Here is a 288,358-nt window from a genome sequence, read left to right as displayed (position 1 = left end):
ACCTGATCTGGATCTGTGGAGGGCATTTACCTTCTGACAATTTATCTTTAAAGCAGTGGTTAGAACTAGCTTCCAAGTAATGGTATTTCATCACTTCTCATAATCTATCATAGTTTGCTGTGCACCATGCCTCCCAGGAAAGCAAGTTCGTTAATGTAAAGTTAACTTGTCAGCACTTGTGGGCAGACTCTGAGCTTTTACCTGGACTCAGAAGAATGTGACTTCATATTTATAGCTCTGACATGCATATGCTTTAAAGAAAAAAATCTCCTCTGGCTGAATTTGTGGATTTCGGCTCACACTGCTTTTTCTCTTTCTCCTCTGCCCCCAATAATGTATGGCTAAATAAGTAGCATAAATTAAACAAAAACCTTTATAGGTCTTTTTTTTTTTTTTTTTTGCAGGAGAGACAGGGTCTCATTCTGTTACCCAAGCTGGAGTATAGTGGCATGATCATGGCTCACTGCAATTTTGACCTTTTGGGCTCAAGCAATTCTCCCACCTCAGCCTCCTGAGTATCTGGGGCTACAGGTGCATGCCACCAAATTCAGCTAATTTTTTATTTTTTGTAGGGATGAGGTCTTGCTATTACCCAGGCTGGTCTCAAATTCCTGGGTTCAAGTGATCATCCTCCTGTCTCAGCCCCTGAAAGTGCTGGGATTTGAGGCATAAGCCACCACACCTGGCCTGTATGTTATGTTTTAATTCTCTTCTGAAGAATCAAATCAATATGATAATAATAATAATTTTCTATGTTACCCAAGTAAAATATTCAGGGGTCTAACTAGCACATCTGAATAAGATAGAATACTAAAAGTATCATAAAATCAAATTCACTTACTTGACATTTCTGACGCAACTGTCGTAGCTCTTTTATAACTGAGGAAAGAGCCGACTTTTTTTCAGATACTAGTGAATTCAGTTTTTTTACCTGTCATTTAAACAAAAAATATAACAACTAAAAAAAGAATTCAAAAGAAAAATACTATATACATAAAGATATTTAATTCAGTGTTAAATATAAGAGTAAAAAACTATAAACTACTTTAGTGCCAAACAATAGAGAAGTACTTTAGTAAATTCTGATTCCTCAGCAAGGTGGAATACTATACTACTTAATAATTCAAAATGTCAGTTCTCAAGACTGTAAATCATTACGGGAAAAATCTTTATAATCTCACATTGGATAAATAAAATAAATTTAAAAATTGCCTTATACAACTATAATCATGATGTATTATATAAAAATATATAATTATGTAGGCATATAAAATTACATAAATATAGATGGAGTGATATTCAAAATACTATAGTATGGTCCAAAGAGCATAAGTAATAATCCATCAGAATGGACACCAGTCAGAGAGATGAACAGGTCTTTTTTTTTTTTTTGAGACAGAGTCTTGCTTGGTTGCCCAGACTGAAGTGCAGTCTGCACTTCAGCTCACTGCAAACTCTGCTTCTCAGGTTCAAGTGATTCTCATGCCTCAGCCTCCTGAGTAGCAGGGACTACAGGCGTGTGACACCATGCCTGGGTAATTTTTGTATTTTTAGTAGAGATGGGGTTTCACCAAGTTGTCCAGACAGGTCTTGAACTCCTGACCTCAAGTGATCCACCTGCCTTGGCCACCCAAAGTGCTGGGATTATAGGTGTGAGCCACCATGCCCAGCCTGAATAGGGTCTTAAATGCTAACCTTTTTAGGAGTTAGATTGTGATGAAATCCAGAGGGTTCTGGGGGAATGACCAATATGGACAAGGCAACTGGAAAGGGGTACTCTGAGGGTTTGGAGCAGCCATTTACCAACAAGTAAGATAAGATTTCAACATTTTAATGCCTGGTGAAAGTGTACTAGTACATTCTGACTGAATACCAGTCCCGAAAATGGAAAGATACTAAGAATATACACAGAAATGAAATAATTCTATTAGGGTGGTATAATCTGGGAAATATTTTCCTTCTTAAATATTTCTTTAATGTTCTATAACTTTTGGACATAAAAAAAAACAGAAAATGTATAAACGATTAGAATTTGAACAATCTTACTAGAATGAAAAGATTTCAAAAGAGATTGATAAAGACATATGAGGCTGGGTGCAATGGCTCATGCCTGTAATCCGAGCGCTTTGGGAGGCCGAGGCAGGTGGAGCACCCAAGGTCGGGAGTTCAAGATCAGCCTAGCCAACATGGTGAAACCCCGTCTCTACTAAAAATACAAAAATTAGCCGGGAATGGTGGCACACACCTGTAGTCCCAGCTACTTGGGAGGCTGAGGCATGAGAATTACTTGAATCCCAGAGGTGGATGTTGTAGTAAGCCAAGTTTGCACCACTGCACTCTAGCTTGGGAAATAGAGTGAGACTCTGCCTCAAAGAAAAAGAGACAGATGAAAGAATATATTATAATGTGCAGAAATTAACAGTTGAATGTTTCACAGAATATAAAACAAACACAAAACACCTGCCTTCTAGCTACACAATAAAAGAAAATTTAAATAAACGTATAATCAATCACCATTTCAGACATGTCATCCAATGTTCGTCCTTTCATTTCATCAACTTCACTCTTGAGTGCAGATACTCTTTCTAGCTCTTCCTGGGTGTAACTATATCCAGATACGCCCCTTTTCTCCTCCATAGTTTCCTAAAAATAAAAAGCAAAAAGGCCACAAAACAACATCAAAATCTTGCTGGTTTCTATAAGAAATATATAAATTTCATACATAACAAAAAAAAAATGTAAATAGAATTAATTAGTTTAGAATCCTAAAGGACAATCTTCATTGACTTCAATTATTTCATTCAATTACATGCCTTTATATATATTATAAACCTACAGTATCTTCAGGTGCATAGGAAGTATTTCTAGTTGTAGACTTTATAATAATGTTATATATTTAGCACAGAACCTAAAACATAGGATACATTCAATAAACATTTGGTGAATGAATGAATGAATTCTCAAGTGATTAGCTGTACTTGCATTTGTTCACTCATCCAATATTTATTATATATTTAAATGTGCCAAGCACAGTTCTAGGTGCCAGATATACAGCAGTAGACAGAACAGGAAAAAAAAAATCCCTTCCCTCACAGAGCTTACTAGTAGTGGGATAAATAAGCAATATGTAAATAAGTAAATAAATGAACATAATATAACCACAGGTAGTTAGAGAGGGTGATCCTGAGAAGATGACATCTGAGCAAAGCCCTGTAGGAAGTGAGGGAATCAGCAAGTGCAAAAGCTGGGAGCAAACTTGGCCAGTTCAAGAAACAGTAAGGAGGTACAGTTAGAATAAGGTGGGGGTGAAGAAGGGATTACATGGGGCTCAGCTGGTTTGCTAGGTCTCAGTGTACATCTATTGTCCCCTTGCACTCTCAAAAAGTATCCTAGTTTAGATAATAAATTATCTTATTTTAAGCCGATAAAAGAGCTTTGTTTTATTTAAAATGAGATCGGAGGCTGCTGAAAGGTTCAGAGTAGAGCAATTTTAAAATGATCACTTTAATACCTGTGGTGAGATCAGACTAGGTAGAAGCAGGGAGGCCAATTAGAAGACCATCTCAATAGTTCAAATTAGAGAAAATGATAGCATGAATCAGGGTGGTGGTGATAGTAGTAATGAGAAGTGGTTCTGTATATATTCTGAAGGCAGATCCAACAAGATAATTGTGACAAATTAGATGTAGGGATGTGAAAGAAAGTAAAGGGCAAAGAATGAGTTCAAGGTTTCTGCCCTGAGAGACTAACAGGATGAAGCTTCTATTTGTTGAGATGAAGATCAGTTTGAGGAAGTGGTGCAGATCAGAAGTTTATTTTTAGACATGTTAAAAATTTGAAATATATATTAGATATCTAAATGGAGAGGTCAAGATGTTATATGTGCAAGACTGGAATTAGGCCAGGAGTGGTGGCTCGCACCTATAATCTCAGTACTTTGGGAGGCTGAGGTAGGTGGATCATGAGGTTAGGAGTTCAAGACCAGCCTGACCAACATGGTGAAACCCTGTCTCTACTAAAAATACAAAAATTAGCTGGGTGTGGTGGTGCACACCTGTAATCTAAGTTACTCAGGAGGCTTAGGCAGGAGAATCACTTGAACTTGGGAGGCAGAGGTTGCAGTGATCTGAGAGCATGCCATTGCACTCCAGTCTGGGCAACAGAGTGAGACTCCATCTCAAAAAAAAAAAAAAAAAAATGAAAAGAAGAAAAAGAAAACCCACAAAACCCATAAGAAACACATGGAAAATGGTGAAAATGTCCAACATGCATGTAGTTGGAGTGAAAGTAAAAGAGGACAGAATGAAATTATAGTAATAAATAAATAAATACTGGGCTGGGCACAGTGGTTCATGCCTATAATCCCAACATTAGGAGGCTGAGGCAGGTGGATCGTCTGCATCCAGGAGTTCAAGACAAGATTGGGAATCATGGCAAAACCCTGTCTCTACAAAAACGACCAAAAAAAAAAAAAAAAAAATCTGGGCGTGGTGGTTCGGGCCTGTAGTCCCAGATGCTTAGGAGGCTGAGGTGAGAGAGTCACCTGAGCCTGGGAAGTCGAGGCTGCAGTGAGCTGAGATCACACTACTGGACTCCAGCCTGGGAAACAGAGTGAGATCCTGTCATTAAAAATAAAAAAGAAAGAAGAAAGAAAGAACAAAAGAAAGAAGGAAGGAAGGAAGGAAAGAGAAAGAAAGAAAGGAAAGACATAAATAAATAAATAAATATTGGCTGAGAACTTTTCAAAAACAAAGACATCAAGCCACATATTCAAGAAGCTTTACAGACCCTAAGTCAGGTAAATAAAAAATAAAATCATACCTAGAAAAGTCATAGTAAAGCCACTGAACAACCAAACACAGAGAGAAGATCTTAAAAACAACTGAAGAATAACATACTCCCTTAAACAAAAAAGAAAACCAAGATGTACAGTTGATGTTACAAAATAAATAATGGAAGCCAGATGACAATGGGAATTAAATCTTTAAAGTGCTAAAGGAAAATAGCTGCCAACGAAAAAGTCAACATTCAGTAAAAATGTGCTTCAAAATGAAGGTAGAATACAGGTGTCTTAAGAAAAACAAAAACTGAGATTTCAGCAGACCTGAACTAAATTAAGTATTTCAGGTGAGCTCATTAGACAGAAACCAATAGAAGAATGATGATGAAGGAAGGAAAGAAAAACAATGAAAAGAGTAAACATGCAGATAATCTAGAATAATACTGAATATAATATCATGCAGTATTTAAATTATATCTAGGCTCAGGCACAGTGGCTCACACCTAGCACTCAGGGAGGCCAAGGTAGAAGGATTGCCTGAGTCCCTGAGTTTGAGACAAGCCTGGACAATATAGTGAGACTCCATCTCTAAAAATAAAAATACATACAAAAATTAGCTGGGTGTGGATACCTGTAGTCCCAGGTACTTGGGAGGCTGAGGTTGGAGGATCACTTGAGCCCAGGAGATTGAGGCTGCAGTGAGCTGTGATTGCACCAATACACTCCAGCCTGGGCAACAGAACAATACCCCTTCTCAAGAAAACTGTATTTAGAATTTAAAAAATATTATCAACAATAACACTAAATATGGGTATGAGGTAAACAAAGTTAAAGTGTTTTAGGTTCTTGCATTGCCCAGGACACAGCAAAAGTAAAAATTTAGCGAAGACTGTAATCAGTCAAGGGTGTATATCATAATCTTTGGCATAAGCACTAGAGTGCGATCACTCACTGGCTGAATGGAACTAAGGACTCTATCACTGGTGGCAGGTAGAGTATTGATAGTCCCAGGCATGTTGCAGCAATGCAGTTGCAAAGACTTTCACTTGTGGTGAATTGGGGAATACAGGTGGATGGGGATTGCAGCGGCCAAAAAAATGTATGGGACAGATTGCTTTCAAGAGAATCGGCTGAGAGGAACAGAGCTGATTGACATCCATAGCTGCTGCCCCTCTGGGTCCATCATTATGTTTGTACCAAACCTATGCTTCCCTGGAGCTGCTCTCAGCCAATGACTGAGCACAGTATTAGTATTATTAGTACTAATATTAGCAGTATTGGTGTTAGCCCAGTCCTGCCTGACAAGGGACTCCTCTAATAGGTGACTGGCTCAGGAACTCCCTTTCAACATGACCAAAACTTGCTCAGAGTTGTGTTGAAGTCTGAGGCTCTTTCTGCCCAATCTTCCCTTCCTTTGCCCTCTTCCTTCACAGGTGTCAGACTTGTATCAGAGCCTGAAGGCTTTCCCTGCCTCTTCCTGCTCCCTTCCCTTTATCCTTCACAAGTGTCTCCTTCAATAAATCTCTTGTATGTGTAATCCCATCTCAGTGTCTGCTTCTTGGAGGATCTGAACTGATACAAAGATGCACTAGATGGTGTAATGTTTTTGACTTTTGAGGAGAAATAGTAACTATAAGGACTATGGAATTGGGGTGGCTATCACTAACCTTCTCTGATGGTTGAAGAGATAAAATAACAGGCTCAAATCTATTAATTTGTAATTAAAAGCAAAGTGATGAAGTTATAGAATCTCCTTAAGGGCTTTAAAGAAATCCTTGTTTCCCATGGCAACAGGGCAGAGGGAACTGAAAACCAGGTGCAGGACTTAATTTTAAGATTGGCAAAACTCCAGAGACAGTTGAATTCTTAGTCTAGGCAAATATTCTATGCTGAGGTCAGGGCCCTGACAGAGAAGAAAAAGGGTGGAGTGTGGGATGGGGTATCTGGATAGACCCACTTGAGAACTTTGAATCCTCAGATTATCCTGTATCCTCTGGGCAGTGGCAAATGGCTCAGCTTGGATGCAAGACTGCAAGGACAAGGAGGTCTAGGGAAGAGGCTTATGGATGAACCTATGGGAGTAGGCACTAAGTATAAAGATCTTTTCATTACATTGAAATCAGAGAATGTCCACTGCAGAAGAGGCACTAAACAACCAAGTGGAAAGGATGATTTGGCCAGCAGATGTCAGCCAGCCTCTGTCACTGTCCCACACAGTGCTTAGAAATGGACTCATAAACAGAATGGCTTTGTTGGTAGAGATGGAGGTTACATATGAGCCAAATAGCATGGGCTCTCTCTCACCAGTGTTCATCTAGCTACTGCCAACATCAAAAGTCTCACCTGCCAGCAACAGACACCGATCCTGAGCTCTAGGTATGGAATCATCCCTTGAGGAAACCAACCCCCTATTTTGTGGCAATTTAATAACATCAGACCCTTTCTGCCTTGAAAAGGGTGAGATTTCATCCTTAATAGGACTGATCCATATTCTAGGTATAGGTTTGCCTTTCTTGCCCATTGTACTTCAGTCAGCATTACTATCCACGAGCTTAGAGCATTCAGTCTACTGATGTGCAATCTCACATAATATCACCTCAAACCAAGGGACACACTTTACAGCAAAGGAACTATGATGGTGTTCATATGATCATATAATTCAGCGATTTTATCATATACTACACTATCTGAAAAGCTGATGGCCTGAAAGAATAGTGGAACAGTGTCTTGAAGGCAAGGCCCCAGCTTGGAACTGATGGCCTGTGAAAATGAGTTCTACCATTAGGACACTGTACACCTTAAACCAATGCCCATGATATGGTGCTATGTTCTCAATAGAAAGCATAGGTCTCAGAACCATGAGATTAAAGTATAAGTGTCACCACTAACCATGATCCCCAATGATCCATTTTAGGGAATTATGCTTCCTATCCAGACAGCTGTGGGTATAGATGCTCTAATTGCCAGAGTGGGCATGCTTCCATCAGAAGGCACATTAAGAAGCCCTTGACACTTAATGTTCTGACTACCATCTGGTCACTTGGGCTCCTCATGTCAACAGACCAGCAGGCAAAGAAAGCAGGACATCATAAGGCTATACAGATGTTGCTATATAATAGGGATAGGAAGAAATACATCTGGGACTCAGATAATCCATTAGGGCATATCTTGGCACTCCCATGCCCAGTTTTAACTATAAATGGGCAAGTATAGCAGCATGGCCTGGTAAGGGAATGATTAGTGGAGTCTCACACTTTTCAAGGATGAGGAACTGGGTCATCCCACCAATTAAGTCATTTAAGCCAGAGGAGGTGCTAGCTGAGGTGAGGGAACTCTAGAATGGATAGTAAAGGAAGGAGATGTTGAGTATCAGTTATGTCCTTGGAAACAAATGTGGAAATCAGAGTTTCCATTTGTCACACTAATCTTTCTCCTATAAGTTTTCCTAGAAATTGTTACCAACCAGAATCCTATAGAAGCTATAGCTGGGTGGAGTAAATTTAACATGACAAATAAGTAGAACCTACTAGTTCAAGGGGTGAACTGTAGTAGATGTTGCTGGTGCCCCACTCAGACCTCATTTGCAAACTGTTATGAGTGCTGACTGCCAAATAGCTCATAGTTACCCCCTTCTCCAGAATGCCTTCAGCCAAATGGGAGCTGTCTCACCTAAAAGGTTACACTTGACCACAACCAAATGACTGACTGCCACGGGGTACAAAAGGCCATCCCCCTTGCATCAAGGTGGAATCAACTCTATGGTGCAATTTGTTCCAAAGTTGATCATGGGATCAGAATGAAGCCAACTCCAGTTGAGACCATGTCCTTTCTTGCTTGGCTTTTTTCTGCTGCCTCATCTGCTTGCCTTACTGCCCTCTTTCTGAGGGTACTCCCTCAATAAATCATTAGCACAAAGAATTCCCTTCTTGAGCTCGCTTCTAGGGACCCAACTTAAGAAAAAAATATAAAGCAAAAACTGATAGAACTAAAAAAAGCAGCAATGCAATAATTATAGTTAGATTTTTAACACACTTCTTTCAGTAACTGATGGAACAGGCAGACAAAAAAGCAACAGGGATATGGAAGATATGTATATCATAGCCAACACACTGACTGAATTGACATACATAAAATACTATTCACAACAACTGCAGAATATACATTCTTTTCATTGCACATGAAACAATTACCAAAACACTGGGCCATAATGCAAGACTACAAATTTCACAGGACTGAAATCAGAGTGTGCTCCCTGGTCACAATGGAAACAACCTAGAAATTCATAAGAAAACCCTCCAAATGTTTGATTTTAAGCCAAAAAGTCAAAGAAATCACAATGGAAATTAGAAAATATTTTGAAGTAAAAAATAATGCAGTTACTATTATCAGTTTTAAAGTTAGTGCTGTCAGAATCTACGTTGATTCACAATAAATTTTCAATCTTAAGTTCCCTAAAAGCAAATAATATTCATCAGCATGAGACAATATGAGACAGTACGTATTGCCAGTTAAAAGAAAACACAATTGGTTGACATTTCATTTATCTCTATCAGATTATTGCTAGCTGGTAAACCAGCACCCAGATGAAATAGTTTCCCCATTGGTGAAAGGAAAAAAAAAAGCCAAATGAAGAAAACCCTGAGGAACTGGCAGCCACAATAAGAATAACATTGCTGTTGGACTACTTTGGGTTTAACTCTTTTCAGACAACAAAGGCACAAACACATAAGAAATAAGCCTGGAGGCCGACTTCCACATAGCATTTCCCTGGATATTTCTTTCCAAAGCTTCTTGGAAGTCACTGCTTAGAAATTTCTGCCTAGCAGGCCATGATAAAAAAAAGATTTTACAGTCACTCATATTAACTAACCAAACGAAAAAAACCTACTTGGAATTCAACTTCTATTAACAACCCTAAAGACAGCACACACAAAAAAGCCAGCGCTTACTGCTACATTAAAAATAAATGAATCCACTTACATGACATCTCTGTAATTAATCAGAGAAAAGTAATACTTTTATGATTTCTCATAAAAACAATGACCTCAGTATAAAGCTGTAACCCATAAACCTCCTAGCATTTGTATTTATAGCAGCCCAAGATAATACCGTATTACCAGTTGTCGCTGAATATTTTCATGACGTTGCTTAAGAAGTTCTTCAGTCCTCTGCAAAAGACCGAATTCAGCTTTAAGTTCAGCTATTATCTGACGCTTCTTTTTGAAAACTGTACTCTTGCTTCGAAGTTTATTGACATATTGTTTGAACTGTAAAAAAAACACAATATGTAATCTAATGAGTAGAAAAGTAGTAGCTAAATATCATATATCTGTATAAACTCAAAAATTGTCTCTTCTCTACTTCACAACATGTGTCACACATATATAGTAACTTAGTTTTATTAGAAACTTGGAAAGACTAATTGCTGAATTAAAATATTTTGTGTTTTTAATTTTTTGACACATCTAAATATATGTATATATTATATATGTCTTATATGTACATATATGTGTATACATTGTATATATGTATAATATATGTATACATATAAAATATGCATATATATTCATATATATATATATATATATATAGATAAGGTCTTGCTTTGTTGCCCAGGCTGGAGTGCAGTGGTGCAATTGTGGCTCATTGCAGTCCTAACCTCCTGGGCTCAAGCAATTCTCCTGCCTCAGCCTCCTAAGTAGGAGGACCACAGGTGGTGCCAGACTAATTTTTGCATTTTTGTAAAGATAGGATTTCACTATGTTTCCCAGGCTGGTTTTGAACTCCTGGGCTCAAATGATCCACCCCCCTTGCCCTCCCAAAGTGCTAGGATTACAGGCATGAGTCATTGTGCCTAGCCTTAAATATTCTAAAAGCTATTCATTTTAGACTTTACAAATAAGGATTAGGAAAACAGAAACACAACCTTATAAAATTAAAAAGGTTTAAAAAGAAGAAGAAAAAGTAGGAAATAATGACCACAATCCTGGTTGTAGTTTTATCATGACATATCTCAAGTACTGTACTATTTTGGTAGCAGTCCATTGAACCGCTGGGATTAACATAGCCATAGAACCATCTGCATTTGCAGCTACTATTTATCACTTAAGAAATGTACTGTGACTATATATTGCTGTCAAGCATCTGAGACACTGAAATGGTACCCATCCCAAACGTTAAAAAGCTAAGAATATCCCAAGTTAGTGAAAACTCAGTTATCTAATTTATCTATTTACCTACTCATGATATCAAAATTATAACTAATAATGAAAAAAAGTTATAACTCTAATGGAAAGACCCCATTATTAAGTAATACCCACTAGAGTTTGAAGGAGCAAACAATGCAAGCATAATATTTTTTTTTTTTTTTTTTGAGACGGAGTTTCGCTCTTGCTACCCAGGCTGGAGTGCAATGGCGCGATCTCGGCTCACCGCAATCTCCGCCTCCTGGGTTCAGGCAATTCTCCTGCCTCAGCTTCCCGAGCAGCTGGGATTACAGGCACGCACCACCGTGCCCAGCTAATTTTTTGTAATTTTAGTAGAGACGGGGTTTCACCATGTTGACCAAGATGGTCTCGATCTGTTGACCTCGTGATCCACCCGCCTCGGCCTCCCAAAGTGCTGGGATTACAGGCTTGAGCCACCGCGCCCGGCCGCAAGCATAATATTTAAAGGAATTCAAGGCTGGGTGTGGTGGCTCATGCCTGTAATCCCCGCACTTTGGGAGACCCAGGCGGTTGGATCACTTGAGGTCAGGAGTTTGAAACCAGCCTGGCCAACATGGTGAAACCCCGTGTCTACTAACAATACAAAAATTAGCCAAGCGTGATGGTGCTCACCTGTAATCCCAGCTACTCAGGAGGCTGAGGCAGGAGAATCGCTTGAATCCAGAGGCAGAGGTTACAGTGGGCTGAGATCATACCACTGCACTCCAGCCTGGACAACAGAGCGAGACTCAGTCTCAATAAACAAACAAACAAACAAATAAAGCAATTAATTTGGTAAGTATTACTTGTTATCAATTATGTTTTAGGCACTGTGCCAGACACAGAGGATACAATGTAGAGTTGCTTAGAACAAGACACTCACAGGTCTTGCCCTCATCAAGCTTAAGGAGTAGTGGGGAAAACAAATGTTGAACTGAAGTTTAAAATGATGGCAAACACTACAAGAACTGAATAGGCCCTACAATTAAGTAACAGGAGTTTAACCTGGGTAGGGATGAAGACAGAAATGCAGGGGTTGGGAAGTAGAAGAGGTGGGATATGGCAAGCTTCTTGGAATAAGGTATATATAAGCCAAGACCGAAGAAGTAGGAGTGTGTTAGAGAAAGGAAGAAGAGGCAAGGAACTGCATTCTAGGAGGAGAGAACAGCATGTGCAAAGGTGCGGACTCAAGGTGAAAGTATAATCACGTGCTGTATAACAATGTTTCGGTCAATGATGGACTGCATTTATGATGGCAGTCTTATAAGATTACAACACCATGTATATATATTTTCTTGAGACAGAGTCTCACTCTGTCGCTGAGGCTGAAGTGCAATGGCATGATCTTGGTTCACTGCAACCTCCACCTCCCAGGTTCAAGCAATTCTCCTATTTCAGCTTCCTGAGTATCTGGGATTACGGGTGCCTGCCACCATGTCTGACTAATTTTTGTTAATTCTAGTAGAGATGGGGTTTCACCATGTTGGCCAGGCTGGTCTTGAACTCTTGGCCTCAAGTGATCCACCCACCTCTGCCTTCCAAAGTGGTGGGATTACAGGCGTCAGCCACTGTGCCCAGCCTGTAACACCATAATTTTACTTTACCTTTTCTAGTTTTAGATATGTTTAGATACACAAATACCTACCACTCTGTTTCAGTTGCCTACAGTATTTAGTATAGTAACATGCTGCACAGGTTTGTAGCCTAGGAGCAATAGGCTATGGTACACAGCCTAGTTGTGTGGTAGGCTCTGTCATGTTCACACAACAGCAAAACTGCCTAACAATGCATTTCTCTAAATGTATCCTTGTCATGAAGCAATGCATGACTGTATAGTATTCCTACAGTATTCCTCAATGTGAGAAGCAAACTCCAGAAGCAAATGTCAGAAATTTCTATTTCTGAAACAGAACATAATACTTAAAAAAAGCACTTTCTCTTATAGATTAAGAGTACTAGTAATTATCAGATTTTTGTACTATATAAAAAATTGTGATTGGGCAAGGTAGCTCACGTCTATAATCCCAGCACTTTGGGAGGCCGAGGTGAGGAACTGCTTGAGTCTAGGATCAAGATCAGCCTAGGCAACATGGTGAAACTACATCTCTACAAAAAAATCAAAAAATTAGCAGGATGTGGTGGCATGTGCCTGTGGTCCCAGCTACTTGAGAGGCTGAGGTGGGAGGAACACTAGAACCCAGGAGGTCAAGGTTGAACCCAGTGAGCTATAATCACACCACTTTACTCTGGCCTGGGTGACAAAGTGAGACCCTGTATCAAAAACATAAAATAATTTTCTCTGCTCTAATAATATTTTATTAGATACATTACAAAGAAAATGTCTATAGTAAGAACTTGGCCTACCATATTTAAACATATCACTCCACAACAAAGGGAAGTTTCCATATTACCTAATGTGAGATAATTCTTTAAGAATCTTAGCCTTTTTAATGCCCAGTGCATCTTAATGCTAATTTTGGAGGATAGTTAATAAATAATTTTATAAATAATAGAAGTAATGAACATATTGCTGAAATTTTGGAAAACAGAAAAAAGAAAAAATTCACTCAAAGCCACTAATCCAACACAAGCTCTATTATCATATTGGTATTCTTTTCTTTCTTTCTTTCTTTCTTTTTTTTTTTTTTTAGAGACAGGGTCTTGTTATGTTGCCCAGGCTGGACTGCAGTGGCTATTCACAGGCGTCATCCCACTACTGATCAGCACAAGAGTTCTGACCTGCTCCATTTCCGACCTGGGCTGGTTCACCCCTCCTTAGGCAACCTGGTGGTCCTCTGCTCCTGGGAGGTCACCATATTGATGCTGAACTTAGAACCAACACCTTATCAGCATAGCGCACTACAGCCCAGAACTCGTGGACTCAAGTGATCCTCTAGCCCCAGCCTCCTGAGGAGCTGGGACTACAGGCACATGCCACCCTGCCCAGCTTTTCTTTTTTCCTTCTTTTTTTTTTTTTGAGATGGTGTCTTGCCCTTGTCACAAAGGCTGGAGTGCAGTGGCGCAATCGCCACTCACTGCAACCTTTGCCTCCTGGGTCCATGAGATTCTCCTGCCTCAGCCTCTCAAGTAGCTGGGTTTATAGGTACCTGCCACCACATCAGGCTAATTTTTTTATTTTTAGTAGAGATGGGGTTTCACCATGTTGGCCAGGCTAGTCTCGAACTCCTAACCTCAGGTGATCCACCCACCTTGGCCTTCTAAAGTGCTGGGATTACAGGCATGAGTCACTGTGCTGGACCCACATTGGCATTTTTCCTTCCAATTTTGTTTTTTTGAGATGGAGTCTCATTCTGTCACCCAGGCTGGAGTGCAGTGGTGCAATCTAGGCTCACTGCAACCTCCACCTCCTGGGTTCAAACGATTCTCCTGCCTCAGCCTCCTGAGTAGCTGGGATTACAGGCATGAGTTGGCTAATTTTTATATTTTTAGTAGAGATGGGGTTTCACCATGTTGGCCAGGCTGCTTTAAACCCCTGACCTTGTGATCTACCTGCCTCAGGCTCCCAAAGTGCTGGGATTATAGTGCAAGCCACTGTGCCCTGCCCTTCCATTTTTAATTTTTTCTTTGAGATAGTCTCCCTCTGTCACCCAGGCTGGAGTACAGTGATGTAATCTTGGCTCACTGCACCCACTGCCTCCCAGGTTCCAGCAATTCTCCTGCCTCAGCATCCTGAGTAGCTGGGATTACAGGCACGTGCCATCATACCCAGCTAATTTTTGTATTTTTGGTAGAGACAGGGTTTCACCATATTGGCCAGGCTGGTCTTGAACTCCTGACCTCAGGTGATTCACCTGTCTTGGCCTCTCAAAGTGCTAGGGCTACAGGTGTGAGCCACTGAGCCCAGCCTTTCCTTCAAACTTTTAAAGCAAATTCTAATATCAATAATTCTAAATTATAAAGTAGTAAAATAGAAAGTATAGCATTTCTAAAATTTTTTTTCTAAAATACTTGATTTCTGAGTATACAAAAATTCCTTTAAAATACTAAGATTAAAAATTCTTCACACAAAAATAAACTTCCAATTCCTAGTTTAGACATCTTTTAAAATGTGACTTAAACTTTGAAAGAACTGGCCAGGCACAGTGGCTCATGCCTATAATCCTAGCACTTTGAGAGGCTGAGGTGGGCAGATTGCCTGAGCTCAGGAGTTTGAGGCCAGCCTAGGCAACATGGTGAAATCCCATCTCTACTAAAAATATAAAAAATTAGCCAGGCGTGGTGGTGCATGCCTGTAATCCCAGCTACTCAGGAGGCTAAGGCACAAGAATCGCTTGAACCCAAGAGGCAGAGGTTGCAGTGAGCAGATCGTGCCACTGCACTCCAGCCTGGGCAACAGAGTGAGATTCTGTCTCACAAAAAGCAAACAAATAAAACTTAGAAAGAACTGAGGAATACACTGTGGTTTAGAAGAAGAAAGTTCAAAATATTTTTCTATACATGATTAAGTTAGTTTTAATACTAAGGAATGCAGCCTTCACACCACAAATTTTCAATGACTGCATTACAGAAACTTCTTTAAAAATTAAAAATTTAAGCTGGGTGCAGTGGCTCATGCCTGTAATCCCAGCCTTTTGGGAGGCCAAGGCAGGTGGATCATCTGAGGTTGGGAGTTCGAGACCAATCTGACCAACATGGAGAAATCCTGACTCTACTAAAAATACAAAAAATTAGCCAGGCGTGGTGGCACATGCCTGTAATCCCAGCTACTTGGGAGGCTGAGGCAGGAGGATAGCTTGAACCCAGGAGGCGGAGGTTATAGTGAGCTGAGATTGTGCCATTGCACTCCAGCCTGGGAAACAAGAGTGAAACTGTCTCCAAAAATAAATAAATAAATATAAAAATTTAAGTCATACTAAGGTACCTGGAGTCTAATAACCTGCAAATTTTTCTTTTAAAGAATAAATGTGTAAGCCTGAAATAACCACAGATTCAGAATACCTAGAGTGACTATATATGCTATTAAAAGTGTCCTGGGCAAAGTGCCCAAAATGAAATCAACCCTGTTCATCTGTTATCCTCTGTAATATAGAGGCCAACTTTCCCCTTCTCTATCTTGCTGTGCTCAACTATTTTTAAAAGCTGAAAGCTATAAATGTTTTTGATGAAAGAACAAACCTACAAATTACTGAGCGTGCTCTATGCTGATTGGTTATTATTTGACATTCTTTATATATAATACATAAGGAAAGAGTAGTCTGGGTCAGATTAATCACATTCCATATAATTAAGCAATAGGTGGCCATTAAAGCATTCTAAGGGCTCTACTATTCCAGAATTAATTAGAAAAAAGAAAACATGTTATCAATGTTTTTTCTTCCATTGATAGTTTCTTCTAATTATCATTTGGATTTTAGGTTATTTCTGAATATTCAATATCATACAAAAACCAAAACTGATGAACATATTGAAGCTGAATCTTCAGACTTATAAAACACAAGTACTCATTCCATTAAGCTGGCAGAGCAATGACCTCATCACTTGTGAAGCCTCTGGTAAACTCTGCTGTACACTCAGATGAGAATAAGAATAAAAACTGACCTCCTCTTCCCTTCCATTCCTGGTTCACAGGGGTCAAAATGGTGTCTGGAGAGGTGGGCAGTAGACAGAGGCGCATGGAGGTGTGGCTGGGGAGCTGCACAGAGGCATGGCGGGTTACAGGGTCCAGAGGTCGTGGATGCTGGGAAGTGAGGGGGCTTGGGAAGCCGTATTAGAAGTATGGACCAGGAGGCTGGTTACTGGGGATACAGAATAGTAGGGAATTTAACGGAGGTACAGATCAACAGGCTGAATGGCTGAAGATATGGAATGATGGGGTCAGTGGCTGAGGAACCACACAGAGACATGGGCTAGCAGGCCTGGCAGCTGAGGACACAGAGGGGTGAGTGAGGAGCCATGGAGAACATAGACACAGAGGATGAAAATGTGGTTGGTGGGACAGGGACACAGAATTGTTGTGTAGATAAAGAAGCCAGAGTAGTTGATTGATTGTTTAAATTGAGCGAGCAAGCAAGTTAATTGAGTGAATAAATAAATGCAGTATAGAAAAAGGGAGCCAAATTTCTCAATGCCAGAGAAGATATCTGAAAACAAGCAAAGGGGAAAGCTAGAAAGAACCCTGAGGTGTAGGGTATTAGTTAGAACCCACAGTTGTATAATAATGTACACAGATAGATACAGAAATAGTTACAGATCCATTGTAAATGCAAATATACACACACACACACACGTACACATGTCTATCCATTTTTGTACTGAAGAACTAGCCAAGGAAAGTAAATAAAAGGTATAAGGCTTGGAAAGAAATAAAATTCTCATTATTTATGTTTAATACTATCATCTTTATGGAAAAAAATTTTTAATTTAAAGGTAAATTATTATAATATGAGAATTTAGCAAGTTTATTAATTACAAAGTCAACAGCAAAAATCAATCACATTTCTATATGCAAACAGCAGTGTTTTTATCTGTTTGTGTTTTTTTTGAGACAGAGTCTCACCCTCTTGCCCAGGCTGGAGTACAGTGGTGCAATCTCAGTTCACTACCATCTCCACCCCCATGAGCTAAAGCAATTCTCCTGCCTCAGCCTCCCAAGTAGCTGAGATTACGGTTGTGCACTACCACACCCAGGTAATTTTTATATTTTTAGTAAAGACAGAGTTTCACCATGTTGGCTAGGTTGGACTCGAACTCCCAACCTCAGGTGATCCACCCACTTCAGCTTCCCAAAGTGAATTAGTGCCTGTAATTCCCAGGATTACAGGCGTGAGCCACTGTGTCCAGCCAAACAGCAGTAAAAAATATAATTTTTTACTGAGTAAGCCTGAAAATAAAATATAATTTTTTACTGAGTAAGCCTGAGAATAAAGCCAACAAAAGTTGTATAAAACAGAGAAAGTCATAACTTTCCTGAAAGACCTGACAAATGAAGAGCTATCATATTCATGGATTGGAGAATTCAATGACATACACATGCCAATTCTTCTCAAATTGACCACATTTGACATAATTTGACATTCAAATTCAATGCAATTCTGATAAAAAAAATTCCAACAGGTTTTTGAGCGGAACTTGATAAACTGATTCCAAGATTTATACTCAGTGCGAAAGACAAGAATAGCCAAGGTACTCCCTAAAGAAGTACAAGGTGGGGACAGGGTGAATGGCACTAAGCAGATATCACTATTTCCTATAAAGCTATAGATTTTATGAGAGTAAAGTACAGCCACATAGATAAACAAACTAACCAAAGGAACAAGAGAGCAAGCACAAGCCACACATCTAGAAAACTTGGTTTTTGATAGTTATCCCTACAGATTTAAGGGAAAAAAATGGACTTTTCAGCTGATGGACTCCTTACTTCATAATGTAAAAATCAATTCCAAGTGACTACAGACTTTCAAATGTGAAATACAAAAATTAAATATTTTTTAGAATATGGGAAAGTATAATTATGATCTTAAGATAGGAAACAATGTCTTCTTTTTTCCTTTTTCTTTTAGAGACAGGGTATCATGTTGCCCAGACTCGACTCAAACTACTGGTCTTATATAATAATTCTCCTGCCTCAGCCTCCTGAGTATCTGGGACTATAGGCATATGCCACTGCACTCAGCTACAAAATTTCTTAAAACACACACAAAAAATGCACAACCTGAAAAATAGACGATTGACAAACTGGACTAAAATTAAGAACTTTTGTTCATCAAAATATGTATTAAGAGATTACAACTATAAGTCACAAGTTGGGAGGACATATTGCAACATATTAAACCAACAAAGGATCCAGCCTGTATCTATCCTGGCACAGTGGCTCCTGCCTGTAATCCCAGCACTTTGGGAGGCTGAGGCAGGTGGATCACCTGAGGTCAGAAGTTCGAGGCTAGCCTGGCTACCATGGTGAAATCCCATCTCTACTAAGAACAAATTTTAAAAAATTAGCTGGGCATGGTGGTGGGCACCTGTAATCCCATCTACTTGGGAGGCTGAGGCAGGAGAACTGCTTCAACCTGGGAGGCAGAGGTTGCAGTGAGCCAAGATTGTGCCATTGCACTCCAGCCTGGGCAACAAAAGTGAAACTCCATCTCAAAACAAACAAACAAAAAAATTAAAAGATGCTCAACCTTAGTGAGACATCAAGGTAGTAATAAAAATTAAAACAAAAATGAGATACTATTTTCATACTTACCCAATTGACAAAAATAAAAAGTCCTTCAATACCAAGTGTTGGTGATAATGAGGAGGAAATAGGAGGGAGATATATAATTTAGAGCAACAGTCTGGAAAACAACTTGACATGTCTACTGAAGTAGACATTGTACATACTCTATGGCTCACCAACTCCACTTCTATGAGTAGCAGTGTTTCTCAAACTATCTATTAAGGATAAAGGACCAGATTTTTAAAAAATTTCTAAACATTTGTACATTGGATACTTCTGTAAAATAATGAAAATACTGAGGTTTGTCAGTGACTATAAGGGTTTCTAAATGTTTCCTCTCAATTTATATGGCTGCAGATTAGAAGAAACTAACAGTTTGTGGACTGAAACTAGTCTTCAGACCACACTTTGAGTAGCAATGCTCCAGAGCACAGCTTCCTAAATGGGGTATGCTCTGGTACACACATGTGCAACAAATATTGTGGGTGTGCTAAGATGTTAATCTACTCAGCCTTTGCAGTAGCTGGGCAAGACATTATAAAGAACTCCCAGCCAGTCATCTTTAGCTATAAAGGAAAAAAATAATTTTTTAAAGACATAGGAGGTAAACAACAAATCCTTAGAACACTAAGAAAAAGCTTCCCATAGTGTATCGTAACAGGTAACTCAAACCAATTTGTCAGTAAAGTGAACTACAAAGCTTGCCACCGGGCAGAAAAGTCCATTATAGCAGCTAGTACTAATCATTTGTACCTATATACATTTGTAATCTAAATTAGTCTTCTACGAAAGAGCAGCCATCATTTTACATGCTGAGATCAAATAAGATTAATACTTTACAGTTTATGCTAGCAGGTGCTGAGACAGTACTCAATTGTGTGAAACTCTAAGCTTTATCTCTGTGTGCATTTGGTTTTTGTAATGGACTAATGCTTTATAGTGCTAGCTTCTGGCTTCAGGACCAATTTTAAAGACTCGGCTCCCTTGTGATCAAAGTGGAAATCGACAGATGTTCTTTTTCCTTTTGTCTATTTATATGTTTTACAACCTTTAAGAGTAATGATCAGAATCTGTGCTAGCTTTTGTAATGGATAGGCAGTTTATTTCTCTAAGAATATAACCATTTGTAAATGCTTTTCAAGGTTATCAGGAACTCAAAAGAATGATTGGATTCTAGGCATCATTCTAGATATTTATGTGAAAAAAGAATTGCTGCTCCTGCTGCGAATTTTCTCCCTCAATGTCTGGCATGAAAATGTTCAAAGTAATTAGCTGTGAAGACTTGACAAGACTATCTTATAATAAGTACTTTATATTGTTTAAGAACCATAGAGCCTTTTTTTTTTTGAAATGAAGTCTTACTCTCATCATCCAGGCTGGAGTGCAATGGCACAATCTCGGCTCACTGCAACCTCTGTCTCCCAGACTCAAGCAATTCTGTGGCCTCAGCCTCCCTAGTAGTTGGGATTACAGGAGCACCATCATGCCTGGTGAATTTTTGTATTTTTAGTGGAGATGGGGTTTCACCATGTTGGCTGGGCTGGTCTAGAACGCCTGACCTTAGGTGATCCTCCCGCCTCAGCCTCCCAAAAGTGCTGGGATTACAGGGGTAAGCCACTGCACCTGGCCAGAGCCATTTTTTAAAGTAAAAAAAGCACTAGGAAACCTATAGATAAATTAATACTACTTACCAAAGTTCAGTAAGTTAGAAAAAATAATTAGCATGAACACTTTTGTTCTCAAATCCTGCTAGTCCAACATCCATGCTATTTCCCCATTTCCTGATTACATCTTTGTCAGTTATTTCATCAAATGATTTATAAGCATAGAAAACTACAAGAATAGGCTCAAGGGAGTTAGGCATGAGATGAGACAGCACCAACTGCTTAGGAGTGGCATGAATATGCACAAAGGCCATAGTCTCTCTGCTCATTTGTTGTGTTTTATGCTCTAGACAGAACTTCAGATGAAGAAAACCTGAAAAGGCCATTGTGTCATGCTCCAATAAATTATCTGGAATCCCTGAAGTCTGGTCTCAGAGTTGCTTTTTGTTTTAAGGCAAGAGAAAATGTTTCAAAGCAGCCTTTGTTACCTGCTAAATGGATAGTCTTTTTAAATTACCCATCATAACTAGTGCCATATAAATATACATAAATAATATTCTAACCTTTTCTAACCTGTTAGTGGAACATTTCCAACTGTAAATTAGAAAATCTCACCAAGTCAAGCATAAGCAATGTAATTATCTACACATGGTAGTGGCTAGTTTACTGCTCATTCTTTTAAGAAAGTCTGTAATAATCAATATGATATATGTGGGTAAAAATCTGTATTACATGAAATTTGTAACATAGGAATATCCATCTGTGGAACACAGTTAATCATACCATCCAAGGTTTCTGTGCTTCTATTATAAATCAAATCACCACAACACAGCTGTTACTATCTCTAATGAGTGCTTCAACTGCTGTCCAAGCATTAATTCTCCAGAAAAAAAAATCCATGAGAAGTTTTAAAATTTGGGGTTAAAAGTATGGCATTACCTAGACTGCATGCATAATACACCACATTTCTATTACAGTGAATTGAGCCAAATTTATTTAATTCTGTTTTGTTCTATCTCCTGGGAAATTTTAGGGGCCTCAGGTCCTGCTATGAACTCTAAAGAGTACAATATGATTTGAAAGGTTCTAAAAATATCACAGGTTTGCCTGGGCTCACTTAGAAGGGTGGATGATTCAATTACAAGTGTCAAAATTTGATTTCTAATTTTTCAGGACCTGACAGCTGCAGCACATCTTGCCAGGATTCCCCTATCTTCACTGTGCTTCTCTTTGAAGTATTTAAAGAAGATTTCATAATCTTTCCAATTTAGCTCTAGGATTTCTGTTGGTAGCTGTAGAATAAATTGGCTGGCCCTTTCTAAAGCTGCTTATAAATATTATTTGACCAAGCATATTTTAAACGTAGCTATACTGCAAAACAGCTGAGCTTCTTGTAATGGTCAGGGAGAAACACAATGGACTATCGTACACCATAAACCAGGGGTGATCTTTCATTGCAGGAAGTGCCAGTGGAATCTTAACCAGAGGTTCATTTGTTGCTATAAAAAAATTCAGATCCCAAAGGCAGGCATTCACCTGAATAACTGCTCTGGGAAGGGTACTAGTACTGTGTATCATTGGGACTGATTTTTTGTTTGCTTTTTCAAATTATGAAAGCAGAGATTCAGAGAAATCAGGTGACTAAGATGGTAAAATCAGTAGCTACTGGCACTACTACAAAAGGCACATGTTCTATTCTTTGTCCTTCTGGTAAGAGAGAAAGTCTTCAAGTTTAGATTGCTGCCTATCAAACAGCAAAAAATTATACTAAAAGAGGTAGCAGGAGGCTACCAGATTAAATGGCAAATTTAAGTTTCTCATCAGGTATTTTTAAAATAACTATATTTATACAATGAAATAGTAGCTATGGTTAGGATGAAGAGCTGCATATAATTAGTTCTTCTTATTAACTGAGGCCTACTAAGAAGTGCCAGGACATTTTTAATATTACCACTTTTCTGATGAAAAAAATAGAACTAAATTAGATAACAAACTTTCATTCATTTTCTGTACTTTACCAAATACCTGGCACTAAGTAAATTATGGTAAATAAGAGCTATTCCCTGCTGGCTGGGCGCTGTGCCCTATGCCTGTAATCCCAGCACTATGGAGGATCACCTGAGGTCAGGAGATCAAGGCCAGCCTGGCCAAGACAGCAAAACCCCATCTTTACCAAAAATAAAAAACTTAGCCTCGCTTGGTGGCATGTGCTTTTAGTCCCAGCTACTTGGGAGGTTTAAGAATTGCTTAAACCTGGAAGGTGGAAGTTGCAGTGAGCCGAGATTGTACCACTGCATTCCAGCCTGGGCAACAGAGTAAGACTGTCTTAAAAAGAGAGAAAGAGAACTTTAGGAGGCCACGGCAGGAGGGTTGCTTGAGGCCAGAAGTTGAAGACCAGCCTGGGTAATATAACCAGACCCCATTTATTTTTGTTGTTATTGTTTTGAGAGAGGGTGTCACTTGCTCTGCTGCCTAGGCTGGAGTGCAATGGCATGATCTCGGCTCACTACAATCTTCACCTCCCAGGTTCAAGAGATTCTCCTGTCTCAGCCTCCCAAGTAGCCGGAATTACAGGTGAGTGCCACCATCCCTGACTAGCATTTGGTATTTTTAGTAGAGATGGGGTTTTGCCATTTTGGCCAGGCTGGTCTCAAACTCCTGGCCTCAAGTGTTTCACCTGCCTTGGCCTCCCAAAGCGCTGGAATTACATACAGGTTGAGCAACCATGCCTATCCTCAAGATCTCATTTCTAAAAAAAAATTTAAAAATTAGCTGGCCATGGTGGCAGGTGCTGTAGTCCTAGCTACTTAGGAGAACAGATGGGAGAATCACTTGAGCTAATGAGTTCGAGGCTATAGTGGGCTCTGATCATTCCACTGCATTCCAGCCTGGACGACAGACCAAGACCCTGTTTCTAAACCAAACCAAACAAAAAAACATACTGATTGCAACTATCTTTTACTGACAACCTGGAGTCACAATTATGACTATTAACTATTATATTATGCTATAATGTTATATTTTTCTATCTCCTCTCACGCTGAAGTAAGACATTTCTATGTAAAAACTTTCAAAACATTCCAAAATATGGAATAATAAGATCACTTAATATTAAAATCCTGTCCCAATATTTGAAGCTATAACTTGGAATAAGAGTAATAATTAACACATAAAAAATCCTATGAAACAACCACATGAGGATTCTAACTAGAATCTAATAGTAAATCAACTTAAAAATTATAATCTGGTTTCTCTTTTTAGGTGATAAAATGCAGAAAAATCATACACACAGATTCATATTCACTCACATTTTTGGGCAGTGACTCATAATAAATATACAGAAATTATGGGTTTTTAGTGCTTGGTACTCTAGATTGATTGTTCAGTTCAGTGACTTTCAAGTCTTTTTTTAAATGGTGGAATGTTATTTTTAAACAATTTTGAAATTATTACTTGGAACCCCAATTTATAATTCAGATAAAGCAGAACTGATGTGGGTAAAGTAAGAGAGGGACCTGTGACAGTTCTCAATTGCCCAGTAAGACACTTCTTCAGACTCCAGGTGCTCCTCTCACAATGTGTAGAAACCACTGATAAGAATTTTGAGCTCGATGGTAGACTGAACACACACCCCAGAATGTCCCTCCCACTCAAAATTCCTTAAAAGGAATAGAAAAAAAATGTACACACAACTCCAAATCAACAAACATTTGGGGAGAATCAACATCATGAAGGAATTTTAAACTCAAAGAGAACAGTTGTCAAAACTTTCCATTATTAAAGCCAACAGAACTACATTAGAATATGTTAAAATACATTTCATTATTATTTTTTAGAAAAGTAAGAACATAGTATATCCAGAAACTATTAAAGCTACATTTGGAAATAAGAAATTTAGTCATTGAAATACAATGATCAATAATGGCAAGATAATAGCTAAGAAAGTAAATGAAGTTGGAAGATTATACCAAATAACTTGGCATTAATAGAATGCAAAAGATCTATCCTTTTAAAATTTATTTTTATTTTTTATTTTTTTTAAGATGGAGTTTTGCTCTTGTTGCCCAGGCTGGAATGCAATGGCGTGATCTCGGCTGACTGTAACCTCCACCTCCTGGGTACAAGCAATTCTCCTGCCTCAGCCTCCTGAGTGGCTAGAATTACAGGCATGCACCAACATGCCTGGCTAATTTTGTATTTTTAGTAGAGACAGGGTTTCTCCACGTTGGTCAGTCTGGTGTTGAACTCCCCACCTCAGGTGATCCACCCGCCTCAGCCTCCCAAAGTGCTAGGATTACAGGTGTGAACCACCACGCCCAGCCTCTAGAACCACTCTTAATCACTCCACCATGCTGCCTCTCACATGCATAGTAACATACCACCCATGGGAATAATTAGTTTCAGATTTCAGGTGTTAAATGTTGACTGAGCCTTTGAGTTTCTCAGAAGCTTTAGCATCTATTATTTCGTGTGTCTTTCCTAGAGATAATAAAGAACAATCAGCCCCATTTTACAGATAGAGAAGCCTCAGGGAGGTCAAGTAATTTGTTCAAGGTCAACAGACCTTGGAGAGGTCCTGGCTTCTAGTTTGGCCACTTACTAACTGTGTGAATCTGCAATCTCCTTGAGCATCACTTAACTGTAAAAGGAAAATGACAACACCTTTTGCAAGAAGTAAAAATGTATCTGTTTGCAAAGTACCTGGCACAGAGCTTTGTATAAAAATTGCTCAATAGGTCGGGCGTGGTGGCTCACGCCTGTAATCCCAGCACTTTGGGAGGCCAAGGTGTGCTGATCACCTGAGGTCTGGCATTCTAGACCAGCCTGACTAACAAGGTGAAACCCTTTCTCTACTAAAAATATAAAAATTAGCCAGGCGTAGTGGTGGGTGCCTGTAATCCCAGCTACTCAGGAGGCTGAGACAGGAAAATCGCTTGAACCTGGGAGGCAGAGGTTGCAGTGAGCCAAGATCGTGCCATTGCAATCCAGACTGGGTGACAGAGCGAGACTCCATCTCAAAAAACAAAAAGAGCTCAATAAATGTGAGTCCCCCTTTCCTCATTTTGCATGTAATGGCTGGCACAGTGTTCTTTCCAAACACCATGCCTCTAATTCTCAATACCTTCTCACCAACTGTGTTAACAGATGGGGGGCAAAGGATATGATTTTCTGGAGATTATTATGTGATATCAAACCAGAAACCTCAGTAAACCATGTGATACCAAATCAGGCACCTCAGTGAATTATACCTCCAGCTGTATTATACAATTTTAAATATAACAAACTTCTCTTTTGTCCATATGGCCTATCACTTTAACAAAGTAGAAAATAAAATTGGTCTACCAAGATTTGTTCTTTATAAAATTATGCTTACTGTTCCCCAATATCTTCTGTTCTTTTAGGTAACTGACAAATATCTTACTTGATTTGTTCTGTTTCTGACCAGACATTGTTCAAAAATTAAGTTGTTATAATTTCCAAATTATATATTTTTCCTCTTAAAAAAAAGAATGCTTTTTTTCTTGTCATTAGATCCTTCTTCTATTCACCATGATTTCTCAAAAATAAAGGCTAGTAACTTGGCACTAGGTTTTTTCCCTCATATTTGCATAGAGGGAACATGTAACACTGAATTATAAGTACTATTCATGCCAAATATGGCCAGAACAATTAGTATTTCCTGTCATTTGGGCAGCATTTTCTTAAGATAAAAATGCTAGGAGGTGGCATGGTCTCTTGTAAAGCGAAATTGCTGCATAATTAATCTTTTTTTCCTTCCAGACAGCAAGGATGTCACAAAGCATATACTGTTGACTTCCAAATATCATTTAAAACACTCCCATGTCTTAAAAACAATTTGAAGTAGATGTTAAAAGCCAAGGAAATTTTTCAATCACGTGTTGACTTCCTGAATCTACTATTTCCCCAACAAGCTAAAAGGCACATTGGGAGGGTACAAGCAGAACCACTACAGAGAAAAGTGGTACTATGGGAGCAATTCATTTGTTTGGCACAGTGAAGGTTCACTGCCAATTTGTACCAGTATGGATTCAGTAACTTTTCAAAGCTAAAAATGAGATTTGGACAAGAGTAGCTTTTCATAGTAGCTTTTGCTGAGATCTAGCAGCTAATACAAATTTTAAAGCCTGTAAAAATTAGTAAAGTACAGGCAACGTTTAGGAATTAAAATATGACCTATCACTTTATTTTCCTAAAAAAGCACCAAGCTAAGATAAAATATTTGACTTCATTCATTCATTCTTTCTTCAGCTAATTTTATAAAAAGAGGATGGAAAATATATTTTTGGTGCTTAAGTTCAGTCATCTATAAAAAATATTATTTATCCTACTAATCTTATGAGTCTGACAGAAGGATAAATGAAATAAAAGTTCTTAAAGTATTGTTTAAAATTTAAAGTACATAGCAATGTGAGATACAATTGTATTTTTTTAAATCTATATATTTTAATTGCACTTTAGGTTCTGGGGTACACATGCAGAACATGCAGGATTGTTGCATAGATACATACATGGCAATGTGGTTTGCTGCCTCCATCCCCTGTCACCTATATCTGGCATTTCTCCCCATGTTATGCCTCCCTAACTTCCCTACTCCCTGCTGTCCCTCCCCTATTCCCCACTAACAGACCCCGGTGTGTGATGCTCCCCTCCCTGTGTCCATGTGTTCTCATTGTTCAACACCCGCCTATGAGTGAGAACATGCACTGTTTGATTTTCTGTTCTTGTGTCAGTTTGCTGAGAATGATAGTTGCCAGATTCATCCATGTCCCTACAAAGGACATGAACTCATTATTTTTTTATGGCTGCATAGTATTCCATGGTGTATATGTGCCACATTTTCCTTGTCCAGTCTATCATTGATGGGCATTTGGGTTGGTTCCAGGTCTTTGCTACTGTAAACAGTGCTGCAATGAACATACATGTGCATGTGTCTTTATAATAGAACAATTTATAATCCTTTGGATATATACCCCGTATGGGATTGCTGGGTCAAATGGAATTTCTATTTCTAGGTCCTTGAGGAATCCCCATGCTGTCTTCCATAATGGTTGAACTAATTTACACTCCCACCAACAGTGTAAAAGTGTTCCCATTTCTCCACATCCTTTCCAGCATCTGTTGTCTCCAAATTTTTTAATAATTGCCATTATATCTGGCATGAGATAGTATCTCAATGTGGTTTTGATTTGCATTTCTCTAATGACCAGTGATGATGAGCATTTTTTCATACGTTTGTTGGACTCATTTATGTCTTCTTTTGAAAAGTATCTGTTCATGTCCTTCACCCACTGTTGAATGGGTTTTTTTTCTGGTAAATCTGTTTTAGTTCTTTGTAGATTCTAGGTATTAGCCCTTTGTCAGATGGGTAGATTGCAAAAATTTTTTCCCATTCTGTTGGTTGCTGGTTCACTTTAGTGATTGTTTCTTTTGCTATAATAGAAGCTCTGGAGTTTAATTAGATTCCATTTTTCTGTTTTGGCTTTTTTTGCCAATGCTTTTGGTGTTTTAATCATGAAGTCCTTACCCAACTCTATGTCCTGAATGGTTTTGCCTAGGTTTTCTTCTAGGGTTTTTATGGTATTAGGTCTTACGTTTAAGTCTTTAATCCATCTGGAGTTAATTTTAGTGTAATGTGTCCGGAAAGGGTCCAGTTTCTACTTTCTGCACATGGCTAGTCAGTTTTCCCAACACTATTTATTAAAAAAGGAATCCTTTCCCCATTGCTTGTTTTTGTCAGGTTTGTCAAAGATCAGAATGGTTGTAGATGTGTGGTATTGCTTCTGAGGCCTCTGTTTTGTTCCACAGGTTTATGTCTCTGTTTTGGTACCAGTACCATGCTGTTTTGATTACCGTAGCCTCGTAGTATAGTTTGAAATCAGGTAGCGTGATGCCTCCAGCTTTGTTCTTTTCACTTGGGACTGTCTTGGCTATGTGGGCTCTCTTTTGGTTCCATATGAAGTTTAAGGTGGTTTTTTCCAGTTCTATGAAGAGAGTCATAGGTAGCTTCATGGGGATACCATGGGATCTATAAATTACCTTGGGCAGTATGGCCATTTTCACAATATTGATTCTTCCTGACCATGAGCATGGAATGTTTTTTCATCTGTTTGTGTCCTCTCTTATTTCCTTGAGCAGTGGTTTGTAGTTCTCCTTGAAGAGGTCCTTTTCATCCTTTGTTAGTTGTATTCCTAGGTATTTTATTCTCTTTGTAGCAATTGTGAATGGCAGTTGGTTCTTGATTTGGCTCCCTTTAAGTCTGTTATTGGTGTATAGGAATGCTTGTGATTTCTACACATTGATTTTGTATCCTGAGACTTTGCTCAAGTTGCTTATCAGTTTCAGGAGATTTTGGGCTGAGATGATGGGGTCTTCTAAATATATAATCATGTCATCTGCAAATAGAGACAATTTGACTTCCTCTTTTCCTATTTGAATACCCTTTATTTATTTTTTCTTGTCTGATTGCTCTGGCTAGAACTTCCAATACTATATTGAATAGGAGTGGTGAGAGAAGGCATCCTTGTCTAGTGCCAGATTTCAAAGGGAATGCTTCCTGTTTTTGCCCATTCAGTATGATATTGGCTGTGGGTTTGCTGTAAACAGCTTTTATTATTTTGAGATACATTCCGTCGATACCTAGTTTATTGAGAGTTTTTAGCATAAAGGGCTGCTGAATTTTGTTGAAGGCCTTCTCTGCATCTATTGAGATAATCATGTGGTTTTTGTCTTTGTTTCTGTTTATGTGGTGGATTAAGTTTATAGACTTGTGTATGTTGAACCAGCCGTGCATCCCTGGGATGAAGCCTACTTGATAGTGATGGATAAGCTTTTTGAGGTGCTGTTGCCATCAGTTTGCCAGTATTTTATTGAAGATTTTTGCATCTATGTTCATCATGGATACTGGCCTGAAGTTTTCTTTTTTTATTGAGTCTCTGCCAGGTTTTGGTATCAGGATGATGTTGGTTTCATAAAATGATTTGGGAAGCATTCTCAAAACATTGGGATTCCCAAATCCCAATCTTTTTGGATTGTTTGGAATAGTTTCAGAAGGAGTGGTACCAGCTCCTTTTTTGTATGTCTGGTAGAATCCAGCTGTGAACCCATCTGGACCTTGGCTTTTTTTGGTTTGTAGGCTATTAATTGCTGCCTCAACTTCAGCCCTTGTTATTGGTCTATTCAGGGTTTCAGCTTCCTCCTGGTTTAGGCTTGGGGAGGATGCAAGTGTCCAGGAATTTACTTATTTCTTCCAGGTTGACTGGTTTATATGCAGAGTTGTTTGTAGTAATCTCTGATGGTAGTTTGTATTTCTGTGGAATCAGTAGTGATAGCCCCTTTATCGTTTTTTATTGCATCTATTTGATTCTTCTCTCTTTTCTTTTTTATTTATCTGGCTAAGAGTCTATTTTGTTGATCTTTTCAGAAAACCAGCTCCTGGATTTATTGATTTTTTTGAAGGATTTTTTTTGTGCCTCTATCTCCTTCAGTTCTGTTCTGATCTTAGTTATTTCTTGTCTTCTGCTAGCTTTTGAGTTTTTTTGATCTTGCACCTCTAGCTCTTTCAATTTTTATGATAGGGTATTGATTTTAGATCTTTCCTTGCTTCTTATGTGGGCATTTATTGCTATAAATTTTCTTCTAGACACTGCTTTAAATGTGTCCCAGAGACTCTGGCATGTTGTATCTTCGGTCTCGTTAGTTTTGAAGAACATCTTTATTTCTGCCTTCATTTCATTGTTTATCCAGTCCATATCCAAGAGCCACTTGTTCAGTTTCCATGAAGTTGTGCTGTTCTGAGTTAGTTTTTTAATCCTGAATTCTAATTTGATTGCACTGTGGTCTGAGAGACTGTTATATCCATGCTTTTACATTTGCTGAGGAGTGATTTACTTCCAATTATGTGGTCAATTTTAGAGTAGGTGTGATGTAGTGCTGTGAAGAATGTATATTCTGTGGATTTGGGGTGGAGAGTTCTGTAAATGTCTACTAGGTTTGCTTGGTCCAGATCTGAGTTCAAGTCCTGGATATCCTTGTTAACTTTCTGTCTTATTGATCTGTCTAATATTGACAGTGGAGTATTAAAATCTCCCACTATTATTGTGTGGGAATCTAAGTCTTTTTGTAGGTTCTTAAGAACTTGCTTTATGTATCTGGGTGCTCCTGTATTGGGTGTGTATATATTTAGGATCGTTAGCTCTTCTTGTTGCATTGATCCTTTTACCATTATATAATGCCCTTCTTTGTCTCTTTTGATATTTGTTGGTTTAAAGTCTATTTTATCAGAGACTAGGATTGCAACTCCTTCTTTTTTTTGCTCTCCATTTACTTGGTAAATCTTCCCCCATACCTTTATTTTGAGCCTGTGTGTGTCCTTGCATGTGTCCTGGATACAGCACACTGATGGGTTTTGACTTTTTATCCAATTTGTCAGTCTGTGTCTTTTGATTGGGGCGCTTAGCCCATTTACATTTAACGCTAATATTGTTATGTGTAAATTTGATCCTGCTATTTTGATGCTAGCTAGTTGTTTTGTCCATTAGTTGATGCAGTTTCTTCATTGTGTCGATGCTCTTTACCATTTGGTATGTTTTTGGAGTGGCTGGTACTGGTTGTTCCTTTCTATGTTTAGTGCTTCTTTCAGGAGCTCTTGTCAGGCAGGCCTGGTGGTGACAAAATCTTTCAGGAATTGCTTGTTCATAAAGGATTTTATTTCTCCTTCGCTTATGAAACTTAAGTTTGGCTGGATATGAAATTCTAGGTTAAAAGTTCTTTTCTTTAAGGATGTTGAATATTGGCCCCCACTGTCTTCTGGCTTGTAGGGTTTCTGCTGAGAGATCTGCTGTGAGTCTGATGGGCTTCCCTTTGTGGGTAACAGGACCTTTCTCTCTGGCTGCCCTTAGCATTTTTTCCTTCATTTCAACCCTGGTGAATCTGATGATTATGTGCCTTGGGGTTGCTCTTCTTGAGAAATATCTTTGTGGTGTTCTCTGTATTTCCTGGACTTTAATATTGGCCTGCCTTGCTAGGTTGGTGAAGTTCTCCTGGATAACATTCTCAAGAGTGTTTTCCAGCTTGGATTCATTCTCTTCATCACATTCAGGTACACCTATCAAATGTAAATTAGGTCTTTTCACATAATCCCATATTTCTTGGAGGCTTTGTTCATTTATTTTCACTTTTTTCTCTAATGTTGCCTACTTGTTTTATTTCATTGAGTTGATCTTCAATCTCTTATATCCTTTCTTCTGCTTGGTCAATTTGGCTACTGAAACTTGTGTATGCTTTGCAAAGTTCTTGTGTTGTGTTTTTCAGCTCCATCAAGTCATTTATATTCTTCTCTTAAGCTGTTTATTTTCATTAGCATTTTGTCAAACCTTTTTTCAAGGTTCTTAGTTTCTCTGCATTGGGTTAGAATATGTTTTTTTAGCTCAGAGAAGTTTGTTATTACCCACCTTCTGAAGCCTGTTTCTGTCAATTCATCACACTCATTCTCTATCCAGTTTTGTTCCCTTCCTGGTGTGGAGTTGTGATCCCTTGGAAGAGGAGAGGCATTCTGGTTTTTAGTGTATTCATCTTTTTGCACTGGTTTCTTCCCATCTTTGTGGATTTATCTATCTGTGGTCTTTGTAGTTGGTGACTTTCGGATGGGGTCTCTGAGGGGACATCCTTTTTGTTGATGCTGAAGTTATTTCTCTCTGTTTTTTAGTTTTCCTTCTAACCATCAGGCCCCTCTGCAGTAGGTCTGCTGGAGGTCTACTCCAGACCCTGCTTGGCTGGGGATCACCTGCATTGTTCTTGCTGGGAACTGCACTCCAGAGCTGTTCCTATTCAGCCATCACAATTATATATTTTTAAACTTGTAAGCCTCTATGATGATGTTGGCCTCACCAGACAAGTATGTATTACTGACAAAATAACTTCATGATATTTTCTTAGCCCTTTATAGAAATGCATTTATCAACCAATATAAATTTTTGCATTATCTGTTTGCTCCTACTGTTTTTCACTTTTATAATTTAATATTTATAATAATTAAATCCAATATAAATTCACTTAATTAAAAAGAGAAAATTTGGAACATAATATCTCATAAAATCACTAACATATCCGACATCAAGATGGCCAGGTGCAGTGGTTCACATCTCAGTATGGCTGGGTGCAGTGGCTCACACTTGTAATCTCAGCATTTTGGGAGGCCGAGGTGGGTGGATCACTCCAAGTCAGGAGTTTGAGACCAGCCTGCTCAACATGGTAAAATCCTGTCTCTAATAAAAATACAAAAATTAGCTGGGTGTGGTGGCTGGCACCTGTAATCCCAGCTACTCAGAAGGCTGAGACAGGAGAATAACTTGAACCCGGGAGGTGGAGGTTGCAGTGAGCCAAGATCACACCATTACACTCCAGCCTGGGCGAACAAGAGTGAAACTCCATCTCAAGAAGAAAAAAAAAAAGAGTAGCTCAGTATTATTGCAAAAAGACTATTCTTATTTTTATAAAATAAGATTAACTGCCTAATATTAACACTCAAACTAAGAAAGTCAAACACACTAATAATTTCACATAAAAACAATACTCCTCCCCTTGTCCCATGAGATGGTTCAGCTTACCTCATCTCCCTTTAAAACTTCAGTACCATCGAATTCACGAGTCTGATTTCTCTTTACTGATGCTTCTCTCTCTAGGCTGGCTAACTTCTCCTTGGCCTCCTGAAGTTCCTCAGCTTTGGCTTCTTTTTTATGGGAAATGATAGATGCCTAATTGAGCATTAAATATGAATGTATAAGATATACAATCAACTTTCAATTATCTTGTAAAATTATCTATTTTTTAGATTTTACCAAGTTATATTTTCAATGTTAGCCTGGCCTCTCCTAACCAATACGCCCTGCCCTACTACTCATCATTACTAATTATAATATTTAATATGAACATACAGTGTATATTAAATACTAACCTACAAACATTTTGGAAGACAAAGCTCTGAAAATATAAGATATATCAGCAGATAAATAAAAATGTGCTAATGAGAAAAATATTAAAGTCTTCTCAAATAATACTCAAAGGCTAATGAAAATACATCCTAGGTAAGTCAATAGAAGGTAACACCAAGTCTACTATATTTTTACATGGTAGGTTTCCCTTCATTGGAAGAAAAAAATGCTTTATTCTCAAAACTAACACAGGTCATCTTACTAAATTCAGTATCTGCACTTTTATAGTGAAATGTTAAAACATCTATTATATTTGGGGCATTCTAATAAATAAAATGCAGGTTCAAAATCAAACATCTGACTCACCAGAATTAGGCAAATGTTTACAAAATGCAAATGGCTACTCTTAGCATTTTATATTCTAGTAACTCTTGGGAGATTTCCTTAAATGAAACATATCTGTACTAGTTTAAGAAAAACATTAGCCAAACTGTTTTAAGTGAAATGACACCAATAATTTTTCAAGAAAATTTGACAGGAGAATGGAATCTGTAGCACAAATCCTTAGAAAATTCTACTTTCCTTCTTGTTTAAAAAAAATGAAAAGAGAGGTGATGATGAAGGAATGTTTCACTCTATAGAACTATTCTAGCTTAAAAAATGAAGGAGGCTGGGTGCAGTGGCTCATGTCTGTAATCCCAGCACTTTGAGAGGCCAAGGTAGGAGGATCACTTGAGCCCAGGAGTTCAAGACCAGCCTAGGCAACATAGTGAGGCCCTGACTCTACAAAAAAATAAAATAAAATAAAATAGCTGGGTGTGGTGACGCACATGTGTGGTCCCAGCTATTTGACAGAGTGAGGTGGGAGGATCACTTGAGCCTGGGAGGTTGAGGCTGCAGTGAGCCATGATCATGCCACTGCACTCTAGCCTGGGTGACAGAAACCCTGTCCCCCACCCCCCAAAAAGAAAGAAAGAAAAAAAAAGTGGGTCATGCCTGTAATTATAGCACTCTGGGAGGCTGAGGTGGGTGGATCACCTGAGGTCAGGAGTTCAAGATCAGCCTGGCCAACATGGTAAAACCCAGTTTCTATTAAAAATACAAAAATTAGCCAGCAGACATGGTGGGGTGTGCCTGTAGTCCCAGCTACTCCGGAGGCAGAGGTAGGAGAATTGCTTAAACCAGAGGTGGAGGCTGTAGTGAGCCAAGATTGTGCCACTGCATTCTAGCCTGGGTGAGAGAGAGACGCCATCTCAAAAGAATAAAAACCCAAAGTGGTGAAGAAGGAATGGTAGAGTACCAGACTGTATAAGAATTGATAGTACATGTCAATAATAAAATAAGTAACATGATAAAATAAACTTCATCTCCAAACCAGGATCTTATTTAATAGAAAAATGTGAGGGTATTTCCCACTAAAGTCAGGAACAAGAAGAAAATGCCCACTACCTTTACCACAGTTTAATTACTGTGTTGAAAGTACTTGCTAACAGACACGAGAAAGCAATTAGAAACATAAATATTGGAAAGGAAAAATTGGAATTTGCATGTTATATAATTATGTGCCCAAAAGAGCAAAAGAATCAATGGAAAAACTACAGAAAACAAATCAATAGCTTTCATAGACAAAATCAGTCAGAAGACATAAGGAAAGAAAAGCCCTCATTAATAAAAGCAAAAATATGTGTGATGGTTAATATTAAGTGTCAACCTGACTGGATTGTCAGGATGCCTAGGGGGCTGGTAAAGAATTTTTTCCGGGTGTATCTGTAAGGGTGTTGCCAGAGGAGACTAACATTTGAATCAGTGGACTGGGAGACAAAGACCCACTCTCAATATGGTAGGCACCGTTCAATCAGCTACCAGTGCTGCTAGAACAAGGCAGGGCGAGGAAGGTGGGATAACTTTGCTCACTGAGTCTACTGGCTCTCTTTTTTTCTTCCCATGTTGCATGTTTCCTCTCGTCCTGTCCTTGGACATCAGATTCCAGGTTTTTCAGCCTTTGGACTCTGAGACATCAACAGCCTCCTAGGGCTCTTGGCCTTTCGGCTGCAGACTGAAGGCTGCAATGTTGTCTTCCCTGGTTTTGAGGCTTTTGGTCTTGGAAAAAGCCACTACTGGCTTTTCTCTTTCTCCAGCTTGCAGATGGCCTATCATAGAACTTTGCCTTGTAATTGTGTGAGCCAATTATCCATAATAAAGTCTCTTTTATATATACATATATCCTATTGGTTAGTCAGAACAATGACTCCCTCATTTTTTAAGCTAGAATAGTTCTATAGAGTGAAACATCTTTCACTGGTTCTGACTAACCAATAGGATATATGGTTTGAGGGAATGTGTTCCCTTTCTGGGTCCACAAAGGGGCATACATAGTTTTAGGGGCAAGAACTTCCCAGTGCCATGCCCCTCCTCCCATGCCTCTCAATCCAGGAGACTTAATGGTTTCTGTTCTAATTTTCATGTGCACGGGAAGAACCAAAGGTCAATCGCTCCAGTGGAAGTTTAAAGGAACTCTTTTCATTGGCCAGGGGGCTTGGAGAAGGTGGAAATTCCTCCTAGGTTAAAAGTCTCCTTCTTCCATACCCCTTTGGATTCCATACTTGGGTCCCCTTCCACACTCCCTTTGTGAAAGCTGTCTTTCTTCTAGAAAGCTTGCGGAAGCTTGTCTTCCCCTCCTAAACTCTCTCTCAATTCCCTTCCACTCAGTGTGGAAACTGCTTTCCTCTCCTGGATTCCATCTTTCTGGATTCTCTCACTCAGTGTGAGAGGAGCTTTCCTTCTCTGGTTTTCTCCCTCTGGGAACCCTTTTCACTCAGTGTGAGAGTGGCTTGTCTTTCTCTCACTCAGCGTGAGAGCTAGCTGTTTCTTTCTCTCTCCTCCTTTTTCTCTCTGCCTAAATAAATCACTTTTCTACAAAAACTTTTTGGGTCCAGTATTTTCTTTACAAGCACACCTGCTATGGTCCTCTCTCCCATTCTTGGGAGAGACAGAGACCAAGAGCCTGGAGCCCACCGAGGAACGAGTTGAGTGCTTCCTTGCACCCCAAAATCTGGGAACAGGTTGATTAGGAGAACCCTGACTAATACAATATGTACACATAAATTTTACAGAAAGAGTTTCAAAATCGTTTGAGGAGGTGAGATTCTGAGAAGGTGGTTCTCATCACGTGAATTCTACCAGTATAATTGTTGGAATACTGAGTGCTTGCCACATCCAGTGGAAAGCTTGGACAGTAAAATGAGGCTAATTTCAATCAATTTCAGCCCTTAGCACAATAGCAGGTCCCACCCCTACCCTCAGCCCCAAACATATGTTCCTGGTGCAGCTTGAACCAGCTTGCTGGAGCTAGGGTGAACAGAAAGGACCTACTCCTCCAGTATTGGGGATTCATGCACTGAGTGCTGCTTCTGATCACGAAAGTGCAGACAAAGAGAGGGAGGCCATTGTTGCATCTTGCACCATTGTTGCAAGTCTCTCCCACCCTGACTGAAGTGACTTCTAGAGGATTTATAGGTCTGCATCCTTTTTTTCTCCATTTGATTCTCTCATTTTCCCCTTTTGGAGGCCAGACATTTAAGACTAAGACATTAAAAAACAACTGCATATATGGGGAAATTTAGAAAGTGACCACACATGCCCAGGGAAAGGCACTGGCTCAGAAAAGACCAGAGAGAATAAAAAAAAGTTTTTTTTTTTAGTTTGAGACAGGGTTTGGTTCTGTCACTCAGGCTGGAGTGCAATGGTGCAATCTGGGCTCACTGCAACCTCCACTTCCTGGGCTCAAGCAATCTACCCACCTCAGCCTCCTGAGTAGCTGAGACCACAGGCACATACCATGGCACCCAGCTACCTTTCTGTATTTTTAGTATTGACAGGGTCTTGCTATGTTGCCCAGGTTAGTCTCAAACACCTGAGCTCAAGCCGTCCACTTGTCTTGGCCTCCCAAAGTGTTGAGACTATAGGCATAAGCCACTGAGCCCAGCCTATCTTAACTTTACATTTTAGCCTATTCTTTGGGACAGTCTACATCAATCAAAAAAACAAAAACAACAGCAAAAAACAGTAAACCCCTTGGAAAAGAGATAATCTAATTTCCAGAGTTACTTCATTATTAGATTCAAATGTCTACTTTTCAACCAAAAGAATCACAAAGCATACAAAGAAACGATAAAATATGATACATCTAAAAGAAAAATATGAGGCCAGGTACAGTGGCTCACACCTATAATCCCAACACTTTGGGAGGCCAGTGCAGAAGGATCCCTTGAGGCCAGGAGTTTGAGACCAGCCTGAGCAGCATAATGAGACCCTGTTTCTATTTTTTAGAATATAATTTTTTTTTAAAAATTAAAAAACATGCCAGACATGGTGGCTCATGCCTGTAATCCCAGTACTTTGGGAGGCAGAGGCAGATGGATCACTACAGGTCAGGAGTTCTGAAATCAGTCTGGCAAACATGGTGAAACCTGTCTCTACTAAAAATACAAAAATCAGCTGGGTGTGATGGTGCACACCTGTAATCCCAGCTACTTAGGAGGCTGAGGCAAGAGAATTGCATGAACCCAGGAGGCGGAGGTTGGAGTGAGCTGAGATCGGGCCACTGCACTCCAGCCTGGGCAATGGAGTGAGAATCTGTCTCAAAAATAAATTAAATTAAAAAAAAAAAAAGAAGGAAAAAAATGAATCAATAGAAAGTCTCTGATGGCAGATCAACTAGATAAAGATTTTAAAACTACTGTCTTAAAGATGCTCGAAGAACTCACAGCAGATGAGAATATCAAGAAAACAATGTAGGCTGGGTGTGGTGGTTCACGCCTGTAATCTCAGCATTTTGGGAGGCTGAGGTGGGCAGATCATGAGGTCAGGAGATCGAGACCATCCTGGCTAACATGGTGATACCCCGTCTCTACTAAAAATACATAAAATTAGCTGGGCATGGTGGCACACGCCTGTAGCCCCAGCTACTCAGGAGGCTATGGCAGGAGAATCGCTTGAACCTGGGAGGCAGAGGTTGCAGTGAGCCAAGATCGAGATCACACCACTGCACTCCAGCCTGAGTGACAAGAGTGAGACTCTGTCTCAACAAAACAAAGCAAAACAAAACAAAATGAAAAACAATGTACTAACAAAATGGAAATATCAATACAGAGAAAACCTAAAAAGAAAGCATAAAAAAATTCTGGAGCTAAAAAGTACAATATTGAAATTAAAAATTCACTAGAGGGGCCTGGTGCAGTGGCTCACACCTGTAATCCCAGCACTTTGGGAGTCTGAGGCGGGCGGATCACAAGGTCAGCAGTTCAAGACCAACCTGGCTAACATGGTGAAACCCTCTCTACTAAAAATACAAAAATTAGCTGGGCATGGTGGTGCGTGCCTGTAATCCCAGCTACTTGGGAGGCTGAGGCAGAAGAATTGCTTGAACTGGGACCCAGGAGGCCAAAGTTGCAGTTAGCCAAGATTGCACCACTGCACTCCAGCCTGGGCTACATAGCAAGACTGTCTCAAAAAAAAAAAAAAATCACTAGAGGGATTTAAAAGCAGATTTGGGGAGGCAGAAAAGAGAATCTGTGAACTTGAAAACAAGACAATGGAAATTATCAACTCTGAGAAATAGAGAAAAATATTGAAGAAAAGTGAACAGAGCCTAAGGGACATGTGGGATACCATTAAGTAGACCAATATATTCACTGTGGGAGTCCCAAAGGAAAAGAAAAAGTGAAAGATGGACTATGTGAAGAAACAGTGTCTTAAAAACTTTGCCAATGTGATGAAATAAAACATCTAAAAATCAGAATAGACTCCAAGAAAGATGAACTGAAAGAGACACACACTGAGACACATTAAAATCAAACTGTTGGCACTTGACTTTCTTTCTTTAACCTTCATGTGCCCACTTGGGTCTCTTCGAAGTGCGCTTCCTTTTTTTTCTGTCCTAAGGCCTTTTATTATGATGATGATTATTATTATCTTGAGATGGAGTCTGTCTGTTGCCCAGGCTGTAGTGCAGTGGTATGATCTTGGCTCACTGCAACCTCCTCCTCTCAGGTTTAAGCAATTCTCCTGTCTCAGCTTCCCGAGTAGCTGGGACTACAGGCACACACCACCATACCTAGCTAATTTTTATATTTTTTAATAGAGACACAGTTTCACCATATTGGCCACGCTAGCCTTGAACTCCTGACCTCGAAATCTGCCTGCCTTGGCCTCCTAAAGTGCTGAGATTATAGGTGTGAGCCACCACAGCCGGCATCAAAGGCCTTTTAAAATAAACTTCTATCTTGCTCTAAAAATAAATAAATAAATAAAACTGTCAAAGCCAAAAGCAAAGAGAAGGTTCTAACATCATCAAAAGACTGACTAGTCACATATGAGAGATCCTCAATAAGATCATCAGCAAATTTCTAATCAGAAACTTTGGAGGCCAGAAAGCAGTGGGATAATATATTAAGATGCTAAAAGAAAGAACTGTCAGCTAGGTGTAGTGGCTCACTCCTGTAATCCCAGCACTTTGGGAGGCTGAGGTGAGCAGACTGCCTGAGCTCAGGAAATTGAGACCATGCTGACCAACATGGTATAAAACCCTGTCTCTACTAAAAATACAAAAATTAGCCAGGTGTGGTGGCAGGCACCTATAGTCCCAGCTACTTAGGAGGCTGAGGCAGGAGAATTGCTTGAACCCAGGAGGCAGAGGTTGCAGTGAGCTGAGATCGTGCCACTGCACTCCAGTCTGGGCAACAGAATGAGACTTCATAAAAAAAAAAAAAAATTACTGTCAACCAAGAATCCTATATCTGGTAAAACTATCCTTCAAAAGTAAGGAAGAGGCCAGGTGTGGTGGCTCACACCTGTAATCCCATCACTTTGGGAGGCTGGGGCAGGCAGATCACTTGAGGTCAGGAGTTCAAGACCAGCCTGGCCAACATGGTGAAACCCCATCTCTACTAAAAATACAAAAATTAGCTGGGTGTGCTGGTGGACAGCTATAGTCCAAGCTACTCAGGAAGTTGAGGCAGGAGAATTGCTTGAACCCAGGAGGTAAAAGTTGTAGTCAGTGGAGATCAAGCCACTGCACTCCATCTCCCCCTCCCCCAAAAAAAGTAAGGAAGAAATTAAGACATTCCTAGATAAACAGAAGCTACATTCACAGATAGGCAAAAGCTAAGGGAGTTTGTAACAACTAGACCTGCCTTGCAAGAAATGCTCAAATAAGTCCTGCAAGGTGAAATGAAAAGATACTAAGTGTATAAGAAAGAAAGAGCTCAATAAGGACAAATACATGAGCAATTACGAAAGCTAGCATTAGTGTAACAACGGTTTGTAAATCCACTTTTTGTTCTCTACATAATTTAAGAGACTATACATTTAAAATAACATAATTATTATTAATAGCTGAATGGCTAGTATTATTGTAATTTCAGTTTATAATTCCACATTTGTTTTATACATAATTTAAGAGATTAATGCATTTAAAAGAATTATTAGTTTATGTTTTGGGGCACACAATGTGTGAAGATGTAATTTTGTGACATAAACAACTGAAAGGGATGGGGATCGAGCTGTAATGGAGCAGTTTTTATATGTTATTGAAGCTAAACTTGTATAACTTCAAATTACAGTGATATAACTTTAGGATGTTAAATGTAATCCCCCTGGTAACCACAAAGAAAATAGGTGTAGAATATACACAAAGGAAATGAGAAAGGAATTTAAACATTTCACTATAAAAAATCAACTAAACACAAAAGACAGTAAAGCAGGAAATGAGGGACAAAAAAGCTATAATGCATATAGAAAACAAATAGTAAAATGATGGAAGTAATTACTTTAAATATAAATAGATTGAATATCCAATTAAAAGACAGTGATTTGCAGAATGGATAAAAAACATGTGAATCAAGTAATGCTGTCTACAAGAGACTCATTTTAGATCCAAAGATATAAATAAATTGAAAGTTAAAGGATTGGAAAAAGATATTCCATTCAAATAGTAACAAAAGACAACAGAGTGACTATATTAATATTACATCAAATAATGTTAAATTTTAAAAGTATACAAGAGACAAAGAAGGACATTATCTATTAGTAAAAGATTCAATGCAGCAAGATTATTAACAATTGTAAACATTTTCACACCTAATGACAGACCATCAAAATATCTGAGGCAAAAACTGACAGAATTCTTGAATTAATTCCTTTTAAACAAAAGAAAAAAAAATAAAATAAAAAAGCAGAATTGAACACAGAAAAAAAAATTATGTAACAACAATCTGAGACTTCAACATTCAGTCTCAATAATGGATAGAACAATATAAGTTAGAAAATACAGGACTTAACAAAATAAACCAACTAGATCTAGTAGACATATAGAGAACTGAGACATATAGAGGCTGAGATCTCGCCACGGCACTCTAGCCTGGGTGATGGAGTGAGACTCTGTCTCCAAAAAAAAAAGTTTTAATAGATTTTAAAAGATATCATAATATCATACAGAGTACCTTATTTAACTACAAGATGAAGCTAGAACTCATTAACAGAAACAAAACTGGTAAATTCACAAATTTGTGGAAATTAAAAATACATTTTTTCTTTTTTTTGTGTAAGTCTTGCAATGTTGCCCAGGCTGTAAAGCAGAGGTGCAATCTTGGTTAACTGCAACCTCTGCCTACCAGGTTTGATTTTTCCACCTCAGCCTCTTGAGAAGCTGGGATTACAGACATACACCACAATGCTTCGCTAATTTTTCCTTTTTTTTTTTTGAAGACAGGGTTTCACCATATTGGTCAGGTTGGTCTCGAACTCCTGACCTCAGGTGATCCGCCTGCCTCAGCCTCCCAAAGGCCTGGAATTACAGGCATGAGCACCGCGCCCGGCATGCTTGGCTAATTTTTGTATTTTTAACAGAGATGGGGTTTTGCCATGTTGGCCAGGCTGGTCTTGAACTCCTGGCCTCATGTGATCTGCCTGCCTCAGCCTCCCAAAGTGCTGGGATTACAGGCATGAGCCACCACACCAGCCAAAAATACATTTTTATTTATTTTTATTGTATTTTTTTAGGAGTAAGAGGTTTAACAGGTGAAACAAAGAGAAAATGAAAGGAAAACAGCTCTCTGGCTAGTGAGGGAGAGGGGACTTCCGAGAGCAAAAAGACCCCCAAAAAACATTTTTAAGTAACCAATAGATAAAGAAGAGATCACAAAAGAAACTAGAAAATACTTACAGATAAATGAAAATAAAAACACACATATCAAAACTTATGGGACACAGTGAAAACAGTGCTAAGGGAGAAATTTAAAGCTATAAACACATTACAAAACAAGAAAGATCTTAAATAATCAACCTAATGTTACAACTGAACTAGAAAGAAGTCCGGATGTGGTGGCTCACATCTGTAATCCCAGCACTTTGGGAGACTGAGGTGGGGGGATCACTTTAGGTCAGGAGTTTGAGACCAGCCTGGCCAATATGGTGAAACCCCATCTCTACCAAAAAATCCAAAAATTAGCCTGGCATGGTGGCATACACCTGTAGTCCCAGCTGCTCTGGAGGCTGAGATGGGAGAATCGCCTGAACCTAGGTTGCGGAGGTTGCAGTGAGCCAAGGTTGCACCACTGCACTCCAGCCTAGGTGACAGAGTGAGACCCTGTCTCATTAAAAAAAAAAAAAAGAAAAAAAAGGCCAGGCATGGTGGCTCACTCCTGTAATTCCAGCACTTTGGGAGGCCAAGACAGGCAGATCACAAGGTCAGGAGATTGAGACCATCCTGGCCAACATGATGAAACCCCATCTCTACTAAAAATACAAAAATTTAGCTGGGTGTGTTGGCACATGCCTATAGTCCCAGCCACTTGGGAGGCTGAGGCAGGAGAACTGTTTGAAACATGGGAGGCAGAGGTTGCAGTGAGCTGAGATTGTGCCATTGTACTGCAGCCTGGGCAAAGAGAGCAAGACAAAAGAAAAAAAAGAAAAGAAAGAAAGAAAAGAGGAGGAAAGGAGGGGGGAAGGAAGAAAGAAAAAAAGGAAAAAAAAATAGAGAAAATCATTAAAATCAAAGCTGGTTCTTTGAAAAGATCGACAAAATTGACAAATTTTTAGCTAGCTTGATTATGAAAAAAAGACTAAAATTACTAAACTCAGAAAAAAGTAGGGATATTACTACCACTACTACAGAAATAAAAAGAATTATAAGTGAATAGCATGAACAACTGCCCACCAATATATTGGATAACCTAGATGAAATGGACAAATTCCTAGAAACACAATAATAATCAAGACTAAATGACAAAGAAATAGAAAAACTCAAAAGACCTATAGCTAGTAAGGAGATTGAATGAGTCATCAAAAATCTTCCAACAATGGGTACAAAAAATAGAAGGAATGAATAATGCCTAGTATTTGATAGCACAACAGGGTGACTATAGTTAATAATAATTTAACTGTACATTTATAAGTAACTAAAAGAGTGTCACTGGATTTTTTGTAACACAAAGGATAAATGCTTGAGGATGGATACCCATTCCCCATGATGTGATTCTTACACTGCATTCCTGTATCAAAATATCTCATGTACCCCATACATAAGTACACCTTCTATGTACCCACAAAAGTTAAAAATTAAAATCATTTAAAAAATTGGTTTAACTTCAAAAAAAAAATCTCCCAACAAAGAAAAGCCCTGGACCGGAATGGCCTCACTGGTGAATTCCACCCAACACTTAAATAACAAATACCAAATCCTTCTCAAACTTTTCCAAGAAATTCAAGAGAAGGGTAAATTCTTATCTCATTCTCTGATACTGTTAGGGAACAGCATAGGGCCATTACAAGGAAACATAAGGCAAACGTTTCACAACACTGGATTTAGCAATAATTTCTTGGATATGACACCAAAAGCACAGGCAACAAAAGAAAAAAATTAGACAAATTGGACTTCATGAGAGTTAAAAACTTGTGCATCAAAAAGACACTGTCAACAGAGTAAAAAGACAACACACAGAATGGGAGAAAATATTTACAAATCATCTATCTGATAAGGGATTAAAATCGTGAATAAGCCAGGCACAGTGGCTGATGCCTGTAATCCCAGCACTTTGGGAGGTTAAGGTGGGAGGATCTCTTGAAGGGCTCCCAGACCAGACTGGACAACAGAGGAAGCATCTCTACAAAAAAGTATCTAGGTGCAGTGGCAGGTGCCTGTAGTCTCAGCTACCTGAGAGACTAAGGAGGGAGGATCACTTGGGCCCAGGAGTTCAAGGCTGCAGTGAGCTATGATGGCACACTCCAGCCTGGGCAACAGAGTGAGACCCTATCTCTAAGAAAAAAAAAATCCAGAATATACAGAGAACTTCTAAAATCCAGCAACAAAAAACCAAACAACCCAATTCAAAAATGAGGTTAATATCCAAAATATATAAGGAACTCAACTCGATAGAAAGAAAATAGATAACCTGATATAACAATGGGCTGAGAACCTAAAGAAACATTTATTAAAGACATACAAGGCCAGGTGCAGTGGCTCATGCCTGTAATCCCGGCACTTTGGGAAGTCGAGGCAGACAGATCATGAGGTCAGGAGTTCAAGACCAGCCTGGCCAACATGGTGAAATCTGGTCTCTACTAAAAATACAAAAATCAGCCGGGCATGGTGGTACGCGCCTGTAGTCCTAACTACTCAGGAGGCTGAGGCAGAAGAACCACTTGAACCCAGGAGGCAGAGGTTGCAGTGATCCAAGATTGTGCCACTGTACTCCAGCCTGGATGACAGAGCAAGACTCTGTCTCAAAAAAAAAAAAAAAAAAAAAAAAAAAATACACACACACACACACACACACACAAATGGCCAATGGGTATACGAAAAAAATGTTCAACATCCCTACTCATCAAGGAAATGTAAATTTTAAAATGAGCTATCACCTCACACCTGTTAGAATGGCTATTATCAAAATGACACACGATAATAAGTGGTGGTGAGGGTGTGAAGAAAAGAGATCCCTGGTACACTGTTGATGGGAATGTAAATTAGTATAGCCATTATAGAAAACAGTATGGAGTTTCCTCAAAAATTAAAAATAGAACTAGCATATAAACCAGCAATCCCACTAGTGTGTATATATCCAAGGGAAATAAAAATCAGTATATTAAAGAGATATCTGCATTTACATGGTCATTGCAGCATTAATTTCAATGGCCAACATATGGAATCAACTCACGTGTCCATCAATGAATGACTGAAGAAAGAAAGAAAATGTGGTATATGCATAACGGAATACTATTCACCCTTAAAAAAGAAGGAAATCTTGTCATTTACAACAACATAGATGAGCCTGAAGGACATTATGTTAAGTGAAATAAGCCAGGCACAGAAAGACAAATACTACATGAACTCACTCATATGTGGAATCTTAAAAAGTTGAATTCATGGAAGCAGAAGAGTAGAATGGTGGTTATTAGGGATTGGGGAGGCATACAGATTGGAAAGATACTGGTCAAAGGATACAAAATTTCAGTTAGGGGGAATAAATTCAAGAAATCTTTGTATAATATCATGATTATAGTTAATGTATCTTACACTTGAAAATTGTTAAGAGGGTAGATGTTAAGTGTTCTCACCACAAAAAATAAGTATGTGAGGTAATACATATGTTTATTAGTTTGATTTAGCCATTCCACGATGGATACATATTTCAAAACATCATGTTGTATACCGTAAATATAAACAATTTGAATTTGTCAATTTAAAAACTAATTTTAGAATCCCATATGTCCACACAAAAACTTGCCTAAGAATGTTCAAAGAAAATTTTTAAAAAATGTTCATAGAAGCATTATTCATAATAGCCAAAAAGTGAAAACATAAATGTCCATCAACCAATGAAGAGATAAACAAAACATGATGTAGCTATACAATGGAATATTATTCAGCAATAAAAAGGAATGACATACTGATATATATATATACTACAACTTGGATGAACGTTAAAAACATTATGCTAAGTGAAACAAGCCAATGACAAAGAATAACACTAAACGATTCCATTTACATGAAATGTTCATGACAGGCAAAAATCTATAGAAACTTATTTGATCTCAAATCAGTTGAGGCTGGGGGTTTAGAGGAAAAATGGAAAGTGGGTGCTAATCGGTTTGGCATTTCTCTTAGGGGTGACAAAATTGTTTTAAAATTGATTGTGGTGCTGGTTGCACAAACTCTATAAATACACTAAAATACCACTGAAGTGTATACTTTAAGTGGGTGATTTATATGGTATGTGAATTACATCTCAATAAACTTATTTTTAAAAAGGAATAGTTTTTCTACTATGGAATGATCACCAGCATATATTGTTAAGAAGAAAAAATGCAAGAAGAGTGTGTTTAATATGTTCGTCTTTTCCTAAGAGTGAGATGCGAGTATAAAATGTGGATTAATATTATACAAGCGACGAATTATGTTGGTTCCACTGGACAAAAGCAAATGATGAATTAAATTATGTTGATGTTACTAAGAACCAAGATTTTCATTGTGGGAAAAGGAAGAACAGGTGAGATTGATGAGGCCAAGTAAAATCAAGTAGTTCTGAATCTGAACTGGAAGGATGAGTATGCACTGATGGTATACTTCATGAAAGAGAAAGACAAAGAAATACCTCCTAGCTTGGTCCACTGAAAAGACCTAAAAACAATGGCTATTAAAAAACATAGCCGGGTATGATGGGTCACACCTGTAATCCCAGCACTTTGGGAGGCCAAGGCAGGTGGATCACTTGAGGTCAGGAGTTTGAGACCAGCCTGCCCAACATGGTGAAACCTCATCTCTACTAAAAATGCAAAATTAGCTGGGCATGGTGGCACACGCCTATAATCCCAGCTACTTGGGAGGGTGAGACAGGAGAATTGCTTGAACCTGGGAGGTGGAGGTTGCAGTAAGCCGAGATCATACCATTGCACTGCAGCCTGGGCAACAAGAACATAACTTTGTCTCAAAAAAAGAAAACAAAACAAACAAAAAAACCAATGAGAACTCCTAACACTCAGACTGGTTTTGATACAGAAGTGGGGCAGGGAAGTGCTGGGTAGAGGAGGGCATGGTCCCTGGTGAGGGCTCCACCCCTGGGTCTGTGCCCATGGACCTAGGTGAGGACAGGCACTCCTGCCTTTGTGCCCAAATGTTGCATTTCCCAAAACCACCCTGGCCTGCCATGTTCCATCTTGTGCCTATAAAAACCCCTGAGACCCTAGCAGGCAGACACGCAAGGGGCTGGAAGTCAAGAGGAGCAGATCAGTGGAAGAAGACACAAGTGGCTCAACATCGACAGACACCGACAGGCACTGGCAGGCCACTGACTGACCTAGGCCATTGACTGGCAGAACAACACAGAGTCTGGCTGGGGCAGTAGGAGAAGAGTTAGGGTAGTCTGAGAAGAGTTGGGCCACTCGGTGGCCTGACTCAAGGGGAAAACCATCTCCCTTCTGGCTCCCCCATCTGCTGAAAGCTACTTCCACTCAATAAAACCTTGCACTCCTTCTCCAAGCCCACGTGTGATCTGATTCTTCAGTACACCAAGGCAAGAACCCCGGAATACAGAAAGCCCTCTGGCCTTGCAATAAGGCAGGGGTCTAATTGAGCTGACTTACATAAGCCGCCTACGGATGGCTAAACTAAAGGAGCACACTGTAACAGATACCCACTGGGGTTTCAGCTGTGAACATTCACCCCTGGACACTGACGTGGGGACAGAGGCCTACAACCTGCCTGTCAGTATGCTCCCATAGAGGTTTGAGCAGTGGGGCACTGAAGAAGAGAGCCACTCCCCCTGTCGAATGCCCAGCGATGGAGACAAGGGAACTTTTCCCGTTTCAGTTTCTAAATACCATTTCCCTTAAAACAAATCAGGTTCATAGATGAAAGTCTAATTCCAGGTCTAGAGTAGGAAATGTAAATGATGGATGAGCCTAGAAATCTCTTTAATAATCCAGAAAGCAAAGAAATCATCAAATACCACTAAAACCTGAAAAAAACTCAAAAGTTAACTTGAAAAGCCTCCCATTAGCCAAAACTAGAACAATTTTAGCATCATTAAGAATAATGTTTGAAACTTATATGATAATATCTAGGATTCAAAAATATATTAAATCAACAACAACAAATAGCTCTAATCGATCACTTCACTGTTGGAGGATGCAAATGAGTTAGAAGAAAGATTCATTATGAAAACTGATAAATGATAAAAATCAAGCATGTAACCTGCCTATCCTATATGAACTACAGCTCAGGATAACCAAATAGTTGAGAGGTTTCTCTTTATAAAAGTAGTCCACCTAATAAATGAAGAAGGAATCAAAATGTGAACATTTTATAATTTGTAATAAAATTAATGGATAAGCAATGATAGTAAGTAGCTGCTCATGTCATAATAAGAGACAACCAAGCATTATCACTTCCAAATAAAAGTAAGCAATATCACCTAGAAAGTTTTCTTGGCAGGAGGCTGAGGCAGGAGAATCGCTTGAACCCAGGAGGCAGAGGTTGCAGTGAGCTCAGATTGTGCCACTTCACTCCAGCACTCCAGCCTGGGCGACAGAGCAAGACTCCATTTCAAAAAAAAAAAACAGGCCGGGCGTGGCAGGGCTCACGCCTATAATCCCAGCACTTTGGGAGGCGAAGGTGGGTGGATCACGAGGTCAGGAGATCGAGATCATCCTGGCCAACATGGTAAAACCCCGTCTCTAGTAAAAATACAAAAATTAGCTGGGCATGGTGGCATGCGGTTGTAGTCCCAGCTACTCAGGAGGCTGAGGCAGGAGAATTGCTTGAACCCAGGAGGCGGAGGATGCGGTGAGCCGAGATTGCACCATTGCACTCCAGCCTGGGTAACAAGAGCGAAACTCCATCTCAAAAAAAACCGTTTTCTTGCCAAAAAAAAATCAAACCAGAATCTGTTCAAGCTCCTAGTTCTAATTTTAGGAAACACAGGAAACAAATGAACATCGTAAAATATCATCATCGGGTTGCAATCAGTGAAATACAAACTGTCCAGCTGGCCATGGTGGTGAGTGCCTATAATCCCAACTACTCAGGAGGCTGAGGCATGAGAATTGCTTAAACCCAGGAGGTAGAGGTTGCAGTGAGCCAAGATCGCACCACTGCACCCCAGCCTGGACAACAAAGGAAAACTCTGTCTCAAAAAAAAATACAAACTGGAAAATATCAAGGGAAAAACGAACCAGTTTTGTCAACACATACATTGTCAAAAAGCTTAAATAGATAAGTGGGTAAGAAGAGAACATATGGATTAAAAGAGACAAACTTTCTGGGACAGACAGGTGACAGCAAAAAAAAAAAAAAACAACTTATCAGCCAAATGAAATATATGAATCCTATATGAATATTAACTGAAAAAAAGAAAAAAGAGAGAAGGAAATGTGATTGATTTCCTGGCTGACCAAATATTTTTTGATATTAAGGAATTATTAAAATTTTCAGATGTGGTATGTTGTGGTTACGTTTTTAAAAAGCCTTTATCTTTTAGAGATATATTCTGAAACATTAACAGATGAAATGATATGATGAAGTCTAAGATATGCTTCAAAATAATACCGCTGGGGTTGGTAGTATAGAAGAAACAAGAATGGCCATGAACCCTGTAGCTCAAGGACACATAAGGGTTTACTGAACAATTTGCCTCTACCTTTGTAATTGATTGAAAATTTCCATTATAAAGGTTATAAAAAATTCTAACGTCCTTAAATAATGCTTTGTTATGTAGCTTAGTATTTTCTGAGGTTACAGAATGCTCTTCACACTAAAATCCTCCTGCCTGAGTTCTTTGTAGATAGGCCATGGCTTTCACTTGAATCTTTGATAGAAATATAAAACAAGATAAGTACTCTCAAAAAGTAAGTGACAATTTAGTTGTGGCTAAAATAATAAATGCTTTAACACTAAAATTTAGTTTATTCTACACTTGCAAACTAAATTTAGACCTGAAAAAGCATACTGTTATTAACTCATTAAAAATTATAAATATTGGCCAGGCACAGTGGCTCACACCTGTAATCCCAGCACTTTGGGAGGCCAAGGTGGGCAGATTACTTGAGGTCAGGAGTTTGAGACCAGCCTGGCCAACACGGTGAAATCCCATCTCTACTAAAAACACAAAAATTAGCTGGGCATGGTGGCAGGTGCCTGCAATCCCAGCTACTTGAGAGGCTGAGGCAGGGGAATTGCTTGAACCCAGGAGGCAGAGGTTGCAGAGAGCCGAGATCGTGTCACTGCACTTCCAACCTGGGTAACAGAGTGAGACTCTATCTCAAAAAAAAAAAAAAAATTATAAATACTTTTATTTATACCACCTAAGGTAAGCTTTCATTTTAAAAATAAAATTCCACGGTCACAGATATAAACAGAAACAGCTCTATTACCACAGTTTGTACATGTTAAGGAAACTAAGTTCTTAAGGGTATCAAATTTCAAACTTGAATAAGCATCTTTTGTAGCTTTTCCACTAATTATTTGTTATACTCTGGAGATTAGCAGTGACAGATTAACAATTATTCTCTACTTCCTTCTCTCTTTAAGACTATAGATAACACAGCCGGTGGTTCACAAATATGCTTACAGATCTAAATATCTGAGCCAAAAGAATGTTCTTACCTGTTGCCTATACAGTGAGAGTTTGCCTTCAATGGGCTCATTTCTCATCACTTTCTTTTCAATCAACTGATTAACTTCTGTGTTTACTTCATTTATCTAAAACAGTATGAAAGCAAAAAAAAAAAAGTTAAAACTCTCCTTATGAGTATACAAATGGCCAAACCAGGTTTGAATTTATAGTTTTTTTTTCTTTTAAGAGACAAGGTCTCAGTCTATCACCCAGACTAGACTATTATTATTATTATTATTGTTTTTTTTAGAGATGGGGTCTTGCTATGTTGCCCACACTGGTTTTGAATTCCTGGACTCAAGTGATCCTCCCACCTTGGCCTCCCAAAGTGCTGGGACTACAAACATGAGCCATGGGACCCAGGCTGAATTTACAGTTCTTTTTTTTTTTTCTGAGATGATGTTTCACTCTTATTAACCATGGTGGAGTGCAATGGCTCCATCTTGGCTCACTGCAACCTCCGCCTCCCGGGTTTAAGTGATTCTCCTGCCTCAGCCTCCCGAGTAGCTGGGGTTACAGGCATGTGCCATCATGCCTGGCTAAGTATGTATTTTTAATAGAAATGGGGTTTCATCATGTTGGTCAGGCTGGTCTCGAACTCCTGACCACAGGTGATCCACCAGCCTCGGCCTCCCAAAGCGCTGGGATTACAGGCATGAACCACCGTGCCCGGCCTTTGGTTCTTAACATTAAGTCTCTGTTGAGAAAAACAGTTCCATTAATGTTATGAGTAGCTTGTTATGATTGCTTTTAGAAACAATTTACATTTCATGATATACAGTTACACAATTTGATTACTTACATAGATTTAATCATCCATGTCTAAATTTTTCTAAAGTATTTTACATGAAATATTCATACATCATTACCCCAAAGATGCTTTCTAAAAATCTGAAGTTATCCCTTCACTTACATTGTGACTTCAAGTCATTGCAAGTGATAAGGCAAATGTGAACAAACATGCACCAGGGATTTATTATGAGGATTCATAAACCCAGCTAAGAGTTAACAGGGATGATGCCCTTCTTGTGTTAATGATCTATGATTCTTCAATAGCTATCATTTATCCTACTCATTAATCTAAATCTTTCCAAAACATAATAAAACTGAATATATCCAACAGAAGCATATAGTTCCGCAACAAATCAAAACAAAAAACATGGTTTTCAGTGTATCCATCCTTTTAAAGATTAGAGTTCTCTCTATCCCTAAATCTAATTCTGTGACATTAAATTTTAGCCGGTGCAGGTGCAGTGGCTAATGCCTATAATCCACCTTTGGGAGGCCAAGGTGGGCAGGTCACCTGAGGTCTGGAGGTTAATACCAGCCTGGCCAACATAGAGAAACGCTGTCTCTACTAAAAATACTAAAAATTAGCCAGGCATGGTGGCATGTGCCTGTAGTCCCGTCTACTCTGGGGGCTGAGACAGGAGAATCACTTGAACCTAGGAGGTGCAGATTGCAGTGAGCAGAGATCCCACCATTGCACTCCAGCCTGGGCAACAGATTGAGACTCTACCTCAAAAACAAAACAAAACAAAATAAAAAAATTTTAGCCAGATCTGACTTGGACATTTAATTTCTCTAAGTAAATTAAAAGAACAAAACAGCAAGAATTATGTATTTAATTGTAGTGGTTATTAACCCCATATTAAGCACACTAAAGAATTAGCAAGTCAAAACCTTTCAATTAGGCTGGGTGCAATGGTTCACACCTGTAATTCCCACACTTTGGGAGGCTGAGGCGGACAGAGGCAGGCGGATCTCTTGAGTCTGGGAGATCAAGACCACGCTGGGCGACATGGCCAGATTCTGTCTCTACAAAAAATACAAAAATTAGCCAGGCCTGGTGGCATGCACCTTGCAGTCCCAGCTACTTGGGAAGCTGTGTTGGGAGGATCACTTGAGCCTGGAAGATTGAGGCTGCAGTGAGCCGTTGCACTCCAGCCTAGGCAACAGTGTGAGACTCTGTCTCAAAAAAAAAAAAAAAAAATTAGCTGGGCGTGGTGGTGCCCACCTGTAATCCCAGTTAGTCGGGAGGCTGAGGCAGAAGAATAGCTTGTACCCAGGAGGTGGAGGTTGCAGAGAGCCGAGATTGTGTCACTGCTCTCTAGCCTGGGCAATAGAGCAAGTTCTGTCTCAAAAAAAAAAAAAAAAAAAAAAAAAGGCACAGCACCTGGCCTAGTGTTTTAATTCTAGGGAACAAAAATGGTATAATCAGGCCAGGCGCAGTGGCTCATGCTATAATCCCAGTAATTTGAGAGGCTGAGGCAGGCAGATCACCTGAGGTAAATAGTTCGAGACTAGCCTGGCCAACATGGCAAAACCCCATCTCTACTAAAAATACAAAAATTAGCCAGGCGTGGTGGCTCATGTCTGTAGTCCCAGCTACTTGGGAGGCTGAGGGGGGAGAATGGCTTGAACCCTGGAGAAAGAGGTTGCAGGGAGCCGAGATCTCACCATTGCACTCAAGCCTAGATGCAATAAACAAAACAAAATGAAACAAAAAATTAGCTGGGCATGGTGGCTTGTACCTGCAATCCCAGCTAGTTGGGAGGCTGAGGCAGGAGAACCACTTGAACGTGGGAGGCAGAGGCTGCAGTGAGCTAAGATCATGCCACTGCACTCTAGCCTGGGCAACAGAGCAAGTACTGTCTCACACACACACACACACACACACAAAGATGGCCGGGTGTGGTGGCTCACGCCTGTAATCCCAGCATTTTGGGAGGCCGAGGCAGGAGGATCATGAGGGCAGGAGATTGAGGCCATTTTGGTTAACACAATGAAACCTGTCTCTACTAAAAACACAAAAAATTAGCCAGGCATGCTGGTGGGTGCCTGTCCCAGCTACTTGGGAGGCTAAGGAAGGAGAACTGCTTGAACCCAGGAGGTAGAGGTTACAGTGAGTTGAGATTGTGCTACTGCACTCCAGCCTGGGCAACAGAGCAAGACTCGATCTTAAAAAAAAAAAAAAAGGGATAATATGATAAGCTTTCAATAAGCATTACAACAATTAGTAATTCCAAGGCAGGTATAAAAGGTTAATAAAAATATCAGCTTTAAATATAAAATTGCTATAATATTATTCTTGGGAATGAAAATTAATGATAATGAAAATATTTTTAAATTTCCCATCTAAATGTTTATATAATGAAGACATAAACTCATTGGTCAATTTATATTTATTATTTATATGTTTAAGTTACTTCATTTGCTAATCAATTGACTATGTTTTCATAATATCATGTGGATTAAGTAACAGCATAACATTCCGTAATTCCTCAGAACAATATCTCATAAGAGTTGTCAACTCAGCACAGGTAAATTTAAGAGTTAATAGTGGGATGCTACAGAAAGCAGTTCACATAATTTTACAGGACTGGGGATCAGATAAAATTGAGAGCTATAAAAAGATGATTCTCACTTACTTTAGATTCAAGTTCAAGAAGATCAGAATGGCCCATAGCTGGCTCAGAAACTACTTTTTGTAAAAAATGTAATTCCTTTTTCTTGTTTTCTATTTCTTTAGGAAATTTTTCAGTTACCATATATAAATTAAATTTTATCTCCGCCTCTAGCCTCTTCATTAAACCTTTAAAAATAAAATAAATAAATATTCAGCCGAAAAGAGTAGGTACAGTGATACTCTGTATACGATTTTAAATATAAGGCCTGGATAGGACATATCTGTTGAAAACAATCTGTATACTATCTAGCATAGTACAATAAAATATTGACCACTGAAATATTTTATTGTTTATTAGAATGAAAATAAAGGTACAATTTGCATGAAAGAATATCTAAATAATTATAGAAAAAGTATTAGTATGACCTTTTCAAATTATAACCTAATTATTTTATATTCCACAATACACAAAAATAACATTTGCAGAGCCAGATATATTGTTGGGTCATATTTTACCTTCTGAGTATTTAAGAAATCCATGAACCATACCAGGCACTGTGGCTCACACCTGTAATGCCAGCACTTTAGGAGGCTGAGGTGGGTGGATCATGAGGTCAGGAGTTTGAGACCAGCCTGGCCAATATGGTGAAACCCAGTCTCTGCTAAAAATATAAAAAAATTACCTGGGTGTGGTGGCATGGGCCTGTAGTCCCAGCTGCTCAGGAGGCTGAGGCAAGAGAATTGCTTGAACCCAGGAGGTGGAGGTTGCAGTGAGCTGAGATTGCACCACTGCACTCCAGCCTGGGCGACAGAGTGAGACTCCATCTCAAAAAGAAAAAGAAAAAGAAATCCCTGAACTGAATAACACAAATAAAATCTAACCCAGGTGCTCTTATACAGATCATCATGTATTTTTTTTTCTTTTGGAATACTTTTGATGCAGTATATATATATGTGTGTGTGTGTGTGTGTGTGTAGTATGTATATTATGTATATATACACTATATACGATATGTATATAGTATATATATAGTATACACACACGTGTGTGTGTGTATATATATTTTTTATTTTTTATTTTTTTGAGACAGGGTCTTGCTCTGTTAGGCTACAGTGCAGTGGCACTATCTCAGCTCACTACAACCTCAACCTTCACAGCTCAGGTGATCCTCCCACTTTAGCCTCCTGTGCAGCTAGACGTACCACAAGCGTACGTCACTAAGCCCAGGTAATTTTTGTATTTTCTTTTGTAGAGACGAGGTTTTGCCATGTTGCCCAGGCTGGTCTCTAACTCCTGGGCTTGAGCAATCACCTGCCTCAGTCTCTCAAAGTGCTGGGATTACAGGCATGAGCCACTGCACCAAGCGCAATTTACATTTCTATTATAACAGTTCATAAATGGTAATTCATTTTTTGTCAGCTTCAAGCCAATGAAGACATTACTAAAAGTAACATAAGTTAAAATCTAAAAAAGAGAAACAGGTCAGGTGGATGGCTCACGCCTGTAATCCCAGCAATTTGGGAGGCTGAGGTGGGTGGATCACCTAGGTCAAGAGCTTGCGAGCAGCCTGGGCAACATGGCGAAACCCCATCTCTACTAAAAACACAAAAATTAGCCAGGCATGGTGGCATATGCCTGTAGTCTCACCTACTTGGGAGGCTGAGGAATAAGAATTGCTTGAACCCAGGAGGTAGAGGATGCAGTGAACCGAGATCGCATCACTGCACTCCAGCCTGGACAACAGAGGAAGGCTGTCTCAAAAAAAGAAAAGAAAAAGGAAATGAAGTATCTATCTATACATAAATGTTTTAGGTTTTCCATGTTTTGGCATTTTTTATTTTATAAAGTATTATTAGTTTACAGTTAAGAAGCAATTTATATTAAGATTTTAGTTTATTTTTGCAGATGGACAACTAAACACACAGATTTTCAGTGAATAATGTTTTTTTTATAAATTCCCAGCCTAGCGAGATTTACAAAATTTCAGATCTTTCCATTTATACATTTACAAATTATGACTTGAATTTCTTTTTTTGAGACAAAGTCTCGCTTTGTCACTCAGGCTGGAGTGTAGTGGCGCATTCTGAGTTCACTGCATCCTCTGCCTTCGGGGTTCAAGTGATTCTCTTGCCTCAGCCTCCTGAGTAGCTGGAATTAGTTGCACACTATCAGCCTGGCTAATTTTTTGTATTTTTAGTAGAGACAGGTTTCACCATGTTGTCCAGGCTGGTCTCAAACTCTTGACCTCAAGTGATCCACCTGCCTTGGCCTCCCAAAGTGCTGGGATTAAAAGCATGAGCTACTGCATCTGGCCTGGCTTGAATTCTTAACACATGGGGTTTTGGGTTTAAGTAATCTATATACAAGATTGCATAACACATCTGTCCCAAAGCCTTAAAACTATTTTTAGTTCCATTGTGCTAACCATATATTAACATGTAAACTTTTATTAACTGCAAATTCTAAGTTTTCCATTAATTATTTCACTATTCCTTCTTCTTTCAGGATTGGAGAAAGGAAGAGAAGAGAAAGTATTTAATAAATCACACTGTAATTAGTCATTCCTATGTGGTTTTCAATTAAATCTACATCCTGGCTTCTCTGACTGTTAGATGTCCAGCTTTTCCATCCTCAGGTTCTTAAACATACCTCATGTAACTGGAGATGCATGGAATAAAAGTCTATGTTTTTAAAGATTTAAAATTCTTAAATAATGTTTTCTCTATTTAAAAAAGTTTCTAATTCTAGAAAATATAAACTGGTTTATAGCGACAGAAAGCAAATCCATGGTTGCCTGGGGAGGGACAGAGAGGCAGAAGGGGCAAGAGTGAGACATTAAAAAGAATCAATGAAAATGTTCAGGGGTGACGGATAGGTGTGTGATCTTGATTAAAAGCTGATGGTTTCACCAGTGTATACATTTGTCAAAATTAATCAAGAATATGCTTTAGTGTGGGGAGAGGGGAAGGGAAGGGAGAACATTCAGACAAATACCTAATGCATTTGGAGCTGAAAACCTAGATGACAGGTTGATGGGTGCAGCAAACCACCATGGCACATGTATACCTATGTAACAAACCTGCATGTTCAGAACATGTAACCCAAAACTTAAAGTAAAACTTAAAAAGGTTTTTTTTTAAAAAAGAATACACTTAAAATACATACTATTTGTTTATTGAGACAAGGTCTTGCTCTGTCATCTAGGCTGGAGTACAGTGGCACAATCATAGCTGGAGTGCAGTGGCACAATCGCAGCTCACTTTAACCTCGAACTCTCAGGCTCAAGTGATCCTCCTGCCTCAGCCTCCTGGATAGCCAGGATTATAGGCATGTACCATCATGCCCAGCTAATTTTTTATTTTTTGTAGAGATGGGGTCTTGCTATGTTGCCCAAGCTGGTCTCAAACTCCTGGGCTCAGGCAATCCTCTTACCTTGGCCTCCTGAAGGGGTAGGATTATAGGCGTGAGTCACTGAACCACCACAAATATGTGCAGCTTTTACTTTTCTTTTTCTTTTTTTTTTTTGAGAAAGAGTCTCCCTCTGTTACTTAGGCTAGAGTGCAGTGGCACAATCTCAGTTCACTGCAACCTCCACCTCCCGTGCTCAAGTGATCCTCTACCTCAGCCTCTCAAAGTAAGGGGCTAGGACTACAAGTGTGCACCACCACACCTGGCTAATTTTTGTATTTTTTGTGGAGACAGGGTTTTGCCATGTTTCCCAGGCTGGTCTTGAACTCCTGGGATCAAGTGATCTCACCTTTGCCTCCTAAAATGTTGGGATCACAGGTGTGAACCACTGTAACAGGTCTTGTGTGGTTTATTTTATGTCAGTGTTACCTCAAAAAAGCTATTTAAAACATAAAAACCAAGTTTCCATCAAATTTTAAATAACTCTCTTAAAAAATTTAACTTAGACCTTGAAAATCATTCTTACGTTTCTATGAAAATTTTAAAGGCATTATCTTTCAAAATCCTGGAGAAATTAAATTTAAGATCACTAAGATGTCAGCAAACTTTTATATTAAAAACCCTTTGAAAACATCTCATTGATCCTACTATAATCAAATGAGTGTCTTTTATATAATAAATCTCACAAATATTTGGAGTTAAAAGATGATTAACCTCAGATGGGCGCAGTGGCTCACATCTGTAAGCCTAGCACTTTGAGAGGCTGAGGCAGGCAGATCACCTGAGATTGGGAGTAACAGGCATGGCGAAACCCTGTCTCTACTGAAAATACAAAATTAGCCGGATGTGGTGGCACATGCCTGTAACTTCAACTACTCAGGAGGCTGAGGCAGGAGAACTGCTGGAACCCAGGAGGCAGAGGTTGCAGTGAGCCAAGATCACGCCATTGCACTCCAGCCTGGGCAACAAGAGCAAAACTCCATCTCAAAAAAAAAGATGATTAACTTCAGTGAATGTTGTATAATATGGCTGTTACTCTGCAAAAACACAAACTACATTGTCATACCGAAAATATTTTTTGTTATTTAAGTAAATATTAGCTTTTATAAGCCTTTTTTGTTACTGAAAAGTTAGAGCTTATTAAACTAAACACCTGGATCAATTAAATATGTTTAATCTACCCTTTCCCTAGGCTGTGAACATATCACTTATGACTTTTCCACTTCCCAGAAAGACGTCAACAAAGTAGGAACTCAACCTCCTTCTCCCTGCTCTTACAGAATTTCATAGATTACCACAGAATGGTGAATCAACCCTCTAACAGCTATTTACCTTGGAATACTTCTCCAATACAAATGAGAGCTTTCAGCTACTCTTTCAGTTTGTGTGGTCTCCCTTCTGACAAGCAAAAACACGTTTTAAAATGCCTAGGTTGGGGCCGGGCATGGTGGCTCAAGCCTGTAATCCCAGCACTTTGGGAGGCCAAGATGGGTGGATCACGAGGTCGAGAGATCAAGACCATCCTGGTCAACATGGTGAAACCCCGTCTCTACTAAAAATACAAAAAATTAGCTGGCATGGTGGCGTGTGCCTGTAATCCCAGCTACTCGGGAGGCTGAGGCAGGAGAATTGCCTGAATCCAGGAGGCGGAGGTTGCAGTGAGCCGAGATCGCGCCATTGCACTCCAGCCTGGGTAACAAGAGCAAAACTCCGTCTCAAAATAAAAAAAAAATTAAAAATTAAAAAAATGCCTAGGTTGGATCTGGTGGTATAATCTGGGCTGTTAGGACAGTTTATCCTCTGTAAGCTAATATAAGAACAGAGCCAGAGATATCCACGTCATTAGCACTGTTATTCTACAAACCAAAATACGAAAAACATTCAGTTTTGAGGATCCAGTAAATTCTATTTGTTTTCTTTATAGCCCTCGCTTTAAAACAATGATTCATAATTTTTCCATCCATCATTTTCACAACATCCATGCTAAGTCCTTTATTTATTTATTTTTTTGAGATAGATTCTCACTCTGTCGCCCAGGTTGGAGTGCCACGGTGCGATCTCAGCTCACCGCAACCTCTGCCTCCTGGGTTCAAAATACCCGGCTAATTTTTTTGTATTTTTAGTAGAAACAGGGTTTCATCATGTTGGCCAGGCCGATCTCAAACTCCTGATCTCAAGTGATCCACCCACCTTATCCTCCCAAAGTGTGGGTGTGAGCCACTACCCCTGGCCATGCTAAGTCCTTTATATAAGCACAAATCAGACAGCCTCCTTCCACAATTGTTATCACTATCTTCACTCTTTGACGGGAAAAACTGGTTAGGACATTTTTGTTGTTGTTTTTGAGATGGAGTCTTGCTCTGCTGTCCAGGCTGGAGTGCAGTGGTGTGATCTCAGCTTACTGCAACCTCCAGCTCCCGGATTCAAGTGATTCTCCTGCCTCAGCCTCCTGAGTAGATGGGATTACAGGTGCCTGCCATCACGCCTGGCTAAGTTTTGTATTTTTAGTAGAGACAGGGTTTCACCATGTTGGTCTCGAACTCCTGACCTCAAATGATCCAGCCACCCCGGCCTCCCAAAGGGCTGGGATTGCAGCCATGAGCCACTGTACCTGGCCATCTGGTTAGGAATTTTTAAAAACACCAGGTGAAAACCCAAGTATGTCTTCATCAGGACTCTCTTTCTCCAGCTAGGAAATTATACATTATACTCCAAAATGCTGAGACATCACCTGATGATAATTAATTCCCACAAATTGATTTTTTAGGAAGATCTTAATTTAAATTAATATTTTCTAATCACCTATACCATATAATAATTTCCACTTACTTTCAGGTTTTGCATCTGCTGCAGTTTGGCGCATGCCTTTCAGTTGGTTTTGTACTCTTTGCAATCTCTGCACTGCATGAAATAGCTTTAAAATACAATTAAATCGATTACTTGCTTAGTCTATTGAAGCTTACCTCTCATTTAGGCAAGCAATGGAAAATACAAGTTCCATATAATTCTTATGATATAAAAGGAACAAAATAAGAACTCAGAAAATTCCCATATTAAACCCAAAATGTAACTGGTTATCTCAATACCTTTTCACTTAAATTTTTTAAAGAAGTTTTCAGAAATTTTTATTTATTCAATTTGCAGATTAAGGAAAAATACTTATCAAAGAAACACAGGCACCAGATTTTTCTTGTTATACACGGTTTTCTTAATGCTGAGTAATGTTAACATTCTCACAGAGATGTTTCAGAATCACAAGCAGATGCCAAGTAACCATTCAGGGCTCAGGCAATGCAGCTTACTGCTGCAGTGAAACTACTTCAATGTCAAGTCAAGTGCCAGGAGAGCCAAACATCTAAACTGCTGATTTAGTAGTAAATGATGCTTATGTGAATTATATTTTTAATGTATAAGACTACTCAGATTTTAAGATAGATTTTTAATAAGTAAAAGTAGTAATTTCTGAGCAAATTATTTTTTCTTTAAGGCAAAGTTTAAAAACATGGAGTGTAGGTGATTTTGAGCCTTTTCAGGACTTATTTGCCACTGCGGTAAATTGCAGAGGGTACTATGATCAATGGAATAAAAATAATGGTCTCATAGCCCTGGAATCTAAAGGCATCCTTTAGAGATTCTAGAAATTTTATTAGCAGTTAATCTTACTTTTAACATTACAATGACTCTTTTGTAATGTTGGAACAACATGAGGTAAGCATAGGCCAAAAGACAATGTATAGATACAATTCAGAGTGTAAAACCCAAAAAGTGGTATTGTTGCTGCAAAATATCTTAATTAAAAGAGTATTCCGTTATGTTAGCAAAAGGAATTTGAACGTCTACAACTCTAAAACTCTTTTCTTTACATTTGGATTATCAGAAGGAACTATTTCTTTCGTATTGAGAATATAAACTTTTATGTGGATACCTGATTCTTTTGTTCCTGTTTCTGTTGTGCAAGATATTCTTCCCTCTCTTTTTCAACTCGAAGTTGCCATGCTATTTTAATCATCCATTGATGATTCTGAGCTGTCTCCACCTACAGTAAGGGAATAAGTAGTGCATGTTACTGTCAGGTTTGAGGAAAAAAATTAACATGTCATGTGACTCAGACATCCACTTATCATTTCTTTTCGGTAAACAGTACTCCCTAGAGATGACAGTAAAGCTCTAGACTCCAGGTCCTTGAAAGTGTTGGGCTACTGCCTAGGGAGATTCCCTTTCTGTCAGTGTTATTTGAGTCCATCCTCAGATGTACACTCATGCTTGGCTGAATCTTTATTTGCATTCCTAAGTCTTTGCAAGTCCTTGGGACTTGGGGCCAAAGTCTTACAGGGTTAATTCTGCCTTACCCTTTTCTTCAAATGTTCAACTCTCTTAATGAGCTGATCCTTTTCTTCTTCCATTGCACTGATATCCTAAAAAGTGGCAAAGAAGACATTATAAGAAAAAGTATTCTCAGTCTGTAGGATACAGATAAGGTTTTATTTTGATTATGCATTTAACATTTTCATCATTTATAACCAGAGCATTAACAACCAAGATCTTCTTTTGGATGAAGGTCATTTATATTTTTCCCTCAGGGCTCTTTATGCAGGGTAATTTTTTTGGCAGCTTGGTGTTCATCTAGAAATGCAACAAAAATCAGTTATAATGCAGCAAGGTACAGCTGCCAACCAGCACATTTGTGTTCTGATTCCAAATATGGGCACATGATTTTTGAAAAATCTACTATAATGGAAAGTGTGCAGGTCTAAATACATGAGCAACAGCTGCTGACATCCCATCTGCTCTGTTAAATATCAAACCATATAGTCTGCCAATTTTCCATCAAAATTATTTTTAAGGCTATGGTATTTTCAAGATATAAATTTGTGCCTGGTTCTGCCAATTAACCAATTCCCTCTCTGAAAAGAAAGACTTCAAAAACAAACTTCCTTCCTGTTAACCAGTTTCATAGTATTTTGTTATGAAAACAAATAGGTCAGGTATGGTGGCTCATGCCTGTGATCCCAGCACTTTGGGAGGCTGAGGTGGGTGGATCATGAGGTCAGGAGATTGAGACCATCCTGGCTAACATGGTAATACCCCGTCCCTACTAAAAATACAAAAAATTAGCCAGGCATGGTGGCACACATCTGTAGTCCCAGCTACTCGGGAGGCTGAGGCAGGAGAATCACTTGAACCCACGAGGTAGAGGTTGCAGTGAGCCGAGGTTGCACCACTGCACTCCAGCCTGGGTGACAGAGCAAGACCCCACCTCGAAAAAATAAAATAAAATAAAATAAATAAAAATTTAAAAACTCTTCCTAAATCTAAAAAACTAATAGCATAACTATCACAGTAATACTAAAGGTAAAATAAAATATACATGGTAGCCAGTATTGATAGAATTTGGAAAAATGGGCACTCTTACTCATTCCTGATAGCATTGTACTAAAAAACTGTATCAAAAGTCTTAAAATACAGCCAGGCCAACATGGTGAAACTTTATCTCTACTAAAAATACAAAATTAGCTGGGCATGGTGGTGAGTGCCTGTAATCCCAGCTACTTGGGAGGCTGAGGCAGGAGGATCACATGAACCTGGCAAGTGGCGGTTGCAGTGAGCCAAGACCACGCCACTGCACTCCAGCCCGGGCAACAGAGTACAACTTTGTCTCAAAAAAAAAAAAAAAGTCTTAAAATAAATGTTCATCCCTTCTAGCCCAGTAATTTTATTATCTGGTGATTTGTCCTAATAAAACATTCATGAAAAGTCATCATCTATAAAGATTCTCGTTAATGCAAGTTATGACTAAAATTTGGAAACAACAAAAATGAAGATTGTTAAATAAATCACAGCATAATACAATGAAAATCATGAAAAGTTATGCAGAAGAATGTTTAATGACATGAGTAAAAGTGCTAATACGGCATTACTTGAAAGAAGGAGATTATAACATTTATCTACAGAATACCAAGAAAAAGATTTAAATATATTTATCAAAATGTCAACTATAGTTGTCTCTAGGGCATGAGATTATGAGTGAATTATTTTTTCTTTTCTTTTTTATTTTTTTGAGACAAGGTCTCACTCTGTCACCCAGCTAGAGTATAGTGGTACAACCACAGCTCACTGCAACCTTGAACTCCCAGGCTCTAGTGATCATTCTGCCTCAGCTTCCTGAGTAGCTGGGACTATAGGTGTGTACCACCAAGCCTGGCTAATTGCGTGAGTGTGTGTGCGTGTGTGTGTGTGTGTGTGTGTGTGTAGACAGGGTCTTGCCATCTTGCCTGGGCTGGTCTCAAACTCTTGGGCCCAAGTGATCCTCCAGCCTCAGCCACCCAAAGTGTTGGTATCACAGGCATGAGCTGCCACGCCTGGCCTACTAAAGTATACTTGAACATATGATTTGTAGAAAATTTAGAAAATATGATTAAACAAGAAATAGAGGATAGGTGCAGCAGTGGTTCATGCCTATAAGCCCAGCACTTTGAAAAGCCAAGGTGGGAGAATAGATTGAGCCCAGGAGTTCAAGACCAGCCTGGCCAGATGGTGAAATCCCAGCTCTACAAAAAATACAAAAATTAGCTAGGCATAGTGGTGTGTACCTGCAGTCCCAACTACGCAGGAAGCTCAGGCAGGTTTGAGCCTGGGAGGTCAAGACTACAGTGAGCTGTGATCACACCACCGTGTACTCCAGTCTGGGTGACAGAGTGAGACCCTGTCTCTAAAAAAAAAAGGAGAAAACTTTAGTAATAATGAATGAAATTAAAACACAGACTCTAGGTCTTTTTATTATCCTGGTTTACTTACAGGACATAATGGAGGAACAGTAGATGGACATCTATCATTCTTCTTCTGTACTATAAGTAACTACTCATTGTGACTTTACCAGAGTCTCATGAATTTCTTCAGTAAGGAACTACCAAAAGTCCCACAAAATAAAATGTACCATTTGCTATCACTAGTCTCCATACAGTCTTAAGACCCATACTGAATTAAGCAAAAACAAAAATGCTAAATCCAATATTATTCAAATCTCAAAAATTTGTTATTGTTTTCTTTCCTTTACCTTTCTTATTTCTGCTGTAGAATATCCAGATGTCTTGAGCTGCTCATATTCTTTATGCAAAGTTTTAAAGGTTTCCATTAACTCTTCATACTAAAAGAATAAGTTAATAAATTATAAACTAGTAACTAGATCCAGTTGAGTTTTCTTAATCAGGTTATCTACTAACTTACAGTGATTACTCAAGTCATTGTAAGAACAGCATTAAAAATACAAAAACACATCCTTAAATATTTATATAGCATACAAAAAAAGTACATCTCTACCATCACAACACTAAATACTTCTCTATCTCATTTCTGGTTACTTTCTCACCTCAAACTCTACACTCTAGCTATGCTGATGTCTGAGTCCGTGAACATTCCCTGTTCTCGCCTCCAGCTTATACATCTATGACTCCCTCACCTGTAAATGAAGCAACTGCTATTCATCCTTCAGGTCTTAACATACATTCCACTATTATCAGAGAAACCTTCTCTGGCCCTGTATCTAGCCTATCAAGAGTAGATATCATGCACAATTATAACTATTATAATTTCCTGTCTGTCTCCCTCCATTATATAGTGAAAGCCAAGAGGAAAAGAATCATATTCATTGTGTACAGCCCTGTATCCCTGGGGCCTAGCACAGTACATAACCCATGTAGGTGTTTAATATAAAGTAGTTGAATGGGCCAGGCATGGTGGCTCACACCTGTAATCCTAGCACTTTGGGAGGCCAAGGCAGATGGATCACTTGAGATCAGGAGTTCAAGACCAGCCTAGCCAACATGGTGAAACCCTGTCTCTACCAAAAATACATAAAATTAACTGGGCATGGTGGCACACACCTGTAATCCTAGCTACTCAGGAGACTGAGGCAGGAGAGTTGCTTGAACCTGGGAAGCAGAGGTTACAGTGAGCTGAGATTGTCATTGTACTCCAGCCTGAGCAACAGAACGAGACTCAGTCTCAAAAAAAAAAAAAAAAGTAGTTGAATGAATGAAAAAAATCCTGTTACCTAAAAATGTTTTAAAATAGTTTTGTTGTTGTTTTTTAGACAGGGTCTCACTCTGTCACCCTGGCTGGAGGGCAGTGGTACCATCACAGCACATTGAAGCCTCAACCTCCCTGGGCTTGCTTAGGTGATCCTCCCACCTCAGCTTCCCAAGTAGTTGGGACTACAAGCTTATGCCATCAGGTTGGGCTAATTTTTGTATTTTTGGAGAGATGGGTTTCAACATGTTGCCCAGGCTGGTCTTGAACTACTGAGCTCAAGCAATCTGCCTGCCTTGACCTCCCAAAGTGCTAGGATTACAGGCATGAGACACTGTGCCTGGCCAAAAAGTTATTTTGATGGGGAATGACAAGAATAACATTTTTCTTCATCATATCTTATAAATCTACAAATTATTAATTCTACAATTCTTCCTTCAGAAAGATAATACACATTTTTATTAGGATCCCTGAAATGACTGCCTAAATGTATAAATCATTATATATTATAAATCACTGTGTGTGTATATCTCTTTCTCTCATATATATATATATGTGTGTGTATGTGTATATATATATATGTGTGTGTGTGTGTGTGTGTGTGTATATATATATATATATATATATATATATATATATATGGAGAGAGAGAGAGAGAGGCCCACCATATATGCTTGAAGATGTCTTTATTATCATTAATTCTTGCATTAATTAGCTGAGCATATTTAGCAAAAACTTAATCAGGCAGTGTACGGTGGTTCACGCCTGTAATCCCAGCACTTTGGGAGACAGAAGTGGGCGGATCACAGTGTCAGGAGTTCAAAACCAGCCTGGTGAACATGGTGAAACCCCATCTCTACCAAAAATTAGCTGTGCATGGTGGCAAGCACCTGTAATCCCAGCTGCTTGGGAGACTGAGGCAGGAGAACTACTTGAACCCGGGAGGTGGAGGTTGCAGTGAGTCACAATGGCGCCCATGCACTTCATGCAGGCTGGGCAACAGAACAATACTCTGTCTCAGAAGAAAAAAAAAAGACTTAATCAACTTCCTCTAGATAAACTAGTTTTTATCAGATTTATCAATGGTGGGAGCCTAGGAAGGAGAAAGTATACAGTTACACTTTTCTATTTCCCACATTGTGTAAAATATTCAAAGGTAAGGACAAGTAGACAGGTGGTCTCATTCTGCTGTGCTTCTCCCATGGCAACTACTGTGACATTTGACATAATTATTTGCAAATATACTGCCTTAAGATATCAATATTGACCTATTTTGAGTTACTGCCATGTCCACCCAAAATAGCACAACATATGGATAAAAATAAAAATAATCAGTTATTGCGACTCAATCCAGATACTGAGTTCACATTAGAAGTGACTATACAAAATCTGGAAGAAAATAAAGATGGATAAGACATGACACCTGTCTCCATGGACCTCAGAATTTATTGGGAAAGACAGACTGACAAACTATTCACAACAATTTGGCAGAAATCAGTTTATGTAAGTGCTATGGAATAAAAGTGTGAAACATTAAACAGAGCACTTTTTTTTTTTTTGAGACGGAGTTTTGCTCTTGTTACCCAGGCTGGAGTGCAATGGCGCGATCTCAGCTCACCGCAACCTCCGCCTCCTGGGTTCAGGCAATTCTCCTGCCTCAGCCTCCCGAGTAGCTGGGATTACAGGCACGCGCCACCATGCCCAGCTAATTTTTTGTATTTTTAGTAGAGACGGGGTTTCACCATGTTGACCAGGATGGTCTCGATCTCTCGACCTCGTGATCCACCCGCCTCGGCCTCCCAAAAGTGCTGGGATTACAGGCTTGAGCCTCCACGCCCGGCCCAGAAGCACTTTTTAAAAAAAAATCAAAGTCCTTTTAAATCTAAGCCTAGTTTCTTTCTCCCTAACAGTCTTTGGCCAAAAACGTGCTTAGGGATCTCAGGATCAGAAGCCAGACAGCTAGAACCCTCAGTACTCAAGAGCTTTAAGACCTTATGCCAGAGCAGAGTGTTATTCCAAAACTCTGCGAGAAAGGTGCACTGAGATTTCAAACTCTGGAATCTATCTCTACCCTCTGTCTGATTGCGAAGTCCTTTGAGACTGCAAGCCTAGCTTCTTTGCCTGCTTCTTTCCAGGGGCTCACATGTCCCAATTTGCCTGGGATAGTGTCAATTTAAACCGTTTGTCTTGGTGTAATTGTTACGATAGTCTGTTTCTCTGTGATTTGGATAACAAACTATGTAGTCACTTTACTGATGAATAAAGTACTATGTAGACTTAACCCAGTATCATATCTACCCACAATTGCTAAATAAATTATTCTAAAACCTGAATATCAGGGTTTTTTTCTATTCACATACTCCTATTACTGAAATGATATTTGTGTGCAAAAGCCATTATCTTGAGATGTGGTCACAGTTGAACATTGCAACTACTACAAGTTCTCAGTGATGTTCTGGCTGAGATTGACCCAAAGGTCAATTTTTTTATCATCTTGTGCCACTTGGAACTACAAAGCCAGCATATAAGAAAGATTAACATGTATATGAATAGTACACCTTGAAATACATTACAGTTTCACTGTATCATTTATGTATAGTTTACCTGTTTATTGGTGTCAGCCACAGTTTCATCCTGAAGAAACTCAGTTGGTACCTCAAGTTTTATTAAAAAACGAGCTAAATACGCTCTTTTCTTCAGTTCATTAGGCCTCTGAAGAAGCCAGTGGAGCACTGGGTAAATTACAGGCTTACTTCCAATCACCAAACCCTGACGAAAAGTACTCCTAAGACAGAGAAACACACACACACACACTTAACGTGAAGAGAGACAGCATTTGCTCAAAATGCTATCTGATTTGCAATTCCAGATTGCTTTCTGTAACGTTCTTAAAAAGATAAATTCAAGGCTTTTTTTTTTTTTTTTTGAGACAGGGTCTCACCTTATTGCCCAGGCTGGAGTACAGTGGCACAATCACAGCTCACCACAGCCTTAACCTCCTGTCTCAGGTGATCCTCCTACCTTAGCTTCCCAAGTAGCTAGGAATAGAGGCACCAACTATCATGTCCAACTGATTTTTTTTTTGGTATTTTTTGTAGAGACAGCGTTTTGCCATGTTGCCCAAGCTGGTCTCGAACCCCTGAGCTCAAGCAATCCTCCTACCTTGACCTCTCAAAGTGCTAGGATTAAAGGCGTGAGCTACCATGCCTGGCCCCAAGGCTATTCTAAAGTCGGTCTGTACGTTAGTTAGAAAGTAAGAAAAATTAGGCCCTCAATATATCATTGGCATATCCAAGGAAGTTGTGTTTAAGCTGTTTTTATCTAGGTTGGCAGATAAATGATAGAAAGGTAGGGTAGATTTACCAGAAGTTTGATTAGGGGAAAGAACTGACCCACTTAAGACTTCTAAGTTTGGTTATAGATGGTTTGAGATTATTTTGAAACTTGGTGATGTTCTCAGGCCATCAAATTAGGGAAACGAGGTATTACCTAAAAAGATTGATTGCAGTATATGAAAGTTTGGATATCAAAGCATAATTAAAAAAACTCAATACACGATCAGATTCTTACATGTCTGTGGCATTTCCTGAAGCTTTGTATTTAAGAATACCAAGAAGGTTCAACATTCGTTTGGCTGTTTGCTCTGGCATCTCCTCTCTGATATCCACAAGTTGCTAACAAAGAAATTGAAAAAATATGGCATTGTCGTATATGTAACAAAGGACAATATTTAAACTCATTGACAAAATTGTTCTGCTAGAGCTTAACAGCACAATGGTCTCTTCAGAAAACAGATTAAGGATGGAGGCCCCCAAATTCCAAGTGAGGGTGTACCCAAGTCAGATCAAGATTCATATTAAGAATGTTAAGTTTCAAAAAAAGTATCCAGTGGAAAGGACCAGTGTATGAGAGACATGAACTAACTTGCAACACAATAAAACCTTTTGTAAAAGCATTTTCATTCCATAACCAAATCTATTTATGTCTGGAAGCAGAGAAATAATTTCTAAATAAGGTACTAGTAGATAATTTAATTTTTGAGCTATCAGAGACACATTATGGATCATTTACTATTACTTTACAGACATGGAAAATAAGGCCCAGAGAGATTAAATAATTTGTCCAAGACTCACAGCTATTTAGAGGCAGAAACTGGCTTTCTGCTACCCATCAAAAAGAAAGAGAAAACTCTTACCTTTGGGTCAATCTCAGCCAGAACATCACTGAGAACTTGTAATAGTTGCATTGGCTCCAAGGAATCAAACGTGATTAAATTATAGTTCTTCCTAAAAGGCTCCTTATTGAGACTGTCCACAATGAATTTAATTTGATCACTCATAATTAGGTCTTATAATTTTAACTAAAGAGTAAAAATAGAAAAAAATTTCCTCAATACTGGTAACAAAAGTTCTGGGAAAAAATTAGAATTAAGTTCATATAATGTAGGCATGAAAAGTATAATTCTACATGGCATATGAAAAGGGTTTTGTTGAAAGAATTCCAAGTATAACAGCTTTATTATGAAAACTGCGGTATATACTGTTACTTTTAACATCAAATGCTTTGTATATGCATCTGGTGTAACAGTAATTATCTGAGTTAACATGGCCAGATGAATAATAAATCCTACCTACATTAATACCTCTCCCACTCAGTTGCATAATTTCTACCCAGGAATTAAACATCTGTTAGGCTGTAGACATGCATGTGAGATGTTTCCCCCAAATCTCCCAAAAAACATTGGGAGATTTTTACTTTAAAATTTAGATTTCCAGTTTCTCTTGAAAATCAGATCTGGCAACCGTGGGCTCACATTTGTGTGTGGCCACAAGCAACTGCAGCGGAGGAGAGGCTGCACACTTCAAGTACTCTTCATCCATTTCTGTTATTGGTGTGGCCCATACAAACCCACTCTGCTGCCCTAGAGTCATTCAGGCCTTCATTTCCCTTGGCCTTTAATGAGGCAACAGCCTCCTGTTGTCTGATCTCCACCTCTCCCCATTCCAAATAATCTGTCGGCTCCTTATTGCATACAAAACACAGTTAAAACTTTTTGGATTTCAAGACTCTTTATGATCTGGCACAACTTATCCTTTTTCAACTTTATTTCCAAATTGTCACCTTTCTACCCCTTCAAACTTCAGCCTGTAGAAACAATCACTGCTCCTTAATTTTTCCATCACTCTGCCTTTAGTTAATGTTGCTTTCTCTGTCTAAAACGATGGCTCATCCTTCCTTCATCTTCAGAGGTCCAAATCCCCCAACCATCTTTCAAGCCATGCCCACCAAATGCCAGTTCCCCCAGGAATCTTTCTCAAGCTATCCCCCAGGTTCTGCAGCAGAGTGCAACACCTGTCCTCCATAGCTGACAGCAATTTATTTGCACTTCTCTCCTAGCATTACTTCTGAAATTGTGCTATTCTTTAGGTACTCAACTCCTCTTCCCTGCTAAACTGTAAATTCCATATCTGTGTCCAATTCCATTTTAAACATCCACTATGTCTAAAACAGTGACTTCTTTCACCAGATTGAATGAACTTGTTCACAGGCCCAAGGCCAGAAACAACATAAGCCTAAATCTAAAGGAAATCAGGTTGGCAGTGAGAAGATCATAACTTTTAAAAAAAATTGAATATCTGATTTCTTAATTGCTGAAATAGCCTTATCTAGGTAAATGCTTTAAGGATTAAAAATTAATTAAAAGCCGGGCGCGGTGGCTCAAGCCTGTAATCCCAGCACTTTGGGAGGCCGAGGCAGGTGGATCACGAGGTCAACAGATCGAGACCATCCTGGTCAACATGGTGAAACCCCGTCTCTACCAAAAATTACAAAAAAATTAGCTGGGCACGGTGGCACGTGCCTGTAATCTCAGCTACTCAGGAGGCCGAGGCAGGAGAATTGCCTGAACCCAGGGGGCGGAGGTTGCGGTGAGCCGAGATCGCGCCATTGCCCTCCAGCCTGGGTAACAAGAGCAAAACTCCGTCTCAAAAAAAAAAAAATTAATTAAAAGGCCGGGCATGGTGGCTCACCCCTGTAATCCCAGCACTTTGGGAGGCCGAAGTGGGTGGATCATTTGAGGTCAGAATTAAAAAATGAATTGCTCCCAGGCACTGTCTCTCACGCCTGTAATGTCAGCACTTTGGGAGGCCGAGACGGGAGGATCACTTGAGGTCAGGTGTTCAAGATCAGCCTGGCCAATGTGGTGAAACCCCGTTGCTACTAAAAATACAAATATGAGCTGAATGCGGTGGCGAATGCCTGTAACCCCAGCTACTCTGGAGGCTGAGGCAGGATAATCGCTTGAACCTGAGAGGCAGAGATCGTGCCACTGCACTCCAACCTGAACAAAAGAGTAAGACTCCATCTCAAAAAAAAAAAGATATGATCATTTATCCACAAAGATGAAAAATTATGCACAAATATTATTTCTAAGAAATAATCAAAAGATGATAGAAAGGACAACCAACATGGCTTATAATAAATCTGAGGTTTCCTTTAAGCTATAAAAAGAAAATCTTTACGTAAGTTTTTTTTCAAAATCCACATTAGGAAGTGTTACTTTTCTACTGTTTAAAGTATTTTAAGTAAGAGTCCACGTCATAACCTTTGCCTGCAGAAATATGTATTTCATTTTAAATGATTTAGAAATTATCTAAAGGTCTATTCTCTTTTCCCTTAAAAAAAAATCTGGATAAACCAGTAAAATGTTCCCAGGAAGGCAAAAGAAACTTGTTGGGTTCCCCACAAGTCGCCCGCCAGCCAGCAATGGTCACTCGATAAGGACAAAGATGTACTGAACAGGTAGGCTGTCCGTGCCCAGCGGTCTCCGCGCTCCACAATTAGCAAAAGCAATTACTGTCCCTCTTCCGGCGCGAAGTCGCCGCGCTAATTTCCAAGCACTCACCCACAAACCAGCCGCAAGGGGCGGGGAGCAATGAAAACCAGGACGTGCGTGTTCTCTGGCACAATTTGGGACAGAAACCGTGCTGCCCGGGTCCCAGGCTGGCACGAGCGTCGACCCGCAGCCTCCTGGGAGTCCCAGAAATAGTCTCCCCCCACCCAGGATCGGGACAGAGGACAGGCGACCCCCACACCTGACCAGGCCTCTTGCGGGGGCTGCCCTGGGCCCCTGGACTGTTCATCCCGCCAGGGAGCGGCCTGGATCCGCACTAAGCCCAGCAAGGGCCCGATCCCCTAACTGGGGGCTTAACCGCGACGACTCCTTAAACCGGCGAGGTGCTGCACCAGAACCAAGAGGGGACAGGGGCTCTCTCCTGTTTCGGGTTCAGGGGAATTTCCGACCGCGAATTGGCGAGGTTACCTCAAATTCTCCTCAGGAAACCGTTTCCCCACCCCCCGGGAGGCACTCGGGCTCTAGAGGGCTCCTAGAGACTAGCTCCTTGGCAACGGTTGCTAGGCCGTGGCGTTGCATCACTTCCGGGGGAGCGCGCGCTGGGGGCGGGGCTTCAGGCGGAGCTGGGCGGCTGGGTGCCGGGCTTAGTTGCAAAGCGGACTCACAAGCTGAGCCAACTGCGGAGAGGTGAGGGTGTTTGGGACTGTTACTCCGACCTATACGCGCTACAATAACCTTTCCGAAAGTTCCGCACTTTGCCTTTTACAAAATACTGTCCACATGATTAATTTATGCTAAAATGCCGGTGCAGTTTCATTCATTCATGAGCCAAACGTGGGTGATGACTTTTTTTTTGTTGTTCTTGAGGCAGGGCTGGGTGGCAGGGGGGTTGAGATGAGCAAGCATTTGGCCTGAGTTTCAAATTTAGGTTTTTGACGTAAGTATCTCCAAATTAGGTTATGCATAGGAACAACTGTAGTGCGACTCTGGCAAGATTAAAAGGAGACACATTCATCATAGAAATTTCAGCTTCGGTGTCACATTACTGGGCCACATTGCCTGTACTGGGAATTAATTTTTTTTAACCCAGTAATTTTTTAATATGCTGAGAGCCTGAGAGGGGGTGCAGGAGAAGTACGTGCCCTAAAGTTCTTTTGGTTTCTGAGTGGGCTTTCTTAAGCACCTGCAGAAATAAATTCTCCTTGTGGTCTTCATAGAGTTCACATCCCATGCAGGAGTCAGGGAAATCTTTGTGCCCAGTCACTGATGAGGTTTAAAAGTCTACTGGAATTTGCTCTAGCTGGTTTGTGGGAGACCTTAGTTGGCAAATGGTATTTTAAACCAACCCTTATTAGCCTAGAGACCTCAATACTTTGTGATATCCGCTGGTAGTGAAAGAAAGGGAAGGGGGAAAAAATCAAATTCTTGATCTCTTGAAAACTTAATTGCCTGCTGAAACAGCAAATGAGAAACAAACTATAGCTTTAGCATCAGATTTACCACACACATAAAAATAACAGATTACATATTAGGCATTTCCTCTATGCCCTGTACTATGCGGACTGCTGGGAATGCAGAAAAGCAGGACTTACCTGCCTCTGCCCTCATGGAGCTGACACTCTAGTGCTGGCAGAGATTATGAAAGGAGCAACACCAATGTAACTGAGATAAATGCTGTAACAAAAAGACCCAATGACTGGGAGCCCAGATTAAGGGCCTCACGTTTATATGGGGAGGGAGGTACCAAAGGGGCCATACCACCAGAAAGTTTCTGTCAAATTGAGTGACATTTAAGGATCAGTAAAAATTAGGTCTGGCACAGTGGCTCACACCTGTAATCCCAGCACTTTGAGAGGCCAAGGTAACAAGATAACTTTGAGCCCAGGAGTTCAAGACCAGCCTGGGCAACAGAGCAAGACACTTTCTCTACAAAAAATTAAAAGTAAAAATTGGGTGGCACCACTGCACTCCAGGCTGGGCAACAGAGTGAGACCCCCCCCCCTTCTCTTAAAAAGGATCAGTAAAAATTAACCAAATAGGAAAAGGAAGAATGTTTTGGGCAGAGGCAAGACAGCATTCTGAGACTAGTCCCATTGTTGGCTGCCCTCTGACTGTTAAAATATCAAGTGTAGGTCCCCTTTAGGGCTCCTTGGAGAGAAACTAAAACTGGCCCCTGCCCACAGAATGTTCACAACCCATTGCAATAGGCAACACTTAAAACCTCAAAAAATTAAATAACTTACATAATCCTGAGAGAAACAATACAAGATTTATAGGAGGCATTATATAATTCATTGATCCTGTTAGGTGTGTTAGGAGACACACCTGGCTACCTGAATTTGAATTCTGCATCTTCCATTGTGTACCCTCTCTTCATCTTGCTGAACTTTCCTCATCTGTAAAATGTGGCTATAATAAAATCTTCCTCAGTAGAGTTGATGTGAGGATTAAGTGAGTTGATATGGGTAAAGTGATTAGAACAGTGCCCGATAACTGGAAAGCACTGAAGACATTTACTTTTCTTCTTTTTTTTAAAATGAGGCTGGACATGGTGGCTCATGCCTATAATCTCAGCACTTTGGGAGGCTGAGGTGGGAGGATAGCCTGAGCCCAGGAGTTCAAGTCCAGCCTGAGCAACATAATGAGACCCCACCTTAAAAAAAGAAAGAAAAAATAAACATTTTTTTTAAATAAAAATTTAAAAGTAACATGGTTTATCAGGCACCATGGCTCATGCCTGTAATCCCACCATTTTGGGAGCTGAGGTCGGCGGATCACTTGAGGTCAGGAGTTGCAAACCAGCCTGGCCAACATGGTGAAAACTCGTCTGTATTAAAAATACAAAAATTAGCTGGGCAAAGTGGCGCACACCTGTAATCCCAGCTACTCGGGAGGCTGAAGCAGGAGAATCACTTGAACTTGGGAGGCAGAGGTTGCAGTGAACCGAGATCATACCATTGCCCACCAGCCTGGGCAACAGAGTAAGATTCCATCTAGGAAAAAAAAGAGATGGTTAGTTTTGCACCTTCTATAGGATTTATGGGTATAGGCTATAGAAGTCCTAGATAGGAGTGGTTTCTCTAACAGCTTTTAGTTCCTCCTCTCTCTGTTGCCACTGGTCTATAAACACTATACCTTTCAGTTATGAGACTGCAATCCTGCGTAAATTCAAGTAAGCAAGAGGAACCACTCTGCACTGAAACTTGAATAGATTTTATGCTTAATATGGTCGCTCTGGAACACAGGGTAAAATTTGAAGCCAGTCAGCATGCTTCCTGTAATCTGTATATTGAAAAATGTATGTTCTGACTCACAGCAAAAAATATAGCTGCATATATTGGGTCCCCTAGGCCAAAGGAAGATTAGCTACCACCCCCTGATTCTGTGTGTGTGTGTGTGTGTGTTTGGAGACAGAGTCTCACTCTGTCACCCAGGCTGGAGTGCAGTAGCACCATCTCGGCTCACTTCAGCCTCCACCTCCTGGGCTAAGCAATTCTCTTGTCTCAGCCTCCCAAAGTGCTGGGATTACAGGTGTGAGCCACCATGCCCAGCCAGTCCCCGATACATTTAAGGTAAAACTTTGGGTGCATTCATTGAAGGGTCTAAGGGGAAATTCTCAGCAGCAATTTCACAGCAACAGAGGCATTGCTGATCTCATCCCAACTAAGCCACCCATGAAGATTTTTTTCTCCTCAAATGCTATGTTGAGTCTTCTCTGTAAGCTCCCAACAATGCCTTTTGGCTGAACTATATTTGACATTTTTAATAGAGGGAGGGAATTTCCAACCATATGTGACAGCCTTTCTGAAAGCTTCCTACTCCTTCCTCACTCTCTTTTTGAAACAGTTTTATTAAGACATAATTCACATACATATAGTTCACTCATTTAAAGTGTACAATTCAGGCTGGGCACGGTGGCTCACATTTGTAATGCCAGCACTTTGGGAGGATGAGGTGGGCGGATCACCTGAAGCCAGGAGTTCAAGACCAGCCTGGCCAATATGGTGAAACCTCGTCTCTACTAAAAATACACACACACACACACACACACAAAATTAACTGGGCATGGTGGTAGGCACCTGTAATCCCAGCTACTCAGGAAACTGAGGCAGGAGAATGAATCACTTGAGCCCAGGAGGCAGACGCTGCAGTGAGCGAAGATCATGCCACTGCACTCAAGCCTAGAAGACAGAGTAAGACTCTGTCTCAGGGAAAAAAAAGTGTACAATTTAATGGCTTTTAGCATATTCACAAAGTTATGTAATCATCACCACTATCTAATCCCAGAACATGTTTATTAAACCAAAAAGAAACCCTGTACCCTTCAGCCATCACCCCCACAATGAAAAGCTCCCCACTTCACAGCCCTGGGTAACCACTAATTTACTTTTCATCTCTATGGATTGGCCTTTTCTGGACATTTCATATAAATGAAATCATACAAATTGTGGTCTTTTTTATCTGGCTTCTTTTGCTTAGTATAATGTTTTTAAGGTTCATTCATATTATAGCATGGATCAATACATCATTGCCTTTTTTTTTTTTTTTTTTTTTTTTTTAAGATGGAGTCTCCCTCTGTTGCCCAGGCTGGAGTATAGTGGAACGATCTTGGCTCACTGCAACCACCGCCTCCTGGGTTCAAGTGATTCTTCTGGCTCAGCCTCCTGAGTAGCTGGGACTACAGGTATGTGCCACCACGCCTGGCTAATTTTTTGTATTTTTAGTAGATATGGGGTTTTGCCATGTTGACCAGGCTGATCTTGAACTTCTGGCCTCAAGTGATCCACCCACCTCAGCCTCCCAAAGTGCTGGGATTACAGGTGTGAGCCACCATTCCTGGCCCATAATTCCATTGTATGGATAGACCACATTTTGTTTATGCATTTTCTATTCCTGGACATTTGAGTTGTTTCCACTTTTTTGCTATTATAAATAATCTTGCTATGAACATTAGTATACATACTTTTGCCCCCTTATGGAGAAGGATTCCATTGCCTAATTCAGGTGAGCAGGATATATACATCAGGGGGATGGAAGAGAGGATTCATTCTTACAGTGTCTCTTCCTTTCCATTTTTGTTAATTTTTAGCCTGTTGGGTACACATGGTTGTAGATTACAGGACCCAAGATGTGGAGCTGTTAGTTTTTGAATATAACATAACGGATCTGTTACTGAAATCTACTCATCCCTTGCTACCAAACACTACAATTCCCAATCTTTTTCTTACCAGAAGCACTCTGATAAGAAGATGTGCTTACATGGATGGGCCTCAAATGTTCACTATCTTCCAGTGGAGGAGAGGGTGAGGTGAGGTGAGGAGGAGGTGAGAAAGACTTGAAGCTGCCCCTTCTTATCTTCTTATTTAACTGTGTAGATGATAAGGGATATCTGCAGTTTCAAACCTTTGGTCTGATTATTCAGAGGGGGAAAATTACTCCTGATAAAGTGTATTTTTTAAAGCCTCAGTTTAGTTACAAGATAAAAAATAAGGAGAAGAGATTTTATCTCATGTAATTGTGAAGTTGTTCTGGGGTGGGTAGGCCTATGCATACCTACTCCCAAGGTCTAAGGAAGCTGAGAAGTGAAAAGAAGAGGCTGACAAACCCATCTTCTTAGAAAGAGACATTTAGGCTGGTGCACCGTGGCTCACACCTTTAATCCTAGCACTTTGAGAGGCCAAGGTGGGAGGATCACCTGAGGTAAGGAGTTTGATACCAGCCTGGCCAACATGGTGAAACCCCATCTCTAGAAAAAATACAAAAATTAGCCAGGCATGGTGGCTTGTGCCTGTAATTCCAGCTACTTGGGAGGCTGAGGCAGGAGAATCACTTGAACCCAGGAGGCAGAGGTTGCAGTGAGCCGAGATCATACCACTGCACTCCAGCCTGGGCATCAGATCACTACTCTGTCAAAAAAGAAAAAAGAGAAAGAGAGACATTTAAGAGGGACTTTTAAATAGAGGCCATGTCTGTGTCTCGGGTGATGGCAAGACAAGATGGTGGATCCCAGCACCATTACCTCCCCGACCCAGAGCTTATATATCATAGGGAAAGGGTATAGGTGCTTCAGAAGGGATGTGTAGTACAAATGCTAAGGGTAGGATTTATGATAAGTATGATAACATCAAGGCTGCTTTGGCCTAATGGCAGGATTTACAGTGAATATGTGCTCTTACACAACGAACAATAGATAAACAAAAGAGAGACTCGGAATCTTAGAGGACTTCCTGGACCTGAGGCTAATTAGAAGTCAACATACTGGATTAGCATCCAAGATGGAGTTGCTTTGGCTGCCACAGAAGTCTAAGGATGTTACTACCTTCAGGTATGGCTTGACCTAGGAGCTCAGTGATATCATCTGGATATTCTCTCTCCCTCCATCCCTGTCTCTCACCCTTACTTTCTCTGAATGAGCTGCTAGTAGCAATAGGCTTGTGTTCTACCAGCCTAGCAGTCTCCGTGAAAGTAGAACCTTGGACACGTGCAGGGTGGTTCACCCCTGAATTCCAGCACTTTGAGAGGCCAAGGTGGGAGGATTACTTGTGTGTAAGAGTTTGAGACTGGCCTGGCCAACATAGCATGACTCCGTCTATACAAAAAATTTTATAAATTAGCTGAGAATGGTGGAGTACACATGTGGTCGCAGCTACTCGGGAAGCTTAGGTGGGAGGATCACTTGAGCCCAGGAGGTCCAGGCAGCAAACTGTTATCACCTCACTGCACTCCAGCCTGGATGACAGAGTGAAATCCTGTCAAAAAAAAAAAAAAAAAAGAGAGAGAGAGAGAAAAGCAAAGAAAAAGAAAGAAAAGAAAAAAGTAGAACTTTTAATCCAATAGTTGCAGCAAATTGGTCCACTCTCATTGGTCTGAAGTATATCAGATCATTCTTAAACCAAAGGAACGCTGGATCCTCTTATTGGAGGTAGAGATGCTATGCAAACAAGACCACCAGATTTCCCACACAGGTGGTCAGGGAAGGCGAAAGCTGTATAAGAAAAACCAGAAGAGGAAAGAATAAGCCTGTACTCGTGGCAGAGAGTATCTATATCAGTGAGAACCTTCTCCCTGATTTCCTTCCAGAAATTATCTTTCTTCAATGTGGTCTTCCACTGCGGGCCAAATGAAGTCTTAGGATAATAGCAGACCCCTCCAGATACCCACAAACATCTGAGGATGGCCATGAACATAATGTCTCCAACCCCTTCTCGTTTCAGAACTTCCAAACAAGAACTTTCCTGTGCAGAGTACCGGGAAGCCAAGCCAATTTTCTGTTTTTGGTATTAAATTTAGACCTTTCATCCTGACCATGAGATATTTCTGGATTCTGCACGAGTATTCAGCGAGTGCCAGGATTCAAGATGCTATCCCATCTGGGGCTATTCTGCAGGCTGCCCACTTTATCTCATTCTTTTAAAACAGGGAAAAATGACCCAGACACAGGAACAAATTCGGAAGTGGGTTATTCTGTTATCCATTAATTGTCATTTAATGCCTTTGCCATCTAGGTTACTTGGAGAGGAAAGAAATTAAATTTGAACAGAAACCTGAATTGCATTTTGCAGATTTCCTAAATTGTCTCTGTTCTGACAATTTAATCTTGTGGGTATGTTTAGTGGCAGAATGTTCTTTCTTAAAAGGTAAGAAGATAAATAACATGTGAAACACTCAAATGGATGAGATTCCGGGGGTCTTCTTAAATGTGAGCCTGGTATATTTTTCTCAGATGGCTTTTTTCAAATGGGTTTTGTATTTATAAATGTGCTATGGTTCACAAAGACTGAAAATGGCTGATGGGCAATGTAGAATAGCCACAATAATAGGCAATTCATATTAACTGCTTAGTTATCAGTAGGATTGAACTACAGGATGCATCTAACCTTTTTTGTTTTTCAGTGTCAAGAGTGTCACTCTGTCACCCAGGCTGGAGTGTAGTGGCATGATCATAACTCACTGCAGCCTCTACCTCCCAGCCTCAGCCTCCCGAAAAGCTGGGACTACAGGTGGCGCCACCATATCCAGCTATTCTTTTTTTTTTTTTTTTTTTTTTTTTGGTAAAGATGAGGTCTCACTGTGTTGCTCAGGCTGGTCTCACAGAGCTCCCTCACAGAGGCCGCAGTGATCCACCTGCCTCGGCCTCCCAAAGTGCTGAGATGACAGGTGTGAGCCACTGTACCTAGCCAGGATGCATCTAACATTCTTAGTGGGCTGAAATTATCATTATATCACCACTTATTGAGTGCTTCCTATATGTCAGAAACTTTGCTAAATACTTCAAATATGTGTCAGAATTTATTCACATTTTAATTTATGTGTACACCTTCTGTTTCTTGTCCTCTTGAAACAATTTTTATTGTCTTAACTTTTGCTGGTTGAAAATCCAGCTGTACTTTGCTTAGTCATCTGTACTTCCTACAGATGCTGTAAGCCTGTGAAGGACGAAAGTGTTTGGGGGAGATCGTATTGATTGTCCTCATGTGGGGAGTGGAGAGAGGAGTTCCTTCAAGAGTAAGATGGGGCCGGGTGTGGTGGTTGAGGCCTGTAATTTCAGCACTTTGGGAGGCCAAGGTGGGAGGATCACTTGAGTTCAAGGATTTGAGACCAGCATGGGCAACATAGTGAGACCCCTATCTGTACAAAAAATAAAAAGTTAGCCAGGCATGGTGGCGTCCAGGAGGCTGAGGCTGGAGGATATCTTGAGCCTAGGAAGTGGAGGCTGCATTGAGCCAGGATTGTGCCACTGCACTTCAGCCTGGGCAACAGAGGGAGATCCTGTCTCAAAACAACATGAAACAGAACAAAACAAAATGAGAAAAAACTAGAGTAAGAAGAGAAAAGACAGATGCTATGGAGAGTTGGAAGGGTCACAAGTTGATAAGTCCAGAGCAGCTCCTGGGAAGGAAGAAATACTTTAAAGGGTCACACCATAAGTCCAGTGCCTTCCAGTCTGACCAAAGCTTTCTTTGTCCCAGGCCTGACATGGAAGGATCAACGCCATTAGACCTGAAAGGACCTGCAGCCTGGGAGGACGGGTGACCAAGCAGTCACTAGGTGGGCCACTGACAGAAGACTGCAGGTGTTGCCCAGAGTGACATCACTGCAAAGAGACTGGGGACTTGACATCCCCCAGGATGTGTGTCGGGGGACAGGGGGATGCTTTACATTTCTCTCCAACCTAGCAGAATGGGGGCTCAGAATTGGTTTTAGTTGGTTATAAACTAATGTCCTTCCTCTTGCAAATCTGCATCGTGGGCTAAAACTGATAACCTCTGTATGAGTCAGCATCCTGGCAGGATAAAGATGGCACACTCCGGGCAATTGAGGATAGCTTAATAAAGGGCTATTTATAAAGGTGTGGATAGCATTTAGGGCAACCGAGACGAGCAGCAAAAGTAGCCATTGCTGCCCTACGCCTGAAGCAGGAAAAGAAGAGGACAAGCACCAAAAGCCAGACTGGTCAGTCCTACAGAGACAGTTGCCTAACAAGAGCCTCTGATGCAGCCAGTCCCAATCCCCGTCCCTTATCCTCTGATCTCCTCTTGCCTGGCCCCTGACTAGCTACACCCAACAGAGAGCCAAAGGGAAAGGGAGCTCCCCTGAGGTCATCGATGCAGATGCGCCTCCCTGGGCAAAGATGGGGAAGAAAATGGCAGCAGTGGGGCCGGGCATAGTGGCTTATGCCTGTAATCCCAGCACTTTGGGATGCTGAGGTGGGGAGATCACTTGAGGTCAGAAATTCAAGACCAGCCTGACCAATGTGACGAAACCCTATCTCTACTAAAAGTACAAAAATTAGCCAGGTGTGGTGGCACATGCCTGTAATCCCAGTACTTGGGAGTCTGAGGCATGAGAATCACTTGAGCCTAGGAGATGGAGGTTTCAGTGAGCCAAGATTGCACCACTGCACTCCAGCCTGGGTGACAGAGTAAGACTCTGTCTCAAAAAAAAAAAAAAGTGACAGCAGTGTGGATCTGGAGGGGCAGACTACCTTTATAAATAAAATTACACAGTCAAAATGATGGGCAGTCAGGCCTTGTGGGGTCAGCCAATCTAGCCCCATGTCTTCCAAGCTGCCCTTGCTCTCGTAGCTGAAGTTCCAGGCATTATGTGAGTTAGGCCTAATTTCATTTTGGCACACTGCCTGCACCTACACAATCTCATTTAATCTTCACAACAAGTCTGCAAGGACAGTCTTTTGTTGTTCTTTTTTTAGACAGTCTCACTTTGTTGCCCAGGCTGGAGCACAGTGGGTGTGATCATGGCTCACTGCAGCCTCGACCTCCTGGGCTCAAGAGATCTTCCTGCCTCAGCCTCCTGAACAGCTGGGACTACAAGCAAGCACAACCATGCCTGGCTAACTTTTGCACTTCCCTTTAGGGATAGGGTCTTACTATGTTGCCCAAGCTGGTCTTGAACTCCTGGGCTCAAGCAATTCTACCGCCCCGGCCTCCCAAGGTTCTGGGATTACAGGCCTGAGCCATTACACCCAGCCACAGTATTATTTTTTTCCCATTTTATGAATAAGGAAATCGAGACCTAGAGAGTTTATAGAGGCTGAGGTCGCAGAGCTGGTAGCTGGCTGAGACAAGATTCAAACATAGTTCTGCCTGATTCCAAAGCCATTTTCATCAACCTTCTAAACTGGCTCCAAGCCGGCCCAGCACAGACAGGTGGGAGGCGCAGGGATTTTCTGTGTGGGAAAATCACATCAACACAGCGCCTGGGCTTCTCTGCCTAGAAGGGCTTTGCCAAGGAAGCTCTTCTCTCTCCCAGGTAGAGCTAATGGTTGGAAATCCAAGCTCTTATCCCTGAATCAAAGAGGGAGAAGATGGAGAGAAAACACTTGGTCAATGCTGGGAAAAAAAGTCTATTTTCATTTCAGATGCCTTTCAAGTTCCTTTTTTCCCAGCTGAATGTTTGGTGTATTTATAGAATTCAGGGGGAGTATTTAAGGGTAACCGGCAGTGGAGCTGCATTTTTGGGCCATCAGGAAGCTGGGAATCATGCAGGAGAAGATCAGTGGGAGGGGACAAGAGCAGCAGGGCACAAACTGGCTTTGCCCTTCGTGTTGCTAAGACCCTCTCATCCTCCTGCGGCTGATGATGTCAAATCGAGGTCTATGACAGCGCTGCAGATGAAAACGATTGACTCAAAATGATGGGCAAATGGGTGAATAAATAAACAAATTGTGATATATACATACAGTAGAATATTATTCAGCCATAAAAAGAAATGAAGTACTGGTCTATGCTATAGCATATATGAACCTCAGAAACATAGTGCTGAGCAAAATAAGCCAGATGCAAGAGGCCACTCGTTGTATGACTCCTGTTATATGAAATACTCAGAATAGGCAAATCCCTAGAGACAGAATGTAGACTGGTGGTTGCCAGGGGCCGGGCAGAGGGGAGAATGCAAAGCAAGTGCTTAATGGGTACAGAATTTCCTTTTGAGGCCAGGCGCAGGGGCTCACTCCTGTAATCCCAGCACTTTGGGAGGCTGAGGAGGGTGGATCACTTGAGGTCAGGAGTTCAAAACCAGCCTGGCCAACATGGCGAAACCCTGTCTGTACTAAAAATACAAATATATATATATACATACATGTATGTGTGTATATATATATATGTATATGTATGTATATATGTATATGTATATATAACCATCAGATCTCGATTAAAAAAAAAATAACAAACAATAGCTGGGTGTGGTGTTACAGGCCTGTAATCCCAGCTACTTGGAGGCTGAGGCAGGAGAATCACTTGAACCTGGGAGGTGGAAGTTGCAGTGAGCCCAGATGGTACCACTGCACTCCAGCCTGGGTGACAGGGCAAGATTCTGTCTCCAAAAAAGAAAGAGAATTTCCTTTTGAAGTGGTTAAAATATTCTGGAAATACATGGAGGTGGTGGTTGCACGATATATGTTAATGTACTAATTACCATGGAATTGTTCCCTTTAAAATGGTTGGTTTTACGTTACGTGAATCTCATCTCAATTATTTATTTATTTATTTATTTACTTATTTATTTTTGAAAAAAAAGATCCTTTCTTCTCCTCCTTTTTTTTTTTTCCTTGGGAGTATTCCAAGTAATTCTCTTCCTTTATTTCCTTCCTTCCTTCCTTCCTCTCTCTCTTTCTCTCTTCCTTTCTGTTTTATTTTGTGAGACAGGGTCTCGCCAAGCTGGAGTGCAGTGTCATGATCATGGCTCACTGCAGCCTTGACCTCCTGGACTCACGTGATCCTCCTCAACTTTCTGAGTAGCTGGGACTACACTCACCACCATGCCCAGCTGATTTTTAATTTTTTTGTAGAGACATGGTCCTGCTATGTTGCCCAAGCTAGTCTCAAACTCAGGGGCTCAAATGATCCTTCTGCCTTGGCCTCCCAAACCTCTGGGATTATAGGCATGAAGCACCCTGCCCAGCCAGCAAGGTCTTTTCTGTCTCTCTTACTTAAAGTAACCAATCTATCAGTCACCCTTCATCACTGTGTTTTTCAGACTGTTGGTCATGGTCTATTAGAGGGAACTGAAATCAATTTTGTGGGTCTCAATTAACATTTTTAAAAATGAAATGAAATAGAGGACAGAAAATATCACACCAGGATAAGGGTAAATATTACTTTGTCAGAAATATTTTTTCCTTTTTTTTTTGAGATGGAGTCTCCCTCTTCAGCCCAGGTTAGAGTTCTGTGGTGCAATCTCGGCTCACTGTAGCCTCCACCTCCCAGGTTCAATGATTCTCCTGCCTCAACCTCCAAAGTAGCCGGGATTACAAGCACGAGCCACCAGGCCCAGCTAACTTTTTTGTATTTTTAGTAGAGACGGGCATTTTGCCATGTTGGCCAGGTTGGTCTCTAACTCCTGACCTCAAGTGATCTGCCTGCCTCAGCCTCCTAAAATTCTGAGATTATAGCCACTGTCCTGGCCTATTTTTTGCTTCTTAATAAACCACTCTAAATTGATTGATATCCAACCATTTTTTCCCACAAGTCTGTCAGTTAGCTGGGCTCAGCTGGGCAGTTGTGCTCCATGTGGTATCTGCTGGGATCACTCATATGGCTGAATCCAGCTGGAGGTCCATGTGGGGCTAGAACATCCAAGGCAGCGTCCCTCCTGTCTGGACGTTAGTGTTGGTGGTCACTTCTTCTTTACATGGAAGTTCTCCTTCTCCTGTGGCTTCTCATCATTCAGTTGTCTGACCTGAGCTTCCTTTCATGGCTCTGGGTACCAAGAGCACAAAAGTGGAAGCTGCCAGTCCCCTTAAAGCTGAAGCCCAGCAACAGGCACAGAGTTGTTTCTATTCCATCCTATTGGCCAAAGCAAATCACAAGAGCCACCCAGATTTAAGGGAAGGGAGAGGCTGGGTGTGGTGGTTCATGCCTGTAGTCCCAGAACTTTGGGAAGCTGAGGCAAGAGGACAGCTTGAGCCCAGGAGTTCAAGACTAGCCTGGGCAACACAGAGAGACCCTATCTAAACAAAAAAATTAGCTGGTGTGGTTGTACATGCCTATAGTCCTAGCTCCTCAGGAGGCTGAGGCAGTAGTGTTACCAAAACATCAGGGGTTTGGACTAGGTCCTGCTGCTTGCTGCACAGAAGGCCAACCACTGACATGGCAAGTATTGCCAAGGAAGAAGGCTTTAATCGGGTGCTGCAGCTGAAGAGATGGGAACTTAGTCTCAAATCCATCTCCCTGACCAACTAAAATTAGGGGTTTATATAGCAGGGAAGAAATGTAACAACATGTGGGTAAACTAAAACTAGGGACGGGCAAGAAGGCATCTGATGGCCTGATGTGGTGAGTTTCAGTTCTTCAGTACCTGCTTTTGAGAGGCTCAAAGGTCCTCAGATAAAACAAATACAGCTTTAATAGCAGAAGAGTCAATGTCTACGTTTGTCCAAATGACAGTCCAGGGGAGTGCTGGGCTGGTTTCAGGGGGATCACTTGAGCCTAGGAGTCAAGGCTTCAGTGAGCTATGATCACACCACTGCACTCCAGTTTAAGTGACTGAGACTCTGTCTCTAAAACAAACTAGCTAACTAACAAACAAATAAACAGAAACAGGGAAGGGGAAGCTGGCTCCACCATTTTTTTTTTTTTTCTGTAGAGATGGAGGTTCATTGTGTTACCCAGGTCAGTCTCAACCTCCTGGCCTCAAACAATCCTCCAGCCTCGGCCTCCCACTGGGTTTATAGGTGTGAGCCCTTGCAGCAGGTCTTGACTCCACTTCTTTTTCTTTTTGAAGCGGAATCTTGCTCTGTCACCCAGGCTGGAGTACAGCAGTGCGATGTCAGCTCACTGCAACCTCTGCCTCCCAGGTTCAAGCAATTCTCCTGCCTCAGCCTCCTAAGTAGCTGGGATTACAAGCATGTGCTACCACACCTGGCTAATTTTTGCATTTTTAGTAGAGACAGGGTTTCACCATGTTGGCCAGGCTGGTCTCAAACTCCTGACCTTGTGATCCGCCTACCTCAGCCTCCCAAAGTGTTGGGATTACAGGCATGAGCCACCATACCCTGCCTTGACTCCACCTCTTCATGGGGGAGTAACATGTGAATTCTAGGAATGAGAGAAGTTGTTGGCAGATGTTGGTGCAGACAGTCTACCACAGTTTTTTTTTTCCTTTTAGTAAACATGCATGTGTGTGCATTGGTTCACATGATAAACATATTGCTTGCTGTGAGTCACAGTCAAAAGGTTGGAAAAAACACACTTCTATGTCCTTTAAAAAATTTCTTTCATAGCCCTTAGTACTCTCTGACCTTAGCTTACTTTATTATAGATCTCTGCCATTCAAATGTAAGCTCCCTGAGGGCAGGGGCCTTGTCTGTCTTATCTGCTGCTGTGTACTCAGCACCCAATAGGGTCTGGCTGTTAAGATGTGCTTAATAAATACCTGTTGTCATTAAGTAGGGTATTATTGAATCAGCTCTCATTTCGTGGGTGCTGAACACTTAAAAACATTATCTCATTTAATTTGCTCAGCACATAGTTGAGCACCTACTGTGTGCCAGGCAGTATTTGAGGTGATGGTGAAACCACAGGAAGCAAAATAGACAATAATACCTGCCCTCAGGGAGTGTATTTTCACCATGATACCAGAATAGTAGAGAACAGATTCACTGATACTATTTTGACAAAGAAGGAAACTGAGAGTCAGAGAGGTCAGACAACTTGCCCAAAGTCACACAGATGTTAATTTCACCCTGACACCTGGCTCTTCTCCACTTTCCTGTAGATGTTGGATTTTGCCCAGAGATGGGCTTGGGTGGTTACAGATCTCAATTTCCGCAATTGTTTCCCTGAAGGATCAAACTTATTTTTCTAGGAGTCAGACACAGGACAGTGGGAACAGGTGAGTCCCATGACCTCAGAGTTCCTGGCCCTCCCACCCTTAGCTCCCCCGACTCTGTGATGAGGCTCACACCTGGGGTGTTGCAGATTTGAGCCACAGATCTCAGTCACCCCCACTGTCTTATCTGCATGTGACATTCCCAAGTGGCTGGGGCCTGCAGGCTGCGCAAAGAATGCAGCCTGAACAAAAATAAACCTGTTACATTCCTTGGCAGCCCCCTACCCCTTCCTGCTCTCCAGCTATCCATCCTCACAGCAGAGTCTGCCAGGGAAGGCAGAGAGAGGGCAAACAGGGTGGAGGAAGTCAGTGCTGCTACCCAGAGAGAGGGAGAGAGAAAGACAGGGAGAGAAAGAGAGGGGCCAAGACAGTGAGGAAAGGGGGGGGGGAGAGAGAGAGAGAGAGAGAGAGAGAGCGAGAGAGAGAGAGAGAGAGAGAGAGAGAGAGAGAGAGAGAGAGAGAGCGAGATCACCTTATATGGGAACGTGCACAGACAACATGTGGCAATGGCTTAAAGGGCAGCAGAGGTCAGATACCAGACAGATGGAAGAAATTAAACATGGGACAGAGCGTGTTCCTGGGCCCTGAAAACAGCTCTTGTTTCACAGCAAGTTCGCACAAAGCCTGGCCCATTTTCCTTTTTTGCCTAAGCCCTGCGAGATGTGTGTCCTACCCTCTCCATGACTCTGAGTCAGGCCCCTCGACTCCAACTCTGTGGCTTGGCAGCAGTCTCAATCCTTTAAAGTCATTTCTTTGATGAACAAAATTCCTCGTTGCAAATAAAAAGGAAAAGGCCAGGCCTATTTCTCAAGAGTTTCCAATATCTCTCCAAAGCACACAGATTAGTAGTTAATGAGTAAATAATCCTTCATTTCTCATGCATTCATTCAACAAAGATTGAGGACCTGTTAGGACTCAGGCACTGAGCCAGGGGCTGGAAAGATGGCAATGGTGACGAAGATGATGACAATTAACATTCGTTGATTTGCACTCATTTAATGAATATTTCAACAATTAATAATTTACTTTGTACTTTCTATGTTCCAGTCATTAACGATACATAACACTGATCTAGCCTCATCTGGTTCCTGCCCTTGTGGAGTTTACAAGGAGGGCGAGGGATATTGAATACATAATCCCATTGGGTCCTCACGATAGTTCTTTGAATCAGCTTACTATTATCATCCTCATTTAACACAGAATTTTCCAATCTCCACACTGTGTACATTTTGGGCTGGATAATCTTTGTGGTGGAGCGGCTGCTCTGTGCATTGTAGGATGTTTAGGAGTGTCCCCGGCCTTCTACCCAACTAGATGCCAGTTACAGCCATTCCCCTCCTCTATGTTGTGACAACCAAAAAATGTCCCCAGACATTGCAAAATGTCCCAGAGGAATCAAAATTGCTCCCAGCTATGAATCACTGATTCCATGGATGAGGAAATAGAGGGTCAGGGCAGGCTGAGACATCTCCTAAAGGTCATACTGCTGGTGGGTAGGACTCACACCGTGGTCTACCCAAAGCCCATGGTTCTTACCATTGTAGTGTGAAACGGTTTCCTTGACAACAGATTATTGTGAGTTTGGATGGTTGTAGACTTCATTACCTCATCCTATACAAAATGGAAGTCATCTGTGTTAATTTGGATCCTCTGGGAAACAGATGCCAAGACAGGCTCAGACTTGCAGGGGATTTATCAAGGGAATAATCCTGTGAAGGATAAAGAGCAGACATCTTCAGACTGGGGAAAGAGAGGGGGAAGGAAGGAGTGAGGAGGAGGAGCTTCAGGCGGCAGTGCAGGTCTCAGAAAGTTTTGGCTGGACTGATGGGGGCTTCCTGAACAAAGTCACCAGTAGGATGAATCTCAGGTCAGCAGCAGTGGGGTTGCACTAACACCCCGGCTGTGCTCAGTCACTGGCTAGGCCCAGCTGAGGAAATATGGCCTTGGCATGAACTTGGTGGATCCAGAGGAGTGGGGAGAGGACTGTGAGTCAACTGTGCTCTCCGTGCAGACTCTCTCACTCTTTCTGTCTCTCTCTCTTTCTTTTTTTTAAGACAGGGTCTCACTCTGTCACCCAGGCTGGAGTGCAGTGGTATGATCGCGACTCACGGCAGCCTCAACCTCCTGGGTTCAAGCAGTTCTCATTCCTCAGCCTCCTGAGTAGCTGGGACCGCAGGTGCATGCCACCATGCCTGGATAATTTTTGTATTTTTTAGTAGAGTCAGGTTTTCACCATATTGGCCAGGCTGGTCTCGAACTCCTGACCTCAAGTGATTTCAGCCTCCCAAAGGGCTGGGATTATAGGTGTGAGCCACTGCGCCTGGCTGTGCAGACTCTCGAGAGGGAGATGCGAGCAGTGCACTCCACGGCTGCTACATTATCAAAGTGGTGCCCGTTGGTTACATTCACCTTAAGGCAAGGAGACTCAAAAGGCATCAGCGGTGCAGTGCGGAACAAAGCCAGGTCGGCCTTCTTTAAGCAAAAGTGTTCATTTTCCTTGCATCGTCTTGAGCTTCTTAGTGCTCTTCAAGCTCAGCTCTGACTTAAGTTCCATCAGTGAGGAAGTAAAGAGTACAACCTTGAGGGGCTACTGGTTAGCTGGTGTCTGGGCCTTGGTTTCTCCATTTGCATGATGGAGTTAACCTGCCCTAACTCACAGGGTTGACGTGAGGATTTAAGAACTGTCTAAGGAAGTTTATGGAATTGCTACACATTTGTTTTCAGAAGAGGATGGAATAACCCTCTGCCTGTTTCTTGTTTCTTGTAAGGATGTCTCCCTGCCAGCCACCCTCTTATTCTCTCAAGATCCATCTCTGCACCTACACAGGGGACCACACACTAGCTAAATTAGATAGATAAACTGTACTTGGCTCATACAGTATTTTAAGAAAATAACCAACATTTAAAATTAAGGCATTCTGGGGAGGCCAAGGTGGGGAGATCACCTGAGGTCAGGAGTTCGAGATCAGCTTGGCCAACATGGTGAAACCCCGTCTCTGGCCAGGAGTGGTGGCTTGTGCCTGTAATCCCAGCACTTTGGGAGGCTGAGGTGGGTGAATCATCTGAGGTCAGAAGTTTGAGATCAGCCTGATCAATACGGTGAAACCCTGTCTCTACTAAAAATTAGTCTGGTGTGGTGTTATGCGCCTGTAGTCCCAGCAACTCAGGAGGCTGAGGCAGGAGAATTGCTTGAACCCAGGGGGCAGAGGTTGCAGAGAGCTGAGATTGCGCCATTACACTCTAGCCTGGGCAACAAGAGTGAGACTGTCTCAAAATAATAACAATAACAATAAACTAAAATAAACAAATGAAATTGAGACCTTTTACATAAAAATCTGGATTTCTAGGCTGCCTTGAAAAATTACTTTTTCCAGTTTCTGGTTTGAGACCCTATGGTGAACTCACAACCTAGTGTGGACTCATGGTGGGGTTCAGGAGATTTCTGTGCTTCTCAGACTCCAAACTCCGTATTGCTTGGCATCCCACAGGAGGTGGATGAGGGTCTGGGACCAGTGTAGATTCTAGTGCGTAGAGGAACAAAAGCTCTGCCACTGCATAGGTTGGGTTGGGAAGGTCCAGCCTAACTGCTTAATAAATCAGAGTGGATGCAGGGGAAACTGACTGGCAGTCTGGAGGTCTGGCCTCTGGATTCAGATCTTTAGGCTTCATTTCTGAATTTGTGAAATGAACACAGCTGGACGTGGAGCTAAAGATGTCTGCGCTTGCATATTTCTGTGAACTGATGAAAGGAATGCAGGTTTCAGTAACAGAAGTTTTGATATGCAATGTAAAAATTGCAGCACCCTGAGAAATGTTGAGAACTTTTGATTAGGTAATACTACTTCTAAGAATAAACCTGAGGAAGTCACATTTAAATTATACACATCTGTGATCTCCAAGCTCATTGCAGCAATTACAAAGAAAATTCTCAAAGAACCATGATGGCAAAAGCTAAGAAAATGGCTAAATAAACACGGTTATCTTCATAAAAATAATATTTAAAAACTATATTTATGTTAATAAGGGAGCCTATATTCCTTTATTCTATTATTGTGTTAAGTCAAAAAGATGAAAAATCTGGCCAGGTGTGGTGGCTCACATCTGTAATCCTAGCACTTTGGGAGGCCAAGGCAGGCGGATCACTTGAGGTCAGGAGTTAGAGACCAGCCTGGCCAATATAGTGAAACCCCATCTCTACTAAAAATACAAACAAACAAACAAAAAAAATAGCCAGGTGTGGTGGCACATGCCTGCAGTCCCAGCTACTCAGGAGCCTGAGGCAGGAGAATTGCTTGAACCCAGAGGCAGAGGTTGCAGTGAGCCGAGATCACGCCGCTGCACTCTAGCCTGGGCGACACAGGAGACTCTGTCTCAAAAAGAAAAAAAAAAAAAAGGAAAACTTTAAGAAAATACTCAAACATTAAAAGATATCCCCCACTTTCCTATTTAAAAAAAGAAAGAAAATAATTAAAAAAAAGAAAAATTAGAAAATCTGGTCATACTGTGTGGCACAAATTGGCTGGAGCTGAGGAAGGCTGCTTGCCCTGTCCAGTCTGCCACAGTCCCCACCACTCCCTACTGTCTCTGATCCTAAAGCCAGTGTCGGTTGATGGTGAGCATCACGTTTGTGCTGCCGTTTTTCTTACAGTAATATTCCTTTGTCTCACATATTTATCAAAGAGGAAAGGAAAGAGTAGAACAGAAACGCCCATGATCTTCCTTATACCTGCCCGCATTTCACAGGCTTCCATCACCACCTGGTTTCTATAGCATCCGAGTTTACCTTGGAGCCTGCCATCCTTTCTGAAACCTCTTTCCTAAAATTCTCTCTGCCATTTCATAAGAACCCCTTGCATTTGTATTTCTCTTCACGTTCACAAAGCACTGCCAGCCACAGGAGATCATTCAGTTTTTCAGCCACCCAAGAGGAAAATATTATTTCCTCCATTCTAGGGAATTGAATCTGGAAGATGAAGTGATTTACCCAAGGACACAGCTGGTTAATGGCAGAGCAAAGTCCTTCTTGACTCTGAGTCCATTTTTCCATTACTCTAGGAAATAAAGTATGTTTGAACTTTCAGTTGCAAAAGACAGAAAGTTAACTGAAACTGGCTTAAGCCAAAAACAGCCATTGATTGAATTATGTGACTGGAAATCCATGGAAGCCAAGGACCTCAATACAACTGGCGGGAGAAGCTCCAAGGTTTCCCTCAGGGTGGTCACTCTTCCTTCATTTCTCAGCTCTTCTCTTCACTGTGTTGGTGTTCTTGCTCCTCATAGCAAAATAGCCACAGGCAACTCCAGGCTTCATCCCAATAGAGCCAAATCCAGTAGAGAGAGAGCTTCGCTTTCTAGACAGGCGGCCCCATAGATGGAACAGTCTCCTTGGTCTTGCTTGGCTTGATCTAGTCATGTGCCCAGCCATGAGCCAACCACTGGCAAGAGGAATTGACCAGAGTTGTGTTATGCGACCAGCTGGAACCAGGGGATAGGGTTAGCTATACCCAAGCAGGAGCTGAGGGTTGACGGTGAGGAAGGAATGACTCCTGCAAAGGAAAGCCGGGTGTTCTTCCCAGAAATGGGGAATGAGGCTGGGGATGGTGGCCTCAGCACTTTGGGAGGCCGAGGTGGGCAGATCACCTGAGGTCAGTAGTTGGAGACCAGGCTGGCCAACATGTTAAAACCCCGTCTCTACTAAAAATACAAGAATTAGCTGGGCACGGTGGCGCACGCCTTCCCTGCTACTCAGGAGGCTAAGGCATGAGAATCACTAGAACCCCAGAGGCAGAGGTTGCAGTGAGCTGAGATCATGCCACTGTACTCCAGCCTGGGTGACAGAGGGAGAGTTCATCTAAAAAAAGAAAGAAGGAAGGAAGGAAGGAAGGAAAGAAAGAAAGAAAGAAAGAAAGAAAGAAAGAAAGAAGGAAGGAAGGAAGGAAGGAAGGAAGGAAGGAAGGAAGGAAGGAAGGAAGGAAGGAAGGAAGGAAAGAAAGAGAAAGAAGAGAAAAGAAAAGAAAAGAAAAGAAAAGAAAAGAAAAGAAGTGGGGAATGGATGCTGAGTAAGTCAAAGAACCAGATATCGACAATACCTGGAATCTTCCTGGTGCAAGCCTTTCTGCTCCGTGGAAGCCATCCTATTCCCTCTTTCTCCATTCACATTGCCCCAGTCAAGCCTCCCAGATCCAACTGCTCTGAACTCCAGCGAACTTACTCTTCTGGGAACTCCCAGCTCATGATAATCTGAACCATGCACACCAGCACTCAGCTCTATAGCTGTGGACTGAGTGAAAGATTGAAGAGATAATTTGTGTGGATTGCGATAATTAGAAAACAGTTCCAAGTCTGGAAGGAAACAAACAAAAACATGTTAGTGTGGCTCTCTCTGAGTGGTAGCAGTATGAGCGGTTCTGGCTTTGTTTCTGTATTCCTTTCTGTAGTTTCTACCATGAGGTGACGCTATACATGACAGTAGCAAAAAGGAAGTAATGCCGTCTGATTTAAACAGCTGGCTATAAGCAAGGTGAGGGCAAGGGCCAAGTGTTGACTCTGTGCTATTCCTACCTCCCAGCATCAGGGCACACAGTGTCAGAGCTGCTTAGAGCCTGCTGGGAGCTAAATTCACAGAACAAGAGACTGTTGGTCCCCTTCCCAAAAGCCAGCCCCCAGCTTTCTTCTTTCAAATTCTCTGAACCTCCATTTTGTGTGTTGTCCTCCCTCCTCCTTGCAGTTATGTGCCTCATGGAGGGCAGATACCAGCCCCGAGCCCTGCACTAGAGAGACAATCCTCCAGTGAATCGGTCTATGCCAAGGTTTCTCAACTTCAGCACTGCTGACATTTTAGGCCAGATAAGGTCAGGGGCGGTAGCTCACACCCAGATTCACAGCACTTTGGAAGGCCAAAATAAAAGGATTGCTTGTGGCCAGGAGTTCAAGACCAGCCTAGGCAATATAGCCAGACCCCTGTCTCAGAAAAAATATTAAAAAAAAAAAAAGCTAGAAAATTCTTTGCTGTGGGGCTGTCCTACATCGGAATACTTCAGCAGCGTCCCTGACCTGTACTGTACTGAGTAGAGTAGAGGCATCCTGCCCTCAGTTGTGACAATCCAAAATGTGAGCAGACAGTACCAAATGTCCCCTCCAGGATAAAATCACCACTGGTTGAGAACCAGAGGCTTAAGCCTCCATGTTAATCTCATTCCCTTCATGTTAATCTCATTCCCTGACTGGTTTAGGCAGGGCCATGTGATCCATTTCCGGTCAATGAGATGTGAGACCAAATCAGCTGGGGCGGGTAGTTCCTTTTATAAAGAGACACAAGGAAGGGGCCTTTTATCTTCCTTTGGGTGCTGCCCCCTTTGGCTGCCATGCTTGGGAATGCAGTTGCCATCTTGCATCCATGAGGAGAACTCATACTCAAGGGCATTTTTGCCATCATGATGAAGGTGAAAAAAATGAGATTAACATGAAGGCTTGCAGTTTACTTGTTAGGTGAAGTAAAATTTTCCTAACATTTACATGTTTAAGTTAATTTGTAATGCTTTTCTGTTACAGCATCTTATCCAACCCAAGAGTCTATTGATGACATAGCACACAAAAGCATCAAAACAACAAACAAGGCCTGGCGCAGTGGCTCACACCTGTAATCCCAGCACTTTGGGAGGCCGAGGCAGGTGGATCATCTGAGGTCAGGAGTTCCAGACCAACCTGGCCAACATAGTGAAACCCCATCTCTACTAAAAATACAAAAATTAGCCAGATATGGTGGCACATGCTTGTAATCCCAGCTACCTGGGAGGCTGAGGCAGGAGAATCGCTTGAACCTGGGAGGGAGAGGTTGCAGTGAGCCAAGATCACGCTACTGCATCCCAGCACTCCAGCCTGGGCAACAAGAGCAAAACTCTGTCTCAAAAAAAAAAAAAGCTTATGGTGGTGCATGCCTGTAGTCCAGCTACTCGGGAGGCTGAAGCAGGAGAATCACTTGAATCTGGGAGGTGAAGGCTGCAGCGAGCCGAGATCCTGCCACTGCACTGCAGCCTGGGCAACAGAGCGAGACTCTGTCTCAAAACAAAAACAAAAAACAATAACAAACAAACAACAACATCAAAAGGCCATCAGAAACAGTAATTGGATGGTTGGGGTGTGGATATCAGAATCTGAATCAGGTGTGTCATTTGATAGTCCTTTTTGAGAACCACTGTCTATGTAAAGCTATTCCAGTTTCCTATGGGATTGCTAATAACTGGTGTGGCTGCTGAGACAAGGAAAGAGGCTTAATTCCTTTTACAAAACAAGGAGCAATATTTGGATGAGAACTCACTATATTTTATCACATAAAAACTGCAAAATGCAAGGCTGGGCATCGTGGCTCGCACCTGTAATTCCAGCATTTTGGGAGACCAAGGTGGGCAGATCACAGGTCAGCAGTTCGAGATCAGCCTGGCCCATATGATGAAACCCCATCTCTACTAAAAATACAAAAATTAGCTGGGCATGGTGATGTGCTGTAATCCCAGCTACTCAGTAGGCTGAGGCAGGAGAATCCCTTGAACCCGGGAGGCAGAGGTTGCAGTGAGCAGAGATTGGGCCATTGCACTCCAGCCTGAGCAACAGAGTGAGCCTCCATCTAAACAACAACAAAACTGCAAAATGCCAGATTCTGTGGTTGTTAAGCTACTATTTCTGGGAGTCAATCAGTCTCTAAGATGGAGCTGATCGTGAATGTGCTAGTGCCAGGTGCAGTGGCTCACTCCTGTAATCCCAGCTACTTGAGAGGTCAAAGTGGGAGAATCACTTGAAGCCAGGAGCTCAAGGCCAGCCTGGGCTACATAGTGAGACCCTGTTGCTAAAATAAATAAATAAAACCTGGAGAGGCTGGGTGTGGTGGCTTACACCTGTAATCCCAGCACTTTGGGAGGCTGAAGCAGGCGAATCACCTGATGTCAGGAGTTTGAGACCACCCTGGCCAACATGGTGAAACCCCATCTCTACTAAAAATACAAAAATTAGCTAGGTGTGGTGGCGCACGCCTGTAACCCCAGCTACTTGGGAGGCTGAGGGAGGAGAATCATTTGAACCTGGGAGGTGGAGGTTGCAGTGAGCCAAGATTGTACCACTGCACTCCAGCCTGGGTGACAGAGCAAGCCTGTCTCAAAAAAAAAAAAAAAAAAAAAGGAGGGGAGGAGGAAAAAAAACACAAGACAATGCTAAGCCAAATGACACAGCCTCTAGAAGCCAGTTTGCTCATCTGTAAACTGGAGGAGAACAAGATGAGAATTCTGATATTGAGAATCAGAAAGTGCTTCATGAATCATAAAACAGATAATGGATTATTGATGCTATGCAGCCCAAACATACAGCAATGTGTGCACACCATTCTGATAGTCTAAATTTAGGATGTGGTGTGAACAAAACTACCAATTATTAAATTTCTTATGCTTCTGAGGCTCTGCTTCCTCATCTATGCACTGTGGCAAGACCTTGTCCTGACTAGGCACTGAGGATAAAATAAGACTTTTGAAAAAGAATGACACAGACCACTAACGAATTTCAATATTCCTGTCCAAGGCCAGACAAAAGCAACGCAGATCCATAGAGAATGTTGGTGCATCACTGCCCTCTGCTGGTCAATAGCAGTACCACCATGGTTACGGAGAAGAAACGGTCTTTACAAAGGGATTCCTGGAAAACGGAGGCACAGAGAGGGGAAGCGATTTGCTCAAGGGCATAGAGTTAGCTTTGGGCAAAGTGATATCTCGAATTTGAGACTTCTGATCCCTAGCTCTTTCCAGAGGGAGAAAAGCGCTGGAAATGCGTCGATTGTGGTTTCACTCTCATAGTGTTTCTAAAGAGACTGATTGGAATTTCTACCTCCTGTTCTCTTGCCACCCAAACTGCAAGGGTTTCTTGCCCCTTTCTTCATACCAGGATAACCACCTGTGGCCCTATAAGGCCCAAAGTCTTCTTGGGTGCTGGGTGCTTTACAAAAATTATCTTGGATCCTTACAACTACTTTGTAAGTTAGGCCAGGAAACTAAAGCTCAGACAGGTTAAGACACTCACTGGAGGTCCAACAGGCAATAAAGCAGGGAAGCTGGAATTTGAGCACTCACTTGAGCCCCAAAGGCCCACATCTATTTGCCACCAAAAAACAAAACAGTGCGAAACACCATGGTAACTTGTGTTGAAGATGATAGATTTACAGTAATCTTGTGTTTTTTTTGCCAGACGCAGTGGCTTATGCCTGTAATCCTAGCACTTTGGGAGGCTGAGGTGGGTAGATCATGAGGTCAGGAGTTCAAGACCAGTCTGGCCAACATAGTGAAACCCCATCTCTACTAAAAATACAAAAAATTAGCTGGGTGTGGTGGTGTGCATCTATAATCGTAGCTACTTGGGAGGCTGAGGCAGGAGAATTGTGTGAACCTGCAAGGTGGAGGTTGCAGTGAGCCGAGATCGTGTCATTGCACTCCAGGCTGGACGACAATTCGAGACTCCATCTCAAAAAAAAAAAAAGTAATCTTGTGTTTTTTGATGGCCCTGAATGGTATTTGCTGGGCACACACACGATGAAGTCATAGTGGAGGGAAGATTATTTTTTGAGCACCAGTCACATGCTGGTGATATTCACATACATCATCTCTGTTAATTCTCCTATCGACACAATATGATCTTGAATCCTGTCCACGATATTGGGGCACAGATGAAGAATGAAGAAATGAGTTCAAAGAGGTTAAGAAATTTGCCCATGGTCATTTGGTGAAAGCTGGAATTCAGACTCTAATCTCCCTGCTTGATGCTTTAAAAACATAAACAGGGGAAAGCACAGGGAGGCAGGCAGGATGCACCACAGGCCTCCTCACCATGGAACCCTTCAGACTCTCCCATAGAAATGAGGAGAGCTGAGCCGGGTGCAGTGGTTCATGCCTGTAATCCTAACTTGGGAGGCTAAGGCAGGAGGATCGCTTGAGCCCATGAGTTCAAGGCTGCAGTGAGCCATGATTGTGCTGCTGCATTCCAGCCTCAGCAATGGAGTGAGACGCTAACTCAAAAGGAAAGGAAGGGAAGGGGAGGGGAGGGGAGAGGAGGGGAAGGGAGGGGGAGGGGGAGGGGGAAGGGGAGGGGGGAGGGGGGAGGGGAGAAATAAGGGACAAGGCATGGTGGCTTATGTCTGAGCAGGGACATCACTTGAGCTTAAGAGTTTGAGACCAGCCTAGGCAGCATAGTAAAATATGTCTCTACAAAAAAAAAAAAAAAAAACAGAAATTAGCTGGGCATGGTGGCATGTGCCTGTAGTCCCTGCTACTCAAGAGGCTGAGGTGGGAGGATCACTTGAGCCTGGGAGGTCGAGGCTGCAGTGAGCCATGATCGCCCCTCAGAACTGGAAATCCTCCTAGTCTGGGTTCAAACCCTATGCTTCTGAACATTACTGTGTGCCAGGCCCTGGCAAGGTATATCTTTTAATTCTGACAACACTGTGAGGTCAGTACAATTATTATCACCATTTTATACGTGAGCACTTTGAAGCTCCGAGACATTAAGTACCTTGCTTAAGAGCAAGAGCTGTGGGTGAGCCCAGGTGTTGATAATCTGCTAACATTTGATGTGATGCTTCATGGTCTTATTCCTCCCCATTTGCAGACAGAAAGACAGAGTAACTGACAAAGGAAAGTGACTTGCTTCAGGGCCTTTGTATTTGCTGTCCTCTCTGCCTGGAATACTCTTCCCAAATATCTCCTTGGCTCACCCTCTCACCTTCTGAAGGTCTTCACTTACAGGTCATCATCTTAGGGAGATCTCTTCTGATCACCCTATTTAAAAGTTTAGGCCGGGCATCATGGCTCACAATTATAATTCTATCACTTTGGGGGGCTGAGGCAGGAAGATCATTTGAGCCCAGGAATTTGAAACCAGCCTGAGCAACATGGCAAAACCTGGTCTCTATAGAAAAATGCAAAAATTAGCCTGATATGGTGGTGCATGCCTGTGGTCTCAGCTGTGTAAGAGGCTGAGGTGAGAGGATTGCTTGAGCTAAGGAGGCTGAGGCTGCAGTGAGCCATGATTGCGCCACAGCACTCCAACCTGGGCGACAGAGTGAGACCTTCTCTCAATAAATAAATAAATAAAGATAAGTTAACCCCATGCTTCTAACTCAATGACAAAAAGACAAACAACTCAAGTCACAAGTAAGCAAAGGACTTGCATAGGCATTTATCTAGGAGGATACACACACGGCCAATGACCACATGAAAAGATGCTTACCACGTAATGATTTGTGTGAGGGAAACGACACCCAAAACCACGTGACATATGACATATGACATATCGCCCACTAGGACAATTATTATTGTTAAAATGGAGGCCAGACGCGGTGGCTCGCAATTGTAATCCCAGCACTTTGGGAGGCTGAGGTGGGCAGATCACCTGAGGTCAGGAGTTCAAGACCCACCTGGCCAACATGGTGAAACCCTGTCTCTACTAAAAACACAAAATTTAGCTGGGCATGGTGGCAGGTGCCCATAATCCCAACTACTCAGAGGTATGAGAATCACTTGAATCCAGGAGGTGGAGGTTTCAGTGGGTCGAGATCATGCCACTGCACTCCAGCCTGGGCAACAGAATGAGACTCCATCTCAAAAACAGCAAGTATTGGTGAGAAAATGAAGACATTGGAAGCTTTGCATGTCGCTGTTAGGAATGTAAAATGGAGGCTGGGCGCGGTGGCTCAGGCCTGTAATACCAGCACTTTGGGAGGCCGAGGCAGGTGGATCAAGAGATCGAGACCATCCTGGTCAACATGGTGAAACCCCGTCTCTACTAAAAATACAAAAAATTAGCTAGGCATGGTGGTGCGTGCCTCTAATCCCTGCTACTCAGGAGGCTGAGGCAGGAGAATTGCCTGAACCCAGGAGGCAGAAGTTGTGGTGAGCCAAGATCACGCCATTGCACTCCAGCCTGGGTAACAAGAGCAAAACTCCGTCTCAAAAAAAAATGTAAAATGGTGTGCTCCTGCTATGGAAAACACTTATCATATGACCCAGCAGTTCCACTGTTAGGTTTTTACCCCAAAAAATTGGAAACAGGGATTCAAACAGATACTTTTTTTATTTTTAGTAGAAATGGTATGTCACTGGTCTCGAAGGCTGGTCTCGAACTTTGGGCCTCAAGTGGTCTCGAACTCCTGACCCCAAGTGATCCCCCCACCTCAGCCTCCTGAAGTGCTGGGAGTACAGGCATGAGCCACCGTGCCCAGCCTCAAACAGATACTTGTAACCTGAATGTTCATAGCAGCACTATTCACAATAGTAAAAGATGGAAACAGTCCAGATGTCCCTAAACAGACGAATAAACTAACAAAATGTGGTCTATCCAAGCACTTCAATTTGGCTCAGCCACAAAAAGGAATGAAAGGCACATGCTACAACATGAATAACCTTGAAAACAAGGTGAGCTTCTTGTGAAAGGAGTTAGTCACAAAAGGCCACATAGTGTATGATGCCATTTATGTGAAATACCCAAAAACAGACAAATCCATACAGAGAAAGAAAACTAGTAGTTACTGGGGGCTGGAGGAAGGGGGAGTGGAGAGGGACTACTCAAAGGGTATGGGGTTTCCTTCTGGGGTGATGAGAATGTTCTGGAACTAGACAGAGTTAGTGACTGCACAACATTGTGAACGAACTAAATGCCACTAAATTGTTCACTTAAAACAGAGGCTGGGCACGGTGGCTCCCACCTGTAATCCCAGCACTTTGGGAGGCCAAGGCGAGTGAATCACCTGAGGTCAGGAGTTTGAGACCAGCCTGGACTCCAACTCTGGTGAAAGCTTGTCTCTACTAAAAAAATTCAAAAATTAGCCAGGCATGGTCGCTCACACCTCTAGTCCCAGCTACTTGGGAGGCTGAGGCACAAAAATCGCTTGAACTGGAGAGGTGGAGGTTGCAGTGAGCCAACATCATGCTACTGCACTCCAGCCTGGGCAACAGAGTGAGACTCGGTCTCAAAACAAACAAACAAACAACAAAATTAGAGATGGTGTCTTGCCATGTTGCCCAGGTCGGTCTCCAACTGCTGGGATCAAGTGATCCTACCATCTCAGCCTCCCAAAGTACTGTGATTATAGGCCTGAGCCACCACACCAGCAAATTGTTCACTTTTAAATGGTTAATTTCATGTTATGTGAACTTCACCTCAATGAAAAAGGTCAACCCCAAACATGCCTTATCTTTGCTCCCTGCCTGATTTTTCTCCTAGTGCACAGGGCCCCTCATATACAGTATGTGTTCATTGTTCATCCTGCTTCCTTAAAATATAAATTCCAACCCCAGCGTAGGAATTTTATCTGTTTTGTTAACTCACGTATCCCCAAAGAGTCTCTAGTACTCAGTAAGTATTTGTCGAATAAATAAATTAGACAGGGTGTGTGATGAAGAGTCCCACCACCATCCCCACCCCCATCTCTAATTCTAATCCTGATCCTGGAGCCTGTTAATGATGATCCCCAGTCTGGGCTGATTTTCCCCTCCTTTGGCTGAAGAGCAGCATGTATAGTCTCTCTCTCAGCCCCTTTAAATCCTTCTTTGCTGAGAGTTTGAGATAAAGGGGGCCACGAGAGAAAACAATGAATCCATCACATTGTGTGATGAGCTGTCTCCTCTGTGGCTTCCCACAGCAATTTATCATGACCTGGAACCACACTGTGAGGCTGGGGGTTCACCTGCCAGGACCTCACTCCCCAACTGCTTCAGAGGGGGATGTTTACAGTAACTTGTCAATAACCATTTACTGAACAGCTGCTCAGATGCAGCCCTGTCCCAGGCACTCGGCCAAATGACAAATGAACTATATAATCATTCATTCATTCATTCGATGATTCATTCATTCTGTGATTGACTGATTGATTGATTCGTTCATTCATTCATGTGGTTGTAAAACATTCATTGAGCACCTACTACATGCCAGACACTGTACCTTGCACTGTGGCACTTGATTTTGAAGATGTCAATGCATTATCGACAAGGATTTCTCAGCCTAGGCCCTCTGGATGTTTTTTGTTTGTTTGTTTGTTGTTTTTGAGACAGATTTTCGCTCTATGGCTCAGGCTGGTGCAGTGGCATAATCACAGCTCACCGCATCCTCAACCTCCAGGGTTGAAGCAATCCTCCCACCTCAGCTACAGGCACAGCCACCATGCCTGGCTAAGTTTTTTGGATTTTTTGTAAAGACAGGCTCTCCCCATATTGCCTAAGCTGGTCTTGAACTCCTGGCTCAAGCAATCCTCCTGCCTTTGCCTCCTAAAGTGCTGGGATTATAGGTGTGAGCCACTATGCCTGGCAACTGTGCACACTGGGACCAGACATTTCTTTGTCATGGGGGTTGTCCTATATTTTAGCAGCAACCCTGGCTGTAGATGCCAGTACCACTCCCTCAGTCATGACACGAAAATGTGTCCAGACATTGCCAGACATCCTTGGGGGCACACAGTCACCCCTAGTTGAGAACCACTGGTCTAGACAAGTATATTTTCCAAAATTATCAGACAGGGAAAAATATGCATTTATTTTTTGTGTTTCCTCTCTCTCTCTCTCTCTCTCCTTACCTACCTAACCAACTAGTTAAATCAGAAGACAAGAGCATAATTATTGCTAACATTTGTAAAGGGCACATTGTAAGGGGTCATTTTATCTTGGTTATTCTCATAACAACTCTATGGAGGAAGTACCATTAATGCTCATTTTACATATGAAGAAATCAAGGTTCAGAGATGTTAAGCAAGTTGTCCAGGGTCACACCAAGATTAAGGGGCAGAGCTGGGGTTCAAATCCAGGGTACAGGCTCTGCACCACTGCTCTGCACAGCCCCTGGCACAGAGCCTCACACATTGTAGTGATCAATAAACATGTATTGCCTGAAGTAATGAACACAAGAATGGGACAAATATTTTGAGAAAGGCCTGGAGAAGCATAGGTTGCAATTTGGGGACTTGATGTTCTAGAGGGACATCTTAATTATTTCCATCCATCCACCCATCAATCCATCCACTCATTCACCAAGCATTCCCCAAACAGCTGAGTTGTGCCTGGCACCTAGGAGGAATTCTGGTTTCAAGATTTCATAGTCAGCCACACATGGTGGCTCATGCCTGCAATCCCAGCACTTTGGGAGGCCAAGGCAGGCAGATCACTTGAGGTCAGGAGTTCAAGACCAACCTGGCCAACATGGTGAAACCCTATCTCTACTAAAAATATAAATATTAGCCTGGCATGGTGGCATGCACCTGTAGTCCCAGCTACTCGGGTGGCTGAGGTAGGAGAATCACTTGAACCCGGGAGGTGGAGTTTGCAGTAAGCCGAGATCGCACCACTGAACTCCAGCCTGACAACAGAGCAAGACTCCATCTAAAAAAAGAAAAATTATCATAGCCAAGGAGGACCCATGAAATGTGATCAGGAATAATTGCAATATCAGATACAAAGTGAGAAGCCATGTTATGAACAGACACATAGATGCTAGATTAGCAAGACTCTTGGTCAAAAGTGAAAGGCCTGCCTGCTCCAGTTGGCTTAAGCAATAAAGGGAGGTTCTTGGCACCTAAATCTAGTCGAGGTTTCAGGTATGGCTTGATTAGGATGTCCAAATGATGTCATCAGAAATCCCTCCATCATTCCCTCTGGTTTTCTCTGAGTCAACTTTATTCCCTGCTGGCATGATGGACACCAAGAGCTTTAGGTCTATAACCTGCCGATAACCTATAACCTATAATCTGTCAGCAACTCCAACTCAAAGAGCACCACTTTTTCAATGATTTTAGCCAAAATTCCAAGACTTGTATTAGACCAACCTGAATCATGTGCCTGCTCTTGAACGAAGCACAGTAGCCAGGAGACAGTGATGCTTTGATTGTCTATAACTGTGTCCTGGACCACCCCTGGGACTTGTGGATGGAGACAGGTCAGTTTCATGTGTACTGGTGCAGGAATTCTTGGTTGTCCTCAGTGTCTGGATCCTGATTTTTGGTGGGGAACATGGTCAACAGAATAAGGACTGCATTTCCCACCTTCTACTGCAGGTGGGTGTGATGGCGTGACTATGCTCTGGCCAATGACCTGCAAGTGGCAGTGACAGATCACGCCCTTCAAGGGAGGAACGTGCCGTTTCTTCTCCTTTCCTTTTTCTTCCAGCTTTCTGTTTAGAATTCAGTTCTGGTGGGAACCGTTTAGGACCATGCTCATGAGGGTAACACCATAGAGATGGGAGAGCTGGGGCTGAGCATGGTGGCTCATGTTTGTAGACCCACCATGCTGGGAGGCCATGGTGGGAGGATTGCTTGAGCCCAGGAGTTCAAGACCAGCCTGGGAAATATAGCAAGACCTTGTCTCTGCAAATAAACACCTGGCTCAAGCAGTCCTCCCACCTCAGCCTCCCAAGTAGCTGGGCTACAAGCACACACTACCATGGCTAATTTAAAATCTTTTTTTTTTTTTTTAGAGATGGGGTCTTGCTATGTTGCCCAAGCTGGTCTTGAACTCCTGGACTCAAGTGAAATTCCTGCCTTGAACTCCCAAAGTGCTGGGATTACAGGCCTGAACCACTATGAATGGCTGATATTCCCAATAGAGAGGTCCCAATTGGCCACTGGCCAGCCAACAGTCTGGCTCTACTGGGCAGATGTTCACCCTGGTTCAATAACCCACAGCTATGGATATGAAGGTCTGTTGATTTCAGACTGAGCTAGAGGGGAAGTTCGACATAGCAGAAAAGCCTACTAATCTCTGCTACAGTTAAACATTTGAATATTGGATTACTGAGCTACTAAACCTGGGCAGAGAGTAGCCACTGTCCTTGTCTTCTAAGAGCTTATATCCTATTATTATTTTGTTATTATTAATAACATATTATTGCTAATTAATAGCATCAGTTCACTAAACATTGTTAGGTGCCAGGCATCGTACTTATAATTAGTCACCTCGTTGAATTCCCTTGATGAAAATTAGGCAGTCAGAGACTTTCATGGATCACAACCCCAAGGACGTTTGAGATTTCAGAGATGTGTTTTGGGGAAAGAAGTGTAATTATTCAACTTTCTCTTAATCAGAGAAGCTAAGTGGTAGGTGGAGTTGTAAAGGAAGGCAAAGAACTGGGCAGGCAGATGCTAAGTGGGAGATTGTTCCAGGCAGAGAAATGGGGGTGAGTATGAATAAAAGCGAGGGAGACAGTAAGAGCCAAGGGGAATTTGGTTTGACTGGATGAAAAGACCAGTGAAAAGAGGGAGTTTTGGTAAGAGCTATGCCACAGTCAGGGAGAAGTACGCAGATCTCAACCATGGGCTCTTCACCATCCCCTCTCTTCTTCCTGCAGGTGGGCAGAGCCAAGGTACTCTCCCTACCCCTTCTTCCCGGGGCCTCCAGAGATCCTGAGCTCATCCTCATGACCTGCTTGTCAGTTCTGGCCCTCAACGTTCTGTTTACTGTACCTACTCTACTCCATCTCCATGCCCCAGCCTGATGACAATCCCACTTCATACCCACTCCAGTGGCTTCTCCATTTGGCTTGGAGCTCTTCAGCTGAACTGAGACAACTACTCTGGTGAGTGTCATGTCACTGGCTCAACAGAATGGGCCCATGTGAGTCAACGTCATTGACATGAAGGTGCCGTCTGTTTGGTGGGGGCCTAGGGAATGAGGCTGTTTTAGCTGTGTGTGTTTGACTGTGAGGAATAGAGGTCACACACTGAGGGCTTAGTATGCGGATGCTCAGAGAGAAATACGGAAGATGAGATCTCACAGAAAACAAGATGAGAGGTCGTAAATGAGTCAGGCTTCCTGGAGTCTAGGACTGGGGAGGAACTCTATTGAGAACCACTCTAAGGAATCTCAGGGCTGGGGGGTCTTCACGCCAAAGCCTCACACTCAGCTCCTCTTCCTTCTCTCGGTCTCATGTCCTAAATGTCCAATTATGGAGCATAACTTTATTCTGTTTCGCCTTTCTGTGCTCTGTGGCAAAATGCCCTGTTGGAAATTAAATTAAAAAATTTTCTCTCTCCTTTAATGAGAGAGATGGTGACTTGCTACTGCAAGGAAGGTATTTCCCCTTCCCAGGGTGATATATTCAGCATCTGGGTTTAAAAGGAGATGCTGTCAGGCACAGTTGGCTATCCTGGTAGATTACATCAAAAACACACAAGAAATGCTCTCCGTATTAAAAGAAGAAAAAAAGAAGAAACTAAACTTGGCCCAGCACAGTGACTCATGCCATAATCCCAGAACTCTGGGAGGCTGATGTGGGTGGATTGCTTAAGGTCAAGAGTTTGAGACCAGCCTGGCCAACATGGCAAAACCCTACCAAAAATACAAAAATTAGCTAGACTTTGTGGCACATGCCTGCAATCGCAGCTGTTCAGGAGGCTGAGGCATGAGAATCGCTTGAACCTGGGAGGTGGAAGTTGCAATAAGCCAAGACCAAACCTCTGCAATCCAGCCTGGGTGACAGAGCAAGACTCTGTCTCAAAAAAAAAAAAAAGAAAAAACCTCGTTTCCTCAAAAACTTACATATAGAATCACCACAAGACCCAGCAATTCTACTGCTGGCTCTATCCCCGCAAAGAACTGAAAGCAGGAACATGGACAGGAATCTGTAGAACCATGTTTACAGCAGCATTATCCACAGTGAGCCGAGATTGTACCACTGCACTCCAGCCTGGGCAAGAAAGCAAGACTCTGTTTCAAAAAAAAAAAAAAAAGAAGTCCCAAGGTAGGGTTGCTCCTGAGTGAGTTAACTCAATGGTTCAAACCAAGTTATTTCCATCATTCTGCTCTGCCATCCAGAGCATGTCATTTCAGAAAGACCGTCTCTTCTCACGTCTGTTCCTTAGGCATGACTCCTTCCTTCTTTCTTTCCCTCTTTCCTCCTTACTTCCTGCCCGCCTGCCTTCTTTCCTTCCTTTTCTCTGTCCCTCCCTCCTTCCTTCCTTGATGAGATCTTACTCTGTCACACAGGCTGAAGTGCAGTGATATGTTCATAGCTCATTACAATCTTGACTCCTGCACTCAAGTGATCCTCCTACCTCAGTCTCCCAAGTAGCTAGGACTACAGGCATGCCCCACCACTCCTGACTAAGTTTTTTTTTTTCTGAGATGGAGTTTTGCTCTTGGTTGCCCAGGCTGGAGTGCAATGGTGCCATCTCAGCTCACCGCAACCTCTGCCTCCCAGGTTCAAGTCATTCTCTTGCCTCAGTCTCCCAAGTAGCTGGGATTACAGGCATGTGCCACCACTCCCAGCTAATTTTTTGTATTTTTAGTGGAGATGAGCTGGTCTTGAACTCCTGATCTCAGGTGATCTGCCCGCCTTGGCCTCCCAAAGCGCCGGGATTACAGGTGTTAGCCACTGTACCTGGCCACTCCTAGCTAATTTAAAAGATTTTTGTAGACAGGTCTCACTATATTGCTCAGGCTGGTCTGAAACCCCTGTGCTCAAGCAATCCACCCATCTCAGCCTCCCAAAGTGCTGAGATTTTAGATTTGAGCCACTATGCCCAGGCCCCTACATCTTTCTTTAGAAGACCCCAACAAATGTCCTCTTGTGTTCCATAGCCATCCACTTGTTTTCATACCCATTCCTACACCAGCTGCCCACAAGTAGAATGGACTAACATGATATTCCTGAATTGGGGATGAAGTTGCTTTGTCAAGGGTTTAAAACCTGAACAAAATTGGGGATTCTCTTAATAAGAAAAATAGAATGGATTATTTATTTACTCATTGAGACAGGGTCTCACTTAGCACTCACTGCAGCCTTGGCCTCCTGGGCTCAAGTGATCCCCTCGACTGCCACCCAGATTCCAGAGTAGCTGGGACCACAGGGGCATGCCACCATACCTAGCTATTTTTTATTTTTTGAGACAGAGTATCACTCTTTTGCCCAGGCTAGAGTGAAATGGCACAAATGTCTACTCACTGCAGCCTCTGCCTCCCGGGTTCAAGCCATTTTCCTGCCTCAGCCTCCCAAGTAGCTGGGATTGCAGGTGCCTACCACCACACCCAACTAATATTTTGTATTTTTAGTAGAAACCACGTTGGCCATCATTTGCCATGTTGGCCAGGCTGGTCTCAAACTCCTGGCCTCAGGTAATTCATCTACCTTGGCCTCCCAAATTGCTGGGATTACAGGCGTGAGCCACCATGCCTGGCCTCCCCCTGGCTATATTTTCCGTTTTTTGTAGAGAAAAAAACTGTTGTCCAGGCTGGCTTTGAACTCCTGGGCTCAAGGGATCCTCCTGCCTCAGCCTCCCAAAGTACTGGGATTACAGGTGTGAGCTCCCATGGCCCACTTAGAATGAATTTTGAATGGGCAACTGAGAGTGTCTGCTACACTCCTGAGACTGACGAGCTCTAGGGATTAATGGACATGTGGGAAGGATTGTTTCAAGCGTGCTTCTATTACCAATTAGCAGGTGGGGAGCATGAGTTTCCAAATTCTGGGTCAAAAGCGGCTCACCTGTGGATTCTCAGTCCAGCCTGTAAGATGGAGTAAAGGAATAATGGGGCATATTCTTTATTTTTAAGGTCACAACCTCTGCACACACAGTTCCCTCTACTTCCTACCCTAAGTAAGCCCTGGCTCTTCCCTGACAGTCCTTGAAGCCCTTCCCAGGGGACAGTGGTCCTTCTCCCAACCCCACGGTGTCCTCTGTCCTCCACACTTCTATTTCTAAATCCACAGTCCTCCATTTTGAGTGAGGGCTGAGACTCCTGGCATCTGGCTGTACCACCTTCTATGCCTTCTCATTGATGATGCTTACTCATCAATCAATCAATCAATCAATCAACCCTTATTCTCAGAGGGCTTTGGCAACTGGCTTATCCTTCTCACCGCAGTTTCTACCGATATTGGTGACTTAAATGACCCAGGCCCTGGTCGAACTCCTGGCCCCTCAGCTCCTGTCCCTTCTTATTCCAATGACCTTCACCTCCACTCTGCTTTAGCCAGCATCTCCCTGGAGCATGTCTTGGACCTCCATTTCTCCTGGAACAAATCTTCCTCTGAAGTCTCACATTTCTCTGATCACAGGCTTGCACCTTCTGTTCTTTTCATCATTCCAGCTTAGCAATTCTTTGAACTCCAGGATCCCTTGTCTTCCCACTTTCATGACCCTCCTTCCTCCAATTTCTTTTCCATTCAGCCTAGATTCCATGATCTTTGCTCTACCCAGTCACGGACGTTGTGAATGACTCCCTGACATCCATTCCAGCCCAGATGGTTGGTCCAAGCCGGTCATGGTCATTCCCTGTCTGTCAGGAGAGGAACAGGCATGTGACTCACTTCTAGCACTCCAGCTAGAAGTGAGGTGGGGCGAAGGGGACTCTGGGAAAGATTTTCCCATGAAAAAGACAAAAGAATTGATTATCTTTCTTTCTGTTGAGCCCAAAAACAAGGGTGGCAGTGCAGAGCGACAGAAGAAACCCAGATCCTTGATGATGTTGTCAAGCCACTAAATCAACCCCTCTGAAATTTATCTTCCCCCAGGATATCCTAGTACATAAAATAATAATTTATTTCATAATTAGGCTAGCTTGAGTCAGACATTCTGCTACCCTGAGACAAAGAGCACCCTAAATAACATAATTTGCAACTTACAGCAAAAGTCCAGTCGTGGATCAATGTAAATTTCCTTCCATTCTGATTTTATACTTGTTCAGCTTAGACTGGTGGAGAAGACAATAATAGGTCCTCAGTCCTCCAGAAACCTCAGACGTCTCTCTACCACCCACCATTAGGAGACCCTTACTTTTCCTCATCCACCTCCGGCCTCTGCTTAGGGTTGCAGAAGACCTGGGTTGTTATGTAAAATGCCCAGCTATCTTGACTAGGAAACAGATATTTAAAAAATTTCCCAAGGATAGCACGGATATTCAGTTTGGGTAGAGAGGAATAGAGGAGAGACCTTGAGGTTTAAATAAATCCAGCATTCACAAGAAGGTAGGGTAATTATGACCAGATTAAGTTGAGTGAACCAAGTCATTCCTGGTGGCTGAGTTGAGTCAGGGGACAAAGAGATGCTTTCTGCCCTGTCTGTGGCCTGACAGGGGATGCCAGCCCCAGGGAAGGGTGACCTATGGGGAGAGCAACAGAATCAGCCTTTTGCTCCTGTGTCTTGGGCCTGGCTAGCTACTGTCCCAGTGACACATGTTGACACCATAACAAACAGTAGATACCAATGATGACATATCTTAAAACTATGTGAACCACTTGGCAAGTCCTGGTGGGTTGCTGGGTGTGGAAGTGGGAGGCGGTTCCTGTTGGTGGGAAGGCCCCTACGTTAATCTCAATCACCTAGACTGCAGGCAATAACAAATTTATGATCTCTAATTCTTACCACCATCAGGGAATTCCTGTTTTCCCTGTTGGCGCTCTCCTCCCGTTCCCCATAGCAACTATTTTGAATCTTCTGGACACTCATCCCACTACCCACCCTCCAGCCTTCCCTCTCACTCTCAGCAGGCAACTTTGTCTGCCTCCTTTTTCGTTTTCTTTTCTTTTCTTTTTTTTTTTTTGACAGGGTCTTGCTCTGTTGCCCAGACTGGGGTGCAGTGGTACAATCATGGCTCACTACAGCTTTGACCTCCTGGGCTCAAGTGACCCTCCCACCTTAGCCTCCCAAGTGGCTAAGACTACCCTGCCTTCTATTTCACACAGAAAGTATTTTTCAGGCCAGGAGCAGTGGCTTACACCTGGATCCCAGCACTTTAGGAGGCTCAGGTGCGTGGATCATGAGGTCATGAGTTGTAGACCAGCCTGGCCAACGTGGTGAAACCCTGTCTCTACTAAAAAAATATATAAAAATTAGCCAGGTGTGGTGGTGCATGCCTGTAATCCCAGCTACTGGGGAGGCTGAGGCAGGAGAATAGCTTAAATCAAGGAGACAGAGGTTGCAGTGAGCCAATATCGTGCCACTGCACTCCAGGCTGGGTGACAGAGCGAGACACCATTTCAAAAAAAAAGGTTGGGCACAGTGGCTCACACCTGTAATCCCAGCACTTTGGGAGGCCAAGATGGATGGATCACTTCAGGTCAGGAGTTCAAGACCAGCCTGACCAACATGGTGAAACCCCGTCTCTACTAAAAATACAAAACTAGCTGGACATGGTGGTGCATGCCTGTAATCCCAGCTACTTCGGAGGCTGAGGCAGAAGAATTGCTTGAACCCGGGAGCCAAAGTTTGCAGTGAGCCAAGATCATGCCATTGCACTCCAACCTGGGCAACAAGAACAAAATTCTGTCTCAAAAAAAAAAAAAAAAGAAAGAAAGAAAGAGAAAATATTTTTAATTTTTATTTCACTACATTGTCCAGGCTGGTCTCAAACTCCTGGCCTCAAATGATCATCCCACCTCAGCCTCCCAAATAGCTGGGACTATGGGCATGAGCCGCTGCACAAGACTTCACACAAAATAGATGCCGTCTATCTGATTGGGACTATCCTTACCTTCCTTGCTTATCCACAACTAAACTCACCTTTTCCTCTATCCCACAGATGTTGTGGTACTGTCCAGCTGAACGTTCCACAATGGTAGGCAAATTCTATATGTCTTTGCTGTTCAATATGGTAGCCATTATTGAACATTAAAATTCACTTCTTCAGTTGTACAGGTCATATTTCACTAGCCACATGAAATATGGCTTATACAACTGAAGAAGTGAATTTTAAATTTTATTTCATTTGAATTAATTAATTTGAAGTAGCCACATGGGGTGAATGGTCACTCCATTAGGCAGCACCAGTTTAGCATAACTAAAAGAAAAACATTGGAAAACCAAGGCACAGGGGTGTCTGCTAACCCTCTAACATCACTAGGCAATCGACTCTTGATAAACATATTTTAGGAAGTTTGAATTAGGTGATGGGAAAGAAGCAAGAGAGAGTTAAAAAGCCACATTCACTGAGAAATAGCCCTGGAGAAATATAGAGGAAAATAACCTTGCTTTGACATGTAGTTTTAGTCATGGCAGTTATCAAGAAAGAAACCATAGTGAACCATTGCTGGAACACTGCACACCTGACAGAGAAGAAAAGACGATGCAGAGATGGGGTAGTAGAGATGGAATTTCACCATGTTGGTCAGGCTGTTCTCAAACGCCTGACCTCAACTCCTGAGAGAGAAGAAAAGCCTTGGCCACTGGCTTACCTGTGAAGTGTTCATCAGCCAGATGCAGTGGCTCACGCCTATAAACCCAGCCTCTTTGGGAGGCTGAGGTGGGCAGATCACGAGGTCAGGAGTTCAAGACCAGCCTGGCCAACAGGATGAAACCCCATATCTACTAAAGATATAAAAAATTAGCTGGCCATGGTGGTGTGCACCTGTAATTCCAGCTACTTGGGAGGCTGAGGCAGGAGAATCGCTTGAACCCAGGAGATGGAGGTTGCAGTGAGCCGAGATTGCGCCATTGCATTCCAGCCTGGGCGACAGAGCAGACTCTGTCTCAAAAAGAAAAGAAAAGCCTTGCATCGTGGCTGCAAAGCACCACTGGTACTGACATGTTCACAGAGTCTGTAGGAGGAAGACTGGAGTGCCAGTTAGGGAGGCGAGGGTGAGGGGTCGTCATCAGTTGAGTAATTTCAAAGGGCATCCAGTTATCTTTGTTTGCAGTTTCTACCTTTAATGCAAAATGTGTGCAACAGAAATAGAATGGTAACCTGCATGTCTCATTTTGTGTAGCTGATTTTGCTCACTTTTGGATACTCTGTTTTTGGGGCAGTCCTGGAGAAACAGCTGAGAAAGCAAAACAGCTGAATGTTTATTATTTTCTTAAGCAGTAGATAGCTGCAAAAGCTCTATTTCATTTCTTAAAGCTTCTTTCAGTCTCTTTACCTCTACGTATGCTAGTTTACAAGGACTTCAGATGTCCTGGGAGCTTCTGAACCTTTTGCCAATTATCAGAGAAAGATAAGGCCTGCTGGAAACCAGAGCAAACCAAATCAGGGACTCCTTGTTCTCTTTATATCATTAACATATCATTATAATACTAAAATCCCCACCCATAGAAGAAAACTGCCATTTTCTTTCTTTCTTTTTTTTTTTTAGAATTAAAAAAAAAATTAAGACAGGGTTTCACCATGTTGGTCAGGCTGGTCTTGAACTCCCGACCTCTGGTGATCCACCTGCCTTGACCTCCAAAGTGCTTGGATTACAGATGTGAGCCACCATGCCTGGCCGAAAACTGCCATTTTCTGAACATGCATCATATGAAGAGCCGTGTTTATGATTTGTGCCTGCACATCTAAAGTTCCTCCCTGCACAATCTTACAAACCTCTCTGTCCCATATCTAACTCCTTAAAATTCCCCACCGTTGGCTAGGTATGGTGGCTGACACTTGTAATCCTAGCACTTTGGGACCCCAAGGTGGGTGGATAACCTGAGGTCAGGAGTTCAAGACCAGCCTGGCCAACATAGAGAAACCCTGTCTCTACTAAAAACACAAAAAAATTAGCCCAGTGTGGTGGCACATGCCAATAATCCCAGCTACTCGGGAGGCGGAGGCAGGAGAATCGCTTGAACCCAGGAGGCAGAGGTTGCGGAAGAAGGAGGTGCTTCTGGAGTGAGAGGCACTCCTCCTTCTCCGACCAGAGAATAAATACCGCTTGCTTTTTTTTTTTTTTTCCAATTTGGGTGTTCTTTCTTTGCAACTGATATAAAGTAGGGAAAGTGAAGAGGGAGACCCAGGCATCTCAGATCAACTTCCCCTTTTTCCTAAGACTGTAAACTTCCCCTTTTCATGCCTAAGACTGTAAACCAAAGCCCTTTTCATATGTAATTCCTGAGACTGTAAACTGAGACCCTTTTCATATGTAATTCCTGAGACTGTAAACTGAGATCCTTTTCATATGTAATTCCTAAGACTGTAAACGGAAACCCTTTTCATATGTAATTCCTGAGACTGTAAACCGAGACCCTTTTCATATGTTAAGCTATAAACCTAAGATTCTTCCACGTGTAACATCTAAAGTATAAGCCTGTATAAAGAAGGAACCTTCCTTTGTTAGGCGAGCTTGGCTGTTAGGCAACAATTGCTCCCGGCTGAATAAACTTCCTCCTGTACTTCCTCCTGTATTCGGGTCGGAGAGATCCATTTCCTGCGGCCGCACCTGCTACAAAAGGACTCCGTTTACCCCTGACGGTTCTGAGTTTATATTTTGAACAGTTACGCACCTTTTCAAATCTGTAACATTTGAATACATTTTCCTTTCTCTTCGGACCTCCCCTAAATGAGTAGCCAATTGTTTAAATATCCTATTTGGCATAATTTCTTTCTCCCCTGATTTAAAAGCTTTTATCACACACTAAGCTTCTTTTTTTTTTCATACAAGGTCTTACCGTTGCCCAGGCTGGAGTGCAGCCTTGACCTTCTGGACTAAAGCAATCCTCCCACCTCAGCCTCCCAAATGGTTGGGACCACAGGCGTGCACCACCACAACTGGCTGGTTTATCTTTATATCTTGTAGAGATAGGGTTTCCCTCTGTTGCCCAGGCTGGTCTTGAACTCCTGGGCTCAAGCAATCCTTCTGCCTTGGCTGCCCAAAGTGCTGGGATTACAGGGGTGAGCCATTGCACCCAGCCTCCACCTATCTCCGTGTTTAATAAATACTTCATTCTGTTCCAGTAATTTATCTGTCAGTTCCCTTACTAGAGAGGCTTTAATTACACAACTTTACTGTCCGACCTACCCTCTGCGGGAGGACTGAGCTCGTTCGGAAAAAACCGGACCGCAGGTTAGAGGAAATTCCTTAAGTTCAGGCTTTATTGAGAGGAAAGAGCCTCCGGGAGGACCAGCCGGGAGGAAGAGGAAAATGGCCACGCTGCTCAGAGGAGCAGAGCTCTTTTATAGGGGGGCTGAAGGGCTGAGGGAGTGGGAAGGCCGGGGGAGCGGAGGTGGCGGGCAACGGTTGGTCAGTTTAAACCGCTGGGCAGGGAAGCCAGGCGGCGGGAAACTGGGAGGCGGGAAGCCGGGCGGCGGGTGGCTGCGGCCGGGCGGGAAGGCTAGAGCGGTATGTAGTGTCCGACCTACCCTCTGCGGGAAGACTGAGCTCATTGGGAAAGAAACCGGACCGCAGGCTAGAGGAAATTCCTTAAGTTCAGGCTTTATTGAGAGGAAAGAGCCTCCGGGCGGACCAGCCAGGACGAAAAGGAAAAATGGCCGCGCCGCTCAGAGGGGCAGGGTTGTTTTATAGGGGGCTGAAGGGCTGGGGGGTGGGGAAGCCAAAAGCCGAGGTGGTGGGCAACTGTTGGTCAGTTTGAACTGCTGGGCGGGAAGCTGGGCGGCAGGAGGGCTAGGGCCGGTATGTAAAGTGAGAGATAAGGGAGCCTCTTTGTGGGGGAGGGAAAGAGAGAGAGATTTTGCGGTAGGGGCAGAGTTTTCCAAACATTCCCGACTCCTTAAAGAAAAGAAAAAGAGGGGGTCAGGGGCGTCGGTTGTCTCTCTGGCTACTTCCTGCTGACAAGGGTCGACGGGGGGGTTCTGAAGAGGTTTCTTTTCCTAAGGAGCCTGGATGTTCGGGGAGAGGTCTGTTTCTTGCACTCGTTCAGGGTAGGGTTGGAGCAGCATCTGGTGGATGGTGACTCCAGTCAGTTCTTGAAAGAGCCGCTGTAGGAACTGGAGAAAGCAAGGAGCAATAAGTAAGATTAGGCAAACGGCTATTAGGGGCCCAAGCAATGGTGACAAGAGGGTATACATAGAGGAAGACCACCACGCTGTGGCTTCAGCCGAGAACTTCTGACTCTACAGGTTAGTTTTGAGTTTCTGGAGGCTCTCGATTCGGGTTTCTACTAGGCCGGATTCACTGATGTAGTAACAGCACTCTTCTTGTAGGAAGATACAGGTCCCTCCTCGTTCAGCAGTGAGCAGGTCTAGGGCTCTTCGGTTCTGCAAGGCAACTTGGGCAACTGAGGTGATCTGTCATTGGAGTGATGCTAAAGACTCAGTAGAGTCATTAATAGCCGCTTGGAGTTGTGAGGTCAGTCGGGCTATGGCCAGGTGAGAGTGGACTAGTGCCCCTCCTCCTAATCCTGCTGCAAGTGCTGAACCAGCAAGGGAGACACCAACGGCAATGGGTAGGAAGGCAGCTCGTCGGGTGCGGCGATGGGGAGTTTGCAGCATCTGGAATTCGGCTGGGGAATATATAGTGAGTCGAGGGACTAGGGTTACCGGGAGGACTTTCTGTGTATTTTCAGATGGCTGGGTGGGTTGGGGAAGAGAAGCGTTGGCGTGTTCTCGGAGAAGGCTGCGAAGGAGAGTAAAGTAGGGGAGGTAGCTGTCTAGAGGAGTAGTCTCTGGCGGTGGGGGAGTTGAAAGTAGGAAGGGGCAACCATACAGCAGCTCAAATGGGCTAAGCTGTGATGGGCCCCGGGGGCCTGCTCTTACCCTGGTGAGGGTGATAGGAATTAAGGTTACCCAGGATTGGCGGAGCTCAAGCATGAGCTTAGTCAGATGCTCCTTTATTAGGCCATTGGCCCGTTCCACCTTACCAGAGGACTGAGGATGGTAGGCAGCATGTAGCTTCTACTGAATTCCTAGAGAGGTAGAAACGGCATTAGTGACTTTGGAGATAAAGGCTGGGCCGTTGTCTGACTGTATGGTAGCCGGGAGTCCAAAGCGTGGGATGATGTCTTGAATGAGATGAGTGGCTACTGTCCCGGCAGACTCAGAGGCTGTGGGGTAAGCTTCAATCCAGCCTGAAAAAGTGTCAACAATGGTTAGCAGATACCGGTACTGTTTGTGCTTTGGCATATGGGTGAAATCAATTTGCCAGTCTTGGCCAGGTAGGAACCTGCGTAGCTGATGAAGCTGGCGCCGGGGATGACAGGAACTCTGGGAATTAGTTTTCACGCAGACAGTACATGAGGACTGGACTTCCTGTATGGTATTGAGGAGGCGGTGAGGGTGAAAAAGTGGGTTGAGGAATCGGTATAAGGCTTTAGGCCCAATGTAGAGTGAATTGTGGATGTCTTGGATTATCTGGTACCTTTGCTTTTCAGGGAGGATGAGGAGGTTATGCTTGAAGGCCCAGTCATCCTTGAACTGTACCCCGGGGGTAGACTGGAGGGTCTGGAGTTCTGAGGCAGAGTATTGAGGGCTAGGAGAAAAAGGCTGTGTGGGCTGGCGGTGGGGAAGGTTATGACGGCCTTCAGCTTTGAAAGGATGTCTCACCCCAGAAGGGGAACTGGGCAGGTGGGGATTACTAAAAAGGAGTGGGTGAAGGGAGTGGAGTTATATGAGCACATGAGTGGTGGGGTTTGATAGGGGATACTCGGGGTCCCATCGATTCCCATGACTAAGACCTGGGAAGGGGTGAGATGGCCAGAATAAGAAGGAAGTGCGGAGTAGGTAGCCCCCATGTCTTGTGACCCTAGGCTCGGCGAGGGTAACCGGAGTCGGAAAGCCAGGGCCCCGCTAGTCATCTAGCAGCCCTAGTAGACTGGGGAACGGAGCTCCCTCGGAGGTCGGCTCCTGGCAAGCAGGCTCCTCCCTACTGAGGGTGACCGCCGGCTGCGTAACGCCAGTGTGTCTGTTTTGAGGAACCGGCACCCTGGGGAAGCTGGGGCAGTCTGACTTCCAGTGTCCCGGGAGCCGACAGATAGGGCAAGGCTTAGTTGGTGGCCGTGGTTGTGGACAGGCTCGGGACCAGTGTCCTTCCTTTCCACATTTGAAACATGCCCCTGGAGGGGCATGGGTTTCGGCATTGGGCTTCTGGTTCCCTGCCGGCCTTAGAGCCGCCACTAGGGCTTGGGTCTGGAGGGCAGCCTTCTGCTTCATGCGAGTTTGGCGGGCAGCCTCAGCCGCATCTTCCCTGGCATTGAATACTTTAAAGGCCATTTTTACCAGGTCTTGGATGGGAGTCTCTGGCCCCTCTTCTGCTTTCTTTAGTTTCTTTCTTATGTCGGGTGCTGATTGGGAGATAAAATGGGAGGCTAATACAGTGGCCCCATTTTGGGAGGCTGGATCTAGTCGAGTGTACCGGACTAGGGCTTCTTATGTTTGAGTGAGGTATTGGAATTCTTTAATATAGGTGGACGGGTTGGCTGAGAAGGATCCTAAACGTTTCTCAATTTGGGACAGGTCTTGGAGTGAGAAAGGAACATGGACCCTGATTAAACCTTCTGCGCCTGCTACTTCTCGGAGTGGGGCCAGGATAGCTGGTTGGTGGGAGCGGGTGTGGGCCGCCACCAGAGAGGCAAGAGGAAGTGCAGCCTCTGAGGGAGGGGGCTCGGAGGGAGTAGAGGGAGAGCGAGGCATGGCCTCTGAGGTAGGAGGTGCAGAGGGAGTGGGGGAAGGGCGTGCCGTTGATGGCGAGTGGTTGCTGAGATTGGCAGGAGAGGACAGATGTTCAGGCAGATCCTCCGGTGAGGAGTAGGGAGGGGGAGAGGTAGTGGAGGAAGATTTACGGGGGGTTCGAGATAAGAGGATTTGGTAGGTGGAGCACGAAGAACATAGGTTGGGGTGGGTACGGAGGTCCCAAAAAGCCTGGACGTAAGGAATTTCATTGTCCTTGCCCGCGCGGCGACAAAAATCGTCGAGATCTCGGAGGGTGTTGAAATCAAAAGTGCCAGTCGGGGGCCAATGTGACTGGTTACTGAGTTTGTATTGGGGCCAAGCCACCTGGGACAGGAAAATAAGCTTTTTTCTTTCTGAGGGTTTGGGAATATCCCAATTTGGTAAAATTTCGCAGCAAGCACCCGAGGGGGGTGCTCAGAGGTATTTTGGACTCCGAATTTCCCATGGCAGGCGCAGCTACAGACTCTCCGGCGCGGATGGGCAGATGCAACGAAAAGGCGTCCCCGTTCGTTGCAAATTCCCCGGAGTACAATTAAGTACGGAAAGGGAAGCGGTCAGAGGGGCATCCCCCGTCTGGCGGCTGTCCCTCGGAAGGCTCCTGGAGCGGGAATGGAAGACTACCTTGGCTCGGCCGAGACTAGGCAAGGAGTCCGTGCGGAACGCCGGAGAGGGAGCAACTGCACCATGCCGTAGGAAGAGGAGACGGGAAACGGGGGAAGGCAAAGCAAGAAAAACTTGGCTTACCTTAATCGGAACGTGGAGGTGGCAGGGCCAGTGTTGGGTAGGTCGGGGAGGGGGGCCGTGGCCGGGCCAACGGCCTCAGCTCCCGTCCCGGGTTTCCGGCACCATTTGTCCGACCTACCCTCTGCGGGAAGACTGAGCTCATTGGGAAAGAAACCGGACCGCAGGCTAGAGGAAATTCCTTAAGTTCAGGCTTTATTGAGAGGAAAGAGCCTCCAGGCGGACCAGCCGGGACGAAAAGGAAAAATGGCCGCGCCGCTCAGAGGGGCAGGGTTGTTTTATAGGGGGCTGAAGGGCTGGGGGGTGGGGAAGCCAAAAGCCGAGGTGGTGGGCAACTGTTGGTCAGTTTGAACTGCTGGGCGGGAAGCTGGGCGGCAGGAGGGCTAGGGCCGGTATGTAAAGTGAGAGATAAGGGAGCCTCTTTGTGGGGGAGGGAAAGAGAGAGAGATTTTGCGGTAGGGGCAGAGTTTTCCAAACATGTAGAGTGAGAGATAAGGGAGCCTCTTCATGGGGGAGGGAAAGAGAGCTTTCACGGTAGGGGCAGAGTTTTCCAAACATTCCCGACTCCTTAAAAGAAAAGAAGAAAAGAGGGGGTCAGGGGCGTCGGTTGTCTCTCTGGCTACTTCCTGCTGACAAGGGTCGACGGGGGGTTCTGAAGAGGTCTCTTTTCCTAAGGAGCCTGGATGTTCGGGGAGAGGTCTGCTTCTTGCACTCGTTCAGGGTAGGGTTGGATCAGCATCTGGTGGATGGTGACTCGAGTCAGTTCTTGAAAGCACCGCTGTAGGAACTGTAGAAAGCAAGGAGCAATAAGTAAGATTAGGCAAAAGGCTACTAGGGGCCCAAGCAACGGGGACAAGAGGGTATACATAGAGGAAGACCACCACGCTGTGGCTTCAGCCGAGAACTTCTGATTCTGCAGGTTAGTTTTGAGTCTCTGGAGGCTCTCGATTCGGGTTTCTACTAGGCCGGATTCATTGATGTAGTAACAGCACTCTTCCTGTAGGAAGATGCAGGTTCCTCCTCATTCGGCAGTGAGCAAGTCCAGGGTTCTTCGGTTCTGTAAGGCAACTTGGGCAACTGAGGTAATCTGTCGTTGGAGTGATGCTAATGACTCAGCAGAGTCATCAACAGCAGTTTGGAATTGTGAGGTTAGCCGGGCTATAGCTTGGTGAGAGTGGGTTAGTGCTCCTCCTCCCAGTCCAGCTGCAAGTGCCGAGGTTACTAGGGAGATGCCTACTGCTAGGGGCAGAAAAGCAGCCCGCCGAGTGTGGTGGAGCGGTGCTTGTAGCATTTGGCGCTTCGGCATCCGGCTGCAGGGCAGTCGGAAGTTGCAAGAAGATGGTTGTGGCTGTATGGGGGGGTGTTACAGATGAAGGTGGTTTTTGTATAGTTTTCAGTTAGGAAGAATCTCCATCTGTAGGGGGTGTGGCTGCTAGGCCCTGGTAAGTTTGACAGATAAAGGGCCAGTAGGAACAGCCTTCTAGCATAGGGAGGGTCCATGAGGGGGCTTTTTTACCCGAGACAAGTAAACCCAAGATGGGACTTCAGCAATTCTTATAGCTGATGGAGTGGTAAGGAGGGCTGTGTATGGTCCTTCCTACTTGGGGGCGAGGGACTTTGGGGAGAGGGATTTAATAAGAATTAAATCTCCGGGAGTTGAAAGTAGGAAGGGGCAACCATACAGCAGCTCAAACGGGCTAAGCTGTGATGGGCCTCGGGGGCTTGCTCTTAACCTGGTGAGGGCGATAGGAAGCAAGGTTACCCAGGATTGGCGGAGCTCAAGCATGAGCTTGGTCAGATGCTCCTTTATTAGGCTATTGGCCCGTTCTACCTTACCAGAGGACTGGGGATGGTAGGCAGCATGTAGCTTCTACTGAATTCCTAGAGAGGTAGAAACAGCATTAGTGACTTTGGAGATAAAGGCTGGGCTGTTGTCTGACTGGTGGCCGGGAGTCCAAAGTGTGGGTGATGTCTTGAATGAGATGAGTGGCTACTGTCCCGGCAGACTCAGAGGCTGTGGGGTAAGCTTCGATCCAGCTGGAGGAGGTGAGAGGGCTTGAGGTTGCAGTGGAGCAGGTCGGTGGTGAGTTCCTGGCCGAATAGGTGGGGGCTATCTCCAAAGCCCTGTGGAAGGACTGCTCAAGCCAGTTGTTGGGACATGTTCGTAATGGGATCATCCCAAGTGAAGGCAAAGATAAAGTAGGAGTTAGGGTGTAGAGGTATAGTGAAGAAGGCATCCTTTAGGTCTAAGACTGAGAAGCAGGTGGTCCCTGGGGGAATGTGAGAGACAGAATGGTGTATGGGTTGGGGACAACTGGATGTATGGGAATTACAGCTTCATTGACTAAGCGCAAGTCCTGGACCAGCCTATATTGTCCTGAGCGTTTTCGTACTGGGAGGATGGGGGTATTACATGGGGAGTTAATGCGGATTAGGAGGCCTTGACCCTTTAGTTTCTCTATGATGGGTCTGATACCCATACGGTGGGCTTTAGAGATGGGAAATTGAGGGTGGGAGAGAAAACGAGGCGAGGAGTCTTTAAGGCGGACCTGAACTGGCTGGTGGTGGGTAGCTACAGACGGGTTGTTAGTGTCCCAGACCTGAGGATGGACTCTGGGGAGGAGTTCGGATAGGGCTTTTTGGGGTTCGGTATTTGAGGTGAGGGCTAGGAGAAAGAGGCTGTGTGGGTTGGCGGTGGGGAAGGTTATGACGGCCTTCAGCTTTGAAAGGATGTCTCGTCCTAGGAGGGGTACTGGGCAGGTGGGGATTACTAAAAAAGGGTGGGTAAATGGAGTGGAGTTATATGAGCACATGAGTGGTGGGGTTTGGTAGGGGATACTCAGGGTCCCGTCGATTCCCATGACCGAGACCTGGGAAGGGGTGAGACGGCCAGAATGGGAAGGAAGTGCGGAGTAGGTAGCCCCGTGTCTAGCAAGAAGGAGACACTTTTACCTGCTACCTGAAGTGTGGCCCTTGGCTCGGCGAGGGTAACCGGAGTCAGAAAGCCAGGGCCCCGCTAGTCGTCTAGCAGCCCTAGTAGACTGGGGAACGGAGCTCCCTCAAAGGTCGGCTCCTGGCAAGCAGGCTCCTCCCTACTGAGGGTGACCGCCGGCTGCGTAACGCCAGTGTGTCTGTTTTGAGGAACTGGCACCCTGGGGAAGCTGGGGCAGTCTGACTTCCAGTGTCCCGGGAGGTGGCAGATAAGGGAAGGCTTAGTTGGTGGTCGTGGTTGTGGACAGGCTCGGGACCAGTGTCCTTCCTTTCCACATTTGAAACATGCCCCTGGAGGGGCATGGGTTTCGGCCTTGGGCTTCTGGTTCCCTGCCGGCCTTAGAGCCGCCACTAGGGCTTGGGTCTAGAGGGCAGCCTTCTGGTTCATGCGAGTTTGGTGGGCAGCCTCAGCCGCATCTTCCCTGGCATTGAATACTTTAAAGGCCATTTTTACCAGGTCTTGGATGGGAGTCTCTGGCCCCTCTTCTGCTTTCTTTAGTTTCTTTCTTATGTCGGGTGCTGATTGGGAGATAAAGTGGGAGGCTAATACAATGGCCCCGTTTTGGGAGGCTGGATCTAGTCGAGTATACCGGACTAAGGCTTCTTATGCTTGAGTGAGGTATTGGAATTCTTTAATATAGGTGGACGGGTCGGCTGAGAAGGATCCTAAACGTTTCTCAATTTGGGACAGGTCTTGGAGTGAGAAAGGAACATGGACCCTGACTAAACCTTCAGCGCCTGCTACTTCTCGGAGTGGGGCCAGGATAGCTGGCTGGTGAGAGCGGGTGTGGGCTGCCACCGGAGAGGCAAGAGGAAGTGAGGCCTCCGAGGGAGGGGGCCCAGAGGGAGTAGAGGAAGAGCGAGGCATGGCCTCTGAGGTAGGAGGTGCAGAGGGAGTGGGGGAGGAGTGTGCCGTTGATGGCGACTGGTTGCTGAGGTTGGCAGGAGAGGACAGATGTTCAGGCAGATCCTCCGGTGAGGAGTAGGGAGGGGGAGAGGTAGTGGAGGAAGATTTACGAGGGGTACGAGCTAAGAGGATTTAGTAGGTGGAGCAGGAAGAACATAGGTCAGGGTGGGTACGGAGGTCCCAAAAAGCCTGAACGTAAGGAATTTCATTGTCCTTGCCCGTGCGGCGACAAAAATCGTCGAGATCTCGGAGGGTGTTGAAATCGAAAGTGCCAGTCGGGGGCCAATGTGACTGGTTACTGAGTTTGTATTGGGGCCAAGCCACCTGGGACAGGAAAACAAGCTTTTTCTTTCTGAGGGTTTGGGAATATCCCAATTTGGTAAAATTTCACAGCAAGCACCCAAGGGGGGTGCTGAGAGGTATTTTGGACTCCAAATTTCCCATGGCAGGCACAGCTACAGACCCTCCGGCGCGGATGGGCAGATGCAATGAAAAGGCGTCCCCGTTCGTTGCAAATTCCCCGGAGTACGGATAGGGAAGCGGTCAGAGGGGCATCCCCTGTCTGGCGGCTGTCCCTCGGAAGGCTCCTGGAGCTGGAACGGAGGACTTCCTCGGCTCGGCCGAGGCTAGGCGAGGAGTCCGTGCGGAACGCCGGAGGGGAGCAACTGCACCATGCCGTAGGAAGAGGAGAGGGGGGCGAGGGGAAGGCAAAGCAAGAAAAACTTGGCTTACCTTAATCGGAGCGTGGAGGTGGCAGGGCCAGTGTTGGAGAGGGGGGGCCGTGGCCGGGCCAACGGCCCCAGCTCCTGGGTTTCGGCACCATTTGTCCGACCTACCCTCTGCGGGAGGACTGAGCTCGTTCAGGAAAAACCAGACCGCAGGTAAGAGGAAATTCCTTAAGTTCAGGCTTTATTGAGAGGAAAGAGCCTCCGGGCGGACCAGCCGGGAGGAAGAGGAAAATGGCCGCGCCGCTCAGAGGAGCAGAGCTCTTTTATAGGGGGGCTGAAGGGCTGAGGGAGTGGGAAGGCCGGGGGAGCTGAGGTGGCGGGCAACGGTTGGTCAGTTTAAACTGCTGGGCAGGGAAGCCGGGCGGCGGGAAACTGGGAGGCGGGAAACTGGGAGGCGGGGAAGCCGGGTGGCAGGAAACTGGGAAGAGCTAATGAGGCGGGCGGTGATTGGTCAACCGGTTGCCAGGCGGGAGGTGGCTGTGGCCAGGCGGGAAGGCTAGAGCGGTAGGTAGAGTGAGAGATAAGGGAGCCTCTTCATGGGGGAGGGAAAGAGAGCTTTCACGGTAGGGGCAGAGTTTTCCAAACATTTACCATCACTCTTTTTTTTTTCTTGAGACAGAGTCTCACTCTGTTGCCAGGCAGGAGTGCAGTGACACGATCACTGTAACCTCTGCCTCCCAGGTTCAAGGGATTCTTCTGCCTCAGCCTCCCAAGTAGTTGGGATTACAGGCACATGCCACCATGCTCAGTTAACTTCTGTATTTTTTGTAGAGACGGGGTTTCACCATGTCAGCCAGGATGGTCTCCATCTTCTGACCTCATGATCCATCCGCCTCGGCCTCCCAAAGTGCTGAGATTACAAGGACTAGTAAGCCACACCTAGTAAGGTGTGAGCCACCACGACTGGCCTACCATCGCTCTTAACAGCTCCTTGGCCGCTGGCTTATTTGTGAAGTGTTCATCCCATGGCCTCTGGGTACTCACTGTCTCCTGGTTTTCTTCTCCTCCCTAGAGCCTCAGCTTAGTCTCCTTGGTGTTGGTGTCTCTCAGGGAGCTGTCTTCAGTCCCCATCCATGTCACTGTCACTGCCCTCTCCCTGGACAGGACCCTGGCTCCACCCTTCTGCCCATTTTCCAGGGTGCAGCCAGAGTGCTCTGAGTTGCAAATGAGATCATACCACACCCGTTTATAAACTCACTAATTGCTTTCAGGGAAAATTCCAGACAGACTCCTTAACACCAATATATAAGGCTGGATGCGGTTCAGGTGCAAGTAGTTTCTGAGGTGACCCAGAAAGAGGAGTGGGGAAGGGAGGCAGGGAAGGGAAGGCAGCTGACATAGGAAGCACTAAAGCAAGTCACGGCCAGGTGTGGTGGCCACACTTGTAATCTCAGCACTTTGGGAGGCTGAGGCGGTCGGATCACTTGAGGTCAGGAGTTTGTGACCAGCCTGGCCAACATGATGAAACCTTGTCTCTACTAAAAATACAAAAATTAGCCGGGCGTGGTGTCACACACCTGTAATCCCAGCTACTCAGGAGGCTAAGGCAGGAGAGTCGCTTACACCAGGAGGCGAAGGTTGCAGTGAGCCCAGAGGGCGCTGCTGCATTGCAACCTGGGCGACAGAGCAAGACTCCGTCTTGGGTGTGGGGGATAAATGGAAGAGCAGGTCACGGCTGTGGGTGTCTGGGCTCAGTACCACTAGGGCCCTCTGGAGACTGCCTAGACCTGCCTCAAAATTGTCCCACCTGAGGAAATTGGGGTATTTAACCAGCAGTCCCCAGCCTGTATCTCTGTTATCTGACTTGGAGCTAGCTCCCTCTCTTGCGTGCGCGTGCTTTCCCTCTCCTCTCTCTCTCAGTCCCCCAGCCTCTACCGTCTGACTCTGAGCTCTCTCTTTCTCCTTCCTTTTCTTCTCCCTCCTTTCTCCTTCCTCCCTCCCTGCTCCCCTCATGGACCACAGGCATAGCTGATTGGACCAGGGATAAATAACTAGGCCAATCATTCCCCTTCAATTCCGGAACTGGGCGGTGGGTCTGGGCTTGCACTTGAACTGTGGACACCTAACCTTGAGAGCCCTGAGAGAAGCAGGAAGCCAGAGTTTACAGACTCTCAATGGGCGCTCAGAGAGACAAACAGAGGCAGGTACATGCATCTTCAGACAAACCGAAAGAGCAACCTCAGCCCAGGACAATTTAGTTTCTGATTCTCTTGATAGATTCTCATGAGGCTGGGCCGTATTTCCTGAACTTGAGCTTTGTGAGATAAGTGTTTCTCAGAAAACCCTCGCTTATGCTGAAGAATGTCACTTGATTTTCTGTAAATTGTAAACACACACACACACACATGACTAAGAAATTCACCATTCAATCCTCTATCCCCATTTGTTCACATGTGGCTTCCTACTCCACAAAGGAATATATATCACCATTCTCAACATCCCACTTAGTCCATCATAACCTTTGAATGGCTCAGATTTAGGGAGGCAGAGGCGGGAGGACAGCTTGAGCCCAGGAGTTTGAGACCTGCCTGGGCGATATAGTGAGACCCTGTTCTCCACAAAAAGGAAAAAACAAAAAGACAAAAAAATAAAAATAAAAACAAAACACCATTCTTACCTCTCTTCTTTCTTTGTCCTCCTTTTCTTTTTTTTTTCTTTTCCTTCCTTCCTTTTTTTTTTTTTTTTTTTGAGACAGAGTTTCACTCTTGTTACCCAGGCTGGAGTGCAATGGCGCGATCTCGGCTCACCGCAACCTCCGCCTCCTGGGTTCAGGCAATTCTCCTGCCTCAGCCTCCTGAGTAGCTGGGACTACAGGCATGCGCCACCATGCCCAGCTAATTTTTTGTATTTTTAGTAGAGACGGGGTTTCACCATGTTGATCAGGATGGTCTCGATCTGTTGACCTCGTGATCCACCCGCCTCGGCCTCCCAAAGTGCCGGGATTATAGGCGTGAGCCTCCGCACCCGGCCCCTTCCTTTTTTTTTTTTTGACAAAGTTTTGCTCTGTCTCCCCGGCTGGATTACAATGGCGCAATCTCAGCTCACTACAACTTCCTCCTCCTGGGTTCAAGCGATTCTCCTGTCTCAGCCTCCCAAGTAACTGGGATTACAGGCGGGCACCATCACACCTGACTAATTTTTATATTTTTAGTAGAGACGGGGTTTTGCCATTTTGGCCAGGTTGGTCTTGAACTCCTGACCTCAGGTGATCTGCCCACCTCAGTCTCCCACAGTGCTGGGATTACAGGTGTGAGCCACACCTGGCCTCTTACCTCTCTTTCTCCTCATAGCCAAGTAGCCAAGCCTATAGAGAAAGTAGTCCATGCCTGCTGTCTCCACTCGTTAGTCCTTACTTGCACTATTATTTTGTGGGAAGGTATTTCATTTTGAAGATGTGACTTGAAGTGTCTGTGGGATATATAGGTTCATAGACTATGCAGGGGTGGAGCTCAGACTCAGATATGGTCTGGAGATACACATTTAGCATTCTGTGATTTAAAAAGTAATGAAAGCATATGGCTGAAAAAAATCAGACACAAGAAGGGTGATAAATAAATCTCTCATCAAACACCACCTGATTCCCCCAGCTCCCTTCACAGAGACCACCTTGTATAGCCTTCCAGATGTGCTAGCTTCATGGGCATGGGACCTATGCAGTCACATTAGGACCCACACTTAGAAGGAACCTGAATTCGTTTAATGCTTTGCTGTCACCATTTTGAAATTCTTAATTTTTGAATAAGGGACCCCACATTTTCATTTTGCACTGGGTTTCAAATTATATAGTAGATCCTGTTTTCAGCTATATTCCATGCATAAACATATAATATACCTATATACCCCCTCCTCCCATCTGCTTTGCTTTTAGCATTTGACTGTTCTTAAAACAATGTGTGCGGATGAAATTTCCCAGGGAAAAGATGCAATAGTCACCAAATATTTCTGTTCACCAGTCACCAAATAGCACTGCTCACCAAATATTTCTGCTTCTATAGTTTCTAGATACATGGCGGTTATATGCTGGAATTGCATTTCTTGGCTCCCTAGTGGTTGGGTAGGACTAAGTAATTAGTTTTGACCAATGAGTAATGAGTAGAAGTGAGTGCATTTCTAGGTCAGAGCTTTTTTTTTTGTTGGTAACTTTATATTCTTTCCATCACGAGATCACGAGGTCAGAACACTTAATTGCTGCTGTGAGAATCTCCAGAGTTTTCATTAAAGAGTTCAAGACAGTGGCTGTTCTGTTAGCCTTGATCTCTGAGCGACTAAAGAGAGCAGAGCCTTCTGGAAGACCCATGAGGAACAGGTAGTGTGAGTGAGAATTAAATCATTATTGTTATAAGCCATGAGACTCAAAGTGTTTTCTCATTGCAAATAACCTGTCCTATCTTGATAGAAATATAAAACGTGCTGAGAGACAATTTGTTGGAACTGATACTTACAGGGAGAAGAGAGCCAGAGAAAGTTAAAACAAAGGTTGGATGTAGTGGCTCATGCCTATAATCGTAGTACTTTGGGAGGCTGAGGCAGGCGGATCACTTGAGGCCAGGAGTTTGAGACCAGCCTGGGCAACATAGCAAGATCCTATCTCTACAAAATTTTTAAAAAATAATAACCAGGCTTGGTGGCACGTGCCTGTGGTCCCAACTACTCAGGAGGCTGTAGCAGGAGGATCACTGGAGCTCAGAAGTTTGAGGCTGCAGTGAGCTATGATTACACCACTGCACCCCAGCCTGGGTGACAGAGTAAGACCCAGTCTCTAAAATAAATAAATTACATTAATCTTTAAAAAGAAATGTAAGAGAAAGAGTCATAGAGGTACAGATATGAAACCAGGAGAACGTGGGACCCAGGAGAGTCACAGAAACCAAGAGAAGAAACTGCTCCAAGAAGCAGAAGGTGGTCAATGGTGTTGAATGCATCCAAGAAATGAAGTAAAATAAGGAATAAAATAGACCCACAAAGTCTGGCAGCTGAGAAGTCTTTGGTAACCTTATTGAGAACAGAAGCCATGGGGCGGTGGAGGTGGCAGTGGTGAAATAGCAGACAGGGGCTGAAGGAGTAGAGAGCGGAGAGCATAAGGGATCGGTGCAAGAGTTCAGCAGAAACACAAGAAAACAGGCCAGGTGCGGTGGCTCACACCTGTAATCCCAGCACTTCGGTAGGCCGAGGTGGGCAGATCATTTGAGGTCAGGAGTTTGAGACCAGCCTGGCCAACATGGTGAAACCTCGTCTCTACAAAAAATACAAAAATTAGCTGGGCATCGTGGCGTGTGCCTGTAATCCCAGCTGCTTAGGAGACTGAGACAGGAGCATCTCTCAAACCTGGGAGGCAGAGGTTGCAGTGAGCTGAGATCATGCCACTGCACTCCAGCCTAGTTGACAGAGTAAGACTCCGTCTCAAAAAAAAAGAAAGACAAGAAAATAGACATCTTTGAGTAGTAGCAACATTAAAGTGATTTGCCTCTTCTGAACGTTTCCTATAAATGGAGTCATAAAAGATGTATCCTGGCCAGGCACGGTGGCTCACACCTGTAATCCCAGCACTTAGGGAGGCTGAGGCGAGAGGATCACAAGGTCAAGGGTTGGAGACCAGCCTGGCCAACATAGTGAAACCCTGTCTCTGCTAAAAATACAAAATTAGCTGGGCATGGTGTCACGTGCCTGTAATCCCAACTACTCAGGAGGCGGAGGCAGGAGAATCATTTGAACCTGGGAGGCAGAGGTTGCAATGAGCCGAGATTGCACCACTGCACTCCAGCCTGGGCAACAAGAGGGAAACTCTGTCTTTAAAAAAAAAAAAAAAAAAAAAAAAAAAAAGAGGAAGTTTTGCTGTCACCCAGGCTGGAGTGCAGTGGTGTGATCTCAACTCACTGCAACCTCTGCCTCCCGGGCTCAAACAATTCTCCTCCCTCAGCCTCCTGAGTAGCTGGGATTACAGGTGCCTGCCATCATGTCCAACTAATTTTTATATTTTTAGTAGAGATGGAGTTTCGCCATGTTGGCCAGTCTGGTCTGGAACTCCTGATCTCAAGTGATCTGCCCATCTTGGCCTCCCAAAGTGCTGAGATTACAGGCAGGAGCCACCATGTATGGCCAGGCCAATGTTCTAAGCATCAGGCTTTACCTGTGAATCTTCTCTTTTTACAGGTGAAGATGACTGTATCACTTGGATTCCCAGTGGGAAAGCAATGGCATACCCAGAGTCATGTCCATCCTCACTGCTTTCCAATCTCCTGAAAGGGAAGCCAGGTGGTGAGGGGGTCCCTAATGCAGTTCGTGTGGGTGGGAATGTACACATTAGCTCAGAGTGGAAAAGTAAAAATCTACTCCGCCAACAGAAATGAATCAAGTCAGCTGCAAAGATAACAATATTTCTCTTTAGCTGTAAAGTGATATCACCCCCCATCTTTGAGTGACTGCTGAAACATTGTCCTTTAAAATCACAGACTGGTGGGGCGTGGTGGCTCACGCCTGTAATCCCAGCACTTTGGGAAGCCAAGGCATGTGAATCACAAGGTCAGGAGATCGAGACCACCCTGGCCAACATGATGAAACCACATCTGTACTAAAAATACAAAAAAATTAGCCAGGCATGGTGGCACGCACTTGTAGTCCCAGCTACTCAGGAAGCTGAGGCAGGAGAATTGCTTGAATCTGGGAGGCAGAGGTTGCAGTGAGCTGAGACAGTGACACTGCACTCCAGCCTGGGTGACAGAACAAGACTGTCTCAAAAAAATAAATATAAATAAATAAAGTCACAGACCATCAGAAACTTTGCTGTTTGAAATTAGATAATAATCTCATTTTGCCCGGAGGATGTAAGTCATCTTGACACAGAGAAGCAGTCTCGATTTACAACTTAGGAGCAGAGATTCAGATAAAGAGTTTCTGGACACATTTGGCATTTATCTTAGCTTTGTTGCTTCCAAGGAAACAGGGCCCTGGGTGCCCTTTGCAATCCAGATTTGAGGCTGACTGCTTTGTACAAACCTGCTTTGCTTTGAGTCTATCAAAACATGACTTCATTTAGATTTTATCTACACTCCACTTTCCTCAGAAACCTGTAATAAATCACTGTCTTCCTTTGTTTGGGGAGGTCCTGAGGCATCTCTGGTGGGTGGTGTCCCGCACTGAATAGGTCAATATACCTAACTTAGTTGGACTGCCACTTTGTCCCTGGTGATTTGGGCTGATTGGTCTAGGTACAGAGCAGGGTGGAGAGTAACTCAGAGGGTCCTACAGAGAAATAAAGCCTCTCCACCCTCAGCCACCCCCACCCCTGCAAATCTGATTTCCCCTACCAGCTGCAGACCAGAGTATTATAAGGGGCAGTGGAAGAAAAGCGGGGAGACCTTTATTCACCCAGAGCTCCTATAGTTTAGGGACTGGATAAAGGGTTGTAGAAATGAATGAATCAATCTCTGAGTGGGTCTTGGGCAATGGAAAGATCTCAGCCCTTTTCTGAGGCACAATGGAAGCTCAGGGTCTTGTGACATTGCAGGGCTGCCCCTTTTCCCCAACAGAAATGAATCCAAAAAAGAGAAAGGAAAGGGGGAAAAGGGAGAATTCTAAAAATGCCCGTCCTCTGAAAACCATTTTTGTGTAGGCATCCAGGGGAGGCCAGCTGGGGCGAGGTCATCTGCCAGCCAGGCCCATAGGATTTGGCCCTTCTTGTTTATCTCGGCCACATCTGGGGCAACTGCCAGGGCCCGCCCCCACTCCGCAATCATTGGAAGAGCTCAAAGTTTAAGGCTCCCGCTAAAAATCAGCCTATTTCATCTTGCAGTTACTGGGAGGGGACTTGCTGTGGCCCCATCTGGGAGAGTTGAACCCTGGTCCAGCCCTGAGCAGGGAGGGAGCCTGTCACCATGCTGCAGCTGCAGTCGTGTTTTTCAGTATGAGACAAAGTCACCCAGATTCAGAGCATGAATTACGACACCATTAAGTGGTTCATGCATGTGATCATCTTTTCCTACCTTGAGTAAGCGGGATGCCGGGAAGACCCCAGATCTCTGCAGTGATTGACAGCACAGAAAGCCCCAGGGGGCAGCTTCAGGTGCACCTTCTGAATCTTAAATGGTTTTCAAATCTGAGACGTGCTCTCACACGGGAGGGAGAAAGCAGCATCAGGCAGGAGCAGCATCAGGCAGGAGCAGCATCTGCAGGCGCCAGGCTGCAGCAGAGAGAAGCCATGGGAAGCAAGTGGAATTCATTTCTGCTCTACTCCAGGCCTGCTAGGGGGAGCAGGGCAGGGCGTGCCTGGGGAAGGTGGGAAAGTGCAGGACGACACCCTGGATCCCAGGGAAGAGGTGATTTTTCAGGACATTCCCAGAGACCACGCTGGCCTCTGAGTCACCATGCTTAGGAGAAACAGGACTAGGCTTGTAAATGTATTATAACTTTAGGTCACCAATGTGAGGAAGGCCCTGCTTTTTAGTTTTTTTTTTTTTTTCTAAAGGAAACTTACTAAGATATAATTCATATGCCACACTATTCACTATTTTTTTTTTTACAATTCACTAGTTAAAGGGTACAATTTAATGGTTTTCAGATTATTCACAGAGTTGCAACCATCCCCACAATCAATTTTAGAATATTTTCATCAACTCGAAAGGAAACCCCACACTCCTTTGCCATCATTTCCAACACGGTTCCCCCTCCTTCCCATCCAGGAATCTGCCTTCTGCCTCTATGGATTTGACCATGCTGGACATTTCATGTAATTGGAATCACACGATATATGGTCCTTTGTGCTGGCTTTTTTTCACTTAGCATGTTTTCAGTGCTCATCCATGTTGTAGCATGTGTTGATACTTCATTCCTTTTTTAAATTTAATTTTTTTTTTAGATATGGGGTCTCACTATGTTGCAGTTGGTCTCAAACTCCAGGACTCAAACAATTCTCCCACCTTGGCCTCCTGAAATGTTAGGATTACAGGCATGAGCCACCATTCCTGGCTGATACTTCATTCCTTTTTATGACTGAGTAATACTCACTGGCATGGATAGAACACCTTTATCTATCTATTTATCCATTGATGGCCATTTGCATTATTTCTCTTTTTTGGCTATCTCGAATAATGCCACCATAAACATTGTGTACAAGGTTTTATGTGGATATGTATTCTCATTTCTCTTGAATATGTACCTAAGAGTGGAATTGCTGGGTCATATGTTAACTATGTTTTACCTTTAGAGGAACTGTGGAGCTGAATGTCACAGCAGCTGCACCCTTTTACATTCCCACCAACAGAGTATGAGGAGTCCAGTTTCTCCACATCCTCACCAACACTTGTTATTGTTTGTCTTTTTAATTATAGCAAGCATACCCATACTAATGGGTGTGCAGTGGTAGTTCATTATGGTTGTGATTTGCATTTCCCTGATGGTGAGTGCCTCTTATTCTCTGTAATGATGATGATGATGACAACCTGTATCTATAGAGGGTGGCAGTGTAGTTTACTAAGAGTTAAAGCAACTCATTTTATAATATTGGCTGTGTCTTATTGGCCAAGTCATTAACTTTCCTGAGCCTCCATTTCTGCATCTTTTCATAGGGTTGTGACAATTAAACAAAAAGGCATAAGAAGCCTTTATCGTGATGACTGACATAGGATAAGAGCTCCATAACTGGTATCTATTTCTAAAGATAATCTTTGTAAATGTATTTTATATCCATATATAAAATACATGTATAATTTTATATACATCCTCTCCTTTGACTCTCAAAGTAACCATGTCCAAGTTTGAGAGTTGAGATATGGAAATGTGGTTTCTAAAAACCTTCACCTCTTTGAGCCTTTATTTCCTCATCTGTAAAATGGGGAGAATTGTTGTTAGGAATATTAAGTGAACTAATAAATGCAAAGTTGTTCGAGAAATATGTGGCATACAGCAAGCCCTTATTAAATGTTAGTCCTTATTTTTAACAAGCCTATCATTAGGATTATCTTTTTTTCTTTTTTTAATAGAGACATGATTTCACCATGTTGGTCAGGCTGGTCTCGAACTCCTGACCTCAGGTGATCCATCCTCCTCAGCCTCCCAAAGTGCTGGGATTACAGGTGTGAGCCACCGTGCCTGGCCAGGATTATCATTATTTGATTCATATATTTACAAATCAATAAATACTAAATAAAAACATATACATTGGACTGGGCACAGTGACTCAAACCTATAATCCCAGCACTTTGGGAAGCCAAGGTGAGTGAATCACCTGATGTCAGGAGTTTGAGGCCAGCCTGGCCAACATGGTGAAACTCCATCTTTACTAAAAATACAAAAGCTAGCTAGGGGTGGTGGTGCATGCCTATAATTCCAGCTAATTGGGAGCCTGAGGCACGAGAATTGCTTGAATCCAGGAGGTGGAGGTTGCAGTGAGCTAAGATCAGGCCACTGCCCTGCAGCCTGAATGACAGAGCAAGACTCCATCTGAAAAACAAAAACAAAAACAAAACAAAGCATATACTGAAATAGAAAATAAGACATATTGCTTAGACCAGCTATCATAAGACAAATGGAAAAGAGCATAATTAGTAAATGCCCCCTTCTGCATTAATACATAGATTGCATGTCACAATTTCATATAGCAGGTGATGGGACTTCCTGACATTCTTGGGCCCAGCATATGATTTCTTTCTTTCTTACTTCTTTCTCTAAAAAGTGAGATAGGGTCTCACTGTGTCACCTACGCTCAAGTACAGTGGCATGATCGCAGCTCACTGCAGCCTCAACTCCTCGGGCTTATGTGATGATCCTCCTGCCTCATCCTCCCAAGTAGCTGGGACCGTAGGCACATGCCATGATGCCTGGCTAATTTCTTATTTTTTGTACAGACAGAGCTCTCTTTATGTTGCACGAACTGAGCTCAAACTCCTGGCCTCAGGTGATTCTCCTCCCTTGGCCTCTCAGAGGACCATTCCAGGACTATAACTTCTTTTCTTTTCTTTTTTTTTTCAGATGGGGTCACTCTGCCACCTAGACCGGAGTGCAGTGGTGCAATCTCGGCTCACTGCAACCTCTGCTCTCCAGGTTCAAGCAGTCCTCCCACCTCAACCTCCCAAGTAGCTGAAATCACCATGCCCAGCTAATTTTTTTATTTTTTTGTATTTTTGGTAGACAGGGTTTCACCATGTTGTCCATGCGGTCTTGAACTCCTGAGCTCAAGCAATCCACCTATCTTGGCCTCCAATGTGCTGGGATAACAGGTGTGAGCCCCCATGCCCATTCCACAATTTTTTTTTTTTTTTTTGAGATGGAGTTCTACTCTTGTTGTCTAGGATAGAGTGCAATGGCACGTTCTTGGCTCACGCATCCTCCTCCTCTTGGGTTCAAGCAATTCTCCTGCCTCAGCCTTCCAAGTTGCTGGGATTACAGGTGCCCACCACCACGGCTGGCTAATTTTTTGGTATCTTTAGTAGAGACAGGGTTTCACCATGTTGACCAGGCTAGTCTTGAACTCCTGACCTCAGGTGATCCAGCCACCTCAGCCTCCCCAAGTGCTGGAATTACAGGCGTGAGCCACCACACCCAGCTTCTACAATTTTTTAAAAGCAGATTCTTATGAGAATAGAAATGTCAACAAAAAAGAAAGAAAAAAGCAGAGTATTGTATATATAAAACCATTACAATGAGAACACCTTATAATGATGAATATTTTTCCTTTACATGGTGATATTGTAACTTACATGTATTTAACTCCCTCAAATTCAGCTATACATGTTTCAGGGGGACATGGAGAGAGAGAACAATATAAATAGTACAATGATTCAGCAACAGGGTTCCCTGGAGTAAGTGTGAAATGGGATACTTGCATCTGGGGTTCCCTCCATCAATCTCTGTTCCCACATGCTTCTCGCAGAGTGAGCATCTTGCTGCTCTACCTATAAGTCTAGGTATATATTTTTCAGCCACATGACCCCTAAAATAAGCCAACTCTTTCACCTCCACCTGGAGCAAAACTATAAAAGCAGAAACTTGTTCCGGAGCTGGAAATTGGCCCCAGCGGACCCACCGGGAAGTAAGAGGTGTTTGCTATGCTTTGTGGACGATTTAAGGGTTACGAAAGGCACTTTTGATAAGCCGTGATTTTTATCTGAAGTGCTGTCTTTAGAAGATAACCGCCATGTAAAATGTTTCTCTACTGTTTATATTTTAAAATATAAAATTGGGCCAGGTACAGTGGCTCACACCTGTAATCTAGCACTTTGGGAGGCCAAGGCAGGTGGATCACAGGGTCAGCAGTTCAAGACCAGCCTGGCCAAGATGATGAAATTTCATCTCTACTAAAAATATAAAAATTAGCTGGGCTTGGTGGTGGGTACCTGTATTCCCAGCTACTCAGGAGGCTGAGGCAGAGAATTGCTTGAATCCAGGAGGTGGAGGAGGATGCAGTGAGCTAAGATCGTGTCACTGTGCTTCAGCCTGGGCAACAGAGTGAGACTCTGTCTCAAAAAAAAAAAAAAAAAAAAAAAAAAAAAATATATATATATATATATAAACACTATTGCCAGCTTTGCTTTTTTCCCTCTTTGTTAATAGACTATCTATTAACATCTCACCAAATAGAGTCTCACAGTACATAGCTTGGGAAATGCTGCCTTAAGTTACACTGTGATGCCTTAAGTTTATATGAACATGACTTGGCCATCTGTGAAATGGGTAGACCCATGGGGCATAGGAATTGGGGGAAATAGTTTGCATCAAGTAGGGCTGGTGTGGACCATAGGCGGAAATCCAGACAGGCTAGAGCAATGTTCAGGATACAGCAGCAAGTGACAGGTTCTGGTCAGCTGTCCCTACTGGGGTTGGAAGGACTAAGAGCCAGGATAAGGAGACAGGGCCTCAGTTACTGAAACTGGGATACAAATTGGGGACTGGTTATGGGGGAAATAAAACAAGAGGCTGTCCAGCTTTTCCTCTTCTCACCACCAAGTTCAGATCTGCAGTCAAAGGCAGGGATGCAGCTACAAGAGGAGTTGTGTCAGGTTTGTGTAGCTAGGATACTGAGCAGGTCTGTGCTAGCCAGGATTGTTTGGGCAGTAAGTGACAGAAACCCAACTTACATTAACCACAAAGCCTCAAAGGGGAATTTATTGGATCATGCAACTGCGCAGTTGAAGAGATGGTGCTTTCCTTGGACATGGATGAAGATAAGAGTTCAAACTATGTCATCAGGGAAGATCTCTCTCCCTACATCTTGGTTCCATTTGCTTCTATTTGGCTTCCTTCTTGAACAAATCTATGTAGCAAGATATCCTTATATTCTCTTCTTTTAGCAACCTCAGAGGAGCAAACAAGTCTTTCCTGATGCACTGTTATCCCAGGAAAGTCTCTGATTGGTTGGGTGTGAATTATGTATCCATCCCTGAACCAACCACTGTGGCCAGGGCCAAGGTGTCATCCGATTGGCCAGCCTGGGTCATGTGCTGGCTCCTGTGGCAGGAAATAGGGAGAAGATGATATAGCCAGCTGGGCGCAGTGGCTCATGCCTCTAATCCCAGGACTTTGGGAGGCCAAGGCAAGTGGATCACCTGAGGTCTGGAGTTTGAGAAGATGATGAAGCAGTGTGAGCCCTACTGAACCACATCCAGTGGATTTTCCTTGGGAAGGAAGATCCTGTTACCAGACAAAATGGGAAAAGGAAGTGGGGAGGGTAGACAGACAAAATACAGTGATCTGTTACAAGGTCTTCCCAAAAGCCAGAAATTCCAGGGATTTCTAAAGTCCACTTCTCAAGTCCTGGCTTGTTTGGGCTGTGGAGACTCTAGGTAATTGCTGAGCTCCTATTCTTACCTTGGTTCTTTCCTCAGTCCCACCAGGAGCCCTGCTCATTTGGGATGTGTGGCTTGGCCCACGGAGGCTGACAGCTCAACTTGGTACTTCAGTACTTTTTGGTTTCTGTGACCACCAAGCTGTTGCTTCAACCAAGCTGCCTATGATGGCACCACCTTGGAGAATTTTTTTTTTTTTTTTGAGATGGAGTCTCGCTCTGTCACCAGGCTAGAGTGCAGTGGCATGATCTCAGCTCACTGCAACCTCTACCTCCTGGGTTCAAGTAATTCCCCTGCCTCAGCCTCCCGAGTGGCTGGGACTACAGGCATGTACCACCACTCCCAGCTAATTTTTTGTGTTTTAGTAAAGACGGGGTTTCACCATGTTGGCCAGGCTGGTCTTGAACTCCTGATCTCGTGATCCAACCGCCTTGGCCTCCCAAAGTGCTGGGATTATAGGCATGAGCCTGGAGAATTCTTTAGATTTTATTCTGTGTGAGTTGAGAAGCCATGTAAGCAAAGGAATAAAAGATAATTGCATTCTAGTGGGAAGATTTCCCTCTTCCCTGGAGACCAGTCCTCACAGAGGCTTTTTAAATGGCCACAGAAGACTTAGGGAAGGTTGAGAGAGGGACAGGAGAGCAAACTCCACTCAGCTGCTGCTTCTCCTCTGCCCAGTCAGCCTCCACTGGGGCCAACAGTGAGCCTGTGTTGTCATTCGTGGTCCCAGGTTGGCTGTCGCTATGGAGATGGTGCTGCTTTGTTAGTTCATGGCTATTAAAAAGGAGCTCCTGGCTGAACACCTGTTTCCCAGTGGGTGGCCACACCCCTGTGAGTCTGGGCCTCCTACAGCTGAGTAGAAGTGAGCCCAGCACGGAGGTCAGGAAGGCACCAGATGCTGGGAGGAGCAAATCCAACCCAAGCATGGCCCCTCTGCCCTTGAACCACCCTGACCATCTTTTTTTTTTTGAGATGGAGTCTTGCTCTGTTGCCTGGGCTGGAGTGCAGTGGTATGATTTCGGCTCACTGCACTCCAGTGCCTCCGCCTCCTGGATTCACATGATTCTGCCTCAGCCTCCCGAGTAGCTAGGACTACAGGTGCATTAAATTTCATAATTTTAGTGGAGATGGGGTTTTTCCATGTTGGCCAGGCTTGTTGTGAAATCCTGGCCTCAAGTGATCTGCCTGCCTCAACCTCCCAAAGTGGTGGGATTCCAGGTGTGAGCCACCAGGCCTGGCCTGCCCCTGACCATCTTCAGGAAAATAGAAACATGAGGTCTGCCACATTTTCATCCCACCCTTGACACCTGAGTGATGTGAGAGCTTGACGGGGAGGTCAGAAGGTCAGAGATGACCCAGTTCAGAAGGTGACCCCATTAGGAGGAGAAGAATCCAGCCACGTGATACATGGGACCAAGAGAATAGTAAGTGCAGAGATCTGGAAGCACAAAAGAGGAACAGCAAGAACAGCACGTTCCAGAATCTGGTGAGAGAGGAGGGTGGAGCCGGAGCAGGGGCAGGTCAAGGGAAGGGTAGGAATTTGATTTTCAATGCCATGGGAAGCCACTGAAAAGTATGAAGAGAAGGGAAACCATCTGACTCATGTTTCTAGAAGCTCTCATGGGCCACTGTGCAGAGCATGGAGCGTGGTGGGACCAGAATCATGGTGAGGGATCATTGAGAAGATTGCACCAGATGCAAGAAGATGGAGAGTTGGACTAGAATGGGATGATGGAGCCAGAGAGATGTGACAAAGCTGGATGTGTTTTGGAGGCAGAACTGATGGATTTGCTAGGAGGTGAAGGATGGCTCCAGATTCCTGAGGGATTGATGACACCTTTTACTGACTTGAGGAAGACCAAGGAGAGGCTCAAGGACTGACATGGCACTGGTAAGGGGGTCAGGCAAAGACTGATCACACCACTGCACCCTAGCCTGGGTGACAGACACAGACCCTGTCTTTTTTATTATTATTATTATTGAGACAGAGTCTCGCTCTGTCACAAGGCTGGAGTACAGTGACACAATCTCAGCTCACTGCAACTTCCACCTCCTGGGTTTAAGCGATTCTCCTGCCTCAGCCTCCCAAGTAGCTGGGACTATAGGCACATGCCACCATACCCAGCTAATTTTTGTATTTTTAGTAGAGACAAGATTTCACAAGACCATCATGTTGGCCATGATGGTCTCGATCTCTTGACCTCGTGGTCCTCCTGCCTTGGCCTCCCAAAGTGCTAGGATTACAGGCATATCATATATGTCTATATATAGGCCATGCCCAATATATACATTTTAAGACAGGGTCTTGGCTGGGTGCAGCAGCTCATGCCTGTAATCCCAACACCTTGGGAATCTGAGGCAGATGGATCAAATGAGGTCGGGAGTTCGAGACAAGCCTGGCCAACATCACTAAAACCCGGTCTCTACTAAAAATACAAAAATTAGCTGGGCATGATGGCAGGTGCCTGTAATCCCAGCCATTTGGGAGGCTGAGGCATGAGAATTGCTTGAACCCAGGAGGCGGAGGTTGCAGTGAGCTGAGAATGCACCACTGCACTCCAGCCTGGGCAAGACAGTGAGGCTTAGTCTAAAAAAAAAAAAAATATATATATATATATATATATGTGTGTGTGTGTGTGTGTGTAATAAAAAATAACAAGAAATAGATAAAGGATGTCCGGCAAGCAATAAAACACCTGCCTGCTACCATCTATCTGCAGTCCTTTGTTCTTGTCTAACACCAAAACACCCAAATAGCTGGAAACACATCATCTCATAAGATAAGCATGTTTTTTTTTTTTTTTCAAATGAATGGCTATAGACTTATGAAAAGCTGCCTTGGTGTCTGGTTTTCTTATTTTGAGGGGCAAGGATGGAGGCTTATCTCCTGCACCAACAGGCCTCTGGGGATGTGCCCCAGCCTAGCCTCCCACCCTGTGTTGAAGCCTCTCAGCCCTCCTGCATGGGTAGCCATGTTCATAAGAGGAAGGAGCCGTTGCTTGGCTTCTTCACAGGCCGCAGCTGGCGTGTACAATGATGGAGAAGGTGAGGCCAAGGTGGGTCTGGAGAAGCCAGCAGGGGCTAGATCATGGAACGCCTTGAGCTGCATCTGGCAGGCACTGAGAAAGCATGGAGAGCTGTCCCCCCAAACCCCAGCATCTTAGAAAATATTCAAACATACAGAAAACATGAAGGGTTTTATGCTCATATTTTCATTTTAGAGACATTATTCTGCTTGAAATATAACACCTACTGAGCACTGCTGAAGTCTTAGCATATGCCAGGTTCCATTGTTAGCATGTGACATGTATTGGCCTATTTGATCCTCCTACATAATCCTATAATATTGGTTGTCAGAGTGGGTGATCATGACCTGAATGGCCTAACCATGTTTGGGGAACTCTCTATGTTAGGAGTTCCACTCCCTAATATATGTCGCAACTGAATGTCTCAGCTTCCCTTGCAGCTAGGACACAGCATGAGACCCAAGCTTTCCAAACAAATGGACAGGCAACACTTCCGCACACAAGGAATAACATGGAATGCTGGGTTTGAGCAGAATTCAAATTCAGGAATAGAGGAATGTTTTGTCCTTTGACCCACACAATAGGGGATCCCTTTCCTTGGACCCCATGCCTTAGAGGGCCCCGCTCTGTCCCTCTGCAGACTGCTAGCTCCCTATGGAATGAGGGGTGTCTGAGGCTATTTGCTACACAGCAGTGGAAACTAACACAGTCCCACTAACACAGTCCCACAGGCCTAAATCAAGGCATCAGTGGGCTGAGTTCTTGTCTAGACACTGGGGAAAATTCACTCCCAAGCTCATTTTTTTTTAAGGCAGACTCTCTGTCTGTTGCCCAGGCTGGAGTGCAGTGGTATGATCTCAGCTCACAGCAACCTCTGCCTCCTGGATTTAAGCAATTCTCCTCTCAGCCTCCAAAGTAGCTGGGATTATAGGCACCTGCCATCATGCCTGGCTAATTTTTGTATTTTTAGTAGAGATGGGGGTTTCACCGTCTTGGCCAGGCTGGTCTTGAACTCCTGACTTCAGGTGATCCACCCACCTCAGCCTCCCAAAGTGCTAGGATTACAGGTATGAGCCATGACACTCGGCCACAAGCTCATTCTTGTTGTTTGCAAAATTTAATCTTTTGAGACTGCAGGACTGGGCTCTGCTCCTTGCTGGCTGTCAGCCTGAGGTCACTCTCAGATTCTACAGTCCTCCCACATTCCCTCTCCATCTCCAAGCCAGCTATGGCACAACACACTGTTCTTGTGCTTCAAATCTCTGACTTCTCTCCTGGGACCAGTAGAAGAAAACTCTCTGCTTTTGAGGGTCTCATGTGATTGGGTCAGGTTAACTGTACCGTATCATGGAGTCTCACCATCTTGCCCAGGCTGGTATTGAATGCCTGGGGCTCAAGTAATCCTCTTGCCTCAGCCTTCCAAAGTGCTGGGTTACAGGTGGGAGCTACTGTAGCCAGCCAAGGCCAGCACCTTCAGACCTCTCCGCTCTGCCTTCACATGGTCTTCTCTTCTGTGTGTGTCAAATCTCCTTCTGCCTCTTTTTTTTCTTTTGAGATGGAGTTTCACTCTTGTTGCCCAGGCTGGAGTACAGTGGCATGATCCCGGCTGACTGCAACTCCACCTGTCGGGTTCAGGCAATTCTCCTGCCTCAGCCACCCAAGTAGCTGGGATTACAGGTATGTGCAACCAAGCCTGTCTAATTTTGTATTTTTAGTAGAGATGGAGTTTCTCCATGTTGGTCAAGCTGGTCTCAAACTCCCAACCTCAGGCGATCTGCCCACCTTGGCCTTCCAAAATGCTGGGATTACAGGTGTGAGCCACTGTGCCCAGCCTGCCTCTCTCTTATAAGGACACATGTAATAGCATTTAGGGCTCACCTGGATGACACAGGATCATCTCGCCATTTCAAAATTGCTAACATTGGTTGGATGCAGTGGCTCATGCCTGTAATCTCAGCACTTTGGGAGGTTGAGGCAGGCAGAGCACCTGAGGTCAGGAATTTGAGACTAGCCTGGTAAACATGGTGAAACTCTGTCTCAACTAAAAATACAGAAGTTTGCCAGGCACAGTGGTTTATGCCTGTAATTCCAGCACTGTGAGAGGCCAAGGCGTGTGGATTGCTTAAGGTTAGGAGTTTGAGACCAGCCTGACCAACATCGCGAAAACCCATCTCTACTAAAAATACACCTGTGATGGCAGGTGCCTATAATCCCAGTTACTCAGGAGGCTAAAACAGGGGAATTGCTTGCACCTGGGAGGCAGAGGTTATGGTGAGCTAAGATTGTGCCATTGCACTCCAGCCTGGGCATCAGAGAAAGATGGTGTCTCAAAAAAATAAATAAATAAAGTTCCTGAGCCTTGTGGTGGGTGCCTGTAGTCCCAGCTACTCAGGAGGCTGAGAGGCTGAGGCAGGAGAATCGCTTGAACCTGGGGAGGTGGAGGTTGCAGTGATGAGCAGAGATCTCGCCTCTGCACTCTAGCCAGGTGACAGAGTGAGACTATCAAGAAAGAAAGAAAAGAAAGAAAGAATAGAGAAAGAGAGAGAGAAGGAAGGAAAGGAAGAAAGGAAGGAAGGAAAGAAGGAGGGAGGGAGGGAGGGTGGGAAGGAAGGAAGGAAGGAAGGATCACTTGACCCCGGGAGGCTGAGGTTGCGGTGAGCCAAGATTGTGCCACTGCACTCCAGCCTGGGCGACAAGAGCAAAACTTTGTCTCAAAACAAATAAATAAATCAAAATATTGAAACAATTTTAAAAATTAAATTTAAAAAAAGGGCCAGGCACTGTGGCTCACACCTGTAATCCCAGCACTTTGGGAGAGTAAGGTGGGCAGATCACTTAAGATCAGGAGTTTGAGACCAGCCTGGCCAATATGGTCTCTACTAAAAATACAAAAATTAGCCAGGCGTAGTGGTGGGTGCCTGTAATCTCAGCTACTTGGGAAGCTGCAGCAGGAGAATCACTTGAACCCAGGAGGCAAAGGTTGCAGTCAGCCGAGGTCATACCACTGCACTCCAGCCTGGGCAACAGAGAGAGACTCCGTCTTGGGGGAAATTTTTTTTTTTTTAATCTCAGCTGGGTGCAGTGACTCACACCTATAATCCCAGCACTTTAGGAGGCCGAGGTGGGTGGATCACTTGAGGTCAGGAGTTCAAGAGTAGCCTGGCCAACATGGTGAAACCCCATCTCTACTAAAAATACAAAAATTAGTTGGGCGTGGTGGCAGTGGCAGACACCTGTAATCCCAGCTACTTGGGAGCCTGAGGCAGAAGAATCACTTGAACCTAGGAAGAAAAGATTACAGTGGGCTGAGCTCGTGCCACTGCACTCCAGCCTGGGCAACACAGTGAGACTCTGTCCCCAAAAAAAAAAAAATCTCTGTATTTATCCAGGTGCAGGGGTTCACACTTGTAATCCCAGCACTTTGGGAGGCTGTGATGGGAGGATTGCTTGAGCCCAGGAGTTTAAGACCAGCTGGGCAACAAAGTAAGATCCCATCACTTAAAAAAAAAAAATTGGCCAGGCATGGTAGTGCACACCTGTAGTCCCAGCCACTGGGGACGCTGAGGTGGGAGGGTCACTTGATCTTGGGAGGTTGAGGCTGCAGTGAGCTGTGTTTGTGCAACTGCACTCCAGCCTGGGCGACAGAGTGAGACCCTATCTCAAAAGGAAAACATTTTTTCTATATTTTTTCTCAACTTTATTGAGGTATAACTTACATATCATAAAATCACCCATTTTAAATATACATTTCAATAACGTTTAGTAAATTTACCAAGTTGTGCAGTCATTACCATGATCCAGTTTCAGAACATTTCATCAGCACAGTAAAAGCCCTCATACCAGTTAGCAGCCACTCCCACTCCCGCTCTCTCAACCCAGGAGACCATGAATCTACTGTTTGCCTCTGTAGATTTGTCTTTCCTGGACAATCTTTCTTCTTAAGCTCAGCAGAGTAAATTCTGTTGTTTGGAACTAGAAACCCTGCCCAAAAGAATACTAATATCCACTTTTGGGTGTAATGGAGTCTCCCTCTGTCACCTAAGCTGGAGTGCAGTGGTGTGATCTCGGCTCACTGCAACCTCTGCCTCCCAGTTTAAGTGATTCTCCTGCCTCAGCTTCCCAAGTAGCTGGGATTACAGGTGTGCAACACCATGCCTGGCTAATTTTTGTAGTTTTAGTAGAAATGGGGATCTCCCCATGTTGGCCAAGCTGACCTCAAACTCCTGACTTCAAATGATCTACCTGCCTTGGCCTCCCAAACTGCTGGGATTACAGGCATGAGCCACTGTACTTGGCCCTAATATTTTCTTATTACAGAAGAAGAAACAATGACTCAGAAAGGTTAAGTCACTTGACCAAGGTCATGTAGCCAGTAAGTAGTAGAGCTGAGATTGAACCTAAGCATCTGGCACCACAGTCCATGCTCTCATTAAAGTATGCAGTGTAGGCTGGGCTCGGTGTCTCGCACCTGTAATCCCAGCACTTTGGGAGGCCAAGGTGGGTGGATTACGAGGTCAGGAATTCAAGACCAGCCTGGTCAAGATGGTGAAACTCCATGTCTACTAAAAAGTACAAAAATTAGCTGGGCATGGTGGCAGGCGCCTGTAATCCCAGCTACTTGGGAGGCTGAGGCAGGAGAATAGCTTGAACCTGGGCAACAGAGGTTGCAGTGAGCTGAAATCATGCCACTGCACTCCAGTCTAGGCAACAGAATGAGACCCTGCCTCAAAAAAAAAAAAAAAAAATTATGGAGTGTAGAGAGTGGAGGGGACAGGATAAGACTGGAGGAAGGGAGACCATTTAGGAGAATTTTGGGTTGTGCAGACATGAGAGCTGATGGTGACCTGGACTGAGGAGGTGATAGAGGCAGAGGAGAGAAGTAGATGAATTTGAGCAATATTAGAAACGTAAACCAGTAGGATTTGGCAACTGAATGGGTGAGGGGGAAAGAGGGGGATAATGAGTCAGGGAGTGCACCATGTTTCTGGCTTGGGCCACTGATGGGTGCTGGAATAGGAAATGCAGGAGAAAGAACCAATTTGGGGTGGAAGATGAGGTCAGAACTGAAGGGATTGAGTTTGAGGTGTCCGTGGAACATACACATGTAGATGTTGAACGGGTGGTTGGATATATGAATCTAGAGCTGAGATGTAGGTTTCTTTTCCTTTTTTTTTGAGACGAAGTCTTGCTCTGTCACCCAGGCTGGACCGCAGTTGCACGATCTCAGCTCACTGGAGCCTCTGCCTCCTGGGTTTCAAGTGTTTCTCCTGCCTCAGCCTTCCAAGTAGCTGGGATTACAGTTGCCTGCCACCACACACGGCTAATATTTGCATTTTTAGTGGAGATGGGTTTCACCATGTTGGCCAGGCTGGTCTTGAATTCCTGGTCTCAGGTGATCTGCCCACCTCAGCCTGTCAAAGTGCTGGGATTACAGATGTGAGCTACCTCGCCCGGCCTGAGATGTAGGTTTCTATATCACCAGCATATAGATGGGAACCAGAACCATGGAAGAAGCGGCAACTAACCAGCAAGAAAAGACGGAGATGAGAAAGAAAGAGGGCCTAGAATCAACCCCAGAGAAGTGCTAACCTTTAAGGGGTGGGAGTGCAGAAGTCCCCAAAGGATTCTGAGGAGTAGCCACAGAGATCCAAAGAAAGTCAGGCAAAGGGCCGGACTCAGTGGCTCACGCCTGTAATCCACTTTGTAAAGCACTTTGGGAGGCCTACAGGGGTGGATCATCTGAGGTCGGGAGTTCGAGACCAGCCTGACCAACATGGAGAAACCCTGCCATTTTAAAAATAAATAAATAAATAAATAACAACAAAAAAAGTCAGGCAAAGGTGGATTCCTGCAAGCTAAGGGAAGGAGGTGCAGGAAGTGGGGCATGGTCACAGTGTCAACTGCTGCTGAGAGTTCCAAGAAGATCAGGTCTGTGGTGTGTCTATTGGATTTAGTGACAATGATGTTCTTGCTTGCTCGGCAAGAGAGGCTTTAGAGAAGGGATGAGGGTGGGAGCCAGACTGGAGTGGGCGGAGGAGTGAATGGAGATGCAGAAATAGGCATGATGACTCACTCAAAGGACTTGGCTATAAAGAAGAGAAGCATGGAGTTGTGGTAGGAGAATGTGGAACTGAAGGGTGTTTTCTTTTTTTTGGAGATGGAGTTTCACTCTTGTCGCCCAGGCTGGAGTGCAATGGCGCAATCTTGGCTTACCGCAATCTTGGCTTACCACAATCTCTGCCTCCTGGGTTCAAGCAATTCTCCTGCCTCAGCCTCCCAAGTGGCTGGGATTATAGGCATGCGTCACTATGTCTGGCTAATTTTGTATTTTTAGTAGAGATGGGGTTTCACCATGTTGGTCAGGCTGATCTTGAACTCCCAATCTCAGGTGATCCACCCACCTCAGCCTCCCACAGTGCTGGGATTACAGGCATGAGCCACCATGCCAGGCCGAAGTGGGGGCATTTTAAAGACGAGAAATGTTGTTTAAATGCAGATGGAAAGGGGACGGGAGGGAAAGGGAAGTTGATGGGGTAAATGAAAATTATCATCGTCATCTTCCTCACCATCACCACCAGCAACAACAAGGAAAGCTTGTTCTGCTCTGGGACCGCCCTGTTAGACATTTCTTCCTTATACTGAGCCAAAATCTATCCCCCTGTAACTTTCACCTTTGCTCAGAGTTCTGCCTTGTGTTCCTCTTCTACCTGGAACTCTTCAAATGGCTGCACACTGCTACTATGTCTCTCCTCTTCTTCAAACTCACAGTCCCTATCCTAAGGGCCATGTGCTTCCAGCCTGGTGACCAGACCCTCTGCTGTCTCAGCCAAGTTCACACAACCACCCTCTTGTTTGTCAGGCCCCTCTTAAGAGGCAATGTGCACACTCTGCTTTGCTGATGGAAGCATGAAATAGTTGAAGCATTTATGATTTGGGAAATTGAACTCGGATATAAAATGTGCACACCCTTTGACCCAGACGCTGTCCTATGGACTTAACGCCTTGGATGTGAGAAGAAGCTCATGCAGGGATTCCCGGCAACATGAATGTGGGGTGGACAGACAGTGAGCACAGTGGTCAGGAGCACAGCCTGAGCGCATTCTCCCTGAGATCAGGAACAGGCAAGGATGCCCGCTTTCACTGCTGCCGTTCAACATTATACTGGAAGTTCTAACCAGAGCACTTAGGCAAGGAAAAGCAGTAAAAGGCATCCAGATGGCAAAGGGTGAAGTAAAATGATCTTTAGTCACAGATGGCACAATCCCATATAAGGAGAATCCTGAATAATTCACAAGAAAACTATTAGATAGAGCTAATAAACCAATTCAGTACAGTTGCAAGGAACAAGATCAACACACAAAAATTGTGTGTGTGTGTTTTCACACAGCAAGGAAATTTGAAAAGGAAATTGGAAAAAGAATTACATTTACCATAGCTTTTTTTTTTTCAAGACGGGGTTTCACCATATTGGTCAGGCTGGTCTTGAACTCCCGACCTCAGGTGATCCGCCCACCTTGGCCTCCAACGTGCTTGGATTACAGGCGTGAGCCACCACCCGGCCTACCATAGCATTTAAGAGAAATGAGGCTGTGGAACCAGATGGCTGCATTCAGAGCTGGCGCTGCTATTTACCACCTGACCCTGGACAAGCTTCTCACTTCATTCATGCCGCAGTTTGTTCAGCTGTTAGGTGGACATAATGCTAGCACCTTCCTTATAGAGTTGGTTTGTGTTTTTTTGGTGGGGGAGAGTAAGGATTGCAAGAGTTAATATATGTTAGCAAAATCTACTTAGAAAAGTGGTTGGCACATGATAAGGACTATATTAGAGTTACCAAAAAATGTTTACAATTGGGAAAATTGAACAAAAATTCCAGTTAAATCTCCATCCCAGAGACTGGCTGGCAAATTATCACAATGTACCTCTTAGCTCGAAGCATATGGAACTGCCTGTATTCTATAGCTATGGCCTACAAAACGGCCAGTTTCTGTCTTTCTTTCTTTTTTTTTTTTGAGACAGCATCTCACTCTGTTGCCCAGGCTGAAGTACAGTGGCATGAACTCAGCTCACTGCAACCTCCAACTTCTAGGTTCAAGTGATTCTCCTGCCTCAGCCTCCCGAGTAGCTGGGATTACAGGGATCCACCACCATGCCAAGCTAATTTTTGCATTTTCAGTGGATACGGGGTTTCCACCATGTTGGCCAGCGCTGGTCTTGAACTCCCTGTTTCAAGTGATCTGCCCACCTTGGCCTCTCAAAGGGCTGGGATTACAGGCGTGAGCCACCGTGCCCTGCCAAAATGGGCAGTTTCATATATTCAATCACTAGGATTCTCTTTAGCTACTGAAAATGATTGTGTATCATAGATCTATCTTTATCACAGATAGATCTTTACTGTTATAGAAATAATAACATAATATTGAGTAAAAAGAGCAGGTTACAAAACAACCTGCAGTCTGTAGTGTGGTCACATTTGTAACATCAGTATATCTATCTGTGTCTAGGTGCGGACATAAAGAGATGTCTAGAAGACACCCAAAGTTTCAACAGTGATTGCTCAAGTGATTTGTGCTAAGATTTTCTTTTTTTCAGACAGTGTCTTGCTCTGTCACCCAGGCTGGAGTTTGCAATGCCATGATCTTGGTTCATTGCATTCCCCACCCTCACGAGTCAAAATGATTCTCCCGTCTCAGCCTCCCAGGTAGCTGGGATTATAGGTGCCCACCACTGCTCCTGGCTAATCTCTGTATTTTTTTTTTTTTTTTTTTTGAGACAGAGTTTCGCTCTTGTTACCCAGGGTGGTGTGTAATGGCGCAATCTCGGCTCACCGCAATCTCCGCCTCCTGGGTTCGAGCAATTCTCCTACCTCAGCCTCCCAAGTAGCTGGGACTACAGGCACACACCACTATGCCCAGCTAATTTTTGTATTCTTTTTTTTTTTGAGACGGAGTTTCGCTCTTGTTACCCAGGCTGGAGTGCAATGGCATGATCTCGGCTCACCGCAACCTCCGCCCCCTGGGTTCAGGCAATTCTTCTGCCTCAGCCTCCTGAGTAGCTGGGATTACAGGCATGCGCCACCGTGCCCAACTAATTTTTTGTAATTTTTAGTAGAGAAGGGGTTTCACCATGTTGACCAGGATGGTCTCGATCTGTTGACCTCGTGATCCACCTGCCTCGGCCTCCCAAAGTGGCTTGAGCCACCGCGCCCGGCCAATTTTTGTATTCTTAGTAGAGAGGGTTTTACTGTGTTGACCAGGATGATCTCGATCTCTTGACTTTGTCCAGCCACTCTGCCTAGACAAATTTTTGTATTTTTAGTAGAGACAGGCTTTCACCATGTTGGCCAGGCTTGTCTTGAACTCCTGATCTCAAGTGATCTACCCGCCTTGACCTCCCAAAGTGCTGGGATTACAGGCGTGAGTCACTGCACCTGGCTGGGATCTTAATTTATATTTTTTCTTTTTTAGCCCTTGATTTTTACCCTATTAGACTAACCTTAGGAATCTGACCCCCAAAAGTGCAAAAGAATACATTAGTGTTGTTGAAAGCCACTGAGTTTGTGGTAATTTTTTGCAGAAACAAATACAATCAGGATTTAACTTGCCTTGGGGTGCTGGCTCTCCCCCATTTTCTTCTCAGAGCATTTCTTGGGTCCTTGCTCCCTGCTGAGCCCCCATCATGGCCTAGTGGACCAGGGATGGACCTAATCAGATTCTCCTCTTGGGATTTTAAATAAGGGAAGCAGAGGCTGCATGCTCAGCTTCTCCGTGCTGCACTGCAGGCACAGTGCCTGGCGCCACCCGTTCTTTAGGGGTCCATGGAGACATCTGTTGGCCCTGGGTTAGGCATGAGCTAAGGGATATTAGGGTAGCTCACTTTGGGGGCTCAGCCCTTTGATGTTACCTTTGCTTTGGAACCTCAGAAGCTGTAAGGGGGAGAGGAACTTTGCTGAAAGGCACGCCTTCCCTACAGAGCTTGAAGAACAATCTAACCATGCTGGCATGTGGCCCATCCCACCTGCGACGCCAGTGTAAGTCTGTGAAAGTCACTTATATTCAGAGAATGTGGATTGGGACTCCGAAGAACAACTTTATGGTGGGCACCTTCATCTCCATCTGGTGAGTCCAGCGCTAGCAGCCTGAGAGTTCCATGGGCCAACCTCACCCTCCATCCTTATTTCTCTGCCACTCCAAGGCTCCTCCTCAGCCAGACTTGCCTGTGAATGCCCCTTGATGGCTGTATTAGTCTGTTCTCATGCTGCTAATAAAGACATACCTGAGACTGGTAATTTATAAAGAAAAGAGGGTTAATGGACTCACAGCTCCACGTGGTTGGGGAGGCCTCACAGCCATGTTGGAAGGCAAAAGTCACATCTTACATGGTGGCAGGCAAAGAGCGAATGAAAGCCAAGCAAAAGGGGAAACCTCTTATAAAACCATCAGATCTCATGAGACTTATTCACTATCTCCCACTGGGTCCCTCCTACAATATGTGGGAATTATGGGAGCTACAATTCAAGGTGAGATTTGGGTGGGGACACAGTCAAACGATATCAATGGTCCTGGCTTCTCTCCCATTAGCTCTCTTCTATCTCCCAGACTCTTTCCAGCTTTCCTCTTCTTCTTTTTAAGAGACTGGAGTCTCACTCTGTTGCCCAGGCTGGTCTTGAACTCCTGGGCTCAAGGGATCCTCCCACCTCCACCTAACGAGTAGCTGCATAGGCACACCCCTCCAGACCCCCACAGTTTACCCATCCTTCCCAGTCCAGTGAAATCCTCAGCTTCTTCACATCCCTGTTAGCTCCAGGCACCAGCGTCTTTGCCTTCTATAGAATGCACAAAATTATAGCCTCTTCGAGCAAAAAGGTCACTGGGATTAGGGAGGCTGAGAGTTCTTTCTTCATTCAGGGATTAAACCTGTAGGGTGACATGGCTTGCCTTAGTCACCAAGCAAGGTTGGGAAAGTATTTCTGGGATGGTCATTAGCACTTTCTTTTCAGAGGAAGGACACTACAAACTCACTTTCGTGATCACAGTATTCCCTACCTACAGGTTAAGTGTGCAAACTGGCTTTCGTTCCCTATTTTTTCCTTTGATGCAGCACTAAAACTTTTTTTTTTTCTGTTGCCCAGGCTGGAGTGTAGGGGCACAATCTCGGCTCGCTGCAACCTCCACCTCCCAGGTTCAAATGATTCATCTGATTCAGCCTCCCAAGTAGCTGGGATTACAGGTGCATGCCACCACACTAATTAGCCACCTGGCTAATTTTTGTATTTTTAGTAGAGATGGGGTTTCACCATGTTGGCTGGTCTTGAACTCCAACTTGAACTTGAGGTCAGACCTCAAGTGATCTGCCCACCTCAGCCTCCCAAAGTGCTGGCATTACAGGAGTGAGCCACTATGCCTGGCCTGAAGCATTTTAATTCTTAAAACTTACATGTTCATGATGACACAGAGACAGGCTTTCTGTTTAGGAGAGGGCTGGATTCTATTAAAGCTGATATATCATCTGTTGCACACTCTGGAATGAACATGAGAGATCAGAATTGAGCTTCCCAAAATGGTGGGTCACATTGACCCAGTGTTGTTCCAGGAAAACACTGCAGTATCCAACATGAGGAACCACTGCACGTACCGTGTGTGTGTTGGGATGGTGGGCTGAAATGTATTATTAAGCAAATGTTATCGTATTTGTCTATGAAATTCTGAAACCGCCTTTGCAAAATTATGAGTGAGACAATGAAAGAGATCTAAGTTAACCGACTTCATCTTGCTTCTAACCTCCAAGCTGTCTTTGTTCATTCCTGGGCGTAGGCTGAACTTACTTTGGGAGAAACTTCGTCTATAGTTTATAGTTTAAACAAAAACGGTAACAGCCCTTTACCAAAGCAGACCTTCTTCTTGACTGGGACTAGATTGCCTTTGTAGGACTAACATTAGCCACAAGATTAGAAATGTTGGTTTAGGAGTCATGCCGCTGGAGGCTACAAGATTCTGACCCTCTTTAAACTGCTCCTAAAATCAGTGCTTGGGGTATTTTGCAGACCCTGCAGTTGATGGATCTGGCACCACCCAGATCGATAAACTGATTCATCTGATCTTGTGGCCCCCTCCCAGGAATTTACTCAGCGCAAGAAGACAGCTTCGACTCCCTATGATTTCATCTCTGACCAATCAGCAATCCTGGCACACTGGCTTCTCCCAACCCATCAAGTTATCCTTAAAAACTCTGGTCCCTGAATGCTCAGGGAGACTGATTTGAGTAATAATAAAACTCTGGTCTCCCGCACAGCTGGCTCTGCATGAATTACTCTTTCTTTATTGCAATTCCCCTGCCTTGATGAATTGGCTCTGTCTAGGCAACCCTTGGGTGGTTACAATTCTGTTTAGTACTTTTGTCTCGGTCAGCCATGGTGGCTCAAGTCTATAATCCCAGTACTTTGGGAGGCCAAGGTTGGTGGATCGCCTGAGGTCAGGAGTTCGAGACCAGCCTGCCCACCATGGTGAAATCCCGTCTCTACTAAAAATACAAAGTTAGCTCGGTGTGGCAGCACACGCCTGTAATTCCACCTACTCGGGAGGCTGAGGTAGGAGAATTGTTTGAACCCAGGAGGTGGAGGTTGCAGTGAACTGAGATAGCGCTACTGCACTCCAGCCTGGGTGACAGAGACAGACTCTGTCTCAAAAAAAAAAAAAAAAAAGAAAGTCCATCTCATATGTGCTGATTAGGTCTCAAATCTGGATTTCTTATCCCAACCTCTTTCTTGACTATCTTTCTTTTTAAATAAATGTTATAGAAATACTAAAATGTATTGTGAATAACACCCACATTCCACCATCCAATTTAAGAAATAAAGCATTACTAATCCAGTTTTGCTTCCTGCAGACTCATCCTTCATCCCATTCTCTCTATAAACATCCTGCAGCTGGGCACAGTGGCTGCACCTGCAGTCCCTTCAGGAGGCTGAGAGTGGAGGATCTCTTGAGCCCAGGAGTTTGTGACTGTAGTGTCACAAACTTGTGTTTGTGTCTCCTGCCACAGCTTGCACCTGTGACATAGCCACCGTGTTCCAGCCTCCGCAACATGGCAAGGCTCCAACTCTAAATGAAATCCTGAATTTGACATTTGTCATTCCGTTGTTTGCTTTTACATTTTTATCACACATATATGTCTACATTAGTAAAAATATATAATATTTATTTTTTTAATTGGGGTGAAATTCATATAACATAAAATTAACCACTATAAACATGAACAATGCAATGGCATTTGGGACAATCACAATGTTGTGCAACCACCGCCTCTATCTAGTTCCGGATCATTTTCATCACCTCGAAAAGCCACTCTATGGCCATTAGTAGTCATTCCCCATTTCTCCCTCCATCTGTCCCCTGCAACCCCCAATCTACTCTCTGTCTCTGTAGAGTGACCTATTCTGGGTATTTCATATAAATGAAGTGATACGATATGTGTAGACTTTTGTGACTAGCCTCTCTGACTTAGCAGACATGATGTTTTCAAGGTTCATCAGTGTTATAGAATGTACAGGTATGAGTACTCTGTTCCTTTCTCTTTTTTTTTTTTTGAAATGGAGTCTCGCTCTGTTGCCCAGGCTAGAGTGCCGTGGCATAATCTTGGCTCACTGCAACCTTCACCTCCGGGATCAAGTGATTCTCCTGCCTCAGCTTCCTGAGCACCTGGGACTGCAGGTGACTACCACAGCCGGCTAATTTTTTTTTCCCCCAGATGGAGTTTTGCTCTTGTTGCCCAGGCTGGAGTACAATGGCACAATCTTGGCTCACTGCAATCTTTGCCTTCCGGGTTCAGGCGATTCTCCTGCCCCTGCCTTCCAAGTAACTCAGATTAGAGGTGTGTGCCACCACACCTGGCTAATTTTTGTATTATAGTAGAGACAGGGTTTCACCACATTGGCCAGGCTGGTCTAGAACCCCTGACCTTGTAATCCAACTCCCTCTGCCTCCCAAAGTGCTGGGATTAAGGTGTGAGCCACGGCACCCAACCTCTGTTCCTTTTTTTATGGCTGAATAATATCTCATTGTATAGATAGACCATATTTTGCCTATCCATTCATCCGTAGATGAACATCTGGGTTATTTGAATAGTGCTGCTGTCCTCATTCACATAGAGGTAATTGTGAGAACATGGCGTCGCTTTGGATTTCTCTAAACTTTGTATCACTCTGCAGCTTGCTTTGTTTGTTCAGTTTTAGGTTATTTCCATGTTGATATGCACATCTCCAGTTGATTTGTTTTCACTGCTGCGAAGCATCCCATTTTAAAAAATTGTGCTATTTTATTTTTGAGACAGGGTCTTGCTCTGTTGCCCTGGCTGGAGTGCAGGGGTACAATCACAGTTTACCATAGCCTTGAACTCCTGGGCCCAAGCAATGCTCCCACCTTGGCCGCCAGAGTAGCTGGGACTACAGCCATGTGCTATCACACCCAGCTAATTTCTGTATTTTTAGTCGACACAGGGTTTTATCATGTTGTTCAGGGTGGTCTCAAATTCCTGGGGCTCAAGCAATTCCTCCACCTCAGCCTCCCAAAGTGCTGGGATTACAGGTGTGAGTCACCGTGCCTGGCCCAAAGCATCTGATTGTATGAATCCAACAATTTATTTACCCATTGTTTGAGGACATTTGGGTTATTTCTTGCTTTCCCTCCTATAAGCAAGGCTGCTGAAGCATACGTACAAGAGTTTCTCTTGTACATAACTCTGTAACTCCGGCACATGTACAAGAATTTCTCTGGGGTACATATGTAAGAGTTTTATTGCTGGGTCATGGGCAATGCTCTTCTTCAACTGTACTTGCTATTGTCAAATACGAGCTCTCTTTTCAGGAGCCACCCAGTGGTTCTCAGCCCCAGCTATGCATTAGAATCATCTGGGAACTTTTTTTCCCCCCAAGACAGAGGCTTGCTCTGTCACCCAGGCTATAGTGCAGTGGCAAGATCTTGGCTCACTGCAGCCTCTGCCTCCCAGGTTCAAGCAATTCTCCTGCCTCAGTATCTGGATATAGGTATCTGGATATCTCTCCAGACTCATGGAATCATAGTCTCCAGGGATGGGACTGGGGAGCTGCAATTTTGAAAGCTCCCTGAATGGTTACACAGCCAAGGTGGAGAGCAGTTGGGGCTGTGTTTTGGTTCACTCTGTCTCAGCTTCCCAAGGTGAGCTCATAGAGGGCAGCCATCATCTTATACTTGCTAACATCACTCAGCAACTGGGCAGAGAGAAGGGACTCGATAAATAAACTCTGAATGAGTAAACAAAGCATTTCAAACAAACCCTTTATGCTGGACTCAGTGGCACAGGCATATAATCAATCGCGGTAACTATCTCCTACTGTTGTGAGGATGAAAGGAGATGATGCCTGTAGAGCACTTGGCACATATAAACTGCTGAATAAAGAGTAGCTCCTGCAGCCTGGTGTGGTGGCTCACATCTGTAACCACAACATTTTGGGAGGCTGAGGTGGAGAACCACTTGAGGCCAGGACTTCAAGACCAGCCTGGGCAACATAAATAGACCTGTCTCTACAAAAAAAAGAATACAAATTAGCTGGGTGTGGTGGTATATACCTGTAGTTCCAGCTACTCAGGAGGCTGAGGTGGGAGGATCAGCTTGAGCTTAGGAGTTGGAGGCTGCAGTGAGCTATGATCGCACCACTGCACTCCAGCCTGGGCGACAGAGAAAGGCCTTTTCTCTAGAATAAAAAGAGAGAGAGAGAGAGAAAGTAGCCGCCATTTTCCATGTTATTGATAAAGCTGGTGGGTGTTTCTGAAAATGGACCCGACACAGCCTCAGACTGGAAGGTGCTAATGTGTTATTGAACCTCCAGGCAAAGCTGGTGAACACACTGGCGTGGGACTTTATGACTTGAGAAGCTGTCCTATCTATGAGGGTCCGTGTTCAGCAATGTTAAAGAAGGGGATTGGGGACAGTAGGTTTCCTTTAGCAAGTGCTCACTGTGTACCAGATACTGGGCAAAGGAGCTTGCAGACATATATCATTTGATCCTCACAATCCATGAGGTAGGTATGACTATGCTTCCAATTGGGCAGAGAGGAAAAACGAGTCACACAGAAGCAAGTCATGCAGCAGAGCTAGGATTGGAAAGGAAGTGGCCGGCAGAGCCCGCCTCCCAACTCGCTGTGTTATGCCTCCCATTGATACTTTCCTGTGTCTACCATTTGGCTTTGCTCTGGTGAGTGACAAGCTGTTCCAGGGGAAAGAGCCTGTCATCAGTTCTGTGCACAACAAGGCGAAAAAGATAGCAGAGGTGAAGGAGGAGATCATGGAGAACGGAGTGAAGAAGTTGGTGCACAGTGTCTTTAACACAGCAGATTACACCTTCCCTTTGCAGGCAAGCACCTAGTAGTATTACTAGACCCCAACACTTACCCAAAGATAGCCATTGGGTCAGGGTTTCTGCACTATAGTCCCTTTTGTGGTCGCCAGAAATATGTTACAGGAAAGGGGTTCTGATCCAGACCCCAAGAGAGGGTTCTTGGATCTAGGGAAGGAAAGAATTCAGGGCAAATCCGCAGTGCAAAGTGTAAGCAAGTTTATTAAGAAAGTAAGGGAATAGGCCGGGCACGGTGGCTCACGCCTGTAATCCCAGCACTTTGGGAGGCCAAAGCGGGTGGATCATCTGAGGTTAGGAGTTCGAGACCAGCCTGGCCAACACGGCAAACCCCCATCTCTACTAAAAATACAAAAATTAGTTGGGTGTTAGGTATGGTGGCGCATGTTTGTAATCCCAACTACTCAGGAGGCTGAGGCAGGAGAATCGCTTGAATCCGGGAGGCAGAGGTTGCAGTGAACTGAGATCCCACCACTACACTCCAGCCTGGGGAACAGAGCAAGACTCTGTCTCAGAAAAAGGAAAAAAAGAAAAGAAAGTAAAGGAATAAAAGAATGGCTACTCCATAGACTTAGCACCCCCAAAGGCTGCTGGTTGCACATTTTTATGGTTATTTATTGATGATATGCTAAACAAGGGGTAGATTATTCATGCCTCCCCTTTTTAGACCATATAGGGGAACTTTCTGACATTGCCATGGCATTTATAAACTGTCATAGCACTGGTGGGAGTGTAGCAGTGAGGATAACCACAGGTCATTCTTGTCACCATTTTGGTTTTTGGTGGGTTTTGGCCCACTCCTTTACTGCAACCTGTTTTATCAGCAAGGTCTTTATGACCTGTATTTTGTGCTGACCTCCTATCTCATCCTGTGACTTAGAATGCTTTAACCATCTGGGAATGCAGCCCAGTACGTTTCTGCCTCATTTTACTCAGCTCCCATTTAAGATGAACTTGCTCTGGTTCACACACTTCTGACATTTGTATTGCACATCTATTGTGAGGTAGACGGTACTAATTCCACTACAAATCAAGCCTTCAGGAAGCGAGACAATGTGTGAGGTTGTAAAGCCTCCAGATTCAGAACTATGCTTGGGTCAAATTCCAGCTCTGCCACTTTTTGTGTGTAGCGTTGGTACAAACCCTTAGCTCAGTTTCCTCATATATACAGCAAACACTCACTGAATAGAATATGCTACTTACTCTTCCAGTCTCTGGATGGAACAGAGAGCAAGAACAAAATTGCTGTGCTCATGGACTTTACATGGTAGGGCACAGCAGGTCCTCAGAAAATTGTCAAATGTACATTAAATGTATAAGGTAAATGGTGGTGAGTCTAAAGTGAATGGGGGGAATGAAAGAGAACGAGGGTAGGGAGAATGTACATTAAGGGAGAGTTGCAATTTTAGAAAAGGATACCTGGGCAAAACCTCCCTGGGAAGGTGGTGTAAGGTCTTTTAGGTTGACTGACGGTGCCATGGACGCCATGTTAACCTCTGTGATCTGCACGGACACTCCAGATGAGTTCCTGGAAAATCTAAAGTGACTGGAAGACCATGAAAAGTGGAAGAAATAATCAACCCCTGCGGCGCCTACTTAACTTTGAGCCATTCTCCATGGTTCCTTATTCGGACCCTAATGGATAAGGCCATTGGACTTTGTAACGGATTTTGATCAACCTCGCAACTCCAAAACCTAAGACCCCCTCCAAGCTCGCAAAAAACCGCCCTAAACTGTAACTTTCCACTGCCCACCCCAAACCAATAAAAACCAACTCCTATCCCACCGCCCTTGGCAGACGCCCTTTTCAGTCTCAGCCCACCTGCACCCAGGTGAATATGTTGACTCACACAAAGCCTCTTTGAGGGGGGGTCTCTTCATTCAGTGCGCACCTTTTAACAGGTGGCATTTGTACAACAGAAACACAGTATCTATTTTCCAGGCCTGTAACGAAGGTTTACTAAGAAAATGCATGGATTCGTAAAAAAATCTATAGGCCCCAAATGGACCTACAAGACCTCTACCCCAATGGATGAAGGAACGCTAACCATAGCAGAACGCTAATCGTGGCGGAACGTTGGCACAAACGGAAAGTTGATCCGAACGGAAAGCTGGTTCGAGGGAAACATTGGTTGTGGAGGAACTTAATCCGGAACAAATCTTGGGCAGAAGCGGAACTTAGACAGGTCGCACAGTTACCATGGCAATGACGTGCGCCCGGAGGGCGGTAGCAGCTACGCAGTGAGACCTGGGAGGAGACAGAGGCAGGGCTTGCAACGGAAGTGGCCTCTCTCCCTCTGCAGGGCTAGGGAAGATGCTGCGCCCTGCGTTACTGTGGCTGTGCCTTGGCCTCTGCAGCCTCCTGGTGGAGCAAGTAGTGGCCCCGAGCCCCGTGGATCCGCAGGAGCGGAGCCGGCCATACGCGGTGCTGCGCGGGCAGAACCTGGGTGAGCGGCCCTCGGGCTGGCGGGCGGCGGGTAGTGCCTGAGTTTTGCCCCGGGTGCTGGAGCCGGGCATGTGCGGAGCGGACAGGGATTAGTGTAGGGGAATGGTTGGGAGGGGGGGTGCAGTTGAGGCCTCTCGGGGGGCCGCGAGACCCCGCTTCCAAAAGCCTGGGCAGAAGGCCTGAGCTTTTCCCGTTTTACAAAGGCATGGTGTCCAGTAGGCTCTCAGAATGTGCTGGTTGCTCATGAAAGAAGTGCAGTCGGGAGACCTGGGTCTCAGTCTGTGTCCCCTCCTTTCTGGCTGTGTGGGCTTAGACACATCATTTACCCCATCCCTCTTCTTTCCCAAAGGAGCCAGTATTTGTTGCAAAAACAATTAACAGTTGTTGAGCATTTCCTATATCCCATGTCTTGTGCTAAGCATTTTGTATATGCGAATTCATTTGAGCCTCACAGTAACTTAATGAGAAAGGTATGATTTTGCAGCCCTGTTTTTTTTTTTCTTTTAAGATAGGGTCTCTGTCGCCCAGGCTGGAGTGCTGTGGCACGGTCTTGGCTCACTGCAGCCTCGGCTTCCTGGGTTTAAGTGATCCTCCTACCTCAGCCTCCCAGGCGAGTAGCTGGGACTACAGGCAGGCGCCACTACGCCCGGCTAATTTTGTTGTTGTTGTTTACTTTTTATAGAGATGGGGGTCTCATTTTATTGCCCAGGCTGGTCTCAAACTCATGGGCTAAAGCAATCCTCCCGCCTCGGCCTCCCAAGGTGTTAGTATTACAAGTGTGAGCCACTGCACCTGACCTTGCAGCTCTATTTTTCAGATAAGGAAAATGAGGCTCAGAGAAGTGAAGTTATTTGCCCCAACTTACATAGCTAGGAAGTGATGAGGCCGATATTAGAACTTGTTTGGTGGGGCTTGAAACATAAGTTGCGGGAGGATATCTTCAACACACACACACTACATACATAAGTGTGTGTGCATGGCTTTGGAAGGAGTTCTGGAACTTACAGCTCAGCAAACTTCACAATAAATCTGCCCTTTGCCAAAGCCTTCCCTTCCTACTGTATATCCTTGGTACATCTGTATGTCTACAAAGTAGCTACTAGTATCATTTTGGATTATCACGGCTCTACATGAACTCAGTGTCTGCCATGTGTTTACGCCTTCCTCTCTATCTAGCAGTCTACACATCACACTCTACATATCTAGTTTCCACACATTATCCCACTCGATCTTTCAGAACAGGGTTTCTCAACCTGGATATTACGACATGTTGAATACATGATTTCAAAGGGCAAAAGGGACTATCCTAAACACTATAAGAACTTTGGCGGCATCTCCAGCCCTTCGATACCATTAGCACCCCCTCCCAATCAAGCTAGTCACAATCTCTCCAGACGTTGTTGCCAAATGTTCACTGGAGGCCAGATCCCCATTTGAGAACCACTGCTGTGGAACAGTACTAATGAAAGGGTAGTCTGCAGACCAGTGTGAGTCTGCAAACTGTGTTGTCTGCAAAGAGATGACTACAGAAATTGAGTGTTTTGAAACTTAACAGTTTGACATTGTTGCAATATCCAAGAACTTAAGAGACCAGTTCTAGGTGTCTCTGAACTGGAATGCTTTGCAGATGAAGGGAGCTGGTTATTAGTCATGCACAGTAGGGCTTTGTAGTGGTCTGAGACAGACTAGAAATTATAAAAACTATTTCTTTGCCGTAGATAGTTTGAGAAATGCTGTCATAGATAATCCTGTACAGTCGTGTTTTTTGTTTTTTGTTTTCTTTTTTCACTACAGAGTTTTGCTCTTATTCCCCAGGCTGGAGTGCAACATCATGATCTCAGTGCCCTGCAACCTCCGCCTCCTGGGTTCAAGCAATTCTTGTGCCTTAGCCTCACGAGTAGCTGGGATTACAGGCATGTGCCACCATGCCCAGCTGATTTTTGTGTTTTTAGTAGAGGCGGCATTTCACCATGTTGGTCAGGCTGGTCTTGAACTCACTGCAACCTCTGCCTCCCGGGTTCAAGCAATTCTCCTGCCTCAGCCTCCCAAGTAACTGGGACTACAGGTGCACACCATCATGCCCAGCTAATTTTTGTATTTTTAGTAGAGATGGGGCTTAACCATGTTGGCCAGAATGGTCTCAATCTCTTGACCTTGTGATCTGCCTGCCTCGGCCTCTTAAAGTGCTGGGATTACAGGCAAGAGCCACCGCTCCCGGCCTAAAACAGTCCTTTAAGGTTCTGCCTGGGCCTGCCATTCAGCCAACTGTCAGTGCGTGCAAAGTATAGCGAGAAGTGAAAGGATGACTAGTGGGAGAACTGATCAGTCCCCACGTGCATGGCCATTGGTTGCCTAACAACTCATGGTTGTAAGCTCCTTTTTATTTATTTATTTATTTTTTATGGACAACCAGAGTGATCAGCTCCTTTTCAAATTTTATTTTTATTTTATTTTATTTTTTGATATGGAGTCTCACTCTGTTGCCCAGGCTGGAGTGCAATGATGTAATCTCAGCTCACTGCAACCTCCTGCTTCCAGGTTCAAGTGATTCTCTTGCCTTAGCCTCCCAAGTAGTTGGGATTATAGGTGCCTGCCACTGTGCCCGGCTTTTTTTTTTTTTTTTTTTGAGACAGAGTCTTGCTTTGTCACCAGGCACCAGGCTAGAGTGCAGTGGCACAATCTCAGCTTGCTGCAACCTCCGCTTCCCAGGTTCAAGCAATTCTCCTGCCTCAGCCTCCTGAGTAGCTGGGACTACAGGCACATGCTACCACGCCCAGCTAATTTTTGTGTTTTTTAGTAGAGACAGGGTTTCACCATGTTGGCCAGGATGGTCTCGATCTCTTGACCTTGTGATTTGCCCGCCTCAGCCTCCCAAAGTGCTGGGATTACAGGTGTGAGCCACTGTGCCTGGCAATTTTTGTATTTTTAATAGATATGGGGTTTCGCCATGTTGGCCAGACTGGTCTCTAACTCCCATCCTCCGGTGATCCACCCATCCCGGCCTGTGCTGGGATTACAAGTGTGAGCCACTGTGCCCAGCCATTTTTATTTCTTAAAGGTAGATTTCCATCCCCCAATTCAGCCTTCTGCATTCCTGCTTTGGGAGGTTTTTTGTTTGTTTTTTTCGGTGAAGAGGATTCTTCAAAGGGAGTTTAAAAATTTTTTTAGAGCGCTTCCAAAATGCAAAATACAAAAAAATGGTTTATTTAAATGAAATTTTATAAATTGAACTTTAAGTTCAATTGTAGTCCAAACCTTAGAAATTCAGAATTCAAGACTTTTGGAAATTAGGGCAGATATTTATTTAACAAGGGCTATTTTGAGACACGACATTTAGTTCATGTAGGTTGTAGATTTTGTTCGACAAAGATCTTAAAATTACTTCTGGCCTTTGGAGTTATGACATGCTGTCTTTGTCACCTTCTTCCTTCCTCCCCCTCACTCACCAAAAAAAGATGACTTTTCTATATAGTCAGTTTTAAAGTAATAACTGGTTTAAGCATGGAGGGTAGGGAAAGGGGGATCACAGATACAACACAGTTACTGATTTAAGTAAAACTATGGTCAAATCTTGGTTTTTCAGAAGAACAGTAATGAAGCTGAAGAACAACCCTGGTCTGGAACCTGGTGTCCCCACAAACACACATTAGTGTACATTTGTTTGTTTTGAATGCTTCCCAAGATTGCTGAGATAGTCAAAGAAACAAGACTGCATAACACTGCTGCTATTGAATAAACCTCTGACAGCTTGCTGGTTACGTTAGTACTTTATTTATTTTTTCTTTTTGTTATATAGTAGTTTAAAGCCCAGTTCCTTATCCTGTACCACCAGGGCTCAACTTGTGTAATCAATTGTAGTTCCTATTTCTCACCTGAGTACCTTGAAAATTTCAGGTGTGAAATTTAGTCTTAAAAACATAACAGATTTGTGAGTTAGTTGCTTCTCTGGTCAAAAGGCCCTTGTCAAGACTCATCTTGGGACTGAAATACTTGAATGAATCCCCAGATCTTTATTAATGGCTTTAAAGACGTAGTTGGGTTTCCTGCTCTCTTGTCCCTCTGTAATCAGACAATTTTCCACACAAAATGCAGAGGGATCTTTTTTTTTTTTTTTTTTTACTAAACCAGAGGATGTTATTCTTTTGCCTACAACCCCCCGGAATGGCTTCTCTTTAAACTTAAAATTTCTGTTTCCTTCATGGTCTCCAAGGCCCTGCACAGACTGGCCCCAGCCTTCCTCTCCAGCTTGATTTCCTGCCTCTCTTCCCGCACTCCTTGCCTGGTTGCCTCCTTTCTGTTCACTGAGTGTATTGGGCTGATTCAGGCCTCAAGGCCCTTCCTCAGCTGATCCTTGGGCCTGCAGTGAGCTCCCTGCAGAGCTTCACTTATAAAGGCTCAGCTTGTTTTTTTGTTTTTAAGATGTGTCACTTTGTGGCCCAGAGGTGCAATCTCGGCTCACTGCTACCTCCACCTCCTGGGTTCAAGCAATTCACATGCCTCAGCCTCCTGCATAGCTGGGGCTACAGGCGCATGCCACTGTGCCTGAAGAATTTTTGTGTAGAACTGGCGTTTCACCACGTTGGCCAGGCTGTTCTTGAACTTCTGACTTCAAGTGATCCACCCACCTAGGCCTCCCAAAGTACTGGGATTACAGGCATGAGCCATTGCACCCGGCCTGTCTCAGCTTGAGAGTCTCCTCGGATGCTTCCTGACCATCCCACCTCCTGCTGCCCACCATCTCCATCCCCAGCATTACTTTTTTTTTTCACAGTATATCAAGCTGTGTAAAATGCTCTCACCTGTATGTTTCTCTTGTGACAATAGATGGAGACACCTGGAGAGAGGGTCTGTATACAGCTGTTTGTACAGCACCTGACACAGTGCCTGGCAGCAAGTGGCATTTGATCAATCATTGACAGTAAGTGGATGACCTGGGGCTGCCATTTGGAAGTAACCTGTTTTCCCTTTGCAGTGTTGATGGGAACCATTTTCAGCATCCTGCTGGTGACTGTCATCCTTATGGCATTTTGTGTCTACAAGCCCATTCGGCGTCGGTGACCCCCAGACAAACAAGTTCTTCAATGAGTATTTGGGAATAGGATAAGTTGTGTTGCACATGGGCCAGTGGAGAAGTTGGAATCAAAACTTTCCTACCTGGAAATGACCTTTGGTCTGGACAGTTGGTAAATGCTAAATGATTTAGAAGAGAGTATCTACTAGCAATTATTTTTCCTAACACTGTTGTGCAAATAATTGGCCCCTCAGTTTGCTTCTCAGTGTTCCTTTTTCTGTCTGACTGTACTTGTTAAAAGCAAGGCCTGAAAGCTCCAAAGGTCCGTGTAAAGATGGAGTGTTCATTAGAAAGAAAACATGGTAACCTTGTGAGTCCCTGTGAGAACCACACTGGAAAGAACTAACCATTAATGCTTGAAAATGTTAATAAGAGGGAGACTTACAATGTAGACCTTCTCTATTTAAGAACCATTTGGTCACAACGGGTTAAGAATCACAGATGTTTTTTCTCACCTGAGTTGGCCTGGAATGTGCTGGTTGCAAAGTGGTGTCAGCTGCGAGGAACTTGGGCCCTCGTTTCTCTGTATCCAGCCCTGCACTCAGGTCCTCCCCCTGAAGGCAGAGTCACATCAGGTAGACCTGTTACTACATGCACCTTTGGCCTGGAAGCCTCTGAGGTTGGACTGGAAATGTTACCAGGTTGGTCCCTCACAAAAAGGACTCTATCCTGCTCAGACACATTAATCCCCCTTGCCCTGCCTTTGAGTCTTTCTAGCCCATGGTCTGAAACTTGAGGTAACTTTTCAGATTTGGAATCTAAAAGGCTCAGCAGGCGGTCTGTTTATCCCTGGGTGGGGAGGGCCCAGCCAACAGAAATGCATGTCCACTGTGCGGGCCGGTGTGTGTTTACACAAATTTCATCTCAGCTTTGAAAATGCTGCTATTAGTTTGCACTGTTGGTGAACTGGAATTTTTCCTCTTATTGAAATGATACTTTCATACTTACAGAGTGGTCGTCAATATTTATTTTAAGGTGCTAGATTTAATTTTGTTATTACATTGAAATGCTCGTGTTCATTCAAGCACAGCACTGATTTTAACAACCTGCATTTAATGTGAAATAACTGAAATAAGATGTAACTGTTTAACTTAAGGATTTTGTTTGTAATCTTCTAACATTGAGCCATTGAAATGTTCACTGTTCTGTGCTTTTGAGCAAAATGTCAATTAAAATTAAAGTAAAATCCTATATACTGTTTTAGTTCACCAATTATTTCCCAAGTGTTTGAAATGCAGATGTTTGAATTTGATCTAATCACTTAAGGAAGCTCTGTGAAGTGTAAATTTTTTTTTTTTTTTTTTTTTTGAGATGGAGTTTGATTCTTGTTGCCCAGGCTGGAGTACAATGGTGCAGTCTCGGCTCACTGCAACCTCCACCTCCTGGGTTCAAGTGATTCTCCTGCCTCAGCCTCCCAAGTAGCTGGGATTATAGGCATGACCCACCATGCCCAGGTAATTTTTTTGTATTTTTATTAGAGACAGGGTTTTACCCTGTTGGCCAGGCTGGTCTCAAACTCCTGACCTCAGATGAACCACCCACCTTGGTCTCCCAAAGTGCTGGGATTACAGGGTGAGCCACCCTGTCTGGCCTAAAGTTGAGATTAAGAAGTCTCCTAGTGCTGCCTGTGATTTAGGGGCTGTGGAGTCATTTGTATGTTGTATTTTTTTCCACCTGGACCTCAGGCTTACACATATTTCTAGACAGAGGTCTGGGTGGGACTTTGAACTCCATCACTCACTGCACCACCTAGTCATTTGAAATGTCCACATCCAATTCATCTCCCTTGAGGTCATTGTGGTCAGCAGGAGACTGTGCGACCAAGCTGGCAGTTGTGACAACTTCCCTTTCCCGTCATTTAGAACAGATTTCCCCACTTCCTTAACAGTCCACATTTATGTACAGTGTGACAAGCTTGTTAATAGAGCAGAGTGCCTTAGGAACTTAGTTCCTAGCAGTGGTCTAAGGTGCAGAAGTTGCTAAATTAAAGTTTCTGGCCAGGTGAGGTGGCTCACGCCTGTCATCTCAGCACTTTGGGGGGCCGAGGTGGGTGGATCACCTGAAGTCAGGAGTTTGAGACCAGCCTAGCCAACATGGTGAAACCCCATCTCTACTAAAAATACAAAAAATACATGGGCATGGTGGCACACACCTGTAACCCCAGCTACTTGGGAGGCTGAGGCAGGAGAATCGTTTGAACCTGAAAGGAGGAGGTTGCAGTGAGCCAAGATGGCACCATTGCACTCCAGCCTGGGCAACAAGAATGAAACTCCATCTCAGGAAAAAAAAAAAAGTTACTGTTGATACTGGGGCACTCAAGCTTAGCTTTTCAGTTTTTAGTTAAATAATCCATAGGCATTGCACTTCTTGACCTCAAAGAGTAATGGTTTTCTTCATAGTGTCCTTATGGCTTCAAGTATTCATCTTTACTTTCCCCCAAAAGCAAAGCAGTCCCTTTGCATCTCCCCAGAAATACAGCCTCGTTTCTGGAACCCATTCATTTCTACTGGCCACTACCTTTGTTGTTTTTAATACCAACATGTTTAGGTATAGGAAGAGGTAGAAGCCTTATCATCTGGACGTCTAGGAGCAGCCTCACAAAGCAGTCTGGCTTCAAGGGAGAGCACTGATGCAGAGCTTTGATGTTGGCTGGACTTCCCTTACCCCACAAGAGCCAGTTCACCTCCAGAGGACCACAGAGGTGTCCAAATAGCCCGACACTGGCTTGTTTTTAGTTGCCATTTGAAACGAGCAGCAGGAGGCCTGTTAACCTGGGTAGGAAGGCCAGGAGGAGGATGCCACCTTTGCAGTGATGAACTGAGTGATGTTAGGCATTTTAATGTTCTACTGACAGGAAGTGTGGGTACATCCAGTGACTAGAAAAAATGAAAAAAGACTCAAAGACTGGAATATTGTAGAAGCACCCTCTAAGGAAGCAGTCTTTATTTGCATTTTTAGAGTGAACACATATGAAAAACGCTGCAACAGTTTGACACAATGCTCAGTCCCTTTTTAAGTGAATTCCTGGGGAGAAAGGCAAGGACCTTGGGGAGCAGAGCAGTGGAATGCAAACACAGAAATTATCTACGAGTCACCTTTGTGAGCCAAGGACACGGCCTCGCTGCAGCCATTCTAAGAAGTGTCTCTGCTCACAGTAAATGCCAAATAAACAAAAGCCACAGTGTGTATTTGAAATAAATATGACGTTGCCTATACTGGCCTCATGTGCAGAGAAGGAATTTTGGTCAGACCATGACAAAAAAAAAAAAAAGGCAGATGATGAAATGGAATTAAAAGCACAATCCTCTGTATCTAGGACGTTTCACTGGCAATACTAACTGTATGATACAGACGTTAACTGGAACAGTACTTTACGTTTCTCTTCCTATCCCCAAAGAAGCACAACAGAGGAAACAGACACAAAATGGAGGAGGGTATTGTTTACCAAGTTATTTCAGTGCAGCCTGTGGGAATGAATACACGGGCCACAGTGAGCAGTGCCCTCAGCTGTATCCCCAGGGTTCTTTCTGTATGTTGCGCTATACTACGATGGTTATTTACAGGAGGGTTTGACAAAAGAGACTTAACTACTAAAGGTATCTAAAAAAGGCCTGAGAAAATCAGGTTAAAATGTATAACCTTTTATTGCTACTGATGGGAGTAGTTGTTTTTATACCTTTTACAAATAATAAAAAGATTCTCTTAAAAAATATATTTATCCAGAAAGGATGTTGATTTGAACTCTAAAAAGCAACATGGAATCATCATTTTCCCTTTTGAATTAAGAGCCCTGGAGTGCCGTTGTTTTCAGCTCCCTTCTGGCTGCAAGTCCATCCTTGCTCTGGAGTGAGTCTAGGGCATGCAGTGGGCTCTTCCTAGGTGTCTACGAGGAAAGCCTTCACTCGTGCCGGAGTAGAACACACCTGGTTTGGTTCTGTGTGTTCCAATATTTGGCCATCTTGCCTACTTCAAGAATAAGCCTCAGTTTCCCCTAGTTGCTCCTTCAGGGACAGGATTAGCTGCCTTTGATTTAACCTGGAGAATCCTGCTCTCAAAAGAATTGCCTTTACAAATTCAAATCCGATCCCCTGATGCATGCAGTGAGGTGATGTGAAACTATTAGTTAATGTTTAAGGCTAAGGCAACATCCATGGCCATTTGTGTATCTAATTTGATGCAAATAGTTAATAATAATCTAAAATAGATCCTATATGTATCTCCTCTAACTTTAGCTAGGTGTGGAAGGAATGGAATCAGATGGAGATGAAGGAAGAATAATGACAATGTCCTAGAAACCCTGTAAAAAGGTAAAGAGTAGATCAGCACAGATTACCCATTTCTTTGGTGAACAGTAAAGAAGTGTCTCCAATTCTCATAGACCACACTCCACAAAGGCTGCTGCTGCTCTCATTTATAAAAGCACCCTGACTCTGCAATAACTTGTTTTGATAAAAATTTATCTACAAACCTACGGGGATTAGGGTTTTGTCTAAAGCTGGTAGTAAAAATGTGACCTGCAAGCCAATATAGCTAATGGAAAGTGACAATGCTCTCCTCCCCTTAGCCTGGAGATGGGGCCTGCAATCCCTGGTCCCTTCTCCACCTCAGGGAGCAGCCTGGATGGGCCTGGAAGTCCCTGGTTCTGCACCTCTGCATAAAGAAGGGGCAGCTGTTGTCTGCTGCAAGCATTCGAGGTACAGGCCCTTGGCCCCAGGGCCCTGGTTGACACAGCATCTGTGACAGCCCAGAGCTTCTGCTTTGTGTAGCCCATGGACCAAAAGGTCTATTTGTCAGTGAGTGATAGCTGTAAGACCTGCTGGAGCTCAGCCTCTTCCTCCTGGAGCCGGAGCTCCCATTCCTCCAGCTCTTTGGCAGAGAGCTCCATGGCCAGCTGCAAGTCGTTATCAAAACCGCTTGTCTCGCTCAGGGCGCTGGGGCACAGGCCTTCTGTGCTGCTGAGGAGGCTCTCCTGGATGGCCCTGGGTTGGAAAACAGGAAAAAAGGGAGAGTCACTACTATCATCATCATCGTGGCAGCAACAACTACATTTCTTAACTGCTTACCAAGGGCACACTGTGACAGGCATTTAATATGCATGATGCCATTAAATCCCACATAACTCTGGGGGTATAGGTACTGTGTACAGGTAAGAAACCCCACTCTCCTGCCCAAGACCACCCAACCAGTAAGTGATAGGGCTGGGAATTAAACTTGAATCTGTTTTAAAGCAAAACTCGGGTTCTTCATCAACAGGCTCTCATAGACCCCTAAAGTATAAGAAAAGTCATTGTAAAATGAATCCTTGCAGTTTTTCCTGTAATCTCTGGAGCTGTTCCCCCAAACTTCTTTATCTTTACAATTACATAAACTTCCCACTGAGGACATCTAGGCCCAGTGATCATACATCCTTCACAGAAGATCAAACCAATCAAAAAACACTGACTCAGTACCTTTCCCCAGTGGCATTGACCTGTGAACCAGTCAGCAATTCTATCTCCCATTCCTGGAAACTTGTAATCAAGAGTCCAGCAAGTTTATTATAATGAGTAATTGCCACAAGAGGAAGTACGAGAGCCAACACTTTTCTAGTCTTTCCTGCCAGTGTGTGGCACCATGCATCTGCCTGGGGACCAAACATACAGTGCCATACGTCTGCCCGCCTGCTGAGTGCCTGTGTCCACCCTGGTTTAACCCAGAGTCGTGTCAGTCAATCACCTCTCATACTGGGCGTCATAGGTATTTGTCTGGCTGATCCCTCCATTCGAAGCTGGTCCTGAAAGTTCCTGGCAAAGACAAATGTGACAGACATGAATATGTCTTAGGAGAAATTGGTGCCACTCTGGGAAGGAAACGATGGCAGCAAGAACCAAATTAAAAGTCTTTCCATGTCCATTATTGATAGTGCTGTGTGAAAAATTAACAGGGACTTGGATTACCTCAAAAACAACACCCAAGTGGCAGTTAGTAACATGCCACAGCCTAATTCACAGCCACAACCTTTTCATTCTTTCTACAAAATCAATCTATTAAATATAGCTAACCCACGTGGAAGATATACACAACGAAAAACAAAACCACAGCTAACCTTGGGCAAAGTTCAAGTGACCAAAGCAGGTTTTTGGATTTTTTTAGAGATAGGGTCGCACTCTTGTCCAGGCTCAAGTGTAGCAGTATGACTGTAGCTCACTGCAGCCTTGACCTCCTGGGCACAAGAAATCCTCCCACCTCAGCCCTCTGACTAGTTGGGAATACAGGTGCACACCACCATACTCAGTTTTAAAAAATTTTTGGTAGAGGCTGGGCATGGTGGCTCACACCTCAACCCAACAGTTTGGGAAGCCAAGGTGGGCAGATCACTTGAGGACAGGAGTTTCAGATCAGCCTGGCCAACATGGTGAAACCCTGTTGCTACTAAAAATACAAAAATTAGCCAGGTGTGGTGGTGGGCACCTGTAATCCTAGCTACTTGGGAGGCTGAGACAGAAGAATCACTTGAACCAGGGAGGCAGGGGTTGCAGTGAGCCAATATTGTGCCACTGCACTCCAGCCTGGGCAAGAAGAATGACATTCTATCTCAAAAATGAAAAAAAAATTTTTTTTTGGGTAAAGATAGGATCTCTCTATATTGCCCAGGCTGGTCTCAAACTCCTGGTGTCAGTCAATCCTCCCACCTCAGCCTCCCAAAGTGCTGGGATTATAGGCATGAGCCACTGCATCCAGCCAGTAATTCTTCTAGGGCAATAAGAAGACACAATTCAATAGTGCTAGTCTTTGACTTTGGCTATTCCCCTTGTTAAAACTTATGGTCAACAAGGTTTATGTAGCTACTCGGGAGCTGGCAGGGGGAGCTAAGTTCACTTACATGGGGAAAGGAAAAGCATACCAGGCTGACAGTGATGTCCAGGGGTGGGTCTTCTCCCAGGAGGCCTCCCAAAGGAAACACGCTTGCTTTGGGGTCAGACCCTCAGCTTAGCAGCCTTGGAAAACTGAATAGGTCTCAGAATAGGGCCATGGTGGTGGTGGGGTAAGTGGAGAAGGTAGATTCACATTACACAAGCACTGAGACTCAGGAATAAAACCAGAAAGCTGTAAGCTTGAGCCAGTGAGGATGCTGGAGTGTGAGTACTGTTTTCAAAGCAGCAGCCCGGTGAGGAGGGCAGGGGCTGCTTCCCAAGAGAATTCCCAGCACCTGGCACAGAGTCTGGCACAGAGCACGTACTCTGCAAACATCTGAATGAAGAATGGAAGGAAAGAAAAAGCCAATTAACAAATATATGGACTGCAGGAATCCAGGACACACCAAAGGGTGCTGGAGGCAGACCAGACTCTACCCTAGTAGAGCCAGGAGCCATGGAAGGGAGGCGATGGAAGGAGTTGATGTTAGGGGAGGAGGACCTCAAGCCTTGGACTGTCCCAGGAAGGAGAGATGTGGAGGGAGAACCACATACAACAATAAAAGGCAACTGTTCTACTGGGCGCCGTGGTGTGTGACTTTAGTCCCAGCTACTTGGGAGGCCGAGGTGGGAGGATCTGTTGAACCCAGGAGTTTGAGGGTGCACTATAATCATGCCTTTAAACAGCAACTGCACTCCAACTTGGGCAACAGAGAGACTAATCACACACACTCACTCACTCACACACACACACACACCATAGGGAAACTGATCACACACACATACACACACGCACATGCACAGGCAGCATAGGAAGACCACACACACACACACACACACACACACACAGCATAGGGAGACTAACCACACACACATACACACACACATGTAGCATAGGGAGACCATACACACATACACACAAATACACACACACATGCCTCTGCTTACACAGGTCTATCCCATCTTTCGCTTTCTATTTCACTATAGACCCAGAGAGAGCTCAGGGAGATGGTACTCTTTGTGGAGGGAGTGGGATTCAAATCCAACTTACTACCTTCATCTGAGACTACTAACACATAGATAATCCTCCAGGAAAAATATGATAGTGTGAATCAGCGTGAATTTACTGCGTACTAGATGATAAAGCAGATCTAGAAAAGTACAGAATTACAAGCTATGTACATGAATATGAGGGAAAGGAAAGTCTGCCTGAAGACATCTTGTGAATGGTGCTGACTGGGATTACGTAGATGGTCTCTTCTTACATAACAAGCTTTTGCAAGACCAGAGGTATAAAGTATAATCTATGCAAATACCGTGAATGTGTCAAACTTGATATTTAGAATAAGTCTTTCGGATTAGCCAAACACTGAGGCTAACCCATAGGGTAAGACCTCCCAAGCCCTGCCATTTATTCTGATAAACACACCTGGCTCCTGCTGGACTCCAGCAGACTTTGCTGGATGGCAAACTGCATTATCTCGTAATCTTCATCTTGTAAATGCACATTTCTGCCATTGTCTTGAACGTAGTAAGATTCAGGAATTTCAAACACAGATTGATCAACCTCAAAGTTGGTGACATGGGAGGCTGAAACACAAAAGGCAACTGTCCAGTGTCTGAGTCAATTACAATACATCTCCACTCCAACTTTTTGCAAACATGTTTTACATTAGAAAGAAAAGAAAGGTTCAAAATTATAATAATCAAGGCTTACTATTATATGAGGGATTCTGAGGAAGCATGACAGAAAAAAGTGCCAGAATACAGCTTTTTTCTTTTTGTCTTGATTTAGTGGAAAAAAAATGAATACATAGTCATAAAAAAATACACAAGACTGTAAAATGAAAAGTGAAGATTTCTCCCCCTAAACACATATGCACAGTCACACTGATGTGTTTCTTCCTTTTGCATGAAGATATATGGTAAATATATAAAAGACAGTATATATAAAATATCTAAACACTTAAAAGAAAAATGATAATACAACAAATGCCTATGTGCCCTCTACCTACCCTCGGACACACAGCACTATTAATACCATACCGCAGGCACATCCCTTGTTAACAACATCCCCTTCTTCCTCTCCAGAGGTAAACACATAATTCAAATAGTGTTTTCACTGCCTCGCTCTTCTCTGGAGTTTGCCACATCATCCTAATAGTTTGCATTAGCCTGTTTGTGAACTCTACATAAATGGAATCATATGGAATTTATTGTTCAAATTGGATTTTCTTCATTCAACATTAAGTTTTTGAAATCCAACAGTTTAGACACATACAGCTATAAATGTTTATTTTCAGTACTATATGTTAATCTGTTGTATTAATAGAGCACAATAGCACATTCTATCATCTCAGGACATTTGGGTCATTTCCAGGTTTCTGTTGTTATGAATGGATGCTGCTGCCCAATATCAGGGTCTCCTGATGCTCATGTGCATAAGTTTCTTTGGGGTACACATCTCAGAATTGTTAGGTCATACATATCTTCAGTTTACACAGTAATGCCAAATGTTTTCTTCAAGGAACTATACCAATTTCTTCTTCCTGCCAAAAGTGCATGAGTGTTCCTTACCTGTGCAACTTCATGAACACAGATCACCCAACTTTATTGCCATATGGGAATGTAAGGTTGTATATTATTGTTGAGTTTAATTGTTTTTATTTCAAGCCTTAATTTATATACATTAAAATGCTATCTTTTAATTCCTCCTACTGGTAGACTACAGGGGAAAAACAAAGGACCATAGTTGCAAAAAAGCATCTCACAAAATCAATACTTAAAAATGGCAGTAACTCTCAGCAAACTAGGAATATAAGAGAATATTGTCCTCCAACTAGTAAGAGACATTTACAAAAAAACCTACACAGCTATCGTCATACCTAATAGCACAACAATCCTTCCTCCCATAGAAGCAGGAACAAGACAAGGACAGCCATTCTTACTACTCTTATTCAACATTGTACTAGAAGTCCTAGCCAGTGCAATAAGGAAATAAAAAGAAATCAAAAGCTTAACGATTGGAAAGTAAAAAGTAAAATTTTATTAATAGACAACATGACCACATATGTAAGAAATTCTAAGAAATCTACAAAAAAGTGTAAGACAAGTAAATTCAGCCATATTACAAGATAAATAAGGTCAATCCTGGCCATGCAATTGTGCAAGGAAAAAGATTAAAAATTTTTTAAAAAAGATTCAAGGTCAAAATACAAAACTCAATTATATTCCTATATACTAACTAGAAAATGAAATCTAAAAAATAAGTGCATTTACAATTGCATATAAACATATGAATCGTATGGATGGCGAAGGAGCATAAGGAAATTTGGGGGCAGATGGAAATGCTGTCTATCTTGATTGTGGTGGTGGTTACATAGATGCATTTGTCAAACCGCGGCTGGGTATGGTGGCTGACACCAGCACTTTGGGAAGCCAAAGTGAGCAGATTACTTGAGGTCAGGAGTTCCAGACCAGCCTGGCCAACATGGTGAAACCCAGTCTCTACTAAAAATACAAAAATCAGCCAGGCATGATGGCACACACCTGTATTCCCAGCTACTTGGGAGGCTAGGCAGGAAAATCGCTTGAGCCTGGGAGACAGAGGCTGTAGTGAGCCACGATCATGCCACTGCACTCCAGCCAGGGTGACAGAGAAAGACTCTGTTTTCAAAAAAAAATGCATTCAACTGTCACACTTAAAATGAGAGCATTTTATTTCTACACCTCAATAAAGCTGATTTTTAAGAACATCTTGTCTTTTTAATATAACTAGGATCATACATATTCTACATGTTTTTGCTTAATCTAAACAAAATCTGAAATTTTCTTTCATCCAGCAGACATCTACTCCCTCGGATAGTCCAGCCTCAGAGTGAATTATGAATATGACGATTATTTTTTTCAAATCACAAAACTCAACTTTTTATTTATTTATTTATTCTTACCTGAATCAGCCTGGGTCCCTTCCACATTTTGAGATACAGATTCTTCAGCAGTGCTACAGCCATTAACATTTCCAAATGTAATCCGTGCATTTAAGACATGAAACAAGGGAATTTCTAACAAAATAAAAACTTTTGTAAGTAAACTTTACTGAGAATAACAATAATAGTTATAATTTACTAAATCCTTACCATATGCTAAGCAGTTTGGTAAGTATGATTTTATTTATGCCTCATAATAGCCCTCTCCAAAAACCGAGGTTGAGAGTTAACGTATTTTTGGCTGGGCGCAGTGGCTGATGCCTGTAATCCCAGCACTTTCGGAGGCTGAGGCGGGTGGATCATTAGGTCAGGAGTTTGAGATCAGCCTGACCTACATGATAAAACCCTGTCTCTACTAAAAATACAAAAATTAGCTGGGCATGATGGTGCATGTCAGTAATCCCAGGTACTCGGGAGGCTGAAGTAGGAGAATCACTTGAACCCAGGAGGCAGAGGTTGCAGTGAGTCACGATTGCACCACTGCATTCCAGCCTGGGTGGCAGAGCAAGACTGTGTCTCGAAAGAAAAAAAAAAATGAGAGAGAAAGAATTACATATTTTCTCCTAGATCACGGTAAGTGATTGAGCCAGGATTCAAGTATCATGAACATACAACTATCCAAAATTAATATTGTTCATGAATAGTATGTATAATATAGACATATATTGCATTATGTATACCAGCTTGGGACACAGATCATACTTATGTATCAAAGGATCTTGGTGTCAACTGTCTTTCTCAAATAATTATCTAATATGAAGTCTCACTGAAATAAGGTTTGACATTAAAACAATGACTGTCATGTTTTTATGCCTTTTTACACCTTTCAGCACCATTTGCAGATAGAACTGATGGTCAGAGATCTCTTGATTTTGATATGCAAAATGAACCACCCATCACGACACTTCTTTAGGTCAAATTAAACCACAGGAGAATTCTGAGCTCCTCCATTATGTCTATAAGGTACTTTGACCTAAAGCACTCCAATTCTCTGAAGCATCCTGCCACCCACATACATGGGCAGACCTCCAAGTGTTGCTGAAATTTATTTAGCAGTACCTATTTTGACAGGAAATCCAGGTGGGAATTCCAATTTGATGAAATCTCTCAGTCTTGCAAAATGAGCACTAGTTCGCGCCATTAGGTCAATTATGGGAATGACCTGCTCCACGAGAGAGAGGGGAAACTCTTCACACATCCACAGCATTGCTTTAAACCTGCAGAATTCAACCGAGAAAAAGACTGAGGCCATCTCCACCAGATGGGAAAAGGGAGATTACTGCTATGCAGTAGGCTAGACAACAGCAGCCTCACTCCACACCCTTCCCAGTCATCTCTTAATTCAGACCTATTAAGGGTCGAATGTCTAGGGCCACAAGGAATTCTCATTACCCTAAAATCTGGCACTCAAGGCAAGTGACTTGCATGACAACCTGCTGCTATCACAGCCTTAATTGATAGCAGGTATGAAGAAATGACAGCTGCTGGAAATAGTTTCATTTGAATTTGATCAGCTGAAGCTTGTTGGCAATTTTAAAAAAAAGGAATTCTTACATCCAATCTATATTCTATTTGGAAAAGAGCTAATAACGTGGCAATCTACAGTTAGCTTTGATGGCAAAGGAATTTTAAATTTTTTTTTTTTTTTTTTTTGAGACGGAGTTTCGCTCGTTACCCAGGCTGAAGTGCAATGGCGTGATCTCGGCTCACCGCAATCTCTGCCTCCTGGGTTCAGGCAATTCTCCTGCCTCAGCCTCCTGAGTAGCTGAAATTACAGGCATGCGCCACCGTGCCCAGCTAATTTTTGTATTTTTAGTAGAGACGGAGTCTCACCATGTTGACCAGGATGGTCTCAATCTCTTGACCTCGTGATCCACCCGCCTCGGCCTCCCAAAGTGCTGGGATTACAGGCGTAAGCCACCGCGCCCGGCCCTAAATTATTTTTTATAAAAAGGGGCAGAGGAATGATCAAACGTAACACCATAAAACAGCACAACCTCTGAAACATACATAGGTTGAAAATGGCAGCTGAACGTCTCTTACTTTTGTGTTCTAATGGTCAGCTCTTTCGGCCTTCCAATATCCCTTTCTTTCAGATCAAACTCTTCATTGAAGTACTCGTCAGGTGTGATGGCTGTGGGGTTGTTTGCAGTAGCACATTCCGTGGTGAGGTCCTGCTGAGCCAGAACTTAGGAGAGTCAGAAATGCCAAATGATGTTCACAAGTGAAGGCCTATGGCACTCAGTGTCTGAGTGGACATGTTAACCAGCTGCAGACCAGGAAGTTCTACTCACTAACTAATTTTGCATGGAACAAGAAAATCTATGAGGGTATTACCAAACTAAAGGCAAGTCTAATGGATTACTTCACTTAAAAATATTTCTCTACTCTCCTTTGAATTTTTGTCCCCTGATTATAGCAAAGAAAAAAAAGAGAGACAAATATCTGAAAGTACATGAGACTTGGAAAACTTGGAGTTTAAGTTCTAGCTGTTTCACTGTCTAGATTTGACAGTGCAAAGGCAATTTCATTTTTCTGACCCGTAGGGACATCCATTGTACCAAGTTCATATAGTTACTGTGAACATCAAGTAAGAAAATATTTGTCAAGGTGCTCTGTTGCAGTATCAAGTCCTGAATCCTTTTTAAGTTCCATTTCTATAAAGAGGCCCCTTGTTTATAATGAATAAGAGGGAAAGCACCTGATTTCTATAATCACTACCCCGCCTCTAAAATCTTTATTTATTTGCAAAGATTCATTCATCTGATTCTCTTCCAAAAGAGTATCTCAAATTCCAGCTTGGGATTATCAGCCTTTTCAGAGTGGACTGTTCAGGATCCACTAAATGCCACCCCTGGCACAGACATGTTGTTTCCTTTCATTTAACTGCACTGAAGACTCACTGCTTCAACTTACCCCTTGAGCACCAAACTGGTGTTCCACAGTTCCCAGCAAAGATTCCAGCGGGTTCCTGTCAGCTGCAAAGAGGGGGGATGTTTTAAGTCTAATATTATATCTTACTTGCGGCTATAAAAAAAGTTCTTCCTTAAAGTTTCTAGTCCAAGCTACCTGCATTAGGAAATGCAATTACAGACTGGCTGATCAAATCATTCACAATAACCGTAAGCTAATTTATCCTTTATAGGGTGCTTTTCCTGAGGATCTCTAAACTAGATGAACAGCTGTAAGAAGTAAAGCAGAATAACGAGAAGAGTCCACATTTTGAAGTGAGCCAGACCTGGATTCCAATCCCACTTTGGGCACTCGATACCCATGTGTTCTGGGCCTCGGTTTCCTCATCTGTCAAAGTGGAGTATGGGCAATGGTGGTGGTGGTGGTGGTGCTAGTGAACAATTACTGTATGCTTACCACATACTGCAGGTGCCATTCTAAAGGCTTGCACGTTGTAACTCATCTAATTCTCTCAATATCTCTAAGGAAGATTGGGTATCACCTGCATTTCACTGCTGAAGAAACAGGCACAGAGCAGAAGTAATTTCACAAGGTCACATTGCTGGTGGGGCTGGGATGTGGCAACCACATACTGGCAACGTTTTTGCTCAGAGCTCAAGTTCTGTTCAAATCTTTCATCATAATAATTTGGACTAAATCACTCATTACTATGATATATATTCTCAAATATCCTTATCTCATTTTTTGGCTGAGTTCAACAACTGTTTTTGATAACACATAAACAAGCCCTCATGAATAGTTCTAATTACAGCTGAGGCCAACTATGGGGAAACACCTCCGAGAATGAGTCAGAGTAAGGAAATCCTTTTTTCTTTTCTTTTTTTTTTGAAACAGAGTCTAGCTCTATTGCCCAGGATGGAGTGCAGTGGGATAATCTTGGCTCAATGCAACCTCTGCCTTTGGGGTTCAAGCACTTTTCCTGCCTCAGCCTCCTCAGTAGCTGGCACTATAGGAGTGTGCCACCATGCCTGGTTAGTTTTTATATTTTTAGTAGAGACAGGGTTTCACCATATTGGCCAGGCTGGTCTCAAACTCCTGGGCTCAAGTGATCCACCCACCTTGGCCTCCCAAAATGCTGGGATTATAGGTGTGAGCCACTGCACTTGGCCAGGAAATTCTTATAAAAAAGAAGTTAGGGGCTGGGCACGGTGGCTCATGCCTATAATCCCAGCACTTTGGGAGGCCGAGGCAGGTGGATCACCTGATGTCAGGAGTTCGAGACCAGCCTGGCCAACATGGTGAAACCCCCGTCTCTACTAAAAATACAAAAAATTAGCTGGGCGTGGTGATAGGTGCCTGTAATCTCAGCTACTCGGGAGGCTGAGGCAGGAGAATCTCTTGAACCTGGGAAGTGGAGGTAGCAGTGAGCCAAGATTGAGCCTTTGTACTCCAGCCTGGGTGACAGGGCTAGACTCCATCTCAAAAATACAAAAAAAGTAGCAGTTAGTAAATTAGGGTTAGGATTAACCAGTCCCAATCACATTAACCCTAAACTTAACAGAGCCAGTAAAGAGTTCCCTCTAGGTGTAAAAAACGACAAAACAGTAGATGGTAGGATGATGGTGATTACCTTTATATCTCTTCTTTTCCTCCTCAGTCAGATGTTCTGTGCGTATTTTGGTGATCACATTCACATTGTTTACTGTGTAAACCTGAGAGAAGTATGCAAAAGAAAACAGTGAGAGAGGGAATCAAAACTCCAAAAATAAGCACAGCAAAAGCAAGAATGCTGAAGCAAAACATACAAACAAACAAAAAAAATCCAGCAAAATAAAAATGAGAAATGGTTAACAATCATGAGGATCCTTCAGAGAAAATATATAACCTATCAACTGAAAAATGCATCAGCAGTTACTTCCCATGTTTGACAGTTTTACTACCGAGGAGTTAGCAGTGACAGGCTGCATCTTCCTGCTTGCCCTACTGTAGCTAAACAGTCTCAAACAAATGTCCTGCAATCTACCCACCTGGGTTTCTATTAAATTAAGGTACCCAAATCGGGAGGATCCTGTACTTCTGCTGGTAATCTTTTTTTTTTTTGAGACAGAGTCTCCCTCTGTTACCCAGGCTGGAGTGTAGTGGCATGATCTCAGCTCACTGCAGCCTCCACCTCCTGGGTTTAAGCAATTCTTGTCCCTCAGCCTCCAGAGTAGCTGGGATTACAGGCGTGTGCTACCATGACTGGTTAATTTTTGTATTTTTACTAAAGACAGGGTTTCATCATATTGGCCAGGCCGGTCTCAAACTCCTGGCCTCAAGCTATCTGCCCACCTTGGCCTCCCAAGGTGCTGGGATTACAGGTGTGAGCCACCGCGCCCGGCCTCTGCTAGTAATCTTATAATACTAGTATGACTCAGACAGCTGGGCAGAAGGGAAAGGAATGAACACAAGGTTCTCTAGACCTATGAGCTTTAGAGAAAACTAGCAAATCACTATTTAAAAGGCATTCTGTGCATTGACAAAAATTATTCTAACAGCTAGAGTAAATGCTCTGTTATCAAGGATGACTGGAGAATATGGTGGTCTGGAAAATCAAATGTAACAGCAGTTAACAGAGAATTCTCTCTACATGCCACATGAGGAGCCCCAACATTCAAAGCTGCAGAAAATACACTCAGCATCAGGATGATCGCTTCTGAATGTATCTTGATGAGCATGACGTAAGCTTTCTTTGCTCACTCAGAGGCCACCAGAGGACCCTGCAGCACTGGGCTCCATCACTGAAAGCCATCAATCCCTGTTGTACTGCGGGACTGAGGAAAGGCCAGGAAACAGAGCTTTCCAGCTGACAAAATGCCAGATGACTGGATTGACAATCGTCTCCACTATTACAACTATGTTTTAAATGCACTGATGTCATGCAAATGGGCTGTGAGCATGCTGATTACAATTAGGCTGATTTAACAAAAACAAGACTCATAAGCTACTACACAATATTTGAACACATGTGAAGTCTAATCCTTCCTCTTTTTTTAAATAACTGGTACCCGTACTCATTTCTCTACAATATTATTTCTCTTTGGCATAGCTACAGACCTCCTCAGCACATGCTATCCCATTTTCTGAAAGTCAAATAAGACAAAATCAAAAATCCAAGTGAGACACATTAGACAGTTCTCATTCCCCAGAGCATCTCCATGGCACAGATGCATGAAAAAAAATGGGAACAGACTCCTCATTTGCATAGAAGCTAAATAGCTATATTAAATCTTATTTTAAGAGTTTCCTTTTACCTTTGCTTCGTAACCATTAACAACTTCTGCTTTATCTGTCCTCCAGCCCCAGAATCCGGATTTAGTTCTGATAAAAAGTGAACACCACAAATTTCTACATGTACAATATGCCATTCAGATTTATATCTGTAGCCTTTATAGTTTTTTTCCCCCCCAGCTTAAGTTAGTGAAGGACACTTGGAAATCATGGCCCTATTCTCCACAGAAGAAGGCTAGCAATGACAGATGGCTTGTGTACCCTCCACCCTCCTCCCACAGTCATTAATCAATTTGCCTCACCCCAGGCATAGAAAGCCTCCAATCTTGGATTCTTACAAAACTGCCAGCATTGAGGACAAAGATGGTGACATTTATGAGTGAAGATGACCAACATCCTAGGGCTCGCCACAAGGTGGTATCTGGGTCATCTTCACTGGGGGCATGGATGTCAGTGGTGGGATCTCCACAAGTAGCCACATCTCAATCGAGGAATTCTTACAACAATGAGGCACAGACCATCCTGCTCCTTGCAAAAGAGCGGGTGGGCCAGGAACTCATCACTGTGGTAAGCTGCTTGGAGATACCATTAAGCCTGCAAAATGGCTGTGAGTCACATGTTTCGGCAGGTTTGGAGTAGCAGGGGAAAGGATGTGAAAAACAGATTTTTTTTAGCCCAGCTGTTAATTCCATCTCTGTGGAACTCCTTTTAAAGTAGCCCAGCATTCCAGTGGCAGATGCAGCATTGGTAATATGCCCAAAAACTCAGTTATTTAACTCAACATATTCCTGAAAAAAAAAAAAATGTATTTAGGAGCCAAGAGCAGTCAGGAGGCTCTGATTCTTTTTCAAAGCAGCTTACCCTGGGAAATGCTGCCCCTCACAGGGGACTCCTGACCAGCCCTACCCTTTACCTAGGACATCACATCCCAGCTCCTCTTGGCCCTGGCTAGGGCAACAGCCTGACTTCTGACCTGACCACTGAGTGAGTTGGGACGTCTTGCAGAGGAAGCTCAGGGAACAGCAGCAAGTTAGCCACGTTACAAAGAACATATGTGGTTATTTGCATTTTGTGTTTCTACATAGTCTGGTTTTCTTCTAATGGGATTTGGTCAATGAAATTAGTCCAGATGGTATAACGAGTTTACGTGTGTATTTTAGCCCATAAAAACAGAAGGGATCAGCGCTCCCATTTTCCTACTAGTTGCTACAAGTAGGACAGCACAACCCATGGATGGAAACAGAGGAATCCTAAAAGGATTACACCAAATGCTATCTCCAACTTATACTTCAGAAATAAGACAACAGTCACAGGGGCAGGGAGTAAGGAACCACACTCAACTTAAAAATAAGTCACAGTCCCCTTTTATCATCAATACCAGAAAATCGAGATATTCCTTTTCTTTCAATCCTCAATTCCTTGTTTGCTTAAGTCACTGGATGTCTTGGCAGAGGAAGTCACTGTTTTCTGTCACGGACTCTTCTGAGGGATGGAAGGATGACTACATCTGCTCCACCTCATCCTTTATGAACGCTGGGAAGATGGCACTATGCTTTTCTCCCAAGGAGCCACCAAGCTCCTCACTGAGCTAGCTCTGCTCCTTCAGCAATCCTGCCCCTTCTGCCCTCAGCATTTCCACTCTTGGAAGCAGTTTAGTTATTCACCTCAATGTTCACACCCTGTTTTAAATTTTCGTTTCCTAACAACTCCGTGGCCCTTGGTAACTTTGCATGCAGAAACATCCGAAGATGACAGAACACCTGGCTTCCCTCTTGTGCCGTTTTCACCTCTGCCTGTCTCCACTGAGACCACCACACCAAAGGCCACTTCACAGGCACTGTGTCTTGGTGGCTGCTACATAATTTGGAGAAAGGCTCTGAAAGTGGCAGGGAATATTTTGTTTGAGGTGGGAAAAGCATAATCTTTCAGAGAAGGGAAAAATTCAAACTGCAACCACGGTGTATATGCTACACGCCAAAAATTCATCAGGGCAGGGTATTAATTTGCATACATCAAGCTCTGAGTAACAATTAGAAAAAAGTGGACAAAAAAAAAAAAACCCAAACCGAAAAAAGTGGACAAGAGTAACTATCATAAAATGGGAGATGGGGCCAGGCACGGTACCTCACACCTATAATCCCAGCACCTTGGGAGGCCAAAGTGGGCAGATCTCCTGAGGTCAGGAATTCAAGACCAGCCTGGCCAACATGGTGACACCACTGTCTCTACAAAAATATAAAACTTAGCTGGGCATGATGGTGAGTGCCTATAATCTCAGCTTCTTGGGAGTCTGGGGCGGGAGAAATGCTTGAACCTCAGAGGCAGAGGTTGCCACTGTACTCCGGCCTGGGTGACAGAGCAAGACTCCATGTCAAAAAAAAAAAAAAAAAAAAGAAAAGAAAACGAGAGGGCCACACCTTACAAATTCAATCAAATGAATACTCACACCTCTGATCAGAATTCACACACTTTTTATACGAACAAATCTCACATTCAAGAGCAGCTATATTCTTTTTGTAGCTGGTATTAATCCTAAGGAGTGGGTCAATTCTTGCTCAATACACAACAAGCAATATTTAATTCTGAGCACCATTAAAACAAAGCAGCTGTCTTCCAAAATTCCTCTCTCAGCAACACACTGTCAGTTGCAAAATAGTTAGCTTGAGCACTGAGAAAACCCTGTGAGTGCGTAAATACAAAATGTGCCTTAGTCCTCGGTACAAATGGAATATGCTATCATTTCCTATTTACACTCAGTGAGGTAACAACCAGGAATTGTCACACTCTCTTCATAAATCGCATTTCAATAAACAACGACTCTGGCAACTCTATTGTTGAACAATATGGGGAACAATGTCTCTTCTCAAGACACCTTAGAGTCACGGACTTTGGAGACTTCATCTCCAGATTCACTCCATTATTTCTTCCCACTAAGGAAACAGGAAACTGGAGAGATGTGGCCACTTGCTCAAAGTCACACAGTTATTTAGGAGCCCTGCCGATGGCACTCAGTTCCTCCCCCTCTCATCTCCACAGATGAACAGTGGCAAAAAAGGCAGCCTCCTCTGCCTTCTGGGGTTACAAACAGAGCCCTAAACTGAAGGGGCCCTCCCTGTCTGCAGAGGGGTATACAGAAGCCTGGACATGTCTTTCCAAGACCCTTCCAGGGAAAGCCAGTCAGTCCCTAAATTTTGCTGTCCCTGAAAGACCACGAGTGTCAACTGGCAGGCTGGTACAAGGAAACTGGCAGAAGAGGACTGACCCTGCCTCCAGGGATGCTACACTTCTGCTCTAGCAGCAGCCCTGGACACACACGATGGACACTCAGGTTTCTTCTTCTGCTACTAACAGATGTCCTAATCCCACAGCTCAATCTAAATTAGAAGAAAAGGATACTTAACAAGTTTTATGTTTGACTAAACAAATTTATTGACCAATTTTATATTGGAAAAAAGAAGAAAAGAAAAATATGAGAGGACAGTTGTTCTATTCATTAAGAGAAAAGAAGGCCTAAGTCTGGCATAATAGTGTCCATTTTCTCAGGCTAAACTACTGTGGCTTGCAGACAGCTGGATGTGGCATCCTAGGCAAATACTATCAGCACTCTTAGGACTCCCTGGGGTCACTGTTCTCCACTGTAGAAACAGGCGAACAACTTTGACAGCCTCTACTCAAAGGCCCTCCAAGCCCTCCATGTGGCCCAGAAGCACATGACCAGTGATGGTGTTCTCATCTGGATTAACCAAGGCACAGACCTCTCTGGAGAATTCTCTTTTTTTTTTTCTGCCTGAGATGGAGTCTCACTCTGTCACCTAGGCTAGAGTGCAGTGGCACGATCTTGGCTCACTGCAACCTCCACCTCCCAGGTTCAAGTGATTCTCCTGCCTCAGCCTCCTGAATAGCTGGGATTACAGGCATGTACCACCAAGCCCGGCCAATTTTTATATTTTTAGTAGAGACAGGGTTTCACCATGTTGGTCAGGCTGGTCTCAAACTCTTGACCTCATGATCCGCCCACCTCAGCCTCCCAAAGTGCTGAGATTACAGGCATGAGCCACAGCACCCAGCTGATAATTCTTTATGAGTCTGGAACAGAACTGAACTCCCTCCAGATTCTTACTCTAAACTATTAAACCTCACAAGTGGGTTAAAAACAAATAAACATTTAACTATATAGTAAGTGTGAATCTGACTGACCAAAATCACTACAACTGAACTGGGTTAATTCTAACTTCTTGAAACTCTAAGCTCCATGTCTGGGACTGGGTGTTGTGGATCCATAAACACCAAGACAAAAATAAGATTCAAGTAAAATCCACTAGACAGGGCCCATGAAAGAAAAGGAAGACATTTCTTCATATTCACATGCTATAAAAATGATGGATGGTGTAGAGTGTCAACTACAATTTCTATTGATTAGAGATCTTAAAACCCACTAGTGTTTATTATGTCATATTAGAAAAATCCCAATCCATCCATAATTTCCAATACATACATACATGTCACTCAAGATGGCAGCATGGGGATTAGATATTAAAATTCAGAGTCTAAATTTGTACCTTTCAAAAGCAATATTTTTAGTATCGAGGCTGGTGTTAATGACTGGGTTTGTGAGCCGCCTCTCAACTTCCCTGCTTTTTGGCTTCATCAAGTCCAGAGTGAGGCGCTCCATTTCTTGGGAAAGATCAAAGTGTTCAGTGGTGACCACTTTGTCGTCGTGGTTGACTTCCATCAACTCCGCCCAGTTGTCTGTTAATGGAAAAAAAGGAGTAACCAAGTGCAAAGTAGGGAGGATGCAAAAACAAGGAAGTTTTATAAGTTAAAATGCATCATCTTTCATGTGTGTCCTCCCAGGTGCTATCTGATCAAACCTACAGTGTACTGATTATCAACTACACACAGGAAGCTCTGAGCCATCTTCCCCAAAGATGCAGATTTTTTAATAATTTGCATTATTAGCAATATATTCCATCAATGTCCTTTATAAAATATATTATTAAAGAATTCATAGAAATTATGTATGCACAACAGTGAGCAATGTCATTTCTCATGTCTGACTGTGGAGGTACATACAGAGATACACAAAGAAGGCCTGTGCTCAAAGGCTCAGGAAAGTGAAGCAGACACATCACAAGGGTAACTGCTGGGTGGTAAAGGACACATGAAGGAGAACTAGCCAGACAAGAACTAAGACAGGGATGGGGAGCTGAATAATTAATAAGAATAACCAAAAAACATGCCCTAGGAAGGATCAGACAGAAAAGGCACATGAATGTGAATGCATTTTGATGGTTAAAAAGCACCCTGTAATTTCACTTCAGCAGTGATTACTATAAGAGAAGTCACTCACCTTCTCCCTTAAATATAAAACTACGCCTCCCTCTTATCCAGCTCATGTTTTCAAATCCCAGCAATGTGATATCGACGCGCAGTTTGGCACCACTCTTCCAGATACGACAGACATCATTCGGGCATATTCTGGAAACTAAGGGCACTAAAAGAGAGAAGTGTATTATTGATAAAAACCCAAGGACCAAGCAGAAATCAGGATTCTGATTTAATAAAAGGAAGGGAGTGGCAAGATGGTGACCATCAAACAGAACTGGACTTCTTGGCTCTCACACTTTACCATACAAGAAATCACTTTTGAAAAACAAAAATGAAGCTTCCATTCCATTCATCAGAAAAAAGTCTAAATACATTTCCCATGAGTATTCTCGATCCCAAAATGAGTCCCACTTTTCAACCCCCACCAGTGATATAGGGTGTGTCCATCTGGCCCTCCTCACTCACACATGCATCTCTTGCCATATAGCTGTGGCTTACCATATTGTCATATCCACCATTCAGAATATCAAATGTCTAAATATGCCACTTTTTTTTTTTTTGAGACAGAGTCTCGCTCTGTCACCCAGGCTGGAATGCAGTGGCATGATCTTGGCTCACTGCAACCTTTGCCTCCTGAGTTCAAGTGATTCTCCCTCCTCAGTCTCCTGAATAGCTGGAATTACAGGCACCTACCATCATGCCTGACTAATTTTTGTATTTTTGTAGAGATGGGGTTTCACCATGGTGGCCAGGCTGGTCTTGAACTCCTGACCTCAAGTGATCCACCCACCTCAGCCTCCCAAAGTACTGGGATTACAGCCTAAGTATGCCACTTTTTAACAAAACCTGAAATTAGAGTGATTATGTACACTAAAAAAAAACTTCATTTCTCAAAACAATCTGAAGTACTACTCTTTTTGTTTGTTTTTTGTTTTTGTTTTCTGAAGTACTACTCTTTTATGTACTTTTATGTCACTTAATGTTTCATTACAAATATGACTTCTTGCCTGAAAGAGAAGTCTGGAAATGGAAACAGCTGAAACCCTGGAAATTGGGAGTTATCCTTAACTTATCTACAAGAAATAAAAGTAGAACATCTAAGGAAATATACTGTCAGTCAATTGCCTATGTTAATACTTTAGAGAAATACATCCATTTTGTTAAAAAAAAACAACAAGCAAGCTATTCTAATATTCACCTCATCTTATTTAGAGTAACAAGTTTAAAAGAATCAAGCTAAACTACATTGGAAATTAGTAAATTATGGTAAATCTACTTATTAAAATGACATTTTAGGCTGGGTGAGGTGGCTTATGCCTGTAATCCCAGCACTTTGGGGGTCTGGGGTGGGTGGATCAGCTGAGGTCAGGAGTTCGAGACAAGCCTGGCCAACATAATGAAATCCTATCTCTACTAAAAATACAAAAATTAGGCTGGGCATGGTGGCTCACGCCTGTAATCCCAGCACTTTGGGGTGCCAGGGCAGGTGGATCACCTGAGGTCAGGAGTTTGAGACCAACCAGCCTAGCTAACATGGTGAAACCCCCATCTCTACTAAAAATACAAAAATTAGCCGGGCACAGTGGTGCCCACCTGTAATTCCAGCTACTTAGGAGGCTGAGGCAAGAGAATTGCTTAAACCTGGGAGATGGAGATTACAGTGAGCCAAGATTGCACCACTGCACTCCAGCCTGGGCAACAGAGTGAGACTCTGTCTCAAAAAAATAAAAATAAAAATGGAAATAAAGTGATACTTTAAAACTAATAATATAGACGTTGGCTACAAATGATAAAAGGAGGAAATGAAACTGTCTATATACTATCTTCATGAATGCTTGGGAGGAAAAGTCCTATGCATGGTGGGAGAAGAATGGATAAAAAACACCCAAAGCATTAACGGTTGTGTTTAAATGGGACTATGGGTGATTATTTTCCCTTATTCTTCACTATGTATTTCCTTGATTTAAAAAAATACATCTTTGGTTCAATTCAGAGAAAAGAGACCAAAAAAAAAAGAAAAGAAAAAATACTAACTTTTACAAAGGAAAAATAAACCTACATGCGGGCTAAGTAAATTTAGAAAGAGAAATAAATAACAAGCCCACAGCCACTCACCCCAGCTGGTGAATTCCCATTTCATCTGCACATAGAAATCCGGAGCCTGAAGGGCAGACAAAGGTTTAAAACAGATTACCCTTGGCACTATCAACACAACATAAGCAGGGGTTAACAGGTTCTTAAAAACCCTAGGTTTAAAAAAAAATTAAGGGAGAACAGACAAAATAAGAAACAAAGTATAAGCCCCTAGCCTGGTGAGGTGGCTTGTGCCAGTAATCCCAGCACTTAGGGAGGCTGAGGCAGGTGGATCATTTGTGCTCAGGGGTTTGAGACCAGCCTGGGAAACATGGGAAAACCCTTTATCTACAAAAAATACAAAAAGTATCTGGCTATGGTGGCTCACTGTAGTACTCCAGCTACTCAGGAGGCTGAAGTGGGAGGATTGCTTGAGGCCAGGAGGTGGAGGCTGCAATGAGCCAAGACTGCACCACTGCACTCTAGCCTGGGCAACACAGTGAGACACTGTCTCAAAAAAAAAGGAAAAAAAGTATAAGCCCATTACTTATTTTATTATATATTCAGAGTGTTATTTTACCTGGATACAAAATATGTCTAGGCATTAAGAAAGTGAACAGACAGCCAGGCACAGCAGCTCACGCCTGTAACCCCAGCACTTTGGGAGGCTGAGGCAGGCGGATCAGTTAAGGTCAAGAGAGTTCGAGACCAACCTGGCCAACATGGTGAAACCTTGTCTCCACTAAAAAAACCTTGTCTCCACTAAAAAATTAGCCCAGGTACGGTGGCTCATGCCTGTAATCCCAGCATTGTGAGAAGCCAAGGCGGACTGATCACCTGAGATCGGGAGTTTGAGATAAGCCAGACCAACATGGAGAAACCCCGTCTTCACTAAAAAATGCAAAATTAGCCAGGTGTGGTGGCACATGCCTGTAATCCCAGCTACTTGGGAGGCTGAGGCAGGAGACTCACTTGAACCCAGGAGGCAGAGGTTGCAGTGAGCCGAGACTGTGTCATTGGACTCCAGCCTGGGCAACAAGAGCGAAACTCCGTCTCAAAAAAAAAACCAAACAAACAAAAAATTAGCTGGGCATGGTGGCACACACCTGTAATCCCAGCTATTGGGGAGGTTAAACCAGGAGAATTGCTTGAACTTGGGAAGAGAGGTTGCAGTGAGCGAGATCATGCACTCTGCATTCTAGCCTAGGCAACAGAGTGAGACCCCAACTCAGAAAAAAAAAAAAAAAGGAAGTGAACAGCAAGCAAGAGGATAAGAAGATTGTCTGCATCGATAATGAAGCGCTCTATAAAAAAATTAAAAAATTAAAAATAAAAAAGAGGATAAGAGGATTGGAGGAGGATAAAAATCAAACCTGATTCAGGGGTCCCAGTCAGGTTCCAAACAGGAAGAGAAAGATAAGCCTGGGAAGATGGGCTTAAGTACTGCCAAGCAACGTGGGTAACCATCTATTCTAGGCAAACAGCAGAGAATGTCAATTCCATCCATTCAATGAGGAATTTGACTGTAAAAGGTTTTATATGCTGATAAGTGCTTCCTATTTATTGAACTGCTCTGTGAAACTGAAAGAGGTTGCTAGACTTCACTTCCTCAGGAAGTTGATCTTCCCTCCAGTTAAAAGAACATTTTTCTCCACTTTCCTTCAAAACATGTAGAATTTGGCTTTCTGAAGTTTTTAACCACCAGAGTAGCCCGTTTAGGATTATTTTCTTACCTACCATTCTTACAGCTTCCTGAAGATTCAGAAATCTAACAGCTACCCTTCAAGAAGAGAAATGCTAGAAATTCCAGGTGTTTTCTTGTCCCCACACACTTGCAAGGCTTTGCCATGATTTTTACGAAAGCACAGGGCAGGAGGGCCAAGAATCTACCCTGGAGTAAAATCTGCCAGCATTCCAATGATGAGCAAAGACAACCTCCAAGAGACGGGTGGCAAGAAAGGCTGGGGTGTGTTATAAGGAGATACTGTTGAAAGATAGTACATCAATGACAGCTTCTGGAGCCATTAAGTACACAGGTCATTTATGGGCTCTCTATAACTTGAAGCAGAGAATATAATTCAGTGCAGTCCATTGCAATAGACCAATATGAATTTAAAAAATAATCCACGACACTAAATTTTTCTAGTGAAGGGTCACCTCATGTTAAAAAAGTCATTTTCTACTTTGCCAAATGGGCAGATGATGTTTTTAGTTCCTGCTGCACTTAGGAAGAAAACAATATATCCATGTGATCTTTGCACACTCAAAAATACACACCTATTTTTAAAAATGCACACAAATATTTTGTATTATATGGGAGATTTCACTGGTAGTATATACAGGAAATGAATACCTTGAGCATGACTTAACTTAGAAATTCTTTTTAAAAGAATTTTAAAGATGGCTTAAAAAATGACCAATGATTGTCTTGATAGAGCTATTAGTTTTTCTCTGCAAATGAATTAGGTCAATGGACTAAAGGTCTCAAAATACTAATGGCTAGAAGTGACAAGACTGGCAAGAAGAAGTTACACTTGGACCTCTAAGCCTCAACAACTTGAAAATTCCTGCATAGTAAGTGATGCCTATCACAACTTCCTTAAGATTACTGATGCTCAGGAGGCTACATTCAAGAAAACAGGCCCCTAAACAAATTAATTGTTTGATGTCCATTTTCCTTAGTTCTAATTTTTACTTTATTATCAATTATTAATTATTATTATTATTGTTTTAGGTCTTGCTCTGTCTCCCAGACTGGAGTGCAGGGGTGCAATCATGGCTCACTGCAGCCTCAACCTCCTAGGTTCCAGCAATCCTCAGACTACAGGTGTGCACTAATATCCCCTAATTTTTTTCTTTTTTTTAGAGACAGTCTTGCTTTGTTTGTTGCCCAAGCTGATCTCAAACTCCTGGGCTCAAGCAAATCCTCCTGCCTAAGCCTCCCAAAGTGCTTGGAATAGAGGCATGAGCCACTATGCCTGGCTAAATTATAATTTTTTATTTTATTTATTTATTTATTTTTTAGAGATGGGATTTCACCATGTTGGCCAGGCTGGTCTTGAACTCCTGACCTCAGGGGATCCACCCGCCTCAGCCTCCCAAAGTGCTGCGATTACAGGAGTGAGCCACCTCGCTCGGCCTTAAATTATAATTTTTAAACAGTACTTAAAAGGGTAAGCACAGTGACTTAGCAGTGTAATTTGTGAAAGACCTCATATTTCCACAAATTAGAAGGGCAAGGAATAATGTGATTGGTAGTCAGTATTTCATATTCACTATTCAGAAAACTTTTTGGGAAGGCACACAGGATGTCAAACTGTGTCTCCAATAATTGTATCAGCATGTAGCTCAGATTATGGCCTAGCCACATTTTCACGGATACCTCAAGAATTTTTTGGAGCAGCTCAGGAACTCCCTCAAGGGCCATGGATGTGTTGTGGTAGTCTCGATGTTGAAGAACTGTGTACACCATCTCAGGATCACCAGTGCTCACAGCCTCATGTAAAACTGAAAAACAAAAGGGTGAAATTTAATTCTTGTACTTTCTGGCAAATTCTAAAACCAGGCTGAAAAAGTGTCTAGATCAAAGACCAGTATTTTCTTCAGAGGAAAGGGGCTGCAGTACGACCTTACCATGATAATCATGACTTCTGATTGTCAGCTATTCACTGAGTAAAAAACATACAGTACTCTAAGCATCTTGAATCAAACCCCTTCCAACTCCCCCAACCTCTATTCTTACCACTGGTTCCAAAATCCTGACAATGTGCTTAGAGAGCTGGCTTTAACTATACGATCACACAACTGTGGTTACATGTAGACCTGGCAGGCAGGACTTGACCTGCTCAGTCAATACAAAATTACTCTGACCAATAGTAGAAGAGCTTGCAAATAAGTGAAAAATGCCAGGATTTCCCAGGAAGAGGCTACTTTTAGCCACAATTTATTTTTGATTTTTGCCTATTTTGATGGATTCAAGGGAAGTAACCACATTCTTCAGGGGAAAAATGGCCTCCATGTTCATGTACAGTGGAAGAAGTTTGCTCTGAGAGCTATTTCTGGATGAGAAGTCATTCTCTACCAAGGGTTTCTGGCCTGGGACACAATTCATGGTTTTGTGTCACAGCCCAACCTGCATCATCCTGGGCTCCCATTTCCTTGCCCCCATTCCTTGTCCCAAGAAAGGAATCTTAAGATAAAGATGACTCTGAGGAAAAGTATGATTGAGACTAGCCTTTATTCAAAAAGAGAAACCAACATGAATGACCTTTTTTTTTAAGCCAAGGTCTTGCTCTGTTGCCCAGGGTGGAGTGCAGTGGCGCAATCACAGTTGACTGCAGTGTCAACGTCCCCAGGCTCAGGTGATCCTCCCACCCCAGCCTCCTGAGTAGCTGGTACTACAGGCATGCGCCACTGCACCTGGCTAATTTCATATTTTTTATAGAGACAGGGTTTCACCATGTTGCCCAGAGGAACTTTCAATTATTGTAAAAGTATACTTACCTGTCCATCCCTGGCGATTTTCTTTTGTCACATCTGCTTTATGTCGGAGTAAGACTCGAGCAGATTCCAAATGTCCCAAGGAAACAGCAAGATGCAATAATGTTCGACCTCGTGGGTCCACAGCCTCCACATTCTGTGAAGGAAACACTGGCAGTTATAAAACTGGATACATTACCTTAAAATGGGGAAATGTGCTTGATAGATATTTTAAGTATAAGAAAAAGAAAACATGATCTAACGATCCAAGATGGCCGATCGCTAACATCCCGGGATTGCAGCTCTTAGGGAAGGCGCGGAGAACTAGAGGACACCACACTTTCAGACAAAGTCTGGTCGCTCACGGAGCAGAAGATCCCCCAGTGGTGGAAACACACGAGTCGCCAGCGCGACTCTCGTGGTCGGCGCAGCGGTTCCGCCGGAACCTTGGCGCGGCAGCACTGGGCGCAGAGTAAACGGGACCGGTTCGCCTTCTGACCGAGGTTTGGAGCCCCGGGAAGGCAGAGTCGCCTACTACGGAAACAAGAAGGAAGCCCGACAGGAGAATCCTGGGCAGAAAAGCCCCATCAGTTTTAACGCCGCTGCTCTGGCCCTGGGAACTAACAACCTGGACGTCCACTCAAGAGACCTAATCTGAAAGTTGGTAATTTCAAAGACGACAGGAGGATAAATTTACAATGACGGGAAGAAACCAGCGTAAAAAAGCTGAGAATACTCAAAGTCAGAACGCCTCTCCCTCTAAAGATGATCACAGTTCCACATCAACAATGGAACAAGGCTTGATGGAGAACGAGCGCCTCCTGATGACAGAATCACTCTTCAAGGAATGGATAATAACAAACTTCGGTGAGTTAAAAGAACACGTTGTAGCCCAACGTAAAGAAACTAGGAACTTTGAAAAAAGGTTTGACGAAATCCTATTGAGAAGAGACAACTTAGAGAGGAGTATGAGTGAATTAATGGAACTGAAGAATACAATACAGGAACTCCGAGAAGTTTGCACAGGTTTAAACACTTGAATTGTTGAAGCAGAAGAAGGGATATCAGAGGTCAAAGTCCAACTTAATGAAATAAAACGTGAAGAAAAGATTAGAGAAAAAAGGATAAAAAGGAATGAGCAAAGTCTCCAAGAAATGTGGGACTATGTGAAAAGACCAAATTTACGTTTGATAGGTGTACCTGAATGCGACGGAGAGAATGGATCCAAGATGGAAAATACCCTTCAGGATATTATTCAGGAAAATTTTCCTAAACTAGCAAAGCAGGTCAACATTCAACCCCAGGTAATACAGAGAACACCACAAAGATATTCCTCAAGAAGAGCAACCCCAAGGCACATAATTGTTAGATTCACCAGGGTTGAAACGAAGGAGAGGATACTAAGGGCAGCCAGAGAGAAAGGTCAGATAACCCACAAAGGCAAGCCTATCTATCAGACTTACAGCAGATCTCTCGACAGAAACTCTACAGGCCAGAAGAGAGTGGGGGCCAATATTCAACATCCTCAAAGAACAGAACCTTCAGCCCAGAATTTCATATCCAGCCAAACTAAGCTTCACAACTGAAGGAAAAATAAAATCTTTTATGAACAAGCAAGAACTCAGAGATTTTATTACCACCAAGCCTGCTTTACAAGAGCTTCTGAAAGAAGCATTACACACAGAAAGAAACAACCAGTATTAGCCTTTCTAAAAATACACCAAAAAGTAAAGAGCACCAACATAAAGAAGAATTTACACCAACGAATGGATAAAACAGCCAGTCAACATCAAATGGCAGTAACCCTAAATTTAAATTGACTAAATTCCCAATCAAAAGACACAGCCAAAACCCAACGGCATGTTACATGCAGACCTGTTTCACATGCAAGGATACACAAAGACTCAAAACAAAGGGATGGAGAAAGATTTACCAACCAAATGGAGAGCAAAAATAAATAATAAATAAATAAAAAGCAGGAGTAGCAATTCTTGTATCGGATAAAATAGATTTTAAAGCAACAAAGTATAGTGGTAAAAGGATCAATGCAACAACAAGAGCTAACGATCCTAACACCCAGATAGGAGACTTAGATTCAATGAGACAGAACATTAATAAGGATATCAAGGACTCGAACTCAGATCCAGAACAAGTAAACTTAATAAATATTTATAGAGCTCTCCACTTCAAATACACAAAATATACATTCTTGTCAATACCACATCACACCTACCCATTAGTTTAAATGAAACATTGATTGGCCATTATTAATACCCAATTTTTTTCAAAATAAAGCAATATTTCCATTTACTCTCCTTCTTTCTCTTCCTCTCCTTTACTTATTTTTTTTTTTCTTTCCTTCTCTCAAAAAAAAAGAAATCAACTTGTAAACCTCTAGATCCAGGTCGGCAATGTCTCTTTCATTGCTTGATTTCCTTTCTTCCCTTCCCTCCCTCCCTCCCTCCTTCCTTCCCCGCTTCCTCCCTTCCTTCCTTCCTTCATCCCTTCCTTCCTCCCTACCGTCCTCCTTCCCTTCCTTCCTGCCTTCCTCCCCACCCCCCCCAAAAAAAAAAAAAGAAAAAGAAAACATATTTACACATTAATTACAGCAACACATGTAAGAAGGTATGAGAGCTGTTTCTGGATAAGGAGTAATTCTCTATCGAGGGATTCTGGCCTGGGACATAATTTGTGGTTTTGTGTCATAGCCAAACCTTTGTGACACAAATGCAAATATTTGGGCACCTTTAAAATACGAATTTGGGGATTATATGTAAAGATGACAGTTCCTGAATTCCTTTTTCTGTAAGTTAAGTGCCTAATAACTGTTGGCAACAGGCCCCAGATCATCCAACACAACTTCAAGCTCTTGACAGCACTCAAATTAAGTCTAAATAAGGCCAGGAGCTTTCATGAAATGCAATCACCGGATGACATAGAACATGGGGGATTTCTCAAGCACATATCAGCATTCAAGTCTAGAACAGGAAGTACAGGACCTTAATAAAAACTGAAAGCACAGAAGATAATTTAGGTCAGAATAAAATTACATTCTCTAGCTGGATTCCCACCAAAACACCACTCTCATTATTGTGTATTGAGTTTCACATGCCCTTAAGTAGCACATAAACTCTAGCAGCATCTGTGGTCCCTCAGACCACGAGCATGATCTGCCGGGCATTTATGTGGATCTACTCACAGAGAAATAGGCAAGTGCACATGCGTCACTTCTATCCATCCCCTTGAGGATTTTCTTCCCCACAGCAGACATACACATCTGGCTTTTATCTCTTCATTCCTATTCTGCCACTCTTGCTCCCTTTTTGGCACCTGTACCGTGTCTCCAGAGCCACACAGCAGTCTCTCTAGTGTGAGCTAAGTCACAATGTCTGGGCACTGCCTGCAAAATATGACTCTGAAAGTTCTTCCAAGGATACAATAAACTGCTATGGGCTTTTGGAAGGTAAAACTTTTTTTTTTTTTTTTAAACAAAGTCTCATTCTGTCACCCAGGCTGGTGTGCAATGGCTTGACCTCTTGGGTCAAGTGATCCTTCCATAACAGCCTTTCAAGTAGCTGGGATTAATGGCATGAGCTACCATGCCTAGCCTGTAAAAACTTTTTAAATGCCTTAATACATCATAGAAAATGTGCTTTATCTTGATTCAAGATGCTAGCTATTATTCAAGATAAAGAAAACATGCTTTATCTTGATTTGAGATGCTAACTGTTATTCAGGCACTACCCCTGCAGTCTCTGAAGATACACAGAAAGTGCCACTTAGTAAAGTGCAGCAGGATCATGCGTAAACCACCACAGTCCAATAGCTATCAAACCTCCTTGTTTTGCTAAAACTATGTTATGGATATTATACGATGAAGATAACTCTTATCGAGGAATAAGAGACATGGTTGAAGACACCTGCAAGCTGAACACAAGTCCTCCTGGACCAATCCCAGGCCTCAGTGTTCCCCCAGTGCTAAAATACCTTCCTGTCTCCTGAAGCCCAGTCCACGCACCTCAAAGATTCTCTGACTCTTCTCAAGGACAGGTAGGCCTTGTCCATTGCACCAAAGAGATGGAGAATTCCAAAGGGTAGGATCTAAGTCATATTAATATCTTCTAGATTCTCTTACCCTAGTCTCTAACTTGCATTAAATGTTTTCTTAAAAGTAACAAGGCAATGAACTTATGAACTATGAATTCAGTTGAAGTTTAGCGGGAAAGAAATAATTAGCGAACTCATTATCTTCCTACACATCTATTATATAAACTAGGTATTTTCTTACCTAACAAATTCAATCTAAATAAAATGTGCTAGGTTTAATACACTACCTGTCACAGGGGAGGTGTGTAAAAATGTTTACCATGGAAAAGGGGAAACTACTTACTACAATTCACACCCCAGAGCAAAACTAACAGCTCAGAGTAAGGATTAACACTCAAACTTGGCCTGGTGCAGTGGCTCATACCTCTAATCTCAGCATTTTAAAAACGGGTGAGGCCGGCGAGGTGGCTCACACCTGTAATCCCAGCACTTTGGGAGGTCAAGGCGGGCAGATCACGAGGTCAAGAGATCAGACCATCCTGGCCAACATGGTAAAACCCCATCTCTACTAAAAATACAAAAATTAGCTGGGTGTGGTGACATGCACCTATAGGCCCAGCTACTTGGGAGGCTGAGGCAGGAGAATCGCTTGAATACCAGGGTGGAGGCAGAGGCTGCAGTGAGCCGAGATTGTGCCACTGCACTCTAGCCTGGCAACAGAGCAAGACTCCATCTCAAAAAATTAATTAATTAATTAATTAAATAAATAAAAATAAAGGCAGGTGAGTCAGGAGTCCGAGACCAACCTGACCAATAAGGTGAAACCTTATCTCTACTAAAAACACAAAAATTAGCCAGGCATGGTGTGAGTGCCTATAGACACTACTTGGGAGGCTGAGACAGAATTCCTTGAACCTGGGAGGCAGAGGTTGCCGTAAGCCGAGATCATGCCACTGCACACCAGCTTGGGTGACAGAGCGAGACTCTGTCTCAACAAACAAACAAACAAAAAACACTCAAACTCCTGGGCAAAGGTTAGAGATGCTGTATAAAATAAAAGCCAAATACATTACAATGTTAACTTTTTTTCTAGTTTGGACCACAGAGAAGCACCTATAGATAAGCCACAGAGCAGCATACTTTTCTTAGATAATTATAACTCTTCAGACCTTCCTGTGCCTCTCTCCTTGAAATAAGAGGCAGTAGAAAAAAAATTCTGTAATTGTATTATGGTGACAGTGATTTTAAAACAATAAGTGAATAAAGATTAGAGAGGAAATGAGTAAAATAGAGAAGACAATAGAGAAAATCAACCAAACCAAAAGCTGGTTCTTGGAAAGTGTCAACAACACTGACGAACATTTAGTTAGCTAGATCAGGAAAAAAACAGAGAAGACTTAAGTTACTGAAATCAGGAATGAAAGATGGGATATTATTAGCAACTCTACAGAAATAAAAAGGATTATAAAAGGAGACTATGAACAACTGTATGCCAACAAATTAGATAACTGAACAAGATAAGTACCTACAGAAATGCAAACTAGCAAAACTGACTTAAAATCTGAGTAAGTTTGGAACAAGAGATTGAATTAGTAATTTTCAAATTTCACCAAAAAATGCAGGCCCAGATGGCTTCACTGCTGAATTCTTTGTTGTTGTTTTTTTTTGTGACAGAATCTCCCACTGTTGCCCAGGCTGCAGTGTAGTGGCCTGATCTTGGCTCACTGCAACCTCCACCTCCTGGGTTCAAGCAATTCTCCGCCTCAGCTTCCTGAGTAGCTGGGACTACAGGCACATGCCACCATGGCCAGCTAATTTTTGTATTTTTAGAAGATACAATATGGGGTTTCATCATATTGACCAGGCTGGTCTTGAACTCCTGATCCTGTCATCCATCTACCTCAGCCTCCCAAAATGCTGGGATTATAGATGTGAGCCACTATGTAGCTTTTTTTTTTTTTCTGAGATTGAGTCTCTCTCTGTTGCCCAAGCTGGAGTGCAGTGATGCAATCTCAGCTCACTGTAACTTCCATCTCCCAGGTTCAAGTAATTCTTGTGACTAAGCCTCCCTAGTAGCTGGGATTACAAGTGCCAGCCACCATACCTGGCTAATTTATGTACTTTTAGTAGAACTGGGGTTTCACCATGTTGGCTATGCTGGTCTTGAACTCCTAACTTCCAATGATCCGCCCACCTCAGCCTCCCAAAGTGCTGGGATTACAGACATGAGCCACCGTGCCTGACCTTCACTGGCAAATGCTATCAAATATTTAAACAAGAATGAATACCAATGTTTCACAAACTCTTCTAATAAACAGATGAAGAGGGAAAACTTTCCCATTCATTTTATGAGCCCACTATTATCCTGAAGACAAATGCTTCATAGGAAAAGAAAACCACAGACTAATATCTCTTATGATATAAATCCAAAAACCCTCAACAATATACTGGCAAACTAAATTCAGAACATATAAAATGCGTTATTTTATACTATGACCCAGTGAGACTTACCCTACAAATACAAGAATGGTATAATTTCAGTCAATTAATGTATCACACCATATCAATAGGATAAAATAAAAATACATGATCATCTCAACAGCTGCAGCAAAAACATCTGACAAAAATCCAACATCCCTTCATGATGAAAAGAAAAAACCAAAACTCTTAGCATACTAGGAATTAAAGAAAACTTCCTCAAAGAACATCTCTACAAAACCTACAACTAACATCATAGTTAATGATGAAAGACTGGATGCTTCCCACCTAAGATGAGGAACAAGATGAGGATGTTCTATTTCACCACATCTATTCAACACTGTACTAGAGGTTCTAACCACAGCAACTGGGCAAGAAAAAGAAATAAAAAGCATCCAGATTGGAAAGGAAGATGACATGATCTTGTGTACAAAAGTCTAAGGAATCCACCAAAAATCTATTAGAACTATTAAATAGCAAGTGTCCAGCAAGGTTGCAGGGCACAAGATCAATAACTAATCAATTATATTTCTATATACTTGTAATGAACAACTCAAAAATGAAACTAAGAAAACAATTCCATCTATAATAGCATCAAAAAATAAAACATTTAGGAATAAACACAACAAAATAAATATAAAGCATATACTCTTAAACCATAAAATATTGTTTTAAAAAAATTATATCAGAACTGGCCGGGTACAATGCCTCTTGCCTATAATCCCAGCACTTTGGGAGGCTGAGGTGGGCGGATCACCTGAGGTCAGGAGTTTGAGACCAGCTGACCAACATGGAGAAACCTCGTCTCTACTAAAGACACAAAATCAGCCATGGCATGGTAGCACATGCCTGTAATTCTAGCTACTCAGGAGTCTGAGACATGACAATCGCTTGAACCTGGGAGGTGGAAGTTATGACAAGCCAAGATCACACCATTGCACTCCAGCCTGGGCAAAGACAGCAAAACTCTGTCTCATTAAAAAAAAAAAAAAAAAGAAACAAAGAAAATTAAAGAAGACCTAACTAAATTGAAAAACATCCTTAAGCTCATGGTTTAATAGACAGTATTGTCAAAATAACAAAACCCTCCAAATGAGGTATAGATTCAATTCAACTCCTATCAAAATCTCAGGGGTTTTTTTTGCAGAAATTAACAAGCTAGTCTTAGAATTCACATGGAAATGCGAGAAACCTAGAATAGCCACCTTGAAGAGAGAGGTCTGAGGACTCACACTTCACGCTTGCCAATTTCAAAACGTACTACACAAAGCTACAGCAATCAAGACAATGTGGTACTAGCATAAGGACAGACATATAGGTCAATGGAATACAATTTAGAGTCCAGAAATAAATGCACACATTTATGGTCAATTGATTTTCAACAAGGGTGCCAAAATAACTCATTGAGAAAGAACTGTCCTTTCAACAAGTGGCGCTTGAACAACTGAATATCTACATGCAAAAGAATGAAATTTTGGCTGGACTCAAGGGCTCACACCTGTAATCCCAGCACTTTGGGAGGCCAAGGTGGGAAGATCGCCTGATGCCAGGTGTTCAAGACTGGGGTGACACAGTGAGACCCCATCTCAGGAAAAATAAAATGTTGTTTTACATATACCATACATGAAAATTGGCTCAAAATGGATCACAAACCCAAGAGTAAGAGCTAAACTGATAAAAACTCCGAAGAAAACAGGAGTACATTTTCATGACCTCAGACTTCTTAGCTATAACACTGAAAGCATAAGTGATAGACGAAAATACAGATAAATTGGACTTCACCAAAATTTAAAACTTTTGCACTTCAAATGATACCATGAGGAAAGTAAAAAGACAACCCACAGAATGGGAGAAAATATTTGCAAATCATATACTAATAAAAGCCTAGTATCAAGAATATACAAAGAACCCTTACAACTCAACAAGTCAAATAACTCAATTTTTAAATGGGCAAAGGATTTGAGTAGACATTTCTCCAAAGAGAATACACTAATGGCCAATAAGCACATGAAAAGAGGCTCTATGTCACTAAGCATTAGAGAAATGCAAATCAAAACCACAGTAAGATGCCACTTCACACCCACTAGGATGGCTACAAACAAAACAGATAATACCAAGTGTTGCCAAGGATGTGAAAAAACTGGAACCCTCATACCCTGCTGGTGGAAATGTAAAATAGTGCAGCCACTTTGAAAAATGGTTGGCAGTTCCTCAAAAAGTTAAACAGAGAGTATCCACATGACCCAGCAATTCCTCTCCAAGGTATACATCCAAGAGAAATGAAAACATATATCCACTCAAAAACTTATACATGGGGCTGGGCGCAGTGGCTCATGTCTATAATCCTAGCACTTTGGGAGGCCAAGGTGGGCTGATCACTTGAGGTCAGGATTTCAAGATCAGCCAGGCCAACATGGTGAAACCCCAACTCTACTAAAAATACAAAAATTAGCTGGGTGTGGTGGTTCGTGACAATAATCCCAGCTACTAAGGAGGCTGAGACAGGAGAATCACTTGAACCCAGAAGGTGGAGGTTGCAGTGAGCTGAGATCATGCCACTGCACTCCAGCCTGAGTGACAAAGCAAGACTGTCTCAAAAAAACAAACAAACAAAAACAAACACAAAAACATATACACAAATACACACAGCAGCATTATTCATAACAGCCAAAAAGTGTCGACAACCCAAATGTCCATCAGTTGACAAATGGAGAAACATTTTTTATCTAACAAACAGAACAGTACATCCATACAATGAAATATATTCAGTCATAGAAAGGAATGAAGTACCTGACACATGCCACAGCATGGATGAACCTCCAAAACACTATGCTAAGTGAAAGAACAAATGATTCTATTAAATGTCCTGAACAGGCGAATCTAGAGACAGGAAGTAGGCTAGCAGGTTGCCTGGGGCTGGAGGGGTGGTTGGGGAGAAATGAGGAGTGACTTTGTATGGGGTATGGAGGTTTCTTCTTCGGGTGATGAAAATGTTACAGGCTGGGTGCAGTGGCTCATACTTGTAATCTCAGCACTTTGGCAGTCCAAGGCAGGAGGACTGCTTGAGCCCAGGAGTTTGAGATGAGTCTGGGCAACACAGGGCCACATTTTTCTCAACAAAAAATCTTTAAAAATTAGCTGAGTGTGGTGGTCCTTGCCTGTAGTCCTAGCTGTTTGGGAGGCTCAGGTGGGAGGATTGCTTAAGCCCAGAAGGTGAAGGCTGCAGTGAGCTGTGATTGTGCCAGCCTAAGCAACAGAGTGAGACCTTGTCTCAAAAAAAAAAAGAAAAAAATTCTGAAATTTGACAGCAGTGATAGTTGCGCAACTCAGCAAATATACTAAAAACCATTGAATAATAACCTTTAAATGTAAATTATATAAGTGAACTTATATCTCAGTAAAGATGTGAAAAAAACAATGTGCATTTATTTATAATACATAAAACTAACCTATCATCTACTGTTTGACAAGTTGCTTAATTTCTCCTGAGCTTCAGTTTGCTCACTTGTAAAATGGAACAATTAAAATACACGTACCTTACAGTTCTTACAAGGGGAAAGGCCTTAACTTAGCACAGTACCTGACACCACAGAAAGCACTGAGAAGAGTTATCTGTTTTATCATACACCCACACTAAGTAGTTTCATATAAGCTGTCACTTTCTTCCTAAAAAAGGGATTTGCTCAAATTTCATTACAGTTAATAGTGGGGCTTAGAATCTTCAACTAATAATATCAGCTCAGAGACCAAGGACTTTCAGAATTTAGCTGGAATTCACTTTTGAAGCTGATCATTTAGGTTTTTAAGTTTCTTTAGCCATGAGCTATAACCAAATAAAAATCCATCCCCTTTTAACTAGGAGTTTCCTTCCTATTCTTCATTTCAGCCCATCCACTTTTCTTGCTCAAAAGCATATATATATATTTTTAGTTGGAGTCTAACACTGTCGCCTGGGCTGAAGTGCAACGTAATCTCAGCTCACTGCAACCTCTGCCTCCTCGGGTTCAAGTGATTCTCCTGCCTCAGCTTCCGGAGTAGTTGGGATTACAGGCACCTGCCACCCTGTCCAGCTAATTTTTTGCATTTTTTTTTTTTTGAGATGGAGTCTTGCACTGTCGCTCAGGCTGGAGTGCAGTGGCGTGATCCTGGCTCACTGCAACCTTCGCCTCCCAGGTTCAAGCAATTCTCCTGCCTCAGCCCTACTGAGTAGCTGGGATTATATGTGCCGCTGCCACCACGGCTGGCAAATTTTTTGTATTTTCAGTAGAGACAGGGTTTCACTATGTTGGTCAGGCTGGTCTGAAACGCCTGACCTTGTGATCCACCCCGCTCCGCCTCCCAAAGTGCTGGGATTACAGGCATGAGCCAATTTTTTGTATTTTTAGTAGAGATGGGGCTTTACCATGTTAGCTAGGCAGGTCTCAAAACTCCTGACCCTCGTGATCCGCCGGTCTCAGACTCCCAAAGTGCTGGGATTACAGGCATGAGTCACTGTGTCCAGCCAAAAAAAATCTTTTTTTAAGGAGATGGGGTCTTACCATGTTGGCCAGGCTGGTCTTGAACTCCTGTCCTCAATCAACTGCCTCCCTCAGCCTCCTCAATCAAAAGACTTCTTTACCATCTTCGCATCCTCCTGCCGAGCTCTGAGGCCAGGCTGCAGAACAAGACAACCGGGCGCCCCTTCCAGCTTCCTCACTAGCCTCAGGTGAATTATCAGCTCCCCTGTGCCTTGGTACCTGGCATACAGGAAGTGCTTCATAAACTATCACTCTCACTTCTAGGGAGCCTCCAGCAAGAGGCTGCTGGCTAGCCTTCCTCTCTCTCAACACAGTCAAAGGCCCTCGCTCCTCTTCAATCTCAGTCAGTCCTGGTCTTCTGTGTGGCCCCCACCCTCAGTTGGTAGGAATAGGAATCCAGAGGCCAGTTTCCTAAGGTGACCCTGAGCCCTTGATGACCAACGGGGTATATGCAGGGAGCAGGCTCTAGGCTCTTCATCTTGGATGCCTAGCCCATGGCTCAGCGACTTAAATCTGTGCCCAGGTGCCTCACCTAGCCTTCCCCTGGCTGCAGTGAGAACCCCAGGAATGTCCTCCTCTTACCTAGATGCTGTGCTTTTCACCCGCTGGCTTCCTAACCAGGAGCCTGGCTCAAGAGTCAGGCCTCATCTGCCATCCTCCATCTCATCCAACCCAGGTTTTCCAACCCTCTCTAAGGTACACTGACTCACCTTTGCATCTGTCCTCTTAAGTGTGCATGTCTCAGCATCAGTAAAAAGGCCAGAGGTTTAACAGACTTCTTTAGCTAAGTGGCAAATGATATAACTAGAAACACAAACAGTTTCAACTTCAACAACCAACTTGAAGGCCCCACTGAATATTAATAAGCTGATGGGTTAAGAGGCACTTTATTAAATGCCTCTGTTGTTCAAAGGAAGGCCTGAAACAATCTTGTAGTTGGCAAAGTTACACAACTGCCCACTATTAGTGACACTGACAGTGGGATATGGGCTGGCTCACACACACACACTCAAAACATGTGCTTATCCTCTTCATCTGGATAAACTTGATTCTTTCTTGTGTAGCTGATCCTGGAACAGGAACAAAAAACCTGGAAAAAAATTCTTACAGCTATCAGCGTACATGCTTCAAGTCTCACTCAGGGTAGAGGGAACGAAGAAACCGACAGCAGAAACTCACCAGCAAACAAAACGTCAAGGGAAACAGCCACTTTACTGCTGGGGTGATAAGAATTTTGGCGGGTTGTTTGTTTTTTGAGATGGAGTCTTGCTCTGTCGCCCAGGTTGGAGTGCAGTGATGCGATCTCAGCTCACTGCAACCTCTACCTCCCTGGTTCAAGTGATTATCCTGCCTCAGCCTCTTGAGTAGCTTGGGATTACAGGTACATGCCACCATACTCAGCTGATTTTTGTATTTTTAGTAGAGACAGAGTTTCACCATGTTGGTCAGGCTGATCTCAAACTCCTGACCTTGTGATCCACCCACGTCAGCCTCCCAAAGTGCTGGGATTATAGGCATGAGCCACCACGCCTGGCCTTAAGAACTTTTTGTTTTTAATTATGCAATCAATACATGTTCCTTGTATACAGAAAAGAAGCTCAATCCCCAGGTTTACAAATGATGATTATAATAGCAGCAGCTACTGGTAAATTACATTATTTCCATTTACTATATACCTGCACTTCCAGGTCCATTATCTTCCTTATTTATTCTCCGTAATTCTGAAATGAAGTCATATTTACTGAAAGAACTAAAGTAGGGGTTAAGAATACAGGATTTGTGGCTCACACCTGTAATCCCAGCCAATCCCAGCCACTTGAGTCCAGGAGTTCAAGACCAGCCTGGACACCAAAAGAAACAGATGCCTAAAAACCAAAACTGGTCATTTTTAAAGTATACTAGCTAAGTCTTAGAGTTTTTACCTCTGCACCATGTCTAGTAATAGAAAAGGAATTATTAGGTATACCAAAATGCTTAATAGTGAATCATTCAGTCTAGGGGCATGTCTCCTTAACTGGTAAATAGTTGCCCTGTCATCTAATTGAGGACAATATCCTCACAGAAGTTTATCTTATCTGGAATTCTTTTTTTTTTTTGAGATGGAGTCTCGCTCTGTCGCCAGGCTCTGTGGCCAGACCAGAGTGCAGCGGCGTGATGTTAGCTCACTAGAACCTCTGCCTCCTGGGTTCAAGTGATTCTTGTGTCTCAGCCTCCCAAGTAGCTGGGATTACAGGCACACCCTGCCACACTCAGCTAATTTTTTTTTGGTATTTTTAGTAGAGACAGGGTTTTACCATGTTGGCCAGGATGATCTCGATCTCCTGACCTCATGATCCACCCACCTTGGCCTCCCAAAGTGCTGGGATTACAGGCGTGAGCCACCGTGCCTGACCTGGAATTCTTTTCAAATGAAAAAAGGCCAGGCACGGTGGCTAATGCCTATAATCCCAGCACTTTTGGAGGCCGAGGCAGGTGGACTGCTTGAGGCCAGGAGTTGAGACCAGCATGGCCAACATGGTGAAATCCCATTTCCAGTAAAAATACAAAAATTAGCCAGGCATGGTGGCAAAGCCTATAATCCCAGCTACACAGGAGGCTGAGGCAGGAGAATAGCTGAAATCTGGGAGGTGAAGGTTGCAGTGAGCTGAGATCGCACCACTGCACTCCAGTCTGGACGACAGAGTGAGACTCCACCTCAAAAAGAAAAAAAAAGAAAAGAGAGTAACTTTTGACTTTCGGTGGAGACTCAACCAACTTAAATATGGCAGGTTGCAAGTACACAGCTTAGCAGTACTCATTCACCAAAGGGAGGAATGCTGACCAATCTCAAATTTTGCCAACCATAAGACAACCAATGCTCCTCTTCCTCTACAACTTCTGGACAATTATAGCACTAATTTCCAGCCATTCAAAAACCAAGTCTGTAACACACGGGATAAAATGTATGAAGCCAAAAAGAACAACCATATCAGATTTAAAGGGTAATCACAAATCCTCATCCTAAAGGCTAAGTTTGTTAGCTAGAAACTTGAGGGCACCAATACCTCCCAGAATTGTTGGGATACTTTAAAAGCAGAGTTTCTCGGCTGGGTGTGGTGGCTCACGCCTGTAATCCCAGTACTTTGGGAGGCCGAGGCAGGCGGATCACCTGAGGTCTGGAGTTCGAGACCAGCTTGACCAACATGGAGAAACCCTGTCTCTACTAAAAATACAAATTAGCCGGGTGTGGTGGCACATGCGTGTAATCCCAGCTACTTGGGAGGCTGAGGTGGGAGAATCACTTGAACCCAGGAGGCAGAGATTGCAGTGAGCAAAGATCGCACACTGCACTCCAGCCTGGGCAACAAGAGTGAAACTGTTTCAAAAAAAAAAAAACAAACAGAAAGAAAAAACAAAAAACAAAAACAGAAAAAGGTACCATTTTTCAACAGAGACACTACTGACTTTGGGGGCCAGATAAGTCTTAGTTGTGGGGGGCTGTCTTGGCCATTGCAGGATGTTTAGCAGCATTCCTGGCCTCTACACACTACCAGCAGCACCCACTTTCCACTTCCAACAACCAAAAATGTCCCCATACATTGCCAAATGTCCCCAGGGGAATCGGGGTTGGGGGTGCAAAATCACCTGCAACTGAGAGCACCACTGCCTTAAAGAGATGGCAATAATGAAAAGATAAAAGCATCAAAGCACTTTAGAATAGGAAGGATTTTAAGGAGCCTGAGAAACAGTGATTCTCAAACTTTGCTAGGTATCAGCCTCCCTGGGGAGTTTGTTAAAATGCGGCACCTGGACCTCACCCCAGACCTACCAATAGAGATGAGTGTTGGGTTTTGCCCCAGCACCCACATCCTCATTCTACAGCTAAGTTAACGTGAGCCAGAGAGGGAAAATGCCTTGACCAAGGTCACAGGGCGAGTTAGAACTTGGCTTCCAAAACCAACCAAGCCCTTCCTTACAACAAGGAGGGTGTGCTATTCTTACGTCTTTGAGGCAGCAGAACCTAAAAATGGTTAAGACTGGGCATTCCGGAGCCAGCCGGCCCGAGTTAAAATCCCGACTTGGTATTTATCAGCGGGGTGGTCTCGCACAAGGCACGTAGCCTCTGAGAGCCTCAGTTTCCTTCTCTGTCCAGTGGGAAAGTAACAGTACCTCCCCTCCAGCGTTACTGGAAAGGCGAAAGAGCGAAGATGTACAAAAAGCCCGTGATACGGTAAGTACTCGATACGTGTCCTATTATTAGGACTGTCCCACACCTGCAAAGTGGAAAAGGCATGGGGATCCCGGGGACAGAGGGTTGGAAATGGGCTCAGGGAGGCGAAACAACCCCCGCTCGGTTTCCCGCAATCCCCTCCGGGAGACGGACCCCCACCCCGCCCCTCACCTGGCCCTGCAGCTCCTTCTCGAGCTGCCGGTAGTCGTTGTTCCAGACTAGGAGGTGCAGAGGGTAGTGGTTGCCGGCGTCGCAGGCCGAGGACATGGCGAGGAGGCCGTAACCGGGCCCTCGCCGCCCGCCCGCCCCAAGTCTCGGCCCCGGCAGGGTCTCAGACGCCCGCCCGCCTGCCCTGCGGCCGGTGAGTGAGCGAGCGAAGGGCGCGTTACACGGCCGGCAGGCTGAGCGGGTCGTGTGCGGGGCGCGCGGGAGGTTCGGGGTCGCCGGCCGGCTCTGGGACCCGCTCGGCCGCGCCCACCCCGCGCCCCGCGGCGTTCCCGCCCGCGCTGACAGCTCACCGACCGACTTCTGCGGACCGAACTGCCCCAAACAGGGAAGTGTGGAGAGCGAACCACCGCATGCCGCGGCGGGGGGAGGCGACCTCGGGCACCGGGTTCGGGGCCCGCGCCATTGCACCCACCTCCAGCTCACACCAGGAAACTCAGTGCAGCCCACAGAGCAGAGCTGCGGTTAATTCTCTTAGCTAAAGATCTCCACGAGGAAAGTTCTGTCTATCTATCCCAAGCTTCTTTCCCCTGTTCCAGTGGCCGCATGTGGTTCAGTCCACAACTGGGCCTCTTCCATTTGCTCTGCAGCCAGGGGGTGACAACTGAGGCCCGGACCAAACCATTCCAGCTGCTGACACCCTTGAATCCTTTTTTGGAGCAGGGCAGATGCTTCCACGATGGCTCAGAAGCCATTTTGGAAGTGGGCAACACCAGACCATTTTTGAAGGAGGAACTCTAAACCCTGGCGAAGTGGCTTCAAATATAGTATTTGCATAGAAGGGGATATTTCTAGTTCATGATTTCTCAACCTCGGCACATTTTGAACTGGGCAGTTTTTGTGTGGGGGTTGTCCGGTCCTTAGCAGGATGCCGAGCAATTTCCCTGGTCTTTCTCCCCACTCAATGCCAGGAGCACCCCCCAAAACATCTCTCTCCAGATATTGTCAAATGTCCCCTCGGGGAGAAAAATCGTCCTCAGTTGAGAACCGCTGTTCTATTTGAACTCCAAACCAGGTTATGAGTCAATGTACCTATGGTGGTGATTTAGTCCATGTATAAATGTCATTTTTAAGTTAGCTTTTTGGATTTGAGGTTATGGCTGAAAAGACTGATAAATAATACCCATAATTGACCACAGTCTGCGAATATGAAGTTTATCCTTTGAGTTTCAGGCACTATGCCTCCTTGACTCAATAGAACCAAATCAACTTACAGCTAGCTACTCGTGGGCTTGAACTTTCTGCTGCTGCTTCAGCTCAGCTGTCTACAACTAGACCACTTGGCCGGGTGAAGCTATTTACTGCATTGTGAAAACATTCCCTCTGTCTTCTGAGTGTATGCACATCCAGCTCTTCAGATGCCTGCAACAACAGCTGTTCAAGAATCCCAGCCTAATCCGTTCTCCACAGATGTGGAGCCCAGAAGATTTGTGAGTTGTTAAACCAAAACAGGATGCAGGATCCCCAGTATGGCACCCGGAGACTCTAACTATGGAATGCATGGGAATTCTGTGATTATTCCTACATCACACATTTATCACACTGGAGAGATGGACTCTACCAGCACTTTTCATTCTTTCAGACTTTTGCAACTTAGTCTTCTTCTTCTTTATCATCTCATTATTGAACATCTCCCTATCTCATTAATCAGAAAACCCCACAATGACAGGAACCATATCTGTTTTGCTTGCCAGAGTACCTAAACCAAAATTGTACCTGGCTCACAACAGGCATCCAATATTTGCTGAAAGGAGATCATAGTTGTATTTATATGTAAGACTGACAATAAGTAATCATTGGCATTAGGGTCACATCTCTTTTCTCCTTCACACTGATTCACTTCATTTCATTGTGTTTATCTCATACCATTCTGTAAATTATCCCAGGTTAGCTATTATTATTCTCAAATTCCTAGCATATGAAGAAAAACAATAATTAGAAAATAATAGCAATATCCATAATTATGGGAGCTACTATTTACTGAGGAATTACTATAGAGCAGGTATATCACATTTTTTTCATAATTTATTCTACCTGTCCTTAGCCAGAATGAATGTTTAACTTTGCTGGTCACATACAAGTTTTGTTGCATATTCTTCTTCCTCTTTTTCTTTCTTTCCCTCTCTCCTTCATTTTTATCTCCCAACCCTTTAAAAATGTAAAAATCAGTGCCGGGCGCAGTGGCTCACGCCTATGCCTCCTTGACTCAATCCCAGCACTTTGGGAGGCCGAGGCGGGTGGATCCCGAGGTCAAGAGATCAAGACCATCCTGCTCAACATGGTGAAACTCCATCTCTACTAAAAATACAAAAAATTAGCTGGGCACGGCGGTGCGTGCCTGTAATCCCAGCTACTCAGGAGGCTGAGGCAGAAGTGCCTGAACCCAGGAGGTGGAGGTTGTGGTAAGCCAAGATCGCGCCATTGCACTCCAGCCTGGGTAACAAGAGCAAAACTCCGTCTCAAAATAAATAAATAAATAAATAAAATAAAAAATAAAAATGTAAAAATCATTTTTAAATAGCAAGCCATACAAAAACAAGTCGTGGACTAGAAGTAAACAACACATTATCTTCATTTTGAAGATGAGGTTAAAACTAAAGCCCAAAGAAGGACTCATCTAACATACTCTTTTTTGTTATTGTTTTGGGTTTTTTTTTTTTTTTTTTTGGTTATTGTTGTTGTTGCTGTTTTTGAGACAGTCTCGCTCTGTCGCCCAGGCTGGAATGCAGTGATGTAATCTCTGCTCACTGCAACCTTGGCCTCCCGGTCTCAAGGAATTCTCATGCCTCAGCCTCTGGAGTAGCTGGGATTACAGGCATGCGCCACCACATCCGGCTAATTTTTGTATTTCTGTATTTTCACCATGTTGCCCAGGCTGGTCTCAAACTCCTGGCCTCAAGCGATCTGCCTGCCTCAGCCTTCCAAACTGCTAAGATTACAGGAGTGAGCCACAGCGCCAACGCTGGAATCATATAATATATTAGTTTACTTTACCTACCCCAGTAAAATACAAGCTTCATAAGGACTGGAAATTCAGTCTTTGCTCACTGCTGTTTCTCTAGTGGCTGGGACAATGTATAAAACATGGTTAAGTGCTTGATAAATATTTGTTGAATAAAGGAATGAATGAATGAACTTGACCGCTGATTGCCTCAGGAAGGTTGTGGCTCCAGGGTTCTCCTCACAAGATATTGCTGCTTCCGCTGGTATTAATCAGCCGGGACGAGGGGAATCGCTGCCAGAGAAGGAGACCCAAATTCAATATTTAAAGGTCGGACAGATGATGCTAGGACAGTCTTCTGCCCTCACTCAAGATGGCGACAAGGCAGTGTGCCCTTTCCGGTCACATGACCTGACAGTCTCAGAAGGGCACCTCCCCGCGCGTGCGTGCTGTGCCAAGGCTTCAAGGCGCTGAGGGGAGAGGCGCCCCCGCCAGCTGCGCCGCCGCCTCCGCCGCCGGGACCCGTTAGAGCGGAAGCGCCGTAGCCGCCGCCGCCTTTGCTGTCCCGGGGCCTCTACTTCCCGGCAGGTGGGAAGCGCGAGCCATGTCGAAACGGCTCCGGAGCAGCGAGGTGTGCGCTGACTGCAGCGGGCCGGGTGAGTCGCACCGGCCGGGCCCGCTCCCCTCTGCTTTCCTGGCCGGGACCCCTACCCCGGAGCCGCCCCCTCAGGTCAGGCGGCATCCCGCCGCCAGGCGTCCGCCGCCGGCGGCTGGGGTCGCAACGAAGGGGTCCCGGGGCGGCCTTGGGGCGGGACCCGTCCCGGGCCTGTCAGAGCCTGGCAGGCAGTGGGCCACCGCCCTCCCGGTCCCTCGCGGCCCTCCTTTCCTTCTGGTTCCCTCCGGTTCCCTTGTCCCATGCCAACTGGGGAGGTGACGGGGGCCAGAGCTGCTCCCCCAACAGGAAGGGGCTTGGGCAATCCACAGGAAAGCCAATTACAGAAGTAAAATGCGAGAGTCCTCCCGGCTGCAGCCTCTAGAGCTGCAGGTGTCACCTCGCACACTAGACCGTCTTTTCTCCTGGGGGCCCTGCCTGGGGAGGGTGACCCTCCCTTAGACTCGCCAGAGAGTCCGCATAGATGACTTCCCCGCTCCTGACATCCTGACAGCTACCCCTCTTGGGAGAATCTGCAGGAGATCCAGGTCGTGCAAACACAACCAGCGCTTAGGAGGCAGTGCTTGCCTCAAGTTTGAGGATCTCAACGGCCTGGGTTCAAACTAGATTTTGCTTCTGGGTGACCTTGGGCTGGTGACTTCACTTGGTTACTTGGCTTGATTTCCTCATTTTTTCGATGAGGATAATCGGGAGTGTCACGCTCAGTGGTGAGGAAGAGTCAGTGAATACCCGTAGAATCACATCATCTAAGGCTTTTCTTTTTTGTACTATGTTGTTTACAGTAGAACCCTTGCAGTCCCTTAAAACTGGAATTGACTGTCTAAATTATACGTTAATTACAACTGAAACAAACGCAAAATCACCAGCAATATAGGGGCATTGCAACGCTAAAACCATTCCTTCATAATGATGCATAACGGTTTATACATAATATTCACATGTAGAGATCAAATGTGTCTTAGCAATTGCAACTGAATTGACAGGTCTCTGAATAGATTATTACATGCTGTTTTTGGTGCGTGGATGTACTGGCTTTGAGTAATTTGAAGGTAGCATGGCTTTCTTGGCACAATAGTGTCCAATAAACAATCTTAATTAAATCATTGAACACCACTGGCTTTGCAACTGTTCTGATCTTCAGCTTGTCATTTGGAAGTGGAGACTGATTTTGAATAGAACTGTGATAACTCAAACGTTGTGTGGTTATTTTATGGCCCGTGAAGTGCAGGTGCTGTTACCAGTTCCTTTGAAGATAGGGAGGGGGTGTAGAGGAGTTCAAAAAGAAGTGTTTTCTAAACCAAGTTAGTGTGAGTTATACAAACTCCATCGTTTTTTTCTAAAAATGTTATTTGTTCCACTTCCTTATTTTCTTGCTTATTTTCAGTTGAACTTTGATGTGTTTGATTCACATGTGTCTAGCTTGTAACTTCCTCTTGGAATGCATATTTTTTTGCTTCTTGATGGGGGTATGGGAAAAAGCAAAGTTGTTTCTCCGTTGCCACCCTAAATATACTTTTGCAGCATTTTGTGCATTTCAGAATATTTTTCTTCCATTGTATCGCTTTCGTTGTTGTCTCATATGCCTGATCTGCAGAGACTTGAGTCACTTCCTTCCTGTTTTGAATATAATTAGGCTACCTTGAAATGATCTGTGAAATTGAGCAGCTAGGAATTTGTACTGCCTTTTCTGCAAAGCCCTACTGAGAATTACGTAGAGGGTTAGGGACTTCTCCGAGATTCCGATGAATGCTAAGGCCTTCTCCCCTAAAATGCATGTGAACTTTCTCTTTCACACAGAATTTATGTAAGATTTGTCTGGGGGAGTCACAAACATTTTTGAAGTGCATTTGTGGTGTCCCTGGAGCCCTGGCATAAAGCCTCCAGATGAACTTAGAGGGTTTTACCCAATCTTATCATACAAACTTAATTTTATTTTACTATGTTAACATTCTAATTTTCTTTCCATGGGATTCTGATCCAGGATGCTAAAGTGGGTAGTCGAATACCTGTCTTAATTAATATGTGTTAAATTCTTGCTGTCTTGTTTAATTTCTTCAGGAATACTCCAAATCCTCTGAATGGTAAGTGAAAACCAAAGCTATGCCTTCAAAACAGTTTTTTTTTTTTTGGAGTCAGAGTTTTGCTCTTGTCCAGGCTGGAGTGCAATGGTGCATTTTCCGCTCACTGCAACATCTGCCTTTCAGGTTCAAGTGACTGTCCTGCCTCAGCATCCTGAGTAGCTGTGATTACAGGTGTGCACCACCACACCCCGCTAATATTTGTATTTTTAGTAGAGAACAGAGTTTCACCATGTTGGCCAGGCTGGTCTCAAACTCCTGACCTCTTGATCCTCCAACCTTGGCCTTCCAAAGTGCTGGGATTACAGGTGTGAGCCACCGCGCCTGGCCAGTTATGTGTTTTTATTGAGCTCTTTCATCTGGATATTTCCAATCTCTGTTTTTTAGGATGATATAGTAATAGTGACAGAGTTTTACTTCATTGAATTATCTTGATTCTGTTTTATGGCAAACGTTTAACCATGATCACATCTTCTTAAGTATTCTACTTGTTTTATTTTTTTTATTGAATCTAGTTCATTTCAAAGGCATCACACTCTGAGTTCAATTACCTGAAAACTCCATGGAGATTTTCAGTACAGTGGTATAGTGGTCACACGAAATGTTCAATGTTTTAAGTATTTCCCATCAAAAACTTTTTCCAGTGATCATGAATTTCATGGACTCTAGAAAATATCTGAATACTGAGAAAATAATTTAGAAAAGATAAAACAGCTAACATTACTGAGTACTTTACTATGTGTGAAGTACTTCATTTACTCTCTATATCCTTACTATCCCGAGATATGTTATTCTCATTTGATCCATGGTGAGAACACTCAAAGAAGTAACTTGTCTGAGATCATTGTGTGAGAAGTGGCAGAGCTGGGGTTCAAACCTTGAACTGCTTGTCTCTGGAGCCAACCCTCTTAAGCACCACACTCACTGACTCCCAGGATTCATCTTTGATTGAAAGCATATACCTTTTCATTATATGGTTTGAAAGGGTTTGAATAAACTCCTAAAAAATGGTAAAGATGGTATACATGCATTTTAGAGATTTTTGTGGACATCGAAGAATTATAAAATGTAACCCTTAGACCAGGCCACTTAAGTGGCACCTATTGTCTCCCCATTGTGAGCCTGATGAAATGTAGGTCTTTCTTTATTTGAGGTTTCTAAGTATTCAGTTTATTTACACAGATCCATCCTGCTTGCCAAGTATGAAATTACCCCTTGTTTCAAGAGACATCTAATGAAGCTCAATGCTTTTAAAGGGAAAAAGTGTTATACATACACCAAAAATATTACTCATTTCTATTTTACATCTTTGCCTCTGTAAAGCCGGTATTGTTGCAGCTTCTTTTTTTTTCAAATCGGTTGCAGAATTGGACTTGGTAGTTTATGTAAAACAATTAATTGGCCGGGCGTGGTGGCTCTCGCCTATAATCCCAGCACTTTGGGAGGCTGAGGCAGCAGATCACCTGAGGTCAGAAGTTTGAGACCAGCCTGGCCAACATGGTGAAACCCTGTCTCTACTAAAAATAACAACATTTAGCTGGGCTGGTGGCACACGCATGTAATTCCAGCTACTCAGGAGGCTGAGGCAGGATAATCTCTTGAACCCGGGAGGTAGAGGTTACAGTGAGCTGAGATTGTGCCACTGCACTCCAGCCTAGGGACAGAGCGAGACTCTGTCTCAAAAACAAAACAAAACAGCACACAAAAAGCAATTAATGGATATCATAGAAAGAACATTTCCTAGTGGAAGAAGCCAGGTTTCCCTGTCCTCAGAACTGTAGCAGCTGAGTGATTTTAGGATTCTGTAACTTGCAGCATTCTGCTAAGCATGTTGGCATGTTGATTCATATCAGTGAATTAGGACAGCAGTCTTTACACCGTTTACTGCAGAAAATACTATCCGCATAATTCACTGTCAAAATTATATTATCTTGGCCAGGCGCAGTGGCTCACACCTATAATCCCAGCACTTTGGTAGGCCAAAGTGGACGGATCACCAGGGGTCAGGAGTTCGAGACCAATCTGGCCAACATGATGAATCCCCATCTCTGCTAAAAATACAAAAATTAGCTGAGCTTGGTGGTGCACACCTGTAATGCTAGCTACTGGGGAGGCTGAGGCAGGAGAATCACTTGAACCTGGAAGGCAGAAGTTGTAGTGAGCCAAGATTGTGCCACTATACTCCAGCCTGGGTTACAGAATGAGATTCAGTCTCAAAAAAAGAAAAATTGTATTATCTTGGTGTTTATGGAGATGGATCCAAAATCATTCATCTGTACCCTCTCAATTTGCTTTTGTTAGTTTGAATGAAAGAGCATGCATCTGAAATCGTAGATCCACATTAGGGTTACAAATTGTGGCCGGGAACCAGAAAGAAGATAACTGCTTACCCTCAGCTCCCACTCATGTTTTTAGTCTCAATTAACATTGTACCTAATCAGGCAAGGCAGGTCGTATCATCCGACAAGATCACCAGCTCAATGCATTGATGAGCATAGTGAAACAAAAATGGCTCCTTTTTCTGACAAACCACACCTCAGTCGTCTTTCACCATCTGGCGGTATAGCAACCTGCTGGTATCCCTGCCACTGAGATTTCACTCTCTTTTCAGATCCTTCCTGGGCATCAGTAAATAGGGGAACATTTATATGTGACGAGTGCTGCAGTGTCCATCGGAGTCTAGGGCGCCATATCTCCCAAGTGAGACATCTGAAACACACACCATGGCCTCCAACACTGCTTCAGGTAAAGGATAAGAAGAATTCTCCTGACGGTTGGTAGGGCTCATCTTGCTAACAACTAAAATTTCTTCTGGTATACTTCTTCCATAAGACAAAACTGTTTCATAATTGAATAGAGACGCTATGCCCATTAATGCTATTTGTATATATTATCTGTATTGAATTCATCATTTAAGACTTTTCTTCCTACCTGACATAAATCTTGTCCAGACACTTCAATTATAGGTAGATAGATGGATAGTTGTTAAAATACCTTGGGAATGTTGCGCTGTTGACTTTCTAGACTGTCACCAGAATTTTTTTTTTAGGCAGTGTCTCACTCTGTCGTCCAGGCCGGAGTGCAGTGGTGCAATCTCAGCTCACTGCAACCTCCGCCTCCTGGGTACAAGCAATTCTCCTGCCTCAGGCTCTTAAGTACCTGGGACTACAGGTGTGCACCACCATGCCCAGCTGATTTTTTGTATTTTTAGTAGAGACGGGGTTTCACCATGTTGGTCAGGCTGGTCTGGAACTTTTGAACTCAAGTGATCTGCCCACCTCAGCCTCTCAAAGTGCTGGGATGACAGGCAAGAGCCACCATGCACAGCCAAGAAATTGTTTTTAAGTAGTCCATCTTTTCTGTGCATGATAATTAATGTTTCTGAAAACTACTGCCTAAGAAACTTTTCTTTAATGTACTTATTCCTGAATACCTGCTAATATTTTTTAAATGTGCTTTTCTGCTTTGTTAACAGCATGGGCTGGGATTCCTCAGAAATTTCTGAAACATTTTAAGTTTTCTTAAAGCTCTTGTTACTAGTGAGAGAGACCAAATTAAATTAACATGTTTTGATTGGAGGTCAAATACCCTGTTAAATGGGCTGCTTTATTTGGAGTCCAATGTCATGTCACCTTTATTTCTATTTTGGGGTATACATTCTTCAAGTTTCTCTTGGAACTCAAGGTTAAGTGTGTGTTTTGCCTTCATTTATCTTGATTACAACATTGCACCAAATCTATGACAGCTGTACATATCCCTTAAACTTGCCTGTGTGACCCAAGGAGCCAAAATAAGTGAGTTTGGATCTCCAATGTGAAAGTAACTACACTGCTGTAAAAAAACAGACGGGGCTGTTTTAGGAGTCATGCCTTGAAATGAAATTGGGAGATTTGCTTTATTACTAACTTTTGCCTAGAAGTTTCTAAGAGCTCAGGCTCACGTGAAAGGGGCGATTACTGCTTTCTGATCTGTGTTTACAAAGCCAGATTGTATTACTGAATCTCAGTATAAGTCCAGAGATGAGTAGTTTAGAATACCAGAGTTGACCCTAAAGCAACAATTTCCCAAGTGTGGAAGCACCAGTAGTATGCAAGACAGATGTAGGTAATACATGTTTTTTTAATAGTTGCCTTGTTTTACTATGTGTAGGCAAACTATAACTAGCACATCAAACCGTCGTTTTTAAAAGTAAGTGGCTTTAAAGATATTAAGTGAATAGTACAGACAGTACATGGGTTGTTAAGAATCTTGACAATAGTGTTTAATTGGGTTTGGGAAACCCTGCTCTAAGGTGTCAAAGTACTTTCCTTTCATACTGTATAAGAACAATTCAGAAATACTTTTCTTTTTCCAGACATACTTCTTTAGGTATTTAACTATCCTGCTGGTCAAAGCTGAATCCTGAGTCCAGATTGACCATCTTTCTCCTTCTCAAATCAGAAAACTGATATGAATGATATTCCTGACATAGTGTTTATAATAGGGCTTTGCTTACCCTCTTCAGTCACTGATCCCCATTGAATATTTGCAGAAAGAAATTAAAGTCTTATATCATCCTGCTTGATTTTAGATGGTTGAGACCTTGTATAATAATGGTGCTAACTCTATATGGGAGCATTCTTTGCTGGACCCTGCATCTATTATGAGTGGAAGACGTAAAGCTAATCCACAGGATAAAGTACAGTGAGTGGAATGTTTATAAATACTTTTATTTCTTCGTAACAAATGGGGCCCACTGAAAGGAGTGCAGCTATTTTTGGTCAGCCTCTACAAGGTCAGCACAGGAGGGGGTTACCCCAGTTGTGCATCAGGCTCTTTGCTATTAGAAATGCAGAATGGGGCGGGGAAGGACCATCTGTTTAGCATGGCTACCCAGCAGGAGTAAGTGGCTTCCTCAATTGGAAACCATGGCTTGGAGGCTGTAAATGTAATCATATTTAAACTTATGCTCAAATCTGAGGCAATCACACCAGAAATCTAGGTCTAGGCACCTGTCCGCCTGTTGCCTCACCTATAAGATGGGACTAAAATGCTGCCTTTCTCCCAAAGTTGCTCGGTTAGTTAGACAATTACATGGAGAAGAGAGCCACTATAAAAAGCAGGTAGGTACTCTGCAGTCCTAGCCATTATAAGGAGTGATGCATGTTTTCAGACCTCAGGTCTTAAACCTTGCTGAAACTTACTTGAACATTGTTCATTTTATTACCAGTGAGGGATATGGGTCACTTCCTCTTCCTTTTACAGTACAAAGAATGGGGATTGTCGTATCTGAACTAGTGAACTGTTTTCTTTTTTGTTTTTGAACCAGTCCCAATAAAGCAGAATTCATCAGAGCCAAGTATCAGATGTTAGCGTTTGTCCATCGCTTGCCCTGCCGGGATGACGATAGTGTAACTGCCAAAGATCTTAGCAAGGTGGGTTGCACCTTTCAAAATCTCTAAAAGAGCTGGCTGAGGCAGCATACTGTTTTATTTGTGGGGTGGGGGGGTGGAGTTTGGTTGTGGTTTTTTTGTTGTTTTTGTTTTGAGACAGGTCTTGCTCTCTTGCCCATGCTGGAGTGCAGTGGTACGATCGCCGTTCACTGCAGCCTCGACCACCCGGGCTCAAGTAGTCCTCCCACCTCAGCATCCCGAGTAGCTAGAACTACAGGCACATTACCACACCCAGCTAATATTTTTTATTTTTCGTAGAAACAGGTTCTTGCTATGTTGCCCAGGCTGAAAAAGTTTTTAAATAAAGAAAGGAAAACAAAATTTCTGCACATTAAGTAATTAATAGCTTTTTTTCAATTGGTTTATCTTTAATCTGAATTCAAATGGCAGCCATTCATGTCGTGGAGCTAAATGGCAAAGAGGAAAAATAAGTGTCTGGAAAGCTATTTGTGTTTTTCCAATATGGCTTTTAAATTATATTTTGATAAGTTTTTTTGTTTGATTAACTTTGAAATAGGAACCATCTCAGAGTTGTTTCTAGAAGAGACTAGAAAGTTTATAGGACAATTGTTTCTTTCTAATAAGGACTAGAAAAAGTACTCAAGGAAGAGGGCTTACTTCTTCAGGTTTCCAGGTTGAACGGTGAGTATGATCTTCAGAAAGCAATGTATGACTCAAAGCTGTAGTATACAGAATGGTTTATCATACTTAGGAAACAAGTGGGGTGGTTGTCTTTCTGTGGGCCTTTGCATGTTTTTAAGAGATGCTGTAAGAAATGTGCATATTTATTTTCAAAGCATTGCCTTGGATAAATGCTTACTCACACAGAACATGAGGATTTACTCTTCAGATTTTCTTAATTACTTTTTGGCCAGGTGCAGTGGCTCACCCCTGTAATCCCAGCACTTCGGGAGGCTGAGGCAGGCAGATCACTTGAGCTCAGGAGTTCAAGACCAGCCCGGGCAACATGGTGAAACCCCGTCTCTACAAAAAATACAAATATTAGCCTGGCATGGTGACACGTGCCTGTAGCTACCTGGGAGGCTGGGGTGGGAGGATGGCTTGAGCCCAGGAGGCAGAGGTTGCAGTGAGCTGAGATTACAACACTGCACTCCAGCCTGCGCAATAGAGCAAGACCTTGTCTCAAAAAATAAAAAGAAAACTTTTTCTGCATCTATTGAGATGATCATGTGGTTTTTGCTTTTGCTTGTGTTTATGTGGTAAATCACATTTATTGATTTGTATATGTTGAGCCAGGCTTGAATCTCAGCAAAAAAAAAGCCTACTTAATCATGGTGGATTAACTTTTGATGTGCTGCTAGATTCTATTTGCTAATATTTTGTGGAGCGTTTTAAAAAAAAATTTGTGTTCATCATGGATTTTGGTGTGAAGTTTTCCTTTTCCTGTGTGTCTGCCAGATTTTGGTATCAGGCTGATGCTGGCTTCACAGAATGAGTTAGGGAGGAGCCCCTCCTGTTTGATTGTTTGAAATAATTTCAGTAGGATGTTAGTTCTTCTTTGGTAGAATTCGGCTGTGAATCTCTTGAACTGGGGAGATGGAGGTTGCAATGAGCCACACCATGGCACTCCAGCCTGAAAGACAGAGTGAGACTTTGTATCAAGAAAAAAAAATTTTTTTAAATTACTTTTTTAGGGGTTTGTTTTGCTTTGTTTTATTTGAGACAGGGTCTCACTCTGTTGCCCAGGCTGGAGTATAGTGACGCAATCATGGCTGACTGCAGCCTCAACCTCTCCAGGCTCAAATGATTCTTTTATCTGAGCCTCTCAAGTGGCTGGGATCACAGGCATGTGTCACCAAGCCTGGCTAATTTTTGTATCTTTTGTACAGATGGGGTTTTACCATGTTGTCCAGACTGATCTCAAATTCTTGGTCTCAAGCGATGATGCCTGCCTTGGCATCCCAAAGTGCTGGCATTACAGACATCAGCCACTGCATCTGGCCTTTTTTTTTTTTCTGTTTTAATCCCCAGCAGAATCTGGCTAAAGAATTTAGAATTTGGCATTTTGTGTAAAAATGCATATACTTATTACTTCCATTGATTAATGAGACTTGGTATATGTTAGGTTTTTTTTCTTACCAAAGTTTTAAGAATTACTCAGGCACAGTGGCACATGCCTATAGTACTAGCTACTTGGGAGGCTGAGGTGGGAGGGTTGCTTGACCCCAAGAGTTCAGTCCTGCCTGGGCAACATAATGAGACCCTGTGTTTAAAAAACAAACAAAAACTATTTTAAAAATTAAACAAAACTTAGAAATAGATGTTAGAGTAGATTTCTTCATTCCTGTGATAAGGGTTACTTCATCTTGGACAATTCTAGGTTAGATTTGAAGGAAGGTGGCTCATTTTCTGAATGTATAAGAGCTTTTCTGCAGTAATACAGAATTCAGTATATCACAGGCCTTTTCCCACCCTGAAAGATTTTATTAAAGTATATTACATAGGTCAAGAATAATGTGGTAGAAAGGGTATGGTATAAGGCAGGATCCTATAGCTTACACAGTGTAAAATTTGAAGTCCTAAAGCCCTAATTACAGGTAACTACTAATAATAATAGCTGTTACTATTATAGCATTTGTATTCTTTGAGCTCTTTATTATATCACTCTAATTCCTTATAACCCGTGAATAGGGCTGGGCCTAGTAGCTCATGCCTGTAATCCCAACACTTTGGGAGGCCAAGGTGGGAGGATTACTTCAGCTCGTAAGTTCGAGACCAGCTTGGGCAGCATAGTGAGACCTATCTGTATTGAAAAGTAAAAAATTAGCAGGACATGGTGACCGGCGTCTGTAGTTCTAGCTGTTCAGGAGGCTTAGGTGGGAGAATTGCTTGAGCCCATGATACTGAGGCTGTAGTAAGCCATGATTGTTCCACTACATTCCAGCCTGGATGACAGAGCAAGCAAGACCCTTTCTTTTTAAAAGAAGAAAAATGCCACCTTTTATAAAAAAATTTTTTTTGAAACAGGGTCTCTCTCTGTCACCCAGGCTAGAGTACAGTGGCATGATCATAGCTCATTGCAGCCTCCACTTCCCAGATCAGGTCATCGTCCCACCTCAGCCTCCCTAGTAGCTGGGACTGCAGGCGCATGCCACCACACCCAACTAATTTTTCTATTTTTTGTAGAGCCAGGGTCTTGCTGTGCTGCCCAGGCTCAAACCCCTGGCTCAAATGTTCCTCCCACCTTGACCCCATAGTGCTAGGATTACAGACATGAGCACTGCGTCCTGCCATTGTTGACATTTTTTAGATGAGGAAAGTGAGGTTCAGATTATTTAAAGAACTTTCTCAAGGTCACACGGCTTGAAGTAGGTATAGTTTGAAATTAAGGTCTATCAGACGTCAGAGCCACACACACAGTCACCTCTTCACACAGTCCTGCCTCTCACTCAGGTTCTGGTTTTGCCACTTCTTAGACAAGTCAGGCATTTGGGCAGGTCAGGCTTCACAGCCCTAGTTTCCTTATCAGTAAAGTGGCCTGACCCCACCGTAGAGCCCAGGGATGGTTATGACTGGCAGAGGAGAGACTGGTCCATGCACTTTACTGAGACAAATAAAGATTATGCGTTACTGATGTAACGTATATTAAGATGGTCTGTCAGCTGCCCTAGGACATCATTCTTTATGTCTCTAACCACGATTTCTTTTTCTGTTTGTGCGTTTTTCAGCAACTCCATTCAAGCGTGAGAACAGGGAATCTTGAAACCTGTTTGAGACTGTTATCTTTAGGAGCACAAGCCAACTTCTTTCATCCTGTAAGAAATCATGAATTGCTTCAGATGTTGAAACTAAGTGAGTTGTGTTTGTGTAGCCTTTAGTTTATTTAATATGCTCTTTTTTCTACTTTTTATTTATGATTCTTAGGAAAAAGGAAATACCCCACTTCATGTTGCCTCCAAAGCAGGGCAGATTTTACAGGCTGAATTATTGGCAGTATATGGAGCAGACCCAGGCACACAGGATTCTAGTGGGAAAACTCCTGTTGATTATGCAAGGTAAGAGACCTAGATTCTTACTACTTCTCTCTGGGATTTTTTGGTTGGGTATGATTCCTTGTTGGGTAGCTAAATTGTGTGTGTTAGCATTTAACCCCTTTAAAGATTTCCGTCATTTTATTTATTTAATTTTACTTATTTTTTGAGACAGAGGTTTGCTCTTGTCACCCAGGCTAGAGTGCAATGGCATGATCTCAGCTCACTGCAACCTCTGCCTCGTGAGTTCAAGCGATTCTCCTGCCTCAGCCTCTGGAGTAGTTTGGATTACAGGTGCCCCCCCACCATACCCGGCTAATTTTTTATATTTTTAGTAGGGATAGGGTTTCACCGTGTTGGTCAGGCTGGTCTTGAACTGCTGACCTCAGGTGATCCTCCCACCTTAGCTTCCCAAAGTGCTGGGATTACAGGTGTGAGCCACTGTGCCCAGCCTACGTTATTTTATTTTACAGATGAATACATTTCAAATGCATATAAACTCAGCTTGACAAAGTTGAGGCAGGCTAGAATCATGAACCAGCGTACTAAACTTCCAGTCTGTCACTTGATCCTTTATGATACAGTGGTATTTGAGCTGTAGTTAGATTCCAAATCAACTATCAAGAATTACAGAATGTACTCTTCAGTTTTTTTTTTTTTTTGAGACAGAGTTTTGCTTTTGTTGCTCAGGCTGGAGTGCAATGGCGCAGTCTCAGCTCACTGCAACCTCCGCTTCCTGGGTTCAAGCGATTCTCCTGCCTCAGCATCCTGAGTAGTTGGGACTACAGACATGTGCCACCATGCCGAGCTAATTTTGTATTTTTAGTAGAGATGGGGTTTCTCCATGTTGATCAGGCTGGTCTCAAACTCCCAACCTCAGGTGATCTGCCCTCCTTGGCCTCTTGGTGCTGGGATTACAGGGGTGGGCCGCTGCTCCCAGCCACTCTTCAATTTTTTAATACTCTTAGTTTTTGCTTGAACTTAAAAGCAAATCTATAAATAGCTATGTGATTAAACAGGTATAGTAAAATGTTAATTGTAAGGTTGGGGTAGTAGACATCTAAGTGCTCACTCTAGGCCAGGCGCAGTGGCTCACGCCTGTAATCCCAGCACTTTGAGTTTCCAAGGTGGATGGGTTACTTGAAACCAGAAGTCCGAGACCAGCCTGGCCAACATGGTGAAACCCTGTCTCTACTAAAAATACAAAAAAAACTGGCCAGACATAGTGGCAGGTGCCTGTATTTCTGCTACTTGGGAGGCTAAGGCGGGAGAATCACTTCAACCTGGGAGGCAGAGGTTGCGATAAGCCAAGATCATGCCACTGAGTTCCACTCCAGCCTGATAACAGAGCAAGACTCTGTCTCCAATAAAAAAAAAAGTGCTCACTGTAAAATTCTTTCAGTTTTTCTTTTTTTTTTTTTTGACTGTTACAAAAGTTTATTTAACAAAAAGTCTAATAGGAAAATGTACATGACCTAATTTTTACATCACAGTAAAACAGGCCCTATGGAGAGAGGACGTGGGTTTCTCCGCTGAACAGCCATTATACTCGTTCCAAGGCTTCTAACATGATGATACTATTTCCTCATATTACCACCATTCCAATATTGTTCTGTTGTCCACTAGTCGCCATCTCCACACATTCATCTATCACAAGATTCATAAAGGGATCAAATCCCCGCAATATTCCTTGGACATGTCTGCCACCATTTAATTTCAATGATAACTTCTTGTCCATAAATTTTTTCAACTCGGGAGGGTGAGCTTTGCTCATGATGTCTACTCCGCGGGCACACAGAGGCCTTGGAATGGAATGCCCAGTTTTTCTTTATTATCAATAAAGTCTTTGAGAAAAATCTATGTTAGTCTTGAATATAGTTTATTTTATTTATTTATCTATCTATCTATCGATCTATCTATCTATTTATTTATTTATTTTTGAGACAGTTTTGCTCTTGTTGCCCAGGCTGGAATGCAGTGGCACAATCTCAGCTCACCACAACCTCCGCCTCCTTGGTTCAAGCGATTCTCCTGCCTCAGCCTCTGGAGTAGCTGGGATGACAGGCATCTCATCCATCCCACCATGCCCAGCTAATTTTGTATTTTTAGTAGAGATGCGGTTTTTTCCTTGTTGGTCAGGCTGGTCTCAAACTCCTGACCTCAGGTGATCCACCTGCCTTGGCCTCCCAAAGTGCTGGGATTACAGACGTGAGCCACTGAGCCCAGCTTTGAATATTATTTAAATGACCAAAAATCAATCATCTTTCCTTCTTTTTCCAAATTACCTTTATTTACTGTGAAGTACAATACTCTGCTTCACAGAGGATAAAATGGGTGAATAACAAAACTCTGCCATCCCAGAATTTACTCTCTTGGAAAAGATGATGAATAAATGCTGAAAGAGTTCAAGGAGGCAAGACCATATGTGATTGATTGCCAAAATGGATAATTGATCTTAAAAAGCATATATAGGGTTTCTTCATTGTGGTCTAAATCATTTAAGAAATTTCTTCAGCTGGTTGTGAAGAATGGGTTGGATTTGAATGTGTAAAGGAGGTGTTAAAGCATTCCAGGTAAGAGAAAAGGCAGGAGTCAAGATCAGGAGGCAGGGAGGAGCAAAGCATGTTCAGCACAGCAGGAGACCTGACTGGAAAGAACAGAGTGGGTTTGGGAATAAGAGCAGGAGTACAGTATTGCGCAGTGCTTCATTATTTCACATAGCGCTAAAAAGAAGAGCCCAGCCAATTACATTATGGTGCATCATCAATTGTAGGATATTTCCTGATTTCACAGATATTAAAAAATGAAGGAATAAGATATGCCTCTCACAAATCAAAGCTGTGTGGTAGGTTGGAGGGTGTTGTGAGTGCATTGCATGGTGGGAAGTGAAGCTGGCTGAAACTATCAGGTTGGTGCAAAAGTAGTTGCAGTTTTTGCCATTACTTTTAAGGACAAAAACCACAAAATATACTTGATCTTGGAAGAGAGCCCTGGTTAAGTGGTATTTATTATCACTTACCTTAGAATTTTCACAGTTGTACCTTGCATATAATAATCTCATTATAATTTGTTTATATGCCTTGTTACTAAAAGGATTCTAAGTGGCCTAAATATTTATTTCATGGTTACTGAAAGGTAAACTTAATAATTTCTGTTATGCAATTGAAGATAAGTCCTCACTGATTCAGAATTTCCAAGGTAAGGCCTGCACATTGTATATTTCTAGAAATGTGCTAGTTAATTTTTGAGACCCTCTATGCTAAACCATTGATTAATTTTTTTACCTCATTAGATTAAGTCATTCTTTATCCTTCCCTCTCATAAGTCTTTAAGTTTCTTATTAATTATTCCATTTTGTGCCTTAATAAATGAAAGGGGATAGTTCAGATGGTGAAAACAGTTTATAAAAGTGGGATGTAAAGTAGACTTCAGAGATCTACCTCCATAGCAAGGTCGATTATCCTAAAAAGCCTTGTGTGATAAACTACTCAGGTGTCTTAGGAGACGTCTTTGCTTTTTCTTTTTCTCTTTTATTATCACCTATTCAGAGAATAAGGAGATGTCTTTGTATTTCTCCATCTTAAAGCCAGTGAATAGTGAGCAATATAAATGGTACTTTGTTTTCTTTTGATAGGCAAGGAGGGCACCATGAGCTGGCAGAGCGCCTTGTGGAAATACAGTATGAGCTGACGGACAGACTAGCCTTCTATCTCTGTGGCAGGAAACCAGGTGAGTGGACAGAGAATGACCTCTCCATATCTCCAGTCAGGAAGGTTCTAAAAAAACAAGTTGGCTGTGTGCTAATGTTATGGCTTGTGTAAAACAGAAAAAAAGAAAAACAAGTTGGAGCACTGTTTTCTGTGACCTCCTCTGCTTTAACATATCCCTGAGAAAGCTGTGAATATGGGTTTTAATTTGAAAGGATAACTGCGGAATTGTCAGTTACATGTAAGAGATAGAAAGTTGAACAAATATCCTTGGATTTTTCATTTTTAAAACTTTAGCTCTAGAGAAATGACTGATTTCAAGAATCAGATTGAATAATCAAAGCAAAATTGAATGTGTACCATAGTTCCTAAACATGGTGGGACTAGGAATGCAGAAGCAAAGCAATAACTTTTTGAATGGAAAAAAAGTCCAGAAGTGAGCTTTGCCATTAGCCAACTTGGTTATTTGTGATATGGAACAGGATTCAGCAAACCATGTTCTGTAGGCCAAATCTAGCCTGTCACCTGTTTTATTAAATAGAGTTTTGGATCACGCCACTGCACTTCAGCCTGGGTGACAGAGTGAGACTCTGTCTCAAAAAAATAAAAATAGGCCAGGCGTGGTGGCTCATGCATGTAATCCCAGCACTTTGGGAGGCCAAGGTGGGCAGATCATGAGGTCAGGAGATAGAGACCATTCTGGCTAATGTGGTGAAACCCTATCTTTACTAAAAATACAAAAAATCAGCCAGGCATGGTGGCATGCACCTGTAGTCCCAGCTCAGGAGGCTGAGGCAAGAGAATCGCTTGAACTGGGGAGGTGGAGGTTGCAGTGGGCCGAGATCACGCTACTGCACTCCAGCCTGGGTGACAGAGCAAAACTCTGTCTCAAAAAAGTCAAAAAAATAAATACATAAAGTGTTGACCAGGTGCAGTGGTTCATGTCTGTAATCCTAGCACTTTGGGAGGCCGAGGCAGGAGGATCGCTTGAGCCCAGGAGTTCAAGACCAACCTGGGCAAGAGGGGTGAGACTCAATCTCTACAAAAAGTTTTTTAAAAAATTTGGCCGGGCGCAGCGGCTCACGCCTATAATCCCAGCACTTTGGGAGACCGAGGCAGGTGGATCATGAGGTCAAGAGATTGAGACCATCCTGGTCAACAAGGTGAAACCCCGTCTCTACTAAAAATACAAAAATTAGCTGGGCATGGTGGTGCATGCCTGTACTCCCAGCTACTCTGGAGGCTGAGGCAGGAGAATTGCTTGAACTCAGGAGGCAGAGGTTGCGGTGAGCCGAGATCCTGCCATTGCACTCCAGTCTGGGTAACAACAGCGAAACTCTGTCTCAAAAACAAAAATTAGCCAGGCATGGTGGTGTGCACCGGTAGTCCCAGCTACTTGGGAGGCTGAGGCAGAAAGATCACTGAGCCCAGGAATTCAACATGGCAGTGAGCTATGCTTGTGTCACTGGACTCCAGCCTAGGTACAGTGACAAAGCTAGACCCCCATCTCTCTAAAAAATAAATGCATAAAGTTTTATTACAAGAAGGCCATGCCCAGTTATTTGTATCTTGTGTGAGGCTGCTTTCACATAACGATAGCAGAGTTGAATAGGTTTAGCTTTTGCAACAGAGGCCAGATAGCCACAAAGCCTAACGTATTTACTATTTGGCCCTTTATAGAAAATATTGGCCAACTCCTGATACACCACTTTCACATACATGTATGCAATGGTTCTCTATCCTGGTTGTACAATAGAGTTAAGAGCCTCTGGTGTAGTTTAAGTTCTGGGTGAGATGGAGTAAGCACACCCCACCCTGTGTCTCCTGCTAAATAGAACTAACAAACCTGGACCAAATGCTTGGATTGGCTAGCTAAGGACTCTGAAAAGTAAATCCGAGTTGGTGGATTAGGGAAGTCAAAGTGCCATCAAGCTGGTGGTGAGTGTCCTCTTTGTCTTACTTCTGATAGAACTTTAGTGACAGCCTGAAACCTGGAAGTGCATAATGAGTGCAAAAAAGCCTTTTTGTGCTGGGCACAGTGGCTCACTCCCGTAATCCCAGCACTTTGGGAGACCAAGGCAGGCGGATTATGAGGTCAGGAGATCGAGACCATCCTGGCCAACATGGTGAAACCCCATCTCTACCAAAAATACAAAATAATATAGCTGGGCACGGTGGTGGGCACCTGTAATTCCAGCTACTCGGGAGGCTGAGGCAGGAGAATCATTTGAACCCGGGAGGCAGAGGTTGCAGTGAGCCAAGATTGCGACCCTGCATGCCAGCCTGGGTGACAGAACAAGACTCTGTCTTAAAAAAAGAAAAAAAAAGCCTTTTTTCTGGTTAAAGAGCAGGAAATGGGACTCCTACAGGACAGAGAGGAAGGGGATTTACCTGGGGTTTTTTCCTCCTCCTCCTTCCTTTTTCTGATCTCTCTAACCCAGCCCATAAGCAAGCCTGTGGCTACAATAGCTGCAGCGGTGGCAGCACAGCTTCCTAAATCTCTGACCAAGGTGGATGAGGGGGGATACTGGTTGCTTTTCTTTTTCTATTTTCTCACCTTCTGCCCAGGAGGCAGAACCTAACCTGGTTGGTTGCCTGCTAAGACAAAATTGTTAACATTCTGCATAAAGAAGACCCAGAGTCTCATAACATAATATTCACAATGTCCAAGATACCATCCATAATGACTTGACATATGATTAATTCTTATGTACTTGTAAGGGAAGGCAATCAACAGATGCCAACCCCAAGATGACACAATGTTGGAGTTATTAGATAAAGATTTTAAAGCAGCTAGTAAGACCATGCTGTAAGAAGTAAGAGCAAACGTTCTTGAAACAAACAGAAATATAGCAAGTCCCATCAGGGAAATCAAAGTTACAGAAGAGAACCAAATAGGAACATTAGAACTGAAAAATGCAATAACTAAAAATTTTAAAACTCACTGGATGGGCTTAATAGAAGAATAGAGATGACAAAGAGAAGTCAATAAATTGAAAATAGATCACAGGCCGGGCGCGGTGGCTGACGCCTGTAATCCCAGCACTTTGGGAGGCCAAGGCGGGTGGATCACGAGGTCAAGAGATCGAGACCATCCTGGTCAACATGGTGAAACCCTGTCTCTACTAAAAATACAAAAAATTAGCTGGGCATGGTGGCACGTGCCTGTAATCCCAGCTACTTAGGAGGCTGAGGCAGGAGAATTGCCTGAACCTAGGAGGTGGAGGTTGTGGTGAGCCGAGATTGCACCATTGCACTCCATCCTGGGTAACGAGCGAAACTCCATCTCAAAAAAAAAAAAAAAAAGAAAATAGCTCACTAGAAATTAATTGGTTTAAGCAACAGAGAAAAAAAGTAGGAAGAAAAAATACTGAACAGAGCCTCAGGGACCTGTTATACTAGATAAAATACTAGAATGTCTGACATTTATGTCATTGGATTCCCAATAAGAGATGAGAAAGAGTGTGGTATGCAGAAAAAGTATTTAAAGAAATATTGCAAAAAAAAAACAACCCCTCTGAATTTGGCCCAGGCCTAGTGGCTCATGCCTGTAATCCCCTAACTTTGGGAGGCCAAGGAGGGTGGATCATTTGAGGTCAGTAGTTCAAGACCAACCTGGCCAACGTGGCGAAACCCCATCTCTACTAAAATTATAAAAATTAGTTGGGCATGGTGGTGCGCACCTATAATTCCAGCTACTCAGACGGCTGAGGCAGGAAAATCACCTAAACCCTGAGAGGTGGAGGTTGCACTGAGCCCAGATGGTACCACTGCACTTAACTTGGGCAACAGAGCAAGACTCTGTCTCAAAAACAAAAAACAGAAACAAATAACCACCAACAACTCTAAATTTAGTGAAAGACATAAACTTACAGATTCAAGAAACTTAGCAAATACCAGAGAGGATAAACTCAAATCCATACTTGAGACACATCAGAACCAAACTACTGAAAAGTAAAGTTGAAGAAAATGTCTTGAAAGCAGCCAGGAAAAAGTGACATATAACATATATAGAAAAACAGTGATTTGGCCGGGTGCGGTGGCTCACGCCTGTAATCCCAGCACTTTGGGAGGCCGAGGTGGGTGGATCACAAGGTCAAGAGATTGAGACCATCCTGGTCAGCATGGTGAAACCCCGTCTCTACTAAAAATACAAAAAATTAGCTGGGCACGGTGGCGCGTGCCTGTAATCCCAGCTACTTAGGAGGCTGAGGCAGGAGAATTGCCTGAACCCAGGAGGCAGAGGTTGCGGTGAGCCGAGATCGTGCCATTGCACTCCAGCCTGGGTAACAAGAGCGAAACTCCGTCTCAAAAAAAAAAAAAAAAAGGAAAAAAAAAAAAAGAAAAACAGTGATTTGAATGATTGCAGCTATCTCATCAGAAACCATGGAGATGAGAAGGAAATTAACTAATACTTTTATTATTGTTATTGTTGTTTTGAGACAGGGTCTTACTCCATCTAGTAGGCTGGAATGCAGTGGCATGATCTCAACTAACTGCAACCTCAGCCTTCTGAGCTCAATGATCCTCCCACCTCACTACCCACAGTAGCTGGGTCTACAGATGGGCGCCACTGTGCCCAGATAATTTTTGTATTTTTTATAGAGACAGGGTTTACCTCATTGGCCAGGCTGGTCTTGAATTCCTGAACTCAAGTAATCCGCCCACCTTGGCCTCCCAGTGTGATAAGATTACAGGTGTGAGGCACCATTTCTGACCTACTTTTTTATTATCAGTTTTTTTTCTCATCTTTGTGATGGTAAAAGCAATACTTTTATTTTTTATTTATTTATGAGATGGAGTTTTACTCTTGTTGCCCAGGCTGGACTGCAATGGCACAATCTTGGCTCACCGCAACCTCTGCCTCCTGGGCTCAAGTGATTCTCCTGCCTCAGCCTCCCAAGTAGCTGGAGTAGCTGGGATTACAGGCATGCACCACCAAGCTTGGCTAATTTTGTATTTTTAGTAGAGACGGGGTTTCTCCATGTTGATCAGGCTGGTCTCGAACTCCTGATCTCAGGTGATCTGCCCATCTCAGCCCCCGAAGTGCTGGGTTTACAGGCATGAGCCACCATGCCTGGCCAGTAGAAACAATACTTTTAAAGTGCTAAAAAAAGCTGTCAACCCAGAACTCTATATCCAATGAAAATAACCTTTGGAATTAAGGCAAAATAAGGACACTGTAAGAGGGAAAAAAAATAAGAGAATTATTTGCTCTAACAGAAAAGCTAGAGAAAGTTCTTTGGGTGAAAGGGAAGTGATACCAGAAAGAATCTTGCAACTTTAAGAATGAAAGAAAAACAACAGAAATGGTAAGTATCTGGCAGAGTAAGACCCTGTCTCAAGAAGCAAACAAACAAAAGTTGAAATTTTCATACGTATTTTAAAGGTATAACATCCTTGGCCAGGTGCGGTACCTCAAGCCTGTAATCCCAGCACTTTGGGAGGTTGAGGTGGGCAGATCACTTCAGGTGAGGAGTTTGAGACCAGCCTGGCCAACAGGGCAAAACCCTGTCTTTACTAAAAATATAAAAATCAGCTGGGCATGGTGGCACATGCCTGTAATCCCAGCCACTCAGGAGGCTGAGGTAGAGGAATCATTTGACCCTAGGAGGCAGAGGTTACAGTGAGCCGAGATTGTGCCACTGCACTCCAGCCTGGGCAACAGAGGGAGACTCCCATCTCAAAAAGAAGATATAATGTCATCTATTAGGGTTTTCAGCATATGTCAATGTAATACATTTGACAACTATGACATAAAAGGGGATAGGGTAAAAGAAATATAATGGTAAGATTTCTACCTTCTACTGGAAATGTAAAATAGTATTTCTAAGTAGACTGTGAAAAGTTAGGTGTGTGTTTGTGTATGTATGTATATATATTTAGTAATTTCTACCATAACCACCAAAAGAAAACTACAAAGATGTGATCAAAAATGGTAGAGATAAATGAAAATGAAAAATTACTGATATCATCAAAAGATATTTTGATTCAAAAGAAGAGAGGAGATGGGGAGAACAAAAAACTAAGAACCAAATAGAAAACAAATAATAACATCATAGGCTTAAATCTGTACATATCAATAATTACATTAAATGTTAATGACTCAAACACATCGATAAAAAGCAGAGATTGTCAGAATGGATTAAAAAACAAAAGGGGCTGGGAGCAGTAGCTCATGCCTGTAATCCCAACACTTTGGGAGCCTGAAGTAATTCTCCTAATCGCTTGAGCATAGGACTTTAAGATCAGCATGAGCAACAGAGCAAGATTCCTTAAAAAAACGTTATAAAAACTATCAGCTCATGCCTGCAATTCCAGCACTTTGGGAGACCAGGGCAGGTGGATCACCTGAGGTCGGGAGTTCGAAAGCAGCCTGACCATCATGGAGAAACCCCATCTCTACTAAAAATACAAAATTAGCTGGGTGTGGTAACACATGCCTGTAATCCCAGCTACTCAGGAGGCTGAGGCAGGAGAATCACTTGAACCTGGGAGGCGGAGGTTGTGGTAAGCCGAGATCACGCCATTGTGCTCCAGACTGGGCAAGAAGAGTGAAACTGTCCTCAAAACGAACGAACAAACAAACAAAAAACCAGCCAGGCATGGAAGTGCATGTCTGTAGTCTCAGCTACTCAGGAGGCTGAGGTGGGAGGATCACTTGAGCTCAGGAGGTCAAGGCTGCAGTGAGTGTTGATCATGCCACTGCATTCCAGCCTGGGTGACAGAGCAAGACTCTGCCTCAAGAAACAAACAAACAAAAAAGCCAAAAGGCCTAACTCTATACTGTCTATAAAAAACCCACTTTATAACATATAGGTAATAAGATTAAGGCCAAAAAGTGTAAAAAGATATACCGTGCAAAGGCTCAGGAAAAGAAAGTAAGGATGACTGTATTAATATTAGACAAAGTAGACTTCAGAACAAGGAATATTAGTAGGGATAGAGAGGGACATAATATGATAAATGAGTCAATTCATCAAGAAGGCGTAACAGTTCTAAATGTGTACACATGCAGCAACAGACCTTCAAAATACATGAAGCAGCTTTGCACGGTTGCTCACGCCTGTAATCCCAGCACTTTGGGAGGCAGAGGTGGGTGGATCACCTAAGGCTCAGAAGTTCAAGACCAGCCTGACTAACATGATAAAACCCTGTCTCCACTAAAAATACAAAATAAGCCAGGTGTGGTGACACATGCCTATAATCCCAGCTACTCAGAAGGCTGAGGCACAAGAATCCCTTGACCCTGGAGGCAGAGGTTGCAGTGAGCCAAGATTGTGCCATCTCAGTCCAGCCTGGGCAACAAGAGTGAAACGCCATCTGAAAAAAAAGAATGAAGCAAACTTTGGTAGAACTAAAAGGAGAGAAGGTCAAATCTACAATTATTGTTGGAGAGTATACACTCATCTTTTAGTAATAGACAGAACTAGTAGATAGAAAATCAGTAAGGTTATAGAACTAAACCAGACCAAAACTCAACTACATTAGTTGACATTTATAAACTCTTCTACTCGACAGCATTAGAATACACATTCTTTTAAAGTACATATTGTACAGTCACCAAGATAGACGATATCCTGGGTCATAAAACAAACCTTAGCAAATCTAAAAGAATTAGAATTCTATAGAGTATGTTTTCAGACCATAATAGAATTAAGCTACAAATAGGTAGTACAAATAAAGCTGGGGAACACCCAAGTGCTTGGAAGTTGAACAGCACATTTCTTTTTTTTTTTTTCTTTGAGACAGAGTCTTGCTCTGTTGCCCAGGCTGGAATGCAATGACGCAATCTCAGCTCACTGCAACCTCTGCCTCCCAGGTTCAAGCGATTCCCCTGCCTCAGCCTCCCTAGTAGCTGGGATTACAGGCACACACCACCAAACCTGGCTAGTTTCTTTATTTTTAGTAGAGACGGAGCTTCACTATGTTGGCTGGGCTCATCTTGAACTCCTGACCTCCGGTGATCCACCCACCTCAGCCTCCCACAGTGCTAGGATTACAGGTTCGAGCTACTGCGCCCAGCCCTGAACAACACATTTCTAATTAATCCATGGGTCTAAGAGGAAGTCTCAAGGGAAATAATATTTTCAACTGAATGAACATGAAAATGCAGCATATCAGAATTTCTGGGATACAGCCAAAGCAATGCTTAGAGGAAATTTTATATTATTAAATTCTTACCTTAGAAAAGAAGAAAGATCTCAATTTATTCTTATGATTATTTTTTGAGACTGTGTCTTGCTCTGTCACCCAGGCTGGAGTGCAGTGGTGCCATCTTGGTTCACTGCAACACCCACCTCCCAGGTTCCAGTGATTCTCCTGCCTCAGCCTCCCTAGGAGCTGGGATTACAGGCATGTAGCACCACTCCTGGCAGATTTTTATGTCTTTAGTAGAGATAAGGTTTCACTGTCTTGGCCAGGCTGGTCTTGAACTCCATACCTCAAATGATCTGCCTGCCTCAGCCTCCCAAAGTGCTGGGGTTACAGGCATGAACCACTGCGCCTGGCCCCAAATTGTTAATCTAAACTCCTCCCTTAAGAAACTTTAAAAAAGTAAAAAAAAAAAAGCAAAATAAACCTGAACTATACAAAAGGCAGCAAATAGTAAAGATCACAAATTAATGAAACTGGGAAAAGAAACAATAGAGGAAAATCAATGAAACTAGAGCTGGTTTTTCAGAAGGATCAGTAAAACTCATAAATGTCTAGCAATACTGACAAAAAGGAGAGAATACAGATGGAGTTATCACTATATACCACACAAACATTAAAGGATAATTTTCAAATGATACAGACCAGGCCAGGTTTGGTGGCTCATACCTGTAATCCCAGCACTTTGGGAGGCCGAGGGGGGTGGATCACCTGAGGTCAGGGGTTCGAGACCAACCTGGCCAACATGGTGATACCCTGTCTCAACTAAGGATACAAAAACTAGCGGGTGTGGTGGTGCATGCCTGCAATCCCAGCTACTCGGGAGGCTGAGGCAGGAGAATCGCTTAGAACCCAGGAAGTGGAGGTTGCAGTGAGCTGAGATCATGCCATTGCACTCCAGGCTGGATGACAAAGCAAGACTGTGACAAGAAAGAAAGAGAGAAAGATAGAGAGAGAGAGAGAAAGAGAAAGAAGGAAGGAAGAAGAAAATCAGTTATTGTAATCTGTCACATTAACAATAAAAAAGAAAAAGTATATCATATTAGTTGATGCAGAAGAAGCATTCAACAAACTTCAACATTCATTGTTTTTTTTTTTTAATTTTTTATTGGATTTTAGGTTTTGGGGTACATGAGCAGAGCATGCAAAACAGTTGCGTAGGTACACACATGGCAGTGTGCTTTGCTTTTCTTCTCCCCTTCACCCACATTTGGCATTTCTCCCCAGGCTATCCCTCCCCACCTCCCCCTCCCACTGGCCCTCCCCATTTCCCCCCAATAGACCCCAGTGTTTAGTACTCCCCTTTCTGTGTCCCTGTGTTCTCATTTTTCATCACCCGCCTATGAGTGAGAATATGCGGTGTTTCATTTTCTGTTCTTGTGTCAGTTTGCTGAGGATGATGTTCTCCAGATTCATCCATGTCCCTACAAACGACACAAACTCATCATTTCTGATTGCTGTATAATATTCCATGGTGTATATGTGCCACATTTTTCCAATCCAGTCTATTATCAATGGGCATTTGGGTTGATTCCAGGTCTTTGCTATTGTAAACAGTGCTGCAATGAACATTCGTGTACATGTGTCCTTATAGTAGAACGATTTATAGTCTTTTGGATATATACCCAGTAATGGGATTGCTGGGTCAAATGGAATTTCTATTTCTAAGGCCTTGAGGAATCGCCACACTGTCTTCCACAATGGTTGAACTAATTTACACTCCCACCAGCAGTGTAAAAGTGTTCCTTTTTCTCCACATCCTCTCCAGCATCTGTTGTCTCCAGATTTTTTAATGATCGCCATTCTAACTGGCGTGAGATGGTATCTCAATGTGGTTTTGATTTGCATCTCTCTGATGACCAGTGATGATGAGCATTTTTTCATATGATTGTTGGCCTCATATATGTCTTCTTTCATAAAGTGTCTGTTCATATCCTTTGCCCACTTTTGAATGGGCTTGTTTGTTTTTTTCCTGTAAATCTGTTTGAGTTCTTTGTAAATTCTGGATATCAGCCCTTTGTCAGATGGGTAGACTGCGAAAATTTTTTCCCATTCTGTTGGTTGCCGATCCACTCTAGTGACTGTTTCTTTTGCCGTGCAGAAGCTGTGGAGTTTGATTAGGTCCCATTTGTCTATTTTGGCTTTTGTTACCAATGCTTTTGGTGTTTTGTTCATAAAGTCCTTGCCTACTCCTATGTCCTGGATAGTTTTGCCTAGATTTCCTTCTAGGGTTTTTATGGTGCCAGGTCTTATGTTTAAGTCTTTAATCCATCTGGAGTTAATTTTAGTGTAAGGTGTCAGGAAGGGGTCCAGCTTCTGCTTTCTGCACATGGCTAGCCAGTTTTCCCAACACCATTTGTTATACATGGAATCCTTTCCCCATTGCTTGTTTTTGTCAGGTTTATCAAAGATTGTATAGTTGTATGTATGTTGTGTTGCCTCCGGTGCCTCTGTTTTGTTCCATTGGTCTATATCTCTGTTTTGGTACCAGTACCATGCTGTTTTGATTACTGTAGCCTTGTAGTATAGTTTGAAATCCGGTAGTGTGATGCCCCCCACTGTGTTCTTTTTGCTTAGAATTGACTTGGCTATGCGGGCTCTCTTTTGGTTCCATATGAAGTTCATGGTGGTTTTTTCCAGTTCTGTGAAGAAAGTCAATGGTAGCTTGATGGGGATAGCGTTGATTCTGTAAATTACTTTGGGCAGTATAGCCATTTTCACGATATTAATTCTTCCTAACCATGAACATGGAATGTTTCTCCATCTGTTTGTGTCCTCTCTGATTTCGTTGAGCAGTGGTTTGTAGTTCTCCTTGTAGAGGTCTCTTACGTTCCTTGTGAGTTGTATTCCAAGGTATTTTATTCTTTTTGTAGCAATTGTGAATGGCATATCGTTCTTGATTTGGCTTTCTTTAAGTCTGTTGTTGGTGTAGACGAATGCTTGTGATTTTTGCACATTGATTTTATATCCTGAGACTTTGCTGAAGTTGCTTATCAGTTTCAGGAGTTTTTGGACTGAGGCGATGGGGTCTTCTAGGTATACTATCATGTCGTCTGCAAATAGAGACAATTTGGCTTCCACCTTTCCTATTTGAATACCCTTTATTTCTTTTTCTTGCCTGATTGCTCTTGCTAGAACTTCCAGTACTATATTGAATAGGAGTGGTGAGAGAGGGCATCCTCATTCATTCAGTTTTTAAAAAATCTTAGCAAACTAGAAATAGATGAGACTTTCTTGACCTGAAATAGAGTATCTATTTAATGATGAAAGACTGTGTTTACTCTCAGATTGGGAGAAAGACTAGGGTGTCTACTCTTACCATTCCTCTTCTACATCACACTGAAACCAGTGCCAAGAGGCAAGAAAAATAAATAAAAGGCATATAGATTGAAAAGGAAGAATTCAAACTGTCCCCATTTAAATGAGTTGATTTCTATGCAGAAAATCACAAGTAACCTACAGAAAGGTTTCCAGAACCTTTCGTTAAACAAGATTGCAGGAATATGGTCAACAGCCAAAAATACAACTTTTTAGTTTTTTTGAGACAGTCTCACTCTGTCGCCCAGGCTGGAGTGCAGTGGTGTGATCTCGGCTCACTGCAACCTCTGCCTCCTGAGTTCAAGAAATTCTCCTGCCTCAGCCTCCTCAGTAGCTGGGATTACAGGCCTGTGCCACCACACCTGGCTAATTTTTTTGTATTTTTAGTAGAGATGGGGTTTCTCCATGTTGGCCAGGCTGGTCTTGAACTCCTGACCTCAGGTGATCCACCAGCCTCCCAAAGTGTTGGGATTATAGGCATGAGCCACTGCGCCTGGCCAAAAATCCATCATATTTCTTTAGAATAACAGTGAACAATTGGAAACTGAATCTAGAAAAACAATACCACTAAGAAAAGCTCCAAATTGGCCAGGCATGATGGCTCACATCTATAATCTCAGCACTTTGGGAGGCTGAAGGGGGTGGATCATTTGAGTTCAGGAGTTCAATACCAGCCTGGCCATCATGGGGAAGCCCTGTCTCTACTAAACGTATAAAAATTAGCTGGTCATGGTGGCAGGTGCCTGTAGTCCCAGCTACTTGGGAGACTGAGTCAGGAGAATTGCTTGAACCTGGGAGGCGGAGGTTGCAGTGAGCCTGAGATCTCGTCATTGCATTCCAGGCTGAGTGACAGAGTGAGACTCCATCTCAAAAAAAAGAAAAACAAAACCCTCAAAATTAAATACTTAGGTATAAATCTAATGAAATACACAATACATGTAGGATCTATATGCCAAAAACTGCTGATGAAAGAAATTAATGAAGACCTGAATAAGTGGAGAGATATACTGTGTTTATTGATAGGAAGACTCAGTAACATGTTTATTCTCCACAAATTAATAAACGTATAAATTTACTTGAATTGAGGATTTTTCATAGACATAGACATACTGATTCTAAAATTCAAATGAAGATAGGTATAGTGGCCTATGCCTGTAATCCTAGCACTTTGGGGGCCAAGCCAGGAAGACCACTTGAGCCCAGGAGTTCGAGACTAGCCTGGACGGGATGGCAAGACCTCGTCTCTACAAATAATAAATTAGCCATGTGTGGTGGTACATGCCTGGAGTCTTACCCACTCAGGAGGCTGAGGTGGGAAGATCACCTGAGCCTGAGAGGTTGAGGCTGCAGTGAGCCATGATCGTGCCACTGCCCTCTAGCCTGGGCGACAGAGTAAGACCCAATCTCCAAATATATTAATAATAATAATAATTTAAAATTCAAATGGAAATGTGAAGGAACTAGAATAGCCAAGACAATTTTGCAGGAGAATAATGTGGGAGGAAGTATACCACCCAATTTTTCGGACTTGCTATGAAACTCTACAGTTCTCAAGACTGTGATACCGATGAAGAGATAGACATTTAAGTCATTGAAACAATATAGAGAATCCAGAGATACACCCACACAAATATGTTCAATTTGTTTTTGTCCAAAGTGCAAAGGTGGTAATCAGTTCAGTGGAGAAAGGATTGTCTTTTTAATGCATTGGGACAACTGGACATCCATGTGCAGGAAAGCGAACTTCAACCTAAACCTCACACCCAAAAACTAGAAAGGATCATAGATCCAAATGTAAAACCTGACACTGTAAAACTTCTAGAAGAAAACATAAGAGGGCTAGGCATGGTGGCTCACACCTTTAATCCCAGCACTCTGGGAGGCTGAGGTGGGTGGATCACCTGAGGTCAGGAGTTTGAGACCAGCCTGGCCAACATAGTAAAACCCCATTTCTACTAAAAATAAAAAAAATTAGCCAGGTGTAGTGGTGCATGCCTATAGTCCCAGCTACTCACGAGGCTAAGGCAAGAGAATCACTTGAACCCGAAACAGGGAGGTTACAGTGAGCCAAGATCACACCACTGCACTCCAGCCTGGGTGACAGAGCGAGACTCTGTCTCAAATAAAAAAGAAAAAGAAAAGAAAGCATAAGAGAAAATCTTTGTGGTCTTGGATTAATAAAGCTTTTAGCTATCAGCTGAGTATGGTGGCTCATGCCTGTAATCCTAGCACTTTCAGAGGCCGAGGTAGGAGGATCACTTGAGCCCACAAAGTCAAGGCTGCAGTGAGCTATGACCTCACCACTGCACTGCAGCCTGGGCAACAGAGCAAGACCTTGCTTCTGCAAGGGGAAAAAAAACCCCAAAAACTCTTAGATGTGACACCAAAAGCAGAATCCATAAAAGAAAATATTGATAAATTATACTGCATCAAAATTGAAAATATTTGGCCAGGTGCAGTGGCTCACACTTGAAATCCCAGCACTTTGGGAGGCCAAGGTGGGTGGATCACCTGAGGTCAGGAGTTCAAGACCAGCCTGACCAACATGGTGAAACCCTGTCTCTACGATATACAAAAAGTTAACCTGGCATGGTGGTGCATGCCTGTAATCCCAGCTATTTGAGAGGCTGAGGCAAGAGAATCGCTTGAACCTGGGAGGCAGAGGTTGCAGCGAGCTGAGATTGCACCATTGCACTCTAGCCTATGCAACAAGAGTGAAACTCCATCTCAAAAAAAAAAAAGAAACATTTTTGTTCTGAGAAAACTACAGTTAAGAAAGTGAAAAGACCAGATGCAGACTGAGAAAATACAGGTATTTGGACATCACATATCCAGCAAATGACTCATATTCAGAATATTTAAAGAATTTTAAAAATTCAGGCTGGGTATGATGGCTTACACCTGTAATCTCAGCACTTCGGAAGGCCTAGGTAGGTGGATTACTTGAGCCTAGAAGTTTGAGACCATCCTGGGCAACATGGCAAAACCCTGTTTCTACTAAAAATATAAAAAAATTAGCTGGGGGTAACAATGCACACCTGTAGTTGCAACTACTTGGGTGCCTGAGACGTGAGAATCGCTTGAACCCAAGAGGTGAAGGTTACCAGTGAGCGGAGATCCACACCACTGCACTCTAGCTGTGGGGGACAGAGTGAGACTCTGTCAATAAATAAATAAATAAATATTAAAATTAAAACTCAGCAGTAAGAAAACAGCCCAATGAAAACTGGGCAAAGACAAGATATGGGATGGCAAAAAAAAAAAAAAAAATCACATGAAGACAAGCATAGCGTGATTAGTCATTAGCACAATGAGATGTCACAGCATACCTGTTAGAATGATTAAACTTTCAAAAACAAAACCAAAACTGACAGTACAGGTTCTAGGGAAGACAGGAAGCAACTATAACTCTCACACATTGCCATTTGGAAAACAAAGTGATAGTGCTGCTCGAGGGAAAAAGTCCGGCAATTTCTTACCAAGTTAAAGATACATTTATTATGCAACCAGCATTTCTACTCCTGGGTTTTTTACCCAGAATAAAGATAGACTTATGTTGACAGAAAAACCTACATAGGAATGCTGATCATGGCTTTATTCATTGGCACATGGATCAGTGTCCTCCAGAAGCTAGATTAGGGCTGAGTCAGTAAGCTTCCTTGCAGATGGAGTTCCTTTCTGGATCTGCGAAGGCCACCTGCCCCAGCCCTGACTGTTTCATACTAATAGATTCATTTGAGCGAGGCCCAGAGTTCATCCACTGTCCCACACAGTGGGCTGATGAAAGCCTGCTCTGAGCTGATTCAGCTCCCTCAGCACACTTTCCATGACCAAAGATCATCAGTTACACTGAGGGCAAACTAATCTTAAGGATTGGGGTGAGCACAGGTTTCTGCTAAATGATGCCTGGACCTTTGTACCAGAAAGAAACAAGGCTATGAGTCTTGCTACTGGGTGGGTCTTCAGGAATGTGTAGCCAGTCTAGCAGCTTGTTTTCTCCCACGTGACTCGTAATTATACAAAAATACTAATTGTAAAACTTAGTTTGAGAAAATAATGGTGATGTTCCTTTACAGATCTTAACATTTCTGTGAACAAAACTTTGACTTGGTTTCTGTTTCAGATCACAAAAATGGACAGCACTTTATAATACCTCAAATGGCAGACAGGTAAGACCCTTGAAATAGCAGTTGGTTTTGTGTATCGCTAATATTTCCTTGGCTATATTGTGTTTAAGTATATTATATTTTGTGTTTAACAAAGCCCATACATTTTTCTCTTTTATGGCTATACCATTTGGAAATAAGACGTCTGTAAGTAAACCACCATATAAAACTTAAGTTTCAAAGTGCACAAGTAGCAATTTGACTAATAGGAAAATTGAAGCCAGTGATACTGTCACTGTTTTAGCCAGTTGTGACAGTATTTATGTGTCTATAGATTATATTTACAGAATACTTCTGTATTATAGATTATATTCTTTCTTTTTTCTTTTTTTTTGCACATAGAAAATGATTTGGTTCCAATGTAGATTATATTCTTTATCTATGACAGGGGTTGGCAAACTTTTCTTCTCAGGGGCCAAATAATAAAAATTTTAGGCTTTGTGGGCAATATGGCCTCTTTTGCAACAGCTTAACTTTGCTGTTGTAGATGAAAGCATCTGTGGACACTGTAGATGAACGGGTGTGTGTGTGTATTCCAATAAAATTTTATTTCTGGTCACTGAAATTTGAATTTCACATAATTTTCATGTTATGAAATATTATTCTTTCTTTTTGCCCCTCAATCATTTTAAAATGTAAAAACCATTCCTAGCTCAACTGAACAAAAAGAAAGCCATAATTTACTGACCCCTGGTCTATAAGAGAAGATGAGTTCATTGCTACAGGAATGAACCTTAAACCTTTATTTTGCAAGTTACCTTTGCACAGAAACTGTCAAAAGGTTTGAAATGACTAACTGCTATGCCAGATGTAATCTTGCCATCCCGGTCTTTTATATCTTCCCTTTTTGTTTTTTTGCTTTGGTAGAGACAGGTTATTGCTATGTTACCCAGGCTGGTCTCAGACTCCTGGGCTCAATTAGTCCACCTGCCTTGGCCTCCCAAAGTGCTCGTACAGGTGTAAGCCACTGCACCTGGCCTTGTATTTTCTTTTCTTTTTTTGAGACAGAGTCTTGCTCTGTCGCCCAGGCTGGAGTGCCACTGTGCAGTCTAGGCTCAGTGCAACCTCTGCCTCCTGGGTTCAAGCGATTCTCCTGCCTCAGCCTCTGGAGTAGCTGGGACTACAGGCGCATGCCACAACACCCAACTAATTTTTGTATTTTTAGTAGAGATGGGGTTTCACCATGTTGACCAGGCTGGTCTCAAACCCCTGACCTCATGATCAGCCTGCCTCTACCTCCCAAAGTGCTGGGATTACAGGCATGAGCCATCACACCCAGCATATTTTCTTATATCATGCTTTTTTTTTTTTTTTTAAATACTTCAAAAATTGTGACTCCTCACATAAGTGCCTGGAAGGTAACTTGGCAATAGCTTTTGTTGTTTAGTTGGTGGACAATTTTTTTTCTCTTTAACATTTATATGATTGTGGTATTACTAGAAGGAGTTACTTTCACCAGATTGTTCTGTTTAGAGCTTCTCACTGACTCTGTCAGGCTGTAGAATGCTTGGTTCTAACATGGTCCATGAACTGTAATTAATATTTTTATTTCTTGAGTGTTTTAAAACTTTTACAGAGTTCACAAACCTGGCTTTATTTATTTGCTTATTAGCTTTGTATATTTTCCCAGCAGCCTGGATTTGTCTGAATTGGCAAAAGCTGCTAAGAAGAAACTTCAGTCTGTGAGTACCTCTCTGTACTGGTTTTCTCCAGTATGAGAATCAGTGCACCCTGCTGATACCTATTCTCAGTGCAGGTTACCTATTGCGTCTGATGACTTTATTTCATACTTTTATTTGTGAAATTAGAAGCAGACGACTGAGTATACAGCAGTGACGACCACAAGGACTTCTAAGTTCAGTATGTTCAATTCATCAGCTCTGCTTCAGATAATCTCATTTTTCTCTGTCATATGAGAAGTGCAGACGGCACCTTTAGCATTAGGCAGTTTTTCTCCTCAGGAGAGTTCCCTAGTTCTTCTCAGTGTTATGAGTAAGTAGGGCACACGTTCTTGGGGTGACTTCCCTTAGCCACGTAGGGTTCTAGAGTGTGGTAAATGCTGATACTGGAATGAGTCCCATAGATTCACTCGCTGCCATTTGGATCCAGCCACACTGTAACCGTCTTTCCCATCCCATGCCATTCATCAGCGCTTTTTAAATTTCTGCTGTTAAAAGCTGGTGGTCTTGGCCCACATGTGTGCTGAGAGTTTGCTGGCTCTGCAGGCCATGGCCTCCCTTCAGCCTATGTATTTTTTCTAGATTGTCCACCTCAGCCCCAGCCAAGGCCCTGGGAAATCTATTTCTGTGGGATTGACTTCTCTTTGTCTGGTCCTCTCACATGAAGCCTCACCAGGGTACTTCTCACCACCTTAACCACCAAACTACACTCCTCAGCTGTTCCCATTGCTCTTTGGAGCAGAACCAAGATCCTTAACTTCTTTTTGTAATCTGTAGGGGCATCGTTCAACTCTCACCTTTCAAAGATTGCCCTACTTCCCATCTGGTTCCGTGTGTGTGTGTATGTGTGTGTGTATTAACACCCTCTCTATTCCGTGTGTGTGTGTTTGTGGATTAACACGCTCTGTATTCCGTGCGTGTGTGTGTGTGTGTGTGTGTATTAACACACTCTGAGGCCATGAGCTGCACATTTATGTCCTCTTCCAGGAATCTTCCTTTGCCTGCAGTGTTTGTGTTTCCCAGCTTTCATCCCTCTGATCATTCAAGGACCTGAAATCTGTGTGTAGGTAGTGGCTTTCCCAAAACCTGACTTACATTGCAGGTTCCCTCATTTATGACTTTCTCCTCATTTCTGTTTTCACAGAATTCTTTTTACCAAAACTTCATATAATGGTATTAAATATTACATAAAATGAATTTATCCTTACTAGTATTTAACTGTATTATGAAATAAATGTGTTTTATGCAATTTGTTTGGTGTCTCTGTGTTCTGTATCTACAATTTTGTGTCAGTGTGTTTTATTGCCTTAAGAAAGTAGTAGACTAAGATGATCAAGATGATAAGCTTTGAAGTCAGATAGCACTAAATATTGTGTGATTTCCTTTTAATTACTCACAATCTATAAGTAAATTTTATTATAAATAATTTAAATCTAGATAAAAACCCACGTTTTCTTTGACTATCCTACATTTGCTTCACTGGAAGCTGCATGAAAGCTGAGATTATGCTTGTAATATCTCTGCTATGTGGTGGGCATGAAATAAGACCTGGAACACAGTCTGTGTAGCTCTAAAGAGCTGGGGCTCTGGGTCAGACTGGTCAGTAGGTATCTCGGCCCTGCCAAGCTTCCTAGCCTCCCTGTGCCTTGGTATCCTCTTATAGAAAAGGGAGATAAGGATGCTGCACGGGCTGCTGACCAGAATTGCTCAGGGTGGGCTGCCACCATTACTTGTTGACCCTCACCCTGTGGTCTCCTTCTCACAGGTGACTGTGTTATCAGTGCCAGGTCAATGTTTATCCTCCATTGTCTTTCTCCTGTCCCTCCCTCTCTTCCTCCCTCCATCCTTTCTTTCCTTTCTCTTTTCCTTCCTCCCTCCTGATGAAAAGCTGAGAGAAATATAATAAAAGCTAATGTATTCCTTGAATGAGTAAATGTTAGCATTTTTTTTTTTTTAAGATGGGGTTTCACTGTGATGGCCAGGCTGGTCTTGAACTCCTGACCTCAGGTGATCCACCCACCTCGGCCTCCCAAAGTGCTAGGATTACAGGCGTGAGCCACCGAGCCCGGCCTAATGTTAGCATTTTGAAAGACGTAAACTTGTATCTCAGGTCCATCACTTCCTAGCTTTGGGACTTTAGGCAAGCTACTATCTTCTCTGCCTTAGTTTCCTTGTCTGCAAAATGGGACAATAGTGGTTCCTGTTTTCATAGAGGTGTTATAAGTATGAAATACAACACTGTTAGCACAGTGCCTGGGATGTAAGCCCTTAATCAGCAATTGGCCATTGTAGTTGTTGCTAGTAATAATAACATTAGCTTGTAGTCTCATAGAGGAAAAAACTGGATATTTATGAAGCAAGTTCAAGCTCCCAATCCTTCATCATCTTATCTAGCAACAGGCCCCTGGGGTTTGTTTTTAATTATAGTGCAACCACATTTGGGAAGATTTGGAAAATGGAGAAGTGGGGCAAGATGGGGACCATCCTCAATTGCTATGCTCTTAATGGAGTCAGGCTCAATATTTTGGTATATTTCTTTCAGTTCTTATTTTATATGCATATCTTTTTTAAAATCTAGAGCTCAATTATAATTATAGACATTTATAACCTGCTTTTATCACTCAGTGATAATAAATTTTACCTGTTTTAACATGTTCCTATGAGTTATCTGTAACCAGCACTTGTTTTGTTTTTCTTTTTTTTTTTTTTTTTGAGACAAAGTCTCTTTCTGTCACCCAGGCTGGAGTGCAGTGGTGCCATCACAGTTCACTGCTTCACTGCAGCCTTGAACTCCCAGGCTCCAGTGATCTTCCTGTCTCTGCCTCCCAAAGTGTTGGGATTATAGCATGAGCCACCACACCCAGCCTGTAGCCAGCATTTTAAATTGCTGCATTAAATAAATACCTTCTGGCCAGTCAGTGCCTCTTTTCTGGCCCCTCTTAAATTGTGAGGTATCATGTGTAGATGTAAGGAACCCAACAGAGAATGGAATAGATTCTGCATCTGCCCTTCCAAAGCAGATGTGAGTCAGTTTAAGAATCACAGCTACCATGTGTCAAGGTGTTTCATGAGGCAGAAAAGTGCAGAGAGAGCCGGAGCCACCCCAGCAGGGGCTCAGCCTCATTGGCACCAGGAAGACCTCGATTATCCTCCATGTGCCAAGGGAGGCACTGCAGGCCTTGAGGTGGTGGTTGTGTGCTAAAGAGTCAGACTGTGCTTTGTTAGGAAGCTTCCTTCTGAAGATTAAGCAGTAGGACTGCTACTGAGAAAGAGAGCAAAGAAACTCAGCTGAGGTCTGGGTCATGTTTTTGTGCACAGGCACATTTTATCCTTTTCAAACAGCATGTTTTTCACTTTTTCTTTTTCTTTTTTTCTTTTTTTGAGATGGGGTCTCACTCTGTCACCCAGCCTGGAATACAGTGGCACAAGCTCAGCTCAGTGCAACCTCCGCCTCCCGGGTTCAAGCAATTCGGCCTCAGCCTCCTGAGTAGCTGGGATTACAGGCATGCGCCACCACACCCCTCTAGTTTTTGTGTTTTTAGTAGAGACAGGGTTTCACCATGTTGGCCAGACTAGTCTCGAACTCCTGACCTCAGGTGATCCACCTATCTTAACCTTCTGGGCTAAAGTGATACTCCCGCCTCAGCCTCCTGAATAGCTGGCATTACAAGCATGCACCACCACGCCTAGCTAATTTTTGTATTTTTCGTAGTGACGGGTTTTCACCATGTTGCCCAGGCTGGTCTCAACTCCTGGGCTTAAGCAATCCGCCTGCTGAAGCCTCCCAAAGTGATAGGATTACAGGTCTGCACTACTGATCCTGGCTGTTTTGCAAGGGTATATAATCCATTACACTTTGGGGAACTGACAAACACTCGTTAAGTGCAGAAGGAGGCTTACAGGGAGATAATACAAGAAGAGTAGAGAACTGGAACCTGCTTCTGAAATGATGCACTTTAGATGCCGCTTAGCTCCTAAATAGCAGCAGCCCTGTGTCATAAAGTAGTGAGATTGCTATGGTTGGCAGACATTTCTAGAGGCTCTGTGATTTTGAAAATGTTATGTCACTTTAACAGTGGGTATGTACCAAGTGCTGGCTTTGGATAAGATGTAGGCAATAAAGGGGTGACTAAGTCACAGTTACCTCTTGTCCTCCTGGTGTTAATTGTTGTCCCTTGTGTTCCTGATATTTTTTACTTTCAGCTAAGTAATCATTTGTTTGAAGAACTTGCCATGGATGTGTACGATGAAGTTGACAGGCGAGAGACGGATGCAGGTGACTTGACGTGGCTTTATCTAATAAGCTTCTGTTATCAGTGGGCAGTGAAAGGCTGCCAGCCTCAGTGTTTTACTAGCCCAATTTCTGCTGTCCTGATGGTGCAAGTGTCAGCGTTTGCCTTTGCATGTGTTGGCTTCAGAGTGTGTTTCCCCTTGTAATGTGTGAGCTATACCTCCCAGGAGCAGCGGCACATAGGTGTGATGAGGTTTGTCTCTGGTTCTTTCCTCTGGCTAGTCTGGCTTGCCACACAAAACCACAGCGCCCTGGTAACTGAGACAACGGTCGTCCCCTTTCTTCCGGTCAATCCTGAGTACTCATCAACACGAAACCAGGCAAGTGGCTTAGTTTGGAAAGTGACTAGGAATAGTAGTTGGGGAGTGGCTGATGTCATGATACTTCATATTCCCGGGACAAGTATTCTAAATTTTTTGATTGATTAAAATGTAATATCCTTTATGCATATACACACACACACAACCCCCAAAATGATAAGAAAACAATAGAATATAAATAAATGACTGGGAAAGAATATAAAACAATTCACAGAAGAAATATAAATGGTTTACAAATGTAAATAAATGTTTAACTTTGGCAGTGATCTAAGAAAGCAACCTAAAGGCATTAGTACAAGTTTTATAAGTCAGATTAATAAAATCTATAATAAAGGATACTCTAAGCTGGTAAGGATATGGTAAGATGGGCTTTCTCTTGCAACAGATAGGACTTTAAATTGCTGTAGATGTTAGAAAAACAATTTGTTTTCCAGTTTCGGAAGCCTCAAAATTAAGTACATCCTTTTACATGGGAATTTCTTATTTAAGAATAGCTCTAATAAAATAAAAATAGATTTATGCACAGTGATTTTCATCAATGCACTGCTATATATAATAACAGAGCATTAAAAACAGCCTACACCTCCATCAAGAGGAGAAATGTTGAGTGCATTAGGAAGATATTTTAGTCTTTATGATTAGTGGCTATATATAAGGATAGGGTACCCAAATCTAGACTATGACTTTGTTTAACTTAAAAAAAATTTTTTTTGAGATGGAGTCTTGCTCTGTCATCCAGGCTAGAGTGCAGTGGTGCCATCCCCGCTCACTGCAACTTCTGCCTCCTGGACCCAAGTTATTCTCCTGCCTCACCCTCCCTGAGTAGCTGGGATTACAGGCACCCATCACCATGCCTGGCTAATTTGTGTACAAACTCCTGACCTCAAGTGATCCTCCCGCCTCAGCCTCCCAAAGTGCTTGGATTATAGGCATGAGCCACTGTACCCTCAAAATTAATTTAAAAATTCCCCTCAAAATTAATTTCTCATTACTGGGTCTACTTCCAAACTGAATCCATAATAGAAGAAAAGCATTCAGTAGAACCATTTTATTTTTGCTTACCAAAATAGATATGCATCATGAGAACTTAAGTGTTATGGAGTTCTCTTATATTAAATGGTTTTAAACTGTTCACATGGAAAACAAGCATTGACTTGGTTTGATTATGGCTGGGATTAATTGTACTTTGATTATGCCAGAAGAAGTTCTTTGCAGAAGTCTGTCAATAGTCTGACTAGTTTTATGTGACTATTTATGTATATATTTTTACACTGGGAAATATTTCCAATTATTTTCCCACCTTTAGGGCAGACAGAAGTTAGCTCGGTTCAACGCCCATGAGTTCGCCACACTGGTCATTGACATTCTCAGTGACGCCAAGAGGAGACAGCAGGGCAGTTCTCTCTCGGGTTCAAAAGGTAACTGCTCAAACCTCTAAACATTTGCATTTTTGGCCCTCTAAATTGGACTCAAGTGTTTAAATTTAAAGTTGTAAGCTAATCAGTCATCAACATGACAGCTTAAAGTTCTATAAGTTTTTGTTTTTTTGTTTTTTTTTTTAAGTTCCAGGATACATGTGCAGAATGTGCAGGCTTGTTACATAGGTATACATGTGCCATGGTGGTTTGCTGCACCTATGACCTGTCCTCTAGGTTCCCTCCCTTCAGCCCCTACCCCTATAAGTTGTATTGGTAGCATATTGTGATAAATAGTTTATCTGTCTGAGCCCTGGTGAATTAACAATATTTCAGAGTTACTAACTGCTACTCATATTTATCTTATATATGATTTCTGTTTTATTTTGGGTAATTTACCTTTCCTGTAAAATTGCATCCTGAAATTAGCCCAAAAGTCTGACTTAGATCTTGTTAAAGGACATAAGAAAATAAACTCTTCTGGATTGAAACCGTATAATATCTGCTGTTGCTTACCTACAAAACTGAGTTCAACATAATTAAAATTTGTTGTCATAAACTTTTAAGTATCTTCAGTGAGAATTACTGTGATATACAATTATAAGGAGAGCCCTGAACATCTGTTTCACAGGCGCCCTGTTGAGTCTAGTTCAGTAGCCCACGTCCTGTCTGCATGCTTAGGAATGTCCTTCCTCCTCAGCCCTGTTACTGGTTTTTTCTAATTATAGAAATTAGATATTTTTCATTGTAAGTCATTTAAGCAAAAGCAATATGTACCATAAAAATTAAGTTTTCAGTCAGTATCACATTCTCCAAAGACAATAATCATTAACTGACAACAACTCATTCGTTCTTCTTGCCTATTCAGGAATTTGATTTTATCTGTTCAACCAGGAATCAAGAAGTTCTGAAAAGGTTTATTAGATTTTGGTGAAGGCACAGAGAAAAGAGTCTTTGCATAAGTTTAAAGTCTTAAATGGCCTGGGTGCGGTGGCTTATGCTCACTACCAAGGGAGGGACATTATGAAGGATCCACCCCCATGACCCAAACACCTCTCTTTAGGCCTCCCCTCCAACGTTGAGGATCACATTTCAACATAAGATTTGGAGGGAACAAACATTTATACTATAATAGTAATTATATGAGATAAAGTAATAAAGTTTGATTTTTTTTTTTTTTTGAGACAGAGTCTCACTCTGTCACCCAGGTTGGGGTGCAGTGGCATGATCTTGGCCCACTGCAACCTCTGCCACCCAGACTCAAGTGATTCTTGTGCCTCAGCCTCCTGAGTAGCTGGTATTACAGGTGTGTACCACCACACCCAGCTAATTTTTGTACTTTTTAGTAGAGATAGGGTTTCTCCATGTTGGCCAGGCAATTCTCGAATTCCTGGCCTCAAGTGATCTGCCTGCCTTGGCCTCCCAAAGTGCTGAGATTACAGGCATGAGCCACCGTGCCTGGCCAAGATTACAGGCATGAGCCACCGTGCCTGGACATCCCCGGGAGACCAAATAATAAAGTTGTTTTGTTTTGTTTTTGAGACGAAGTTTTGCTCTTGTTGCCCAGGCTGGAGTACAATGGCTCAATCTTGGCTCACCACAACCTCCGCCTCCTGGGTTCAAACAATTCTCTCGCCTCAGCCTCCCAAGTAGCTGGGATTTCAGGTGTGCACCACCACGCCCAACTAACTTTGTATTTTTAGTAGAGATGGGGTTTCTTCATTTGATCAGGCTGGTCTCAAACTCCCAACCTCAGGTGATCTGCCTGCCTCAGCCTCCCAAAGTGCTGGGATTCCAGGTGTGAGGTGCTGTGCCCAGCCTCGTAATAAAGTTTTTAAAAGGTTTTGTATAACCCCAATTTTGTATGGAAAACATATTTATGTAAATATATGTGTACAAGTGAGGATACCACATGTAAGTATAAATATACAATTGATCCTTATGTGCACATTCCATGTTTGCAAATTCATCTGCTTCCTAAAATTTATTTGTAACCTCAAAATTAATACAGCATTTTCAAGGTCATTCTAAGAAATGTACAGAGCAGAGAGAAAATTGAGTCACCAAAACACATGTTCCCAGCTGAGGTTGAACAGGGAGGAGACTCCTTGACTTCTTGTTTCTGCACTCATGTTATAAGCAAGTGTCTGTGGTCTATTTAGTGCCATGCTATTCACATTTATGTGCTTTTCATTGGTGATTTCATTGTTTAAAAATGGCCCCAGGATTTATTGAGCCCAGGAGGTTGAGGCTGCAGTGAGCCATGATCATGCCTGCACTCTAGCCTGGGTGACACTGAAAAGTGTCCAAGCCTGGACAACATAGCAAGGCCCCATCTTTACCAGAAAATCTAAAAATTACCTAGGTGTGTTGGCACATGTCTATAGTCCTACATACTCAGGAGGCTGAGGCAGGAGGATCACTTCAGCCCAAGAGTTAGAAAGTATAGTGAGCTATGATTATGCTAGTGCACTCCAGCTTGGGTGACACAGTGAGACCCTGTCTAAAAAAAAAAAAAAAGAAAAAAGAAAAGAAAAAGTCCGGACACAGTGGCTCCAGAACTTTGGGAGGCCGAGGCAGGTGGATCATGAGGTCAAGAGTTTGAGACCAACCTGGCCAACATGGTGAAACTCTGTCTCTGCTAAAAATACAAAAATTAGCTGGGCATGGTGGCATGCACCTGTAATCCCAGCTACTCTGGAGGCTGACGTAGGAGAATTGCTTGAACCCAGAAGGTGGAGGTTGCAGTGAGCCAAGATCATGCCACTGTACTCCAGCCTGGGCGACAGACTGAGACTCCATCTCAAAAAAAAAAAAAAAAAGTGGCCTCCAAGCATAGGGCTGAAGCTCCGTCTTGTGTTTCTAAGTGCAAGAAGGCTGTGATGTGCTCTATGGAAAAATGTTTGTTAAATAAGCATCATTCAGGCATGACTTATATAGTGCTTTTAGCCATGAGTTCAATATTAATGAATCAATAATATGTGTTAAATAAGGTGTCTTTAAACAGAAACACACATATAACAAGGTTATGTATTGATCAGTTGATGAAAATGTGACCAGAGGCTCTTAGGAACCTAACTCTGTATTTTCACCGGGAGCACCAATTTAATATTGGCCAGTTCACAGCAACTTTGTAGAACGTAACTACCAGGAATAACAAAAGTTGACTGTGTGGATGGATATAAGTGCTTAGAAAAAAAAACTAGAAAGAAATAGATCAACAAATAACAATGGCTATAAGTGATTATCTTACTTGTTCATTAGTTTCTAAATTGTATATGTTGACTATAACTTCTGTAATCATTATATTTATGTGCTTTAAAATATTAATTTAGAAAGCTAAAATAGGACCTATCATTTATTTAATTTTTATTTTTATTCTTTTTTTGAGACGGACTCTCACTCTGTCACCCATGCTGGAGTGTAGTGGCACAATCTCGGCTCACTGCAACCTCCACCTGCCAGGTTCAAGCGATTCTCCTGCCTCAGCCTTCCAAGTAACTGAGATTACACATATACACCACCATGCTGGCTAAATTTTGTATTTTTAGTAGAGATGAGGTTTTGCCATGTTGGCCAGGCTGGTCTGAAACTCCTGACCTCAAGTTATCCATCTGCCTTGGCCTCCCAAAGTGCTGGGATGTGCCAGGCTAGGACCTACTCCTTTGAAATAACCACAATTCATCACTCAGGTATCATCTATCTGTTGTTTCCTCAGCATCTCTGGGAAACAGTGTTAGAAGTTAGAGGTTAGTTTGAGTTGCCTGAAAAAAATCAGGGAGACTTGGATAGTTTGTGAAATCTTTTGTTCAAAGTGTGTTACAGCCTGTAGAATCATCCCTGCTCCCCTATGGAATAGACACTCCCTGTCACATGCACATGTGTATTTGCTTGATTCATTCTCCTCTATCTCTTTCACTGAGATGCAAGTGACTGACTAAATGCCAATGTTCCTATTCTTTGAGTGCCTCAGTTCTAGGCTCCAGTTTAACAATTTGCTTTCTGTTTTGATTGACATTACCTTGTAAACATGTTACAGGTATTAATCAAATTATAGTTTATCTTCCATTACCTACAGCCTTATCTTCATGACCTGAAGCTAGGTTCTGTCTCTAGAACTTGGGAACCTTCCTCCTTTATCTGAGCAGTTTCTTCCTAATCCATTTGTGTAGTTTGCCCATAGTTGGCAGGTAGATGAGAGGAATGCTGAAGTCTCTCTATGTAGCTGTCCACCTGGTTAAAAACTTTTTCTGTTACCTCTATATTGGGGTGAATATAACATTTTCTTTCAGTCCTTGTTTACTTTGTTTTTGCTTTTAGAGACAGGGCCTCACTCTGATGCCCAGGCTGGCGTACAGTGGTACAATCCTGGTTCACTGCAGCCTCGATCTCCTGGGCTCAGGCGATCCTCCTGTCTCAGCCTCCCAAGTAGCTAGTAGATGGGACTATAGGCGTGTACCACCAGGCCTGGCTAAAATTAAAATTTTTTTTGTAGGGATAGAGTCTCATTGTGTTACCTGGGATGTTTCAAACTCCTGGCCTCAAGCAGTTGTCCTCCTTGGCTTCCTAAAATGCTGGGATTACAGGCAGAGAGCCACAGCATTCAAGTCCTTTAAGTCCTTTAAATGGTTAAACCAGTGAAATCCTTTTGGTAGTCTTTTGGAAGAAAAGCATTGTTTTAAGCCTGAAGTAAAGTCATTTGCTTTTATTGTTAGAAAATGTGGAGCTCATACTGAAAACAATCAGTAACCAGCACAGCATTGAGAGTCAAGACAACGACCAGCCCGACTATGACAGTGTGGCGTCAGACGAAGACACAGACTTGGAAACCACTGCAAGCAAAGCAAACCGGCAGAAGGTGAGAGGCCGTGTGTCCCACAGAAAGGCAAGCACGCATCAGCTGAGGGCTATCCCTGCCGAAGCTGCTGTGCAGTGAGGTTGGGTTGCTACTAGCTCAGGCCAAGCAAAGGTGAAACAAGGTTAAATGGTTTTCAAATAGGGGTCCTTGTCCCTGCATCACAGCCCTGCTACAGCTGAGACTTTATAAAACTTGTGAGAAGTGATTGGTGTGTTATATTCTTTCCACAAGTGTTTACTGAGTAACTTCTCTGGATATTACTCTTCTGAATGAGGCTGGACCCTTTCCTGTGAGGGTCTCACTGCTTAGGAGAAATAACTGCAGGAGAAGGCACAAAGTGATGTGTGTCATATGAAGCACACATAGGCTAAGGGTGTGAGCAGAGAGAGAACCTATGGCTGGGAGCATCAGGGAGGAGTGTGTCATGGGACAGCCCTTAAGATGTGCCTCAGGGGATGCATGGGATTGGGGCATGTGGAGGAAGCAGAAAGAAAGTGAAACCAGGGCATCTAAGAGGAGGCTGGTCATGCATACGGACAGCCTAAAAAGGATGGGACTCGAAGCTGCAGTAAGAGGGTTATGACGCCAGAAGGAAGAGCATGGCCTTATGGGCAGTGCAGAGCCCAGGATGCCATGTCTGGGGAGGACTATTCTGGTGAGTTAGAGAATGGAGGGAGAGATCCAAACAGGAGCTGATGCAGACCACCCCAGGACCCAGGCTAGGATGGTACGGGTAGGAGAGACTTCGGCACCAGAGTGTGAGCCGGTGAAGGTGACAGGGCCCCAGGCTGTGCAACCTCTGCTGATCCCTAGGACTCACCCACAGATGGGGCTTGGCAATCATTTGAGAATGGATAAATAGGAAGGTAGAATAGAAAAGTCTTGGCAATAAGTCAGAAGGTTGAAATGGGGAGACAGACTTATAGAAGATGTGTTTGGAGTTCTCCAGCCTACATGACTGTGAGAAAGATGGCGCCATTAGCAGATGCAGGAGATAGTTCTGCCCAGACTTCTCGGAAGCCACCTGGCTTACTAAGTGAGAGCCGAGGTCATTCCAGGACCCTCTGTGACCAGGCCCTCTGTCAACTGCCTGGCCTCCTGCCTGCTCCATCCCACACACCTGCTCCCTCTAGCTGAGCTCCACTGCAGGCTGGAATGTTCTTCCTCTAGATCCATGTGACTGATCCCCTCACCTCCCGGGGCTCTGCTCACCTCTCACCCACTCACAGGCTTACCCCAGCTCCCCGCTTAACATGCAGTCCCCTGCCCTGCTCTGCCTTATCTTTTCCCACAGCACTCATCACCATCAATCATACAATATATATACTTGTATTTATTTTTTTCCTCTGTCATGCTGTTGGGATATAAACACCATGGAAGCAGGAATCGTTGTCTCTTTTCTGATATATCCCAAGCACCTAGAACACTATCTCATATTCAGTGAAAATGTTAGAATTAATGAATGAAAGAATTAATAAAAACAAAACATGAATGAACGAGAGAAAGGCTTACAAGATAGGACAGACCTTGACAGTCATTGTCAGCACAGATGTGTAGCCCCAGTGCCTATTCCATCAGAAAATACTGACTTTCCAATTTTTTAAATAGGATAGTGACCCTCAGAGGCCTTGATTTGGTTTGACAACTTTGCAATTCAGCTGGCTTGGTCAGAATTTGAAATTCTTGAGCTGTTAGTCTTTAATGTTCTCGTCGTCTCAGATTGTGAACGTTTTCCCCAATTTATTTTTAGAGCCTAGATTCAGATTTATCAGATGGACCAGTCACTGTACAGGAATTTATGGAGGTCAAAAACGCTCTAGTGGCTTCTGAGGCCAAGATACAGCAGCTAATGAAGGTGAATAACAACTTGAGTGACGAGCTGAGAATTATGCAGAAAAAGGTAACATGTTAATAAATGCCAGGACGGTTGACGCTTTAATCCCATAGTACAAGGAAGAATCCCAGGCACTGTGATGTGGTCTGAGGGAAGAAAAACTGTTATCATAACAGTCTATTACAAATCTTTTGGGCCAAGTTGTCTTTTTGAAGCAGATGTATTTGGATATTTGAAATGAAATATATCCAGAATAAGTTCCCCAGGTAGGAGAAACCTAACAGTCTATTTAAGCATTTGTGCCCATTAGAATAACCCTTGCACTATTCTGTGCTTCCTGGAAACCTGGATGGCACTCCATAGATGTGATTCTTTTCACTGCTAGGGAAGAATGATCACACCATGGAGACAGAGCCAATGAGAGCGCTGGGCAGGGGCATGTGTTTATCAGCATTCAAACCCTGCTCCCACCCTGGCAGCCCTATCCTACATCCCCACCTTATTTTTCACCAGATTTTACTACTAACTTGTATTATCCCCAGAGCCTACAGCAGGGCCTGCCACAGAGTAGGTTCTCAAAAAATAAGAAAAAATATTTCATTTGTACTAGCAGGAGCTACACACTGGTAAGAAACAATCTTGTTTGCTCAGTATTTTTTCATTTATTACCTTTCAAGAGAATCAGAACTGTATGAATATATTAATCCCTAAAAGGAGTATGGCTGATGGTAGCAAGGAATATCTTTAGTAGGAAAGGGATTGTGTATGCAACTCTTTATGAGAAGACTAAGGAAGGGAATTCAAAAAATTCCAAATTTTGCCCATGACTTTGTGGGTATCACTCCCATCATTCAGTTCTAAAATGAGATTTGGATACTTTCCTTAAGTAGAAACAAAATGAAATATATAATCTGTATCTTTAGGCTATCATTTGAAGTAAGGTTTTCAAATCATTTTGAAGACCTGAAGACATGGTACATTCCATGTATGCCTGGCCCCTTTTCAGTGCTGCTTCCTAAAGGAAGGTTGAAGAACTGAAGAGGGGCCCATGCCCTCTACTTACTAGAGAAGGAAATTGCTTTGCGCTTTTGCCTGGGGTTTGGTCTAGGATTCTTTTGATGTTGACTTCTAGAGCATTTTTGAGACTTTTTTGAAATAAATGGCTTCCAAAGCCTGTGGTAGCAGGGAATAAAGAATGCCTGAAGATTAGTCAGCCTTAAATGAACAGACTTGTTCTATGTCTCCCAGCCCTGTCTAGGGCTGCTGTGCAGCTGTAAATGAGACAGACCAAGAGTCCCTTTGTCATAACATGCAGGACCTGCACTTTCTCTGCCTTCTTTGAAATTTATTTAATGAATTATAGTTTGTCCCATTAATTGGACTAGTAATTTTGACCAGGTGACTATTTCTGAAACATGCTGATTTTGCCACTATAAATCAATCTGCTGCACATCACCTTATAAAATCTAATAATGCTTCTTTTAGTATTTTTGGAAATCACCAGAGAGAGCCTCATATCTCTGAAAGCAAATGTCTTGAACTTCTTTGAGAAATACAAAGTGAAATTATTTGCCATTGCTTATTGATTATCTCATCATTTCTTAGAAATGCTTTTGATTTTTGAAACTATTAAATTGTAACTTTTTATTTCCTTTATACTCCTTCCAAACAAAAAAGTGTAGCCTGGTTCTTATTAAGATAAACATCATTAAAATTTATCTGAGGACATCTCTCAAAATACAGAGTATCAAAATTTTTAGAAATTGAAACCAGGAACTTGTTCTCATGAGAACACATTCAGACAAAATCCAGGCATGAAAAGTGTTAGGATAAAGTTTCAGATTTCAAGGCCTTAACTAAAAAACTGCCATAGCGGCTTTTTACACAGACAAACATGATCAGATGCACCAGTGCCCCATTGAGGGACATGTGTCAGTTACACACCTCAGTCTTTGAACCTTGACCATTTCACTCTAGGCTCTGGGTTCTCTAATGAATAGTTTCGACAGGCACTTCATGCCTGTCTGTATTCTGGAACGTAGAAACGTTCAGGGCTGCTTTGTCACTTTACAGCTGTTCTTTCTCTGGAAAGGAAATTGCAGATATGAGTTATACCCTGCCAGCCTTTGTGGTATAAAAGCAGTCTGTCATTCTGTAATGGTTTGCTCTTCAAGGAAACAGAATGAGTGGTCTTTTTGTGAAAGAGGCAGTAAGTCACACTTTCACAGCGGTTTGGTATGATTAATATAAAGTATATGGAATTTGTTTATTTAGCAAAGATGTATTGATTTTATTTCAGAATTAGGTAACTTTTTTTAATATACATCAAATTTGACAAAGGAGCATGATTTGTATCTGATCTTTCACATTTAACAGTTGCTTGGAAAAGATGCTAATTAATGAAGAGGAGCAACTACTATTGGTGTATTTTTCACAGATTGGTGCTTTCTCAATAATTGAAAGTAAACTCCTAACATTGAATGGGTTTGCTACTGAAAACGTAATGATCTTCTGGTGCAGACAGTTGCTTGTGGACTTTAACCTTGGCACTGGTGGGAAATTTGGTCAGATTTTACAATCTCTGTCAAAGAGTAGACAGCTGAACTCATACCACACCCAGCTTATAAAATGCCCATGGAAGATGAAGGCGCACCAGAAGGGAAGGACCCTGTGCAGAATGGACGCGGTTAATGGTGTTTAAAATGCCAGATGCCAAAGAGTAACACGATTCCTTGCTGACCCCTTAACTCTAATCCATCCAGCACCATGAAGCAGCCTGCATGTGAGGAATGGAAGGAACATTCAGGGCCTCCAAATGACAGTCTCTAAAATAGGGTGGTGCCAGGCAGATTAGCATGTTCAAAGCTGACACCACCGAGGTCGTGTTTTTTGGGTGACAAAGCCAAAGGAGAGAAAGGCCAAATATTCCAGCCCTGGCCGAAAGATGATCACTCACCAGACGGAAGCAAGAGTGCTGCGTGGAGCATCCATGCGAAGATGTCGATTTCATAGATCAATAGGTTTCCAGTTTTCTTTGTGATATGTTAATATAGCAAACTTACCATGATTTGGTTTCTCTCTCTCTCTTTTATTTTTTTTTAACAAAGTGCTGAGTTGTGTGGAATATCAAGAGTATTACATAATAAAAACTTGTTGATTATAATTTTTCTTGCTGGCTTTTTGGAAAGCAGTAGCCGATCTGATTTTTTGTAAGCTGAACTTCACTGTCTTTCTTGCTTTGCAAAGCAACCCTAGTCATCTTTGTGCTGCTTCCATGGTGTCTGCTGTCATTTTTGGCCTTTGCAAATTGCTAGGGGCTCATTTGAAAAGCAAGTGACCTAAATGATGTTTTAATGATCTCAAGCTCTTGCTTGAAACAGCCTTAGAATAATCCAGAGTACAGCTTGCCTGCAAACATTTCCCAGCCCCACCATGACAAATTTTTAAGTGGTTAGACATTTTGTTTTTAGGAAGTCCAAACCATAACTTTTCTGGATTTAGAAATGAAGCTATTTGTTTATGTGATGAAGGGAGTTGACCGTGTTTCACCCAATCCAGAAGAAAGGGCCCTTGTGTGTATTGGCTTTTTACTTTTAGCCCAGCTAGCTGTTACTGTCCTTATTGTTTAAAACTAGTAGTTGTATTCATTTACTTGGTGTTTGCTTTTTCTGCTTGCTATAAAAAAACACAGTCCCACTGCCAAACATTTCTTTCAGCTTCAAACACTCCAGAGTGAAAATTCGAACCTCAGGAAACAGGCCACAACCAATATATATCAGGTGCAAACTGGTTCTGAGTACACAGACACTTCCAACCACTCTTCCTTAAAGAGACGTCCATCTGCCCGGGGCAGTAGGCCCATGTCCATGTACGAGACCGGATCAGGTCAGAAACCATATCTCCCAATGGGAGAAGCGAGCCGCCCCGAAGAGAGCAGGACAAGACTCCAGCCCTTCCCCACGCACGTAAGTAACACCACTGGCGCTTCCGCTGTTCACTCTGTGCAGCTTGACTACTTTGTTCCCTCTTCTGAACCTGTAGGTCCTCACACCTCTGCTTTGCCAAATTGGGCTAAGAGAGTTACCATTGTGTTTGCTGTATTAACTTGTCCACAGATGCTTGCAGTGTTCCCACAAGCACACAGGACCAGGGGCTGATGGTTTCCTAACCAAGTTGGGGATTCTGGCTCTTGCCTGAACTGCTCCTTTTTTTCTCCCCCATATCTATGATTATTTCTCAAGCAGCCAGTGTTGGAGCTTTTTTAAGTAAACCTTCCTTCCTTACCCACTTCCAAAAACGAAAACAAAAATAAACCATAAAGGACACTCTCAGAAGGAAGTGTCTCCTTCTTGGAGCTAGACAGGGATGTGTTCCTTTAAGGAAAGGAGCCCTTAGAATCCCAGATGTCTTTTCAGCTCCTCTTCAAGCAACTGGCCTTGAGTCTGTGGCCCAGGTAGGGTACCCAAGTGAGTCTGTAATGCTCCAGGCCTCCACAGCTTCTCCACTTGTGTTCAGTGTGCTGCTAGGTACGCTTCTGCATCCTGCTCCTCCCCCTGTGGTAGGGGAAGTGTGGCTTTGTCATCTCAGAAAAGGAGATGTAATACTCTACATCAGTCTTAGAAGTACTGAATTCCAGAGATTGTGTCCTGTAGCAGGATTCTCACAATCTTATTTTGCTTTGAGATACATATTATGTTGTAAGGTTTTCAAATGTATTTCTTTTGGATTACTTTATTATAAAAATACATGTTTTGCCCAAGATGTTACAGATGTTTAAATTTTTTCATGTGATGCTTTTTCAGAGTAATATTTTGTCTTTTTGAGTGTCAAAAGTTATTATTTCTTTAGTCAAATTTTATGAGAGTTTCCCAAAAAATTCTCAAGGTAGATGCAAAGACATGGTTTCGTAAATTAAGCCCTAGTTTAATTTTGTCAATTTTCATTGTGGTAAAAATTACAATATTATTTTACTGTAATTGGGAGTCTGTTATCTCAAATTCTTTTTAAAATATTTGGTTTAACATTCTAAGCCATTTGATTTGATATATTTGATGTAAAGGGAATGCCATTAAACTAAGTTAAAAAATATATATTTTTTTTTTTTTGAGACAGTCTCGCGTTGTCACCTAGGCTGGAGTGCAGTGTGTGATCTTGGCTCACTGCAACCTCTGCCTCCCGGGTTCAAGCAGTTCTCCTGCCTCAGCCTTCTGAGTAGCTGGGACTACAGGCGCACACTGCAGCACCCAGCTAATTTTTTTGTATTTTTGTAGAGACGGGGTTTTATCATGTTGCCCGGGCTGGTCTCAAACTCCTGGGCTCAGGCATTCTGCCCGCCTCAGCCTCTCACAGTGCTAGGATTACAGGCGTGAGCTACCACGCCCAGCCTAAGTTAAGAATCTTATTTTTGTATGCCTGAAGACAAAATTTAGGAAAAGCAGCTTTGTTATTTTTCATTGTACTCTTTAATTTTAGAAAAATTTAGAATATAAGGATATCATATCAGGAAGGCTCTATAACTGTACTAAAAATTAGATTGATAGTGTATAACAACTTAGAATCATTTGTATAGTTTCTCATTTCACATCAGTCCTGATTCAAAAAGAAATAGGCCTTTTACACTATCCATTAAAAAAATTATTGACAAGTTTGACAAATTATCTTTATTCCCTTACGGAAAAGCGGCCTTTATGAAATTTAGAGTAATTTCCAGGAGGTATTTCACCAAGAATTTAAACATCTCTGAGGGCCCTGTCACCGGCGGTCACTGAAATTACAGCACTCGTGTCACATAGTGTGTGGTGTTCTAGGATTCTTTTACTGAAGGTGCTGAGGTGTGGTAGGTTTTGGTTTGTTTTGTATTTTCCCGAGTGTGTTTCTCTTTCCCGTTCCAGATCGGGAGGAGTGCGCTTGTGACCTCCTCTTCATCTCTGCCTTCCTTCCCCTCCACACTTTCCTGGTCGAGGGATGAAAGCGCCCGAAGGGTTAAGTACATTCTGAGTGGTCTGCTCTCTGGAGGAGGGGCCGTGCTCCTGGGCGCTTTGTGCTTGGGCTCTGGCCCTCCTGTCCCTTGCCCCTTGCTAACTGCCTTTCCATCCTGCATGAGGCAGCGCTTCCCTCCTGGATTCTCACAGTGCATCAGGCGCACACTTGTGCACACACACACGCTCACCCATTGAGGGGCGCCTCCCTTTCTCTAACCCCATACTGCTCATGTTCACATATTTAACAAAGTTTGCAAATCACCCTACAGCATTTATTCTGAGCATACTGTCTTTTTAAAGAACCAGAAAAGTAGCTGGCTGCTGGTTAGATATTATAATGGGACAGATCTGTTCAATTTGTTCAGAGCTACAGTTGTCAGACTGAGGCTGCTATATGTGGACTCACTGAAGTGCTAAAATGTTATACCTTTATTTTTTTAAACCAGTGACACATTTTATGTCAGCACCATACTTGACAAATCAAGGTTTACAAGTCCCTGCATCTTGAATCAGAATTGTAATACCTCGTGGCATTGGACCTGTCTAAGCAGCTGTTAGCATAAAGCTGTTCACTTGTACGGGTTAGTTAAACCCCACCTGCTGGTATATAATTTACAGTCTCAATAGCAGTGCATGATTTAGGTAAGCCCCTTTTGAATAGTCAGGCAGTATTTATTAAGCACTTCCTGCATACACAGCCATTTGGTAAGTCAATGAAAGGGTCCTAATGACTTAGGTGGCACAGTCCCTGCTCCCAAAGGCACTGTTGTTTAAAAAATACTTACATGGGCCAGGTGCAATGGCTCATGCCTGTAATCCCAGCACTTTGGGAGGCTGAGGCGGGTGGATCACCTGAGGTTGAGAGTTTGAGACCAACCTGACCAACATGGAGAAACCCTATCTCTACTAAAAATATAAAAATTGGCCAGGCATTGTGGTGCATGCCTCTAATCCCAACTACTCAAGAGGTTGAGGCAGGAGAATCGCTTGAACCCGGGAGGTGGATGTTGCAGTGAGCCGAGATCATGCCATTGCACTCCAGCCTGGGCAAGAAGAGTGAGACTCCATCTCAAGAAAAAAAAAAAAAAACTTTCATTCACAAAGAGTGGTATATACCCGCAACCTGGGAAAGCCATGGACAGAGCACAGGCTTTGAAAATTCATGTCCCATCTAAGGCCATACCACCCTGAATGTGCCCAATCTCGTCTGATCTTGGAAGCTAAGCAGGGTTGGGCCTGGTTAGTACTTGGATGGGAGACCACCAGGGAATACCAGGTGCTGTAGGCTTTTAAAAAAAAAAAAAATCCATGTCCCAATTCTGGCTCCATCTATTTTTTTTTTTTGAGACGGAGTTTCGCTCTTGTTACCCAGGCTGGAGTGCAATGGCACGATCTCGGCTCACCGCAACCTCTGCCTTCTGAGTTCAAGCAATTTTCCTGCCTCAGCCTCCCGAGTAGCTGGGACTACAGGCGCGCACCACCATGCCCAGCTGATTTTTGTATTTTTAGTAGAGACGGGGTTTCACCTTGTTGACCAGGATGGTCTTGATCTCTTGACTTTGTGATCCACCCACCTTGGCCTCCCAAAGTGCTGGGATTATAGGCGTGAGCCACCGTGCCCAGCCTCCATCTATTTTTTAATGGAAGGATAATGTAACTAAGATAAGAGGAGGAAGGTGGCTATTGGTAAGGGACCACCTTTACAGGCAAGGTGGGATTTGCACTGGGCCCTTGCCATTCCCTCTACACCTAGGAATGGTGGAGAACCTTTCTTTCCTATTTCCAGTGGCATATGGATCACCAAGGCCCTTCCAGGATTCGTTTTTTCATTTTTCAGAGATACAGTCTCATTATGTTGCCCAGTCTGAAGTATAGTAGCTATTTACGGGCATGGTCATATCGCACTGCAGCCTCAAACTCCTGGGCTCAAGCAGTCCTCCTACTTCAGACTCCGGAGTAGCTGAGATGTGCTGCCACGTCCTGACCCTTACAGGCACATGCTACTGCGCCCTGACCCTTTTGGAATTCTTTACTTCACTTGCAAAGTAGTCTATTAAGAAATCTTGGCTGAGTGCAGTGGCTCACATACTTTGGGAGGCCTAAGCAGGTGGATTGCTTGAGCCCAGGAGTTCAAGACCAGCCTCGGCAACATGGCAAAATCCCACCTCTACAAAAAATGTAAAAAATTATCTGAGTGTGGTGATGCATACCTGTAGTCTCAGCTTCTTGGGAGGCTAAGATGGGAGAATCACTTGAGCTCAACACTGGAGATCAAGGCTGTAGTGAGCCATGATTGTGGTACTGTTCTCCAGCTTGGACAACACAGTGAGACCCTATCTCAAAAAAAACAACAAATATTATTGTACTAAATTAAAAAAAAAATTCCTTGATAAATTGTACTTAAAGTTAAGTGACTCATACCTGTAATCCCAGTACTTTGGGAGGCCAAGGTGGCTGGATCACTTGAGCCTAGGAGTTTGAGACCAGCCTGGCCAACATGGCAAAACCGTCTCTACCAAAAATACAAAAATTAGCTGGGCGTGGTGGCACATGCCTGTAATCCCAGCTACTTGGAAAGGTGAGGCACAAGAATCAAGAATTGTTTGAACCTGGGAGGTGGAGGTTACAGTGAACTGAGGTCACACCACTGCACCCCAGCCTGGGTGACAAAGTGAGATTCTGTCTCAAGAAAAAAAAAAAAGTTTCCTGAGCAATTCTGAAATTGAACTGTAATGTTTTCATTAAAATATCCCAGTTATGCTGGGTGCAGTGACTAATACCTATAATCCAGCACTTGGGAGGCCAAGGCGGGTGGATCACCTGAGGTCAGGAGTTTGAGACTAGCCCGACCAACATGGATAAACCCTGTCTCTACTAAAAATACAAAAGTAATCAGGTGTGGTGGCACATGCCTGTAATCCCAGCTACATGGGAGGCTGAGGCAGGAGAATTGCTGGAACCCAGGAGGCAGAGGTTGTGGTAAGCCAAGATCGCACCATTACACTCAGCCTGGGCAACAAGATTGAAACTCCATCTCAAGAAAAAAAAAAAAAGAAAATCCCAGTTACAACTAAAGGACAGTTAGACAGTTAAATATCTGATTAGAAATTTTCTAAGCCAAACCTCTTTTGTTTACTGTAAAATTTGTTTTGTTTTTTAATTTGTTATGGTAGCCTTGAAAATCATTGCAAGGACTGCTTACTGTGACAAAGTTTTGTATAAAAATCATTTAAACTGATCACCCTGATTGTTCCTGACAGCTTTATCATGAGTTTAGATTTTTATGGCATGTCTTTATTCAGAGAAAACTGCAAATCTATTAAATAAATTGAACCAGCACCAGCTATAAGGTAACCATATTAACAGCTTTGGGAGAGCAGCACTCTTAACCAATAGCTTTTGGCTCTGCATGTTTATAATAATTTTGATAAAATTAAATGCTACACTGAAATTCTGTACATATGCTTTTGTTGACAACAATGAAGAAATTAACTAATGTGTAAGTAACTGATTTCCTGGGTGGTTGCTGCTATATGTTGTTTTCCATACTTGAGAAACATTTACTGAATGTATTCATTAGGTATATGAGTCACTACTCTTCTAAAATGTTTAAATGAAACTTGGTACTTTTGATCATTGAGGGTAATGCATTTGATTTGTGATTATCACATTTTCATCAGGGAAGGCAAAAAGATTCATTATAAAAATGTAGAATTTTCTGGGTTTAATTCTATTTCTAGATTGTTTTCCACTTGAGTAGCTATGGGCAAATTTTTCAGTATAATTACTTAAATGCAAGATTTTTATCTATTCATATATGTATGTATGTATCCACACACACCTATGTGTGAGTGTATATATAAAAACCAAAATAAAACTTAAACGTTAGTTAGGGCCAGGTGGCTTACACCTATAATCCCAGCACTTTGGGAGGCCAAAGTTGGAGGATCACTTGAGCTCAGGAGTTTGAGATCAGGCTGGGCAACATAGTGAGACCTCGTCTCTACAAAAAAAAATACAAAATTAGGCTGGGCACGGTGGCTCACGCCTGTAATTCCAGCACTTTGGGAGGCCGAGGCGGGTGGATCACGAGGTCAAGAGATCAAGACCATCCTGGTCAACATGGTGAAACCCCATCTCTACTAAAAATACAAAAAATTAGCTGGGCACGGTGGCACGTGCCTATAATCCCAGCTACTCAGGAGGCTGAGGCAGGAGAATTGGCTGAATGCAGGAGGCGGAGGTTGCGGTGAGCCAAGATCATACCATTGCACTCCAGCCTGTGTAACAAGAGCGAAACTCCATCTCAAAAAAAAAAAAAAAAAAATACAAAATTAGCTGAGCATGGTGGCGGGTGCCTATGGTCCCAGATGCTTGGGAGGCTGATGTGGGAGAAGCACTTGAGCCTGGGAGGTCGGGGCTGCAGCAAGCTGAGATTGCACCACTGTGCTCAGCCTAGGCAACAGAGCAAGACCCTGTCTGAAAAAAAAAAAAAGAAAAAGGTTGGCTGGGCATGGTGGCTCATACCTGTAATCCCAGCACTTTTGTAGGCCGAGATAGGCAGATCACCTGAGGTCAGGAATTTCAGACCAGCCTAACCAACATGGTGAAACTCCATCTCTACTAAAAATAGAAAATTTGCTGGGTGTGGTGGCACATGCCTGCAATCCTAGTTACTCAGGAGGCTGAGGCAGGAGAATTGCTTGAACCCAGGATGCAGAGGTTGCAATGAGCCTAGATTGCACCATTGCCTTCCAGCCTGGGCAACAAAAGTGAAACTCCACCTTAAAAAGAAAAAGGTATTTTCTGTGAAAGATATGAAAGGTTTGGGGGTTCTTTGTTTCTTTCTTTCTGTCTTTCCCCTTCTTTACCCATCTTTCCCTGTCTTTCTGTCTTTCTTCTTTCTGCCAGGCTGGAGTGCAGGGGTGCGATCTCAGCTCACTGCAACCTCCGCCTCCTGGGTTCAAACTATTCTCCTGCCTCAGCCTCCCAAGTAGCTGTGACTACCGGTACATGCCGCCACACCCAGCTAATTTTGTATTTTTAGTAGAGATGGGGTTTCACCCATTGGCCAGGATGTTCTCAGTCTCTTGACCTCGTGATCCACCCACCTTGGCCTCCCAAAGTGTTTTCTTTCTTTCTTTTTGGTTTTCAAAGCTCATCGCTGGAATACCACAGTGCTTGCCCATGATCTTCCTATTATAGACCTCTGGGAGCCAAACTCACTGTTCATAAAGCCAGATCAAAACAAGGCAAGAGAAGCAGAACTACTTACTACTTATTGGTAGAAGATATAAACAAATGGATCATCAAAGTTGTAGATTCTATAGAAATTACCTTTACAGACTCCCCATATGGTTCCCAGCCAACATTTAATCATTTGCCAGATGGATTTGAGTGGCTGCAGGATGCATGAGTTTGCAGTGAATTTTAGGAGCCCATAGCAAGTATCTTGTATTTGAGTGCTGGAAACTGAGCAGAGCATGTGTGGAGTTGTGAATGGAAGACCTCAACTGACAGAGAAGGAGAACATGTGCCCTGCCTGGGAGCAGAAGGAGAGTTTATGGGGATAGCAAACAAAGTGTGGCATGAATAAGGGGGGCTCCTCCACATAGGGCCAGCTGCCTTGCCTGTACCTACCAGTAAGGAGTGACAGTCAGGCTTTATGGAGACTTTTTTTTTTTTTTCATGAGATAGGTTCTAGCTCTCTCACCCAGGCTGGGGTGCAGTGGTGCAATCTCATCTCACTGCAACCTCTGCCTCCTAGGCTCAGGAGATCCTTTCACCTAAGCCTCCCGAGTAGTTGGAGCTATAGGTGTCCACTACCACACCCAGCTAATTTTTGTCCTTTTAGTAGAGATGACATTTCACCATGTTGCCCAGGCTGGCCTCAAACTCCTGGCCTCAAGTGATCTGCCCACCTTGGCCTCCCAACGTGCAGGCGTGAGCCACCACTCCTGGCCATGTAGACCTTCTTAGACCAGCTTACTCAAAAGTAGCCATTCTTTTGGATGAAGCTATGGGGTCTCCATATGTTTAAACGAAGTTCTTAGTTTATATCTGTGTCCTTAGCCACATTTTATTGCAGCATCAATAAAACTCCTTAGTCACATGTTTTGATTAACTTGGATGAAATTCAAGGAGTAAAGCTAGAAATAGCTCACATTTGTATTTTACAAGATAATTGGTTTAGATTTTAAATCAGCCTCCATTGATATCTGTTCCAAAGAAATTCTCAAACATTGTGGGTAAAATAAATACTGAGGGAAAATAGTTTTCATGAAATACTCAGAACACAGTCCTGCTCAAAGGAATATAGTCGCCTTCAAATTTTGTCATCCTAGAAGATCCTTTTTAGCAATGCTGCCACTTGTTCAAAACATTTTTAGGATTCCTCTTTTGAATCTATATCCCAATTCTTATCTTCACAGTTGTACCAAATCTTTATTTATTTTATTTTATTTTTTATTTTTTGAGACGGAGTTTCGCTCTTGTTACCCAGGCTGGAGTGCAATGGTGCGATTTCGGCTCACCGCAACCTCCGCCTCCTGGGTTCAGGCAATTCTCCTGCCTCAGCCTCCTGAGTAGCTGGGATTACAGGCACGCGCCACCATGCCCAGCTAATTTTTTGTATTTTTAGTAGAGACGGGGTTTCACCATGTTGACCAGGATGGTCTCGATCTCTTGACCTCGTGATCCACCCACCGTGGCCTCCCAAAGTGCTGGGATTACAGGCGTGATCCACCGCGCCCGGCCCAATTCTTTATATTTTAAGGGGTAGATTTGAGTCCAGACATGAACTATTGGAGGTAGCAGAAGGCAGGAGACCTGGTGCTTTGTCCTGTTTTTCTGTGGACTTTGTGGCCTTTCGTGGATCACCCAGATTTTTTGGCCCTTCATTTTCTCATATGGGGTTTTATCTGAACGTGGCTTCCAGTACTGAAGGTCTGCGGTCATATAAGTGCTGGCGTGTCTTTTTGTTTGTTTGTTTCTGAGACAGGGTCTCACTCTGTTGCCCAAGCTGGAGTACAGTGGTGTGATCATGGCTCAATACAACCTTGAACTCTTGGGCTCAAGCAGTCCCCTCAGCCTCCCGAGGAGCTGGGACTACAGGTGCATGCCACCATCCCTGGCTTATTATTATTTTTTTTTTTATTATGTTGCCCATGCTGGTCTCAAGCTCCTAGCTTCAAGCATTCATCCTGCTCAGGCTCCCAAAATACAGGAATTACAGGCGTGAGCCACTACGCCCTGCCTGTATTTTAACTGTATTTCATTATGTTATAAATTTGAGAACTAAAGTAGGGTGTGTTGCCTTGCATGTCTCTGTTAGTTTGTACCAAGGATCTGATTACGAAGTAGCCACTGAGCTAAGAAGAAAATGGTGCAAAGAAGGAAAGAAGCCATTTCTGGATCCAGTATTCATCTTTTGCTAAATTTTCACTAGAGAGTTGGCCCCTGTCCCAAATGAGATTTGGGGTGTGAAGGCCAGTAGCCTAACAGGTAATGATTCCTGGGGAAGACTCCTGAGAAGGGTCTCATGTTACAAACTCATGAGGGTCCCCTCTTCTTTCTTATAGGCATCCAGGCTGGAGAAGCAGAACAGCACACCTGAGAGTGACTATGACAACACTCCCAACGACATGGAACCAGATGGCATGGGGTACATCTGCAGGCCGTACACGCTAAGGGAGGGCTCCCCAGGGACAGAGACCTGGCAGGCCTGGGCCAGCAGAAGCAGTTCACCACCCACACCCCTTTTCTCTATTTTCAGACGTATAAAGTCTTGAAATATTCAAGCATATGCTCATAGTTTACTTGTCTTGTCATCTCACATTATTGCTGAAAGGCCTTTTTCTTTGTACCAGCACGTTATTTATCTCTTATCTATCTGAAGAGTATTTAAAGTCATTAGCCCACTTCATCATGAAGACAACATTAGGTTACATTCTGCATTTGTACCCAAGGATTTGGCCCACCTGGGGATGGCTTTATAATACACACCCTCCCTGCTCCAGGTATTTCCCTCCTTTTTCCCCTCCTTCACCCTTTCCATGAGAGTCAGCACTTCCAACTCAATGGTAGAGTGAAATAGCCGATTTTGGAGCCTTACCTTGAGTCTCCTGCTAGACAGGATAAAGGAAACGAAGAGACCAGCCTGCATTCAGCTCGTGCATACAAAGTGACTCCTAGAAGCAGAGGAGCAGCTGATAAGCCCCTGCTATGTTTAACTGCAACTTTAATGTTCACAGGTCAAGCCGAAAGGGACGGCAAAGAAGTATGGTATGGCCAGGCGATGGCTTGGTACCAGACGCAGCAGAACCCCACGTTGCCCCAAGCCCCACTCTCCCTAGCACTGAAGATGTCATCAGGAAGACTGAACAGATCACCAAAAACATACAGGAGCTCTTAAGAGCAGCCCAAGAAAATAAACATGACAGGTAAGCAGGACTGAAGACCATGCTTTGGGAGAGCATGTGTTATGTACCCAGAGGGGGATGCTGCCCACGTTCTCAATGACAGCTGTTCCCAGCATGCTGACTTCAAGTTTTCAAGGTCATTGAAAACTTAAGTCTACATAACAGGCTTAAAAACAATGTCAAGTTTGGTTCGGTTTGTCTTGTTTGATTTACATGGTATTTTCTTTTTTTTCATCTTGTTACGGAGCTCCAAAAATAAATGCCTCTAGAAATAGGATTGTGGCATATTTAGGGTGGCGACAATGCTAGTTCTAGGTGGAGGGGGCAAGGGACTGCTCACACAAAAGGTATCCTGTGCTGGGCACAGTGGCTCACACCTGCAGTCCCAGCACTTTGGGAGGTCAAGGTGGGTGGATCATCTGAGGTCAGGAGTTCAAGACCAGCCTGGCCAACATTGTGAAACCCTGTCTCTATTAAAAATACAAAAATTAGCCAAGCATGGTGGCATGTGCCTATAATCCCAGCTACTCGGAAGGCTGAGGCAGGAGAATTGTTCAAATCCAGGAGGCAGAGGTTGCAGTGAGCCGAGATCATGCCACTGCACTCCAGCCTGGGTAACAAGAGCGAAACTCTATCTCAAAAAAAAAAAACAGGGAAGAAAGAAAAATTGATCTCATCATCACCCAAATCCTTCTCTGTGCATAAGAGGAGAGGCTGCTTACTCTGACCAGAAGCATGTCCTGTAGTTAATTCTTACCCTGAGGAAGGGACTGGCTCTTGCTCCAACTTAGCCTTTTGTTCTTTGAGAGTGAATTCTCTGAGAGTTTCTGGTGAGTTGCAAACTGCTTGGGGTAACATCCTAGCTTCCCATAGTTGGCAGGAATACTTCCTATAGTAGATACTCATAAAACATTAGCTAAAGCAGCAGAGTTCAGTCAAACCCAAGAACAATCTTATTCTTTTCATTAGTTCAAGAAAGTTTAGGATTTTTCTTCACACCTTGCACAACCAAAAAGTGTTCAAGGGATGCTGTACTGTTTAGTCTTTTCTCTGTTTTCTTCTTCCACACAGACATGCATCTGGGCCTTTGTATTCCCTTTGGCAGTCCTTACACTGCTGGGCCAACTTCCCCTTTCTCTACCCTTTTTTATATGGCTCACACATCTCCCAGTGTCCTTATTTCCCACTAGGAAAGAGGGGAATAATCCATGTTTATTGAAAGATAAGAGTTAGTTTCCTAACAGTTAGGACTGCTGGAAGCTCCTTGAGAAAAAGAGAAACCTGCATAACTTTTTAGCCTCCTGTAAAAATTGTATAATGATTTGGCTTCCTTCTCCCTCCTTTCCCAGGCATCCTCTTCATACCACACCTTTTGGACCTCACTAGTTATAAGCACACTCACTTTGCTCAGGACCATAGTCTTAGCAGTGAGTGACTTCATATTTGATTACAGAAAGCAAAGTGTCCCTTGACTTTCCAAAGTACAAGGGTTTTTTTCATTTGTTTTTGGTTTTTTTTAGACATACTCTCACTCCGTCACCCAGGCTGGAGTGCAGTGGCACGATCTCAGCTCACTACAACCTCTGCCTCCCAGGTTGAAGCGATTCTCCTGCCTCAGCCTCCCAAGTAGCTGGGATTACTGTCATGTGCCACCACACCTGGCTAATTTTTTTGTATTTTTAGTAGAGATGGAGTTTTATCATGTTGGCCAGGCTGGTCTTGAGCTCCCGACCTCAAGTGATCTACCTACCTCAGCCTCCCAAAGTGTTGGGATTACAGGCGTGAGCCACCATTCCCAGCCAAAGAACAGTTTTTGTCTGCATTTAATGTAATCATGATACAATAACACTTCCTTCCCGAGGACCATGACCCCATTTGTCAATGTGCTTTGCTTTTCGTTTCCTCTAGTACAGAAGTGCTGAGCTTGTATTTCAAACTAAAAATTGTGCTTGCCTTGTATTGCTGTCTCTGATAGTTGTCAGAAATATAAATATCTGCCCTGAGGCCATTTCTGGCTTCAAAGATGCAATATGGTACTTGGTACAATTGGGAAGCTTCTTTTTTTTTCTTTGTTTAAAATGTATAAATTAATTTGACAACATATTTCATGATCTGATTTTTTTTTTTAAGACCATAGGCCAGGCTCACGCCTGTCATCCCAGCATTTTGGGAGCCACTTTTTTCCTTTCTTTGTTTAAAATGTACAAATTAATTTGACAACATATTTCATGATCTGATTTTTTTTTTAAGACCGTAGACCAGGCTCACGCCTGTCATCCCAACACTTTGGGAGGCTGAGATGGGCAGATCACCTGAAGTTGGGAGTTGGAGACCAGCCTGACCAAGACAGAGAAACCCCATCTCTAGTAAAAATACAAAATTAGCTGGGTGTGGTGACTCATGCCTGTAATCCCAGCTACTCAGCAGGCTGAGACAGGAGAATTGCTTGAACCTGGGAGGTGGAGGATGTGGTGAGCTGAGATTGTGCCACTGTACTCCAGCCTGGAGTGAAACTCTGTCTCAAAAAAAAAAAAAGATCATGAAAGAATGATGTGGAGATTTTAATCATTAGCTCATTCTTTTGGTTTAAAACCAGAATTGGTCTAGAGAATTTACATTTCATTAATTGCTCAATGCTATAAAATTGTTGGTTACTTAGATACCTGAGATGCTTTTATTTATAACCTTGAATTGTACAAATTAAATCCATGCCTTTTTCCTCTTGATCCATGCAAACAGCCCCAGCCTCTGACATTCCTGAAATCTGGTCTTGTCTCCTGAGCCTCCAGCTTCACTCCTGTCCTCACACAGACACACATACAATTCAGGGATTATGACATATGTGCATGAAAACCTTTTTGAGGAAAGATACCAATGTGAAGTTGTGAACATGGACTCCTTCTATTAGAGGAGGAGGCTTCCTCATTAATCTGGGTGTGTTTGCTTTTCTATCTTGTCGAGGACTTCCCAAAATAATTCATAATGAATGAGCTTTTGAGAAATGGCCTTAGGAAAGATTCCCTCTCTGTGTAGCAAGAGGAAAGGGTGAATCGTATTTCTCAAAAATGAAACCATAACCAACAGAATATAAAACTCTGCAGTGTGGTTCTCAGTCACTATGATATGAACAGACACACAGTTTGTTAATATGCATGATACAAGTGGTAGCTGTGGACATTGCTTTTTTCCCTTTCTGAAATCTGTGTGAGCAGCTGGGTTGTTGCCCCATCAATATTACAAGTTAAATAACTCCTTATGCATTGGAATTAGTGTTATTACATGGTTTATGATTCTAATTGCTCACAAAGGTAAAAGTCAGGATTTCCCATGGAGGCATTTTTTGGATAATATAAACCATTTTATTGAAATGTAACGGTTTAATTTAAAATGTAAGCACTTTTTTTTTTTTTTTTTTTTTTTGAGACAGAAGCTCACTCTTGTCCCCCAGACTAGAGTGCAGTGGCATGATCTTGGCTCACTGCAACCTCCGCTTCCTGGGTTCAAGCACTTCTCCTGCCTCAGCCTCCTGAGTAGCTGGGACTATAGGCGTGCACCACCACACCCGTGTACTTTTAGTAGAGATGGGGCTTCACCATAATGACTAGGCTGGTCTCGAACTCCTGACCTCAGGTGATCCACCCACCTCGGCCTCCCAAAGTACTGGGATTACAGGCATGAGCCACCACACCCAGCCAACAATTTTAATTAAAATAGTTTTGAAACTAGATTTATTACAAAGGGGAAGTACATAAGTTCCTTATGACAATCTATTCAGAAGCCAACTTCATGGTTTAAAAAATGAGGAAAGGGCCAGACACCATGGCTCACACCTGTAATCCCAGCACTTTAGAGGCTAAGGCAAGAGAATCACTTGAATCCAGAAGTTCAAGACAAGGCTGGGCAACATAGTGGGTGGGACTCCATCTCTACAAAAAGATATTTAAAAATCAGCCAGGCATGGCGGCACATGCCTGAAGTTCTAGCTACTTGAGAGGCTCCAATTATAATTTTAAGGAATGTTTTCAGTGCTTTATTTTTTATTTTTGTGGCCTTTTGCATGGAAATTTTTTCTCTTTCTGGAAATTAGGACAATGAAACACATGAGAAGTAAATGACTGATGTGAGGAGGGTGAATTATGTTTCTGTACTGTCGTGTGGCCTCACCTGGCCAGGAGTGTTATGTTGCCGTATTTCATACCTGGAGCCTTTTCATCAGATTGAACTTCCAGGAAGCAATGGGAGCCCTGCTTTATAACTGTGCACCCTCTGCTGATGTGGGATGCACAGCCGGCTGGCTGGAGCCCCAGCCCCTTCATTAAGGGAATGTAAACAGAAGCTGTTCTAACACTTGAGTACTCTTTGCCTCTGAAGCATTTTTACTGTGATTGAATAACTTCTATATTGTTGCAGTTATATTCCCTGCTCAGAGAGGATACACGTAGCTGTTACAGAAATGGCAGCATTATTCCCCAAAGTAAGTCACTTCCTACTTGCTTGGTTTAAATCCTTTTAAATAAATAGCAAGAAATTTCTTTATGACCTATATATTATATTAGCCTTTTTGTAGCACATGAAGTTTTAAAATTTGCAGTCATATAGAGCTTTGAAATCTTTTTCTTTTACATGAATGTTGATTTAATCAGACAAGGATGTACAAATCATGTGCTAAAAGGCAAATTTTTAAATTTTTAAATTTATAGGATTTTCTGGAATATTTTATCCACATGGACTAATATTTTTGAAGAACTACCTCAAAATAGTACATACTACTAAAATTACCCTGCGTGTACTTTGATCTTTGAATCAGAATATTTCAGCATCTCTTACGCTGTGAGCTGCGAAGCTTGGAGTGTGTAAAGTAACCCCATTGAGAAAGGGCAGGACCAAACTGCCTTCCACTCTGGCTTGGTTTGCTTTGAAAGAAAGTTCATCCCCTGCTCTTGGACGTCTGTCCTGCATTTCAGGGTGAACAGCTATCTTTTTCCTTTTAGAAACCCAAGTCTGACATGGTGAGGACTTCCCTTCGTTTACTGACATCCAGTGCCTACCGACTGCAGTCAGAGTGCAAGAAGACCCTCCCGGGGGACCCAGGTTCACCCACAGACGTCCAGCTGGTCACGCAGCAGGTCATCCAGTGTGCGTACGACATCGCCAAGGCTGCCAAGCAGCTGGTCACCATCACCACCAAAGAAAACAACAACTGACACAGGCAGGGCGCCGCCTCCTTGGTTTTCTAGGCTTTTTAAAGTCCAATTTCAAATTCAGATACAGAACTCTTCAGATTTCTACAAAAAGAAACATTTAATGACGGTTTAAAACTTTTTAAAAGAAAACTCAGTATTATTTTTGCATGTTTTCTAACAAATTTTCAACTATTAATTTAACCCACTTGCCTTATTTTGTGCCTATTTGCCAATTTAGTTTCTGATGTTTGGCTGTGTTGTCAACTGTTGAGTTGATCACATACATCCAAAAGTATAGTTTCATTGTCTGAAATTTGTGAAAACTTTTCCGTCCCTTAAAACTCCCTGCCTATGCCTAAAACTATAAATGAGATTTTTTGTAAAACATTTTCTTGAGAGAGTTTGGCTAAAAAAAAAAATCATTTGTTTCCTACCAAGCATCATGTAATAAGTGAATTTCCCAGCCTACTTCAGAATAGTTAAGTTTGGGGTATCTCCAAGCATGTCTGTAGAGAAAGGACTTTGCCATTTTTTAAAACTAGTGTCACAGTCTCTCTTGGGAGGAAACAATGAATTGATCCTGTAGGATCAATTACAGAAACAATGAATTTCTTCTGTTTTACCCTGTTACATGTTCTATCATTTAATTTTGTTATCTCAAGCTCCTATCTCGACATTTTATTGTCATCTTGAAGGCTCCATGGAATGAGATAAAGCATTCACCTGCTACAGCACGTCTCATGAAGCCATGATCAGGGTAGGAGCTCCACCCACACCACCACCCATTGTCAGGTGCTCTCCCTCACCCCTATAAGCCAAACAGTTTGTTCAAAACCTGCAGCAAAGAGAAGTGTTAGTCTAACAAGCCAGAACTAATTTTGTGCCACCCATTCAGGAATCACTGCCATGAAATGTAGTAAGAAAAAATCATCTACTCCCTGACGTTGTATTGTACCTTTCATCCAGTTAGCTTGCGTCTCTAACCACTTACAGCTTGCTCACATGAGTTGCTTCGCATTCTTCATCATCTTTAAGGACTTCTTGTAAGGAAAGATGTATTGTATGCAATCATCTGACTTAGTGTCTCCTCCATCACCTCACGAGTACTTAAAAATTAGACATCAACTTTCTATAGTCCCCTAGAGAGTATGCTCCAGCTGGCTGCCTGCTGCCCCAAAGCTCTGAAAGAGTAAGGTGTAAGTGCTGGAACATGCTCAGATTGTTTTTTAGTTACTAAAAAGCCCCTTTTTCTTCTGAATGTTAAAGCATCTTCCTGTTCCTGCTTACTGCAGCTGTTCTGTGTGTGTGGTTCAAACCCTGATCTAGGGCTGGTGCTGTGGACGAGTGAAGGGAACCAGGTACACGGCAGTGGGACAGATGGGACTAAGGGGAGCCCATGGCCTACCCAGTAGGGGCAGTAGCCACCAGCTCCACTCCTGTTGCCATGTGGAAAAGTGGGCCTAGGGCGGCCACAGCTTTGGTTTTTCAAGAGACAAGAAACCTAGATTTTTTTTTTTTTTTTTTGGTGCCATCTCTCCATTTATAAATGTTGGCAACCATTTTGAACATTTTCAGAGACCATGTGCAGGTGAGCTGTAGCCTCCAGGCTGCCAGCTCATAGCCCCAGGGCCCTGTAAGCTGTGCAGTGTGAGGGCCTGGCTTCCCCGGACACGCCTGGAGCAGGCTCTGAGCCTTACCCATAAGGGAGCCGGCCTACTCTGTGCGTTACGTTGCTGTCACTCCTGTTTTTACCCGTATGTTCTGTCCCATGGTGGTCCTTCATTCACATGAAGAAGACACAAGAAAGTACAAGTTGCCTCAATACAGCCTAATAACTAAGCCTCTATTTTCACAGGACTGATTCACGCACACCTTTATAGCTTGACCGTATGCTGTCATGAAAGTAGCACCCCAGCGGTGCTTGCTTTACCAAGTCACCGTGTGTGGGTGCTTTTGTCGCATTTTGCTACACTGTGAGTAGCATGGGAAAAGGGTCCACAGCTCCAAAAGACTCTTCCACTTGTTTGTCGCACAGCCCTAAGTGCCACATTGCTGTTGGATGCTCTGGGGATGCCTTCTAGAAGGGCACATGCTACCTTAAGTTCAGGCACCATCTGATAGCCTTTTCTGCAGATTTCGTGTACTTAGCTGACCCTCCTTTTTCTTGCCAACCCCTGCCCCTGCTGTCCCAGGGAGGACAGGCTTCTGTAGAGGCCTCTGGAAGATGAGCTGTCTGCAGGAGGTGAAGCAGTGTTTTCCTTGGAATGTTTGAGGACCTGCAATAGAGGATGTTGTCTTTATGGCCCTAGAGAAAGTCAAGGAACATGGGGACCAACAAAGCATTTCCAGTTGTAAGAATATCTCAGAAGAGTGCTCAGCTAGCCTCCGGTGCCAAAACTCTGAACAGAAGTCCTTCCGCCGGCCCACCACAGCTGGTGGAGTCACGCAGCCAGTGGAGGGCTGCAATTGTCCTCTCCGTACGTGCCCCGCACATTTCCTTAGCCTCATCTGAGATCTGGTGTCAGAATTCTCTGCTCCTGTTGGCAAATCGCACCTTGTCTGAACATTTGTTCCAGCCACCTTTTGCACATGGATTCCATACCTTGCACTAGCAATGTCTGAGTTCGGTAACGTCATTTTTTTACCCTGTATTCTCAGTGATCCCTTCCTCCCCGTATGCCACCCTTCCCCCGAAGCCAATAGGGCAGAGGTGCACTTTATGAAACTGGCACTTGGCTGAACAGAAGGAAAAAGCTCTACCCCAAGCTCCTTTCACAGAAATCGTCATCTGCCTTGGAATGCAAATAGTTCTTATTTGCCAAAGAACATTGAATTGGGCCCAAAGATCAAACACAGCATTTCATGTAATCGGAACTCTAAACGCACAACTCAGGAGCTGTGCAGGGCTCCTCCAGCGATTCAGTTGCGGAACTGAGAGCAAAACTCGCCTGTTTTTGTCCTCAGTGGCACCCATGAGCTTTCTAATAGTATAATTTTCTTTCTTTCCTTCTCCTGGTTGAAGGTAACATGTGTTCTTAGAAAAGAAAATGCTGCATAGAAAAACTGAGATGCCTTTTATTCCAACATGTTTGATCCTTGTCACTCATTATTCTGTACTTTTTATTGTACATTGTATTCCTGTAATTATTGTGCCCTTTAAGTGTTGTAAAATCGTTTTGGAATTTGTGCCTGCTAGTTATGCAATAAACAGGCTCTACACGTGTTTTTGTGGTAATGCTGTGCTCCCCATCAATGAGTTGATGTTTCTAGATACTCTGTAAAAGGTCTGAGAAAGTTCTCCCATGACGCCATCATTAGTGAGATGCAGTGTTTCATAGCTTTGGGGATCCAGCACTTTTACTGTAATGATGATCTTTTTCTTCCTCTGTGCTTAGCAAATAGCTTTCTTTAAACTCTGGATTAAGATATTAGTTGCATGCATCTTATGATAGTGTATTTACTCCCTAAGTTTAACTTTTTTTCTTTTAGAGAGAGTGTCTTCCTCTGTCACCCATGCTGGAGTGCAGTGGTGCAATCTCAGCTTGCTGCAACCTCCATCTCTGGGGTTGAAGTGATTCTCATGCCTCAGCCTCCCAAGTAGCTGGGATTACAGGCATGCGACACCACCCCTGGCTAATTTTTTGTATTTTTAGTAGAGAGGGGGTCTCGCCATGTTACTGAGGCTGGCGTAAACTCCTGGCCTCGAGTGATACACCTGCCTCAGGCTCCCAAAGTGCTGGGATTACAAACATGAGCCACTTCACCCGGCACCTACGTTTAATTTTTTTTAATGTAGTGAAAGCCAGCCCAGCACAGATGCCCTCCCTTCTTCCTAACAGGTGATGGGGTCCTGGAATGAGTTCATTGTCTTAACAACACTGGCCTTTTTTTAAATTTTCATAGAAAGGTCCCCTGTGCAGCTTCCTAGGGGGAACTGGTATAGATTTGTGTCAGGGTTCATCAGGGCTGCCCATGATCACCACTGATTGTCCTCTGGTTAGGTGACTTGGGACTCTTCTCTCAAATGGGAGAAAGGCAGGGTAGGGCCCGAACACCACAAGTGCTTTTCCAAGTGAGAAGTCGGAAAGATGCTGCGTCTTCGCTGTGATCCCATTTGTCCAGGGGATGTCTGTGCAGCTTAGGACCAGTAGCTTATACAGCTCATACCCAGAGCAACCTTCTCAGGCAGGGAGGCTCAAAAGAGCCAGCGGCAGGCCTCCCGGAACCTGGCGGGCTCACCAGGCCAGGCCCCCATAGTATGATTCAGCAGCTCTGGGGCGGGGCCCAGGTAGGCATTTCTAACAGGTTCAATGGACCACACTGTGAAGCTCTGCTGTAGACCCTTTCCAGATCTTTCCCATCACACAGCTCCTCAGCTTCTGCTTTTAAACATGTTTTAGTGTAGGAGAGCCATGTGTAGTTACCATTATAATTTTAGCTGACATTTTCTATGCACCAGGCACTGTGCTGAGTTCTTGGCACATGTTCATTTATTTCATCCTCTCTACAGCTGGATGAAGTGAGTGTTTCTTCCCATTTTTCAGATGAGGAAGTTTACAGCCCAGGAGGCCGAGCCTGGCATCTGAGGGGAGACATGTATCTGTGGTTGTCGTGCTCCTTATTCCTCTTCACCACCAGGGCATGCTTCCCAGCCTCCAGCGAAGTCACAATGTTACAGGATCTCTGGGGTGTCAATTTTTCTGGCCAGAAACCTCTGTGACCGCAGTGCCTTTGCCTGAGTTCTTGTTCTGCATCCAGGAAAAATGAGGTACGCAGACAAGTGAATGGTGAAGAAGATGTTTATTTAGTGTTAGAACAGCTCCTCTCTGTAGGCAGGTCGTCCCCTCAAGTGTTCAGCTGTCAGCAGAGAGGAGGCCCTGGAGAGGATGGCTGCTCCATGCAGGCAAGTCATTTGGATGTCTCTGTAGGTCTCTGAAGCTTTTAGTAGAGAGGGTAGCTCCTCTCTCCCTACAGGTTGTCTATGCAGCTCTCAATGGAGAGGGTACTATTCCTTTCTGCAACTGGTCATCCCATCATCTGCAGCTATCAGCAGAGAGACCACTCCTCTCTGCAGCTGGTTGTCCTGGTGTCATCTGTCTGCCCTCTCTGTCCTCAGGCCATCCTCTTGCTGAGCCTAGGGCATTTGTGGGCCTCAGAGGGGAGGAAGTGCATGCCAATTGGTCCATGGGTAGCCATGGGCAGGCCTAGAAGAGGTACCATGAGTTCCCACTCCAGTCTGCAGGACTGGCAGCCTGGTCCCCAGCCTTCAAGCCCTCCCTGGCCTGTAGGTCGGGCCCTACTGGGGACCCTGCTCACTTCCACCCAGGACTATCTGCCTCCCACTGCCATTCATGGCCCCAGGGCTTGGCCCCAACCCTGCTGTGAGATAGGAGCAGATGTTGGGAGCCAAGAGAGGCCAGGCAGTGGGAGCAGACACCCGTGAGCCTGCAGAGACTGGGAGGTCCTTTCTGGGGTGCTCAAGCTTGCAGGCTGCAGAGGTGCCTGGGTCCTGTGCCTGGGAGGAAGCCACAGCTATACCCAGGAGCTGCTGCCCTGCCAACTCAGAAGAGGAAGGGCTCCCACTTGTCCCTGGTTCCTGCCTGCTTCATGGAGTGGGAGGCCCAAGTCTGCAGTCACAGGTCCAGTGGCTGCAGCTGCACCCAAGAGGGCAGATCCTGCCTCTTCCCAGCTCCTTCAAGAGCACAGGGAGCCTCAAATCCACAGCTGCAGTTTGGGCGGCTGTAGCCCTGCCCTCCTGAAGCAGGAGACCTGGGTCTGCAGCCTCGGTTTTGGCAGCTGCAGCAGCACAAAGAGCTCCTGTCCCAATTCAGAAGAGATAGGGCTCCCACTGGCTCCGTGGAGTGTGCAGCCCCAGCCATGCTGCCATGCTGCAGCCAGCTTGATGGCAGCAGCCACTACCATCAACAATGGAGTCGGGCAAGATGGCGCGGTGAGAACAACCCAGGATTGAAGCTCTTGGTGAATGCGTGGAGGGTGAGTCAGGGCCGCATTTCCAGACGGATCTTTGTTGCCCACAGAATGGGGACATTCCCAGGTATAAAAGAGACGCAGGACGCCAGGCAGAGGTTTTGGCTGGTGCAGCCGGCGGCCGGCGCTGTAGCACAGCGGCGCTCCACAGCGCTCCACACAAAGCGCACCGGTCCGGGTGCCCTGTTGAACCGGCAATCTGAGACTTGAGAGGGCTGAACTTGAGACTGAACGGGACTTGGACAGTGAGCCAGGCCAGGAGATTCCAGGGAAACAGCGTTTGGGGTAGCACAGTGGTACAAACAAAATGGCGATTCTAAACGCTCTGGGTGCGGACACAGCTGAACCCAGGATGGTGCAGCTCCGTGGGGGAGGGGCGTCCACCATTACCGAGGCAATCCGCCCCTACTGAGGTACATGCCCATTGCTGATGCAGCCTGCTGTTGCTGAGGCAACCTGCCACAACAGAGAGACTCCGCCACAGGGCGTAGCCTGTGGCAGCAGGGCAGAGCCTGTAGCAACAGGGCGAACCTCACACCAGCAGGGCGGAGCCTCGGCAGGCAAATAGTGACTAGACTGCCTCCTAGCTAGGCAGGACAGCACAACGGACACTCACAAAGAAAGCCCTAACCCCCCAAGACAAAGCATCTGAGAAAAAAAGGTTTTTTTTTTATGAGTTCTGCTGCAGCAGAATTAAACGTAGCAGCCTAACAGCCCTGAATGAACAACAGAGCTCACAGCTCAGCACTTGAGCTCCTATAAAGTACAGACTATCTCCTCAAGCAGCTCCCTGACCCCTCTATATCCAAAAGACTGACATTTGGCAGGCATCATTCTGGGACAAAGATAGCAGAAAAAGAAACTGGTAGCATCCCTCACTGTTCCACAGCTGCTATAGGTGTACCCCAGACAAGCAGGGCCTGGAGTGGACCTCAACAGTCATACAGTGGAGGGGCTAGACTGGTAGAAGGAAAACCAAGTAACAGAAATACTTCATCATCAACAATCTGGGCGTCCACTCAGAGACCCAATCGAAAAGTCAGCAACTACACAGACGACAGGTGGATAAATCCACAAAGATGGGAAGAAACCAGCGCAAAAAGGAGGAAAACACCCGAAACCAGAACACCATGCCTCCTAGAAAGGACCAAAACTCCTCACCAGCAAGGGAACAAAGCTGGACGGAGAATGACTGTGATGAAATGACGGAATTAGACTTCAGAAGGTGGATAATGAGAAACTTTTGTGAGCTAAAAGAACATGTTTTAAATCAATGCAAAGAAACTAAGAACCTTGAAAAAAGATTTGAAAAAAGATTCGAGGAAATGATAACAAGAATGGATAACTTAGAGAGGAATATGAATTAATTAAAGGAGCTGAAAAACACAATACGAGAACTTCGCGAAGCATGCACAAGTTTCAACAGCCAAATTGACCAAGCAGAAGAAAGAATATCAGAAGTCGAAGATCAACTCAATGAAATAAAACGAGAAACCAAGATCAGAGAAAAAAGCGCAAAAAGGAATGAACAAAGTCTCCAAGAAATGTGGGACTATGTGAAGAGACCTAACCTACGTTTGATAGGTGTACCAGAAAGTGACGAAGAGAATGAATCCAAGCTGGAAAATACTCTTCAGGACATTATCCAGGAAAATTTCCCCCACCTAGCAAGACAGGCCAACACTCAAATGCAGGAAATACAGAGAACACCACAAAGATATTCCGCAAGAAGAGCAACCCCAAGGCACATAATCGTCAGATTCAACAAGGTTGAAATAAAGGAGAAAATACTAAGGGCAGCCAGAGAGAAAAGTCGGGTCACCCACAAAGGGAAGCCCATCAGACTCACAGCAGATCTCTCGGCGGAAACACTACAAGCCAGAAGAGAGTGGGGGCCAATATTCAACATCCTTAAAGAAAAGAACTTTCAACCCAGAATTTCATATCCAGCCAAACTGAGCTTCAGAAGTGAAGGAAAAATAAAATCCTTTGTGAACAAGAAAGTACTCAAGAGTTTGTCACCACCAGGCCTGCTTTACAAGAGCTCCTGAAAGAGGCACTACACATAGAAAGGAACAACCAGTACCAGCCATTCCAAAATCACACTAAATGATAAAGAGCATCAACATAATGAAGAATCTACAACAACTAATAGGCAAAACAGCCAGCTAGCATCAAAATGGCAGTATCAAATTCACACATAACAATATTAACCCTAAATGTAAATGGACGAAATGCACCAATCAAAAGACACAGACTGGCAAATTGGATAAAAATCCAAAACCCATCAGTGTGCTGTATCCAGGAAACCCATCTCACATGCAAGGATACACAAAGGCTCAAAATAAAGGGATGGAAGATTTACCAAGCAAATGGAGAGCAAAAAAAAAGCAGGAGTTGCAATTCTCATGTCTGATAAAATAGACTTTAAAGCAACAAAGATCAAAAGAGACAAAGAAGGCCATTACATAATGGTAAAAGGATCAATACAACAAGAAGAGCTAATGATCCTAAACATATATGGACCCAATACAGGAGCACCCAGATACATAAGGCAAGTTCTTAATGACTTACAAAGAGACTTAGACTCCCACACAATAATAGTGGGAGACTTTAACACTCCACTGTCAATATTAGACAGATCAACCAGACAGAAAATCAACAAGGATATCCAGGGCTTGAACTCAGACCTGGAACAAGCAAACCTGATAGATATTTACAGAACTCTCCACCCCAAATCCACAGAATATACATTCTTCTCAGCACCACATCATACCTACTCTAAAATTGACCACATAATTGGAAGTAAAGCACTCCTCAGCAAATGCAAAACAACTGAAATCATAACAAACAGTCTCTCAGACCATAGTGCAATCAAGTTAAAACTCAGAATTCAGAAACCAACCCAGAACTGCACAGCTTCATGGAAACTGAATAACTGGCTCTTGAATGTTGACTGGATAAACAATGAAATGAAGGCAGAAAAAAAGAAGTTCTTCGAAACCAATGAGAACAAAGACACAACATGCCAGAATCTCTGGGACACATTTAAAGCAGTCTCTAGAGGAAAATATATAGCAATAAGTGCCCATATGAGGAGAATGGAGAGATCCAAAATTGACACCCTATCGTCAAAATTGAAAGAGCTAGAGGAGCAAGATCAAAAAAACTCAAAACCCAGCAGAAGACAAGAAATAACTAAGATCAGAGCTGAACTGAAGGAGATAGAGACACGAAAAACCCTTCAAAAAATCAATAAATCCAAGAGCTGGTTTTTTGAAAAGATCAACAAAATAGATAGACCACTAGCCAGATTGATTAAAAAGAAAAGAGAGAACAACCAAATAGATGCAATAAAAAATGATAAAGGGGAAATCACCACAGATTCCACAGAAATTCAAACCATCATCAGAGAATATTACAAACAACTCTCTGCACATAAACTAGTAAACCTGGAAGAAATGATAAATTCCTGAACTCTTGTGTCCTCCCAAGCCTAAACCAGGAGGAAGCTGAAACTATGAATAGACCAATAACAAGGTCAGAAGTCGAGGCAGCAATTAAGAGCCTACCACACAGAAAAAGCCCAGGTCCAGATGGGTTCACAGCCGAATTCTACCAGACACACAAAGAGGAACTGTTACCATTCCTTCTGAAACTATTCCAAATAATCCAAAAAGAGGGAA

The 288,358-nt window shown here is 43.2% G+C and overlaps 5 protein-coding genes, 2 long non-coding RNA genes and 1 other non-coding gene across 40 annotated transcripts in view; 4 read left to right on the top strand and 4 right to left on the bottom strand.

Moving 5' to 3' along the window:
• The window catches only part of IFT81 (intraflagellar transport 81), a 103,221-nt gene extending 29,599 nt beyond the window's left edge, over positions 1–73,622 (bottom strand). For 3 of the 10 annotated variants that reach the window (XM_002752993.6, XM_009004606.6, XM_054238841.2), the window contains exons 1-14: positions 73,550–73,622; positions 70,424–70,588; positions 69,799–69,902; positions 68,833–69,013; positions 65,258–65,347; positions 62,553–62,618; positions 62,129–62,239; positions 61,033–61,117; positions 54,817–54,980; positions 51,376–51,471; positions 33,396–33,542; positions 9,898–10,047; positions 2,515–2,643; positions 842–931 (exon numbers count right to left, since the gene is read on the bottom strand). In XM_002752993.6, coding sequence (XP_002753039.1) covers positions 842–931; positions 2,515–2,643; positions 9,898–10,047; positions 33,396–33,542; positions 51,376–51,471; positions 54,817–54,980; positions 61,033–61,117; positions 62,129–62,239; positions 62,553–62,618; positions 65,258–65,347; positions 68,833–69,013; positions 69,799–69,902; positions 70,424–70,567 — 1,557 coding nt within the window. In that variant the 5' untranslated portion in view covers positions 70,568–70,588; positions 73,550–73,622. Of the gene's footprint in view, positions 1–841; positions 932–2,514; positions 2,644–9,897; positions 10,048–33,395; positions 33,543–51,375; positions 51,472–54,816; positions 54,981–61,032; positions 61,118–62,128; positions 62,240–62,552; positions 62,619–65,257; positions 65,348–68,832; positions 69,014–69,798; positions 69,903–70,423; positions 70,589–73,132 lie in introns of all 10 variants that reach the window. The other 7 variants (XM_009004605.5, XM_035257559.3, XM_078337249.1 and 4 more) reach the window with 7 other exon arrangements.
• Positions 73,623–73,688: 66 nt separating this feature from the next.
• LOC108593315 (uncharacterized) lies at positions 73,689–85,045 on the top strand. 2 transcript variants are annotated; one of them, XR_008473981.2, is made up of 5 exons: positions 73,689–73,768; positions 77,644–77,765; positions 79,272–79,406; positions 81,497–81,586; positions 82,051–85,045. It is a non-coding gene; the product is annotated as an uncharacterized LOC108593315 (long non-coding RNA). The 2 variants fall into 2 exon arrangements; XR_004729068.3 differs by having other exon boundaries at positions 79,232–79,406.
• Positions 85,046–116,199: 31,154 nt separating this feature from the next.
• On the bottom strand, positions 116,200–125,354 carry LOC144577673 (uncharacterized). Its single transcript, XR_013522105.1, has 3 exons — positions 125,120–125,354; positions 120,493–121,276; positions 116,200–118,148 (listed from the first exon to the last, which is right to left on the bottom strand). It is a non-coding gene; the product is annotated as an uncharacterized LOC144577673 (long non-coding RNA).
• A 35,236-nt stretch (positions 125,355–160,590) lies between these two features.
• Positions 160,591–167,011, top strand: C9H12orf76 (chromosome 9 C12orf76 homolog). Its single transcript, XM_054238839.2, has 2 exons — positions 160,591–160,750; positions 165,722–167,011. The coding sequence occupies exons 1-2, from the start codon at positions 160,618–160,620 to the stop codon at positions 165,805–165,807; spliced, it is 219 nt and encodes a 72-aa protein (XP_054094814.1). The 5' UTR covers positions 160,591–160,617; the 3' UTR covers positions 165,808–167,011.
• A 1,719-nt stretch (positions 167,012–168,730) lies between these two features.
• On the bottom strand, positions 168,731–213,574 carry ANKRD13A (ankyrin repeat domain 13A). 6 transcript variants are annotated; one of them, XM_078337242.1, is made up of 15 exons: positions 213,241–213,574; positions 194,790–194,922; positions 193,669–193,793; positions 190,329–190,374; positions 188,236–188,379; positions 187,445–187,634; positions 182,909–182,975; positions 181,246–181,327; positions 179,619–179,680; positions 178,746–178,879; positions 177,762–177,919; positions 176,664–176,777; positions 174,143–174,303; positions 171,536–171,603; positions 168,731–170,799 (listed from the first exon to the last, which is right to left on the bottom strand). In XM_078337242.1, the coding sequence occupies exons 3-15, from the start codon at positions 193,756–193,758 to the stop codon at positions 170,604–170,606; spliced, it is 1,512 nt and encodes a 503-aa protein (XP_078193368.1). In that variant the 5' UTR covers positions 193,759–193,793; positions 194,790–194,922; positions 213,241–213,574; the 3' UTR covers positions 168,731–170,603. The 6 variants fall into 6 exon arrangements, with proteins under 6 accessions (XP_078193368.1, XP_078193370.1, XP_035113445.1 ...); XM_078337244.1 differs by having other exon boundaries at positions 178,746–178,876; XM_035257554.3 differs by lacking the exon at positions 213,241–213,574 and adding an exon at positions 210,658–210,819.
• A 60-nt stretch (positions 213,575–213,634) lies between these two features.
• GIT2 (GIT ArfGAP 2) lies at positions 213,635–281,919 on the top strand. Of its 18 annotated transcripts, none has more exons than XM_035257548.3 (20): positions 213,635–213,839; positions 218,546–218,679; positions 220,505–220,617; positions 221,243–221,348; positions 225,056–225,142; positions 225,252–225,382; positions 228,993–229,087; positions 244,661–244,706; positions 246,337–246,385; positions 250,586–250,658; positions 250,896–250,993; positions 252,300–252,411; positions 257,124–257,266; positions 259,017–259,121; positions 262,817–263,065; positions 264,992–265,081; positions 272,662–272,744; positions 273,334–273,522; positions 277,912–277,975; positions 278,493–281,919. In XM_035257548.3, exons 1-20 carry the CDS (start codon positions 213,788–213,790, stop codon positions 278,703–278,705), a joined length of 2,232 nt encoding a protein of 743 aa, XP_035113439.1. In that variant the 5' UTR covers positions 213,635–213,787; the 3' UTR covers positions 278,706–281,919. The 18 variants fall into 18 exon arrangements, with proteins under 18 accessions (XP_035113439.1, XP_009002838.1, XP_035113438.1 ...); XM_009004590.5 differs by having other exon boundaries at positions 259,017–259,166; XM_035257547.3 differs by having other exon boundaries at positions 246,334–246,385.
• On the bottom strand, positions 226,840–227,176 carry LOC108593219 (small nuclear ribonucleoprotein G). Its single transcript, XM_017976368.4, has one exon. The coding sequence runs from the start codon at positions 227,130–227,132 to the stop codon at positions 226,944–226,946; it is 189 nt and encodes a 62-aa protein (XP_017831857.3). The 5' UTR covers positions 227,133–227,176; the 3' UTR covers positions 226,840–226,943.
• Positions 266,251–266,369, top strand: LOC118144616 (5S ribosomal RNA). The gene has a single exon (XR_004729381.2). It is a non-coding gene; the product is annotated as a 5S ribosomal RNA (ribosomal RNA).
• Positions 281,920–288,358: the final 6,439 nt, after the last annotated feature.

The sequence above is a fragment of the Callithrix jacchus genome, chromosome 9 (assembly GCF_049354715.1).
Source record: "Callithrix jacchus isolate 240 chromosome 9, calJac240_pri, whole genome shotgun sequence".
NCBI lineage: Eukaryota > Metazoa > Chordata > Mammalia > Primates > Cebidae > Callithrix > Callithrix jacchus.
The sequence above is the reverse complement of the archived record's forward strand: the minus strand, read 5'-3'. Positions and strand labels throughout refer to the sequence as shown.

What these genes read in the sequence shown, in the direction of transcription:
- GIT2 (XM_002752985.7), top strand. Translation starts at nt 213,788, where the DNA reads ATGTCGAAACGGCTCCGGAGCAGCGAGGTGTGCGCTGACTGCAGCGGG. An exon ending in TGAGAATTATGCAGAAAAAG is followed by an intron (nt 259,167 to 262,816) that starts GTAACATGTTAA and finishes CATTTCTTTCAG; the next exon opens with CTTCAAACACTCCAGAGTGA. An exon ending in ATGGAACCAGATGGCATGGG is followed by an intron (nt 272,745 to 273,333) that starts GTACATCTGCAG and finishes TAATGTTCACAG; the next exon opens with GTCAAGCCGAAAGGGACGGC.
- ANKRD13A (XM_009004604.5), bottom strand. Translation starts at nt 210,284, where the DNA reads ATGTCCTCGGCCTGCGACGCCGGCAACCACTACCCTCTGCACCTCCTA. An exon ending in AAAAATATTGCTTTTGAAAG is followed by an intron (nt 182,976 to 187,444) that starts GTACAAATTTAG and finishes ACTTTTTATCAG; the next exon opens with AACTAAATCCGGATTCTGGG. An exon ending in GGAAAAGAAGAGATATAAAG is followed by an intron (nt 179,681 to 181,245) that starts GTAATCACCATC and finishes CCCTCTTTGCAG; the next exon opens with CTGACAGGAACCCGCTGGAA.
- C9H12orf76 (XM_054238839.2), top strand. Translation starts at nt 160,618, where the DNA reads ATGCTGCGCCCTGCGTTACTGTGGCTGTGCCTTGGCCTCTGCAGCCTC. An exon ending in GCTGCGCGGGCAGAACCTGG is followed by an intron (nt 160,751 to 165,721) that starts GTGAGCGGCCCT and finishes TTCCCTTTGCAG; the next exon opens with TGTTGATGGGAACCATTTTC.
- LOC108593219 (XM_017976368.4), bottom strand. Translation starts at nt 227,132, where the DNA reads ATGAGCAAAGCTCACCCTCCCGAGTTGAAAAAATTTATGGACAAGAAG.